At 44.3% G+C, this 252890-nt stretch overlaps 3 protein-coding genes and 1 pseudogene across 12 annotated transcripts; 1 reads left to right on the top strand and 3 right to left on the bottom strand.

Annotated features, from left to right (window-relative positions):
• Positions 1-20206: 20206 nt before the first annotated feature.
• On the top strand, positions 20207-120532 carry Il16 (interleukin 16). Of its 9 annotated transcripts, none has more exons than XM_063266338.1 (20): positions 20585-20599; positions 33720-33799; positions 49597-50009; positions 75635-75743; positions 80777-80910; positions 83050-83160; positions 84930-85044; positions 88273-88346; positions 89584-89800; positions 92630-92747; positions 96674-96806; positions 100311-100398; positions 102215-102702; positions 108575-108719; positions 110988-112074; positions 112794-112962; positions 115178-115279; positions 116895-117153; positions 117438-117560; positions 119281-120292. In XM_063266338.1, the coding sequence occupies exons 3-20, from the start codon at positions 49698-49700 to the stop codon at positions 119466-119468; spliced, it is 3972 nt and encodes a 1323-aa protein (XP_063122408.1). In that variant the 5' UTR covers positions 20585-20599; positions 33720-33799; positions 49597-49697; the 3' UTR covers positions 119469-120292. The 9 variants fall into 9 exon arrangements, with proteins under 9 accessions (XP_017444162.1, XP_063122408.1, XP_017444164.1 ...); XM_008759600.4 differs by lacking the exon at positions 20585-20599 and adding an exon at positions 30627-30734; XM_017588673.3 differs by lacking the exon at positions 33720-33799 and having other exon boundaries at positions 20207-20599.
• Snrpc-ps10 (small nuclear ribonucleoprotein polypeptide C, pseudogene 10) lies at positions 95206-95683 on the bottom strand (annotated as a pseudogene).
• Positions 120533-122213: 1681 nt separating the features above from the next.
• Stard5 (StAR-related lipid transfer domain containing 5) lies at positions 122214-132080 on the bottom strand. The gene is made up of 6 exons (NM_001192011.1): positions 131931-132080; positions 131281-131330; positions 130804-130936; positions 127202-127319; positions 126153-126246; positions 122214-122870 (listed from the first exon to the last, which is right to left on the bottom strand). Exons 1-6 carry the CDS (start codon positions 132027-132029, stop codon positions 122723-122725), a joined length of 642 nt encoding a protein of 213 aa, NP_001178940.1. The 5' UTR covers positions 132030-132080; the 3' UTR covers positions 122214-122722.
• Positions 132081-137641: 5561 nt separating this feature from the next.
• Positions 137642-185866, bottom strand: Tmc3 (transmembrane channel-like 3). 2 transcript variants are annotated; one of them, XM_008759610.4, is made up of 23 exons: positions 185686-185866; positions 184503-184649; positions 179139-179214; positions 174223-174304; positions 172060-172166; positions 171275-171373; positions 171031-171173; positions 169518-169665; positions 168709-168752; positions 166091-166238; positions 164687-164796; positions 162359-162437; positions 160986-161234; positions 160322-160450; positions 159517-159584; positions 158058-158186; positions 155599-155709; positions 148207-148332; positions 147372-147450; positions 145972-146013; positions 145520-145607; positions 144180-144435; positions 137642-142439 (listed from the first exon to the last, which is right to left on the bottom strand). In XM_008759610.4, the coding sequence occupies exons 1-23, from the start codon at positions 185772-185774 to the stop codon at positions 141596-141598; spliced, it is 3393 nt and encodes a 1130-aa protein (XP_008757832.1). In that variant the 5' UTR covers positions 185775-185866; the 3' UTR covers positions 137642-141595. The 2 variants fall into 2 exon arrangements, with proteins under 2 accessions (XP_008757832.1, NP_001163903.1); NM_001170432.1 differs by lacking the exon at positions 145520-145607 and having other exon boundaries at positions 141596-142439; positions 145971-146013; positions 185686-185774.
• Between the last annotated feature and the right edge of the window lie 67024 nt (positions 185867-252890).

The raw sequence follows: 252890 nt of genomic DNA, 5'->3' as shown, positions 1-252890 counted from the left end.
TATATCTATATATATGCACATATAGATATAAATATATGCAAAGATTATAGATCTACATATACATGCATACATATACATATACAAATATATGTACATATACATGCATATAATGTAATATACATACCCATCACAGATATAGATGTAGATACATAGAAAAAATATATATTATATGTATATGTACATATATATGTTTTATAATTTTTGAGTTTTATATATTTGAAAATGACCTTGATCTGGGAGTGGTGCAATGAAAAGAAAACTGGTTCCTCTGGCTCTTCAGCAGTTACCTGCAGCTAGCAATTTTTTGTACAGCCCTATTATAGCATTTTTTTGAGATGCCTCACAAAAAAGTTCCAATAGTTATTTTCTAAATGAAAAGGGAAACACGGTACAGGATAGAATTTTAGAATTTTGATCTGTTAAAAATGAGATTCAAAGGTCCCGTTCCTCCTGAGCATGTGCAGTGAAGCAGACCCATTCATCACGAACGCCGAAAGATCTTGTAAATTTCTGTTAGTGGCTCATTTAGGACTCCATGATGCCTCATGTGACTTGCTGAGTCTTAAACTGCGAATGGCTGCTTATATAATCCAAAACACTTGGCTGAGCAGCTGATTTAAAAAACGTTAATGGAAAAATTTGGAAATAATGCTGGCAATATTTAATTTTAATTAATCATACAACTCCTTGAATTATAATGAAAGGATGGACTTTCTTTTTTCTTTTAATTATTAACATATGCTAACTGGTTAACTGCCTGAATTAATGGGTTCATCATGAGATTTCCGTACAAGCATTTATCTCATTAAAGCATACTCATGCGCCCACTCCCCCTTGCTATGTGTCCCCCAAGGTCTTCTCAGACCCAAACAGTTTCTTAACATTGAGGTTCCCCCCATATATGAGGAAAAAACGTCTTTTGTGTTTCCCAGATTTCTATTAACATAATGATCTCCAGTTCCACATATCTTCCAATAAATGAAGTAATTCCATTCTACTTGTTTTTGAGACAGGATCTTCTGAAACATCTTAGGCTGACCTTGACCCATGCCTCAGTTTCCCAAGTGCTGGTATGACAGGTAGCGGACCGCACTCATTCTTCCCAACTAGCAATACTCTGGTAGGTATATAGACTGTACCCTCTTTCTTTTTCCTTCTTCAAATTTACTTTTATGTGTACAGTTGTTTTGCCTGCAGAAATGTCTGTGTATCACATGTGTGTCTGCTACCCTCAGAGTTCAGAGAGGGCGTCAGATGGTTGTGAGCTGCTGGGAATCAAATCTGAGTCCTCTGGAAGAGCAGCCAAGGCTCTACCCACTGGATCATCCCTCCAACATCTTTCCTCCCTCCCTCCCTCCCTTCCTCCCTCCCCTCCTTTTCTCCCTCCCTCTTCCTGTCAGGTAGTTTTGCTTTCTACCCAGTCTTTGATTCACTCTTGCTGTTTTGCTGAGGCTGGCCAGCAATTTGTTATTATATAGTCAATACTGCCTTTGAGCTTTTACTATTCCCCTGTGTTTGTCATCCATCTATTGAAGTGCACCCAGGTTGATCCCATAACCTGGCTACTATGGTGAGTGTGGCAACGGCCACCAGTGTGCAGGAGACTCTGTCATCTGCTTGCTCACTTTATTCCATTGTGTATATACTTAGAAGTAGTCTAGCCCTGGTCACATGGTAGTCATATTGTTTGATGGGGAAGTTCCATGTTGCTTTGCACAGTGGCTGCACTTACACTCTCACTAGCTGTATATTGAGTACAGACTTTCCTCTACTCCACATCTCCTCTAGCTTATTATTATTTTTTCAAAATAGCCATTTCAAGCCAGGGTGAGATGGGATTTTTAAAGTTTTGATTTTCATTTTTCATTTTTCTGATCACCAATGATATTGAGCATCGCTTTAAATATTTATTGGCCACTCATGTTTCTTCAAAAATAAGAGAGACTGTGCAGACTATATCTATGAAGTTGTGAGAGGGTAAATGTGTTTTTAAAGGTAAGCTTTCTGAAAGAGTGTTCTACAAGTACCTAGTGTTCAGCCTGAGTGGCCACTCTCAAACTGCCACGTTGTGCGTCTTATACGAAATATTTGCCAGTTAAGCTTTTTTTCTTTCTTTTCTGTTTCATGGTTTTGGGGTTGAATCCTGGCCTCTTGTCTACTGTGAGCAGAACTACATTCATAGCCTCCTGGTTAAGTATCCTATAACCAATCCTGTTTTAATAAGAAGACTATACAAGCTGTATTGCGTTTTCTGGTAACTCAGTTTCCCTTTCGCATTCCTCCAATTTAGGTGGATGGTGGATAGTGTTAGAGGTAGGTGTTTGTGTACTAGTTCTGGACAGCCAGAAGAGGTTCTTTGGAGACCTATCCTAATCAACATTGGGGAAGTATTCAACTCTGGTGGAGAAACCATTCAAGATGCCCTGTCTTTCCAGAAGCAGTCCTTGGGCTGTGCTTTAGGCTACCCAGCCTTACCCCTTTCCACAACAAGTAACTCAGATGCTTGCAACTTTTTCAGACTTTCTGGGCACTAGGGTGTGTATTCTGCTAGAGAAGATGATGAACCAGACTGACCAATACAGGGCTCTACTCCAGAATGCTGGCACTGTGCACACTATGCTGGAAACTCAGCACATGGAGTCACACATGAATGTCCCCTTCTTTCCGCCCAGAGGGACAGACATGGTGCCTCCTGTGGCTGTCCTTGCTGCTGGGCAACCGCCTCTTCACTCCCTCCTTTCATAGTCTCTGCAGTGTATTATTGTTGGCTGATGGGAATAAGGTTGAACATCTGCCAAACATCTGCTCATGTCTCCTGAATGTGCTTCCAAACAGACGGGCAGGAAGGAGCACCACCCTTGCACTGAGCTGCCAGGGTCCATAGCTTGCCTGGCTTGCTTGGGGGCTGTAAGGATTGGGAGGAAGGGGTTCATATCTGGTCTCTTTCGTAGCAGGATGAGAGAGAGAGAGAGAGAGGCAGGAGAGGCCCCTAGCTTCCACATCCTTTCGTGCTTCCTTGGCTTCCTCTGGAAGGGCAGTGTTATAGACTATAGCCAACAGAAGAGAATGAGTGCCAGTAGTGGCCTCAGAGAGGGGAAGCTAGGGGCCATGAAAACAGGAGAAAGGAACCCTGACCCCCTCCTCAGGAGGTGGTCTGAAGCAGGAAGAAAGAAGTTTTTCAGAAAAGTATCTTACTAAGAAGGAGCTGTTGAGGGTGGCTGCAACTCAGTCCTATTGTGAATTCCGAGAGGTAGGATGTACCAACCTGTGGAGAGTCTGCTGCTCCAAGTTCCCACTTGTAGAGCTGCTCTGGATGTCTTGGTTTTTATTCCTTGCTACATGGTTGGATGAAGAGAAAGTCCTCAGGGAGGGAAGCGGTCTCAGGAACTTCCAGGAGGAAGCCATAGTGGGTAACTGTAGGACGTAGGCAATTCTCCCCTCCCTAGTCCTTCCTCTCTTATTGTCTTCTATACCTATCAATGCCCCTTCATCTCATCTTCTTCAGCCCAGTGGGGAACAAGGAAGCAGAGAATTTCTAAGAGATTATCTCCTCAGTGAAGTGATGTCTCAGGAAGATGTCTCAGTGCTTGAGAGCACTAGCTGCTCTTCCAGAGGTCCCGAGTTCAATCCCAGCAACCACATGGTGGCTCACAACCATCTGTAATGTGACCTAATGCCCTCTTCTGGCATATAGGTGTGTACATGCAGATAGACCACTCATATAAATAAATAAATACATATTTTTAAAAAGCAACCATTGACTATTTATCCTCCTAAGCACTTTAGGCTCAGTCTAGCAATTAAAATATGTTTAGTCTGGTGTTGCAGCTATCAGAAAGCTGAAGCAGGAGGAGCACACGCTGAACTCTGCTTGGGATACATAAAATGCAGTCTCAATTTTTTCCCAGGTAGTAATCAAATTCTAAACTTGGTGCTGAGTTTGAGCTTTGGTCTCGGCCTTGGCTGTATCAATACCTGCATCTCATCTACTCAGTTTCTGATGCTTTAGAGTTGAAGCTTGATGGAAGAATAAGATATTAGGATGCCTAGTAAAGTCTCTGATGATAGCATTTTATAGAAGACCCCGCTTTGGTGTTCTCTGGTCTGGGCAAAGGGCCAAGCAGACTATTTATTTTGAGTGTTTGTGTGAGTTGCACAGGCGCACCTTCCCTATGGACATAACGCGGGGGTTTGCTGTCAAAAGTGACTAATGTCATGTTCAGCCTTTTGCTCACTCATCATCTTGTAGCCCGTTCTGCTGTGCTCTTCCCACCCAGGATCGCCTACCTTCCTGAGGCCACTGCCTTGGCTCAGATGAGCCCACAGGGTGGCTTTGCATATTTGATCTGTAGGAAATAGTCAAGGATTCTTTGAACCCCCAAATTACCAAGGCACCTAATGCATCACTTCCTTTACTCCCCCTCCCTCCCTCCCTCTTCCCTTTCTTCCTTTTTTTTTACCATCAAAATGGCAACTCAACAGTCCTTTCTTCCTTCCTCCCTCTCTCCCTCTTTCTCTCTCTAGTTTTTTTCCAGGTGGAAGTGAGCAAAAGCCCTGGGTTTCCTCACATCAGAAACAAGACTAGAAGAGAGGGCATGCCAATTACTACTTCTAAGTGCTTCTTTGGAGTACTTTTCATGCAGTTTGAGGTAGGGGTACATACCCTACTCTTTCCTTATAGAGGTGGCGTGGGGACATAGACAGTTACAACCAGTGTTCTCTAGAAACCTCAGCTCACCTCTAACTGCTGACTTTTGTAAACCCAATTAACAGCACCAAGAATTATTTTTGATCACTTCCTTCCAAATGTTCCTGAGGAGACCATTATGTACAGGTACTAATTTACATGATTCCAGAATGCCTTGCTTACTGTCACACTGCCTGGCACGTCCGAGGCACACATGGCTGCAGCAGCTCCTCTCCTCTTTTAGTTCTTGGTGAATCAGAGGATCTATTCATGAGGCTTTGCCCAAGGTCCTCACATTCCCTGGAGCAGCCCTGCAAGGTATTGTTAAATACTTTCCTACAGTTTTCTGTTTGACCTTGCCTCTCACTGGCCCTCCATGGTGTTGGGGCTGCCTTCAAGGATCAGCCACATTATCCTTGTAGCAAGGACCTCCTCTAGGAAGCTCTCAGCCAAACCTTCTTTGATAAGCGGGAACATTCCAGGGAATGGAGAGCAACACACTTTGACAAGCTGCTGGGGGCTGTTCCTAACCTTCCTGGAGCTTGGGTTTACTTTAACTGGGCTGCTGGCAGACTGCATAGGCAGGATCCTGCTGACACTGTGTCTGAGCGGTGGGTCCAGCTTAGACAGCAAGGCCAACATATTGCCAGAGTCCTTTCCTTCTTTTCCAAGTTCCCTATCCTGCCCATTACCTCATGGGACCAGAGTGAGGCCCAACTCTCTCTGCCTCTGAAACCAAAGGTTTCTTTTTTTTCTCTAGTTGAAATTGACTATCAAGATCAGTCTTTTTGACAAGCTAGGGAAGAGGGGTCTAAGAAAGTCAGCAGAGAAATGATTTTCTTCCAGTAATCTAGCCTACAGAGCTGTTTAGTTCTCCTGGAAGTGTGAGACTCAGGCTGTCTAGGAAAAGAATGGAAACAGAAAAACAAATACAAAGGAGAAAGGCACACTAGGCTATTCTAAAGTAAGTTACCATATCCAAATGTTGCAAAGAGCAAAAGGGAATGTAAGGTCGGGGCTGGGGAGGAGCCTTGGGTGTTGGGGGAACTGTTAAGTTCCAGAGTGGAGGTCACTCAAACAGGAGAAAGACACACACACACACACACACACACTCTCTCTCTCTCTCTCTCTCTCTCTCTCTCTCACACACACACACACACACACACACACACACACACACACACACGATCTAGAAGATCTATCCATTTGGAGAATCCATTTGGGGAGGGTCAAGTACATATGTGCAGAGGTTTCTGGGTCCTTAAACTATACTCAAAGCAACAGAGTTACCTGCTGACTCAGTGCTTGTAGCGTTCTGATAAAGAAGGGATAAACTGTTGCTGTGGAAAACCGAGGGAAATGAGGTCAGCCTTGCTAATTTTCAGTGCTTCTGTATGTTTGATAGGCCACAGCTAGCCACCACCACACTTATGCCAGAATTTATATGACTATGCAGTGCTTTGTGTTAAGCCACTGAATGCTGTGATTAATTTTTGATTGTTGGGCGAGCATGGCCTATATTCCCCAAACTCACATAGAGTTTTTAATTAACTTAAAAAAATACAAAAAAAGCGAAAATTTGTACTTGTGAGTGTGGTGTTCCTGGAGGCAAAGAGAGGGCGTTGTATCCCCTGCAGCTGGAGTCACTGATGTGAGCTACTCAGTGTAGGTTCTGGGAATTGAACTTGAGTCCTCTGCAAGAGCAACAAGTCTCTTCACTCTGGAACCACCTAGCCAGTCAGCCCCTCACATTGAAATTTTATTCCTAGTGTAGCAGTGTTGAGTGGCGATGTACCCTTTAAGTGGCATCTGGGTCAATAATGCCACTCTCACAGAACTGGTATTTTTAATAGGTATCTTTCATTAATATTTTCCTTAATATTTTACAATCTTAGTAATGTGTTCATATATACCATTCCCCATTACTCTCATAGCCCCTGCCCATGACCACTGAACCAGAGTTTAAGTAGCATTGCTTGTGTGAGCCTGAGTGATATGATATTTACCGAAGCATGGGCCCCCTCACCGGTGGCTACACCTTGGTATAATTATTGACAATTCCTTTCTTCGCAATGAGGAACTGCATTGAGAAGGTGGAAACACAAGGTGGAGACAGCTTAATTCTCTGAGTCACCAAGTCAATCCTCTTGGAAGGCTTAACTAATATAGGAAACATCACATCTATGCTATAATTAAAAAAAACCCAGCTTCTACTTATATAACATTATCTATATTAAGTAATACAGTCTCATACTTCTAGTACAAATGTTTTGCCACATATGTAAAATGATCAGAGAAGCTAATTTTAATGGTTTTATAATATTCTATTGGGTTGACTCATTGCTAGTGCTCCATGCTTTGGAAGGCTTTGTGGGAAAGATAAGCTCACTCACCTCTCCTGGGAAGAAAACAGAGTGTTTTATTTATTTTTGAAATGTATCTTGATATCTTGTTTCTCCCCTTTGATTCAGAAGATTTATCCTTAGGATGTAATAAAGAAAAAAAATTAACAGAAACACTTACTTTATAACTTTAAAATTGGACGTAATGTACATGATGGACAGGTCAGATAAATGACAATGGGTATCAGGCATCGCCTGTTTGGTGATGTGGCTCATTTAGCATCGGTGTCTGGGATCTGAGGGTGAGAACGTGGCTGGGAGAGCGATTCCTCATTTCCCTGATGACTGACTGCCTCTGATTTTTGATGAGACTGGCCAAGGTTTCTCTCCTCCTAATTTCCTTGGCAGTCTGTGACTCTGGCTGCAAAGAGTGTTCAGATGGCCTCCTGGACATCAAACAGCTAGAGCCCAACATTTGGTTACATAAAGAGCGAATGAATCATGAACACATGGATTATATTTCCGTTCAAATACACAGGGATTTTGAATGATGGGAAATGGACTCTGGGCTGTACAAATTAGGACTAGGTTGGGGACATGGATGAAGTCACTGAACAGATATATCAACTTATTATGTCCTCTACGCACCCCAAAACATTTCTCCTTAGAACCTTAGAAATGAAAGCCACTTAATTCAACAGGCTGTTGAAAGCTAGTTTTCCTGCCAAAGCAGTTGGGAGGCCAAAGGCGTTTGCCAAAGGTTCTTGAAGCTTATTTTTATTTTTTTTTGTCTCAAAGCCCATGAAGACTTAACATGCACAATGGACTCTCCCCTTTTCTTGGCTTCTGTATTGGAGCTTTACATTTTCTCCCTTTTTCTTTGTTTTGACGCAGAGTCTTGTGTAACCCAGGATTACTCCTAACTTGCTATATAACTGAGGCTGATTCTTCAGAAGTCTTTGTCCTCCTGCCACCCTCTCCAAGTTCAAGTTCTGGGATTACAGGTGACCAACACCACACTTTCTCCTCTGCCAGATACAATATTGTCTCTTTAAGTGCTGTCCCTTGAGTGTTGGGATTCCTAAGGCCCTGTATTACCCCTATGTCATTATATATGATATAAGATGTGTATATATACATATATATATATATATATATATATATATTGATTTTGGGGGGAGGGCAGGGTCTCTCTGTCATGTAGCTCTGGCTGTCCTGGAACTCATTATGTAGACCAAGCTGGCCTCAAAAATCCTTGAAGTTGCAAAGATCCACCTGCCTCTGGCTCCTTATCAAAGGCATATACTACCATGCCTAGCTTCTCTGATAGATGATGCTTAATTTCTAGTCTTATCTCTGGTCTCTTTCCTGACGTCCATTTCCTGCATCTGTATATACATTGGGCATCTTTACTTTCCATGGTCTACAGATTTTCAGAATTCCACTTGTCCAAATGGAAGTAACCATGGTCTTGTTCCAGATATTTTCCCTGTCTTGAGGATCATAGTGACCAGAACCATCAGTCAGCCACTCAGTCATGACACTATATTAGCTCAGAAACAATTGTGTTCTTGCTCTATGACAGACACTGTGTGGTGTAAGAAGACACAAGGATTTGGATCTCCGTCTTGCTCTCACTGTCTTTATAATCCAGAGAAGATGGACATATTTATGAATGGGAGAAACAGCATCAGGAATATGCAGAGTCTTACACAGCAAGGAAAGGGACAGGATCACACTGATAGTGGTAACAATGAAAGGGGGCTTCATGGCAGTGAACCTTGAGCTGACAGTCTGGTGAGACAAAGTAGAGAAGGAGACAGCTAATAGAAGCATGAAGAAGGGAGGACAGGATGCTGGGAATAATGAGTCGAGAGCCAACATGGCTTGAGCCATGGAACAGGGACCAGTTAAGGAAAAAGGCTAGCAATTGTACAGATGTGCTTACTAGATACTGATCGCTCACCATACCTTATTTGCTAGCCCTGCCTACTGCACCTTCTCTACAAATCTTTTTACGCTCATGCTAATTAATTTAGTTTTGAACCCACTGAGTTTAACCAGGGCTTGTCTGTGTGAGCATGGGTTTGGGCTATCTGTTGTAGCCTGGTAGGCTAAGCAATAGATACAGATGGATGACAATGGCTCCCCCTTTTTTTAGAATCTATCAATAGCTAATTGTTCATCAGTAAGGAGCCTATAACCTTCTACCCTTCTCATGATTGATTGTTGCCAGGGCCAACCCCAGTGTAAGTAATTGAAAGTGCTATAAGTTAATGACTGCAATGACTTTATGAGTTGAGAGGATGCTCTTTTGCTATCTTTCATCTATCTTCTGGTTCCTATATGCTTCCTGCCCCCTCCTGTTCATTGCTCCCTGAGCCTTAGAGAGGATGATGTGATATCTAATTTGGAGTTGAGTTCTCAAACCATCACTTATTCTTACTGTCTTGGGTAGCCATGAGTCTCTGAGTCCACTGCTATTCACTGAAAAGAGATGTCTCTAAGGCTGAGAACAGCTTTTGAATATAGGTATGAACATCAAGATTTAGGAGGCAGTTTGATGCTGTGCCAGTTTAGTCAAACAGTTCCACACTTGGGCCTATGGCCTCCTAAGACATTGGCTATTAGCAAGGATTACAGTACCAGACATGGCTTTCTTCCTATGGAGCAGGACTCAAATTCAGGCATAGGAGAGTGTGTTGCTTCGGTGACGGTCAGGACATTTTTGTACAGGTAGGCCGGACCTGGCGGGTCTTCTTTGGTTTGTGGGGTTCACAGCTGGGTAATAAATACCATTGATGCCTTTTCTATTTGAGCATCCCAGAGAGCACCTTCCAGCACGTTGAAAGCTATCAAGCAGGAATTTTCCTGCTCAGTTCTAGCTTGTTTTCTCTATGTCTTACAACCGAGGTGTGTGGCATCTTCAGGGTATAGAATTGTAGTCTCTAGTTCTAGTGGGCACCTGGAAGACTAAGAAACCCTGTGTTACCTTGAGGACTTTGGAGCCTTCCTGACCAACTCCTGTGGAGGTGTTCCACATCTAGGACTTGGAATTTTGCTGAGTAACCCACTGGGTCTAGGAGCAGCAATTTCTAGCCACAGAGGGTGACTCACTTCACTCTCACGGCTTTTTTTTTTTTTTAAACTTGGGTTATAAAGAGTAAATTTCTATGTGGCTTTTTCATTCACCCTTTGTTTTGGATAATTGTCTCCCAGCATACTTATCTCTCCAATCTTTCTACTTCTCACCTTGCTTAAACATTTCCACTCCCAGTTTCCCCCTCTTACCCATGTTCTGCCATCCCTTTTCTTATAAAACAGCCCTCACCCCTGAAGTCTCCTTTCTAGTTTCCCAGGACTCACCCACAGGTACTCCACATTAAACAAACACAACAAAAGAGACAAAGCTAGGATCCACACATGAGAGACAACATGAGGCATTCGTCCTTCTCAGCCACAGTTACTTCATTCAGTAGGAGTTTTCTACTTTCTTCTGCATGGCTGCATATTCTGCAGTTTTATTTTTCTTTATAGTCAAATCCAATTCACTTGTATATATGTGCTATGTTTTCATTATCCATTTATCAGCTAGTGGAAATCTAATCTGTTTTATTTCCTACAAAATGTGAGTAGAGCAATGAGGAACCTGGATATGCAGGTATTTTTGTAGTACAATCCACAGTCCTTTGGTGCATGTATGTTTAGAATTGTAGTATCTTCTGGATGGTTGTTCCCTTAATGAATATAAAGTGACCTTCCTTGACTCTTCTGACTAGTTTAGGTCGAAATCTCTTTTGTCTGATATTAGAATAGACATGCTTTTGTAGTTCTGTTTGCTTGGAATAGCTTTTTCCATCCTTAGATGCCCTAAGGTGGTATCTACCTTGTTGAAAAGGGATGCTTCTTACAGGCAGCAAAAATTTGCATCCTAGTTTATAATTCAGTCTGCTAACCTGTGTTCTTTTACTGAAGAACCAAAATCACTAATATTCAGAGTTATCAAAAGATGTATATTAATTTACATCAATTTGTTGGTTTTGTGGTATTTTCTTAGATATCTTTGAATTAATTTTCCTGGTGTGGTTTAATTTTTTTCTATGTACTCTTGCATGCATATCCCACTCTTCAGTCTGAAGTAATCATTCCAAGATCCTCTTTAGACCTAGATTATTGTCCTATATTTCTTTAGTCTGCTTTTATCATGGGATGTTTTGGCTTCTCTTTTAATTATAATATATAGTTTTGCTGGGTACAAAAGCCTGGTTTGGTAGTTGTGATCGTTCAGAACTTGGAATACATCTTTCCAAACCTTTGGGACACTAAAAGTTCTCACTGAAAAACCAGCTGTTATTCTGATGGCCCTGCCTTTATTGATTCTCCTCTCTTTCAACCTTTAGTACTTTTTATCTAGTTTATACTTTTAATGTTTTAACTATCATATGTTATGGGAACATTTTTTCCCCTTTCTGGTCTTGTCTATTTTGTATTCTGTGGGCCTCTTTTACCTGGATGGACATCTCTTTTTCTATGTTTAGAATTTTCTGTAATTTTATTGACAATATTAACTATGCCTTTGTCCAGGAATTCTCCATTTTTCTATTACCATAATGGATTTTTTTTAAGGTGTCATCAAGTTTTGGTTGAATGATCCAGTTTCTCTACTTTGTTTTCCATCCCTCTGTTTTTAACATGGTTCATTTTGTTGGTGAGGCTTTCCCCTGAGCTTTTTATTAGGATTATTAAGCTTTTAATTTCCTGTTTCATTTTAATTTGAGTTTTCTTTAGTGATTCTTTCTATTTATTGAATCCAACATTTATATTCTACATTGTCTTCATGATTTCTTTCATTTGTGTTTTCTTGGACTTGAATTTTATGCCTCTTCTCTTTAAGTTCACTCAAGTATTTAGTTGTGGCTTCCTTGGATGCTTTAAAGTCATTAAAAACATTCGTAATTGTTCATTTGAATTCTGACTCTTGAATTTTATCTAAATTGTTTCCTTAGGGAACATTATTGTGGGGTTGGTGATTAAGAATGGAGACATATTGTTTGGATTTATCATATTTGTATTTTTACAATGGGAACCCAAGTATGTGGGTTATGCATGCTGGTTGTCTTTTTCTATGAATTTTTAGGCTACCAAGCTGTAATCCCAATGTGGGGATGATAGACTGGGTAGCTTGAGGGAAGCCTCAATAGTGTGAAACCAAGGCTAAGAGGCAGGGGACATAGCAAGGGTAAGTAAGATTCTTACATGGGCCAAGGTCAGAGGGACTGATTAGAGTGACTTTGGTGTATTGGACCCAGGGCATTATGGGTCATGTATGTGGCCTTTCATAGTGGTAAGCTAAAATATATAAGCCCAATTTCTATGGGTATGATAGAGGCAAAACCTGAGGAATATGGGCAGAAGGTAGAGAAAGTAAGAGATTCTTAGGTTTAACCTGGATTTATAGTACAAGAACCTTAAGTAGAAAGTAGCAGATGAATAAAGAGAAGTCAATATCTAAAACATCTGACTAACTCAAGGCTTGAGTTGCATATTGAGACAATTAAGAGGAATTGGGACAGTTTGGAAAAATTGGCTTGGGGTGTTGGGACTATGGATGATGCTAAGGGAAAAAACCTAGAACGACTCGGAAACAGTATCCATTTATCAGATTGCAGTCTCTTGAACCCACTCTGTGTTTCACACATACTGTTTCCTGTACACTCACTTATCCTCAGTACCTTTATCTATCAGCTCATGCAATGACCATCACATAACTCATTCATGTGTAGTTTCTCTGATCTAATGAGTTTCTACATATTCCAGAGCTGAGCTTCTTATCCAAACTCCTGTATTGTCCCAGTGTGAGAGCTTTCAAAGACAGAACCCCATGCCACTTAGTTTCTATTTGGCAATACAAGTACATCTTTTGAATGAATGAAGGTAGCTAGTTTTTTTCTTGGTGATAGAATCAAAATCCAATATACCTGCTTACTAAGGTCAACACAAAAAGTACCAGAGATTCTGTAGAATGAGTTGCTACCAGTGTGGGCTCAGGGAGATGAGGGATCAGGGAAATGTGCAGAATATTCTGTGGCTGGGAAGTGGTTTGAGAATTTCTCTGCTGTTAAGTGGTGGGAAGGTTCATCTCTGTGGGTGAAAGACTAGTACTTACGAGGCACAGCACACAGACAATGGAGTGCAGGCACAAGTCTCTTAGGCACCAGCATGGAGTGGGTGGTGGAATCGTCGTGGGAATGGAAGAGTAAGGTGGAAGCAGACGACCACAGATGGGAGAGCTTTGTCCTGGGGCTTCAACGATGTTTTCCCCTTGAATCTCCATCGGGCAGGATGAGGGCCAGCTATAACAGAATCATTACAAACTGTGAGGATAAGAACAGACTGAGATTCAAGGGCAGAGGGAGAGGAAGGTAGGGGCAAGCCAGTGGAAAAAGAAAAGTTGTTAGAGAAAAATGCTGTTAGAAAATCAGGGCTGTGTGCTTTGTAGACAGGAGAATCATAGAGTCAGGAATCCAGGTGAGGGCCAAGCCTGCTCAGGAGCTGTGCACTCATTATCACAGAGACATAGGGACAGAAACCCAGTTGAGGATGAAGCCTAGTGTAAGGCTGATGCTGAGGATACTCTGGGTCCTCAAATCCACAATGGTGACTTCTCATGGCTCTGTAGACTGTATAAAAGAACGGAAATGTGTTGGGTGCAGTTCAGCAGCTGTCCTGGTGGGAGTAGCAATGCTTTAATGCCATCTTTTCCATGAGGTCCAGTCTGCGTTCTCAGGCCTGACCTTAAAGTCATGCAAGCCACCCACTCCCTATGCTCCTAGCAATCTGATTTTGCTCTTTGCATTTGTGATTTGGCTCTGGGGCCTCCCTCGTGAACTGATTATTAAATCTCTGTAGCCTTTATCTATGTTTTTGACCGGCCCAGAAAGACCTAGAGTCTCTTTCTGGCTGGCAATCTTCCATGTACATCCAGTTCTCCTGGAGAGGTGGGATTCAGACAATAGGTTTTTGTCCCCGGACTCTTCATTCTATGGCTGTCTCCATCTGAACATTCCAGCCATGTTTCTGCCTCCCTCAGCTTTCTTCAGTTGAGCCCACAGAGTCAAATCACAGACCAGGCTGATATTAGGTTGGAAGAACAAGATGACTCTAAACTCCAAATAGCGAATGGCTATTCTTTAGCCCTTCAAGGAGAAAATAAAGTCACGATGCTCCAGGAGAAGCCCTTCACTTTGGTTTTGGTTCTTCAGTTGTTTCTGGATTTCTCTGGATACTCGCTGGCTCCCCAGGTGTTTAGTGTATTTCAATCTTAGTTTGTATGGTGTTATCTCCCTGATATACGTGTACACACGCACGCACACACACACACACACACACACCTGTGTCTGTATGTATGTGTATAAATACACACAAATATACATATATATGTATATGTATTAGTGCAGGCCTGTGTTTATGGAGGGGTGTGTGTGTGTGTGTGTGTGTGTGTGTGTGTGTGTGTGTGTGTGTATACAGTCTATCACTGCCAGGTCCAGTCTAGAATATCCTGTCCATCATCATCTAATCATATGGAATTATGGTGAGCGACAGCTTCTGTCTTAAATTGAAAGGATCAGCAGACTTCATCTCTGAAGAAAGAAGGCAAGCTGTTGTGCAGGAAGGAGAGCCAGAGATCCTGCGGTGTGGGAGGCTCCAGTAATGGTCCAAACAATGGTCAGTCTCATCGCAGAGAAGTTGGAGAGAAAGAGCAAGGATGGCCTAGGAGCAGAGGGAGCTTGTGGGGAAGGAACAGGACCAGCGGGAGACAAGTAGCCTTACACTGATCAGCACCCTCTGTGATGTTCTAGTTTTACCAAGAGCTGACGTGAGCCAGACCCATGGGCGTGGAAAAGGCTGCTGAAGCTGGGTGGACATATGGGTGTCCAGCTGGGACACTGAAGCATCATGTCTAGTCTAGAACATGTGCCAAGAAGCCTTTGCCACATTGAATTGACTTCTTGATGACTGGGCACATTTCTCATGGTGCCCCATGCTTGCTCTTGGGAACCCATACACAATTCACAGAGTATTTTGGAATTTTGTGTGTTGGCCATGGATGAATAATGATGAATTTGAATTTATGTACATGCATGTATGTACACACAATGCAAGACATACATAATAAAAAACACTTGCAAGAAAAACAAGGAAGGCTTCTCGAATGGAATGAGGCATAAGTCTTTGAGTCTTCAGAAATAGTTTATAAGTTAAATATATAGGACACAGCACATGGAAGGTAAAGTAAGTCATTTGGAAGCATTTCTGCAGCTTGCTGGAAAGTACCTGCCTGGGACCTCTGTAGACAAGGCAGTCCCTGGTTCAAGTGTCTTTGGCTTATGTTGCTTGTGTTTATGGACAGGACAGTATAGCTAATTCCTCTTAGCCACTGGTGGGGACTGAGTTGGATATGGTATTAGCAGAGAGGTGGGCAGTGGTCTTTAGGACTTGAATTTTTTCTGTGATTCCTTGTCTTAAAGCAAGTCATTTCTCCTCTAGGCCTCAGCATTTCAATGCTTGTATTGCAAAGGCCACGACAGATTGAAAATCTTTGCAGATGCTCAACAGAGTTCTATGGCTTGCTAAGTTAGGGGTGAGGGCAGCAGTCTGGTTCCTGCTATTCATCCAACCAAAAAATTCACATTGTTGCATCTCAGTTCTTGCTCCCTATGTATGGGGAGCTTTGAGATAAGAGGTTGGTTGTCTTAAGAGAACCAACATGGCTTAGATCCTCCAGAAATAATGGTCACTGTGGACCAGTCTGGGTACCAGAGATTGTTGGGGACAGATGTGGGACTTTGTCAGTGGTGCAGATGTTCAGTTCTTGGTTGAGAAGGGGTTGGCACCTCTTGGCTTGTTTTGTATATATACCTAGTGTAAGCTCCGCTTCTGTCTTTTCTTAGTTCCGTGGCTCCAGGGTAATTCTCTAAGCCCTCCAAGCATCTATTTCTATAGTTTTGATGGGGGAAACTGTGAGGCAATAATGATACCTGGGCTGTGTCATTCCTTGTGCTTTGTGAAAGGGGACCACTGATTAACAGCTGAGTAGATTTTGAGGTTTTTAAGACTATCACTGATGACATAACAGAAATTGAAAGTTGTTTCCCTGTGATTTATACCCACAAAATCTCCCAGGTTAGAGAAATAATCTGCATTCTCTCTTCTTTGAATATTGTATGGGACCCAGTTTATATTTGCCATCAATGTTAAAAATGATAAATAACTTCAAGGAATATACTAAATCACTTCTCATTTCCCAGATTAAAAAAATGAATGGTGACGTCTACGATCATTTGAAAAGTAAGAGGTTGGTTGAACACGGCTAATAGTGATGGTTAATCTATGCTGTCAACCAGACAAGGTCTGGGGTCAGCTATGAGGCAATTCTCTAGGTCTGTCAGTGAGGATATTCCCAACACAGTTTAACTGAGGAGGAAAGGTCTTTCTTGACTGTAGACAGCACCATCTACAGGGTAGGGTCCTGCACTGAGTAAGAGGGAGAAAGTAAACTGAGCACAGACATTCATTTCTCTGCTTTCTGACTGCTGATGCAATATGAGCAAGCAATCATCTCACGCCCCATGCTCTACCCTCACAGTGTGAGCCCAAATACATCCTTCTTTCCTCGAGTTACTTCTCGACAGATATCTTGTTGTTGTAGCCATGAAAAATGTGGCTAATGCAAGCAGGAACATTGGTTTTCTTTTTAAAAGTGGATTTTAACATCCTTGAAAGCACATGGTTTAATGTTTATCAGCAGGTCAAAGCTACTTTCCTGGCTTTTCTGAGTCATCTGCAATTCTCCTGGAGTCTTTGTCATGCAATCTGTTCCCTATCACTACATGTGCAGGCAGCTCTGCCTAGAAGAATGCATGGGAAGTGCTGAGGGATGGAAAGTCAATGGTGGCATCTTCTGAGGACAGAGCAGGTCACCTGTTGCATAGACCTTTGTGGACAATGAACAGTGCCTTGGTGGTCTGTGTCGTGATGTGACAATGCTAGGGGGAAATACAGCAATCCAGGAAGTGGGCAATGGGGGTGAGGGGGAAGTGGGAGCTCCATCATTGAGCAACATATCCCTCCCAGTGTGTCTAATTAGTTTGGCATGGGTTAAACCAAAGGCTCCTTCCTGAATTCTGGGGTTAAGTCACTGGGCCCTGGAATGTACAGAGGAACATTCATGAAAATAAAAAGCAACTCTGCTTTACTTCTCCAAATTTAATTTCGTGTCATGTAGGTGGATGAACAATGCACCCTGTTTTGTAACCGCTTTACTCACTTAGCACAATCTCTTAGACCTCTCCCTGTGACTGTAAATGTCATCACATCTCCCGTGTTTATTTAGCCTGTTTCCAGGGACACTGCAGTTGGTGACCATGGAAACTCCAGGCAAGGTGGGGCGTTCCTGGTGCATTCCACAGGACCAGCACCTGGGAAGTCCAATACTTAATCAATGTAGAGTAGAACTGACAGCAGGAAGTGTCACTCTAGGTCCTCAACCTCACCCTGGTTGACTCACCAGGAGCTGTTCTGACCTCAGGTTCTGACAGCAGGGTCCTTTCAACCATGAGATTGCCCTGAGAGACAATGATGATCCTATACCAACGGTTCTCAATTAGTGGGTCTCAAACCCCTTGGCAAGCCTCTATCTCCAAAAATATTCACATTACAATTTGTAGCAGCAGCAAAATTACAGTTCCGAAGTAGCAACAAAAATAATTTTAGGGTTGAGGGTCACAACAACAGGAGGAACTGTATTAAAGGGTCATATTATTAGGAAGGTTGAGAACCACTGCTCTAGACCCATCTTCTTCAGTGGTGGGTACCTACAGCATGTGAGGTCACACAACAGAATGTGATGGGTGTGGAAAATGTGCCAAGAGTAAAAGGTTTCTGAACATGTAATATCAAAATCTAATTTCAATCAAACACCTACCAAATTTAAGATTTTTCTGGAAGTTCTGCTTGTGCTCGTGAAGTCTCACAACACAATCAGCCACATAGTGCCAATAATCACTGTCTGAAAAGCCTTGGCTCAGACTGCAGTGCTTTGTACAATACATCCAGAGTTTTCTGTTCCTTTTGTAACGTAATGGGTTCATTACAGATAACGAAGACAAAGTTTTCCTACCTTCAAGCCTCAGTGTGCATCAAATTTGTAAACCTGTGGATTGCGTTGTGTTAGAATGCTTGATTTAAAGATGTCTGGGAGACACACGGTTGTCAGGGTGAGGAGGATGAGCCTGTACAGCGTTCAGCCTTAAGTCTGACATCGACATCACACTCCGAAGGCTCAGGGAACAGTGTGAAAAGAGAGTGAAGGATTGTAAGAGTTGCTGAGTGGCCACAAGGAAACAGTGCTTTCTGGATATAACAGAGCCATTGCACCTACAGACTCACAGAAATTGTGACTATGCACAAAGCTTGCACAATATCAAGGCAAATGACAACACGGACAGGGGACAGTCTGTCCCTAGCTAGGAGCTATTGGTAATTGATACCTGCCAGAGAGGGAGGATTGGTTTTCTTTAAGGGAACGGATGGTTCCTGATTAATCAACCATGATCCAGTGTATGTTCAAACACCCAAGAGCACATGGGCAGAGCAAATCTGCCTCAATGGCTTGGAGAGAGGGAGAGAGGGGGGGGGGAGGAGGGAGAGAGAGAGAGAGAGAGAGAGAGAGAGAGAGAGAGAGAGAGAGAGAATCACAAAATTGGAGGAGAGAAGGGTATTGAATCTGGGAGGAGGAGTGGGAAGGAGAGGTGAATATGATCAAATTACATTGTGTGAAATTCTCAATGAATTAATTAAAAATTGCTGTTTGAATTGCCGATTTGAGTGACATAAAAGTTTATTACATTTGTTTTCTCTTGGGATTAGGACTGAATTTCCAGCCATTTCTGAAGTAGCCCCAAATCTACTCTGGGTACATATTTATGCTAAGCAGTGTTCTCAGCATTGATGACTGTAAAATTAAAAAAAAAAAACCAAACTAAACCATTCAAAAGAGTTGAAGATGCTTTCCATTCTCCAACATCAAACACGAATCCAGGATTTAACCCTTTATGTAATAGTGAAGTCACATCCTTCTCATTAGTACGCAGAATTGCTCTCTTCTTTAATACATAGTAAGATGGTAGATATGCCGAAGAATTGTCTTAGAATAAACGTCTGTGATCTTATGATAAATGTTTGATTTAAACATCTATTTTAAATACTTGTGTACCCAAGGACATGTATATATTTCTTGGATGAAAAAGGATCTCGAGGAGAAAAAGTTTTAAGAAGCCTTGATTTAAGGAATATTTGTGCATGTGAAGGTGCATCACTATGACCTGGAAGACACTTGAGTAGAGTGTTAGGGGTTCAAAGGGTTCATGCAGCCCAATAGGAGCCTGTTCCAGAGAAGCCCACGTTACTTGACAGGTACCTCCAGGACTGTACCGGGGCCTAAGGGTCAGTTTTGCCCTTCCCCACTTTTAGTTCTGCTCACTTACTTAATTACTCTGTGTGTGTGTGTGTGTGTGTGTGTGTGTGTGTGTGTGTGTGTGTGTGTGTTTGTCCTTTTTTCTTTTAAATGAAGAAACCCAAGCATTTATTTAAGCCAGCAGTCAAGTTGGTCACTTAAAATAACAGTACATCATGTCCAAGTCCCAAAATACTACCCAGTATAAGGAGGCAAGCAGGGGAAATTGGCCAGAGGAGGCTGACGACATTTAACAGTGCACTGGAAGCCGGTTTTTTTGATCCTTCCTTTTCTAGACATGGGGCAGGAGCCCAGTGCCTTCTGTTTGTCTTGATTAAAGTCAGCCTCCACCTTCCCCGGAGCCCCTCTGCCCTTCTGGGGACACAGGCTGCATTCAGCACCAGCCGCTCTGCCCAGGCTCTGTGCACATTTTATGAAAGGCGTTTCCCTCTTGGATTGAACAGGCGCTGTGTTTGTGTTCGAGGGAGAAAATGAATCACTGTAACATGGGGCTACGATTTGGGGTGTTGTGTTTGTCCCATGCAAGTACGTAAACACAGCAGAACTCACAGTGGAAACACCAGGGGCGGGCACAGAGACAGGAGTGATTCGGTGGCCCCAATAGTGGGGCACATTTTCCACGTGTCGGACTTCTCTGCGTTCTGCCCTCTCTCAGCATTCTCCGAGCCCACGAGAAAGGCTGAGGTTTCTGCATTTTAGTCTGTGGTCCGAGAAGAGGCAAAGGATCTCAGGGCTCCCTTCAGTCCAGTGAAATACTCAACTCGCTTCACAGGGAGGCTGGAGTTGGAAGCGACCGTTGTGAAACGTTAAAGATTTTCTGGCAGTAGGAAAGGATTTTTTTTCTTTTCCTCCCTCCCTGCCGAGGAAAAACAGTTCTAAAGAGAGAGTCACTTTGTAGTTGTAACTCCCATTCAAAGACTCCCAGCCCCAGAAGCTGCGGATCCCTGCGCTTCTTGTGCGTGGTCTGTCAGAGACTGTCACCAGCCATACTGCTCATGAGTTTACCCAGGACCATCTTCCCCAGGAGGGAGGCCGGTAAGTGCAGCCTCTTTATATCTGTCTCTGGGGACTTGAAGGGGACTGATCTTTTTGGACATCTTCCCGGAGGGATGGGAAAGCCGTTTTCCTTACTTGGTGCAGCCTGTGTGCGACTCTGTGCACACGTGTGCTGGGAGTCTGTTTGTCCTTGTAAGTGGTTGGCTGTCTCTCACTCTTCACGCACTTGGCAGAGAGATGAAGTGCACATCACAGGGTCTACCCCCTCCCCAAGAGGGTGAGCACACCTGGCCTCCTCTGTGACCGTTGCTGGCAAGAAAGAACAGGGCTATCCGTGTCCACGGCTGAAGCTGTCGGGGTCCCCACAGCAAAGGCAGAATATAAGACGGAAATGTGGAGTGGGATAGGACAGTGGAACAGTTGGGGATCTCTCAAGTCTGGACTCAGAGGGTCTTGGGTACCCTGGCCACAGGCCCTGCCTTCCTTGCAGGTTCAGTTCGTGAGATGATGTCATTTCTTATGACAGTGCCCTGCGTGTGCTTCAGAAACAGACGCAAACAGGGTCTGGGCAGACGAGGTTAATCCTTCTGCCCAACTGTGAAAGTTAGTGCTGGTGAAACTTGGGTTCAGCTCTAACTTTGGCAAACAGAATGTACACATGGTTTCCTTTAAAAAGGAGAGTGAGGCGAGTCAAAGGCACAGACTGACTTTTCCAGCTCCAGGAAGATATGGGTAAAACTTTGAACTCTTTTGATTAGCTCCTTTAAAAACAAAACAAAAAAACAACAAAACTCTGAATTCAGAGGGAAAGGAGGAGGGCAGGGTGTCTGTGGCTCCAAGAGGAGCTGGCCTCCTAATCTTGAAAAAAGTGTTCACCCTTGCGATGGTTCAGTTTTCTCCTTTTAGGACCAGGGATAATCCATTCCTGCCTCACAAGGTGGGAGAAACAAGAACAAAGCTCAAGTCTCTGAATGTCCTGAACAGCGTGGACATAACAGGGTGACCATGTGACACCTCAGGAGTAGCTCTCCTAGGTGGTCCAGCAATTATCACAGATATCCAGGCTCTTGGGTGAAAGCAGTAGTGGTATTCTCCATGTCAGGGAGCAGGCTGCCATTCAAACACCTCTTCTTGGAAAAAGACCTTGTGGATGTATCTTTTTCCTCTGGGGAATCTGCTCCAGCAAGCACTGGCATGGTACTCAGTGCTATGTAGGAACATCTTCTTAGCTTTTACTCACTTTCTGTCTCTGGCTGTATCTTCTTCACTGAGGTTTCCTTGGCAACAGACTCTGAGGCAGAGCGGTGAGAGTGGGAATTTCCCTGCGGAGTGCTATAGGTACAGCACCCATGAGGGCAACAGACACAGCACGGTGGATAGCAGGACAGTGGTGGAGTTTCAGCATTGGCTCTGGTTGGTCCAGCTGTCCCTGGAGAGCTTGGTGCCCTTGCAGTGATAAGGCACTGCCTGTGGGCTGCCTCCATCCTGGACCACCATCATGGGTAAGGCAGCTTCAGGACTCTGAGAAAAGCTAAGAAGAGTTCAGTTGTGGTTTGTCCTGAGCAACCTTTTTGTTGGCTGTGGGGAATGGATGTCTTAATCATGGGGTAAGGAGCTTCAAAGGGTGACAGCTACTCTTGCACATCTGACTGGATGAGTGCTCTTTTCAAGTTCACCTGTCCAGAAGATTGGGTGTTAGCAACATCCAACCTGTCTAGCTGGGTTCTTACAGAGCAGTGTGATCCTGGATAAGTTCTTCTCCATTACAGAGTCCCTGATGGCAAAATGGTTAGATAGCAACTGGACTAGAGATGACCTGAAGAACCATTCTGGTAGTACCATAGTACCAAGTGTAGATGCGAGTGACCATGCTGATTGCTTGTATCTGTCTGGGTCACAGGACTGCGGATGTCTTAATTTCTTCTGTTAGAAAATAGAATCTCTGGCCCTTGGGGAATCCCTGTGAAGGGAGCAGCTGGCAGCAGGGGGTCAGCCTGCAGGGCAAACACCGGCTCTGCTTAAGGCTGGAGGCAGGAGGGGCTGGCACTGGGGACTCCTGCTGTGCACTTTCTCTGCTCCGGGGAAGAACTCCAGCTTGCGAGACACTATGTATGTCTTTAATAGCTCAGAGCATTGCAATGTTTCCTGAGACAAGTGTGGGTGCAGTAGTGTTTGTTTGTTTTTCTTTTTTGTGCACACAGCTTGTAATGTTCATTTTATTGCATTTTAGCTTGCATTACTTAAAAATACTTATGCACTGGAAAATTGTATTAGCAAAACCAGAAATTCATAGATGTGTTGAATAGAATTAATTGGTATGTTAAATAATAAAGTATACATTTAGAATGCCACTATTGAAAGTAAGCAAGAGCGAGTCGAACACAAATTATCAGGAGAAAGTTTCCACTCCAGTTCTTATGAGAGAAACACATTGAACTGCAGGGTTTTTTTTAATATATGCAAATTTTAATTTTCATTAGCTTTAAAAGTTAGTATAAAATGTAACGGGTTTTATTATAAATTTTTGTGCATGTGCCTCTGTACTTTGTTCTAAGTCATGCCCAGTGAAATCACTTTCTTAAAGCACTTGGGATTCATTTGTAGCACATTGCTTGTCTAGAGCATTCTACGCCCCAGGCACTGTGCTGGGTGCTCAGCATCTAATGGTACATGTTAAATAAACAGCAGACTCCAAAAACATCAAGCTGGGGCATTCAAGGGGCTCTCGTTGGGGAAAACCAACCTAACCTCCTGGGTTAGAGTGAGCTTTCTGGGAGGAAGTCTTGTTTTGAGCTATTTTTGCTTGTTCACTTGTTCAGTTTTTGTTTTGTTTTATCTTCAGGGTGTGTGGGTGTTAAGATAGGGTAGGATCTGTTATGGCGGTGCATTTTCTTAAGACGTGTGGTGAGAGGATCAAGAGTTCGAGACTAGCTTATGCTGTATTTTCTGGATGGGTGTGGTTGTGTACATCTGTAATCTTAGTACTTAGGGGACTGAGGCAGGAGGATTGCTGTGAGTTTGAGGACAGGCTGGGTAAAAAGTGAGTACAAAGCCAGCTTAGTCTAGATAGGAGATCCTTTCTGAATGAGCAGAAATAGGAGATAGATAATACTATCACTGCACAGGTCAGGGACAGGGTGGAAATGCAGATTCTGGGCAAAGAGTTCTGGACGGTGTCAGACTAAGGAAAGAAAGTGGCTCCAGAGCTCCCCACTGCACCTGGCCACTGTACAGGAGGACAATTTTGCTAATGGGTTAAAGTTCTTCCTTGTCGTCTGCCAACTGTCTGTGTCCTGGTTCCAAGTACGGATATTGTTATGAGGTCTCCATGAACCTCTGGAGCACCCCGCTGTAAGGTCAATCCTCTCTTCCTCCTACTCCTCCCCTTCTCCTCCTCTTCTTCCTCCTGAGAGTGTTCAGCAGGGACAACTAGTGATGGCTTCCCCGGGCAGGGCTTACTTTCCCTTCCCCACTGTACCAGGGCAATGTACTTGTTTCTGTCTGACAATTGAGCTAAATGCAGGCGCTGGGCGTTTCAGCAGACGGCCATGAAGCAGGAGTAACATTTGAATCCTGGTCGGGACGTTCCATGCATTGAAAATCATGTGTTAAAATGCCACACTATTGCTGGAAAATAGCATTCAAACACACATATGTATACATATATATGCACACATACACACATGCACATACACATGCATACACATATACATATACACACAGGAACGCGGGTGCTTCCACTCAACATTGAGTCTGGATAACTACTTAGTTCTTATAAAGGTACTAAAACCTTTAACCTCGATGGACAAAAACATGCCCTGTGCCAGGGACTACTTTATAACTTCCTATGATTCTTTATTTTATGTTTTCCAAAACAGTCTCATGAAGAGTTGTAAGCATATGAGAGGCAGAAGTCACTCTACTTACTGTTTATTTAGTATTCTGTTGCTGTGAAAAGACATCGTGACCATGGCAACTCATAACAGAAAGCATTTGGCTGGGGCTGGCTTACAGTTTCAGAGGTTTAGTCCATTACCATGGCAGGAATCACCGAGGCTTAGTAGCTATCCGGATCCATAGGCAGAGAGAGAGAGAGAGAGAGACAGAGAGACAGAGAGAGAGACAGAGAGAGACAGAGAGAGACAGAGAGAGACAGAGAGAGACAGAGAGAGACAGAGAGACATAGCAACAGAGAGACGGAGAGAGACAGAGACAGATGTAGAGAGACATAGACATAGAGATAGAGAGACAGAGAGACAGAGAAACTAGGAGTGGCATGGGCTTTTGAACCCTCAAAGCCCACCACCAGAGACTCATTTCCTTCAACAAGTTCACACTTAATTTTTTAAAATAGTCCCACTCTCTGGTGACCAAATCAATGTGTGCCTGCAGCCATTCTCATTGAAGGCACCACATGCCTGTATCCATTAGCTACATTCGATTTGTGTCATCTTCCTCTTATCGTGTCTACCAATCTCTTAGCCCTGCATTCCTCTCAAGCTTCATCTTTTTGATGCATTTGCATATGTGTCAGGTATCACTAAGCCCAGAAGGCATAGAGCTTCCTCAGTGTCTGTCAGTTTACAGAGAGTGAAACACACACCACGTCTTAAGCCAGTGATTAGGGAGCTTTGAGAAGTGTGTGTACTGTTGGGAGACCTACTGCTGGGGAATGCTGGGCTGCAGACACAGCTCCATTGGTGGAGGACCTCTCCAGCATGCACAGGGCTCTAGGTTTGTTCCCCAGCACTCCTTATAGTAGCCATAGTGGCACAATCCTGTAATCCTAGCACTTGGGAGGTGGATGCAGAAAGATAAGTTCATTGCCATCCTTGGCTACATGGTGAATTTGGGAGTTTGACCGGTTTTTGTTGCTGTTCTGTTTGGGACGGAGTAACTGTGGGTGGCCCGGTATTCACTTTGTGTTCTTTTTTTTTTCCGGAGCTGGGGACCGAACCCAGGGCCTTGCGCTTCCTAGGCAAGTGCTCTACCACTGAGCTAAATCCCCAAACCCTTGGTTACATGGTGAATTTGAAGTTAGCTTGGCCTACATGAGATCCTATGCCATTCCTTATCACACAAGGAAGTCTTTGTATGTACTTTCAAATAGCTGGGTGCTCATATAAGATGCCACTAAATTTAAAGGCCTATTTACATAAAATGTAGCATCTGCTTAACTGTCTCTTAGCTCTGGAGGCACAACCCTTACCTGTAATCCATAGGCAGGGCTCACAGTGGGTACCAGTGGAAATCAGATTCTGCAGTTCAAGGCAGCTCCAAGAGGGAGGTAACTCTCAACTAAAGGGGAAACTATAGAGAGAATGGCCCAGGCTGTCACTTAGAGCGGGTGAAGGTTGTAGCTTTTGGTTGAATAATGGGATGAGAAGGACAGACTGGGTCAGGGAAGAAGGAGCAGGTGCATCATCGGATCTGATCAGGCATGATAAAAGAATTACATAGAGGCTCTAAGAATATCCCCATCTCTTCCAAGGCCTCCTGGGGGCCCCTGTAGTTCCTAAGTAGGAGGTGGGTTTTCATCTGCCTCCCTGAGGCAGCCCTGTGTTGCTTGAAGCAGCCCACCCTGGCTCTGGCCCCAGCCCTGGAGGCAAAGAGCTTCTTTTACTGGAAATTACACCCAGAGCCCTCTCAGAGGGCTGCAGGCAGTATTGGTGGACAAGCTTTCAACTGTCTGAGTGATGTCGCCACACAGAGGCAGAGGGTCCAGTTACAGGGCTCTGTGGCTGATGTGCCCTGCTGGTCCCTCCTCTTCTCTTTGGAGAACGAATGGGACCCTGGAGTAGCTTGGAGAGTAGAAGCAAAGCGGGCATCTGAGCTGCCGGTGGGTCAGCAGACACACTTCAGACCTTGTTACAACTTGTTTGCAAAAGAGGATCTGGCATTCAGAAGGGCGAGCGGCTTGTAGTAGGTCACAGGGACAGTGCATAGCACAGCCGAGGACAGAAGCCACTGGATCCCCAGGGCCACTGCTGTGTTATATGGTGGTTCTACCTCCATTTGCCAGGGTGTGAGTACATGAGCCCAGACTGATGCAAGTTTTGCCTCATATTTATCTATCTCGTGTCCATGTTAATGGATCTGACCTCAGCATCCTTCTCTCTGCTTCCTCTTCTCCTCCTTCCTCCCTGTCTTTTCTCCTCTTTTCCTTCCCCCTCTTGTCCCTTCATTTAACAGCTTCTTAGCTTGCTTTTTGTGCCAGGTCTGTACTGGGTTCCAAGGCTGCTGAGGGAGATACGAGCCACAGTGCCTGGCATAGGGAAGTCATAGCTACTGCATAAAGCAGATACACACATGAAAAAGACAGGCATGGAGTGCTTTGACGGGAGGGTAGCCCTAAATTCGTGTTATGTCAGGAAGGGCTTCCTGGAGGAGGAGACTGGGACAACTTGGAAAACAGGCAAGTTTTCTGGGAAACAGTAGCTGGTAAGTCTCTCTTTCGGGCGGTGGGTGTGGGGTTGGTCATGCTGACCCTGGAAGTGAAGGAAGTAAGACACATCTGTAGGAGACAAGCCTATGACCTTGGCAAAGATTGAACATTTTTACAAACAGAGTCAGTCAATAACAAATGAGGAAAAGAAAGGATTTCTTCATCTTTTAAATGTTGTTTTCTGATATGAGGCAGGAGGCGGCGTTCCTCAGATAGTTGTGTGGGCAGAGAGTGTGGGGCTAGTTACCGCCTGGCACGACTAGGCACAGCCCTCCTTAGATTCTAGCTTTTTCAGTCTGAAATGACTTCTCAGCACCCAAACCCCACCCTTTGGAACACCTCTGATACCCTTAAAAAAACAAAAAAGATGAGGGATTCAGCCAGCTCCCCTAGTTTGGAGCCAGCAGGGCCCAATACTGTCCTAGTTCCTGTCAGGGCTGTGCTGGGTGGGGCTCCATGCTTTCTCACCCTGTCTGTCCGCCAGTTAGAACCGGCTTTTCATTTCTTTTTCCAGGTGGAGGGGCTGGCCAGCGCTGGTGCTTAGTAAACCACCCTAGTCTTGTCCTTAAAATAGCAGGCTGGGACCACTCCCTTCAGCTTTATGTTAACCCTTTCCAAGCCTGTTCAACAGATGGGATGTGGTACAGGCGGAAATCTCCAGCAGCTCAGCTTGGAAAGTGCACTTCTTCAAGTCATGTTAAAAGGGCAGGGCCATCCAGATGACACTGCATTCACATCTGGCCTCAGCATCCTGCTGGGTCCTCTAAGGGCAAGGATGGGAGCTGTGGCATCTTCCAAAGCCTAACTAAGCTACAGGTACTAGGTTGACCATATTCAGCACGACACTGAGCCTCAGTTACTTTTGTGCTGTGGGAACTGTCACTACCCTTCAGGTTTGGCACCTCCAGGTAATTTCCTTTGTCCTGTAGCTCTAAAATAAGCCCAGGGCGAATGGTCTCATAACTAAACTCTGTACACTTAGGGGAATATTTCCCCCCCTTTCCCAGTCCGAGGCCTTGAAGGGCTGGGAGTGAAGTGCACATTTTGAAAGTGCAATCTAACCTGAGCCTAATCACATGAGTTAGATGTAAGGGCTCTTTGTAAACCGTAAAGTACAAACAAATGTGGAAAGCCATTATGAGGCACTGGTCGTTTATTTATTCGCTCAGTTATGTGTTGACTCATTCTGTAAATGTTTATGGAGCCCTTATGTGGGCCTGGCGTGTTTGGGGGACCCTGTGGTGAACAAAGCAGATGAGGTCCCTGTCTGGGGGATTGTATTCTAGATGGGGTAGATTGATGATTCGCAGGCACTCATATAGGCTAATAGGTCACCCTCCAATGGTGGAAGGTTCCCCAAAGGAAATAAACAAGGGTGACGTAGTAGAGAGCTTGTGTGTGTGTGGGGGGGGTGTAATTGAGATTGAGTGGACAGGACAGGCTGTATTTAGGATGGAGCCAGCCTCAGGAAGAGTTGGAAAGGGAACTTTCTTGGGTCAGGGAGTGGCTGTAGCAACATAGGCTTGACTTGGAGAACTAACTCAAAGGCTAAGGTGACTGTGAAATTCAGTGAGCAAGAGGTTCACAGGGTAAGGAATAATGGTGAGAAGTGCAAGGAACACAGGTTTTTCCCATCATCATGCATTCCTGGGGCTGTTAACATGTGCCCCGTGTCACACTCTCTCAATAACACCCTACACCTTCAAGTTTCTGATTTTGCTTCTTGGAGCAAGCACAGGAAGTTAAGCTCATAGAAGTTCTAACCATGGCAGAGCACTCCTAGATGCCTCTTCTCTGCTTTCTTTGGGCAGCCATGAGACCTGTGGACTGCTTGGCAGAGAGGGATAGTCAGTCCTCTCCTTCAGAAAGCCTGATGTCCAGTGTGGGGTGGTGATCATGCATCCAAATTGGGGTGGAAGGGGGTCAGTCATGGTTCTGACTTTACTTGGGAATGAGTTTGTCTGAAGAGAACATGGATTACCTGGAAATTGAGGGAGGTTAAAAAAACGACTCAGACCAGATAAAGGTAAGGGTTTGGCTCTGACACAAAGAGTTCCAGGATCCTCCTCTTAGGGTACAGATTCTTCAACTTTTCTGCCAGAGGGAAGTAGCCACAATGAACAACGCCCATTGGAGCCCCAGTTACACTGTTTTGATAACTTCAAGAGACCCTATAGATAAGCAGAGCAGTGGTGACCAATGCCCCCATCCCCAAGCACTTCAGAATTCCTTCACCTTCCCCCAGACTTCGTCCCAGAATGGGGGACTGTCTCCAGGCCTACTAACAAAGGCAACTTTATGTTCAGATTGCCCTCCCAAGATGTCTCTTGTGACCACCCTGGCTGCCCAGCAGTGGGTGGACTGCCATAGTAGTCTTGCATGGAATGTCATAGGCATCCTACAGTTAAACCCCACACACTTATTAATGCATAGGACCAAAAACATGCCAGAGAGGCCACATAAAAGTTAGCTTTGTGCCCACAGAGGCTGTGCTTGGAAGAGAGTTGCGGGACATTGTCTCGAGCAGATGGATTGGATGTCACCTTGAGATCTCAGGCTCTCTGAAAAGATGAGAGGGAGAAAGACATGTTGGCCACATGATAATGAGCACACATATTTCCTAAGACTGGGTTTCAATGTGCTTCATGGAAGTTAAGTAGCTGGTTGTAAATGGAGCATGCTCAGAATCTTATGGAATACCTATGACTCCTCCACAGCTAGCCATCCCTTCTGGAGGGTAGGGCTGGGGCCCGAGAATTCCTACAGTCAGTTCATCTGTTAGGGAATGTCTAGTACAGGATGGGAGAGGGGCTGGGTTGTGAGTCAGGCACGCCTTGTTTAGAGCCCCCATGTGGTAGTTTGTAAGCCATGACCTTGGAGAAGGTCCTTGTCCTTGCTGATCTAATGCATAGCTGTGACTCAAGGCAACCAAACACAGCAGAGTGAGGAAATGTGCAGTGAGCTTTTGAGTGGTGTTTTTCGTGACGTGGTTATGACAGTACTTACTTGCAGGTAGGATCACATGGTGATAATTTTATCTTGTTCACTTGCATTTTTCCTTTGTTTTGTTTTGTTCAATCCAGTGCTGGGGAATCTAACTCAAAGTCTTACACATGCTAGGCACGTGCATGACCATGGTACTGTGATGAATGTGTGAACCTCCTGCCTCAGCCTCTTGAGTAGTTGGGGACTCAGGTGCATGGTCATCAGGACTGCTGTGCAGCAACATTTATGGAAAATTCCTGACAGGTGCCAATCTCTGGTCTATAGCCCTCTTGTCTTTCTAATCATACGTTGGCTGCCTGTGAATGTCCAGGACACTCAGGTGACAAAAGAGTCTCACTGTGCTCTAGAAAGGGCCTGCCCAGATGGCAGACTTTATTCTGAGGCTCAGTTCTCAGCCTTGCCATCCCCTGTTTGGGCCAAGTCCTTCATGTGGAGATGTCAGATGGCTCTAGCTGGGAGTATTTACACAGATCCGTGCCAGGCCGGACTCACTTACCCAGAGTCACCTGTCCAGAGCAGGTGGCAGCATCCGATAGGGTGTGCCATCCCTCTGAGCTGGGATGTGACTCAGGGCTGGTCTCAGTATGACAGAGGAGTACTCCCCACTTAGTCCAATCAGAGCCTGGGGCCCTGGCAGCGCAGACTACTGTGTGCTCTGGTCTCTGCAATTGCAGAAAGCAGCAAAGGCAGTGACATCTCGAAGGGCTGTACCAGGAGGGTCAGGTGAGTGGATGGTCCTTCACTCTGTATAAAGCCAGCAACCATTTCCTGTAGAAGGAGGCTGACTCTTCTGGCCTGAATGGGGAGGGATTTGGTTGCTAAAATGTATGTTCTGTTTGGTCAGGGAAGGCTCAGCGGGGAGAGCTGTTTGTGTAGGAGTCCCAGTGCTACCATGCAGCATGATGGGGCTTTTCTAATAGTGCTGGGTAGTTGGACGGCCTTGCTGTGGGTCTAGTGTTTCTGACTCCTAACCTGGTCTTATCTTTATTGCTGTGGGTGTGAAAGCAGTTGGGAAGAGGAAGGGAGGTTAAAAGGCCTTGGGCACCTGAAGGATGCTTTCTTGTTGACCTGGCCAGATGGGGACAATGAATGGGTACATCTGATAGCTTTGATAGTGAGAAAAGAATCCCTGGAGCACTTGGCTCCCTGCTTCTGCTTTTGCCCAATTCCCTCGCTGGTTCCTTGCTAATGGTGCTAATCCCACCCTCTGTCTCATAGTGCGATTTCTCCCTGTTGCTGGGTCTCAGGTGACAAACACGAGGGTGAAGAGAAGCAGATGCTCTGAAGTCACGGGGCAGCATCTCTCCTTATGCTCTTATTTGGGAAAATTGTCTCTTTCTGGTTGAGCTACTCCAAAATGGTGGCTGCATCCCCAGAGCTAGCTGAAGCCATGTTGGGGCTTCCTGGAGCAGCCTGGGGTCACTGCCCTCTACAATTTCCCTCATTATTCCCTCAGCTTCTTGGAAGGAGGTCATCAGACCTCTGTTTTCTCTGTCCTCTTCTGTGCTTACACAGTGGCCAACTCTTCTGAGCCCAACAGAGCTCTTCCCTTGCTCAGGAGCTGCCAGAGTACCCTTGTACCTTGCTACAGCCCTCCCAGTTATCTATTATCCATAATGGTGCTTCCTGTCCCCCTTTCTTAGGCATTCTTCCAACCCCAGACATTGCTGATATTTTTTCACACACTGTCCTTGTGATCTTGCGGTGTGGCTCCACATGAATGGTGGGGTTCACTCAGGTAGAATGGGGGTGTATCCTGGACTTAACTGTAGCCTCTGACTCCAGGCTTTATGCTCATCACTGCCCCAAGACACCCCAACAAACACAAACTAGTCATATATCCATAGAGTAAAAACACAACAGAAGAACACTCAGGCTGGGAAGACAGCTGTCAATAAAGGCATTTCTCACAAAAACCTAGTGCCCAAGTTCAATACCTGGGACCCATGTAAAGGTGGAAGGAGAGAACCCAGTCCACAAAGTTTTCTTCTAGCTTCCCCATGTGAACACACACACACACACACACACACACACACACACACACACACACACACTTGAAAAAAGCTATCAAATCACAATTCTTTGGAGAATTTTAGTTCAACTAAGAAATCATTTTAGAATTAGTTTCTTTATACTCATATACAGAGAACTAAGGCAGAATTATTTTAGGAGAAAGCCACAAGTTGAGGACCTGTCTGTCCTCTTGCCAACTCTCCATCCCTGTCTTCTAGATCCCACCACAAGAGATCCAAGATCCTGAAGAGGTGGAGGAATACTTTGAGTTGAATTTGATAACAGCACAGAGAGGTCATATTCCTGAGAGGCGCCTTAAACCGTAATGGGCTATGCCATCACTGTCCTCTCTTCCACACCCCCAGGCTCCACAGCCACCGATAGATTTATCTAAACCAAATTCAGAAGGGTCATGCTACTTGTGACCCCTTATTCAGCTTCCAAGTCTCTGCTCATAGGTAGGTCCTTGGTGAGGTGCGTCAAAGAGTTCCTTCAGCCAAGGCACTTAACTCTTAAGTCTCTGCTGGAAAAGCTCCCACACTAGGAATAGTATCTGTCTGTGTCTGTGGTCCCCAGTAGGCTGTAAAGGACCATGCTTTATACCATATGGCCCAAGTGTCCGAATTACAGTGAGCAGTAGAAACTGATTATTGTGTGGATTCTTGAACACCAAGAGTAAGTTTAGGTCTTGGAAAGGTACCTCAGTGGGTAAAGGGCTTGCTATCCAAGCACAGGAACCTGCGTTCAGATCCTCAGTACTCACAGAAAAGTGGGATCTACTTTTTATGTCTATAAGTTTAGTACTGGACAGGCAGAAACAGGGAGATCCTGGGGCTTACTGGCCAGCCAACCTACGTAAAACAGCAAGATTCTGGTTTAGTGACAGATCATGTCTCAAAAAATAAGTGGCTAGCCACAGAAGAAAGCCAGCCAATGTTGACCTCTTACCTCCACAGGTGCATGCACAGGAGGGTACACTCATGTAGATAAGTCAAGTATGTGCACATTGCAACACACACACACACACACACACACGTTTTATCAAGAGAGGGAATTGTTTGTGTCTGCACAGCCTATTGAGTGAGACTGGCAATACATCTCCATATGCGAGATGGTTTTCATCTTAAAACACAGCTCTCTGTCAGCAGCCGCACACCCCCATACGTGGGGAACAAAAATCCAAGACAGTGAAAATAAACAAATGGCTCTGTGAGCCCCATGTTTCTGATTGGGAGGCAGCTTCGAATCAGCAACGGACTCCAAGTTCTTTTGGATCTCTGTAGAAATCGGGACTCATCCATGTCAGTCTTGTAATTAGACAAGGTTGCCTGGTGTCTGCCAGAAACATGAAGAGGTCCCTGCCCGAAAGAGCACGGAGCAGATGGGGTTGCTGAGCGCAGCTTGTGCGTGAGCATGCCGCCTGGGGAAAGGAAGGCAGAGAATCAGGAGCTGAGGTGCCTGCTACATTTGTCCCTGGAGGAGAGAATTAGATGCCACAGAAGCAGCTCCTAGACTCCTAGCTCCCTGCCCTGTGACCTGATGTCAGGATCCATGCAGAATAGGGATCTTCATGGGTCTTGCACCGTGGGGGCAGAAGTGCATCTGTAAGGGACAGGTACAACAGCTAGGATGTGGCTGCCCTGTTCTGCCAGCTGGAGGAGGTCACCACCAATATGCTCTTTGGCATATCCACAGGCGCACCCCGCTGCTGGGATGTCAGGGAACGGCACCCCCTCCCTGCTGCTCATGGCATCTCTTACCTGGCCAGGCTAACCGTGAGTAACTCTGAGCCCTTTCCTTAATCTTCCCTCAGCATAGGAAAAAGACCAACAGGGAATGTAGCTCCCAAAAAGTGACAGAAAAAAAGTCTGTTACAATCAGGATGCTTTTGTATCAGCTACTTCTTTGAGACCCAGGGGCACATGGAGAGACTCAGGAAATCCAGGGAAATGAGAACTCCAAATGATACCACAGGACCCGGCCGGAAGCATCAACAGAAGCTTCAGGCTTGAGGTTTGCTATGTGACTTTCAAGTAGATTGGAAATCAATACATTTAGTGAGAAATTCCCTTTTATATATAAAATGATAGGGCTCACAAGTGTATAAGATTCTTCACAAAATCAATCTTTTTGTTTGTCTATGTGTCTAGAGCGTGTGTGTGTGTGTGTGTGTGTGTGTGTGTGTGTGTGTGTGTGTGTGTTCCTGTGTTGGGGGCAGGCATGTGAGTGGGTGTCTGTGTGTGTGTGTGTGCTTGCACATGTGGAGCTCAGAAGTTGGTGTGGGGTATCTTCCTCAATTGCTCTCTGGGGCAGGCTCTTCTACCAATCATCCATTTGACCTTTGTAGTTAGCTGATTTGCTCTGGGAGTGGGGGGTGCCTTGGCTCAGCTTCCCAAATGCTGAAATTATAGGCAGGCTACCACAACCACTGTGCATTAGTGTGGTTGCTAGGGTTTGAAACTCTCTCTGATCCTTATCCTTAAAAGGAAAGTCCTTTACCCCTGCGGCATCTCTAAGCCACAGCCATATATTCTAGTTTTTATTTATAACACAATAGTGGTATTATGTGATGATGTCTTGCTTTAGTAACCTATGTTTATTTATGAGTTTATAAACATTTACTTATCTGTGTATCTTACGTGTGGTTAATAATGTGTACCTTGATTCAAAGTTCAAACTTTGAATCAAATCATAAAAGCTCAAAAAGCTGTATTCTAGGGCCCCAGTGGGTGTGGCCCTGTAGCCTGAAGTATGCCTGGCTTCTCTTTGGACACAGTGACCATCTCCCTGTTGTCCAAGGTAAGGACTCCTGCCATGCCTCCGTCAGCCATGAGCTCTCCTCTCTTTTTCGACCTTATACTCTCCTATCTGTATATCCTCAAGCCACAGCAAGGTTCAGATGTAGGTGGCTGGTGCAGTCTCACCTGTCTTCCTCTTTTTTCCTCGTCTGTCAAGGGTGGCTGTCGCTACTTCCAGCCAAACCCCACGAGTGCAGGAATGGTCATAGCAGTTGCTGAAGGAGGCAGGCGACTGTCAGATTTGCTGCAGTGTGTTTGGGCAACATTTTTTCAACTACTTTTCCAACGCTAAAAAAAGTGTGAAAAGAAGATAATAAAAGTATGTGTGCATGAGGTGGGAGGGGACATATGAGCTGCCAGCCTCCTGCTGCACATGTGATAGTTCAAAGACTACTTATAACACTCATATGTCATCTTACAAAGTCAGCTTCGACACATGCCAACAACTAGTGTCCAAGACACATCCCTGTGGCTACAAAACAACTAAGCTGGAATTTTCTAATAAAAAAAATCAAGAAACAAGGATGTAAAATTGAAAATTAGTTGACAATAACCATGCTATTCTAGTAAAGAACAGAGTTTAAACTGGGGGGTCAAAGCTTCAATTACTGACCTTCTGAGTCGGTAAGAGGGCTATGATTGTGGCTCGGCAATTGCTTACAACCTACACGTCGCTCTACATAATAAATATGTGCTCAATTTAAAAAAAACAAACAAATTAACTAACTAGTTATATAACAATAGTATAATGTGGACAAAGAAGGCCTCAGAGGAGACTTAGCTTTAAGTAATAGTGACGAAGATGGCTGGTATGATGTCACTAACCAACTAGCACGGAGCTGGGGCCAAACTTCTACCTCCCATTTGTTATCATAAACTTTATGAGAAGTATCCACTGTTATCATGTCCATTTGACAGGTAACAAAACCAAGTCACACAAGCCTTCAGTAGATTTGAAGGTCAGAGTTTGGCCCCTCAAGCTCCTCAGCAAAGCGCATTGCCACCGCCTGACACACAACAGTGCTTCAGAAGCTGGGACGCTTACTCCGTCTTCTTGTTCAGCTTAGAGCCAACAAGTTTTTTTAACTTTAATGTTCTAAGCATTGCCAAAATGTTTTAAATAATATTTTTCAGTTCTTTGAGACCTTCCTATGTAATATATTTTGTTCTCCCTCACTCCCCATATCCCCCAGTTCCTCCCAGATCCATCACACTTACTTTGAGTCTTTTAAAAAAACCTATCTATGCAATTTGTGTTTCCCAAGTCTCTTGAGTATGAGGCCATGCCCTGGAGTCTAGTTGACCTACCAGTGGTCATACTCTTAAAGTAAATTGGCTTCCCTCTCGCAGCAGCCATGAGTTATCAATAGCTTCTCAAGTGCGGGTGGGAGTATGAGTTCCTGCCCACATTTCCCCATCCATGCTGGGATTTTATGTGGTTTGAGCCCGTACAATTGCCAAGCCTTATCTGGAAATCACTCTTTTGTTAACATCTACTGTTTTTGGACTTCACAGTCTTTCTACACACTTTGCACAATGATCTCCGAGCTTTGTGGGAAGGGAGTGATATAGGTGGGAGGGAGGCCAGAGCACTCCAGTCTTTTATTCTCTGCACATCGAGCTGTTGGGAGTCTCTGTGGTAATCACTGTCTACTGCAGGAAGAAGCTTCTCTAGTGAGGATTGACAGATGCAATGGTCTATGGGCATATTGATAAGTCATTGAGAGTTGGTTTAACACTATGTCCATTCAGCAGAATTATAATATACTTTCTCCAGTTTGGCCTGTGACCTGTGTGAGTATTTCTGACTCAAATAACCACTATTACTTCAGAGGGGGGATGTCTTTCTGGGATTATTGTACCCAGTAGGGTTCACAGATGGGCAATATTTACTTTCTGCTTTGGTAGACTGCATAGCAACTTCTAGCACAATAAAAGCTAGCAGTGGGGAGAAAAGTACCAGGCCAGTACCACATGATTAACAATTAGATGTGGCATTATATTTTTGTCTCCTAAAACACAACTTTTATTTTTCTGGTTGCAATGATGAGTTGTGACTGATATGAAAAGGAACCAAGCACAGAAAACGATTTATGTAGAAATGAGAGGCCTCTTAGTTTCCTCAAAGTGATTACTAGTTTTCAGTTTATCCATAAAGGCATTTTTTTTTATAAATTAAGATTAAGTTTAGACAACTGTTTTATAATAGACCTTAGCTCTCAGAACCCCCCAACCTTCCACCATATCTGCACATGTAGATCAATTTCATTCTCATTGTTGGCTGCACAATGTGCCGTCACCTGTCTAACATCATCTCCCATTGGCACAGTTAGATTGTTCATAGTTATTTACATTTTCTCACTTTCCCTTTTCTTCTTTCTTTCATCATTGTTTCTTTCTTCGTTTCTTTCTTAGTTTCCTTCCTTATTTCTTTTGAGACAAGGTCCCTCTCACACAGAGGAGGATGGCCTCAAGCTCACAGAGATAAGTCTGCCTTTGCCTCCTGAGTGTTCTGATTAAAGGTATGTGCCACCATGCCTAACTCTTCCTCTTTTTCTTATTAACTCAGGTAGCCAAGCAAGGTGGGCCATCCTTAGCCGGACTCTTGCTTATCTTATTTTGAACGTGTGTGCATCTATAAAACTTAACAAACAAACAAGTTTAAGTCCTAGTCTGAATTATTTCCCTTTGACCTCCCAGGGGTTAGCATAGCCATTCCCATCTCATGAGTAACTAAGCCATACAAGACATGCACTGCTTAATACTGCAGGGGTGAGTGTCGGGCCCACCATTCAGATACGGTTAGCTCCAGAGCCGAGCCTCGGATGTTCCAGTCAGATACCCTCTTGCCGTAACTACAAATATGCTGTGGCTTCATGCAGATGTTCACTCAAGCGATTCTTTTTTTTTTTTTATTAACTTGAGTATTTCTTATATACATTTCAAGTGTTATTCCCTTTCCCGGTTTCCGGGCAAACATCCCCCTCCCCCCTCCCCTTCCTTATGGGTGTTCCCCTCCCAACCCTTCCCCCATTGCCGCCCTCCCCCCATAGTCTAGTTCACTGGGGGTTCAGTCTTAACAGGACCCAGGGCTTCCCCTTCCACTGGTGCTCTTACTAGGATATTCATTGCTACCTATGAGGTCAGAGTCCAGGGTCAGTCCATGTATAGTCTTTAGGTAGTGGCTTAGTCCCTGGAAGCTCTGGTTGCTTGACATTGTTGTACTTTTGGGGTCTCGAGCCCCTTCAAGCTCTTCCAGTTCTTTCTCTGATTCCTTCAACGGGGGACCTATTCTCAGTTCAGTGGTTTGCTGCTGGCATTCGCCTCTGTATTTGCTGTATTCTGGCTGTGTCTCTCAGGAGAAATCTACATCCGGCTCCTGTTGGTCTGCAATTCTTTGCTTCATCCATCTTGTCTAATTGGGTGGCTGTATATGTATGGGCCACATGTGGGGCAGGCTCTGAATGGGTGTTCCTTCAGTCTCTGTTGTAATCTTTGCCTCTCCCTTCCCTGCCAAGTGTATTCTTTTTCCTCATTTAAAGAAGGAGTGAAGCATTCACATTTTGATCATCCGTCTTGAGTTTCGTTTGTTCTAGGGATCTAGGGTAATTCAAGCATTTGGGCTAATAGCCACTTATCAATGAGTGCATACCATGTATGTCTTTCTGTGATTGGGTTAGCTCACTCAGAATGATATTTTCCAGTTCCAACCATTTGCCTACGAATTTCATAAACTCGTTGTTTTTGATAGCTGAGTAATATTCCATTGTGTAGATGTACCACATTTTCTGTATCCATTCTTCTGTTGAAGGGCATCTGGGTTCTTTCCATTTTCTGGCTATTATAAATAAGGCTGCGATGAACATAGTGGAGCACGTGTCTCTTTTATATGTTGAGGCATCTTTTGGGTATATGCCCAAGAGAGGTATAGCTGGATCCTCAGGCAGTTCAATGTCCAATTTTCTGAGGAACCTCCAGACTGATTTCTAGAATGGTTTTACCAGTCTGCAATCCCACCAACAATGGAGGAGTGTTCCTCTTTCTCCACATCCTCGCCAGCATCTGCTGTCACCTGAGTTTTTGATCTTAGCCATTCTCACTGGTGTGAGGTGAAATCTCAGAGTTGTTTTGATTTGCATTTCCCTTATGACTAAAGATGTTGAACATTTCTTTAGGTGTTTCTCAGCCATTCGGCATTCCTCAGCTGTGAATTCTTTGTTTAGCTCTGAACCCCATTTTTTAATAGGTTTATTTGTCTCCCTGCGGTCTAACTTCTTGAGTTCTTTGTATATTTTGGATATAAGGCCTCTATCTGTTGTAGGATTGGTAAAGATCTTTTCCCAATCTGTTGGTTGCCGATTTGTCCTAACCACAGTGTCCTTTGCCTTACAGAAGCTTTGCAGTTTTATGAGATCCCATTTGTCGATTCTTGATCTTAGAGCATAAGCCATTGGTGTTTTGTTCAGGAAATTTTTTCCAGAGCCCATGTGTTCCAGATGCTTCCCTAGTTTTTCTTCTATTAGTTTGAGTGTGTCTGGTTTGATGTGGAGGTCCTTGATCCACTTGGACTTAAGCTTTGTACAGGGTGATAAGCATGGATCGATCTGCATTCTTCTACATGTTGCCCTCCAGTTGAACCAGCACCATTTGCTGAAAATGCTATCTTTTTTCCATTGGATGGTTTTGGCTCCTTTGTCAAAAATCAAGTGACCATAGGTGTGTGGGTTCATTTCTGGGTCTTCAATTCTATTCCATTGGTCTATCTGTCTGTCTCTGTACCAATACCATGCAGTTTTTATCACTATTGCTCTGTAATACTGCTTGAGTTCAGGGATAGTGATTCCCCCTGAAGTCCTTTTATTGTTGAGGATAGCTTTAGCTATCCTGGGTTTTTTGTTATTCCAGATGAAATTGTTCTGTCTAACTCTTTGAAGAATTGGATTGGTATTTTAATGGGGATTGCATTGAATCTGTAGATTGCTTTTGGTAAAATGGCCATTTTTACTATATTAATCCTGCCAATCCATGAGCATGGGAGATCTTTCCATCTTCTGAGGTCTTCTTCAATTTCTTTCCTCAGTGTCTTGAAGTTCTTATTGTACAGATCTTTTACTTGCTTGGTTAAAGTCACACCGAGGTACTTTATATTATTTGGGTCTATTATGAAGGGTGTCGTTTCCCTAATTTCTTTCTCGGCTTGTTTCTCTTTTGTATAGAGGAAGGCAACTGATTTATTTGAGTTAATTTTATACCCAGCCACTTTGCTGAAGTTGTTTATCAGCTTTAGTAGTTCTCTGGTGGAACTTTTGGGATCACTTAAATATACTATCATGTCATCTGCAAATAGTGATATTTTGACTTCTTCTTTTCCGATCTGTATCCCCTTGATCTCCTTTTGTTGTCTGATTGCTCTGGCTAGAACTTCAAGAACTATATTGAATAAGTAGGGAGAGAGTGGGCAGCCTTGTCTAGTCCCTGATTTTAGTGGGATTGCTTCAAGTTTCTCTCCATTTAGTTTAATGTTAGCAACTGGTTTGCTGTATATGGCTTTTACTATGTTTAGGTATGGGCCTTGAATTCCTATTCTTTCCAGGACTTTTATCATGAAGGGGTGTTGAATTTTGTCAAATGCTTTCTCAGCATCTAATGAAATGATCATGTGGTTCTGTTCTTTCAGTTTGTTTATATAATGGATCACGTTGATGGTTTTCCGTATATTCAACCATCCCTGCATGCCTGGGATGAAGCCTACTTGATCATGGTGGATGATTGTTTTGATGTGCTCTTGAATTCGGTTTGCCAGAATTTTATTGAGTATTTTTGCGTCGATATTCATAAGGGAAATTGGTCTGAAGTTCTCTTTCTTTGTTGTGTCTTTGTGTGGTTTAGGTATAAGAGTAATTGTGGCTTCGTAGAAGGAATTCGGTAGGGCTCCATCTGTTTCAATTTTGTGGAATAGTTTGGATAATATTGGTATGAGGTCTTCTATGAAGGTTTGATAGAATTCTGCACTAAACCCGTCTGGACCTGGGCTCTTTTTGGTTGGGAAACCTTTAATGACTGCTTCTATTTCCTTAGGAGTTATGGGGTTGTTTAACTGGTTTATCTGTTCCTGATTTAACTTCGATACCTGGTATCTGTCTAGGAAATTGTCCATTTCCTGAAGATTTTCAAGTTTTGTTGAATATAGGTTTTTATAGTAAGATCTGATGATTTTTTGAATTTCCTCTGAATCTGTAGTTATGTCTCCCTTTTCATTTCTGATTTTGTTAATTTGGACGCACTCTCTGTGTCCTCTCGTTAGTCTGGCTACGGGTTTATCTATCTTGTTGATTTTCTCAAAGAACCAACTTTTGGTTCTGTTGATTCTTTCTATGGTCCTTTTTGTTTCTACTTGGTTGATTTCAGCTCTGAGTTTGATTATTTCCTACCTTCTACTTCTCCTGGGTGTATTTGCTTCTTTTTGTTCTAGAGCTTTTAGGTGTGCTGTTAAACCGCTGACATATGCTCTTTCCTGTTTCTTTCTGCAGGCACTCAGTGCTATGAGTTTTCCTCTTAGCACAGCTTTCATTGTGTCCCATAAGTTTGGGTATGTTGTACCTTCATTTTCATTAAATTCTAAAAAGTTTTTAATTTCTTTCTTTATTTCTTCCTTGACCAGGTTATCATTGAGTAGAGCATTTTTCAATTTCCACGTATATGTGGGCATTCTTCCCTTATTGTTATTGAAGACCAGTTTTAGGCCATGGTGGTCCGATAGCACACATGGGATTATTTCTATCTTTTTGTACCTGTTGAGGCCCGTTTTTTGTCCAATTATATGGTCAATTTTGGAGAAAGTACCATGAGGAGCTGAGAAGAAGGTATATCCTTTTGCTTTAGGATAGAATGTTCTATAAATATCCGTTAAGTCCATTTGGCTCATGACTTCTCTTAGTCTGTCGACATCACTGTTTAATTTCTGTTTCCATGATCTGTCCATTGATGAGAGTGGGGTGTTGAAATCTCCCACTATTATTGTGTGAGGTGCAATGTGTGTTTTGAGCTTTAGTAAGGTTTCTTTTACGTATGTAGGTGCCCTTGTATTTGGGGCATAGATATTTAGGATTGAGAGTTCATCTTGGTGGATTTTTCCTTTGATGAATATGAAGTGTCCTTCCTTATCTGTTTTGATGACTTTTAGTTGAAAATTGATTTTATTTGATATTAGAATGGCTACTCCAGCTTGCTTCTTCTGACCATTTGCTTGGAAAGTTGTTTTCCAGCCTTTCACTCTGAGGTAGTGTCTGTCTTTGTCTCTGAGGTGTGTTTCCTGTAGGCAGCAGAATGCAGGGTCCTCGTTGCGTATCCAGTTTGTTAATCTATGTCTTTTTATTGGGGAGTTGAGGCCATTGATATTGAGAGATGTTAAGGTATAGTGATTATTGCTTCCTGTTATATTCATATTTGGATGTGAGGTTATGTTTGTGTGCTTTCATTCTCTTTGTTTTGTTGCCAAGACGATTAGTTTCTTGCTTCTTCTAGGGTATAGCTTGCCTCCTTATGTTGGGCTTTACCATTTATTATCCTTTGTAGTGCTGGATTTGTAGAAAGATATTGTATAAATTTGGTTTTGTCATGAAATATCTTGGTTTCTCCATCAATGTTAATTGAGAGTTTTGCTGGATACAGTAACCTGGGCTGGCATTTGTGTTCTCATCTGTATGACATCAGTCCAGGATCTTCTGGCCTTCATAGTTTCTGGCGAGAAGTCTGGTGTGATTCTGATAGGTCTGCCTTTATATGTTACTTGACCTTTTTCCCTTACTGCTTTTAATATTCTTTCTTTATTTTGTGCGTTTGGTGTTTTGACAATTATGTGACGGGAGGTGTTTCTTTTCTGGTCCAATCTATTTGGAGTTCTGTAGGCTTCTTGTATGTCTATGGGTATCTCTTTTTTTAGGTTAGGGAAGTTTTCTTCTATGATTTTGTTGAAGATATTTACTGGTCCTTTGAGCTGGGAGTCTTCACTCTCTTCTATACCTATTATCCTTAGGTTTGATCTTCTCATTGAGTCCTGGATTTCCTGTATGTTTTGGACCAGTAGCTTTTTCCGCTTTACATTATCTTTGACAGTTGAGTCAATGATTTCTATGGAATCTTCTGCTCCTGAGATTCTCTCTTCCATCTCTTGTATTCTGTTGGTGAAGCTTGTATCTACAGCTCCTTGTCTCTTCTTTTGGTTTTCTATATCCAGGGTTGTTTCCATGTGTTCTTTCTTGATTGCTTCTATTTCCATTTTTAATTCCTTCAACTGTTTGATTGTGTTTTCCTGGAATTCTTTCAGGGATTTTTGTGTCTCCTCTCTATGGGCTTCTACTTGTTTATTTATGTTTTCCTGGAATTCTTTCAGGGATTTTTGTGTCTCCTCTCTATGGGCTTCTACTTGTTTATTTATGTTTTCCTGAAATTCTTTCAGGCATTTTTGCGATTCCTCTCTGTAGGCTTCTACTTGTTCTCTAAGGGAGTTCTTCACGTCTTTCTTGAAGTCCTCCAGCATCATGATCAAAAATGATTTTGAAACTAGATCTCGCTTTTCTGGTGTGTTTGGATATTCCATGTTTGTTTTGATGGGAGAATTGGGCTCCGATGGTGCCATGTTGTCTTGGTTTCTGTTGCTTGGGTTCCTGCGCTTGCCTCTCGCCATCAGATTATCTCTAGTGTTACTTTGTTCTGCTATTTCTGACAGTGGCTAGACTGTCCTATAAGCCTGTGTGTCAGGAGTGCTGTAGACCTGTTTTCCTCTCTTTCAGTCAGTTATGGGGACAGAGTGTTCTGCTTTCGGGCGTGTAGTTTTTCCTCTCTATAGGTCTTCAGCTGTTCCTGTGGGCCTGTGTCTTGTGTTCACCAGGCAGCTTTCTTGCAGCAGAAAATTTGGTCTTACCTGTGGTCCCGAGGCTCAAGTTCGCTCGTGGGGTGCTGCCCACGGGCTCTCTGCAGCGGCAGCAACCAGGAAGACCTGTGCCGCCCCTTCCGGGAGCTTCATTGCACCAGGGTTCCAGATGGTCTTTGGCTTTTTCCTCTGGCGTCCGAGATGTGTGTGCAGAGAGCAGTCTCTTCTGGTTTCCCAGGCTTGTCTGCCTCTCTGAAGGTTTAGCTCTCCCTCCCACGGCATTTGGGTGCAGAGAACTGTTTATCCGGTCTGTTTCCTTCAGGTTCCGGCGGTGTCCACTCAAGCGATTCTGAACTAACATTCTGCTTGGTGCTTGGCAGGGTGGAAGTCACAAGTATTGAGCCTGAGGTAGCCCCTCGGAGTAAGAGTAGATAAATATGTTTGCTGGAGTTTTACTAGATCTGTCTTAAGGTGAATTACATTGTATGAATATTGTTTATTCAAGAGGAATCCCTCCTCTGCCTGGTCTTGTGCCCTTGGACTTAAGTGCTGTTGAGTTATTCAAAGGTGCCCCGCCCGGCCTGTGCCTTAGTGATTTAGGACCACTTCCCCAGATGCCAAAAGTTCAGCACCTGTGTGAGATGTGACATATTCACCCTGGGCTCTTATATACTTTCCAGACTCCAGAACGTCCTTCTAGATAGGTCCTAAGCTCAGATGTTAGCTCATGTGGCTTTTTTTCAGTCTGATGTCACTGGAGTCCAGTCTATGGTTCCAAGTGGATGGTGTTCCTGTGTTAGTGCAGGTGTCAGTGAGAGGGGCCATTGAGATGCTTTTCAGCTTTTGGCCCACCATATGCAACCTCCCTGAGTTGTGCCAAGCCCCAGAGAGTAGAGTTGGTGTCCTCAGTGATGTAGTAGGGTAGAGGAAGAAAAATGACAAGTATAATATTCCAACATAGCTTGACTAATGGGGACACTAATGCCCAGAGATGCTATATGGCTTCCCAATCCTGTGTACAGTTTATATACACACAGAGGGTCAGACTCAGCTGTGGGTCCTTTAATTCTATTAATGATCTCTTTTGGGGCAGAGAAGGGACACTCACCTCTTCCCTTCATTTCTTATTTCTGAATCACTTTTCAGATCAAGACCAAAAAAATATACCCCCTGGGCTGGAATGGCCAGACTTCAAAACTGCCTTTGAAATAGGACACTGTGGGAGAATGCAGAAACTCCAAACACATTTATCAAAGGGTTCCCCTTTCGCCACATGGTGATTTACAGTCCTCTCCAGTTCTCCCGTCCGTGAATGATGTTTCACGCAGATCCAAGTGTGAGGCTGCGGCTCTGGTGATGGATTTGCCCAACATACTGGCCGCATGCAAATGAGGAAGGAAAGGAGGGGGAGGATAGAAAGAACAAAGGAAGGAAGCAGAGGACAGGGAAATGGGGGATGGGGAAGAAAGGAAAGAAGAGAGAGGAGGAAGTGAGGGAATGTAGAAGAGAGGGAAGGAAGGCTTACAGACCTTGCTGCCTGGCCTGAAGTGAGGAATTTTCTTCAAGGCCTCTAAAGGAAGCAAGGGTCACTGCTCTCTAGTCCTTGACACCTCAATGTACATAAAGTACAGCTCAGCTGTGGTCAGGTGTCCTGAGTACCTATGAGGACCCGGGTCCCCATTCCTCTTTTCCAGTTAATCTTCTGCATGACAGAAAAGGTGACTCTATATAGTACCTTTGTGCTTTGGGAAGCCTGGCAAAGAGAAACAGTCTTATTCAGGTGTTAGGAGGGACACTGGCCAGGACATGGGAGAATAGTTCTCTAGTCCTTTGTCCTTCCCTGGACTGAGAAGGCAGGGGTTCTCTGAGGCGTTCCTTACTGACGCCCTTCTGTATGTAGAAAACATTGGGGAAATCTTGGGCAGAGCCTGCCAGCATCAGAAGAAACCTAGTAGGACACTGGCTAGGAATCCTGGGGACCAAGTAAGAGAAAAGCTATTGGTTTGAACTTTCAGAGAGGACTGAGGAGGGGGTGTGTGGCACAGCTGGCTCCCAGCACCGTTGACATTTGGTTCCACACGAGAGCAATAACCAGTTCTAATGTCCAGAGCACAGTTACCAAAGCCAAGCTGAGCCACGTGACTGCCATGCTGTGTTTTCAATTATTCCCCTCCCATCTCTGTCTCTCTTGGTGTTAGGCCTAGAGGGAAGTCCCTTTCCACAGAAGCGAGGTTCTGGTCTCTCCACCTCAGCCTTGCATTCTTTTCCCAATCACAGTCTCTGGGATGGCCGGGCCCACTTGGAGCGGTCTGCTGCTCTCAGATGGAGGGTGAGTGCCTCTTTTCTATCTCTGTCATCTCTCAGGAGGACCCAGCCTTAGAAATGGCCACTCCTTGTAGAAGAGCTTGCATTTTAGAGCTGACAGGACTCACTGGTTACACTCATGGACTGAACAGTTTCCACCAAGAAATCTGAGCCTCCTCTGGTCTAAGTCCTGCATGCAGTCAGTGTCCCCAGCCAAGGAAGCCTACAGTTTTGCACCTCAACCTCAAAGGACCCCATAGTTTCTTTGCTCTAGAAGACGTCTAGTGAGTGATTAGTCATGGCTGGGGACCTTGTAGGTAAAGAGAGGACATGGGGGAGAAAGGTAATGGGGTGTGTAATCTGAGGTTCAGTGGAAATTGGTAGATCAAGACTTTCAGAACCAGCTGCTCTGAGTGGGAATGGAGGGAGGGAAAGGCAAGCTTTGGCTGGGGTTGAAGTAGCCTAGAAAACACATTATTTTCCAGAAGTCATTGTTTTTCAGGGTTTAGACTACTAGCAGTAGACCAAAGACTTTTATTTCAGGAAGATACACTTTTAAGCCTAAACCTGAATGTGTTGATCTGCATAACAGCATAAATAGTATAGCTTCAGGCATGGTTAAATCCAGCTGCTGTGTGACAGCATCTAGGCTTGACTCTGCTCACATTTCCCTGTCCTTCTGTTCCTTGTTCTCTTCTTCACTTCTCACCCCATCTGCCTGACCTCTGAACCTTCCCTGTCAGTTTTACTCTCCATACAGTGATGCTTAGCATCTCTTCTTTAGCTCTTCCTTGCCTGCTTTCAGAAAGTTTTAGAAAGATTCCAACATAAATCTTATTGGTTTTCAAATTTTCAAATGGCTAATGTACAAATTCTGGTTCTCTCTCTCTCTCTCTCCCTCTCTCTCTCTCTCTCTCTCTCTCTCTCTCTCTCTCTCTCTCCCTCTCTCTCTCTCTCTCTCTCTCCACACACACACACACACACACACACACACACACACACACAAACACATACTCAAAACACCCTCCACACCACACATCCCACACACAACACACATAGGCCATGCACGTCCCACTGGGGTTGATCTGAAAGGAAGGAGGTTCAACCTAAGTTATTATTTACAGTGATGTTGCTATTGAGCTGCCAGTTCTGGGAATTTGAAAGGACATGGAGTTGAGGACCTCCTGTGCTGGAGATGGCAGCCTGAGGGCAGCTGTGATGGTTTGAATTTGAAAGGGGATATCGAAAAGAGAAGCAAGTAACGAAAAAAAAAGGCACTGAGAATTCAAAGACCATGGACAGATGCAGATCAATCCTCTCCAGACAAAGGTAGTTTCAGCTTTGCGTTTGAGGCTGTGGACACACTGAATGTGGAACTGATACGGGAGTTTCCATGGCTTTAGGGGAAGGAAGCAAACCCCGGTCCCGGATCTGGCAGCAGTGGTGAGTTAAGGAGAGAAAGTGCAGAGCACAGAGCATTTATTCAAGAGTACCAGGCTGGGGTGACAGGAAGGGCAGCTGCAAGAATAGATTAAGGAGCCAGATTTGTTCGTTTTTCAAGATAGGGTCTCCTCTGTCCCAGGGTGGCCTTGAACTCACTACATAGCTGAGGTTGGCCTTGAAGTTCTGATCCTCCTGCCTCTACTTCCCAGATGCTGGAATTACAGGCACCACGGTACCTGGACTACCACATAGTTTTAGGCACAGAGGAAGGTTGATGTGTGGGCCATCAAGATCCCATGCAGCAGGAATTACTAAGTGAAGAGGAGCGTGGTAGCGGCTCGGCCTGTGGAGAGCCAGCTTGGAGGCTCAGGATCTAGCTACACCACATAGCTCCATGATGGTCACTGTCCTGTGCTTTGGTCATCTCTCTGTGACAAGAGGGCAGTATCAGAGCCTCATAACATGGGTTATAAGGACTAAGTGCTAAAGCCATCAGAACACTTCCTGGCACACTACAGTCGTGACATTTTGAAGTGACTGAGTGCATGCTGGAGGTAATTATAGAAACACAGCACATTTGTTGGCCAGTACTGGAGCCCAGCTGGTAGCCATGAAGGTTTCCTTGTACCAATCTGCTCAGGAATGAGTGTGGCCTTCAGGGCTGGGAAACATATCACCTAGTACAACTGTCATTACAGGGACAGTCCATTATGGCTGGAATTCTCTTATCATGTGAGCTAGGTGGGCAAAGAATAAAGGATTTTGGGATATTGACAAGGAGTCCCTCATGAAATGGAAAATAGAGTTAAGTTTTTAAAATAATATTTGCATTTTTGTTTAGTGTGTACATGTATGATTATGAACATATACACCATAGTAGATTGTGGAGCTTAAACGTCAGAGGTCAACTTGGAAGCATCAGCCTTCTGCTATGTGGGTTCCAGGGACCAGACCAAGGTCATTAGGCTTGGTGACAAGCACCTTCATTTGCTGTGACATCTCATTTTTTCAGCCCAAGATGCAACAGTGCTTTTTGTTTGTTTGTTTTGTTTTTTAACACTGTGTGTGTGTGTGTGTGTGTGTGTGTGTGTGTGTGTGTGTGTGTGTGTGTGTGTGTGTATGTGTGTGTGTGCCAGGTGCTTCAGGCAGTATCCTAAGAAGTCATTCTCTCTGGGGGACATGTGATGAAAGGGTCTATGTCACAACTGCTGGCAGCTTTGTACATTGCCTGCTTCCATCCTGCATCCACACAAGCAGCAGGGTGAGTTGCCAAGAGCATCCCACAGTTTGTTGTTCTGACAACAGGCTTTATTTTGTGGCTTGGACCCAAGTCAGAACTTGTCTGGCTACAGCATTAGGCTGCTTTGCCACCTATCTCATGGACACCGAATCCACGAGAGGTGCCTCTTGGCAAAACTGAGTTGGGCTGTATGCCTGATGGGGGAGTCAGACTAGGCTTATGAAGCTGGGTGAATAAACCGGAGGAGTGGCTGACAGAGTAGGTGCTCCTAGCTCCATGTGGTACACTGGCCAGGCTGAGGAAGGGCACGTGTGCTTGTCAAGAGCTAGCTATGTGCTGAGCCTTCTGCACTCAGCCCAGCAATGGCAAACTGGCAGATCTTCATCTGGAAGCAGAACGCATACATCAGTGGTCACTGGCCTGAGCCCTGGGCTCTTGAGTCCTTTGGAGATACTGCACGAGATACTAAGGAGAACAAGGGGACCAGGGCAGAGCCCTGGTGGGCTCCTTGACTTCCTCCCTGCTCTGATCTACAGATTAGAGTTTCATTTAAAGATTAACATGCACATTTAAAAGTCTTACAAAGCCACGGTCCTCAGGAGCAATTCGGTTCCTAAACCTTTCCCATGATTTTGAGTCTTAGCTCATTTGCTAGTACCTTGGATTTAAATTTATTTTTTCTCTCCTCCATTTCCCTGTCTCTAGGATGCAGGTTTGGATAAATAGTTTAGGTTTAGTCTGTGAGTCTGGGACATGGAAGGGGGTGTTAGTTTCTTGAGTTATCTAAGCTCCATTTGCCCTGAAGACAAGCTGGGTGAAGGGTCTGATCTGCCCTGCTTCCTGGGCACTGGGGTTCAATTCCTGGACTTGAGCTGTGAGCAAGTCACACTACTTCCCATTTCTTCCTTCCTCCAGGGACCCATGCAGCAGCAGCTAAGCCTAGTTCATCTACCACTCACCGGCCAAGGCCTGGAGAACAGGAGAGGAAGAAGCGTGGCCTCACTTCCTCTCTGAGGATGGAGCCCCACAGCCACTCTGGAAAGAGCCGGAAATCCACGAAATTTCGCTCCATTTCCCGTTCCCTGATCCTCTGTAACGCCAAGACCAGTGATGACAGCTCCAGCCCTGATGAGAAGTACCCCGACCCTTTTGAGACTTCACTGTGCCAGGACAAGGAGGGCTTCTTTCACTCCTCCATGCAGCTGGCAGACACATCTGAGGCTGGGCTCAGCAACATACCAGACCTGGCACTGGCCTCAGAGGCTGCTCAACTCCAAGCAGCTGGGAGCGATCGGGGCAAGCACTGCAGGAAGATGTTCTTCCTGAAGGTAGGTCAGGGTCTGTGTGTCTGGCAGGGCTTATAGTTGTTTTCTGGTGCTGTGAATTAGTCTTTGAATATGTTTAAGCCAAAGTCAGAAGAACAGAGTTCTTACTGTACAGAGAAGCAAGGAAAAAAAAATGAGGCAGGGTTGCCTAGGGCTCACAGCCATGGGCTTGCTAATGAATCAGGTACAGTCAACAGTCTTCTCTGAGATATTTGGTGAGAGATGGTGTCAGGCAGAGACATACTGAGCCTAGATCCCTGGTGAAAAATGCCAGTTGTGATAGCTCTCATCATCAACAAGCATCCTTTGGCATAGGGTAGGAAGGTCAATACATACCTATCCTGCATACTCAGAGAAGCAGGTACCCAGAGAAGCAGGTACCTGGACACAGGAGACAGTTACATGATCAAGTAACAGAGAGATCAAGAACGCATTCCAAGGCCTTGGTGAAATCTGGCACCTTTGTACAGACTGACCATTCTTGAATATTTATCTAATATGAGGTATCAGGCCACACTTACAAAGCAGGGAGAGGCAATTGTCCCAGTAACATCTAGACACAAGCAGCATCCTTAAGGTCCTGCCTAGAGCAGGCTGTACCATCATGCTTGCCGGAACTACTGCTGATGAGTCTTGAACTCACCTTGTAGGGTAGAAGACAAAACAAGCATCTTGATGGGCTTCAGATAAACTGTCTGGGCTTCCAGCTTTCCATGAGTAAGGAGAGATATGGTCAGCCAAGAGTTAGATATGTTTATTTGGAGACAGGGCTTCATAAACCCTAAGCTGGTCTCCCATGTAGCTGAGGAAGGACATAAACTCGTTCTCCGGTCACTGCCTCTCCAGCAATGCGATTGCAGGTTGTGCCATCACATCTTGTTTCTGCAATGCTGGATCAAACCTAGAGCTTCCTGAATCTTAGGCAAGCACTTTACTGACCAAGCTACATCTTTAGCACTGGAGTCAAGTTACTTGATGACAGTATGAACTTTTGCAGATGAGAGCTCAGATAAGTGGATTGCAAAATCATTTGGGAATCTCACTTACTCACAGTGCATAATTTATTTGCTCACTTCTATTTAACTGCAAGGCATTTTTGAGCACCGAATATGTGCCAGCTACTGTTTTGATTTAGATACCGCTCCCCTCAAAAAACTTCTTAGAGTAAAAGCTGTACTCTAAGAGGAGTGTAGGAGTGCAGAAGGGGCTGAGAGAGAAAGAGCGTGTCTTGAAGTGTGCTGATTCTCCTTCACTCAGACAGTATTTACTGAGTTGGAGCAGGCATTGTCTCATGAATTGACCTTGTGCAGCTTGCATTTGGCTGAAGAATACAGATGTCAACCTAAGGCTCTATGTACAACTTGGTAGAGAAGGGCCACAAAGAAACATTGAGTAGTGAAAAGGTCGTGCAGTGTGTATCATGAGGCACCATAGTGCTGTATGGGACCACAAAGCCTTCTCTACCAACCAGACTCTTGAGAAAGAATCTCAGTAACATATGATCATGCAGGAAGGGCATCACAGACAGAGGGGCAGCACATGCAACAAAGAAGAAAAGAATATGTTAGGAGCATTCAGGAGGCTGCTTCAAGAGGGTGGCTGCAAGTTCAGGGCAAGCCTGGGCTACATAGCAAGTTCAACTTCAGCCAGGGATACACATCATTTTGCCTTAAAAAAAGTATGTTGTGAACATCAAAAAGTCTAGAACATGGTAGTTAGAGAGAAAGGGAAGAGTAATAGGCAGAGTAAGGAAGTTATGGTAGCAGCCAGGGTTGGGCTGCGGCAATGTTTTGATGCTTTATTGTAGTGGCTGGAGGCAGGGAATTGGCATGATCAGGTTGTTTTAACAGGAACTCTCTGGAGCCTGACTAACAGTAAGGGGGGCCTTCTTGGGAGGCTGTGGGGATAACCCAGGCCAGGAATTATGTGGGTTAAACTGAGGGAGTGGGGCAGGGTCCCAGAAGATAGTCGGAGCAGGAACTCTCCTTGTCCAGACAAAGCCAAAAGGGCTTGTTGATAGGAGGATGCAGAGTATGAAGAAACGAGAGGAGTTACCTCTAGCTGCATACTTTAGCCAGAGCAGCAGCTCAGGGAAAGGATATGTGGTATGTCAGGGCAGACAGACAGACAGACAGACAGACAGACAGACAGACAGACAGACAGACACACACAGAGAGAGAGAGAGAGAGAGAGAGAGAGAGAGAGAGAGAGAGAGAGAGAGAAACAGAAAAAGCCAGAGACACAGAGATAGAAAGGGACACACACAGAGGGACAGAGACACAGAGAGGAAGGATGCCCCACCCCACCCCTACCATGCCCCCTCACTCCTTGGAGCCTCAAGTCTCTCCACGATTAGGTGTGTCTTCTCCCACTGAAGCCAGACCAGGCAGTCCTATGTGCTGGGGGCCTCGGATCAGCTCATGCACGCTGTCCAGTTGGTGGCTCAGTCTCTGGGAGCTCCCAGGAGTCTGGGTTAGTTGTGACTGCTGGTCTTCCTATGGGGTCTCTCCTTCAGCTTCTTCAGTCCTTTCCCATAGGAGTCCCAGACTTCAGTCCAATGGTTGGGTGTAAGAATCTGCTTCTGTCTCAGTCAGCTGCTGGTTGATGAGGATCTTCAAAGCACCTCACAGCCACCCCTTTCCCCTTCCAGTGGGGACACTGTAGTCCCTGCCCTGGGCTCCCTCCTTCCCCTTGACAGAAGTGTCCTTGGGTGTGACTCAGTTGGCCCAGATGGCCTTCTCAGCCTTCAGCAGTGCCATGGTTAAACTGATTTCCAAACGTCTGGAAGAGACCCTGTGTTGCCAGCCCCTGCTCTAGAAATGCGTAATGTGAAACTCATAAAAGAGGAAGTTGCTTAAAGATCCAAGTTGAAATTTAAGGGAGAAAAGGAAGGTGTCATTGGAAAGTTGTGCTGTGTGGCACACCCAGGACTGAGGTGATTCCTGCCTGCAGATGTGCACAGCCAGCTGGGATGGTAATGAGAGTGTCGACTAGCCTTTGCTATGTACTGAGGCCCCAGTGGCCTCTTGCTTCTGGGCCAGCTTTCCAACAGAACCTTGTCCCATTGGACCTAGAACATTTACAAGAGGAAGTGAGTGGATTTCCTGAATACTTCAAACTGGCCGTCTTTTTCCATAGAAATACTATTTTTTAAATTCATTTTCTTATCTGTCTGTCTGCCTACCTGCCTGCCCGCCTGTCTGTCTTTCTTTAATTCTTTCACAGTTATGTGGACAAAGATGACCTTGATTTTTTTATTTTCCTGCCTTTTACCTCAGTGACATACCACACCAAGTTTAAGCAAAGGTGAGGATTGAGTCCAGGCCCTCCTTCATTCTGGGCAAGCATTCTACCAACTAAGCTAAGTTCTAACCCCAAAGAGTATTTTTAAAAATGCCTTTTGAGCAGAACATCAAAGCCAAGGAAAGAGGGCACTCCCTCCTTTCCGTCTCCCTTCCTCCCTCTCTCTCCTTCCCTGTTCAATATTTGCTACAAAAACTGTTTTTTTTCACATGTTCTAAGCTATTATCTGGAGTAAAGAAACAAATCTGGGGGCTGAAGACATGTCTTAATGATTGAGAACACGTATTCTTCTTCCAGAGGACCCAGGTTTGATTCCCAGCACATACACGTAGGCTTGCAACCATCTGCAACCTCAGTTTGAGGGGATTCAAGCCTCTCTTCCAGCATTCATGGGCACCAGGCACGGCTGAGGTGCACAGACATTCATACAGGCGAGGGACTCACAAGATTGAAAGGAAATTGAATGAAATGAATTTGGGATCCCTGTGGAGATGACAATGTGTGCATCATGAACCCCATCCCTTCTTCCAAGTAGCTCATGCTGTTTGTTTTTCTATAAAGATTGCTTATTTTATTTTATATGAGTACACTGTAGCTGTTTCAGACACACCAGAAGAGGGCATCAGATCCCATTACAGATGCTTGTGAGCCAACATGCAGGTGCTGGGAATTGAACTCAGGACCTCTGGAAGAGCAGTCAGTGCTCTTAACCACTGAGCCATCTCTCCAGCCCCTCATACTGTGCTCTTAATGAAAAGTTCTATGAAGGTCTATTATATCCTAGACAGACTCTTCCAGGCTAATGACCTCTTAGCTTTGTGTTGTGTAACAAAATACCAAAGGCTAGATAAATTACAAAGAAAAGGTTGTTTGGGATGGCCATATTCATGTAACATCAGAATTCAGGAGGTAGAGGGTAAAGAGACGAGAGTTGTTGGGATGGCTTATCCCCCACAACCCCATCTTCAACTTGTGCCCACACACTTAAGGTATGAATTACACAAGTAGTACACACTTATTTACCTTTTATATCACACTCTTTATCTTACATTTGCCTATATTTAGTATCATTCCAGGGGTTCAACTATGTCTACCATCTTGTCCTTTGGTTTCTAGTTGTCTGAAATGTTTTACACCTGTTTTTTTCTTCTTATCTTTTAGACTAATATATTTGTTACATTTTTCTTTTGGATTAGCTTGCTAGTAATGGGTTATCTTTGATTATTTTTATCACTAAAATAAAAAATATACTAGTAAATACTATAATCTCATTTAAACTAGTACCTCACTAGAGCACCCAAGCACTACTCGGAATGCAGTTCCATCAACACTCATAGCCTCTTCTCTGCTGCTGCCAAAAATTGATTTTGCACACATTTATAATTTCCAAGCATACCATGATTGTTACTCTGTGAGTTGGTTCTCATTTGCATGGTTCTTTATGTTCTTCCCTCCACCATTCCTCATTTCTCCTTGTCTTTCTGTGTCTCACTGAGGTCATTTCTGCCTGAAACCGGCCTCCCTTTAACAGGGGCAGGACCTGAGCTTAGAGCACAGATGACATCCACAGGTCAAATATCTAAAAAGTTAAGTCAAGATAAAAAGATTTAAAATGCACCCTTCTGTCCTTCCACCTTGGTAAATAAGTCTCCATAAGAACTTGTAGGCCAGCTTCAGTTAAGTGCTTGGATTTCTCAGAGTTCCACCCTGGAAAGTAACGGTTGCTGGGAGGTCCATCTTGACTCTTGACCATCACCCTCTGTCTGGTCATCCCTTCTGTCCTTCATTTCAAGGGCCTTAGGTTTAAGTAAGTCATCACCTGAAATTCCCCATTGATGCCCCTCTCCTGCAAGCCCTGGCAACTCAGAGATGTTCAGACCCATGCTGTGATCTCTTCTGGATGACACACACCTCTGGGAGAGAGGGCTTTGGTACACAAGTGCTTCTGATAAAATACCATCATCTAAATTTGCTCCTCACTTCCTCTTTGGCTGAATCTTAACTGATAGCTACATAGTCCTGAAAACCCATTTGCTCACTTGATACTATCTGGAGTTGGTCTTTTTTTTAAAGGAACTGTGGGACACAGGCTTTGTTAAGACCGAGAACTTATTCAGAGTAACAACCTTTATAAGTATTTATGGAGAGAACTCTACGAATCGGCACAATGAGGCCACCCTTAAGACAGAAAGTCTATAGGCATCGCCCTTTCTTGAGCTAACATGTGGGCTTACATTAGACATTCTGTCGGCATTCTCTGGCTGCAATCTAGAGTTAGTGGTGCTCAGTCTGGGTGGAGGATAGCAGCCAGAAGGCCAGACACATGTGGGGGGTCCTGCTCCTCCAGCTGCCCTCCTGAAATGATGTGCAATGCTTTGATCCACAGTGTGGCACATCCTGCTTTTCTATACAAATTATTTAAAATAATGGTTAGGCAAAGTCACCACTCACATAGCGTGACTCAGGGGTTGTGCAGTCAGCTCAACTGTCTGCATCTCTGGCATGTGCTGTGGGGGCAGAGGGGGTGGAATCAATGCCTCCTTGGGCAGACCAGTTCCTTCACTCCTCTGCCTGCGAGCAGCCCAGTTTGTGGCTTGAGGCCTAGGCTTTCTTGGCAAGCAGGAAACCCTATACCCTGGCTGCTCGTCTCTTCCTGCCACAGAAGAGCCGCTTGTGGGTACTGAGAGCAGTCACTGTGAGGGAAGCTTGGGTTTCTAGGACTCCCATGGAGCTGGTGGGTCCCCAGAGTATATGGGAGGACACAAAGGGAGGCAAGGGTGGTCCATGTGCAGGAAGTGGGGAGGGACAGCCCACAGGTATGATTCATGCCCACTTGCTGATGCTTACCCAAAGTCCATGTGATTTCTAGTTGTTTCCAATGCTAGAAGACATTTGGAAATATTCCTTTAGAAGTTGGCTTCATTAGTTGGCATTTTGAATCTCAATGGTTTTGGCAAAGCCCCACTTGGCTAGTAAAGAGTTTGCCTGGGTAGAAGGAGAATAAAGGGAACTGGGAAAAGTCAGTGAAACAGCTACCTTTCCAACTCAGCCAACATCCTTTGTTGTAGGTTCCAGTCCATCGAGTCCTTCCCCAGCCTCTGCACACAGTCCACTCCTTCCTGCTGTGTGGCTACCTCTATCTGGAATACCCGTGAACCAAGTCTGGGTCACTCTGTAAGGCCCAGTGTGTTAGTCGGCTTTCAAGGACTATATCAAAATACCCGAGAAAATCAACTCAAAGCCAGCATGGTTTATTGGGGTTTGTGAATCCAGAGGTTTTAGCTCAGAGCTGGTTCCATTGTTCTTGGATTCATGGAGGAGCAGAATATCACGGAGGAGGAAGCCTGTGTGGTGAAGGACCACAAGACAGAACAGATAGCGTGAGCAAGAGTGAGAGCCAGAGTCAGAGGGTGGGGAGGCTTGCTCTTTGTAACAGTTCCCTACTCCCAAGCCCATTGTGCGGTAGTAAACCTGCAAGTGGGTTGGTCCCTTAAGGTCAGAGCACGTGCTGCCCCAGCGGACCAGGGACGAAGGGGCAGGTGTGCTTCAGGGAGCATCTGCCACGAAGCCATCACTATCCTCTCCCCTCATCCTACACTCTAGATCCCACTATACTAATTGAAACATTAACCAATAAAAAACACGTGTGCGTTTCCATCCAAGAATACGTTTGGGTGCCAGCTGTAGGCACCCAAAATTCATTTGTGTTTCTACTGTGAGCTCAGGAGAAGGTTCAAAGAGTCTTTAAGCCTTGTGGCATTCCATCCCTTACCTGAATGTATACTATATATTTGTTTAAGTTTAGAATTTAAAACTTTTTATGAAATCTTGGGCATAAACAAATAAATATACAGATGCATTCATACTCCTTTATTATCTTTAACCTTTCCTCACAGTTCAGTCACTAACCCACTCTCAGTCTGCCCTCCAAAAGTTCCCCATCCCATCCCTCCTCTCCTGTCTCCATGAGGATGTCCCCACACCCCAGCAATCCCCACTATGCCCCACTCCCTAGGGCCTCAAGTCTTTCAAGGGCTATGCGCATCCTCTCTCTCTCTCTCTCTCTCTCTCTCTCTCTCTCTCTCTCTCTCTCTCTCTCTCTGTGAGGCTAGACCAGGAAGACCTCTGCTGTATATGTGTTGGGGCACCAGCCAGTGTATGCTTCCTGGTTGGTAGCTTAGTGTCCAAGAGATCTTGGGGGTTCAGGTTTGTTGAGGCTGCTGGTCTTCCCATGGGACCGCCCTTCTCCTCAACCTCTTCCAGCCTTCCCCCAATTCAACCACACTTCAGACAATTGGTTAGGTTCACGTATCTACCTCCAACCCAGTCAGCTGCTTGTTGGGCATTCATACTCTTAAAAAGTCTTCTAATACAAATATCTGGTTTAAGAAACAAATTGATTCCTGTGAGCATCCCTACCCAATCTATCCACTCTTGGCCCTCTTATGGGCAACACTATCCTTTGTCTGAAAGTGTTATTTTCCTGCTTGTCTGCATACTTTGCTCAATCTGCTTACTTACTTGAATGGCATTTGATTAGCCTCGCTTATTGTTGATTGACGTTTGTTTGATATTTTCACCCTATTTTGACCTGTTTTCTTGCCCCATACTTCTGAGTTTCTTGTAGATAGCTATGTCCATTGTTTTTCAGTGCGGGAGGTTAAACCCAGGATTAAGGTATTCTACACAAGTACTTTGCATCAAATCTACACTACCAGGTCTCTTTTCAGGTTTTATTTGGGGACAGGGTTGCTCTAAGTTTCCCAGGCTGGACTTGAACTCACTTTTTATTTCACCCAGGTATTGAACTTGCAATCCTCCTGCTTTACCTTAATTTTAAAAATCAGTATCTATTTTGCTAATCTCTGAACTTAGACCATTTACATTTAAAGTAATAATTTATATATTAGAACTTAGGTAGATTTTAATTTTTTATATATATTTGCTGTTCCTCCACTTGTTTCCTTTTGCTTCTCTACTTTATTTGAATATCCTTTTAAACTTCCTTTTTTAAAGAATGCTTTGAGGGTTTATTTTATAGTTGTCACTGTGGCTGGTAGGTGTATGGTCATTTACACCACACATGACTTTTCAAATCGCCTCTTGATACTGACATTTTATCTTTTTTTTTGAGACCTTGCGCTTATACTCTGTCCTAATTAGGTTTTTATTGATGAGATAAACACCATGACCACAAGCACCTTAAGGAAGAAAGGGTTTAGTTCACCTTACAGCTTAGAGTCATGAAGGAAGTCAGGGCAGGAACTCAAGGCAGGAACCTGAAGGCAGGAACGGAAGCAGGGGCCATGGAGGAATCTGGTTACTAACTTACTCCTCCTGACTTGCTCAGTTAGCTTTTTCATGCACCCCAGGGCTGGGCCATTCCACAACAATCATTAATCAAGGAAATGCCTCCTAGAATTACATATAGTCCAGTTGATGGAGGCATTTTTAACTTGTGTCAAGTTGACAAAACTAGGTAGCATGGGTCCCTTGGTTCTTCTAACTTTTATATATCATCCTCCCAAGACTTTCTTTTATAGCTTGAGCACAATAAAAGATATGCTGTTTGCTTCAAGCAGAAATATTACTAAATTCACACTGGAGACAGAATCGATTCTGTTTTCACATGTCCCAACACTCTTACTTCCTTTCTGAAGGTTCTAGCCATTTCATCGTTTTCTTTCTATTTGGGGACTTGCTTTAGACCAGCAGTTTTCAATTTGTTACCACACCCCTGGGGGGGTGTTGAACAACCCTTTCACAGGGGTGGCCTAAGACCATCAAAAACATGAATATTTACATTATGATTCGTAATAGCAGAAAAATCAGAGTTGTGAAGAAGCGAAGAAGCAACAAAAATAATCTTATGGTTGGGGGTCAACACAGCATGAGGAATTGCCTTAAAGGACCACAGAAGGTTGAGAACCACTGCTTTAGACAATCTTTAATAATATACTGACTTACAATAAATTCTTTTTATTTCATCCATCCGAGAATATCTTTTGTCTCTCATTTCTGCCTAAAGGTTAAGTAGGAGGTTGCCTGTTTGCTTGAGACATTATATATAGGCTTCCAACTTTTGGTAATCCTCCTGCTTCAGTCTTCCTAGTGCTGAGATTACCTGGGAAGGGAGCTTTGGCACACACTACATTTCTGGCTGACACTTATTTTCTGTGCTTAGATCCTGGCATATCTTTCCTTCTGCCTTCTGTGTGCTCAGATGTGGCAGCATTTTCTTAGAGATGTGTCATTTACCTCTACTTATTTTGAAACACTTGCCTTTGGCCCTGATTTTAGAAGTTTGATTATGAGGTACCATAATGTTGATTCTTTGGGCTAGATTTGTCCAGTTTTAGCATCTCCTGTGGCTCTTTTTGTGGCATTGTCTAGTACAAAGAAGAAGCCTAGATCTTGCTACTCACCACTTTAACACCTTGACTATGTCTAATTTTTGTTTGTTTCAAGGGAATTCCAGTGGTGAAATAAGCATTTTGATGGTGGCTGCTTTACAGTCCTGGTCAGACAACCCCAGCACCTGGCTTATCTAGGGATTCACTCACATCTATTTCCACAAATAGCATATTCTTGATTCTTGATGCTATAAATGCTGCCCTTCAGTTCTGTGTAGCAGTCTGGGTAGGTATGTGAAGCACATAGTTCTGGTTGGCTCTTCTGAATGTCCATTGCCATGGCACTGTAGTTATGCTGTGTTTCTGTTCTGCTGGGTTTCATCCTTGTCACACTACCGGATTGCTCACTCGATCCATCAAGTCCTTCCTGTAGCCCAGTAACCATTTGTTGCACAAGAAGAGGACAGGAGAAGGTGTAGGATCTAGGTCTTTTCTGCCATCTTTTGGGGAGTAGGAAAATGAGTGCTCAGTAGCTAGGTGGTCTGATTGCTGCTGTGTCCCCTTGATAATGGTGGTCGTAGAGATGGCTCTCCAGTCCTCAGGGTAGCATGTTAGATATGTCTGTGAAACCTGTGCCAAGGGTCCACTCCAGTTATCCACAGGCCTTCCTTTTCCCTGGTGTTTTAACACACACAGCAAACTCATTTTCTTGATTGCTTTTTTTGTTTTGCCTGTTGGTAACTGTGGGTGGCCAGACTCACACGCCCCTGAAAGAACCATAAAACTTTAAATGTTCAGTAAATCTAGGAGAAATGCTAGAGGCGAGGACCAGATTTTTGACTGTAAAGCACAACAGGGGGGTTCCGTGTGGTGGTGGCCATGTTGATGACCTAAGAGGGACACTGGGCTGTCATCTTGTGGGTGTTACCGCTGGAGGGAATGGTGTGAAAGGGCACATGTGTCTCTGCGTTATTTTCTTGTAACTTTATGTGACTGTACAGTAAGAGACAGAATGTGAGTTCCAGGAACAAATTAAAAAATGCAAGTTAAAAAATGCACCTCATGCAAGTTAAAAAATGCATATCTCTCATGTATCTCTCATTTCCAGAGAGCCGCAATCTGGAAACAGCACTATTAAAAAGATAATATTTACGATTACATCAGAGAATGTTTAGGAAATAATATGAGAAATATAAGAAGTCCGTTATGAAAAAATTACAAGGTTCACTGAGTTGACATTAAAAGAGGCCTACCTGAACAACGGAGATGTTTGCATGCCATGCTTATGAAAACAAAAAGTATCAGTTCTTCCCAACATCCACTGGTGAATTTAACTAAAATGCCCTTTAAAGATTGAAACACTTTAAATTAGCATACAAAGGTTTAGGTATTGTGGCATTTTAAAAGAAAGTGTTTACTTAGTAGAGTCCTCTGTCCTCTCCCTCTCCCACCTCCCTGCCCCTCATTCCTCCCTTGTGAATCCCCCAAGTCTCCTTTCTGTTTTCATGCCACGCTGGTTGTTGGCCCTTGCCCAGCACCTCTCTTTACCATCTCCCGGCCTTTTCTCTAATGTTTTAGTCATTACATGTTTATACCCACTTAGATATGTACACATGTATACGACATGCTAGGATTCACGGACAAGAAGGAATGAGGAACATTGTCTTTTGCAACTTGGATCATCTTCCTTGATATATGCACAATGTATATTATACGGATTTATTTTACAAGGTTTATCTCTTGTATCTCTCTCAGCTTCTCAGATTCTTCTCTTCTAGCATTTTCTGTCTTTCCCTTCATTTGGGGAGAATTCAGTCATTATCTCCTTGGCTACGTTTCTATTTTACCTTCTGCCTTCCAAATTTCACAATCCTGAAGATAACAACCTGAGATCTTTTGCTAGTATTATATAGGATGCTTGAAAATATTTGAATTGTATTTTGATTTACCTATTGCTTTTAAGTAGATCCCCTTTTATACTCTTAAAGATGATATTATGGGCACTATATTTAGTAATTTTCTTGTTCCAGCTTCTAATTTATTTTTTTCCTCTGTTCTTTGAGCCAGTCCTCTGTGGCATGTTCAATTTTCTAAGTATACATTGCAATTCTAATATTTTGATTTGGTTATTCCTATCTCATTAAACCTTTTTATTTTTCGTTTTTAGTCATACTCAAATTTTTCTCACAACACTTGTTGATTTCTGCTTAAAGACTTTTGGCAGTTAACTTGAGAATTTCTGTTATTTTATTGTTGAGATGTGTGAGGGAGGGGCAGTGGCCGCACAAAAAAAAATGGGCTGGAGAGATCGCTCAGCCATTAAAGGCTAGGCTCCCAACCAAAAATATAAGATATATGTGAATGTTTTTTTCTTACTCATTTTGAAATCTTTTTTGGTTTGGGTATGATGGGTAATTTTAAATCAAACACTGTATTTGTATAAGTTACAACTGTAAGTTGTAGCTTCTAGAACTTATTGAAAGTTTCATTTTGGTTGTTTTTATTTGTTATTCTTCTTTGGTCTGTTAATCTATAGGTTAATTCATATATTTCACAATATTAAATAGTTCGTTGGATGGAGCTGACTACTATTTTATTTGGGCTCTAATATTCATGTGTGAGCTTGTATCCCACATTGTTATTCTGGTTGCAAGCTTGTGTGTGCCTCATGATGATACTGGAATTTCTGTGTGTGTTTTTTTTCCTCTTTCTTTCATTGGTTGGTATCAAGGTTTGCTTCCTTTCCAGTATTGAAAATGTTCTAGCCTTGTATGTTTTGTCTGTGACAAATACCTTGGAGAAAACAGTGTAAAGTGTAGATACTTATCCTATCTCGTGGTCCCAGGAGTTTCCATCCAGTGACAGTGGGTAGCATTTGGTATTGCATACTAGAGAGAGCACATGGCACGTGGCCAAGTTCACCACCTGGCATTTAGGAAGGGGGGAGAGAGAGAGAGAGAGAGAGAGAGAGAGAGAGAGAGAGAGAGAGAGAGAGAGAGGAGAGAGACAAAGAGACAGAGAGGAGAGGAGCTAGAGACAAGGTGCATCTTTCAAGGTCACACTGAGTGACCTTTTACTTCCAGCTAGTTTCCGCCTACTGTCTACTCTTCCCAGCAGCCCATTATAAACTCATCAATAGATTGATCCACTTGTGAGGTAGAGGCCTCAGGATCCAATCCTCTCTCAGGGACTCCATCCACCAGTTGGGGGCCAAACCTTCAATACATGTTGTTTTGTTTTATTTTGTTTCGTTTTTAGGGACTGCTTATATTCAAACCAAAACAAATCTCATGAAATATGTGATGTGGTCCCTAGTTACCAAAGTTTCAAATTACTTACTTCTGTGATGATCTGTAACAGTTTTTGCCATCTGGTGTTAGTGTTTTCCTCACGGGGAGGCTTACTTTTCGGCTTATTTCATTTTTACAAGGCCACAAAGATTTCCTAATTTTTCTGGAATTGATTTTGATAAAGAATGCATTATCATAATTTCCCAGTTTCATCTGATTGCTCAAATGTATCCTGTGTTTCTCTGCCATCTTTTGACTCTTGAGACAGCATCTATAGCTATGTTCTTTTATGTCATTTCTGTTCTCTGTCTCCCCCCCCCCCCCAGGGACCTCTTCCGGAGCAGCACTAACATTTTAAAAGCTTTGCACAGCACCAACTTTTAATTTGTTCAGTGTCTCCATTACATGCTCATCTTTATTTTAGAAGCTCCTTATTATTTGCTCTGCTCAGCGTTCTGTAATTATTATCTCAGTAACTGTTTTCATCTTTTCTTTTTAATATAAAAAGAACTTAAGAATACTTAAGAACTCTGTCTTACATATATTGCTGAACGCATAAACCAGAAGATTTTCGAAGTACATTTTCATGACCAGTTTGTACTAAATGCCTTACGTTTCCCATATGCTTTCCTTTGAGTCATGAGTTTCTTAGAAGGATGCTCCTTAATTTCCAGATGCACAAGTATTTTCCAGTTACCTCCAGAAATACATGTTTACCGCTTTCGAAATGATTACTGAATCACAGGAAATGGCAGAGAAAACACAGAGAAGTTCTAAGTCTTCACAAATTTTCTACAACAGCACATCTCACATAACTATAGTTACAGTCACACAACATGGAAATGGAAAATTAGGGGCTCAGGAGTGAAGAGTATGCATTACTCTATCAGAGGACATCAGGTAGCATACAAGCACCGGTAACTCTGTCTCCAGGGGGATCTAACGTCTCTGGCCTTCAAGGGCATGTGTACTTAACATGCACATTTCCACACACATCCACACACTTAGATATGACTTAAAATAATAATGGTGAACTTCTTAAAATGGCCGATTTGACATTGCTGTAATACACGTGCAGATCTATGTAGTTTTAACTCATTTATAATCAATACATCATCCAAGCAGAGAAGTGATGCACTACCAAGAAAATGTCTCCAGCGCTACACTACCCAGACACACTCTGACCCCCCCTACCAACATCAACTACCGTAGCAAGTATTATTTCTTGTCTCTCCACTTAATTTCTCCAATGCTTCTCAATTTATTTGTGCTGTTGCCACTGTGACATTATAGTTCTTTGTACTGCTCAAAATTGTTTGATGATCCTGCATGTGATTATTTCGGAGATGTTTTGTGTATGTTTTAAAAGACACCGTGTTCTGCAGTTACCCTAATAATTTTTGCCTCTGTTGACTTAGCAGCTTCTTAAGGGGTTTGATGATTTGAATGAGAATGTTCCTCATAGACTCTGGCATTTGAATACTTGGTCTTGGTCCCCTGTTGGTGGTGCTTTTGGGGAGGCTTTGGAGGAAAAACATCACCAGGCTTGGACTTAGAGGTTTCCAAGCCTGGAACCATTCTCAGATCATTCTCTCTGCCTCCTGTTTGTGGATGAAAACATCAGCCCCAGCATCCTGCTTCAGACTACTGCCAACTGCACACTTGCCCACCATGAGGAAGCCTTGTCCTTCTGCACCCATGAACCAAAATAAACTTTTCCTTCCATAAGCTACCCTGGCTGTGGGGTCATGTTCTAGTTTGTTTTAGTTATGCTAACCATCTGTGAGGCTGTGAAGTATAGACGAGCGCATTCAGAACCATTGTATTTATTTGTGATTTACATCTGCTATTATCAAGCAGATCAATTACTATTAATTCTTTTTAATAAAAAAATCAGCTTAGTCAGGGCTGGAGAGATGGTTCAGTGATTCATAACACTGTCTGCCTTTGCAGAGAACCCAAGTCCAGTTCCCAGCACCCATATGGAAGCTCACAGCAGGCTGTACCTTCAGTTCCTGAAGATCCAGTACCCTCTACTGGCCTTTGTAGGTAACAGACACACGCTTGGTGCATAGACATATAGGTAAAACACAAATACCCATAAAATAAAGATAAATAAGTCTGTTTTCTCTATAAAGTCCACCAAGTTTTATTTTCTTTAGCATTTATTTCTTCTTTTTTGTTGTGAAAGTTTTATTTTTATTTAATTTTTTGATTTCATATTTGAATAGTGTATTAACACAATCCCTCCTGCCACTTCTGTATCTCCCTACTCCCTCTTTTTTTTCAATTATTAATGTTACATATGTGTTTAACATATAAACACAAGCTGCCAGGTCTGTTTAGTGTTGCTTGTATGTACATGTTTGTAGGTACCCACATTTTAATCTAATTTTTGCTCTTTCTTTTTAACCCCCACCCCCACACACAAGCAAACACACACATGGTTTCTAATGGCTTGCTTCCTGTAGTTCATCTTACACAGTTCTTGCTGAGAAGTGAGTTAATTGCTTCCTGTTGGAAGACAGTTTGGCATTTCTTTCCGCCTGTTGCTCTTAAACAATTAATTCGTGTGTATGTGGTTTGCGTTTATGTGGTGTAATTGCAGATGCCTGTGCCTACAGAGGCTGGAGGAGGATGTCATATTTCTGCTTTATCATCCTCTGCTGTATATATATATATGACATCCATACTTCCAACTGACCAATTGGGGATCTTATAATGCATCATCCATAACTAGATTGAACATCTAAAAATAGTTGAATTTTATTATGTGGGGGCCTTTTCACCTGGCATTTTCATCAAATTTTTTCACTCAATCTTTGTGCAAAGACTTATGCTTAGCATTTGCTCCTGGCTTTTGTGTCCAGATTTAAAGAAATGGCAGTAAAGGGCAAAACACATGCACATGTGCACACACACATATATACATATGCACATATACACATATGTACACATGCAAGCACACATATACACATATGTACACACACACATATGTTCTATTTTATGGGTAGGATGTTTTGCCAGCATGTCTATCTGTTCACCACTGTGTAGTTGGTGCTGGCAGAGGTCTGAGGAGGAGAATATTGGATCCCCTGGAACTGGAGTTTCAGACAGTTGTGAGCTGCCATGTGGCTGCTGGAAATCTAACCTTCGCTCCCTGGAAAAGCAGCCAGCGCTCTTAATTGCTGAACCATCTTTCCAGTGCTCCAACCTCTTTATTCTTTTGAGACAGGGTCTCTCACTGAATCTGGAGCTAGACTGGTGGCTATCAAGCCCCCAGCAATCCTTCTGTCTCCATCCCTCGCCCAAATGCTGGGACTAGAGGTGTACACATGACTATGTGTGACATTTTACTTTCTTGCTAAGATGCACACTCAGGTCCTCATGCTTGCCCAGAAAGTATTCTTACTCACTGAGCCATCTCCCTTGCTCTTGCCTATTGCTTTAAAAAACTACATGGCTGAATTTTTGTTTGGGAGTTTTTACTTTCCCTCAGAAATGTTCATTATGCTTTAATTTCTGGTACTTTTACTTAGGTTGGCTGAGTTTAATGAGGTTATCATTTAATGTCTCTCAGACACTGCCATGTGAAGATTGGATAGATATGTAGATAAGATAGATGATAGATATATGATAGATGAGAGATAGGTGATAGATGATAGAAGACAGACAGACAGACAGATGACACAGGTCTTTTCGCTCTGGAAATTTGTTACATACGTATTTTGTTATATACATATGTTATATATATACATATGTACATGTAACATATATACATATGTTATATACATATACATATATACATATATACATATGTATATAACAAATTATGTTATATACAAATAACATAATTTGTTATATACATATGCTTGTCAGTGTCTCGAATGTTGTTTTAAGCTCTCATTAGCATCTTCCACATCTTCGTGTTACTATCTGGGTATTTTTTAAAGCTATGCCCCAGCTCTCTTCCCCTCCCTTCAGTGCTGTCTAAACACCCTGTTCAGTCTGTTTACTTCTGACTATTAATTTATTCAGTTCTTTTTTTGAGCCTGCTGAGAAATTTTTGGTTTCTCCTCTGAATTTCCAGTCACTTCCTTGATGTCTTTAAAACAGAAAGCCTGTTGATTTTGCAGTGTGCGCTGTGCCCACTGTGCAGTTTACAGCGTGTGCAGGTCTGGCTTTTATGTGTGTGGTTCTTGTGGCTTTCTCTGATCATGCCATGCTCTGAGGAGTTTTATTTCCATTGAACTCTTTTCCCTGACGGCTCCTATGCCCCATCACTTTCTCTGTGGGTGTTTTGTAGGCACAGCCAGTGCTGATGCTTTCACAGAAGATTCAAGTTTGCTTCTGTGGGGTAGTTGGGGCATCATTAGCCTGGAGCGGAATTAACCATGTTTTTGTCTGGAGGGTTGTGGGCCATCCATGTGGCATGAATTAGGGCTAAAGCTCCTGCAAGTGCTCACTGGTTGTTGTCAATTCTTGGGGGATTCCCCTCTTCCCCTTGGGGCTATGTCCAGACTATAATTTCCTTTCATTACCTCAGGGATGGCATGGATCCACTCTAGTTCATATTTAAAATAAGGAGATAATCTTTTGAATCATCCTCTTGATGAGGAGAGTTTTTCCTGTTAGGCTCTAGTCTTAGGAAGGAGCTGAGATTTCTCTTGCCCATTAGGTTACCAACAGCAAAGTCCAAATTCAGCCACTCATTGAATGAGCTCAGAGCCACCACAGACTCTGGGTGCTACTAATTTTACAAGAAGCTGTTCCTCAGCCTTTATCACAGCCATGAGCTGCCGGCTATGCCCGATGGTGATGCCTTTCCATCCCATTTAAAACAGTGACTTGGCTTTAGCTGAAGGAACACAGTCAGTGGTCACCACAGCAGGGAGCACATGATCCTCCCCTGTCCTTCAATGTCCTACCTCCCAGGGTTTTGTTTTACGTGTGGTGATGGACACCCTTCTACAAACATCTACATGCGTTTTATACAATTATTTCCTACCATAAAATTTGAGAATTTGGGAAGCAGTTAGTATTCCTTGGAGACTGGATACTAGGGTTTTGATGACCAACACAGATAGGATGGGATCTTGCTATTAAACACAGGCTAGTCTTAAACTCACAGGTGGTTTAAGAATGTCTGCCTCAGACTCCTGAGTTCTAGGACTATAGGCACATATCACTGTTCTGGATCACTTTGAATAGTTTTATTATTATACAGTACATATATCATATAATTAAATGAATAGTACTCTGTGGTTTCAGCATGTCTGTAGAATTTTATGACCATCACTGCTAACTTTAAAGCCACTTACCACTTCAAAAGCAACCCCATAGGCTTTAGAAATTCCCCAAAGCCCACACCTCTGTCACACCCAGCTTCAGAGACTATGATCATACTTACTCTGTTCCTATCAGCATAATTCTGACATCTCATAAATGGAGTCACATGTATGTGGTAGTTTCCACTGACTTTGATTGCTAGGACACTTTCCAGACATCTTATTGCAGACAGTATTAGCCCTTAATTACTTCCAATTGACACATAATTATATAATGTTAATATATATGAATATATCACAGCCACCCATAAATCATTTAATCAACACTGAACTTTTTCTATTTTTGGATACTACGAATATGTCTTCTTTAAACATTTGTGCAAAATTTTACATGGGTGTATGTTTTTAGTTCTTGAGTGTACTTAGGGGTGAAATTGAGTGATATTGTATTAAATTTTTTGACAATTATACTGTGTATAGTGGTGCATGCTTTTAGCCTTAGCACTTGAGGCAAAGGCAGGTTCAGGAGAGGGGCAGGGGCAGGGGCAGGGGCAGGGGCAGGGGCAGGAGCAGGAGCAGGAGCAGGAGCAGGAGCAGGAGCAGGAGCAGGAGCAGGAGCAGGAGCAGGGGCGTGAATTTCTATGCCAGCCTGGTCTACATAGTGAGTTCCAGGACATACAGAGCTACGCAAAGAGAACCTGTCTTGAAAAATGGCAGCAAAACATTCCTTTTTTTTTTTTTGAGAAATCTTCAGCTTGTTTTCCAAATCAGTTTCAGTGCCTTACATGTCTACCATTAGAGTGAGACTCAAAATTTTTGTTATATGTATGGTTATATATGTATGTGTTCACACATGTGGACATTCATGTGTGTGGGTGGGGACAGGCCCACCGGTTTCACAGTCATGTACAACCTAGAGGTCAGCTTAGGGTGCTCTTTATCAGGTGCCATCTACCTCACTTTTTAGGCATTAAAATATTTTAATGTACAAATGAAACAAGTAGCTAGTAGACGTGAAGAGGCTAGTGGAGCTCTCATTTATTAAAAAACTGGAATGAATTTGAAGACTTAGTCATATATTAGAACTATTTCCATTCCCAATACTGTGTCATCCCTATGATACTAATATAGATGGATGAAGGCTGAAAGCCCATACACTCTGCCTGATTTTTGCACGATAGAAATAGGTAACTTTTATCAGCAGTTTTTACTGACAGGCCCAGTGGTGGTGATACTGTGGCTCTTGGATTGAAGTTTTATACCTTCACTATCAATTGTGTCTTTATACACTTATTCATCACCTGACCCCTGTCTACACACACATACAGAAACTATGATGATAGAGTTGAAAGTAGAAAAAAAAACTTTAGATTTATATTCTCTTCCGCAACTCTTGTGACCATTCACCTTTATTCTGTGCTTCCCCATTACCCTATATCACCCTCTCTTGACCTCCTTCCTAGATAATATACTGTACCCACACTGACAGTGATTTATATGTGTGTATACATTACAGGCTAGGATCCAAGTATGAGAGAAAACACCTTGCTTTCTAAGGCAGGATCTTGAGTAGTCTAGGATGCCCGTGAAGCTGCTGCAAGGATGGCCACCTTCCCGGAAGTGGAATTATAACTGTGTACCATACTAGGCTGGGGACTGAATTTAGGTGTTAGTATTTTAAAGCAAGTACTTTTCCCACTGAGGCACCTCCCTAGTTCATTTCTTGTGTATCCTCTTTCTGCTGGCGGGAACAGTACCTTCTAACTGGTGTGAGGCAGTGTCTCATCTTGGCTTTGATTGACACAATGACTATTCTGTTTCCTTTCTGTTGCTATGACAAACTCCAGCACCAAAGACAACACAGAGCAAAAGGATTTGGCCTACATTTCCATTTGCCTGATTTTCTTCTTAGAGTTGTACTGTTCTGCCCCTTTCTTATAGACCTAGAACCATGTTGAATTACTTTGTGTGTATGGTATGAGAAAGGAGTCCAGTTACTTTATGTAGAACTGTGTCTTTCCAGTAATCATTCATTAGAATGATTCTTTTCAAGGCATCAAATACCATGGTGGTAGGCTGATCTGAGCCTGGACATTGTACTGTAACAGGACCAAGAATGGGCATTCAGAAGGGGTATGGGAAGATGGAATTAGAAGGACTTGGTGACAGTGGTCATGTTGGGGAGAAGGGGAGTGAACATTAAAGGGAAGTCTTGGTTGTGCCTGCCCCTTCCCTTTGAGACTAGCAGATAGGAAACATCTTCCTTATGACCAGGTGGCTGCCCCAGAACAAATCTGCAGGAGTCCATTATTTTGTTTGTAAGACACAATGCCCTAGAATTCCTCGCCACCATCCTGGGTTCATCCTCTCATTCCATGGCGACTAGATAGTTTTCCATTTGTAGAGTTAGCTTTTGGTCCCTAAAAGCAATATGGCCCGATCTTAATGTTGTAAAAAGTACTGTGAAGAGTTTTTTGGCCAAGGCCATTCAGTCCCATGAGGACTGGTTTGTACAGAGATGGAGGTCTAGGTAATCATGGGGTGTGTGGCCCACAGAATGGCTGCCATGGTCTCAGTCTCTGAGGAAAACAAGGGTAAGTGTGTTCCAATGACTTTGTTAGCCCCTTGACCTCAGTGACAAAGCCTCAACATGGAGAGAAGCCCCACCTTGGGAGCAAGAACAGAAGAATCCTGTTCTGTGTGCTGCAGAGGGAGGCCTCTGTGGAACTGCTCTCATGGATCCTACAGAGACTCCTTTCATGAGAAGCCGCCCCACCCAGGACATGCTTGTCCAAAAGTGGTCAGGATCTCCTGGGTGCCAAGGGAAGCAGTTTGATTTCCCATGAATCATATTCTGATATGTGATAATTTCAGAAAGAGAAGCAGCCCGGGAGGCTTTAAATATAATCATCTCTCAAAATCATCACTCAAAAGTACAAAGCTGAAAGTGATGGCAAGGGATGGTTAGCACATCTCTCAGCTTACAGAAAAGGAAACAGAGCCTGAGCAATGATACAGCGAGTTCAGAGTAATGATGACGTTAGCTTTGCTGGCCTCAGGACCCTATCTCCATTTCGTCACACATTTCTGGTGAGGAGGTCACCAAGTTTGACATCTTAAAATGAAAACAAACTTGTTTTGAGATTTATTTATTTTTATTATGTGTATGGATGTCCTGCCTGCATGTGTATCTGTGCACAGCATGCATGTATTACCCATGGAAACTAGAGGAAGGTATTGGGTTCCCTGGATCAGAAGTTACAAATGGTTGTCAGCTGCCACGTGGGTGTTGAGGAATGAACCCCAGTTCTCTGGAAGAGTAAATAGCCAGTGCTCTAAACTGCTTCACCATTTCCCCAGCTTCTTTCAAAAATTCTTGTGACTGGATATACATACTCATGTGCACATGCATGGGTACACACACACACACACACACACACACACACACACACACACACAGATTTGAAGACAAATAGGGTGTCATTCTTGAATACAGGTTGTGATATTAGCCTATGTGATATTAGCCTGGAAATTGCCTATTAGGAGAGACTGGGCAGCCAGTGAGCCCTAGGGATCTTTGTGTGTCTACATCGCCAGTGCTGAGGTTAGTTCACCATCATCCAGACATTTTCGTGGGTTCTAGATATTGAACTCAGGTTATCATCTCAACACAACAAACACTTTATCAACTGATCCACCTATGCAGATTCCTGCTTGGCAATGAAATGAACTCAGAGCACACAGGAGCACTGTTGTGTGCCTAGAAGCACGTGCATTGCCTTGTTCAGGAACTTTAGGGTTGTAAGTTTTTTCACAGTGATGTAACATTGCCACTTAAGTCTAATCTTCATCATCACTGTGCTCCAATCCCTGCCACAGTGGTATCTAAGGAGACCGTTCCCTCCACAGCAGGCTGAAGAGTTTTCACATAATTACCCGGAAGCTTACTGCCATGGACACGATTAAGTGCAACTTTTTGCAGCTTCCAGTCTGCTCAGTGTCTGACCACATTGCTGAGGGAAAAGACCAACTGTCTTGAGACATGCATTTGGGATGGCTTGGTTTGGGGAACATGGAATGGTAAGGCAGGAAGATTAAAAAAAAAAGGTCCCACTGCCCTGGAGAGCAGTCATGAGGCTCAGATGTGCTTCAGGAATTCATGGAGTCCCATGGAGGATCAAGATGGCGTCTTCTAGATCCAGCCTTTCTCAGTTAACATTGAAAATCTCAGAGAAAGATAACCTCATGGGAACAGAGAGCCACTCCCCCCTCTCATCCGGGTGAGGAGGGAATGGTTTGTTCTATTTCCTGTGATTTTCTAGCCATCTTCATTTGACAAAGGAAAGAAAGGAAAAAATAGATATCATTTCATCATTCAAACACATTTTTGTTAACTCATGAGAGCTGAGTCTTGTATTTCACATCTTGCCGATTGTGTATCCTCACAACTAGGAAGAGGGCCAAGTACATAGTAAGTTTTTAGCAAACATTAGTTGAATGAATGTTGCTATTTTGGTGCATCTATATGTAGTCCTTTTTATTGTATTTTTTACACTACATTGTGGTTAGACTGTTATAAAGTATTTTAAAACTTATAGATAATACAGGTATGGTCACACAAAAACTTTAAACATTATATTAAGATGAGTTTTGTATGCTGTGTCCTGTGTATGCCATTTCCTCATTTACTTTATTATTATTAGACATTTAGAAGTGGAAATATACAGTCTGATAACACATGATGTTTCAAGATTAAGGGTCAGTCATCCTTGGACAGGTAGACCAGTTAGCTGCTGTGCCTGGTGACCTTATAAAGGTCCCAAGGCTACATTAACATCCATTTTCTCATTAGTATGCATGAAATGGAGCTGGTACTGGAGAGTAGTCTTCACATTGGAGTTGGGACATGACCTTACCTGACTGTTGTAATCAAAAAGTATGTCTTGGATATTAGGTTGGATATTCCAATGTGCTCAAAAAAGGGTTCATATAATTTTCGAAATCAGAGCCTTAAGAATTCAACTAAATCAAACTTATTTCTGTATATAATCACAGCTTTCATAGCCTTTAAAGAATTTCCCAAATTAGCACAGTTAAAGATTGGTAATTTTATTCAGGTTAACACAGCGCCATCTGTTGCTAAATAGAAAAATGACCACTTAACAGTCTGCCCAGACTTAATCTCTGATTTTCACATTGATTTGCAAAGGAAATAAAAGGGGATTGATTTGTGGTTTCTTGTGTCAGAAAGGACAGAGCTTTATTTTTAAAGGCTGTTACTGGAATTCTGGGTCCAGATTGCTTACAAAGTCCACCAGGTTAACTCCACTACCTGGCAGAAAATTCTTTCAATATTCAAGGGAGAGAACAGCAGCCATGGATGGAGCTTAACTGTGCTGTGGAACCCGTGAGGAATTTCTGTATGCCATGATGGAGGTGGAATTGGATTCAGGAAGTCTCAGTAGCCTGCCACCAATGGCACAGCAGAGGAAAGCTTTGAAACAAATGGGGGGGGGGGGATGGGAGCAGTATCTTCACTTCTGGCCTGCTGCTGGGGACAAAGTACCGAGTGAGAGGCACCAAGTGAGTGGTAGCTAGTGTGAGGCAGGTTAGAGGGGGATTCTCTTCCCTGGCAACACACCAGATTTTGGAGATTTTGTACAACTCAGCACATGGAATTAACCAGCCCCTGCCATAGCTGCCTTCTCAGATAGGTAGTTAGGTCAGACACTATAGGGGTCTGCAGCACGGTGCAGCACTAAGTGCCCGCCCCCAAATACCTAAGCTGTCTGTAGCTACAGCTTTCAGGTCCAGTGACAAATATCCACAGGTCATTTACCTAGTCATTCAAATTCAACGGCCACAGTCATGCTAACGTTTAGAGAGTTTCCCATCTACAGGTTCCCTGAAACACATGCTCGCACAGTGCACGCATGTGCGCGCGCGTGCGTGCGCATACACACACACACACACACACACACACACACACACACACACAGTTGCAGTAGTAACTGATGAAACTATCGTTTTTTTGTAGCTAGTAAAGTTACAAAATAGAACAGACTCAGGAATAGAAGTAAGATACCCCCTCACCTCACTGTCAACTTCTGTGCCCCTCACCACCCATTTCTAATATCTCAGAGAAAGGAGAGGAAAGAGGTACAAGTTCTTCCAGAGTCTTTTCTCACATAAGGAAGAGTCATATATTCTCTTTCACCATGAAAGAGAAATGAGACCGACTATATTGTTTAACATACTCAGTATGATGAAGACTGTGTGTGTGTGTGTGTGTGTGTGTGTGTGTGTGTGTGTTTGAGAGTGTCCATGTGAGTATGTGGTGTATGTATATGATGTGTATGTGGTCTCTGTGTGTAGTGTGTGTATGTATGTAGTATGTGTATATGTTTGTATGTGTATACACCTGTATGTATGGGCAGAGATCAGAAGTCAACACTGGCTATCTTCCTCATTTACTCTACACCTTATGGAGACAGGATCTCAAGCTGCACCCAGAGCTCACTGATTCAGCAAGACCAGGTCAGTGAGCTGCAGGGGTCCACCCGCCTCTTCTTCCCCAGCATCTGTGTTACAGGCAGATCAGGCTGCACCCGTTTTTTTACGTAGTGCTGGGGATCCAAACTTAAGTCCTCATCCTTACTCAGCAAGCACTTTATAGATTGATCCATCTCCCCAGCCCTAAAAACTATTCATACAAAAACTTTTTGCTATAAAAAAACTGATGTCACTCAGCATGGTGAAGCAGAAATAAAAGAGAACTGTAAACAATTTGACTGGTACTGACTTTTAAGGTTCTAAATTAAGTGCTGACCACTAAAAATCAGCAATGCAATAAATTCACAATACTCAGAAGAATGCACGGACATTTCAGTATTTTAAAACTCTATAATATTTGTTCAACAATAATTTTTGAGTCTATGGTAGAATTCCAGGGCAGGTTAGCACCCTTGTTATCTCTAGCACAGGTCTCCAGGCTCTCTGTTCACACCACTCTCTAAGCCACATCAGCACACTGCCCTTCTCAGTAGAGATCTTTCGTATTTGCTTACTGTTAGCTTTCGTTTACTAAAATGTCAGTTCTCCACGGTCAGCTCCTTGCTCCTCTTGGTCACTGCTGAACTCTGCATGGCTAATGAAGAGCCTGACGCATGCACCCAACATTGGCTGCATTTGCTTAATATTAATGTAAATGAATGTGTATCTAGAAATGAATGGTTGTGAGTAGTCCTAAATCCAGTTCTCAAAGTGCCTGCTATTTTAGTAGAGATATGCGCAAATCAATAAATATTTCTCTGGTCCATGCCAACAGCCCATTACACTAAGCATTCTTGTCAGCTCTAACTTACTGCATAAAAAGATGGGAACTGTTTTCACAGGAATCTTCTACAACTTCCTCTAAAGAAAAGGCTGGAAAATCAGAAGCACAAAGTAGCAACTTCCTGTTTCCTAAAGCCTGCCACCAAAGGACACGCAGCAACTCCACCAGTAAGTATCTTCTCAAAATATCTTCGGGAATAGAGCTGTCTTAGTTCCTTTTCTGTTGCTGATAAAACACCATGACCAAGGCTACTTAAAGAAGGAGGGTTTTTGTTGTTGGTGGTGATGGTGGTTGGTTGATTGGTTGGTTGGCTTTTCTGACTTATGGTTCCAGAAGACTAGAAGTGATAATGGCTGGAAGAGACAATAGTCATGCTGGCAGAAGCAGGCTGCTGAAAGCTCACATCTCGAACCACAGGCAAAGAGCAGAGAGAGAACTAGAAATGGGAGATTTTAAACTTTCAAACCTGCTTCTAGTGACAAACTTCCACCCACAAGGCCACAGATCCTACACCTCTCCAAACATCACCACCAACTGGAGACCTATGGGCCTATGTGGGCCTGTGGAGGACATTCTCATTCAAACTACCCCAAGAGGTTATCTGCTCCTGAATATCAGGACTAGCAAGACTGCCAGTGCTGTGGGGGAGATTAGGAGGATGGCTCTTCCCTGGTCTTTCAAGGATAAACCAAGATGGGAACTGTTTATCTCTCAGAGAACATTCTTCGTGAGTGTGCTTCCCTGACAGCTTAGAGAGCTTAGCGTTGGCCTTAGCATTTCTCTGTGACCAGTTCTTCTGGCTGGGTGGCATGTGGAGAAAAAAAGAAAAACAGAAAGAAAGAGAGAGAGAGAGAGAGAGAGAGAGAGAGAGAGAGAGAGCTACTCTAGCTGCTGGCTGAGCAATCTTGTCTCTCTCCCTACAACCTCTCTTGCCTTATCTGTGATATGATAGGACCTGAGACTGGAAGACTGGAAGACTCTTAATTAATGTAAACAGAATCAGAAAAATGAAGAAATTAAGACCACAGTGAATCATAACTCTACCTGTGCTAATACTAAGCTCTGCTAGCATTTTCAGTTAATTTCATACTCTTCCCACATGACTTCAGAAAACTTATATTCACAAGTCATTGGAAATTCTGTTCTAAACTATTTTTAGTGGAAACACACAATTTTATTATATGAACATTACGATCTAGTTAACCAACTCTCTCTTCCTAGATATTTGCATTATATATTATATAGAGATTATATATGATATATAAACATATAGATGTTCTATCAGTCTCTCACTAGCATAATCAATATTGTTTACTTTATATATGAAATTTTATTTGCACCCATGCTGGTTCTAAAGGACAACTCTGTCAGCCTCTGTATCTGCAAATGGGAAGTACTTGAAAAAATTGCATTTGTACAGAAAATATGCAGATTCTTTCTCTTCTTGTTGTCTTCTAACAGTCCAGCATAGGAAGCACATGTCTATGCATCTATTATGTGATGACAGTGCAGTGACATGGAAAAGCACCACTTATTCTGGCACCTGTGGGGGGTCCTTGAATCAATTTTTCTCCCACTGAGTGACAACCATGCAGCTTAAAGGCCGAGTGTGGAGGTTTACAGCTAGCATCCCGTCATGTGGGGTGTAGAGGTAGTGGGGTGATCAGGAGTGTGTGGCCAGGCTGGGTTGCAGCAGATCCTGTCTCAAAATCAAATCAAGTCAAATCAAATCAATACAAAACAACATCAAAACAAGCAAATAACAACAAAAATCACAAAACAAAACACCATGAGCAAAACAAAAGAGAATATATTCCAGGGTGAGTGTACTTGGATTGGGATCTAGCTTCTTTGGAAAAGATTATCTGTATGACTTCAGGGAAGTTTCTTGACTTTGCAAGCCTCATTATTCTATGTCACTCTGAGTCATTCTTAAATGAATTACGACCCATTTGGAGGCTTGCGTAACTTGGTTTCTTGTTAGTGTAATTGCCTAGGAGTTGACGTTTGGTTTAAACAGTAGGTAGATCCAGCTTAAGAACTTTGTCCACATGTTAGTCTGACACTCCTTCAGCAGCAAACATGATCACCTGCTTCTTCACATTGAGTTACTGTTGCTATTACTTTTAAAAATATTTGTCCCACAGCCTTCTCTCTCTCTCCTGTTTCTGCTTCTCTGCTTTGCTTTGCATCTGGGGCCCGTTACACACTTTGTTGGGGCTCTGTCTAAAATGAAACAAAGAGACCCTGTTCAAAATTATTAAGAATTTCAAAGTGGCAACAGCCCAGCATTAAACCAAGCTGGGAGCCTTCTGGCCACAACCTCTGGTGACTGCACACACCACATGTTCACAAGTGCAGCCATGCTGGTGTCCTAGGAGCTGATCTCTCAGACAGTACCACCCACCTCCAACTGGGTTCAGTTACTGAGTGAGTGACTGGCTGTAGGATAGAGCTCTGTAGGAACCGCTTTCCTGGTACCTTGACTGTCAATCACTCAAGTGGCCTGTCTTCCCTGGATGGGGCTCAGTCAGCCCAACTGACTCCAGGCCTCTGGGGAGGTAATGGTCTCTAGGACCCCAGCACATTTGGCTTTGAGTGTAAGTGTGCCTTTGGTTACTTATACAAGCTGTGACTTGCACACTGGCTTACAAAATCGGCTGGAAAACAGACCTCTTTAGGCAAATGGAAAGATTTCTTTATTTATTTAGTACATGTTTTGATGACTCTTGCTAGTTTCCTATTGGGGTTATCCTTGTCTTATTAATTTACGAAACTCTCCGTTAAATTAATATTGAACATTGGATTCTTTTTTTTTTTTTGGTTCTTTTTTTTCTTTTTTTCTTTTTTTTTTTTTCGGAGCTGGGGACCGAACCCAGGGCCTTGCGCTTCCTAGGTAAGCGCTCTACCACTGAGCTAAATCCCCAGCCCCTGAACATTGGATTCTTAAACATGTTTTAGAGAATCAGCTGTGTCCTGTTCTAGACTCTGTTTATACAGGCTTGAATCCATGTTCAGGCAGAGCACCCAAAACATAGCAGCTGCCTGGGTCAGGAAGGGCAGGTCCCAGCTCAGCATGGGTTCGAGGGTTTGCACTAAACTTGCCCATGGCTCTGTCATCACTCTGCTGTTGCTCAGTTCAAGTTCATTTGTACTTATTGCTCTTCCTCTCTTCTTCATTCAGTGTAGGTCGTGGCCATGGGAAAGCCCAGGACACAGAGGTCTGGATTATATACTAGACTTATTTATTGCAATAAAGCCCCTGGGCCTCTGTTTGCTCATTAATAAGTAGGAAGTAGACCAGAACTCCGGAAAGTCTCTGATAATTGGCTGCATCAGCGGGAGAGTTACCCAGGCCTCATCAGTGGGCCAGGATGGGTGTGAGGTCTACATTCTTATTAAACACGTACATAAATGAAGTGCGTGTGCAGATTCGGACTAGATGACCTCTGTACGGTCTCTGCATTCTGCCTTCCCCATGCTTCTCCCTCCTGGCCCATCTGGGAGCAATTGGTCCCTACAAGTTGCAGAGGATCTGTGTTTCTGAAAAGACTTCTGGAAGCAACCATCTTGTCAGGGAGAAGTGTTTCTAAGTACTTTCAGAGCATGGAAGAACCAAATCTCCCTCTTTCCATGGTGCCTTTACCTCTGTTCTCAGTTGTCTTTAGGCATCTTAGGTCCTCAGGAAGCTTCCTCATTCAGACCCTGCCTGGCGAGTCACTTCCTTTCTTTAGTTTATAAACAAGTCTTTCCCAGTCCCCTCCCCTTCAGGAAGGAATTCTCAAACCTTGAACCTTGCTGCATATTGAATTTCCTGTGAGCCACCACTCATTATGCCCTTGGTATGGGGGTTGGGCTCTCCACTTATTCAAATCCAAGGTTGCTGGGAAAATGTCCCTCTCTGGGCCTCTGGAAGGCAGCTGCCAAGGCAGTGACCACACATGATTCCTGAACACGGCAGCTCACTGTGGAGAACACAGAAATTTTAGAAGACGTGCCTGGCTGAAGACTAAGTATATGAAAAAATAGAACATGAACATCTCATCAATGTCTTTATGTATTGTTTATATATGGATGCCACATGGCTTTAGACATAGTGAACAGAATAAAATGTATTAATACAAATAAACCAATTGCCTCTATTTCCTTTTAGTTCTTTTTATCTTTATCTTTATTTTATTTATTTATTATTTATTTTTTACCTATTTTATTTGTTTTGGCTCTTTAAGACAAGTCCACACTGTATAGGCCAGGCTGACCTGAACTTTCTTTTTCTTTTGTTTTATCTAGATTTTTATTTTCTTTCAGGCAAGATCTCAGATAGCCTAGGTACTTTTAAAACCTAGTATATGGTAGAGGATGATCTTGAAGTTCCCATCCTCCTGTGTGAGCGCTGGAATTGCAGGTGTGCACTACTGTGCCTGGTCTTCCTCTAACCTTTTCAATGTGGCTACTAGACAAACTTAAATGGCCTGTGGCAGCACACTTTGTCTCCACATGGGGCAGCTCTAGATGTCAGCAGGTTAAGCCTGTCAACCATAAAGGTTTGAAGTTGACTGCGATGGTTGAGAGGTGGGTAGTGACCAGTGGTGGGACACAGGAGAATGACAGGAAGCCCCGTATCCCACATGGGTCAGGAAACTGATACTTAGCATTTCCGTAGATCCCCAAAGATGTGTGTACCTATCACAGTGTAAGAGGCAGTGGTGGGTCCACAGAAGACTGAGGACTCCCTGGCCCAGCCTCTCCCTGCCTGGTTTCCCCTAGACGGCCACTTGTACTTTCCCTGCTTGACCTCCAGCTCAGTTCCTATCCCAGGAACCTCTGTGCTGTCTCCTCTCCTTTCAGTTGGGGTTGGAAACTCTTGGGCAGGCTGGACTAGAGCTATGATGTGGCATGCAGGAGACCATATCACCTCTGGATGAGTTGGGTAGGGGTGAAGAGGGAGCCCACTCTGATGAAGAATCCAGTGGCACCTGCAGCACCAGATTTGTGGACGAAGGGAGTTAAAATGAGGCGATATCTTCTGCAGCCTCATGACCAACTCTCCTGGCTGCTGAATGGTTTCTGCCTACACAGAGCCCTACCTGAGGCAGGGCTGGTGATTGGCAAGGCTGCTTTTGTTCTTTCTCAGGCTTGGTGGTTGAGTGCACACAAATGAATTCTTCCTGTTTGTCTCCCCACTCCCATCTCTGTTTAGGTGTTAATCCCTACAGTGCCAGAGAAATGGATTTTCCAATGACCAAGAAATCTGCAGCTCCCACCGACAGGCAGCCCTACTCTCTCTGTAGCAACAGGAAGTCCCTCTCTCAACAACTGGACTACCCAGTTTCGGTGAGATGGGGGGGGGTCCTGGAGATGTGGGAGGACAGGGGTCTGTGTTATTTCCACAGTGGCTGGGGGAGTCTTTTTAGTTTTTCTGCCCACAGACTGCACAGAGCTTGCTTAGTCAGCCCAAGCATCCCACTAGGCAAAAAGTCATCTAGCAAGGCCCACCTGCCAAGAGCCCCTTGAGCCCGGTACACGTAACCACTGTCGCTTGTGTGCTGTTAGGAGTCAAAAGATAGAGAAAGTCCCTGTTCTCCAGCTTTCAGCTAAAGCTTCTCTTTATTTCCTCTTCATAATAACTGACCTGGGAGGACTAGGGAACGATGGATTTGATAAGCTAAGGAGTTTATTATCAAAACACTGGTATGTAACAGAATTGGGCCTTGCAGTTGCATTGCTTTTAAAAACATTTACTGATTTAGTATGTGTGAATGTCTGTGTGTTTGTGTGGGGGTTGGGAGAGTGAATAGCCTGCACGTGGAGGTCAGAGCACAAATGATGAGACCTGGCTTTATTTTCTTCCATCGTGTGGGTCACAGAGAGACAGAGACAGAGAGATGGAGAGAGGAGAGAGAGAGGCAGAGAGACAGAGAGACAGAGAGACAGAGACAGAGTTTGACTAACTATGTGGACATCTCTTGACCAGTTACATTGGTTGGTTAACCATCACCCATGCTGAGTCACACTCTTGTCTGCATAGGAGCTTCCAATGGAGGGAAACAGGATTCCAGGAAGGCTGTTTCTGGGATTGGGGCAGGAGAAACTTTTGTGTGGCTTAGGGCTATAAAGACGGGGTTATCCTGGTGACTAGAGCAGCTTCAAGCCAGCAACAGGAAAAAAGAGAAAGGAGAGGGGAGGGGTGAGAAGAAGAGGGGAAGAGAGAGAAGGGGAGGGGAAGAGAGAGGAGGGGAGGAGAGAGGAGAGGAGAGAAGAGAGGAGGGGAGGGGAAGAGAGAAGGGGAGGGGAGGGGAGAGGAAGAGAGAAGGGGAGGGGAGAGAAAAAGAAGAGGGGAGGGAAAGAGAGAGGAGGAGAGGGGGGGAGAGAGGAGGGGAGAGGAGAGGGGAAGGTGAGCTTTTCTTTTCTGGGCAGGATTGTCTTGAAGCCCAAATGTATTCCATGTTCCCTGCAGGCTAGTTATGTGTGTGTCTTACCTTGCACATGAGATCTTAGTGAGCAGGTATCCAGCAGCCCCATTCCACACTCAAGACTGACATATTGGTTGAGTGGATAGAAAGCAGCAGATAGAAAATGAAGGATGTAGTCATTTCCTTGGGACCAAGCCCCGGCCTAAGCACCTAAATGGTTAATTATTTCTGGGAGCTACACACACAGGTACGTCTTTTTTAAAAAATGATCTTCTACAGTAGGAAACTTAGGCTCAGAGGGACAAAGTCACTTCTCCATAATCTGCTAAGAATTGGCAGGGCCAGGGGAACCATCTGGAAAATGGATGTGGCTTCCAAAGGTTCAGCATAGCACCAAGCCGTGCTGCTCCTCACTGGGGCTCTGGGACACAAGCCTGCTCTCTGTTGACATTCTCTGCTTCTTTTTTTTTTTTTTTAAACAAGAGGTTCTTTTTTTTTTTTTTTTTTTGGTTCTTTTTTTTTCCGGAGCTGGGGACCGAACCCAGGGCCTTGTGCTTCCTAGGTAAGCGCTCTACCACTGAGCTAAATCCCCAGCCCCCTCTCTGCTTCTTTTATGCAGCAGGTTAACCTCCGTCTGTGGCATTCATGTTCCCTTTTGAGTCTTTGGGTTCTAGACTTCTTGCCTACTGCACCATTATGCCTAGTGCAAGCAGGGCTTTTGGGAAACATGCTTTGAGCTGAACACAATTTTATTGTGATGTCTCAAATTCAGCTGAAAGTCTTGCTTGGCCTTCACGGCTTATGCTGGGGACAGTGTGGTGCGTGATATTATAACCCTTGGCTTGCTGCCTCCCCAAGCCTTTGTGAGCCTTTGCTGCTGGTGTGCAGCCAGGTCATTTGGAGGAAAGCTTCCTGCATAGGCCATCACTTCCAAGTGACACTCCATGAACCACCCTCTAGCTCTTACACTGCTGGCCCTTGGGAGACAGAGGGTGGGACTCTTCTCCTTGGCTGATGTCACCGGTGGCTCATCTCTGCCCTCTTGGCTTCTTCATTTCAGGGCACTGCAAGACCAACTCGGTCACTGAGCACAGCTCAGCTCGGGCAGCTGTCTGGGGGTCTGCAGGCGTCAGTCATTTCCAACATAGTGCTGATGAAGGGCCAGGCAAAGGTGAGCAAAGATCGCCACCAAAGGAAGCACCACAGCAATGCTCACTCTCTTCTGGGAACAGTTGCTCAAAGGACATACACTCTGCAAAAGAGGGGTCAAGCAAGCTCGCACATGCTTGCTGAAGTCAAGGCAACACTGACTCTCCCAGTTCCATAAGTGATAATTTTCTCTCTGAGGACACCACTGTGGTCCCCAACTGCTTCAGCACTCTCCAAACTTGTTCCCTATTCCTCTTGACACAACAATCCTACCACTTAATCTTGCCTGATACATAAGTTAAAATCCCTTACATCGATTTATGGGGCTGGATTTCACCTCCACACTCTGGTGTTGGTAGAAGAAAGTTGGACTCAAACACAATTTTTACGAACTCCATGTCTCCATATGGGTCATTCGGTGGCCATAGATGGTCTGGCTCTGTTGGCCCATCCTGAAGACTCAGAAAGGACTCTGCTCTGTCTAGATGATGATGCTTCATACTAATGTGACAAGGGAGAAGCAAGTGCAGTGTGGTTCTCTCTGGACAGCCCCCTTTCTGCGCTTTCTGATTAATAAGCCAGTCATTTAGTCATGGTGACCCAACAGGGCACACAGTGCAAAGTCCCAGGTATAAGGAAGTGAGTCTGCCTTGGGATGAGCACAAGGGATATCTGGGTGCTCTCTCACCACTGATGTTTTGGTTTTCATATGGACTCTGAGAACTGTGGACCAGAGATGAATGATCTATGAAGACTAGTACCATTACCAGAGGCAACTATCACTTTAAGGGTTTGTCTAGGAACCAAGCACCTGATCCCACCTAGATACTTTAGTGGTGAACCGAAAGACCCTCACTTATTCTACCCCATGTCTGAGGTCAGTCATGAAATAAATGAAGTCAACTGACTTCTGGTAGCTCTCAGTTTGTAAGGGAGTTCCCTGAGGCTGAACTCAGCTTATTGGGGAAATTGCAAAGGTCCTTTATCTTCAACATAATGAATGGGGCTGTAGATGTTTCCTTTGCCATCACCTAAAGCAATCCCGATTGTCCCTTTAATCCACTGGAAAGTCTGTAGGGGGAGTCAGACCATCTATCTCCTCACTCTTACCTTCTGTGGAGCAGCTCTGCCTTGGACTGCCTTGCCTTGTAGCTTTTCCTCACAGCTGAGGCTGTCTCCTCAGCCTCAGTTTCTCAGGATGTGAGAAGGTGCCTAGGATGTGTTTGTCAGCCCTGAGAATGACCTAGAAGTAAAGACAGCAAGCATAATACCTGTAGTAAGAGCAGGAGTTTGGTGTCCTTAGGCAGGGGACAGGTTGGGCACAGAATGGAGGGTAGTAAGGGGCCTTTGTTAACAGCAAGGATGCTTCCTGTGGCACAAGCTTGTTACTATTGATGCTGTTGATGTCTCTGATTCTGCTGGGTATGGGAGTTTATTTTCAAATACAGCCTGTGAATTAGCTGCTGTTATTTTACCACCAGAAACTGGGGTTCAGAGGGAGGGAGTGATTGGATGAAATAGTCAAGTGGAGAGAGTGAGGGTACTAGTCCCTACCCAGCTTCCATCTGTGTGGGAAATGCCAGCCTCGTGGGTGAGCCTGTGGCAAAGCCCAAGCTGGCTATGAACTACTCTCCCCACCTTGCCTGATTAAGCTCTGAAACCTCTGGGATTAAAGGGACTTTGTCTCCTCCCCATTCCTTTTTGTAGGGCCTAAGGGGCAGATCCTTAGTAAGTCTCAGCTCAAAAAACACCTGGAATATCCCTACATCTTGCCCTGTCTTCTTTCCCCAGGGCCTGGGCTTCAGCATTGTTGGGGGAAAGGACAGTATTTACGGCCCTATTGGGATTTACGTGAAGAGCATCTTTGCAGGGGGAGCAGCTGCAGCCGACGGGCGGCTTCAGGAAGGTAGGTTTCCATCCCTCCCTCCGAGTGTGGCTGAGAGGTCACAAGCACCATGCAGTGCCACCAGGGCATCAAAGAGCTTGAGAGCTTAAAATGGGTATTAGGCTATCTGAGTCCACTTCTGGGGTGGTGGGGTGGGGCTCCCCTCACGGACTCTGTCTTAGTTATAGCAGACTATCGTTCTCTTACAACAATACCTCCCCTCCCAGGCGCTATCGTCAGCCCGGGTCGGAAGCATTTGTTCTCCGATTCTATTCCTTCCTTCCTGTGCCCCTGTTCAGTTTCCGGGACTCAGTGATGCCCCATCTCCTTCACCTTCTCTGCCTCCTCCACCTGAAACCATGGGACACCAGGTCCCACACCTCTGTCATAGTCCCACCAAGCTCCAGGCTTCAGGAATACAGAATACAAGGACACAAACCACAGTCCTCACACCAGCGAGAACAAAGGGAAGTTTATTTTGAGCCACATATGAGTGGACATGATCCAGGGACATGCATCTAGATTGGCATGAAGTGGGTCCCTGTGACCTCTTTTTTGGGTAAGGTGGTGATCTCAATACATGAAAAAAGAACTGACCTGACAGTCTGAAAGACTGTACACGCATACAACGATGGTGAGTATCATAGGGCTATTAGGGCAACTAACGGTAGCCTAAGTTAATTTGGCTCTTGATCTGCAGCATTCCCACTCTTCACAGAGAGACAGTTCTGAATAGCCAGTCCGAAAACTTCAACAAAGAGGTATCTTTTCCAGGGAACTTTATCTACAGAAAAACCAGATAGGACCTCTCTTTTGAACTGCCAATGGCTTCCCCATGGGCAGCCCTCCCTTCTGCCTCCCTTGCTTCCTCTCAACTCCTTTCATATCTCATAGGACAGATACTCCCTCTAAGTAAGAGACCTGGGGAACACAGCTGCCAGACAACCCACTGTACCCCACCCTAAGTCTGAGTTTGAATAATGGGCAACCAACTTGGTCCAAAGAGATCCCTGGGAGCCAGGGAGCAAAATTCAAGGGTGGGAAGGGAAGGGAAGGGAAAAAAATGAATTGAATTAGAAAGAACAGTTACTTTCTTGTCAGGGCAGCATCCGTAAGTCAGGCTGGCAGTCTAACCACCTGTAAATCTGAGCAGTGGGCAGGGTGGGGGTGGAGGGGCTGTGGGAACACTACAGTTCCGGATGCAGGCATATATCACAACAATGGAAAGCTTCCACCTTTCTAAATGAGCAAAGACATTCTACGAGGGACTGGAGACATAGATGGCTTTGTGCTTCAGAGCACTGGCTGCTCTTCCAGAGACCCAGGCTTTTAGCACCCACACAGTGACCCACAACCACCCATAACTGCAGTTCCAGAGCATCCAATGCCCTCTTCTGGCCCTCCAGAGCACCAGGCACACATGTGGTGCACTGATATAGACGTAGGCAAAATGCTCATACACATCAACTGATGATTACCAGTCTATTAATAAAAGTATCCAGTACATTGAAAAACATCCTACCTTGGGTTTTGTGATATGTGCAAATTAGGATGAGATTCAAACTTTTGCCATGTTCTTCATATAAGGCCACGACTGCCTTGATGTTTCAGCCTTGATGTTTTGAGTCACCATTAGAGAAATGATGTAACTATCAAAGATTAGAAGACTCCTGACCTGGCTGTTTATAGAAAACGTTGCCAATCCAAGCACTATGCAGCACTGGGCACCAGGATTGTATCATGTGGGCAGTGGGTGTTTTTATCATTGGAGAGGCTTTGGATGAATCATGATGCAGTGTATAGAATGCAGCGGGCTGGCCAGAGACAGGAAGCAGAAGATAAGTTCAGAGGCTGGCACAGGAGGCCGGCTCCTGCTCTTCTGGCTGCCTGGATCAGTAACCCTCCCATTGACTAGAATCAATGAGAATGCACAGAGCCTGGGAAGAGGCAGTACAGGAATGCTTGGGAATGTGAATGTTTCTAGTCTTGGTCAACTGGAGAAAAGGGAAAAAAGGCCAAGGAGGAGAGAAGTGGAAAAAGATTAAGTGTGAACTTCAGGAGGGCGATGAGCCTAGGTGACCACTAGATGGCGCTGTCTGGCAGGCCACTGAAAAGTGGTTGGCCCCTGTGAGCTCTCTGTCAGAGAGGTGAACTGAACAGATTAAACAAGGAAGGTGTAGAGGAGGGAGAGGAGGGGGATAGGGATGGGGATGGGGAGGAGGTCTAGCGGAACAGCTAAGTCACGATCAAGAAGAAAATAGGAGCCAGGGATTGGGGAAGATGTGTGGGTTAGAATCCAGGGTGTTAGCCTTTGTTATTTTGTTACTTTTGTATGGAAACTGTCATTATTTGGGGGTTGAGGGACATTTGTTAATAGCAATAACAAAAACAGAGAATTTCAACAGTCACTTCCTGGCTCTAGCCTCCAATAAGTGACACACTCAAATCTACTCTGTGAAAGAATGTGCTGGCTGTGACAAGCTTACTAGACAGATCAAAGGTACTGACAATTAGTTTTTGTTCTCCTTCCCAAAAACAATTGTGTAAAACAGATGTGGCTCAGGAGTGCTAGTCAGCTGTGGCCAGATGAGGAGTCAACAGAGAAGCCCAGGAGAGGGTTATTGGCCCTTTGGAAAAGGTATTTTGATAACTTATAGCCAGCCCCTGTGGAGTTAAGAATTCATATTCTGAAGTTTTGAATTTGTATATCCTCTTCTCAGCTCCCATTTAATTATGATTTTGATTCTGTTTGTTTCATACCTCTGGCTAGTTATGGACTTGATATGTAGCCCAGGCTGGCCTCCAACTTCTTGTGATCCTGTGGCTTGTGATTACTAAGTTACGGAATTACAGTCATAAGCCCTCAAGGCTGGCACATTTTAAACAGTTTTACTGTGTGTATTCTCGGTCATGCAGTCTTCCAGTGACAAGGGTTGAGTTCTGTCATTGTTCCCTTTGGTTCCAGAAGCCCATCATTTTGAGCTTCTCTGCCACCTCCACACTGACACATAGAATAGTATCTGAGCTGAAAGAAACAGTTACAGCAAGCCGCTAGGAAACAGAGTTGCATCTTAGTGTAGCAAAGTCCGTCTTTGCTGACTGATGGCCCAGGCACTGCTCAAGTATGGTGAATCCAAAGGCCAAGAGCAAGGTTCGGAAGGCACACACAGGAACAGAATACAAGGCCCCAAGTATATTCCAAAACCCCGAATAAAGCTTGTTAGCTACTGTCTTTCTGTCTCTCAATAGGTGATGAAATTCTGGAACTCAATGGTGAATCAATAGCTGGCCTAACACACCAGGATGCTTTGCAGAAGTTTAAGGTAACTTCTCATTCTATATCCACACTCGGGGATGTAAATGTTATACATCAGGCTATAATTGCCATCGCAGAGGCTTACTGCCCAATAAGCTCACCCTTTCTAGTTATTTCAGAACTCTGGCTGGCTGGTTCAACTCAGCTGTCCTGACTCAAACTCCTCTCCAAGCTGACTGAGAAGCTGGCTTCTCTCTGCTTTTCACTGATTTGATCTGCTCGGCCTCAAACTCACTCTGGAAATGTATTCTAATTTTCTGGCTCCTTCTTATTCTTTGGCTGCAGCTGCTTCTACTGATCTGCACCCAACTAAAAAAATGAACTCAATTTTACTGCGCTGAACTCACTGACTCTCCACTAACCCTCCAAACTCATCTCCATTCAACTGAACTGACTCTCTTCCTGTTCTGCTCTTAAATAGCTTCTCTCCTCTGCTATTCTTGTGAAAGTTGAATATATCCTGTCTCTGACTCATTCTCTCAAATCTTTCTCTGACTCATCACTTTGTTTGCCCCTCAATTAGATATCCGTTTCAAACATGGCTGCTTCCTTCTACAAACTAATTTTATCTTAAAGGTGTATACTAAAGGTGTGTTTGTATTGCAATCAGAGGGATTAAAAATGTGTGGCATGTTTGTATCCTACCTGGATCACACACTCCTAGGTCTTTAGATGTCATCCCTTGCCATGTTGCTGGATTAAAATTCCTGTCAATTGGGCACTTCAGGCAATAAAACCAAAGCCAGAAACACCTTCTTCCTCTAAGTCCACAAAATAAAAAATTGATCCTTTACAGGGGTGCCTAGCCAATGGTGGCCCTGGGTACAACATTAAAGAAATTCCTCTACAAAAGATAGTATAATCTGAGCTGGTGTCAAAGGCATTCAAACCACTTAAGATTTATAAAGCTGCCTCAAAGCACTCCATGGTAGTAGATTTATGGATATGCTTTGAGTTTTTAAGACATCACTAAAGTCTACTTTTGAATCTCCATTCAGTTAGTACATTCAATAGTATACACATCCTATGCCATATAACACGTATACTCTGGTGTACATGCATGTACGTGTCATGTGTAACTTGTCACATGTTTGTATATTACCCATGCGCGTGCGCGCGCGCGCGCACACACACACACACACACACACACGCACACACTTCCTTGGGAAGCATCCATCATTGTCACTGGGCATGTTTTCTTCACCTGCCTGGGAGTTGCTCCAGATCCCGTCACTCTTTTCCAGCAAGCCAAGAAGGGACTGCTGACCCTGACAGTGAGGACGCGCCTGACAACACCCCCTTCACTATGCAGCCACCTGTCTCCCCCGCTGTGCCGCTCCCTGAGCTCCAGCACGTGCGGTGCCCAGGACAGCAGCCCCTTCTCCTTGGAAAGCCCAGCGTCTCCTGCCAGCACTGCCAAACCCAACTACAGAATCATGGTGGAGGTGTCACTGAAGAAAGGTAGGAGTTGAGTTTGGAGAATTAGTGGGGCGTCAGTGAGTTCAGTGCAGTAGAGTTGAGTTAAGTGTTGGTCATAGCTGCCTGGGCCTCCATCATATGGAAATGTCACAGAAGGAGGTTGACTAGCAGACGCTGTGTCTTTTTTCCAGTTGGGATTGACATTACGTTTGTCCCTCGCTCCCTCCCTCCCTTGTTCCCTTCCTTCCTCTCTCTCTCCCTCCCCCCCTTTCCTCCCCTTCCTCCCCTCTTACTAGTGTGTATCTGTGTACACGCATGTGCATATCCCACACAGAGAACAACTAATAGGAGTTAATTCTCTCCCTCTACAACGTGGATCTAGTGATTGAACTCAGTTCATCTTTGGCAGCTGAGCCATTTCTCACGGCTCCTCATCCTGTTTCTAGAAGATTATTTTCATGTTATCCAAACCCAGACAATGACTTTTGGTGAGATGGTTAGCAGGCACATAACAGAGAACTACACACACACACACACACACACACACACACACACACACACACACACACACACCACACACACACACCATAATAGATTAGGCCCTAGACACTGCAGCTAATATCCTGAGACCTTGAGCAGCTCACTGACCCTTGGGATCCACAGTAATTCACGATTCCCAGATGGACAGCTAGCTCTAGAAGGCTCTAGAGGCCTGCTCTGCCAAACTGAAGCTGAGCTGAGACAGGAAGGAACACTCTTAGGTGCAGAGCTGGCTTCCAACCACAGTGATAAGCAAGTATTCTGGGGACAGAGGGAAGGCCAGTATGACTGGTGCAGGGTAGGCAAGTGGAAGGGGTGGGGGGTGGGGATTGAAAGATGGAGAGGAAGGAAAGGGGGATTTTAAAGCAGAGTCTGGGAAACCAGAGAAGGGGATGAATGTGGAGCGATGTGTATGAGAATGGACCCATGGCCAGGCAATAGCTCCATTGTCTGATGAACCTCAGTACCTCTGCTGTACCACAAGCTTGCTGAGCCCTCATGCATCTCTGACACAAATACTCGGTGGCCACAGGTCTGCCTTCATACACTGCCAATAGGGCTCCCGTGGTGAACGATGTGTGGGTGAGGCATGGCCCCAGTGTGGTGCCTCCCCTGATGGACTACACTAGAAACAGTGCTGAGCTGCTTTAAGCAGCTACGTCACAGCCTCTGCCCCCACAGATTGTTTCAGCTTTGCTTGGGGGTGAGCTTCAAGGACCCACAGGTCAAAGAGCTCTTGTGCTGGTTAGGAGACCCGGATGCCAGGACTGACCTGGATCTCTGTTTTGCAGTGCGTGTCACAGCCCATAGTTTCTACCTTGATAACAATGACCCACCACAGGCATCCCTCTTGGCGCTTTTGGGAGAACAAACATCAAAAGGTGAAAACACTTTTTAGTATGTGCCAAAGGAAACCTGAAGGGGGGTCTTAATCCTTCCTACTCCAGGGACCTTCCCTTTTGTCCTTCTTAGCGGCCATGTTTTTGTTTCCAAGGCCTTTCCAATCTATCAACGCCCCGCCCCCTCTCTCTGGAGGTCCCCAGAGCCCTAACATCACCTGCAGTCCTGTTTGCCTGGGATCCATGTTCCCTGTGCAACCATCTTCTCTCACATTTTCCCAATCACCTTCATGGACACCATGGGTGCCTGTAGGGCAGGGCTTCCCAGGTCTTGTCCTTCCCAGACTTCCTTGTTTGAAAGCAGCCTATCGCCCACCAGTCCCTCAGTTCAAGACCGCCTTGGAGATAGTCTGTGAATCCGATCCTTTTATTCCATTCCTTTGGAATGTATTCCATGCACTCCTGTTTCTGCTGTGCTGCCCTCTCTATCCCCTAGACCTTTCCAATGACCGTTGTCCTCCCATCCTTTTTTTAAAAACATATATTTATTTTACGTATATGAGTATAGTGCTACTGTCCTCAGACACACCAGAAGAGGGCATCAGATCCCATTACAGATGGCTGTGAGCCACCATGTGGTTGCTGGGAATTGAACTCAGGACCTCGGGAAGAGCAGTCAGTGCTCTGAGCCATCTCTCCAGCCTGCTTCCATTCTTAAACATCCATGATTTTTTTCTCCTTATAGAGCCAGGCATATTACTAAAGATGGAAGCTAGATTATGCCACTTCCTAATTTCTGGCTGTCCATGGCATCTCTGCTCTGTCAGCTTTTTTGTACACCCATGCATACGAAGCCTATTGAGCCTGGCCCTTGATCCCTGCCCTGTGCCACCTCATCCCTCTCTGCATCCTCATTCCTGTTTGCCTAGGCCCCATGCTTTCTGGGCCCATCAGCTTTCTGCGTGCCTATTGGCCTTTCTGGACCTATACCAACATGGCGCACTCCTCCCAGCCTCCAGCCTGTACCTGGGCTGTTTCTGCTAGCCAATTCTCTGTCCCATCTCCTCATCCTGGGTCTTTATTGTCATCCACGGTTTACATGGTTTACACTAAGTGTAGTCCCTGAGGTATGAAGGGGTGTGCTGTCACCGTCTACCACGTTCCTATTCATTTCCCGAGTAGTACTCAGATCACTGTCTCTGACCCTTTTCCTCTAGCTCACCTTTATCCTCCTGCCTACAGTCTCCACTCTCTCATATCCTAGTGTTTCTCTCCTTGATCTTACTACAGCTCCTCCTCACTGTCTGCTTTGGCCATCACTTGGTCCCTAAGTGGCCCCTGTGCACAGTGACATTCCACACACAGGGGTGGAATGAATGTTGTAACCAGGACACTTGACCAGCCCAGGATGTCAGGGGTCAGAGGTGCCTAATAGGCCACCCCATCCCAGCAAAGCTCACATCTCCCACTCTTCCTCCATTTTGCATTCCAGAGGCAGGTGTTGGCCTGGGCATTGGCCTGTGCAGCATCCCCTACTTCCAGTGCATTTCGGGCGTCTTCATTCACACGCTGTCACCAGGATCCGTGGCGCATCTCGATGGACGGCTGAGGTGGGTCCTCATTTCTCTTTCTGAATAGACCCTTGGCTTGCAGCATGGAAGACATCCTTTAAAGGGATCTTGGGTTGACCTCAGGATAAATGGTGAATGATTCAGACTTGATTCAATTACACCTCAGCAGCTGTCCTGTTAATCACCTGGCGTGGTAATATAGTTTAGGCGTTTTCAATCCCACATTAGATTATTTTGTTCCCAAATAAACATACAAAACCTTCATATTTCTAATAAGCTTTAAAAAGCACTAGAGCTGGGCAGATATCAGCCTTCTAAGCTATTTATCTACTTCTCAGTTAATAATGCTAAGATATCACTTGGCCTGTCCCACCTAGACTGCTCTTAATTGACTGGCCCTCGTGGCCATGTTCTCACAGTCCACCTACCCCATGGCATCTTCTTCCTCTTTGTTTTTCTTCTTTCCCACCTGTGGTCTCTGCCCCAGATCCCAAGCCTGGGAACCCAAACCTGCCTACCTCACGTGTGCAGCTACAGGCTGTAGGTGTCTTTATTGACAAATTAGGGATAATTTGGTGGGCAAGGTGACATAGCATCAGTTGGTATATGTGGGGATATCCTCAACCCCAGGGATCTTCTCATCAGGGGCAAACAACCAGATCTTGGGGACCAATATTTAGCATTACAATACATAGCAACAGATCAAACATCAACAGCAGGTTGCACAGTGTTCATAGCCCTGTACCAGAGCTGCTAAGTCCAGTGTTACTGATTCCTAAGAAGTCTGTGTGCATGTAACAGTTAAAGAGACATGACTTCTGAGAATGTCAGGCTGCAAGGGCAAATGGAAAGGAGCATATTTTAACTCAGATTCAACAGACAGAATCCATGGTGTCACAGATGGGCATCTCTGAGGTTTATCCGTGAGCTCTACAGGCAAGCAGAAGTGTTGTAAGCAAACCAGATGTGTGCATGCATGTCCTTGCTGAGAGAAGCAAAATGACTTTAGATAGATACTGCAGTCATACCTCTCTACAAAGAGCTTCAGTAAGTGATCTGATTGGGTAGAAGTTATTTATCTTAGTTTAACCTGTTACAACACTTTTGCAGCCATTCTGATATCTGTCAGTGGTATAAATGCATCTGTTGCTAGGACACACTTTTCCTAAGCATTTTTCCCCCAGTGCGATGGTCAGAATAGAGATGCTGAGCTAGGAACAGGTCTGTGCTGCCATCTGCAGGAGAACCACTGCTACTGTGCCTGAGACACCACTGCAGAGATAGGGGGCCAGTTATAGGCCAGTGATGTAGCATCAGAGTCAGGGCACCTCGTTGCAGGGTTGGCAGACCCATCTTCAGAGTTGGGGTGATTGTTCTATGTCGTTTGCCCCTATCAGAGGCCCACCGTGGGGTAGGGACTGTTCGTGTTGCATGGCAGGAGTCTTCAATTGTTCAAACTTCCAAAAACTGTTTAAAAATTCATGTCCAGAGAATGTGGATCATTTTGGCAAGAAAAGGGAGTCAGCTCAGCAGAAACACAGAAAGAAGTGGGGGACACAGAGTCAGGAGACTCAAGTTCTCATTCTGACCCAGCTGATTACTTTGAAAACGACTACCCATTGCCTTCGTTTCCCCTAACATTTTATTTGGACACAGCCATGCACTGTTCTTGTTTGCTGCCCATGGCAGCAGCTGTCACGTACGATGACAGAGCTGAACATTTGTGACACAGATAGCTTGTCTTTCAAAACAAACATTTACTCTTGGTCCTTTATAGAAAAGTGTCTCTCCCCAATATAGGTTGCAACAGGAAAGTCATTTTACCATTGATGCCCTGGTTGGTTTCTCCATCTGTGATGGTAGAAGGGGTTGGGTAGAGGGTTACTATTGCTATGATGAAACACCATGACCAAAAGTACCTTGAGGAAGAGAGGATTTCTGTTACTTATTCTTCCACACCACTGTTCATCATTGAAAGAAGTCAGGACAGGAACTCAAGCCAGGCAGGAAACTGGAGGTGGAGCTGATGCAGAGGCCAAGGAGGAGGGCTGCTTACTGGCTTGCTCAACCTGACTTCTTATAGAACCCAGGACCATCAGCCCAGGACTGGCACCACCCACAATGAGCTGGGTTCTCCCCCATCAATCACTAATTAAGGAAATGCTCTCTAGCTTTGCCTATAACTTGATATTCTGTAGGCATTTTCTCAGTTGAGACTCCCTCCTTTTGGGAGACTTCAAGTTGTGCCAAGTTGCCTTAACACTAGTTGGGACAGGTGTTTTTGTTTTATTGTTTTTTTTTAAAGAGCTGACGATTTTATTTTCACATTTCACAATATGAGTGAAAACCGCACTTTTTTGTATCACTTCTCCCTCCAGAAGTGTTCCCTCTGTTAGGAATGGAAGTTCCTTGTCATGCATCTAGGAAACACTCAGACTCAGCACCAAGATCTCCTGGTGAAGCAACAAAAGTACAAAACGATGGAGCGCTTCTGCTCTTATCTGTCTGGGCGGGTCATGCCAGGCCCTGTGGGCACCATCAGAGGGTGGGCGGGAGGTCTCATCGTTGGAGACCCCGGGCATCATGGTTATGTGTCTCCCATGGGAAGTCTCATCCCAGGAAGCTGGTCCCACAGGCATCATCCCAGGAGGAGGAGGGCCCATCGTTGGCATCATGGGAGGGCCTCCCATGTGGGGTGCAGGAATCATGCCAGGCCAAGGAGGACCCGGGAGACTGGGGGGAGGTGGGATCATGGCCCCTGAAGGCAGAGGAGCAGAGGATGGGGCTGGAGGGATCTGTCCTTGTGAAATGAAGACGTCGTTTTGTCAATCAGGCTCTGGGCCTGCTCTTCCATTCACTTGGGGTAATAGTCTTTCACATTCCCTTTGTGTTTCCGACCACTGCAGTGTGTCTTCCTCACAGACAGAATTGTGGGTAAGATGCGTACCACAGTTGTCACAGTAAAACCTAGGCATGTTGCTCCACAGGCCATTGGCTACCCAGGCCCCTGCTGCCCAAGTTGGGACACTTTATATCCACAATAATATACAATTCTCTCCTTTCCATGTCTCTTCTCTTTCCGCTTCAGTGGTTGTGTCAACCAGCCTTCTGTTACTGTAGCAAATATCTTGAGGCAATCAACTTATAAGAAGACAGGTATATTTTGGCCCACAGTTTTGGAAAATCCATTTGTGTCTGACCTGTCCCACTGCATGTGGGTCTGTGATGAAAAAAACACATTAGGGCAGGGAGAGGAAGCAGAACAAAGTGTTCACCTCTTGTCTGGAATGCTGACAGACAGACGAGAGCAGAGTCACAGTGGTTCCTGTAAGGACACATCCCCAGTAACCAGAGGGCTTACTCTGGGCCCTAGCTCCTCAGTTTCATCAGCTCTCAATCGGGACAATCGAGGATTAAGCATTTGGTGCAAAGGCCTTAGGAGGGTGCCATTCTAACCCACAGCAGTTGCCAGTGTCCAGGGACACCCATTGGAACTAAAGGGCTGCTCTTCTTGCTTCTCTGTGCAAGGACCTCTGCTGCTTCCTTCCTCAGTGATTTCTTTACTTTTAGCACATGTTGTCCAGTCCTTCCTCCAGGACACTCTGCTTCTGAGGACTTTAAGGCCCAGGATGTGATGAATTATGTTATGACTGGTCAGCTAGAGAGGGTAAACCATGAGCTCCATCTTGATCGGATCAATGGAAGAAGGAGGGGGATAATAACAGGTGAATTGCTGTCTGTGTTGACTGCTCCGGGTGTGAAACACTGGCCATTGGGTGATCCACAGTGACAGAAGTGGATTGCTGCATTGACCTGCCCGCCCTGTTTTGAATTTGCTTAAGTGATAAAGAAAGTCTATTTATTGAGATGCTATGAACTGCCCAGCAAGGAGTGGGTTCCTGAGAGCTGACCCTCTTTCTGTCATGTCATTCGTATTGTTGAGGCTCCTGTGGGTGCTTTTGCAGGTGTGGTGATGAGATTGTGGAAATCAATGATTCTCCAGTGCACTGCATGACCCTCAATGAAGTCTACACAATCCTGAGCCACTGTGACCCTGGCCCAGTTCCCATCATCGTTAGCCGACATCCGGACCCACAGGTAATGTGCCACTGGACTTATCTCTTCGCAGGCTCACTCAAGTCAGAGCAAGAACTGGATGGAAACAGAGAAGCTGCTGGCTAGGGTTTGATCTATACTCCTCCAAACACTTTCAGACTTTCTGTGGGAACAAAGCTCTGTAGCGGAGACCCACCGACAAACAATTACTATGCACTTAGGAAAATCGTATAGCTGAGTTACAAGTTTCGGAACAGGAAGACAGAAATGCAGAGTGAGTCCCATGTAGCAAGTGTAAGAGATCTATTTGTGTGTGCAACTAGTGTGAACTCACAGTGAAAATGTCTGGAGCTCAGCACTGAGGATTCAGGGGTGAGCAAATTCATAGTGTGGGCCCAGAGTAAGCTCATAGTCTCAATAAAGAAGAAGAGGGATCAATAAAGCAGAGGTCACTGGAGGTTAGGTTTGTCTAGACAGAGGACACAGAAAATTATCCCAGTAAGTGGGAGCACGAAGTTCAAAGTCAGAGTCTGAAAGGGTGAGCCATAGGTGGTAAGTGGGTGGCAGATTTGTGGACCAGGCAAGAGTGAGGATTGATGTTGGCTGGAATTGTACTGTAAGTGTGTTCACACTGCTGATGAGTCTGTGTTCTTTTCTGGATCCAGTTGGAAGCCACAGGCCATTAACTCTAGACGCAACAGATTCATATTTTATTGTTTCAACCTTTGACCAAGGTCGAATGGGTGGAGTACAGAATCTTTGGAAGAAAGGAATAGATAGTGAGGCCCTGAACTACACGGAAGGCATGGGAGGAAACTAAAGAAGGAATGAGACACCATAGTTGTGAAGAATCAGCAGTGGCTCTTGGCTACTTAGTTGTGGAATAGAAGACAGATAATGACTAAAGGATTGGAAAAGGACAGAATGACCTCGGAGTCGTGGCATAACATGCTGGAGCTTAGACGTGTCTGGGATGTCAAGATAGAGACATGCCATAGGCAGTTACCCCGAGGGCTAATGCTTCTGTGAGTTTAAGGCTAGACCTAGACTTGAGACTTGACACCATGCTGACAGGTAGGTGAGACCACCGTGGGCAACCTGGTGACAGCCACTCCCACTGTTTACTCACTGTTTCCTCAGTGTGAATCGGTTGTGATTCCAGAGCTCTAAAGATGTTGTGTTGTTCCCCATTCCGATTCACAGATGACAAAAGCCAAGGCTTGAAAGGAAAAGGAAGCTACTCAGTAGCTGTCTTGAGCACAGCTTAGGAGTCAGCGAAGCAGGCAGTCAGGTGTATAGTTCAGTGGTGTAAAGGCTACCAACACAGTTGTGCAACCAGCGCCATGTTTTTGTCTTCAGAAACTGAACTCTACCCTTTAAAGGATTGGCCCTTAGTAATCACTTGCTCGTTTTTCTCTTTTGCCACCATACCTCCTATAAGTACAACCACGACTCATTTGTTCTTAAAGCATTTAGCTTTTACTCTCACGGTTTATCCGTGCCACAACCTGTGCCATCTGCCTTCCTTTCTAAGGCTGGCTAATACTCCCCTTGTATGCATGTGCTGCGTTGTTTTTAGGCACTCAGCTTTTGGTGGAGAGTTACTTACTTTCTACATTGGACTACTGTGATAATGGAAAAAAGAATATGATCTATACACATGGCTTTGAGATACGTTTTCATTTCTTGTTAGTTTGAGAATGAGTCTCACACTGCCCTGACACTCCACTACGTAGCTCAAGATGACCTCAAAGTTGAAGCTTTTGGTGTCTCATGCTCCTGAGTGCTGGGATTAGAGGCACGAGCCACCTGGTATTTGTTTGTTTGTTTGTTTGTCTTTTGTGTGTATGCCCAGATGTGGCTCCTGTGCTAATTCTTTTTTAATTACTGTCTACACTATATACCATAGGCACTGAACCTCCTCACATCCTCATCAACAGTACACAAGAATTCTCATTTCTCTGTGCCCTTGCAAAGACTTGTTATTTTATTTTTGTGGGGTGTGTGTGTGTGTGTGTGTGTGTGTGTGTGTGTGTGTGCATGTGTGTGTATGTGTGTGTACGAATGCAGTGCCTGGAGAGGCCAGAAGAGGACACTGAATGCCCTGGACCTTACCTGTTCAGTGCAAGTTTGGGAATCAAACCCTGGTCCTCTGAAAGAGCAGCAAGCTTTCTGAAGCTTTCAGAGGCCTTTCTCCAGCCCCAAGATTTATTCTTTTTTTTTTTTAAGATTTTATTTATTATATATAAGTACACTGTAGCTGCCCACCAGAAGAGGGCATCAGATCCCATTACAGATGGTTGTGAGCCACCATGTGGTTGCTGGGATTTGAACTCAGGACCTCTGGAAGAGCAGTCAGTGCTCTTAACCGCTGAGCCATCTCTCCAGCCCCCCAAGATTTATTCTTTTCTGTTTTTGTTTGTTTTGTTTGAGTAGCTGCCCTAATTTCTCTGTGATTGAGAGTTTTGTCCAGGGTTGGCACTGTTGAACACCTTTTCACATGTTTCTTGGCTACCTGTATATCTTCTCTGGAGAAATGTCCACCTAAGTTTTTTGCTTGTTCTTTTTTTAAACAAATTTTGTTTTTTGTTATTATTCTTTAATGTCTGGATCTTATCTTTTCACTAGATATATGATTTGTAAGTATTCTTCCTCATTTGAGAGTTGGTCTTTTCAGTCTGTTGAATGTCGTCAAATGAGTTTTTTTTTTTTAATTTTGGTGTTAACTACTTCTTTTATCATTTATTTTACTGTTTAAAATTATTTGTACGTATTATATGTCTGCGTGTGGGTATGTGCATGGGAATGCAGGGGCCCTCAGAGTCCAGGAGCCTTGAAGTCACTGTAAGCAGTTGTGAGCCACCCTGCATGGCTGCTGGGAACAGACGTCTCATCCTTTACAAGAGTAGTGTGTGCTCTTAACTTCTGACCCGTCTCTTCAGGCTGGGCTGTTTATTTACCACTTTTAGATTTTGTTTATCATATTACCAATAATTTACTTTGTAAAATATCCTCATTCTACACTGTGAAGATTTTATTGTTATAGTTTACAGAACAAAAAATTGAGATGTAGGAGATCAAGCTGTGTCTTAGTGTATGCGTCTATTCTATGAAGAAACTGGGCTGGGGGTGTAAGCCTGCTTGACTCTTAGACTCACACTTGACGTTTGCTTTTTACTTTATGTGTATGGGTGTTTGCCTGCGTCTGTCTGTGCACTGTGTTCATGCAGTACACAAGGACACCGAACGAGGGTGTGATATTCCTCAATACTACAGCTATAAACAATTTTTAGCCACCATGTGGGTGCTGGGAGTTTTGTAGTGGTGAAGAGAAGGTTGGAGAGTGATCAGTGATGACACCTTCATTGATTGACACCAGGAAGACCCTGGGGGCAGGGTGCTGCCCAGGGCAGTTCCGGAAGCTGGATTTGTCAGCTCTTGAAGAGTGGAAAGTAGAAGCCATGGATGGGCATGGCAGGTACGGTCTTTGGAATCGGCTGTACCTGACTTCACTTCTTGCTTGAGCTGGTCATGGATGTTTTCCAGGTGTCTGAACAACAACTCAAGGAAGCTGTGGCTCAGGCAGTGGAAGGCGTCAAGTTTGGGAAGGAAAGGCACCAGTGGAGCTTGGAAGGTAAGGGAAGTGGTGAAGGTTTACTTGAGAAACTTTGTCTCCTTAGGAAGCTTGGTATTTAGCCATTAACCCGTCTAGCTCAGCAGTATGCGAGCAGTCATGGTAAGCACGCCTGACACTAGACGACTGCCGAAAGACAGGAGCCCGCCGGTGAAATTTGGCTCACTCTTTTCTTCTCCTGTGTGGGCAAGTTTAAGTGTGGCAGGTTCTGTGCAGCCAGTTCTGTCCCGTTCATTGTCTGTCAGATGTAGCTGTAGGCCTTGCCTAGATAGCGCCCCTGTAGGCTTCAAATCTGCAATCCCTACTCTGTAACAATAGGCACTGGTAATTACTAATTAATCTTAGTTTAATATATTATTTCACTGCATCCTCACATCTAACTTTTACGTACATATTATCAGAATAAGCAAGGCCCTGGAAGGCTCCTTGCCAAAGTCATGTGACCAGTACCTGGAGAAACTGGTCAGGGACCTGGCTTGCTAGGTGGTTCCTATGCTTAGTCTTTAGGCATTAGCCAGGTCACTTTGCGACATCCATATGCTAGGACAATCTAATATTGGCAAGGACGCTCAAGTACGTGCAAAAATATTCGCAGGAAATGACACGACCCCTTTATTTCCACTAAGTCTTACTCAGGGCTCCACCCATCCCATACGTGCAGAAGTGCAAGGGAGTTGACAAGGAACCCCTCCCATCCCCAACACTGTCACTGCTGTGGATAGTGGCAGAGGAGAAGGTGATCAGATGCAGGGGAATGTTAGCTTTTATGCCTTCCTTCAGTGGTTTATGTCTCTCAAATAAATATGTGTCGTTCTGTGACCAAGATAGAGCAAAAAGCCTTTCCTTTAAAATGTGTTCGGATTGGAATCCCGCTGGCTTTGGTGTTTTCTTACGAGGGTCCTTTGGGCTCTCCTGGTTCCACTGAATGAATCCCCAAGTGACCAGGTCTCAGTGGCTCCCAGTGCCTTGAGTTGCAGCTTCAGGAAATGGGTACCTGTGACCATTTGTCACTAGAAGGAAACCCAGCATCTTAGAGATGTGTAGATGCCACTGTTCAGAAAACCATGGGGTGTGGGGTAAGAAAGGAAGGGAGGAGGGCAAGCTATGGTTGCCCTTTTGTTGGAAGAAGATGGAACCTCCTTAAGGGTTCAAAGCGACTCTAAATGTTTTCTTTCTTTGTTCTCGCACTTCAAAGAGAGCTTAGCAATGGTAGAATTGCAGCTTCTTTCACACAAGTAGAAGAGAGGTGTTAGGCTCATTCCAGGTAGAGCATAGCATGTGAGATGTCTTTTCAGTTTCCTGGGGACCAGCTCCTGTAGAAGGGAGTTTAATAGAGGAGTAGAGCTTGGTAGAACTGATATTAGCAGTGCTGGGGCTCTGTAGCTAGTGTGATCTATTCTAGTTAGCATGAGTAGGCAGGAATGGGTAGATCTCTATAAACTTCCCTCACCTCCCCCAGATCCTGGAACTGGAATCAATGCACGTTGGCGTGGTAGCTCTCTGTAGCTGCAAAAAAGCTAGACGTTGGTCACCAGTCTTTTCAAAACCAAGGTGCTGAGCTCTTGCATGAGTAGTAATGCTGTGTGGTATGAATGGTTTATCTCTGGGACTGTCACATGCAGGCTCAGAAAAGGTTGAATGATGTTCTCAATGAGTTAGAAAACTCATTGAGTCTGACTCCAAGGCTACCCCGGCTCCAAGTCTTCCGCTGAGCAGTGGGATGTACAGGGTGCTGCCTGCAGTCCTCCTGGCTGCAGCCAAGCTTGTCTGGTCTTTCGATGCTCAGCCAGGATGCTTCCTGGTGCTTTCCATGCAGGTGTCAAAAGGCTGGAGAGCAGTTGGCATGGGCGGCCCACCTTGGAGAAAGAACGTGAGAAGCACTCAGCGCCCCCGCATCGAAGGGCCCAGAAGATCATGGTCCGATCCAGCAGTGACAGCAGCTACATGTCTGGGTCACCAGGGGGAAGTCCCTGCAGTGCAGGTGCGGAGCTACAGCCTTCTGAGGGGGAAGGCAGCACACACAGCCCCAGCCTGCCCCCAGGGGAGGAGCAAGAGCCGTGTCCAGGGGTCCCATCCAGGCCACATCAGGAGAGCCCACCCCTTTCTGAGAGCTTGGAAAGAGACAGCCACCCACCACTGAAACTGAAGAACTCTTTTGAGATTTTGGTGAGAAAGCCGACATCCACCAAACCCAAGCCTCCACCCAGAAAATACTTTAAAAATGACAGCGAGCCTCAGAAGAAACTGGAGGAGAAAGAGAAGGTCACAGACCCTTCTGGGCACACCTTGCCCACCTGCAGCCAGGTAGGAGGGTGTGCGCAGTGGGACGTGTGTCCCCTGCGACGTGCACAGCTGCCCCTGAGCATTAGATGTGTCTGCAGGTTTCCTGTACTCTGACATAGAGAAGCGCTCTCTTTAAGGCCACCGTGCAGAGGCGTATGAAGCTCCGCAGAACCAAAATGGAAGTTTCGGTCCTGCCAGCTGTTGGCAGTAACACTCATGGGTCATGTGGCTCACAGCACGGTGGGTCTTCAGTAGGGTTACTCTGTGGTGGGGAGGCTGAGAGCAGGAATCTGAGATACTCTGCTTATCCGAGAAATCACCTGAATGACCAAAAGAGAGGGAGAATGAGTGCCAGTGGGAATATGAGGTGTTCATGAGAAACTGGCCCCATTTCTCCCTGTTAACTTGGCTTCCAGTAGGTGGGGGAGACTGGGGAAACCACTTTGGGCTTTTTGAGTGGCTCCCTCTACAGGCTGTTGTGAGACTTACATCTTCCTTTCAGTATATAGCAGGCTTCAGCACCATGCCTTCTCTTGGAAGTGGTTGTTTCCCCATCACCCTGTCAAGAACTTCTTCCTCTAGCCTTTATTCTTCAAGGGTGGTGGGTAGGTAAGAAGGCAGCTTCTGAAATCTAATCCCTTTTAACAAAGGACACTGTCTTAGTTAGGGTTTCTATGGCTGTGAAGAGACACCATGACCATGCAATGGCAACTCTTATTTTTTTTTTTATTAACTTGAGTATTTATTATTTACATTTCGAATGTTATTCCCTTTCCCGGTTTCCCCCAACCCCTCCCCCTCCCCTTCTATATATGTGTTCCCCTCCCCATCCTCTCCCCCATTACTGCCCCCCCAACAATCACATTCGCTGGGGGTTCAGTCTTAGCAGGACCAAGGGCTTCCCCTTCCACTGGTGCTCTTACTAGGCTATTCATTGCTACCTATGAGGTTAGAGTCCAAGGTCAGTCCATGTATAGTCTTTGGGTAGTGGCTTAGTCCCTGGAAGCTCTGGTTGGTTGGCATTGTTGTTCATATGGGGTCTCGAGCCCCTTCAAGTTCTTCTAGTCCTTTCTCTGATTCCTTCAACGGGGGTCCTGTTCTCGGTTCAGTGGTCTTCTGCTGGCATTCGCCTATGTATTTGCTGTATTCTGGCTGTCTCTCTCAGGAGAGATCTACATCCAGTTCCTGTCGGCCTGCACTTCTTTGCTTCATCCATCTTGTCTAATTGGGTGGCTGTATAGGTATGGGCCACATGTGGGGCAGGCTCTGAATGGGTGTTCCTTCTGCCTCTGTTTTAATCTTTGCCTCCCTATTCCCTGCCAAGGGTATTCTTGTTCCCCTTTTAAAGAAGGAGTGAAGCATTCACATTTTGGTCATCCTTCTTGAGTTTCATGTGTTCTGTGCATCTAGGGTAATTCAAGCATTTGGGCTAATAGGCACTTATCAATAAGTGCATACCAGGTGTGTTTTTCTGTGATTGGGTTACCTCACTCAGGATGATATTTTCCAGTTCCAACCATTTGTCTATGAATTTCATAAAGTCATTGTTTTTGATAGCTGAGTAATATTCCATTGTGTAGAAGTACCACATTTTCTGTATCCATTCCTCTGTTGAAGGGCATCTGGGTTCTTTCCAGCTTCTGGCTATTATAAATAAGGTTGCGATGAACATAGTGGAGCACGTGTCTTTTTTATATGTTGGGGCATCTTTTGGGTATATGCCCAAGAGAGGTATAGCTGGATCCTCAGGCAGTTCAATGTCCAATTTTCTGAGGAACCTCCAGACTGATTTCTAGAATGGTTGTACCAGTCTTCAATCCCACCAACAATGGAGGAGTGTTCCTCTTTCTCCACATCCTCTCGAGCATCTGCTGTCACCTGAGTTTTTGATCTTATCCATTCTCACTGGTGTGAGGTGAAATCTCAGGGTTGTTTTGATTTGCATTTCCCTTATGACTAAAGATGTTGAACATTTCTTTAGGTGTTTCTCAGAATGGTAACTCTTATAAAGGACAACATTTCATTGGAACTGGCTTACAGTTTCAGAGGCTTAGTCTATTACTGTCATTGTGGAAAACATGGCACCGTTTAGGCAGACATGGTTCTGAGGGAGCTTTGATCTGCAGACAGAAAAGTAGACTGCCACACGAGGCATAGCTTGAGCATAGAAGACTTGAAAGCCCACCTCCACAGTGACACACTTCCTCCATCAAAGCCACACTTCCTAATAGTGCCATTCCCTATGTGCCAAGCATTTAAACACAGGACTCTATGAGAGCGATTCCTACCACCACGGGCATTGTACTAAATATGTTCATGCATATTGTTTTAGTTTGTCCTCCCCAGGATCTGAGGGTGAGAATCCCAGTCACGCAGAAGAGGAACTTACTTAAGTTTGCATTGCTGAAGGGTACAGTGAGGGCCGCTATGGGTAAAGTAAGGCCTCTGGAAATCCCCTAGAAGAAGCCAAACTTCAGGTTGACAAGCTTCAGTGAGGTAGTTGGGGAAGGAAACTCTTGAGTTCCCTGGTGAAGACACAGTGAAGGAGAAGCCAAGTAATCAAACAGGAAGTGCAGACTTTCAGGCAGTTGAAGAGGCGGGGCTGGTTAGCAACCAGAGAGTGTAGGCTGTCCTGTTGGATGTGCTTCCCTAACTCCCCGTTCAGCAAATACTTCATTCGGGTCTGAGACTAACTGTAGAAGGAAAATCAGAAGGAGGATGGTGAAAGGGTAGACATTTTGCTTTCCTCCTGCAGGCCCAGGAAAGAACAGGTGCCTTGATGAATTTCTTTGGCTTCCTGATTGGGTGGAGCCACATGTAGGCAGGGAGCATTGCCAAGTAAGACAGCCAGGGGAGGAAGCAGGTGTTCTGTAGGGAAGGCCAGGCAAGGAGCCAAGGTGTTTAAGAGAGCACCCAGACACATATAAACACATGTACGAGCAAGCATGCGTTCACACTCTCTGACTCTCTGTGTCTGTCTGTCTTTCTGTCTGTCTCTCTCTTCCTCTCTCTCTTTCTGCTTTCTTGGTTCAGCATCCCACATCTTGAGCAATCTGTCCTGCCTTTAGCTTCCTTCCTTTTCCGCACCAGCAACATGGTCCACACTAACACAAAGGCCATTCTGTGGCTGCTCTTTTGTCCACTCTGTATCGTCCCACGTGGCCAGCAGACCTTTGTGTAGCTTATTCACACAACCAACAGAGCATTGTTGGGCTGGCAGAGAGATCACAAAGACAGGATTCTAGTCTGACAGAAAACAGGAAACAATTGACCTTCTGCATCGTTCTTAACACATCCTTGGCCACTCCCGCACCTTTCTCAACGGATCTTATTGCCTGTGGTTCTATGTTCAAAACCTCTTCTCTCCATTTTCTCCTTTTCCCCTTCTTTTCTCCTTCCTTCTTCTCCTGTTTCTGTTTGTAGTCTTTTCTCTCTAGGGTCCCAAGACCCTTCTCAAGCAGATATGAATGACACGTTTCCCATTTCATGTAACTGAAGGCAACTCCTGTACCCAAATGACTTTCAAGATACTTCCCATGGACCTGAAGAGAGGATTCAAAAGCACTGTTTGCTCTTCCAAAGGATTCAGGCTCCATTCCCAGCACCTATAGAAAGGCTAATAATCACCTGTAACTCTGCTTCCTGTGGACCTGATGCCTACTCTGGCCTCTGTCGGGCTCTGTGGGCACTCGCACTCTCTCAAAATAACACTCACATTTGAGAAATTGATGTTGTCTTCTCAGCTGTGTCTCCAGCCCTCATTCTCTTGCCTTACTTCCTTGCACTTTCCTCATTCACCAAGTGCCAAGCCAGGAAACAGTTGCCCCAGTAGAAATCAAATTAAGTTTGGGATTAATTTTAAAGACCTTTCCCAAAGAGAATGCAACATCAGAGGTGTTGATTAGAAGGTAAAAGATGAGGAGACAGCTAATTGATGAAGGAGCTCCAGAGAACCATAAGGTCCTGAGCGCAGTCCAAGAACCCACATCAAAAACAACTGCAGGACCCAGCATGGAGAGGCAGAGGCAGGCAGATCCCTAAGGCTTGCTGCCAGTCTGCTTTGCCTCTTTGGGGCACTTGGGACCAGGGAGTAACCATCTCAAAACACAGGTAGATAGTTCCTGAAAAACAATACCCATATATTCACAGGAACAAGCCCACATACATAGAAGTACATACATGAGGAAGAGAAAAGAGAAAAAGGAAGGAAGAGAAGAAAAGAATATCGATAAAATGAAATACTTCTCAACTCTAAAGAAAAATTAAATTAAAAACATTCAGATAAATTTTTTTTCAGGAAAACAGATGAACTTAGAATGTATACTATTAGCCCAGGCTATAGAGTCTCAAAAATAAAGCATATTTTAACATGAGAGTATGTTGGATCTAGCCAATCCATGCATTGACTATGTATACATGTAAGCACATGGACATGTGCTTTAAGTATCACACAGAGAAAGAACAAGAAAAGCTGAGGAGAAGGGGACGAGGAAAGACTGAATGCAGGGAATGAAAACAAGGTGGGAAGAGGATGGAAAGTTAAGTTTTTTAGTGAACGTGTATGTGATCATGGATTCTTTTGCTTTCATTGGTAGGTAAGTACGTTGAGAATATCTGACCCTGAAAATGCAAAATCTAATTGGAAGCTTCACGGCTTCCATTTCAAAGTCCAATTCCAATTGTATATAAGTTGTATAGACTTTGGGTCTAGTTAATTTTAGAGCATGATTTTATTTTATTTCTCTGTAAGCTTTTTTTAAAAATTAATTTCATTTTTAAAAAGAAAAGTAAGACAGACACACAGATATTGTCTTAGTTATATTTCTATTGTTGAAAAGAGACATCATGGCCAAGACAACTTTTAGAACAAAGAACATAAATTTATTGCGGATTTTTTCCTCTATGGAGAGGGCTGACAACTCAGAATTCTTCTTAAAACATCCCTGTGAGGAGCTAGACCAGGTACCAAGTATCCATCTACTCTTTAGGTAGAGTTACTGCAAAGCCTGGGGGAGCTTCAGGGGCCAGAGACACAGAGTCAGCAGAGGCCACGTTGAACCTCGGTAGCACAGGCTTGAGAGTCTCCATGCAGAGCTCAGTTGGTAGAGTGTTTTTTCTAGTAGAAAAGCCTGACTTTGACTTCCAACACCATATAAAACAGTATGGCATTGAATGGCTTGAATCTGTGTCCTTGGGACATTCTTGATTATACAGAGAGCTTGAAGCTAGCTTAGGATGCATAAGACCTTGCCCCAACAAAATCGAAATTGGCACTGGCAAGAAGGCTCAGTGGGTAATGGTGCTTGCTGCCAAGCTTGACGATCAGAGTTCAGTCCTCATGTGGTAGAAGGAAAGGAGTGATTCCTATACATTGTCCTCTGATACTCAGGTTTGTGCTGGGAGCACAATAAATAAACAAATGATTAATGTAATTTAAAGAACTTCAAACCAGTGAGGCAAGCATGGACCTGCTTTTCTTCTGAGTGGGCTTAGATCTTAACTCAGGCAACACTAGAAGACAGTTCCTTTGGCCCTGTGTACCTTCCTGGGTCAGATAGTTGGCCAACATGCTATTTTAAGCAAAGTTGTGTAAGCATATTTCTTATCCCCACCTCTTGTGCCATCACAGACAGCCCACTTTCCGTATCCATGGTGCATGGCCATGGTGGACACAACAGGTCCATGGAAGTCTAGGGACACCTGTAGCATCTAAGAGGAGGTCAGCTATACAGCAACATCCCAGGAGGGAAGAGACCCTTTCTCATGGCTGCTGTGAATTTCCCTCTAAAGGTGTCTCAATACTCACTTTCAAGTCCTAATCAAAGAGTGCCTTGCCTTCTCGCAGCTGTAGACTACCGTTTTGACACAGTCTGGCTTCCTGTTTACACCACAGGAAACCAGAGAGCTGCTGCCACTGCTGCTACAGGAAGACACTGCAGGGAGAACCCTCTGCACCGCTGCTTGCTGCCCAGGACCTGCAGCCAGCACGCAGACTTCATCCTCCACAGAAGGAGAGCCAAGGAGGAGTGCCAGCCCAGGTGAGCGGCCATAGGGATCTTCCAGAAGGAAGATCTTTCTGGAGGAAGTCCTATGCATCAAGCAGGAGCTACAGTTTGATCTAAGGTCGGTGTTTTACATGGACACAGTGGATACAGCCTGTGACTGGGGTTGATGGACAGTGAGGTGTCCTAAGTTCAGGACAACAGGACAGTGGAAGTGTTCTTTAGAGTGATAGATAAGCTTCCCAGTTGAAGCAGTGATTCAGGGGTGGTGGTGATGGTGGCAATGCAGGGCATTCCTGAGGGTCTACATGGACGGTTACCCAAAGATTTCAATAGCTCAGCTCTCCTGAGCAGCTGCATTATATGGATGTCAGCAAGCCAGCAGGCTTCGTCCATTATGCCCAAATCTGAGAGTGCAGCATGGGAAAAGCCGGAGCAGTGCCTGCTGATGGTCACTGTGGAGGAGGTCTGTAGAAATGGTGGGTCCAAGTGGTACTTTAGTAAATCCTGGTATCTTGGTTATGTAGCAGCTTACTAGAAAGAACAGAGGATTCCATTGTTAGCTGTGATTCTGGGCCATCGACTTTGCCTTTGTTGACCCATTCACTAGGGAGCAAATATTAAAGGCCACAGAGAATCCTAATATGTGATTCACTGAAGCAAGCACACAGTGAGTGGTAGGTGTGTGAGGCTGTGCTTGGTGCTAGGGATGAAAGACCAAGGGGTGCCACAGACCCCCTCCTGACCTGAGGAGCTCCCAGTGTCACAAAGGAGTAAATAGGGAGGGTGCAGTCCATACTCCCCAAGTATGTGAATACCTCTGGAGAGTTAAGGGAATGATCTAGACATCTCACCCAGAGACATGCCCCACCAAGGGAGACTCCACTTGACCACCCTCCCTTCTCTTAGTCACCGTATTGAGGCTACCTTGTTTGCAGAGGACTTGTCTGTAGAACCTTGGAATCTTAAATTCTTACCATATTAGCCCCTTATAGCTGAACATTTTGTAAGTGTAGAGAGAGGCTAAGAGGGTCAGACTGACTTGCGGAAGTCCTGTTGTCACGAGTACCCACCCAGACCTTCATGATGCTACATGGGTCCTCTTTGGTATCAGCAGAGTTCTGCTTCCCTTGACACTAGGCACTGTGACAGGACATAAGAGGAACCAGTGTTCCTCAAAACAAGGGTGCATTCTCATATGAAGACTGTCCCTGCAACAAACTCCAAGCAGCCTAGTTGTAAGTAGAGAAAGATGAGGCCTCATAGTGAACACAGAGAATGGCCCAGTGACTTCCCTCTTGACTGCTAGGGCTCATGCACCAACTTCCCTTGTTCCTCAAGAAGGGAACTGAGTGCAGAGTCCCCCCAGCCATGCAGGTAGATGTCGGCTTAATGTTATCTTGTTCTGAGAAAGCTTTGGCCATGCTGCCCCTTGGACATGGCAGCCTGAGAACATCATGGACATAAAGCCAGTGATGAAACTCCTTGTGGGGCTTACTACATCCCCATTGTCCAGGCCAGATAAATCAACTCAGAACTGAGAACTCAGAACTCAGTCCAACGTGAGTCAAAGTTCAAAATCAATGCCACAGCTTTTCTCTCCCTGGAATAGCTTCATCACTCCTTTTAATTGAGGAAAACTTATTTTTCAAGCAGGCTGGTCAATGACCTGTGTCTAGGTAGACAGAGTTTCACACTCACATGACTTTGTGACTTCAAAAACAGGCAAGTCCATAAGTATGAGATATATGCCTATGAAACAAGCGAGCCCCAGTAAACTGTATACACCCTACCCAGTGGGTATGCCCACTCTTCTTTATGAACAGCATAGGTAGTCTAAATCAAATCTGGTGACCAACTTGAGATTTGTGGAGTGAAAGTTTAAAAGGCAAAAGAATTGCTTTCACTTTACTTTTGTTTTGGTTTTTTGTTTTTGTTTTGTTTTTTGGTACATTATCTATGTGACTTCTTTAGACAATGGGGATGACATTAGAGTGGGCAGTCAGGCAACTCGGGCTCTAGCCTGACTCTGACAACCATGGCCCTTCATCCTTCTTGACTGCTAGAGTCCCCTCTTGTGAAATGGCAGAGCAGATGTTTGCCAAGAACACATCTAGTTCTAGGATGTTTAGGTGGTCCACGGTACTGTCCTCTGTTTCTCCAGTTTTGCCTGATGGCACCCAGGTTAGGTGACAGCCCTTGGAGCCAGCACCCGCCATGTTCACTGTTTTTGCTCCTTGAATTTAGCAAGAAAATTCCCAACAGGGTATAATTCTCAGGTTTGGCTTTGTTTATGCCTACCAGAGACTCCAGCATCCCCAGGAAAACACCCGCTGCTGAAGAGGCAGGCGCGGATGGACTATAGCTTTGACAGCACCACTGAAGACCCTTGGGTTAGAATTTCCGACTGCATCAAAAACCTATTTAGCCCTATCATGAGTGAGAACCATAGCCATATGCCACTACAGCCCAATGCCAGCCTTGGTGAAGAGGACGGGACACAGGGCCACCCAGAGGGGGGCCTGTCAAAAATGGACACTGCCAATGGTGCTCCCAGGATTTTCAAGTCAGCAGATGGCAGCACTGTGAAGAAGGGACCCCCAGTAGCCCCAAAGCCAGCCTGGTTTCGGCAGAGCTTGAAAGGTCTGAGGAATCGTGTTCCAGAAACCAGAAGAGCCCCGGAAGTAGCTTCAGCCATTCAGACAACACCAGTTTCTAGGGATGCCTCAGGGCCACAGTCTCAGGCCTCCTCCTCCTCCATCCGGCAGAGAATCAGCTCCTTTGAAAACTTTGGCTCCTCACAATTGCCAGATAGAGGAGTCCAGAGACTGAGCCTGCAGCCCACCTCTGGGGAGACTACCAGACTTCCAGGAAAGCAAGATGAAGGACGGTTTTCTGGTCTCCCGGCTCAAGGGACTAAAGTAACTGCTAAACACAGGCAGACAGAGGTAGAGCCTCCATCTACAACCTTCCCTAACTCCTCAGAGGTCGGGGACCCAGATATGTCTGAGTCTCCTCCCCCAGGTCAGCGACCCAACCCGAAAGCTTTGTCTCCAGACCCTCTCTTGAGACTGTTGACTACACAAACTGAGGATACTCAAGGACCAGGTTTCAAGATGCCAAGTCAGCGGGCACGGAGCTTCCCCCTGACCAGGACCCAGTCCTACGAGACAAAGCTGCTGGATGAAAAGTCCAGCAAGCTCTACTCCATTAGCAGTCAGCTATCCTCTGCTGTCATGAAATCCCTGCTGTGCCTTCCATCTTCAGCCTCTTGTGGCCAGATCACGTGCATCCCCAAGGAGAGGGTGTCTCCAAAGTCACCCTGCAACAACAGCGCAGCTGCAGAGGGTTTTGGTGAAGCTGTGGCCTCCGACACAGGGTTTTCTCTCAAGTGAGTGTCTGCCCTGCTTGAGCTCCACCGTCCCCCTTCTTCTATTTTTACATTACATAGCATCTAAACATTTCTCAGACACACTGGTTAAACAAATCATTTTGTCTCGTGTGTGTGTGTGTGTGTGTGTGTGTGTGTGTGTGTGTGTGTGTGTGTACATGTGCATTGGAGTTTTGTTAAGGAATAGTTTATGTAACAGCAGACTTTTGCTGGTAGGAGAAGTGGGGGATATGACCAGGCCCCTGGTAAGCTTCTCACAAAGATACAGAGGGCTAATGAAAGGTCTACTCTCAACTTAAGGAGCTCTGGGTGAGACCAGGAGATGCTCTCCAATGAGAATCTGTTTTGCTCTTCACATGGGCCCAAGATCTGGCAGGAAATAGGACATTTAGTCCTATTTTAGCTCAGCCTCTAACTCTTATGAGCAGAGTCCTGACTTGTACACCCTACACCCTTTTTAGCTAGAGCCAGGCGGTGGGTGAGACCAGCTTCACATATGTGAGGGTCAGTAGGGGATCTGAGATCTTCTGCTGCAGGGATGGGTCTGGGTCTTCCCTCTTGAGTGAGCTGTGATTGATTTATTGTTTGTGCTGCTGGAAGTGGATATGTCATATGCAACAACAGAGTCCCGAATAGCTTGCAGCTAACAGAGCCCCTTGCAGGGTGAAATTGATCAAAAAATCTTGTTTTTCATACTGTGTTATCTCTGCTTGTGAAAGCCTTTCAGAGCTGAGAGAATATTCAGAAGGTCTCACAGAACCCGGGGAAACCGAGGACAGGAACCACTGTTCTTCTCAGGCCGGTCAGTCAGTTATCTCCTTGCTGAGTGCAGAAGAACTGAAAAAACTCATTGAGGAAGTGAGAGTTCTAGACGAGGCGACACTGAAGGTATGTTTCCTGGGTGCACATCTGCAGTGACAAGCTGTCATCTTAGCTGAGCCAGAGGGGAAGTAGCTAAAGAAGTTCATGGGCCTTAAGGTTTGTTATGGTGCTGGCTGACATCAGGTCAGGTTTTGTCCTGTCAGTGATAGAGGAGCACCGTGTCACTTGACACAGCAAGTGTTAACACCTGATCTTACCTGGGATGGACCGTGTGTGTGTGTGTGTGTGTGTGTGTGTGTGTGTGTGTGTGAGAGAGAGAGAGAGAGAGAGAGAGAGAGAGAGAGAGAGAGAGAGAGAGAGACATGGGCAGACCTTCTGTCTTGGCTTCTTTTGCCATTTTATGGATGAGAAGAGAGGTCCATGGTCACAGAAGCAGGGTGCTCTTTCTCTAAGTTCAAGCCCAATGCTATGTCAACATCCCATGGGCTGCTGACCTGGTATTAGTGTCCAGAGAGAAACCGTATGGTGTAGCACTGTCAGTGGTAAACTGAAGTAAGTTCTCTCCTTGAAGCATTTATTTCCTATGCACACCTCAAGGTGTGCTCAGGAGGGCCTGTGTGCCTCAGCCACATCGTCCTGAAAGCTCCACTCCCCATGTAGCTGCTGAGCACAGCCAATGAACACAGCCAAGGAGCACAGCCAATGATGTGGAGAGAGTAGATGGCCCAGCCGGAGCTGATAGCTAGCCGTCAGGAGGTGGCCATGTGGATCTCACTTCCTGGAGGCTTCTTTGGCTCCATACCTGTACTCACACTGGGATAATAAAAAGTGGGAAGGAAGGACTCTTTTTATTGAAAGAGTCACTGCCCTTCCAAGGTCAAAAGTATGGTAGTTAAGTCTGAGAAACCCAGGATGACTCGGGGCTGTGGTTTCTCCTCCCAGGATCTCACTAGTCACTTGTAGCTTGCACTAGCCATCAGTCCCCAAGCCCGAGTCAATAAAAATAAAATGCTGGAAGGAAAACTTCAGGCTCAGAGCTGCCTATCTAAAGTGTCAGTAGAAGACTTTGTTTCTAGTATGGCAACCACCCACAGTACAAACAAAAAACAAAACACATACATACATAATACATACACACACACATACACACACAGAGATAATCCAAACAAACAAAACCTAAAACCAATCAACCAAACAACAACAACAACAACACACCCACCCACACACAGGCATACACACACAAATAACCCAAACAAAACCAAAAACCAACCAACCAACCAACACCCCCCCCACACACACACATACTACAGCTCCAAATAACCTGGTATGTGTGGGCCAGTGTGGGTTGATGAGACCTTTACACTCTGGTCCCTCCTCTGATCTGGGAATGCCACATTAAGAGATTGCAGAAGACCTGCAAGTTAGGGACTCTGGTAGCCCACAGACAACGAACTGCTTTGTCATGTTTTGATTTGCTAGTGCCAGATACAAACTAGTGGCCCAAGAGCTATGGGCCTGAAAATAAAATTTACTTGATCTTTTAAAGTGCTTGGATATCATAAGTCCTGATAATTGAGTGTTTTGTTTAAAAGGAATAAGCTAGTAGCGCTGGGACTGCCTTCCTCTGAGGTGTGTTTGGCCCACCCTCTTTGTGTCTCTCACTCATGCCTGTCCATCTTGTCCATGTATGTGACCTGAATGGCTCTGTGGGCACTGGAACTCCAGGATCCAGCTCGAGACTAGAATGGGAGCCTCTGCCTCTGGTTAGTGTAGGAAAGTTGTCCTGGCTCCTGACTGGGAGTGTCTGTTTGTGCCTGTGTGCCTGTTTTACATTTGGGCGTGCCATGTATGACAGAACAAGATGCCAAGGGGCCCTTTACTGCCGCTCTGCCTGTGGAAGAAGGAGCAGCCAGCTCCTGTGAAACAGCACTGGGAGGCTGACCCAAATCCTACCACCTGTCCTTGTCTTGAAAAGCATAGCAAAGCAGTCTCTTCTGGCCTGCAGGGCTCTCTAGCTGACTTTGCACTGTGCAGCCCAGTCTGTGGGAGGTGGGTGTGAATGGGTGAGTAGGAGCAGGAGAGAGCTGAGCTTGCTGTTTTACATACATTTGTTTACTCTCCTCAGCTTCCAGTAACTTCTGTGTGATGAAACCAAAGTCTGAGGAGGTGGTAGTATTGGCCCAGCTGGTGTTTAATAAAACAACCCAGTGTTGTGTTAAAGCATGTGCTCAACATGCTGCTGCAGTACTGTGTTTGTGAATGTATGTATTTTCATCCACAGCAATTAGACAGCATTCACGTCACCGTCTTACACAAGGAAGAAGGTGCTGGGCTTGGATTCAGCTTGGCAGGAGGGGCAGATCTAGAAAACAAGGTGATCACGGTGAGTGGTCCACGGATGGGCATGTCAGAACCAGAGTAGGTTGCTGGGGGACAGAAGACTTGCCTGGAAGGATGTTTTAGGGGGACAAGGGGTACACCAGGCCACTGGGGAGGGGTAAGGACAAAAGGTTTAAAGGACAGTTATTGTGACCATCCTTCTCAAGAGGCATACTATGGGCTCCTCTCTGATCTGTATTTAACCCTCAGTATTATATGCCTTTAACAAAGAAGGTTGCTGTGCACCCAGAACGGCCTCAATACACCAAAGTAAACAGGAAACACACATGGAGTATCAAAAATATTGTGTATATGTGCACACATGCACACATGTGTGTGCACACATGTTCTACACATAACATCTGAACGGGAAGTTTGCACAGCTTACAACCCTAATCTCTGTATTTTTGAAAATATGTAGAGCTTACATTAAAGTGGAGATCAGAATCAGGAGATAACTCAGTCAATAAAGCACTTGCCTTGCAAGCATGAGAACTTCAGTTTGATGCCTAGAATACATGTTCAAGCAAAGCTGAGCACAGGAGTGCATCTGTAATCCCAGCGCTAGGGAAGCAGAGACAGGCAGATTCCCAGGGTTCACACTCTGGCTATGATTTAAATTTCCAAAGGAAACCATGTGATATTGTACCAAAGTTGTCCCCGATTCATATGTATGTGCACACTCAAGTGTATGCACACATGTGTGTGTTTCCAAGAACAAGTATGTGCACATGCACATGGAAGCCATAGGACAACCTCAGCTGTCACAGTTTAGGCACCATTCCTTTGTTTAAGACATGGCCTCTCACTAGCCTAGAACTTGCCAAGTAGGCTAGGCTGGCTACGTGGGTGGCATGGATCTGGGAATCAAACTCAGGCCTTCAGGTGTGGGGCAAAGCACCTTAACTCACTGAGCTGTCTTTCGGGTTGTAAAATAGTTTTGTAAATACTGCAAACCATGCAGAAAAGAGAAAGGGACCATCTAAAGAGTAAGGATGTCTAGACAGCCTAGGATAGTGTATCTCAAGTACTTCCTGTAGAGAATGGGACATGAGCATCCATCCGGAAGGGATAAGCTCTCCTGAAAGGCACTTGGAGCGTCTCCATGTTTTACATTACTCAGGAACCAAGATGTAAGTTGACACTGTAGGATTGCTAGCATCTTTAAACAATGAATATTTTTGGAACTTTTCTTTAAAATTTGGGTGTCACCAAATTTCTTTGATCTTAGAAACCCATTCTCATAAATATCTCTCAATAAGCCCTAGATTCAGTTTTTCCAGGAAACCATTCTCAAAAATGTGCTCTGGAGTAGGTCAAGCAGAAGACGTTCCCTGGGAATGGATGCAGTTGTAGGGTCAGTCAGGGGTATTGTGTGAGAAGAGTGCTGAGTCCTCACTGGTCATACTATTGGTGATCTCTGCCCTGACTAGAGAAGGAAATGGAAGAATGCTGGCTCAGTCCAGTTGCTCTGCCCTGAGATATAGTCAGTCTGTGGTGTCTTTTTGGCCTTACTTCCTCTGGGGGTCAGTTGGATACCTGGCTCAGAGGCCTCTGCCAACACCAAAAAGGGTCTGATTTGCGTGGTTTGTGGCTCCTGACTCCTTTGGCTTGTTCAGGTTCACAGAGTGTTTCCAAATGGACTGGCTTCCCAGGAAGGCACGATTCAGAAAGGCAATGAGGTTCTTTCCATCAATGGCAAATCTCTCAAGGGCGCTACCCACAATGATGCCCTAGCTATCCTTCGCCAAGCTCGGGACCCAAGGCAAGCTGTGATTGTCACCAGGAAAGCAATTGTGGAGGCCGCTCATGACCTGAACTCCTCTACTGACTCTGCAGCATCAGCTTCAGTAGCCAGTGGCATTTCTGTAGAATCTGGTAAGTTTCCCCAGTGCAGTGGGGGCTGGTGTGTGGAGAGGCTCCTTTTGAGCCACACTCTGTCTTTGGCCATTTAGATGCATACTTGGTGGCACTGTGTGGTAATGAGTGGCCCCAACATCACACCTGCCTAGAGTGCTTGGTGTGCTGCAGAGATGTGTGAGTGAGTGTGTGTGTGTGTGTGTGTGTGTGTGTGTGTGTGTGTGTGTAGTTAAGCATCAGCCTGGGCAGCAGGGCCTGAGAGAAGAGTACATCACTGACCAAGACCATGTTTTCCTTTGCAGTGGAGGCCACTGTCTGCACAGTGACTCTGGAGAAGACCTCTGCAGGGCTGGGCTTCAGCCTGGAAGGAGGAAAGGGCTCCCTGCATGGTGACAAGCCTCTTACCATAAACAGGATTTTCAAAGGTAGGCTCCTTTGTCCTCCACCCCCCGTACATTCTCTCCAGTTGTGACGATGCAGCAAACACCCCCAAACCCAGAACTCCTGAGAACCTTTTTGACCATGGTGGGTTCCTATATTCTCTTGAGTCACGTACTGACTACTATGTGTTCAGTTCTGCTTTTGTGACCTAGTGCCTCTTTACAAGCCTACCTTAACTTCTCTTTTTGTTGGGTCCTCTCCCATGACCCAGCTCTGGGCTTGGCTCAGCTTGGCAGGACCAAGGTTAGGAAGAGGCATGTAAAGCTTGAGACAGAGTTGAGATGCACCAAAATATGCACTGAGAGAGATCAATACTATTCCCATGCAGTGTACTTAAAAATTATACAGCTGTGATAGCACTGAGGCAAAGACAAGATGATCAGGAGTTCAAGGTCACCCTTGGCTATACGATGAAGTCAGTCAACAGTCATCTTGAGTTATATGATTGAGTCTGTCTCAAATAAACCAAATGATCCATGATGCATAAGATTTCAATGTTTTGAGTAAAGCCAGAGACTGGCACTTTTCTGATAGCCTGGTTAGATTTACTCTAGCCCTGGATTCATTGATTCTTGTGTTTATTTTCCATTTGATGTCTTATCCATCATGGAATGGGCTGCCCGATAATCTAACCTGTGAGTCAGCTGGATATGGATTTCCCTGAGAAAATGATGAATGCCTTGTAGCTATGATGCAAATATATCTGTAACACCTTGCCACTTCTTAGTTGGAAGCCTTGGGCACACAGCTCAAATATAAGACCTGGGTCCTAATGATAAGTTTGCCAGGCACAGTGGCCTATTGTTTGCCCATCTGCAACACATGGGAATGAGCCTCTAGTCATAGGCAGGTGTGGTGCCATGGGATGTGGATGCCAGAGCCTGTAAGACAGAGTTCAAACTTAGATCCTCTGAGTAGCCACTTTCAGGCTACGAGTGAGGTTCTCTACCTTTGGTTTCCATGCTTGTGAAAACAGAATCTATTGTTGTGTACCCCCAAGTAATGCTGCCGTGGGTGCAGAACACCAGCACAATGCCCACTGCATCGCTCAGCATCCCTAACTATATTTTCATTATTATTCTGTATTTATTCACTATTGGTTAAGGCCAGGGGGTCAGAATGGTATATGTGTGTGTGTGTGGGGGGGGTTCCCCTTCAATGTAAACAGTAGAAGACAACCTTGTGATTTCTGTATGCATCTTTGAGTGAGTGGGCGCCATGCAGGGTTAGGCCTTTCCGAGTGGATACAGAGTTCTTCCCAGGCTGTTTGAAGCCAAAAGCCCTGTGAAGATTGCTTCACAAATGTCTCAGCAGCTCACACCCCTTCCCACTATTGCTGATGATGTTACCAGAAGCAGGTTGTCAATATGAATCAGGGAGACAATTGGGAGGTTCGGGAGGACACGACCCCAGGGGTTCTCTAGTAATGGTAGAAGTCTCTAACTAGGCTCTGGCTTAGCACTGCCTCACTTAAAAACAGCATGAGTTGTCTACTGTAGCTCTCTATGCCCTAGAGAGCTAAGCCTGGTGGCCGAGCTCTGTGCTACCCTGATGTGAAATGCCTCACTTAAGAATCCCTCACGAACTCCCAAAGATAGGTGTGCTATCCACTTGTAAGCTTTCCTGGCTCCCCAGAAAGTATCATTTACTGTTCCTGTTACCCACAAAGCGCAAGATCACTTATCATCTTCTCCTTCTTTATAGGAACAGAACAAGGTGATGCGGTCCAGCCAGGGGATGAGATCTTGCAGCTCGCTGGCACTGCTGTGCAAGGTCTTACACGGTTTGAAGCCTGGAATGTCATCAAGGCATTACCTGATGGACCTGTCACTGTAGTCATCAGAAGGAACGGCCTCGAGGGCAAGCAGACGACAGCTTCTGCAGACTTGTAGACAGGGTGCCAATGCTAAGACAAAGCGGGAGCACCAAGCTCCAGTAATTGCTGATTCTCAGGGTCTCTGCTGCCCACCTCACCCAGGCTGGGGAAAGCCCAGGTGCGCTTCTGGTAGTTGCTGCTCAGGTTTGGACCTTCGGGCACACTGCCCATCAAGAGTGTTGTTCCAAATATCAGGAGTCACACAGAAGTGGCTGATACAAACCTTTGACTGTACAGAGACAGCTTAGTGATAATATTCTGGTGCCGTAATAAAGTGGTTGTACTGCAGCTTTCCATGAACCAAATGGCCTGGTTTGAAAAATCACCTTGGGATTATGAAAGCCACCCCGTGGAAACATCTTTTCTTCTCTCATGAACCTCATGTCTCAGAGGGGAGCTCCTCAGAAGTCAAGGCTGGGCTGGGATCCTATGAAGGGTCACTTCTTGTGCCTCTCCCCAGAGGTGCTGGGTGATGACCGGGAAAGTCTCCTCACGACTGGTGCTTCTGCACCATGGTGATACTGTACCATGCTGCCCGGGCACACCACAGCCAGATGGGGGTGCATCTTTTGAATGTCCTGCTTTTGAAGACTCATAACATTGCTTCTGCTGTACGCCTGCCGAGAGCAGGCAAAAACCTGCCTAGGTTTAAGGAAAGGGGATATCTGTGAGATGCAGAACATCTTCAAACACTTACAAGACTGGCTTTGGTTGGGTTGAGATCCTAGGAGTGGAACCAGAAGACAGAGGAGTGCAACGCGAGTTAAGGTGTGGACAGGATACATCTACAGGACAAACCAGCATGGGTACCAGCATAAAATAAATTACTAATGTCCTCTCTGTCTCGTGTCAGGCACTCTGTCTGCTTGATACTAAATGATAGTCATCTGTGATCACAGCCACTTCACCAATGGCAGTCCTGCACCAGTGTACTGGAGGGTACTGAACCTCAGAACCATACACAGCTTGTCTGGCTAGGACGTGGTAGGGCAGAGATTTCGTCATTCCTTCTGTGACATGAGCAGGCCCAGGAGCTTTAAAACATGGCACATTAGGGAATAAAAACAAACAAACAAGCAACTGCCTTGCGTTGTTTGTAGCATGTGCATGGCCAGTATAACATTTTGCTTTGGTCATTTCTGAACAGCTGATAGGCAAGCTCAGGGCAACCCAGTGTCATTCTCAATTATCCAGAGCAAGTACAGTTTTACCATGTCTGAGCCAGGGGTTCAGATCCTCATCTCCAGTCATTCCATGAAGTACAGATGATATGGGAAGGTCTAGCAAGGATCACAGAGAAAACACCGAGCCCATTTATTTCAGGGCATCGCCCATGGAAGCTTGCTAGTATAACTTGCTGGCTTCTCTAGAATTGGAAGCCAGAAATATTTGCTGGAAGTGGACTCAGAAACCCCAGCTGGATCTGCTCTTCAGGTAAAGCCCTTCAGTGACTTTTGCACAGCTCAGCCTCACTGTGAAAAATGACAGCATGTTACTAGAGCTGGCATGCTTACTTCTCCAGTGCACTCTGAATTCTGTCCTATAGCAGACCAGTAGATGAGGAACTCAAGGTACTATTTATAGCAATCTATTAGATTTAATAGAAGGTACATTTGATCTAACAGTAAAAGGGAGACAGCTGTCAGTAAAATGCTTGCTAGGCAAGCATGGTGACCCAAACTTAATCCCCAGAGACAAGAAAAAAAAACAAAACAAAACAACTAACCAAACAACCAACAAAACAAACAAGCAAACAAAAAAGAAAAGAAAACCAGATGTGGTGGCGTTCAACATGTAATTCCAGACGTGGAGAAACAGAAAGATGTAGGTCCCTGGAACTTGCTGGACATCCAATCTAGCCTATTTGGTAAGTCTAAGGTCAATGAGAAAGCCTGTCTCAAAAAAACCAAACCAAACCAAACCAAACAAAACAAAACAAAAAACCCAAGGTGGATCACATCCAAAATAATGGTACAGCAAGTAAGTAAGCTTAATTTGAAGACAAAGCCAGAGAGAAACCACAGTAAGACATCAACATCCAAATCCCAGGGAACAGGAAGGCAGCAAGAAAGCCAGACAGATCTATACAGATTGTGGTAAATTCTGAACAAGCCCCATCAAAATGAAACTGTGTCCTAATGAGCCCTTTGACCAAATCCAAGCTGCCCCAGCCAGTGAGAAGAACAAAGAGAGGAAGAGTAGGGGAATTATTAAAATCTACTAAAAGGGAACAGCTGGCTGGACTGTGAGGGCACCATGTCTCTGAAGACAATGTCAGCCGATAGAGATCTCTCCTTTCTCTGTGTGATGAAAAGTAAGACTCTAGATTTATTTGGAAGGTTAAGAAGACACCCTTTGTTCCTAAAGGCTTTGTAGTCACTGTTACATACTATAGGCATATAGTATGCTATGTCTCATAGCACAGGAGACTTTCTTCCCTCCTTCCTAATGACAGCAAAGCCTGCTGGGGTGAGGAAACTCCAGCACCCTTGCCTCACCATGACTGAGGGCAAAGTGAGGTGTATGCCAGGGGGCTCTCCTCCCCAGAGTCCAGCATGCACACAGGAGCAGCTGGCCCCACTTAGAATCACTTACATGGGCCTCAAGGACACAAATTCCTTCCCAAAGATACAAATTGTTCTGAGGCAGATTTAAACTGGTTTCATGGGGATGTGAACCTTAACCCGTGAAGGGAAAAAACAGATAGGAAAAGATGATTCTGATGGAAGATACCACAAAAGTTAGATTGAAAGTGCTATCCTGTGGTTTAAAACATTTTTCAAGTTGACACCTTTGTAAAGGGGGAAAGTCTCGTGCTAAAAATGTGTATACAAAAGCATATCAGGAAAGGGACAGAGGAATCTGGGAACTCCAGATGCCAGAGGAAGCAGGACGTAGTGACCACGATGGATAATGATTCTTTAAGACCAGCACAGGGGCAAGGTGTCTGATAGCAGCCAGCACACAGGGCTCTGGGCCACAAGGAATCACAGAGTACTTGAGCCATCTCTCAGGCGGCCACAGCAGGACCTTCCCTGGCCTGTCAGGTATTTGTGAACACCACACCAAGCTGATGGACAGGTCCATCCACACCAAGCCCAAGAGGAAGGAGGGTGGAGTGGGGCGATGGGCTGCTCTTCCAAAAGGGTACCCTGAGATTTGCTGTTTACTATGGCATCTCAAAGGCCACAGCAGTTCTTCCGTATTCTTTGAGGCTTAACAGCTGGAGTTCCTGAAGGACCATCGGCATTCCATGCCAATAGGTGACTGTCAGTGATGGAACTTCCTCACGGCCTTCTGAAGGTTGGGGTAAAACTCAGCCATGCTGCGAGGGAAGAAGGAGTCCACCACACTCTGAGGAAGGTAGCCATTCAGGTCTGTCTGGAAGAATGTGACCAGGTGGGTTTTGTTGGGCTCCCTGAAGAAATAGCAGAGATGGGTTAGATCTGTATTATAGAAGCTTCTAGCACAGAGCCAAGACCACCAGAAGTGACCCAAACATGGTGGTCATTTCTACTCCTGCTCTACATTCAGTGCCCTGGACTCCTCTCAACCTTCTTGTTCTGGATAGCGTATCCTGTAGGGGACACACTATACAGTAGCTATGAACACATTGGTGAGCTGTTGCCCTGCCCTGGGTAGGATAGGTACAAATGTTCCTTATGGCTACTGATAGCCCATCCCCTCAACCCCTCCTGGGTTTTGTGCAGAAGGAGCACACATTCAACTGGCAGGACAGGTCCTGCTATGGTACCTGAAGGCTGGGGACTTCTGGGGCACTCTGGGCCCTTTCCAGAGGTCAGCAAGGTTAAGACTGTTTCTGTGCTCACTATCAAACACACGACCGAGTTTCCAGCCTATGTGGTTTGTCATAGATGTGAGCATCTGTTAGGTCTAACATGAAAGAAATTTACAAAACTGGAAAACAGTGACATTCTTCTCAGGTGTGTGTGTGTGTGTGTGTGTGTGTGTTAAGAAAAGCTGATTATTTTTCATACAATGTTACTTAACATGCGATTCATTTACTAGTATTTTGTAACCAGATTTTTTTTTAGATTGCTCTACACAAAAGAGGAAGTGAGTCATGACCAAATAGGAGCATAGAAGAGTTCTCATGGTCACACACTCTGCAGTGGTCAGGTCTGGGGAAACCATGTCAACAGCTTCGGTCTCATCAGAAACTCCACACAGCAGTGCACCTCAGAGGTTCTCTGACGTGGAACCTCTGGTACTGAAGACTACAGTCTTTCCCTCTGGCTGTATAGACAGCTACTGTGGTCTCAGAAGGACGGAGCAAACAGATGAGCAGTATAGGAGAGCACAGGCTACTTTGGACTAGCATTTCTTTATCCCTGTGCTGAGAGATGGGGTGGGGGAACGGAGAGAGGGAGGGAGAGACAGAGGGAGAGGGCACAAATCCTCAGCTGTCAGTGTCCATGTCCTCCCTCCCTCACCACCTCCCACTGGTTCTGGGGTACTTTCTCTGCCCCACCCCCACCCTGAGCTCAGGCTATCCCTCATAGTCATTCAACTGTGTTCTCTTTGGAAACTTGAACAGGTTAAGTAAGAAATCTGAATTAGTGATTATGCTTCTCTCTGGGGAGCCCTGGGCTTGATGGGAGAATATCACAGAAGAGACAGACCACATGGGGAAAGACACATGGGGAGTAGGTCAAAGTAGATAAAAGCAGGCTCAAAGGCACTATGACTGTCTTCACTGAGAAAGCCAGGAGTTTGTCCTGACACATTCATCAGAACACGTGGGGATCATGGAGAACGCTCCCTGCAAGGAGTAGGCATATCACAAACGCAGCTCTGATGCTGCCTTCTCCAAAGACTCTCCTGCCTTCTGAGATGCTTTCCCACTCTCACAGACAGTCTGAGCCCAGACACCTCCAAATCTGGTCTGGACACAGCCTTGCTCCCCAGTGTGGACCCTTGCTCTATTCACAGCTCCTTCTACTCCGGTTACAAAGCAGTTTACACTGAAGTCATGGCACAGCTGCTCAGACTTCACTAAAGTCCCCAGTTACTCAGATAAAAATGTCTACAGGGGTCTGGTCCCGCCTTCTCAATGACTACTTCCTGGCCTCTCCCCTGGCTGCACTGATCCAACACAGTGGTTTCTTCCTGTTCTGTCCCCCTTGTGCCCACACCTGCTTCCTTTCATCAAGAGGAACCTTGCACCTGCACGGGCAACTGTACCATGTGAGGCTCCAATCAGGGAAGATTTGGTCACCTCTGGGGTGGCTCACTCCCACTGTACCCCAGTTCCTTTCATCATATTTAGTTTTCTACCCAGCATTTATCATGTGGTAAGCAATTCCTAGTTTATATATAACATAATTACTTTCACTTGTGTCTTGTTTACCTTCTCCCACCCCATCAGAATTAAGCACTCAGAGAACAGATGTTTTTTATGTTTTTTGTTTTAAAGAAAAAAAAAAAAACATAGTCAACATGAAAGACAGATGGCTGAGTTTAAGCTGTGGCTTTATCACTTGCTGAGTCCATCTGTGGCCTTGGGGTAGTTATTTAACCTCTCTGGCCTACCCACTCCTTTTATAAAACCTGGACCATTGTTACATAATCTGAAGCTTGCCCATTGTGTGTTCCCCAAGCCAGCCCTAAGACTCAGCTTCAAGGAGAAAGAGCTCTGCTTTTACTCGTCTAGACACTCCTTGCAATACGTCTGGCAATGTGGAAGGGCAAGGCAGCATCTGACTGTTGGGGACAGAGCAAGGAAAAGTGGCCAAGGGTAGTTTTCTAGGCCCACACCAGAGGGTCTGGTCTCCTCTGTACTGGGACTAAAGCATGTGTGTGGTGCTTTACTACTACTGCCGAATTCAGAATTTTGTGACATTTAGGGGAAGCCTTCCCGGAGCCGTTTGGGGAGCCAGCTTAGCAGACATGGTGCTCTGTGGGGGTGCTCTGTCTGGGTTTTAGTAATATTCTAGGCTCTGAGGCCTGCTTCCTGGAACTGCATGGGAAGTCCACACCTTCCCTCTGGCTATCTGTAGGAGACGCCGGGACCCATGAGCAAGTGCAATCCCTCTCCCTGTTAACTCTGCTCATTATAAACCTGGGACCTTCAGGTAATTCATTACCCAGAGAGCTCCTGGGAAAACCCTGGCTGTGTCTGGGAGGGATCTCTGGCTTCTTTCCAGGGCTGATTCCCAAAGTAGTCTCAGAACTGTCCTCTGTGCCCTGAGATCTGTCCCATTCCTTGTAAAGGAAACTGGTCACTGTGTGAACACAGGGTGGGGAATTTGTTCCTGTAGCTACTTTAGTCTGGTGGGTATCGTCAGAGAGTCCAGATCTGGAGCTCAGGCAGTCTACTGCACTCCTGGCCTTTGACAAATCACATAACTCTCCTAACCCTGAATTTGCTTATTTGCCCAATGGGACCACCAGGACATTTGCCTGACCTGTGCTGTGAGGATGGACACCTGGTGGGTGCACATGCCTTTAACCCTAGCATCTAGAGGCAGAGGGAGGCAGATCTCTGAGTTCAACGACAACAAAAGTTAATCTGGTAACACCTCCTTACCACTTCGCTAGGTGCGCATCAGGTCATGCATGCCTATATGTGACATGCATTTTGTAACATCAATATTATTTTTGTAGATTACAGTCAAAGTGCCTGTTTTCTGAGTTCACAGTGGTGTCTAAGACAAAGTTCTCCACCTACTTTCCTTACCCTGGCAGTGGTTCACAGAAGCACCCACATGGATGGTTAAATCCTCTCACAAAACCGGGCTTTGGCGGACACAATGGATGCTCCACGTGGGTAGCTGGAAGACAGTCATGAAGTCAGTGAACTCACCTTCAGACAGCAGGGTCATCACCCCCAGCACTGAAGACTTTTCATCTGCACAGACTAAGTGACTGAAGCCCCGAATGCCAGCAAAGGGTTCTGCCACCTGTCAACTTCCCTCCTTACACTTACTCTCACTCCAGTTTACACATATGCATCCTCAACCCCCCAACCCTCCCCACACACACATGCTCATATACATACGCACACTGCACTCACTGCTGCACACAGCTTTCTCCAACCCTTTAAGAATTTCAGAAGAAATTCCAGAATATAAGGCTCAGGGTAGAAGAAAGATTCCTCTCTCAGATTTCAGCTCAAAGAAAGAAGGTTGTGTCTCCCCATCTTAGGCAGAGGCAGAGGCAGAGGCAGAGGCAGAGGCAGAGGCAGAGGCAGAGGCAGAGGCAGAGGCAGAGGCAGAGGCAGAGGCAGAGAGGCAGAGGCAGAGAGGCAGAGGCAGAGGCAGAGAGGCAGAGGCAGAGAGGCAGAGGCAGAGAGGCAGAGGCAGAGAGGCAGAGGCAGAGGCAGAGGCAGAGGCAGAGGCAGAGGCAGAGGCAGAGGCAGAGGCAGAGTCGTTGGGCTCTGCTTCCCAGAGGGCAGGAACGGTACAGAAAGCAACCATATGATTAAGATGCTTGACACACTGACATACAAAGACATTAGCTGCTATATGCATGTCCATAGCATAAACTGAGGTCAGCAGAAATAAAAACAGTGTTGACAAAATCTGAGATGCACATAATAAAGCCTAGGTATATGGTCTCCCCATTTAATACCCGATGGCACAAAATCCCAACTATACGAGGGAAGAGGATGGAATACATGAGCTTGTTGATGGTTTCCAATCACCCAGCTTTCCTTGAAGATCTAGGGGTGCCATAAGACAAGAGCCCAGCCTCTGGGACAGCCAGTAAACACCTACTGCCACTCACCATTGGAACTGATGGTGCCATCCTCATACTTTTTCACTAGCACCAAGTCCACAAAGTCCCTGGGCGAAATCAGCTTCATGGCAGCTGAGGGCGTGGAGGTTCTGCTCACACACAGCGTCTGCCAAAACAAAGGAGGCTTGGGTCTGCTGAAGACAAGTCCATCTCATTCCCTGCACCCGGGAAACTAAATGCGCGGGCAATATGGGGAGCTGCAAGCAGGACACAAGGAAGCCTGGAGGGGGCACTCGGGCACTTTCCAGTGGGTGCACTGAGGCCAAAAGAATTTCATCACTTTCCAAAGGACTTCATATCCATGTCTCTTTATAAAAGAACTCACCTGAGAATGGCATGGCTCTACAAAATGGGTCTCCTTCCCCACCCATTTAGTGTTATCCTAGCTTGTACTGCATAGGGTACAAGATCTCTTGGGGAGCTACAGATCTTCAGGATTTCTGACTGCAATGTTTGATCATAGTGCCCTACACTGGGCTCAGAATGTCAGTCTCCCTTTCTTAAGCACAGTCCGAGAAACAAGTCCATTTCTGAATTCCCGAATCTTGCAGCAGGCACAGAGGAAGTAATGGTTATTCTCTACAACCATAACATCTTCTGATTCCAGCTGGAGCCTGAGGGAAAAGCCTAATTTTAAGACTATTGAAGACAAAGGCACTGGTTACAGACTTAAGCTCACTCCAGGTTCACGTCTCATCCATGCATCCTTTACCCATCTACTATTAAGGGTTAGGATGCTTGAGGGCTGTCCAAACCACACTGATGAATGCCACTGGAAAGGGTCTTTGCCTCCTTACCGTCACTGTTTCAACTAATAAGCAAGACCCCGACTTGTTACTGGCTTCTCTGCTTTTCAGGATGTGTAAGTTCCCCAGTAGCTTGTACTTTCCCTCCTTCTGTGCCTAGAGTCTGCTGAAGATTGTGTCTCTCTGGCAACAAACCAAATCTCTTCATGGACACAGGAATTAATGAGAACCAAGAGTTCCCACATATCTCATGCAGAGATAAAAAAAATACATTTCTCTTTGTGCTTAATCATTCTTCATCCAAATTTCTAACACATTCATGTTACCTTAATAAATCACACTCATACCTTAATCTAGTACTTAAAAAAAAAAGACTTGTGATCAAAAGAAGTATATGATTAGAATTTTTTTTAATTTACAAGAATATCTCTAATAAAATTTGGTGATGTCAAAAAAAAAAATCACATGCATTATATGAGGGCTAAAATGGACTGGGAGGCCAGGCCTGGTGGTGTAAATTGTAATCCCAGCACTTACAAGGCAGAAGCAGGGGGATCAGCCTGGTCTATATATTGAATTCTAAACTTGCCAGGGCTACATGAAGAGACCCTATCTTAAATTAAAAAAACAAAACAAAAGAAAACAAAAAAACCCAAACAATTCAGTGGGGTGTATAAAGCAAAGTTCAAGAAAAATAATTACACACGCATTAAGAAAAACGCACTTCTTGTTGGTGGCTCGCTTTGCTTATTGAATTGGGAAGTAGCCCTGCCTAGCCTGGCGCTCATCAATAATCTGGCTGACCCCAGCACCCTGATCCCCATATCTCCATGGCTGCTGGGGTTACAGCAAAGGGGAACCAGCTCCTCCTGGCTCCTCTATCTGTGTGCACTTGGCAGCTTCTCTTCACCTTTGTCAGACTGTTTCTTCCCCTGGGTTTCAGGATAGGCTTGTGGCCAGGAATAGAACCTCCTGTAACTGCCTTGAAAGTGCTGACAGGTTAACCATTGCTATGGCTGCTCAGGTATCAGCCTATGGATTTCCTAGGTTTTCATTCTCTTCGTCCCACCAGCCACTGCACTGACATCAAGAGGTGCAAGTGTGCTAAAGGGATTTGGAGCCACTTTAGCTTCCAAAAGGTGATATGCGGGGTCTGGGGGCTGCTTAATGGGTAAAGTGCTTGCTATGCAAGTGTGAGGACCAGAACTTAGATTCCCTGAGCCCACACACAAGCTGGTTGGGAGTGTGATTCTGGCTGTAATTCCAAAAGGGAGCTAGAGGCAATCTCTGGAGTAAGCTGGTTAGGACTGCAAGCTCCAGATTCAGCAAGAGACTTTGCCTCAATATATAAAGATACAGAGTGACTGCAGGAGATACTTCTCGGGGCTCCATATACAAATGAGCATGCGTAGAGACACACATGTATAGTATATACACGTAATGCAAGTCCTTCTGTTATAGCATGTGTATAATATATAAAAGGCGTTAACTGGGGTTGTTCAACTTTAACCATGAATGTGTAATAATTTATATATTCTCTTTGTATTTTTTCTTTTCTAATGCTGGTGTCACTTAATCCAGAATAAGAAAATTATATCTATTCATTGTGGTTCATCAAATGCCCCCACTTAGACCAGCTGGTTTTTATAAAGGAAGCTACTTAACTATAAATGAGAGAAAAATGAAAGAAGAAAGAACCACTTGTTATAAATTAAAGGTAACTTCAAATTACATACAAAAGTGCTAGAGTCTGATTCCCAGCCCAGGCCACCTGTTAGTCTCCTAAGGGAAAGCAACAGTTAAATAGTATCCAGGCACATTAGTGCCCGAGTTCCACTCTCCTCTTCCTGGTACCAGAGGGATGAAAGAAAGAACATTATCCTCATTGTGTGTTTCAATTCCATTTTTGACTGTTAAGGGCATACAATTACCTTTTCTTCCAGGGATTTTGCCCCATCCTTCAGACAACTCTAACACAAACTCTCTGGACAACAGACTGAATTGAGGATTCTAGGTCAGGGCAAAGACACCTGGCTCCACAGCTTGTAAAATACTGCAAGGTTTCACAATGCTACCTGCTTATGTAAGCACCAGACAAGATAGCGCCAGACAGGTCCTAGAAGCTACAGTAAGATGCCATTCAAAGCATGCAAGTCCACCCCCCTAGAGTTGCTTGTGTTGTTTCCACTATGATTTTCTATTCTTCTGAGCTTTCTAGAGTCAAAAATGAAGCACAATTTTACAGTTATGGGTGATGCCAGGACAGGTTCATCAGGACAGGGGCTGGCTCCCATAACATTCCCTATCGCATGTGGCTATTTCAATTTACATTTATATTTGTTAAATTGAACAATTCATTTCTTCAAGCCAGCCACCTTTTCATGCTCTTTGGCCCCATGGAATTGAGGCTGCCATACTAGACAAGGCAGTTGCGGAGCAATGCCGTATACCCAGACTTTCCGCTGGCTGTGGCTGGTCTGCAGGACAAACACTTTTCTGAAGGAGGCTCACAGTGGTCCTACTGTGGGCAAAGGACCAAATTAGCTCTGTCAAGAGACAATGCTTCAAACTAGATATGTTAGTCTAAATCCAGGCCTGCCTCCCTATCTTGGGGTGGGGGGGGACCAGGTCTTGCCCTGTAATTCATCATCTACTGTCCGCTGGTTCTGGTGAGGGTTTTGGGGCCTCTCAGAGATATACTGTTTTCCACCAGGGCCAAAGCTGGATTGGTCTGCATGGCATTCCTCTTGCCTACAGATGTTATGGATCCTTCTTCAGGCGATGTGGTGTCAGGGTGTTGCAGCAAGACAAGACACTACAGATAATACAGCCAGAGACACTTACATCCGTGATGCTTTGGACAATTTCAAAGCTGTTCACATTGTCATCCCACTTCTCCCGAAGGCCCCCGGCAACTGGCTTTACACAATCCCACACCTCTTCCGGTGTCCCACACAGAATCCCTTCTCCCCGGTACCTGGAACAGAGAGGAATTTGACCCACAGCATCAATTAAACTTGTTTATTTTAGGATTTTTATCTCAGGTCTATTCATGTTTGTTCTAGTTCTAGGGTTGGCTGACAGAAAAGGGCCTAAAATATGCTAACCCGCCTCCCCTCCAGCCTGAATAAGCTACAGGTACAAAGCCCTCACAGAACACAGCTTGCTAGAAACGATTCAAAACGCAAGTTAATGCTTTTCTGGAAGATGACTAGTGATCACAGAAGGCCAGGGTGGATTGGAATCTTCCATGAAGCACCCGCAGAGACACCAGGAAGGGAGTCAAGATTCTGACAAACTCTGTTAAAAGTATGCACTTACAGATTCCCTGGAAACTCCTCAGATGGCCTCCAGGAAATTGAAACTCCATTCTGTCAAAAGGCATAGGGTTGTAGAATTTTAGAGCTAGAAGAAGTCTTGGAGAGGAGATCTCAAAACCTGATTCTCAAAGGTCACCCAATCTGTTCCTGGCACAGGTGGGATTCATCATGGATGTAGGTGCCCCTACAGCAGGTGATGAACAGAGAGATCCTGGCTGGCTGATTCCTGGCGCTATGGGACCCTCTCCAGTCACCTTAAATGCCACCAAGAACTTTGGTTTTCTTAAGTAATTTAGGGCTTTCTTTAAAAAAAAAAAAATCAGAAGCTCAAGGAAGGAAACTATTTCCCTGGCACTCCCTGGGGGAGGGATTGTGCAATAAAGAACGTAGGAAAGACTTGGTACTTGTAGTTTCAGGTCCAATCCTAACTCCGTAGCAGTCTGATGACCTTGAGTGGGTTTCGAAATGAAAGGGGCAGGGATCTCCAGGAGTCCCAGAGAACATACACCCGCAGTGGAATCGCTCCCTCAGTCCACCTCTGGAGTCCAGGGTGCGGGTAATCTCGGGGAGAGGAGAAGCCTGGGAGTTTGGAGGACTCCAAGCCCTGGGAGCAGTTTCCAGATCCCTTTTCCCGCCCAGTCCCCCACTCACGCCTTCCCGGCACTTCTTCCAGCCCGACGCGTCCCGCCGGTACCGGAGCACCTTCTCTGCCACCGCCTCACTCTCTTGCGTGGCCCAGGACAGATCCATTATGCCACGGTGCAGGGTCCCAGCTGTGCCGCACAGGTTCTGCTGGACGGAAAACTGGGCCTTGGGCGGAGCCTGGAGCCCCGCCCCTGGGCTCCGCCTCTCTTTCAGAATTGGTCTTCGCGCTCAGACAATTCCGTTCTTTCTTGAAATTGGCAGGTCTGGAGATTAGGGCCGGCCCTGCGCAGTAAACGTCATCTCTGGGCGGGTCTCAGGGAGCTCCTGCTCCGCAACAGCAGGCTCTGGGACAGGGCCAGGAACCAACTAGCTTAAGGAATTTGGCTGTTTTCTCCTTGGTGCTCAGGTGCTTTCGACCCCTAGTGAAACGGTGCAGTTTTCATAGCAAAGGACTTCCTAGGGGGAATTCTGCTGGGTGACACGGAGAATGTGGAGGAACCGGCCATAGAGGTAGGCAGGAGGGGTACCCACCGGTGACAGTTCAGGAGGTCTGCGCAGGCATGTCTGGTCTGATACCCGAAGCTGAAGCGATTCCCATTTCTTTTTTTGGCCTTGACTAGCTAATGCCTTTGCTGAGTAAAGAAAGAGACAATTTCGAATGGGTGGAAATGAGTGGAGGAAAAAGCTGAAATGAATGTCAGATTTAGTTCCAGACACCCAGGGAGCTCTTAGTAGATATACATATCCAGCAGAAGCGCCACGCATTGGCACCAGGTGGAGACCCCAGTTTTCCCTTGAGAGATTTAATCCGGATTCCGGAGATGGAAACAGGAAGATCACTCATTAAAGGTCTGCCTGGGAAATATAATGGACCCTCCTCTCAAAATAAAAAAAAAAGTAGAAAGAGGTCTATCGACATAGTACAATAGTAGCGTGCTTACCTAGCCTGCTAGGACCTGAGCTCCATCCCAGCATCTTTAAATAGACAAATGAATACTAAGCAGTCAAGAATGCTTGGCTACTTCTGGACTTGGGAGTGTGTGGAATGGCATCCCCTCTGTAAGAGCAGCCCAGGTTCTCTCCTCTTCAAGCCCGTCTACAACTGAATGGTTTGTAAAGTCTTCACTGTTTCCTTCAAAGGCTAGGAAGGACTCGTGATTTGAAAATCCCCCTTTGGAAGAAAAGAGGGGCTGTCTGACAGGGAAAGCAATCTGGGCACCTAGAGAGCCAGACCCAGTGTTGACTATGTGGGTTGGGCAAGTCTTTAAACATCTTTGAGATACAATTTGCTCAGCGGTGAGATGTAATAATAACATGTGTCTCCCTGTGCTACTATGAAGAACACAGGAAGAAGTGCATGTGCATTCTTCTGAGAGTCATAAAATAGATGGCACACTTTGTTGTACTTTAAAAGTTAAGTGAATAAAATCATAAATGAACAATAATCTGAGATAAACTTGAGATATGTTTTAACCAAAAGTATATTGTTTGGGTGTTTAAACGAGGTTTTGAATTGTTAAGAATTGTGGGAAAAAACTCAAGCCAAAAGAAAGCATCCTACATGGAAAGAAGCTTCGTGGCAAAATAAATGACAATGGCACAAAAAGATGCAGAACCCTGGTCGGAGGGAATTATAAATCAAATAAGGGGACCCACCTAGTGGACAAACAGCACAAGGTTTGTTAGTACCCTGCTTTACTCACAGTACTGAGAAGGGGTTTTTCCATACTGGATGAGAGCTTGCATGCAAAGCAGTGGTACACATTAACAGTTACATATTAACAGATACATATTAACTTCCTCTTCAACACAACGACCTTGCTTGCACAGGAGCATAGAAGATCGCCCTTGTAATGGAAACTAACTTATTTGCCAATGCATTATGTGGGATATTATGTCCCCATTAAACTCATGTAACACAGCGGAGAGAACTGAGGCTGGCGCCATAGAGGATTGCTCAAGAGAACAGAGGGCCTGACTGCATCTAACCGTAGGGCTTTGTAGGAGGCAGCTCTTCTCATCAGCAGCCATTTGCTGTTTGGAGGACACGGGTAGAGTTTAAAGCTTAATTGCATATAATGTAAGTTCTTATCTTTTTCCAAATGTGATCACTGTTTAAGATGGTCATCAGTTATGTCACATAAACAAGTCAAAAATGCCAGTTGAAGGGTAACAGTGTTGTGAATACAAAGGTCTGTGCTTGGAAGCCATGCATGGTGGGGCATGCTTGTAATTCTAGCACTCATGAGGCAGAGGAGGGACGATTACAAGTCTGTCGCTCACTGGGTGTACATAATGAGCTACAGGCTAGGCAGGGCTACAGAGGGTAACCTGAAAGAGAGAGGGAAAAAGAGAAACAGAACAGAGACAGACAGACAAGACAGACACACACACACACACACACACACAGAGAGAGAGAGAGAGAGAGAGAGAGAGAGAGAGAGAGAGAGAGAGAGAGAGAGCGCATTTGCTTTTTGGCTGGCAGGTATGGCTCAGTTAGACAATACTTGCATACTATGCTCAAGGCCTTGGATTGCATTTCCATCACTGAAAAAATTAAAACATGAAAGTAATTTTAAAAAAAGAGCCAGCACTCATCAGATCATTTAAGTCACACATCTTGTTGGCAAGTATTTAGCACTGATGGCCAATGAGTAGCCATTCCAGACCTTAAAATTTTCTCATTCTTTTATTTGAAAAGTGAAATAAGTAATAGTGGTAGCAGTTGGAATGAAGACCAAATGACTTAATAGTGAATAGTAATTCAAATGGCACTTGATGTGCAGTAAACATTGGCATACCATACCAATACCTATGCTCAATTAACTACATATATGTATTGAGTAAGAAAGAAGCATGTGTGCATCTCTCTCTCTCTCTCTCTCTCTCTCTCTCTCTCTCTCTCTCTCTCTCTGTGAGTGTGTGTGTGTGTGTGTGTGTGTGTGTGTGTGTATGAACATGTGTGTGAGTTTGTTAATTTTATATACAGCTGTGAAACCACATGAGGATGTTATTTTGGTCAATTGTATTGGCTGGTTTTGTATGTCAACATGACACAAGCTAGAGTCACCAGAGAGGAAGTAGCCTCCGTGAAATCCAGCTGTAAGGTATTTTCTCAATTGGTGCTCTGTGGGGGAGGGTCCAGCCCACTGTGGTGTTGTCATCCCTGGGGTGGTCTTGAGTTCTGTAAGAAAGCAGATTGAGCAAGCTATGGGGAGCGGGCCAATAAGCAGCACCCTTCTGTGGCCTTTGTATCATCTCCTGCATCCAAGTTCCAGCACTGCTTGAGTTCCTGTCCTGACTTCCTACAAAGATGCACTGTGGTCCGGAAGTGTAAACTCAATAAACCCATTCCTCCCGAACATGCTTTTTTGGTCATAATGTTTCATAACAACAATAGAAACCCTAACTAAGACATCAATCCTAGGCAGTGTGTACAACAGTGTTCCCATGAGACAGTGTTGCCCAGTGACAATGTAGGCCTCTTGCTCTTCCTAATACACCATGAGGTCCACACAGTGACAAAAATCACTTCATGACACATCTTGAAGGACATTTCCTCAGGAAGCACTGCGTGCTAGGGATTTTGATATGCTCCAGTACTCAGAGTGCTCCAGTCTAGTAAGCTGTGGTTTTAGAACAGTGCAGAGTCGGCCAGACACTTCCTTTTCATTTTAAATCATAGTATGCTGCTTCATTACTTCATTTTAAAGGTCTAATTAGAGTTCAATATAATGTATTTCTATTAAGTTCTGTGACTCTTGATTGAGACTCAGGATGGAGCCTATTAGAATTTTGCTTGAGCTTAAACAGTATGAAAACAAAACTGCACAAAAGTGAGTTTTGCCCCCTCTCCCCTTTTAAATGCTGGGTATGAACCCAGGCAAATGCTCTACCACCGAGCTGCACTCCTGTGCAGGGAAGCCAATTTTGTTATAGAAAATGACTCTTAGCAACTATCAGTATAGAAGAGGTGACTATGCTTACAAAGTGTAGTGGGAAGATTTTTATCCACAGAAAGTTTTACTTTTATTTATGTGTGTCTGTATGTGCACGTTTGTACGGATGCCTACAGAGATCAGAAGATGCTATGAGATACCCCAGAGTTGGAATTACATACAGCTGGTTGTAAACCAACCAACACAATTGGTGGGAACTGAACTTGGGTCCTCTGCAACAGTAGTAACTTCTAACAGTCCTAACTTCTAAGCCATTTCTCCAGGGCCCCAGAAAACAAAAACCAAGTTAATTATAATTAACTTTTTGTCCTTGCTTTCCCCAAAACAGGAGGTTCTGCATAGACAAAATATTTCGAGCAGTAAAATTTGTATCCAAGGCCTGTGACAAACTGGCTGCCCACAGCAGGTGAGATCGGAGGTAGCTCACAGCTGGTGCATCTATTTTGATGCTGGAGGCTGGACCAGTGGAGGGAAAGCAACTGCCTAGAGCAAAGAGGACCTGGGCAGCACCCACAAACCTCTTCTATGAGCTGGAACAGGAGCTCCTTTGAAAGCTGCTAGGGGCTATACTCAGAGCTGAAGGGGACGTGGGAGAATTTAACTCAAGTTCATTATTCAGTGTCTCCCACAAGGCCCTAGCCTCTTAGTCCACCATGTGCCCTCTCAGAGCACACAGGGCCCCTAGCTGACTTTGAGCTAGGTGCTCAAGGTAGGGGTGCCACAGCGCATTTACTGCACTAGCTCAGGACACTGTAGATCTAGTAAACAAGCACAGAGATGCCTTCTTATCATTCCCTTAGCAACAGCTGCTGTTGGCTGAAGCTTACTGCTTGCTGGCTGCTGCCCGACACCTGCACTTTACCTGGATCGAGTCATTTAGCATCTAGTCACCTAGTCACAGAACTGTGAGGTAGAGACCAGTCAGTGGCTACCTGGACTGGGAAAAGATAAAAGGACCTAATTACTTGCAAATAAACAAAAAAAAAAAGGCAAATACATTCACTATGTAGTGATTTTTAGGATAAGTGCATGGTGTGTGTGTGGGTGTGTGTGTGTGTGTGTGTGTGTGCATGCGCACACGCATGTGAGCATGTGTGTACGCACAAGCAGTGTTTAGGAGGCCACAAGAGGCCATGGGATAGAGCTAGAGTTACAGGCAATTGTGAGGCTCTCAGCAAGGCAATGGAACTCACCTCAGGTCTCTGCTAGAGCGTGCATGCTTTAACCACTGAGTTATCTCTCCATTCTCCTCAACTCCTAGTAATACAGTGAATCATGCTACCAATAATAGTTTGATGACAGGGTAATTAAGCAGACAATCTCTCTTGCCACAGATCATTCACTAAGCTATGCAGGCTTACATAAAGCAAGCTTGATAAGGCAGCTTGGCTACTTTCTGTGCCTACAGCATCCGTAGGGGCTGTTTTCCGAGAGTGGAGGGAGATGAGTGATCAGCAAACTATGCTACTGTTAGGAGCTTCATGGTCCCATTCACACGGGTGATGGCACCACAGCAAGAGAGTGGGTAAAGTCACTGAGAGGTAAATCACTTATCAGCTTGTGGGGACAGGGAAAAGAAAGAAAGAAAAAAGAGCAAAGGCACTAAAACCATTTGATTTGTTTTTTCATCAGATTGATAAAAATTGCATAATGTAGCAAGATTAAGTTCTTGGTGAGCCTCTGAGGAAAACATCCCCATCACCTGCCAAGGCAGGAGATGCCACACGTGGGCTTGCAGAGATGAAAAAAGAGGAAACCAGAAACACTGATATATTTGCCTGCAGCAAGCTCAAGTTTCTCTTTTCTAGGACTAATAACCTCAAAGAAAACATACAAAAGATATTTAGCACACATTTTCAGTAGGGAATACACAGAAATTATTTCAATACCCATAGTGAAGGAAAAGAAGAGATACCATATAGTTTATCCAATAATGAAACACTACCCAGCTGTCATAGGGAGCTTTATCTGTGCATAGTCCTGTGCTAGATCTCAAAATACAAATAAGTATGGTAATAGATATAGGATAGTAGCATTGGCTTAAGGCATAGGTACCACCTATGGATTCTTGTATGATAGATTCACAATACAGTGTTTATAAATAGGACAATCTATAGTGGGTTTGGCCTAAAGCTGCTTGTGTTCTAATGTTAATCTGTGTCCCCCAAAACTATTTGTACAAGAAAGTCCACAAGTAAGACACTGAGGGACTCTGCTCCCAGTTAATTCTGATTGGCAAATAAAGATGCCCCCAGCCAATAGCTGGGAAGAAGAGACATAGGTGGCGTTTAGGTTTCCCAGGCTTGAGACCATGAGGAAGGAGCAGGAGTCGGAGAGCTGCCATGCCTTAGAGAGTGTGGGAGAGGAGAAAGGAGGTTCCAGTAAACATAGCCATGTGGACTGGCCAATTGGAGCTAGTAGCAGCCCTATTGAAACAGTAAGTAATAAGGGAGCTATGGATAGAAACTGAACTCTAACAGCATGGCGGGTAGGCAGTTGCCCGGGTATTGTGCTGCTTAGGGCATATTAAACTATAAAGGCTCTGTGTGTGTGTGTGTGTGTGTGTGTGTGTGTGTGTGTGTGTGTGTGTGTCTGTCTGTCTCTCTCTCTCTCTCTCTCTCTCTCTCTGTGTGTGTGTGTGTGTGTGTGTGTGTGTGTGTGTGTGTGTGTCTTTCATCCAGGAACATAAATGGTCAAATGGTCTATGGCAGGAAGGAACCCCATGCTGAGACTATTTAATATTTCAGTAACAACAAGCTACTGGATCAATTTACACTGAACTCTTGACAGTGTGAGAGGGAGGACCTGTAGTGTGGGGGCTAGAGAATAGTCTGATTATCTCTCTCTTCTGAGTATCCTTATGTAGCCCAGGCTAGCCTGGATCGATGTAGCTCCAGCTGACCTTGAACTTGTGGTCCATTCCTCTTGTTTCAGTCTTCCAGATACAGCTTTATAGTGATTTATTATTAAACAAAAATGGCTCCATGGAAACAAAATACAAACATTTGTTGACCTTTGTAAGGGGAATATGGGTACTCACCACACTCAATTTTGTGCTAATCGGTGTCCTAAAGTTTTCTAAGTTGGAATCACCCAGTACAAGGTGCTATATACACATGCTCTGAACTCACACATCAACCCTGGCTATCTCACACTCTCTCTTTCCCTTGCAACACAGGTTGCTGATCCTGCAGGTGTCTGGAAATAGGTTTGGCTTTCCTAACCTATCTTCACGTGCCAGGGAACTCTAGGCCCCAGCCCTAATCCCAGAACCATGGTATGTCTCCTCACTGTGGCACTGCTGTGGGTACCTCTGCCACTAAAGGACATTCCAGTCACTGCAGAACCATCCAGACCATCACCTCTTAGAGCCAACTTGACATAGAATTCAAAAACTTGTACACTCATCCTCATGAGTTCAGTGAGGGAGATTATCCACAGATGTGTGACCTTTGCAAATACCAATATTTATACAAACCTTCGTGGTTAGCATTGGGAGTTACCTTGGCCTCTGATCCAGTGGCCTTACCCTATGTGATTTAGTCATTAGGACATTCATCTATTTACATCTAGCAAGGTACTAAGAATTTGTGGCAGGCCTCCAAGTTTCCTGCCTCTATGGGATGGATGGTTTGTGGAATGTTCTGAACACTAGGAAATGTCATCCTATGGTAGGGCTATGTTTTACAGAAAAGGTGAAATGGTCTTGATGCTATGATTAAGGTCCCCCATGAGTCAACTTCTAGGAATCAGGAAGAAGGGTTTTCAACTTGTAAAATGAGGGCCCATATTACCCCTGACAAAAGGGACTGGAAACCAAATGGGAACACATTTCACTGCCAGTGTAGATCCATCAGCCATGTTGGGTACCAAATGGGGACACATTTCACTGCCAGTGTAGATCCATCAGCCATGTTGGGTAACAAATGGGGACACATTTCACTGCCAGTGTAGATCCATCAGCCATGTTGGATAGCAGGCACATGCAGGAAGCCTCTACAACCTTAAAGCCTGGACATCTGACCAAGAACTTCATGAGGCTGCAAGAGGGCTTGGGGCCTCTGTGAGATGTCAGCCCTTGATGGTGCCTCAGCTGCTGCCTGGTGAGACCTGGAGAAGAGGACCCAGCCAGCCATGCCTGTACTCCTGACCCCTGGAGATGCTAGAACAACAAGTGTGCATCCTAAGAAGCCACTTGTGGTGTAAAAATCGCAACAGGCAGAACAGAATTGCTCCGACAAGAAAGCAAATGAAACATGGTGGTTGTGAAGCAGGGAGATTGGTGCACGTGGACAGGATAACAGATGATCTGACCAGAATCTCAACCGGGCACTAGGGTTACCACAAGTGCAGACCATACCTCTGCAAGGACATCTGTCTGACCTTGGTTGGGATGGTGCCACCCTTGCTGTTGATCTCACTAACAAAGAGAGTTGACAGAAAGAGTTTATGAAAGACTCATTTACCTGTGAAACCTTTTCCTTGCTCTGGATGCTGTATATGCTCAAGGCTTACCAGACCATGGCATTGTCAATGGTCAATGTGATGTTCCCTGTTGCCAAAGAAATTCAATGTGTGAGGGTCCCCATTGTTATTCTAATCATCAGCAGTGATAGAAAACACACATGTGACATCTGTTGTGTGTCAGTTACTGGGAATGTAGAACCATGGTGCCGTTTGTTCCAGACATTCAGAGTATTTAGTAGAGGAGACAGAAATATTAAAAGTCAGGGCTTTTAAAAAAGATATGGAAATAGGAGTCAGGGCACCAAGCTGGTTACTATGGGATGGAGCACACAGCTGGCAAACCCATCACAGGGCCTGTCAGGGAAGCCAAAGAACAACTCCTTGTGAGCAGACATAGTGGGAAGTGGGTAGGGGCAGCTCTGCTCTTTTCTGTGGACTTGTTACGTGGCGGCTGTGGGCCTGGCATCTCTGTGACTGTGAATTTTTCACCTCCTACCTGAACTGAAACAGATCTCTGTCTATTGGCACTGGGGGAAAACAAGATTGGCAACCACAGAATCAGAGCTGAGAGGTAAGAAGATGGGTGGTTTTAGGGATGTTTGAGCTTTGGTTCCGCTGAGTCTCAACCCCCTTCCTTCCCATGAACCAGGAAAACCCAGCTATAAATTTGTGGTCATTTCTAATCTGTGTTCTGATAGAGTAATACAGAGTTAAATAGGTTTGCAGTGTTCTACTCTGGCCACAACTAAACCTGTTGTCCTCATAAACTATGTACTCTGAACACTTCAAGGGCAGCCACCTAATTTTGGTGCTCACTATGGAGTCCTGATACTCATACATCAAAAGATCATAGTGCAAAGCACTCACTCATGTTAACTAAAGATAAGAAGAGTGCTGAGGTTGGGTTTTGCAGTCATGATGAGATGTCTGGCTTGCAGGTGAGCATGGCCATCTTGAATGGAATAAAAGGCCTGGTATTTTCTTGAAATGACAGCCTGATACAGTGATATATGCTAGACATAAAGAAACATTGGGAATGGCCATGCATACCCCATTGCTTTGAATAGGAAATTACAGCCCCTGGGTCTCAGAACCTCGGACAGCAGTTATGTATAAGCCCAAAGAAGCTCTACAGATCTTTAACAGCTCACATATAGGTCTTCTCTTCCAGGAAGAATGGGACGATGTGCCTTCAATACTTCCAAAGAGATCCAGTCTTTAGGAAGAGACATGGATAGAGGAAGCCTAGACATTTGAACAAATTAGGTCATTTAGATCTGTGGGCAGTACCTGCCTGTACTTGGCCTTCCTCCTGCCCAGCTGGCTGGCAGACCTGGGGAATCTTGCCTGGCTGGACATGACATGCCTGTATTGGTCATTGTTGCTGTTTTGCTGGTCACTGCTGGAGGCTGCTGACACAGAATCAGATTCTGTGAACGATGGTTCGAACTTAGCTTTGACTTTGGCCTTCAGGGGATGCTGTGGGTATTGGACATTTCTGGGTCGTGGCTTTTTGTGTACAAATATTGGCCTCTCAAGCTGGCCTTCAAAACTATTTTCCCCAGATCTGTAGTACACCCTTCGCTGGTACTTAGGGTCTCTGGTGTTATTTTCTGATCTGTCACCAGTGTAAAAACAAGAAGACCGAGGGAGGTCTGTCAGGGAGCTAGCAGGGATTGACCACTGGATCAAATCTCTTCTCAGTATCTCCTCCTCTTCTTCACTCAGCTGTGGAGAAGAAGGCTGGTGGGGAACCCAGGACATGTACTGCCCTACATTCCTGGGGTACAACTCAACAATGTCACCTAAAGCATCTATCTTGAAATGTCTTTCTGGCCAGAAAGCTGAGTGGGTCTTTTTGTGAGAGTCATGCTCATTGACGACATAGTATCTGGGAGCACGGAGACCGTGGCCATGTGTCATCAAGGCAGAGACTTCAGATCCACAGAAAGGAGGACGGATTGGCTGAAAGTTTTTTCTGGAAAGGGGCTCTGAGCGAGCATCTTTGAGGGGCTGTGTTTGTGTGACAGATGAGCAGGATCTGTTCTTGTGGAGGTTGCCTGTGCTGGAACACGGCCCGTGTGGATTCCTGTAAGACAGAAGTGGTTAAGTAGCTATGGATCTGTATCCCTCCACATCTCCAGGAATTCCAAAGTGTCTGTAGGTGATCCCAGGGATGCATGCATGGAAGCACTCAGGGAGCAGGACCACACGGAACATCTCAGAGCCCTGATAGGATAAGAGATGCCACTCTCCATAAGGGTGCACATCAAGGCATACCTCATTAACATATGCCACCACAGAGCACTGGTTCTGTTAGAAACCTTTTACGGGGCTAATGTTTGTGGAATGCATGTTAGGAACACTGCTCTAGTGGGCTAACCTGCTCTCCAACTTTTCAGAGTGTCCATTTGGGGGAACTATACCTGCTCAAAGGACCAGTGACTGTTCTTTGACCCTGCCCTCAGTGACATCCCAAGAAAGACTTACATCCCTCCATACTTGTCAAGGTACTCTGAGGATATGAAGACAACTTGCATAAAATAAATTCTCAAGTTCTACGATAATTTGTGGGAAGGAAAAAGGAAAAATTGTATCCATCTCTATGGTGTCCGCTGTACTACCATGGTGAACACAATCCTGTCTCCTCGTTCTTCTGGGTGCTGTTTGAATACTTAAGGAAGCTGGGTTCTCCTGCTTTCTTGAAGATGAAAATGAAGCATCTGGCCCATATAATAACACATTGAAGGTCTGGCCAGTAACTTACCAGTCTACATGAAGAGACTGTTTACCATTCAGAGACCCAAAGTGGAATGAGGCCAGTTAAAAAGATAAGAAAGCTCTGTGACACAGGGGAAAGGAAGAGCTCATCACCCCAGGGTATCATTGGAACCTGTCACTAGCCAAGAATCAGGAATCCCAGCACTCTCATCACTGGCTATGACAGTTGGGACATAGAGGTGCATATTCCTCTTACCCATAGATACTTTATGGGTAATAAGGAACAAGATTAAGGGCTGAATGTATGAGACCTTGTGTAGGGTTTTGTTCCTTCCCTAGTCAAGGCCTGAGAATCTCAAACAAGACTGCTCACTTTGTTCCCAGTGAGGGTATCCTGACTTTCTGTGTCCCCGAGATCTCTGTTTTCACCTTATACATTGCAATCCTGTCAGGTACTCTGCATTGGTCTCATTTAAGTTTCTTAATAAACCTTTGCACATAATAACTTCAACCCCACTGAAGTCTTATATAAGACTATTGAAAACAAATGACGATGACGACGATAACAACAAAAACAACCACAACAACATCATCATCATCATAAAAACAATGAGCCTTGACTGCTGGGCTCACCCCTGATCTCCAGTGCACCTTGGTTTTCCTTCCCAGTGTACCTCTCTTTCACTTAAGCCTCTTGATTAAAATGCCTAAATTAAAATGCCTTTACCAACCTCAGCTTTAAACTAGCTGGTCTTGATCTTCATCCCCGGATGGATCAAATGTAAGTTTGGCCTGAATCACGTTTTTAAAAGTCTTGGGGAACTCCCCAGGCTACTGAAGGTGACCATGGGGAACTGTACCTTCTGCTTCTGTAGTCTAAAATGCTGGCTTGGGACATCAACTGTGGAGCGACATCTTACTTTCCCAGGCTACAGAAATATGCATACTAGGCTGTGAGGAAGGTGTACTACAGATTGTATGGTAATGTAGGTTTCAAAACTCTTGATCTCCTTTCCCCCATTCTTGGCATTCTCCCCGCCTTCTGATTTTCTGGCAGTCCTGGAATTTAATGTCCTTGCCTCCTTTTTGTGCTGGAGTTCATCCTCACCTATTGGTGTCCTGCTCTGGTCTTGATCTGGATCCATCTGGAAGAGGAGAGCAGGGGCCTCTGGACCCTTGTCCAGGACTCTGGGGCAGGGACCTTGTAATTGTCTCCATCCTGAGGCTCTTGCTACTCAGAGAGTCAAAGTTGAGCATGTTGCCATTGTTATGGGATGTTGCCAGGTATGCAGAGGACAGCTGGCTGATAAGGTCACTGTCCTTTAGAAGCCTCTTGCTGCTTTCTTCATGAGTCTGGATTCGAGCTGCAGGCAGAGGAAAGAGCAGGTGACATATCCACCTTTGCTGTGCTTTGAACCTTAAAATCTCCACGTGGCCCATGCTATCACTTGGTCCCTTATCTGGTCCCCTTTGGAAAAGGTGGAATCTTTAAGACTACAGCCTGGGGCTAAGTCCTCCGGTCATAGGGGTCATGCGCTCTAAGGGGATTGGGATACCCCTTTCTGCTTCTGACTGTGAGGTGAACAGGTTTGCTTGGCACTCTCTCCCAGGGTGGTATGACGCCCCTCCTAAGCAATGGGGCCAATGGAACACAGATTGGAACCTGAAACTGTGAGGCAAAACAAACCTTTCTGTCGTTATGAGAGCGGGGTGTATTTATGATCGCAACAGAACACTGGCTGGAACAAAGCTATTTAGCTAAGGGACTTCAATAGCAACCGAGTTTATAAGATTATATAAACTCACCTATAAACATAGTGGACCCTTGGCAATACACAGTCCACTATTCCAAACACGGGATCCAGGCAACTTAATGAAGCAAGAAGTGGAGGAGCCCAGTGTTGTACCTGAGACTACAGGGTACAGTCTGATACCCCTCCCCCACCCCCAAGGCAAGGGAAGGCTGTTGGAGAAAGGGTGGGTGGCTCTGTCTAGATTATACAGTATTCTCCATTGACAGAGTACAGTCATCCCTTATACGAAATTGTCACCTGGTGACTCCTCCACCTGGAATGTGACCCTCAGGCTTGAGTCTCCTGGAGGAGAAGAACTCTTTTCTGGACAGTTCACCTTAAAATAGTTGCGGGAGCTAGCTCATGGGAACGCTTGAATCTCGTTCCCTTTCATGCTCAGGCAGGTAGCGAGGGCTGTGGCAGCTCAGTGGTACCAAGTGGGCACCAGTGCTCCGGCTCTCAGTGCATTCTATTAGTGGCCTCATGGGGCAGAGCTCCTGGTTCTTTTTTGAGCTGAACTTGTCATTGCACCCCCAAGTCCAGCCTTCTAGCCATGCCAGGTATCTGTTTCTCACACTCCCCTTCCTTCTGGGAGCACAGCTTGCTCTTCTCCTTGATGGGTCTGAGTTTGGAGAACTGGCAAAAGAAAGATGACCTTGGAGAGCCTTTGGCTTTGAATTTTCACTTGGATCTGCTTCAGTGGCTGAGCCTGCCTGCCTGGCATCACTAGGGATGGCTAGGGCAGTAGGACAGAGAAGACAGAACTTGGGAGCCTGGGCAGAGGCTGGGGAGATAGGCTCGCCTGGGGAGAGATGAATGTCTGAGAGGACGCACACAAAGTGGTTAGATAAGCAGGTGCTGGAACATTTTCCATCTTATCACACTGAGTTTTCTCTTCTGTTTCAAAGTCCCCTTCTGATTATAGAGGTCTGGGGGTTAGTTATAGGCCTGCACACGATTAAATCAAGGGTTTAGGGCAGTGGCTGGCCCTGGTTTTACTTCAGTGTACCCAGTGACTTGTGAAAATCCAGCACTGGTTATGGGGCCCCTTCTGTAAGGGCTCATCAACTTAGAGAGTAGACGTTTGTAATTTAAGACTTACTTACCCTCTACCATTTGGGCAACTTTTTTCTTATCTTCTGATCTCGCCTGGAATAGGAAGTACAGCCAGTTTGCTTAAGGTTTAAGAGGAAGCAGTTACCATTTTCTTTGGCAGAGAGAGAAAAAGACGTAGGTGCTATTATTCATACTCTGGGCACAACAGTACCATTGAGGACAGAATGCTCAGGTCATAGAGACGAGCTAGACCTATTATTTGAGTAAAAAAATGTACAATGGAAAAGTCAAGGATTTTTGCCTGATGAGTTTCCTGTAAGGACAATTAATTCAAGCATGTGTGAGACTGCTCCAAGGCAAACAGAGTATCCTGTAGCTGAACGAGTTGGCATCTGTAGAATTTAATATTCTGGATATTTTAGGGATGAGACCCAACTTTCAAAGGAGATTCCTTTTGCTTTACCTGTACTGAGCACGTTCAGCCTGGAGGTGATTTCATAGAATATTATTTTTGACAGTTTGTGTACACAAAGGAGTTTCATGGTGTGGAATTTTACATTCCGCCGCATGTTGACACTCAAGGACTTTTGGGTCCCGAAGCAGTTCAGGTCTTTAGATTAAGGAGGCTCAGCCTGAAATGTTTAGAGTCAGAAAGAAAATTCAAAGCAGCCACAAGGGTGATATCCACCGGCAAAAATGCCCTGCAAGTGGAAATGGATCCCTAACTCGACATTTCACAAAGCCAGGCTCTTACCCCTTTACATAAATTTGTATGTATGGGAACAGTTGTTTTTCTTTCCTTAGTGAAAAGGCTCCTTGGAGTTGTTTTTCAATGATGGAGAGAGACAGAAGGTGAGCAGGAGGCCTCCCTTAAGGAAGGGTGACTTTCAGGATAGATACGACCCAGATTAGTTTGGTATCTTAGATGCCTCCTTGGCCTCCTCCTGACCCTGAGGGAGCAGGATACAGAGAAGAAGTGGAAGGCCTGGAAGAATCTGCCTCAATCTGGCTACTTTAGGAGGCGTGTGTCTTACAGGTGGAAAGAAGTCTATGCCAGACAAAATCTAAAGGATAAAAAAGAGGAGAGAAGAGTGCTTGAGGTTCAAGCAATACTAGGAGCTCAGGGGTCAAAGTTGATCCAGGTTGAAGTGGCTCATCACCAGTCTATTAAAGTCTACAGAGGTGCCTGTCACACTGGGAGCCTGATGTTGCCTTGAAAAGAATGCTTAGGTGAGCAGGCTCGCTCCTAGCAAAAGCAAGCAACCACTGGGTATTTTTAGAAACGACTTGAGAGGACTTGGTGGGTAGTCACTTTGTACCATAGTACATGTGCAAATATCGCTGTAACCAGAGGGCTGGAGCTGCTTTGGACTCTCATGCTGGAGAGGGTGCAGGTATATGGCCAGGGCTGACATTGGCATAGATGAGAGCTGAGTTCAGTTGATACTTGCGTTTTGGATCTGCATCCTGAGTTGCTGGCTGCTGAGCTTGAGTGATCTCGCGATGCTCTGAAGGTAGTAGATGAGCATGCTGGCACGGAAGGACATGGGACATTAAGTGGGTTTCTTTAAACTGGTTCTTTCACTCTCCAGCCCTGCCCAGGTAGGTAGCGGTGGAAGTGAGGGTTCCCAGGTTAGAAGTGTGCTACTTACTAACCTCTGAATCTTCAACAAAAAATACCTCTGATTTCTTTCTCATAGCCTGTGGCCACTGGGAAAGCACAACTTCATTTTTTTTTTCCATTTGCTTCCCACAGCTGACTCCCGTTGCTTCAGATTCTGCACCCTGACACTAAATATAAGGCACCAAGACCAGCAGGTACCTTGCACCCAATCGAACTGTGGCTACTGGTTTCGCTTCTCTTTGTAAGACCTAATGCACATCAGCTGAATTATGACATTTAAAAATTATCTACATTTCTGCAGAATACTATACTGGTATTAATAGTGTCCCTCCCCAGTAGAGTAGCCACAGCAATTGACTGGGTGATGTGGTTGACTCAGTAGCTCTGCGGCCATCCCTCCCTGGCACAGTGGCTCATGGTACTCTGAAGGGTGGCTCAGATCATCAACCCTTGTGCATGCTTTCTGAATGGTCCAATTTTACTTAACTATTGCACATCAGTGTGATCAGGTGGCCACACACACAGCTTCCCTAGCAGACTGAGACCTGTGGCACCCCCTGGAGGCTGGGAGGAGTAGTGTCCCCTCAAGTCTGGGAGTTTTGACCGAACCCGGAGGCTAGGAGATGTGATGCCCCCTGCAGGCTGGGAGGTGTAGTACTCACAACAGAAGCAGCACAGCTGGGAGTATCACCACGGGGCTGCTGATGTGTCCAACAACGACGTGAAACCACGTGGGGAAGTCATTCTCTATCGTCTCTGACACGATGTCATAAATTTTCTCTTGTCCGCTATGGGAAAGAAAAAGATCACTCTAGATTGGACTGCTTTTGCCTAGGGAATGTTTCAAGATCTATCAAAAATGTTTGGGTGTCTGGAGGTGGATCTCAAAAACCAGCCACATGCAAATCTTCAAATGACAAAAATGCCTAAAATTCCTGAAGTTATGTGAAGTAGTGATCTAGTTATCTGGTAGGTCAGGAGGTGAGACCACTGACCGCACTGTGAGTACACTGGCTTTGTAACAAGTAAATGAAGACACCTCAAACAGTTCCTGGGTCAAAACTGGCTTAGGGGGCCTGCAGCAGCTCTCTGCTCCCAGACCCCGTGAGAGAGAGAGACCTCACCGCCTGGTCAGGTGGGCACTCCTGAGGCTGCAGAGCAGAAGAGACCACCAACACTGCCCACCCTTGCCCACATCCCTGGCCCAAGAGGAAACTGTATAAGGCCTCTGGGCTCCCGTGGGGGAGGGCCCAGGAGCAGCAGGACCCCTGCGCCTGAGACACCACCGGAACCTGAAGGAAACAGACCGGATAAACAGTTCTCTGCACCCAAATCCCGTGGGAGGGAGAGCTAAACCTTCAGAGAGGCAGACAAGCCTGGGAAACCAGAAGAGACTGCTCTCTGCACACACATCTCAGACGCCAGAGGAAAACACCAAAGGCCATCTGGAACCCTGGTGCACTGAAGCTCCCGGAAAGGGCGGCGCAGATCTTCCTGGTTGCTGCCGCCACAGAGAGCCCGAGGGCAGCACCCCGCGAGCGAACTTGAGCCTCGGGACCACAGGTAAGACCAACTTTTCTGCTGCAAGTGACCTGCCTGGTGAACTCAAGACACAGGCCCACAGGAACAGCTGAAGACCTGTAGAGAGGAAAAACTACACGCCCGAAAGCAGAACACTCTGTCCCCATAACTGACTGAAAGAGAGGAAAACAGGTCTACAGCACTCCTGACACACAGGCTTATAGGACAGTCTAGCCACTGACAGAAATAGCAGAACAAAGTAACACTAGAGATAATCTGATGGTGAGAGGCAAGCGCAGGAACCCAAGCAACAGAAACCAAGACTACATGGCATCATCGGAGCTCAATTCTCCCACCAAAACAAACATGGAATATCCAAACACACCAGAAAAGCAAGATCTAGTTTCAAAATAATATTTGATCATGATGCTGGAGGACTTCAAGAAAGACGTGAAGAACTCCCTTAGAGAAACACAGGAAAACATTAATAAACAAGTAGAAGCCTACAGAAAGGAATCACAAAAATCCCTGAAAGAATTCCAGGAAAACATAAATAAACAAGTAGAAGCCCATAGAGAGGAGACACAAAAATCCCTGAAAGAATTCCAGGAAAACACAATCAAACAGTTGAAGGAATTAAAAATGGAAATAGAAGCAATCAAGAAAGAACACATGGAAACAACCCTGGATATAGAAAACCAAAAGAAGAGACAAGGAGCTGTAGATACAAGCTTCACCAACAGAATACAAGAGATGGAAGAGAGAATCTCAGGAGCAGAAGATTCCATAGAAATCATTGACTCAACTGTCAAAGATAATGTAAAGCAGAAAAAGCTACTGGTCCAAAACATACAGGAAATCCAGGACTCAATGAGAAGATCAAACCTAAGGATAATAGGTATAGAAGAGAGTGAAGACTCCCAGCTCAAAGGACCAGTAAATATCTTCAACAAAATCATAGAAGAAAACTTCCCTAACCTAAAAAAAGAGATACCCATAGGCATACAAGAAGCCTACCGAACTCCAAATAGATTGGACCAGAAAAGAAACACCTCCCGTCACATAATAGTCAAAACACCAAACGCACAAAATAAAGAAAGAATATTAAAAGCAGTAAGGGAAAAAGGTCAAGTAACATATAAAGGCAGACCTATCAGAATCACACCAGACTTCTCGCCAGAAACTATGAAGGCCAGAAGATCCTGGACTGATGTCATACAGACCCTAAGAGAACACAAATGCCAGCCCTGGTTACTGTATCCTGCAAAACTCTCAATTAACATAGATGGAGAAACCAAGATATTCCATGACAAAACCAAATTTACACAATATCTTTCTACAAATCCAGCACTACAAAGGATAATAAATGTAAAGCCCAACATAAGGAGGCAAGCTATATCCTAGAAGAAGCAAGAAACTAATCGTCTTGGCAACAAAACAAAGAGAATGAAAGCACACAAACATAACCTCACATCCAAATATGAATATAACGGGAAGCAATAATCACTATTCCTTAATATCTCTCAACATCAATGGCCTCAACTCCCCAATACAAAGAAATAGATTAACAAACTGGATACGCAACGAGGACCCTGCATTCTGCTGCCTACAGGAAACACACCTCAGAGACAAAGACAGACACTACCTCAGAGTGAAAGGCTGGAAAACAACTTTCCAAGCAAATGGTCAGAAGAAGCAAGCTGGAGTAGCTATTCTAATATCAAATAAAATCAATTTCCAACTAAAAGTCATCAAAAAAGATAAGGAAGGACACTTCATATTCATCAAAGGAAAAATCCACCAAGATGAACTCTCAATCCTAAATATCTATGCCCCAAATACAAGGGCACCTACATACGTAAAAGAAACCTTACTAAAGCTCAAAACCACATTGCACCTCACATAATAATACTGGGAGATTTCAACACCCCACTCTCATCAATGGACGGATCATGGAAACAGAAATTAAACAGAGATGTAGACAGACTAAGAGAAGTCATGAGCCAAATGGACTTAACGGATATTTATAGAACATTCTATCCTAAAGCAAAAGGATGTACCTTCTTCTCAGCTCCTCATGGTACTTTCTCCAAAATTGACCATATAGTTGGTCAAAAAACGGGCCTCAACAGGTACAGAAAGATAGAAATAATCCCATGCGTGCTATCGGACCACCACGGCCTAAAACTGGTCTTCAATAACAATAAGGGAAGAATGCCCACATATACATGGAAATTGAACAATGCTCTACTCAATGATAACCTGGTCAAGGAAGAAATAAAGAAAGAAATTAAAAACTTTTTAGAATTTAATGAAAATGAAGGTACAACATACCCAAACTTATGGGACACAATGAAAGCTGTGCTAAGAGGAAAACTCATAGCACTGTGTGCCTGCAGAAAGAAACAGGAAAGAGCATATGTCAGCAGCTTGACAGCACACCTAAAAGCTCTAGAGCAAAAAGAAGCAAATACACCCAGGAGGAGTAGAAGGCAGGAAATAATCAAACTCAGAGCTGAAATCAACCAAGTAGAAACAAAAAGGACCATAGAAAGAATCAACAGAACCAAAAGTTGGTTCTTTGAGAAAATCAACAAGATAGATAAACCCGTAGCCAGACTAACGAGAGGACCCAGAGAGTGTGTCCAAATTAACAAAATCAGAAATGAAAAGGGAGACATAACTACAGATTCAGAGGAAATTCAAAAAATCATCAGATCTTACTATAAAAATCTATATTCAACAAAACTTGAAAATCTTCAGGAAATGGACAATTTCCTAGACAGATACCAGGTACCGAAGTTAAATCAGGAACAGATAAACCAGTTAAACAACCCCATAACTCCTAAGGAAATAGAAGCAGTCATTAAAGGTCTCCCAACCAAAAAGAGCCCAGGTCCAGACGGGTTTAGTGCAGAATTCTATCAAACCTTCATAGAAGACCTCATACCAATATTATCCAAACTATTCCACAAGACTGAAACAGATGGATCATTACCGAATACCTTCTACGAAGCCACAATTACTCTTATACCTAAACCACACAAAGACACAACAAAGAAAGAGAACTTCAGACCAATTTCCCTTATGAATATCGACGCAAAAATACTCAATAAAATTCTGGCAAACCGAATTCAAGAGCACATCAAAACAATCATCCACCATGATCAAGTAGGCTTCATCCCAGGCATGCAGGGATGGTTGAATATACGGAAAACCATCAATGTGATCCATTATATAAACAAACTGAAAGAACAAAACCACATGATCATTTCATTAGATGCTGAGAAAGCATTTGACAAAATTCAACACCCCTTCACGATAAAAGTCCTGGAAAGAATAGGAATTCAAGGCCCATACCTAAACATAGTAAAAGCCATATACAGCAAACCAGTTGCTAACATTAAACTAAATGGAGAGAAACTTGAAGCAATCCCACTAAAATCAGGGACTAGACAAGGCTGCCCACTCTCTCCCTACTTATTCAATATAGTTCTTGAAGTTCTAGCCAGAGCAATCAGAGAACAAAAGGAGATCAAGGGGATATAGATCGGAAAAGAAGAGGTCAAAATATCACTATTTGCAGATGATATGATAGTATATTTAAGTGATCCCAAAAGTTCCACCAGAGAACTACTAAAGCTGATAAACAACTTCAGCAAAGTGGCTGGGTATAAAATTAACTCAAATAAATCAGTTGCCTTCCTCTATACAAAAGAGAAACAAGCCGAGAAAGAAATTAGGGAAACGACACCCTTCATAATAGACCCAAATAATATAAAGTACCTCGGTGTGACTTTCACCAAGCAAGTAAAAGATCTGTACAATAAGAACTTGAAGACACTGAGGAAAGAAATTGAAGAAGACCTCAGAAGATGGAAAGATCTCCCACGCTCATGGATCGGCAGGATTAATATAGTAAAAATGGCCATTTTACCAAAAGCAATCTACAGATTCAATGCAATCCCCATTAAAACACCAATCCAATTCTTCAAAGAGTTAGACAGAACAATTTGCAAATTCATCTGGAATAACAAAAAACCCAGGATAGCTAAAGCTATCCTCAACAATAAAAGGACTTCAGGGGGAATCACTATCCCTGAACTCAAGCAGTATTACAGAGCAATAGTGATAAAAACTGCATGGTATTGGTACAGAGACAGACAGATAGACCAATGGAATAGAATTGAAGACCCAGAAATGAACCCACACACCTATGGTCACTTGATTTTTGACAAAGGAGCCAAAACCATCCAATGGAAAAAGATAGCATTTTCAGCAAATGGTGCTGGTTCAACTGGAGGTCAACATGTAGAAGAATGCAGATTGATCCATGCTTATCACTCTGTACAAAGCTTAAGTCCAAGTGGATCAAGGACCTCCACATCAAACCAGACACACTCAAACTAATAGAAGAAAAACTAGGGAAGCATCTGGAACACATGGGCACTGGAAAAAATTTCCTGAACAAAACACCAATGGCTTATGCTCTAAGATCAAGAATCGACAAATGGGATCTCATAAAACTGCAAAGCTTCTGTAAGGCAAAGGACACTGTGGTTAGGACAAAACGGCAACCAACAGATTGGGAAAAGATCTTTACCAATCCTACAACAGATAGAGGCCTTATATCCAAAATATACAAAGAACTCAAAAAGTTAGACCACAGGGAAACAAATAACCCTATTAAAAATGGGGTTCAGAGCTAAACAAAGAATTCGCAGCTGAGGAATGCCGAATGGCTGAGAAACACCAAAGAAATGTTCAACATCTTTAGTCATAAGGGAAATGCAAATCAAAACAACCCTGAGATTTCACCTCACACCAGTGAGAATGGCTAAGATCAAAAACTCAGGTGACAGCAGATGCTGGCGAGGATGTGGAGAAAGAGGAACACTCCTCCATTGTTGGTGGGATTGCAGACTGGTACAACCATTCTGGAAATCAGTCTGGAGGTTCCTCAGAAAATTGGACATTGAACTGCCTGAGGATCCAGCTATACCTCTCTTGGGCATATACCCAAAAGATGCCCCAACATATAAAAAAGACACGTGCTCCACTATGTTCATCGCAGCCTTATTTATAATAGCCAGAAGCTGGAAAGAACCCAGATGCCCTTCAACAGAGGAATGGATACAGAAAATGTGGTACATCTACACAATGGAATATTACTCAGCTATCAAAAACAACGGCTTTATGAAATTCATAGGCAAATGGTTGGAACTGGAAAATATCATCCTGAGTGAGCTAACCCAATCACAGAAAGACATACATGGTACGCACTCACTGATAAGTGGCTATTAGCCCAAATGCTTGAATTACCCTAGATGCCTAGAACAAATGAAACTCAAGACGGATGATCAAAATGTGAATGCTTCACTCCTTCTCTAAAAGGGGAACAAGAATACCCTTGGCAGGGAAGAGAGAGGTAAAGATTAAAACAGAGACTGAAGGAACACCCTTTCAGAGCCTGCCCCACATGTGGCCCATACATATACAGCCACCCAATTAGACAAGATGGATGAAGCAAAGAATTGCAGACCGACAGGAGCCGGATGTAGATCGCTCCTGAGAGACACAGCCAGAATACAGCAAATACAGAGGCGAATGCCAGCAGCAAACCACTGAACTGAGAATAGGACCCCCGTTGAAGGAATCAGAGAAAGAACTGGAAGAGCTTGAAGGGGCTCGAGACCCCATTTGTACAACAATGCCAAGCAACCAGAGCTTCCAGGGACTAAGCCACTACCTAAAGACTATACATGGACTGACCCTGGACTCTGACCTCATAGGTAGCAATGAATATCCTAGTAAGAGCACCAGTGGAAGGGGAAGCCCTGGGTCCTGCTAAGACTGAACCCCCAGTGAACTAGACTGTGGGGGGGAGGGCGGCAATGGGGGGAGGGTTGGGAGGGGAACACCCATAAGGAAGGGGAGAGGGGAGGGGGATGTTTGCCCGGAAACCGGGAAAGGGAATAGCACTCGAAATGTATATAAGAAATACTCAAGTTAATAAAAAAAATTTAAAGAGAAATAACAAAAAAAAAACTGGCTTAGGCAAAGATGGGGATGGCAGTTAAGATTCCTGTATGGCTATAGTGAGATACTCTAGACTGAAAGCTGGCAAGGACTGTTTTCAATAAAGCCTGGGTTCAGCCATACAGATTTCTATAGATTCATCCCCTCCCTTTCTCTTCCTTTTCTTTTCTACCTCTTTAGATGTCCCCACTTGCTCTCTTTCAAATCCATGATCTCCTTTTGCATCTGTTGACATCCCATGCATATTTGTACATATGTGCATATTGTATATGTACACATACATTTCTAAATACATAACTACAACTTACTCAGTCTGCATGTATTGTAAGTATATGTTTTGAGACAGAGCGTCATAGTAGCTCAGGCTGACCTTAGACTATTGACAGTCCTCCTGCCTAAGCCTCCCAAATACTAGGATGATAGGGGTGATGAGGCACACCACGCTGTCTATTAATTTATCTATTGCTCACTTACTTCATCTTTCTGTGTGTTACCTGAAGGGGCCGCAGTTCAGGGACGGCTTGTAGTGGACAATCGCAAAGACAGTTGGCAGCATGCAGAGGAACAGCATGAACAGGAGCATTGCCAGGTAGAAGTTGTTGGATCTGCAGAAAGAGCAGGTATCATGCGGCAGCACTCACTCCAGTCTGAATGAGTGCGTCCACATAACCACCCAGACGAAGCCATCACCTCTGTGGATGGAACTGCTCTTTAATCAGGGGCCCGGACAGATGGCTCAGTTGCTAAAGCGCTTGCTGCACAAACGTGAGGAGTAGAGATTGATTCCCCAGCATTCCTGCGAAAAGGCTGGAGTGGGTGGCGTACTTGAAATCCCAGCAATGGGGAGGGAGAGACAGGAGAGTCCCTGAGGCTTACTGTCTAGTCAGCCTGGCCAGACTGGCATAGCATAAGGTGGAGAGAAATTGAGAAAGATGCCTGGTGCCAACCTCTGGCCTTTACACACATGCACACATATATGCACATGCACTTGCATATATACACAGTCTAACACACACACACACACACACACACACACACACACACACACATCAGCACTGTGTGTGAGGGGCTTGCACAACTTACAAATCTAGAAATCAGCTTTCAGAGAGAAGCTTCCATTCCAAATTCACTTTACAAATACTGGCTGAGCACTTGTAAGCTGTAAACCAAGAAGGCAGTGATCCTATCCCTGTGTGCATGGCTTTTACCCAGTTATCTCTACTCATAGAAATCTCAGAACTACCCTAGAACCTAGCCTTCCTCTCCTCTGGGTCTCTGAGCTTGCTTCTTAGGTCCCAGGAGGTGGGGCTCTGTTGGTTGGGACCCTTAGCTGTCTGACTCGGATTACATTTGCTTTTGTTTTGTTTATTTCTCTGCTCCTTACTGCCCAGAGTGAATGTTCTATTGGGGTAAGCCCTGGCGCCTCATACCTGGGTCCCAGGCTGGTATCAGGGCCTTCAGCTGCCCAGGTTTCCCCAGTGGTGGCTTAGACCAATTTGGCATGTGAGGCCCTATGTGTAGTCTCTGGGTCTAGTGATGCTCAACTATCCTGTCTGTTGGTTTCTCCATCTTTCTCCTTCTCTGCTGAAAAGAAGTACTTAACCAGAAGTCCTGTGTGAAATGTGACAGGCAGGGGCTAATGTTTGTACCCTCCACAGGCACTCTGATATGTGGTTGCTTTTATGGGATATTTGAAAGGTGGTTTGGTCCACAAGAACTCTACTCTCATGAGTGGAATTTATATATATATTAGCTCATCCCATTTTCTCTTTTGGTCTTTGCGTTTCTAGCACACAGAAACGCCTATTCTTTCCTCTAGAGGACATGGCATTTGAGGAACATCTTAGAAGTAAAGTTTAGGCTGAATTTTTAGCTTCAGAAAAGTGGGCCAAAATATGTACTTTGTGAACTGCCTGGGTTCAGGTATTTTGTTACAGCAGCTCAAGTGGAATTACCAGAGAAAGTATGTGAAGTACCTCCCTGTCTCTATTCCCCTATACTATATATTCATGAACACCCATATTCATATTTGTATTATGAATACGTATAGATTAAATAATTACATGTAAATATATAAAACCATATATATCCAAATAATAAGCATATGTGGTCATCAGATAAAATATAAATAGATTACTATCCAGGTCATGTTAGAAATGTTTGAAAGACACTAATAGAGACAGGCAGACATACAGACAATTGCTGTGACAAAGCACTATCACTGGGGTCTAATCATGAGATTTAAAATGTGCTCCGAATCCATCCACATGACTAAGTGCAGGGGAGAGCAATAGAAAAATTTAATCTTTTAAGCAACTGTGAGGAATGATGCGTACCTGCCTGGAAACTCAGCATAACACTTTATGGTGTACACCTGACAAAAACTGCTTAGCAGAGTGTTCAGGGATGTTAGCCCTAACAATTAGCAGCCAGGAGCAGCCACGATGGAGATAAAAAAAATCGGAAGGTCAGTTGTGTGTATTTCCTCAATGACATAAAGCTGAGAGACACAATGTTGAGTGGAAAATAAGAAACATGAGCACATTCTGTGTGTCGCATTTTATATAGGTGACAGAACCAGGCAAGTCCAGCTGGGTCTGTAGAAATCAGGAGGAACTATCAGGAAGGACCAGGACGGGGTGTTCTGCCTTTATGTGGGTGCTGGGTGTACCATTGTGATGAGTCTGTGAAAGGTCAAATCTGATATCCCTAATGTGAATGTTTTCCAAGTGCTTATTAGACATCAGTAGAAACTTAAAAATTATGTACCAAGAGCTCTAAAGGGATGACAACTGATTCCAAGATAGAGGGGGGTATAGGCAGTGACTTCATGGGGGAACCAAGCAGAGAAACTGGAGGGTTTGATAGCTAGAGATAGATAGGCCCCTTGTTGGAAGAGGCATGCTCAGAGGATACATGATCTCAGCTCTAGGCAGAGACAGCTGCTACCAACCTGGAAGCTCGAAACACTTGCTGGTGGGGTACATTGCAGGTCAGCACTGCCCAGCTCCTCAGGTACATCAGCCCAATGAGCTTGAGAACATTGAATGCTGGCAGACACGGAGAGAAGAAGGCCCCCATCCTGAAATGGAAAAAGGGTAAGTCAGCCTCTGTGTGTCCACATTCAGGGCTGCACGCCACATACCCCATGATGGAGCAAGGGTGCGAGACATTACACATACACCCTGGACTTCAAGAACTGAAGAAACTTCTAAAGATACAAGACCCACTCTCCACTTTCCAGAGGGATAATGAGCCCCTGAAGGTGGGCGGTTGTGATGTGTTCGTTCGCTTCTCGCTTAGGCAAAGGAAAGACGACACTGGAGCGCCAGGTCCTGAAATAAACTCTAGACTTTGCTGGTCTTGGTCAAGAATAAGTTAATAAGTTACTGAATTTCAGACTGAATCAACAAAGGTCAAACATCCTCAACTTTTGTTGGCTGTTGCTCTCAGGGCCCTCATACATGTTAGCTCACTTAATTATCTGAAACTGTGAAAGAAAGGATAAAGTCAACAAGTTAGTAGATCGGGAAGGCGAACCCGGGGAAACTAATCAATTTGCTCAAACACATATTGCCCAAAGAGTGCCCCTGTGTCTAGATGTGGACACTTCTGAGAGCAGAATTAGTGAGCTGAGGGTACTCAGCTATCCCAGACGAGCTGCGGCACCTAACCACCGTACACATGTCAAATGCACAACCAAACCCACTTTAGTTCAAAATCAATTTGTATTGAATATGCAATTGAACCTATTCCTGTAGAATTCAGTATTTGGACCTACAGCACCATTTGTGGTCCCATAGGTAAACCCGGAGATCCCCACCCACTACTGAGGAAAGGATGGCAGGATGACCCCTGTCAGTGCCCTGGTGCCCCTAGAAACAGGATCTGCTTGACTGGAGGTGTCCCAGCCAAAGGATCTTGCCAGGATCTTAGTCACCCTCAGATGTTCCAGTTATCCAGAAGAACGGGTTTCCATCTGGGCCTAGTGTCTCCGTGAAAGGAATGATGGGAAATGGCCAAGACGGATCTGTCTCTGAGTGCTCCAATGTAACTGCAGAGTTCCTGACACCTTCTTGGCAAGAAACAGTCCTCTGCTTGCTCACCCCCTTCCTAGCTGAAGGACTTCACTGCTTCCTATGCAGGTGTTTTAGGAGCTGTGACCAAACGTGGTTTAAAAGGGAGCCACTCCCTCTGTCATTCTTTTCTGTAAAATGCTCAGGAAGTCACTTATAAAATCACCTCACCCAAGAATTAGTCCCTCCATTAGGGTTAGGGTTAGGTTTAGAGTTAGAGTTAGGGCTGGGGTCATCCTGATGATGTTCACGGTTGTGTGTATAGGTCCATTCGGGCCCAGTGAAACCTTAGCCCAGATGACATTAGAAAAGCTGAGAAGCTGCATTGACACCCACCAAATCATGCCTTGATTGTAGACAAGATGCAGCACATTCTCAGCAATCTTGAATTCTCCATATTCAGGCTGTTAGAGAAAGGCATTTGGTTTAAGAACAAAGTCATAAACTCCTTTGTGCACAGTTGTGTACTGTGGCCATTTATACTGCGACTTCTTTTCTCTTGTAGATACTCAGAGATCACTCACTGTCTTGCTGGCTATCCAGCAAATGCTGTAATGAAAGACTGGGGCAGGAGCTTAGTGGTACAAGCCTGCTTCTCTTTCCTTATGAATCCGGTTTGTGGTATCTCTGCCTCACTCCCTGGGCCACGCTCTGATGTAGCTATTTCCTTGGACTGAAGCATTCCCTTCTGAAAGAAGGGTCAGGACACTTAGGAAAGTCAAGACTTAGAAGCTCAGGAAATGTCCGAGGCTCTGAAGGACCTACCCTAGCCTATGCAAGCAGTTCACAAGGAAAGGAAAGATTCTTTAATGGAACTGCCTGAATGTTGTGCAGCAAACTTTGCTGACATCGCCCATGCTGGGGTTGGCATTTTAGTGAAGTAGCTGCCTGAGTCACCCATGTGTCTATAAGTAACCCTTCACTTATGCTCTTGTAAGTAACTCCAAGAATCTTGTAGGTTCACTAAGAGAACTACTTTTTGGGTCTGTTTTCATCTATTTGAGATGAATAAGAGTAGACTCCCCAGAAAAAAAGCTGTATGTTACAAGCCTGACTGATTTGAAGACAAGTCAACAGGAAGAGATGGATTTATTTCTAGAACCTTCCCCCAAGTTAAATACCAGGGAAGTATTTTACTTACAAACTTGCTTTCAAGGTCCCAACACCAATAGTCACTTAAGTAGCGAACAAAAAGTCCTCGGAAGAAGTCTATGAGGAGGATGCTGGCCACAGTGAAGAGCATGTCAATGACAGACAGCTTCAGCATCTCCTGCAAAACATTGGGTCCTGCTGCCACCACGCCATCCCACAATCCTCCCCACCTGTCTTCTTCACAGTTCTCTTCCTGGTTCTTCTTGTCTCTGTCCCTTCCATGGAGCCAGAGCCAGGAGCCCTCTGATGTTTTCCCTTCATATCTTTATAGAGCACAGTGGCAGAGGGAGGGGTTTATATCATATCACAGGGACTTGAACAGTATCTGTTCATTTGAGTTTGTGTTGCAAGATCCAGGACAGATACACTACCACATAAAACTTGGGAAGACCTTAAGGTCTAAGGTTCTAAAACATAAGATCTTAACCAGATGTGCCTTTGAGGTTGATGATGACCTTTTACAAGGTTGCTTAGTCACTGCTCTACAATAACTTTGCTCTGATCACTATGATTAATTTTGAGTCCTGGGGTATAGAAAAATAAAATCTCACTGGATTCCATATTCTTTTTCTATGAAAAAGGGACAATGATGTCCTAGAGAGTTCCCAAGGTGGGGTGTTTTTTGAAACTTCTCAAAGGGCAGAGAGAAGCACCTGGCCGACGTATGTCTCCCAGCACTGGCCTTGTGGGCCCTGCATGTAGGACACTGTCTTGTTGGCTACTGTGTGTGGTGTGATAGAAGTCAGAAAGCTTGTCTCTTCCAAGTCCCACATGCTGGTGTTTCTCCTGAGCTCCACCCCTGACACAGGTGTGGGCCACTGCCCTTCTTCAGGCACTGTCCTGGTGGCATAGAAGGTGGGAGCATCTGCCCAGTGGCTTGTGCTGTTTTTAGTAGCAGCTTCCTGTTGAGAAGAGAAGGAGAAAACAAAGGAAGAAAGGGAGGGAAAAAGGGGGGAGGGAGAAGGAGAGGGAAGAAGGAAGGAAGGAAGGAAGGAAGGCAGGAAGGAAGGAAGGAAGGAAGGCAGGCAGGCAGGCAGGCAGGCAGGCAGGCAGGCAGGAAGGAAGGAAGGAAGGAAGGAAGGAAGGAAGGAAGGAAGGAAGGAAGGAAATTTATGTTTCTAAGAATCCAGCTTGGACAAATGAAGGGGGAAACCACATTGCTTTGGAGGGATCATTCTCTCCACCTGTCTTCTTTTCCCTCTACCTCTACCCCGTTTCTTTCTCCATCTCTAGTTATAATTTTTCTCACTCTTTGCTCCTCTCTTCTCTTCCTCCTTTCCCCTTACCATCTGACTAAAGGTGACCACACTCACAAGACACCACCTAAAACACACCGTGCTCACTGTCCCCTAACAAGTATCAGAAATGGTTCTATGGTTCTAGGTGACATTTTCATCTCTTTTCAACCTCAAGGGAATTTTAAGTCAAGTTCACAAGGAGATTGGACTTCAGAGAGTGGTAAACAGACTGCACGTAAGTCGCAGGTCAGGGCTAAGGTCTATGCGACTTCAAAACTATGACTCTCTATGACCTCTTTGGCATATATATATATATATATATATGTATATATATATATATGTACCTTTTTATTTATTTATGGTATTCTTTGAATAAACTACCTTCATGTAGTTCCTCCTCCTGCCTTCTGTCCCCTCCCACTCAAAGGCTGAGCAGGTTGAAATGAACATTAAAAGCTGTTTTTTGAGTATGGGGCTGGGACTGGAGCACAGTCTGAACCATTCTGGATGAGCCTATGGCCAGTTCATCTTGCTGAGGGATCATCAAATATGTGCTCATTTGAAGCACTGTTGCAGTTTTTCTTGATGGAGGAATGAAAATAAGATAGCATGACCCAGAGAGATGTGGTGGCAATAGCCCAGGCTCTCATAACAGCACTGTTGGAGCTTAAATTTCTCTCCATACCCTGAAAGGACCACAGTGGTATGGTTTGGGACATGTGAGACACAAATACAAGCACTAAAGAGGGCAAAGATGATGAAGACACTGACCTCATTTGGACACTCACCTCAATGTTCATGCTGTTCACTTTGTCCAGAAGAGCAATGATCAAGCTGTAGAGATTTCCTAGATACAGTACCAGGACCCTGAAAACCACAAGCTGAATTGAGAAACAAGAACACCAGACATAGAACCAGCAGTCTAGAGCTACCAGGGAGTTCTAGGTCATCATGGACATGCTAATAAGACAGTAGGTGCTGCACTGTTCTTCCAGAGGTCCTGAGTTCAATTCCCAGAAACCACATGGTGGCTCACAACCATCTGTAACGGAATCTGATGCCCTCTACTGGTGTGTCTGAAGACAGCTACAGTGTATTTATATATGTAAAAAAAATGGCCACACCGAAGAAGAAGAAGAAGAAGAAGAAGAAGAAGAAGAAGAAGAAGAAGAAGAAGAAGAAGAAGGAGAAGGAGAAGGAGAAGGAGAAGGAGAAGGAGAAGGAGAAGGAGAAGGAGAAGGAGAAGGAGAAGGAGAAGGAGAAGGAGAAGGAGAAGGAGAAGGAGAAGGAGAAGGAGAAGGAGAAGGAGAAGGAGAAGGAGAAGGAGAAGGAAAGAGGAAGAGGAAGAGGAAGAATGAGGAGGAGGAAGAGGAGGGGGCAAGGAAAACAGCTTCTGCAGATCCTTCACTGGGTCAGTGATATGTGGATGTGGCCAAAATTCCAGTGACCTTATACTAAGGAGAATACTTGCACATGGAAATGATGCCTCATGCATCCACACTGGCCTCTTTCATCTCTATGAGGTGCTGCAGGTGACTCCAAGTATAGGCAGCTTCTCAGGTAGACACCCTTGCCAACTGCTTTTCCTCAGAAGCTGTGAAAGGGCTCCTTTATGCGTCTCCCTAGGATGATCTCAGCATCTGCCTCAGCCTATATGGGTCACAGCCCCTTCAATGGTATTTGGTCAATGCTGATGGAGGAAGGGCCTCATTAGCTCTTGGCAGAGCCCGGGCTTTTGCTCAGGCTCTCACTGCATCTTGGATGAAAGGTATCATGGTCTGGTGGTGAGTTAATGGAACTGAAATAATATGTCTTGCTCTTATTACCAGAATTATGCCTCATTTGTCTGGGGTTGCATCTCTCTGTGGCTCTGTTTCTGTAGTTTTGAGTATGAAAAACGAGACCAATCTGTGTAATAGGATTGCCGTTACACCAAATGCAATAACAGAATCGATTCTCCCTAGTGCCTGTGGGTAAGGAAGGATCTAAGGAAGGTACGTCTCATCCAGGCGGGATTGGTGCAGAGTGGAACAGAATTCAGCAGGGTGAGGAGGCCCCCAAGCCTTGCCCCAGGTCTATCCCATGCTGTGGGGTTTGGGTCAACTCTTCTCTCTAGTGATGGTTTTCTGTCTTTACAGCTATAGGATTTCAGGAGTCAGGCAACTGGAGTCATCAGGCCAAACAACACCCTTACCTATTTTAGTAAATAAAGGGATGGCAGACAGCCCTCTGTTTGACCTATCAGCTGTGGTTATTTTAATGCTCTTCCCTTAGAGCTCAGAGTCAGGACAGACATGTTTGCGTAGATGCGTAGGCAGCAGAGTCTAAAAAATTAACTGTCCTGTCTCTTTCAGAAGATATTTACTGGCTCCGGAATGGAAGCAATCCTTCTCACAGTGGTCTGAAGTTTAGAGAGTGTCATGAGGTGTCACGGGAGATGGTTTAGAAAAGCCAGTGCGGATAGGGTAGGGAGCGACTGATCAGGCCTCTGATAACTCCTATACCATGATCCCTGCTTACTAACACATGAGTTGAAGTGGTGTAGACAGAACCTCAGGGAAGAGAGGCAGCTTTTCAGAAAGATATCCACAAAGCCCTTGCTAGACATGAATGTGGCTCTAACTCTCAAGGAGGCAGTCTTGGGATGTTCCCTTGGACACAGTCTTCTCAGGCCACATCTGTTTATGACATCTACTGTGGCAGCTATTGGCTGTCAAACAGTGAGGGTCTACTTCACCACTCAGAGTCAGACCACAGAGGAGTTCAATAATGAGGAAAACAAGATATGTATTCCATCATCTTGCTGCTCATTTGTGCTTGCTTTTCCTGTCTGCTTCTCCCTCTTCCTCTCTGCCCCTCATCCTCTTCTTTCTCTGCTTCCTCTTCTGCATTACTTATAATTCCAGCTGTTACCAGCACTAATCTGTTACCCCCTGCTCTGACTCTGTCCCTTTCATTCCTACTGCCCCCAGCTCTCCTTGAGCAACGTGACTAGGGGAAGCTCTACGCCAAGCGTGGAGATGCAGCAGCATGCCTTAGCTCTGCAGTGGTTCAGTTCCATTGTGGCCAGCTGATGGGCGAGCCGCCCTGGGGCTCTTCCCACCAGGATGCTCTACCTTGCTAACTGGAAGCGCAGTGTCGTCCGTGGATGGTACATCTCCAAGGCAGCGATGAGGTCAAAGGCAGATGGTGCTAGCATGGTGACAAGGGAGACCACCACGCCTACCTATGGAGAGAGTATATGGTCCTCAAGTTCCTCCTCTCTGCTCTCTCGGCCACAATTAGTTTTGTATTTGGCCACCTGGCAATGTGAATGGTAGTTAACAGGGACACTGAGCCCCTATTTAGAAACTTCCCAAATTTCTGAGAGTTATCCCCTTTTTTGGGCTACCATCACTCCATCATGGCTTTGGTCCTTTCTGGAACTCTCTGTTAGGGTCATGGGGATTCTTATATGTGCCGTCTGGGCTTTGGTAGCATTTCTGTTCTGATTACCAATCACTACATCATTGTATTCATACCTCCATGACCTTGGTTGGAAGATGGAAATAATTGCTATTATTATGATCAGAAAGGGGAAGGCAGAGAGGTAATTGAATATCCCTCTGTACACAGGGGATTAATTATCTGGAGAACCATGCCTGGTTCTTGTTTGTCTGGGCTTAAAGGAAAAGAAAGGCGAGTTTAAGCTGGTACATAAAATGTCTGAGCTAAATTAAGAAATAATTTCTGAACAGATGTTTAAAAATCCGCCATTTTATAAATGTGCAAAAAGGTACAAATTTACTTAACCCACAAAACTTGTATAAAATACAAGGAGATGTGGGAAAGACTTCCTGGAATAACCATAGTTTCCGGGAAATGATTGGGCACAGTGAACACACACAGGAGAGATGTATGCCCATCTAGCTGCTTTTAAAATGAATGTCATTTTTTTTTTATCAGAGTAATACAAAAAGTGTTTTCGAAGTTACTTTTGTCTTTCAAATCTGGGCAGGTAAATTGGGCCAAACATTCAGGACAACAGTTGCAGTTATTAGAAATTATGGAATTCTCCCGAATCTCCTACTTGGTAATTTTCTATTTATGGGTGGGTCGTCGAAAACACAGACAGTTTATGTGGCTGGTTCTGGAAACCACCTAGGTGCTGGCTGGTAGCAGCTAGTGGAACTGGAAGCATGCGCAGTGGGCCAGTGTTGTCACCGATGCAGCAGCTGTGTGGGTGGAGCTCATGCCTAAGGAGGCGGATGCTAAGGAACAGGCAGCTTATGGCAAAACTGAACCAGAAAGACCAGTATGAGCACCCGGAGGAATTCTTAAACCAACATCTTCCTGGTTATTAAACCAGGACTCAATAGTACTGGAGCTGAAGACCCGGGTCCCTACTCTAGAACTAGTAGGCTGTACTCATTTCTAGAGATATTTCAGTCTCGTTCACTAAAGTAGCGAGAGGAGGCAATACTGTCATCCCCATTAAAGTGCACCTGCTTTAGAAAGCCTAGCTGCTAGTCGTTGGCTACCTCATTCTTTTCCCAAAGTGTCAGCTCCTTCTTCGACTGCTCCAGCTTCTGGGACCGGTCCACCACAAAGTAGATGAGATAGATGCTCCCAGCCAGCGAGAGGAGCACCAGGATGTTGGCAATGATTCTCAGGCAGACGGTCACCGCCCTGCAGAGAAAGCAGTACCCAGTACTCGGACGCAGATGGTGGGACTCGGGGAAAGGGGCCTTACCCCTGCTGGGGCCTCTTTACTTCCCCTGCCTCCAATTTCTCACTTTCTGAGAGATCGACAGAGTTGTAAATTTGGCCAGACAACAGCTTAGAACTAAGAAGCCGTCAAACATTGGTTTTAGGATGAAGTATGTTGGTTTCAGTTTGAGGTTTGTTGCTTAAAATTGAAGTCCCACAGAACCGGAGAAATGATTCAGCTGTGAAGTGCTGACCATGCAGGCACGAGGACCTGAGTTCAGATCCTAAGAGGCCACATTTAAAACATGCCAGGCAAAATGGAGTGTACATGTAGCCCCAGCACTTGGTTTTGGGGAGGCAGAGATAGGCAGATCCCTGAAACTTATTGGCCAGTGAGTCTAGTCAAATTGGTGAGCTTCGGATTCAGCGAGAGGCCCTGTCCCAAACCATAGAAGCAGAAAGGCATTGAGAAAAAGGCTCAATATAGACTTCGGGCATCCATGCACACATTTATATTCATATCTTACACTAAACAGTATATGCATTACTCTACACACACACACACACACAGACACACAGACACACACACACACACACACACACACACACACACACACACACACACACACACATTGAAGTCCTATGATGCACACCACACGATGCTTCACCTAAACTTTCTAACAAAAGAAGAATGGTAAGTGAAGAAAGACTGGCCTCATTTTTTTTTCATATGACAGTTGGTGAACCCACACATCATTCCTTACCATTAGCCCCAGGGGAGTCCATGGGTACTCTCTTCTGCATACAGTCATTCTGTGGTTAACAGTGCATGAGTGTGGACCAGGACTCTGTTGAGTATGTCCCAGGGCAGTGGTGGGGGCGGGCGGGTGGGTAGTTAGTCTAGGTACAGCCTGGCTTTCACAACTCTGCCTGGAGAAAGATGATTTGAAGGGGCACACAGAATTGAACCACTCCTCACTAAGTCCTACTACAGGGGAGCTTACAAAGGTCAAGGTACTTCCTTTTGTGCACATTTTTGCCCTTCATCGGCATAAAAAGGAACTGGTCCCCAATGAGATGGTGAATGACATCTTCCAGGTAAAAAAGGAAAACATAGCATGCTAGATAACATGGTTATTCCCCGATCTGGAAGGGAAATGCCATAGACCCTGAGCTGTGGAGCATTGGGGTAGAAGACATTAATGTCATCCTCCTGCCTCTGGAGCACACAGTTATCATTTCCACAATCATACTACCCACAAGGCACTAGCTAGGAGATACAGAGCAGGGGATACAAAGCTTGGCTCTGCATGGCCAAGCCCCTGGCATCCTTCTGGTGATCACAGCTGTAAAAGCATGCTGGGCCTTGGATGAAAATGATACTTTCCTCCTCCTCTGCTTCTCCCCTGGTCCAGAGTACCTGATACATCTGTCTTCCTCTGAGCAACAGAATGAGGACCAGGGTTTGTGGAAGGAGAATGAGGAAACTCATTCCTCCTTGGCTCACCAAGGAGACCTCTTGGATCTAGAATAAATTTTAAGGTGGCTATCATTTTCAAGTTCCGGGGATTATTTAAATCATTTGATTAGATATGGTGAAGACATAGACTCTCCATTCCACTGCCAGGGATGTTAATCTGAACTGAGGTTGTTGCTTTTGGAGACTGTAGATGACTATGGTGGGCTTGTTCTCTGCCTCTAAGAGGCCTGATGGGACCTATCCTGGCATTTCACTGGAGAGGAAATGTAGGTCAAAAAGGTTGTGGGCTAGCTTTCTGGGTCACTGGGGTTTCTGTAAGGGAGGGCTATAACCCACCCTTCCCAGCTGCCTGTGTAATCTCTTCCTGGCTTTGCCCCTGCTCCCATCATTCCCAGTAGCCAATAGTCACACGTTTAACTGAACAGAAGGACTATAAAAATCAACGAGGACATGAGGGAGGTGCGGATGTCTGTCCTCATGAGGGCAGGGCCATGGCCCCTTCAGAGCAGCACTCTCCTCTTCCACTGGGTCTCTGTTTTAAAATCTCATGACAAACCTGGCCCCCAGGAGGTCGTCTCTGAAGACTATTGGTGTGAATGGGATGTTCCTTGTATCTTAGGAACTCAGAGATTTGTTTCTAAACAAACCAGTCCTAATTATACTCAAGTGTTTCCTTCACTTCACAAACTAGAAACTATTGCTAAAATCAGCCATTTTATTATATAAGTCAAAGAATAGGAAGCTGGTCCCTTTCAGAACTCCTGTCCAATTTCAGCAGGTTCTGTAAGAGGAAGCACTCCTAAAGACTGCTGTGGAAAAAGAATGAGATTCCCCCAGGTCCTATTACTAAGAAGATTGACAAGAGGAAAGAGTAGGTGTGTAACAATTGTGGAAATAAGATGTGGACAACTTGGTAACTTTTTTGTACCAAATGAGGCAAAATTAGTGAATGAACAAAGCGATACTTACATGTTTTTGTTTTTTTTCTTTTCTTGCTCTTCCAGTATGGCCTCCTTGAAGGAAAAATACATGCAGCATTAGGAGCTTAGCCTTATAACCAATTATAAGCACTAAGGATAATGTATCCTACTGGGCATGATGGCCCATGCTGTGATCTCAAGGCCTAGGAGGATCAAGACTCTAGGGTCATGCTTAGCCACACAGTAAGTGTGTGCTTGTCTGGATCTAAAAACAAAAACAAACCACCACCACCACTAACAACAACAAAAATCCACACTCTATTGTCTTAACTCTTATCTTCAATATCTGTGACTTTCTTCTATAAGTTATAAGTTAATAGATTAAATATCAATTATCTAATAATCAATTATGCAAAATAATTGGAGATTGGGAAGAAAGAATGGAGAAAGGGGACTGTGATCTTTTGAATAATGGAAATATTTCCCTCTCAAAATAAGGTTCCCTTTAATTGCCTATGACCCTCAGCTGACCCAAATCTCTCATTTTGATCACATTTATTTCTAAGCTAAAACACTCATATGCATAATGTAGAAGTATTTATTCATGTATAGGTTTTAACAATCCATTGTATAGATTATTAAAATACACAAATCAAGATTTTAAGACAATGGAAATAAAGAGACGCTTTGAGCTTTTGTTCCCACATCCTATATGGGCTCTTGCCTTTCATTTTCAATCATGGTCACCTCTTTGGGTCTTTTGCCCTGGGCCTGGGAGGGAAGAGAGCAGTGCTGAGTCTGCCAGCAGGGGGCGCTACTGTCCCGCTGCCGGGACTCCATAGCACCGTCTTCACTTACCCTAATGCTGTTCAGGATGGCAGCTGTTTTGCTTTCTGCAGCCTCTGGGTTCCCAATGAGGTAATCCCAGGCACAAAACACCCGCCAGCAGAAGGTGTAGTTTTCATTGGAAGCACTGGCCAGGCTGGTGCGGGAGTTCTTAGCCATTCTGCAAGAGAGGCTCCAGTGAGGTCACAGGAGTATGTCTCAGGGATGGGATCACCCTTTCTGAAGTGCTAAAATCTGAGATGGAGCCTTTGTGCGACCTGGGCAAAGCTATCCTCTGATAAAACTCCTGAGTTCCTGCTTGGCATGCAGAACACTGGCTAGACGTTGACTATACTTGGACCTTCGGCTTATCCTTTACCTATGTGGAAATGACAATGGTAATTATCACATGAGTCCACCATGTGATACCACACCACCAGCCCTGTGGTGGCCAGCAGCCATTGAGGTTTGCTTGCCCCAGGAGGTCTCATGTCTGCAGCTGTGAGGGTAAAGTCTTCACCCACTCTCTGAGATGAAGCTGTGTTCCTGAAGCTTCTGCTTATGGTAACTCCTCTGTGTGATCATGCCAAGCCACTGAGTCCCTCTTGCACAGGACACTCTCTTATATACTTGAAGGCAGGAGATTTCCTTCTCTGTCCTTTAGGCCATCTCTCCAGTACTAAGCCTTGGCTTTCTTCCCCAGTTACAGTTCTTGTTCTTTCGTCTGCTCCGAGTGACTTTTAAAGAATAACACCTAGTGAAGGATTGGAATTGTTCTGGAAGGGTCTTCAGGCCACCATGAGCTAAGCTGGAGAGCCTTCAGTCATCAGAAGAGCCCTTCCAAGTCACTCTGCATCTCTTCACAGTTTGCCTATCTACTTGCTATGCTGTTTCTAAACGCACTTTGCAATTGGACAATAGGGGGCGTGGCAATGGCGAAAGAGCTAAGTAGACCAAAGGCAAGAGATAAGGTAACAAGGCCAGGCTCTCCCTATGCTCCTTTGTCAACTCTGTATTCCCTCTGACCCCCTAGCTTTACACAGAAGCATAGAATGTTAGCCTGGAAGGAAGCCTGGTGCCTTTCTGAGGCAATGTATGCACAGAGGAAAAGTGTTGCCACAGGACTCTGGGTGAAGTTGGTGGGGCTCACAGTGGTACATTGCAGGACTCGTAACTCTAGTCAGTTTTCTTTCCTTTGTACTGTGACTTCCTCTCAACCATGATCAGGAGGCATCAGTGGCATGCTTTACCATCTGGTCACAGGTACACATACAAGCTGTGTGCGTTCTCCTACCTCTAGTCACGATGTGGTCGATCATATCTTATTAGTGCAGCTATGGCATCGTCTAAACCAGATCCCTCCCAGAGCCTTGCACACAGTAGTCAGTGTACAGTAAGTGCTGGCTAAACTTAGTATAACTCTGAGTCTTGGTCTCTTTGTCTATAAATGACTATAGTGACTCGTAACTTTAACAGGGCTATTGACAGGAGGTGAGGGACGTGTTCTAACCCAGCTCCTGACATGGTCTTGGAGAAATGATCATACTTCTTTAAGAGAATGATGAAGCTGTAGGCAAACACTGCCATCCCCACCAGGAAATATGCCAAGGGCAGGCGGTAGCCGGCTCTCCCGATCCGCCTCTCTCTTCCGTAGTATCCATAGAACAGGACAGAGTATTGAAGGTAGCCCTGCAAAGAGAGTACTCGAGTTGTTTCTGATTCCTAGATTCCAGAACTGTAGCCCTTTCAGCTCTCCCTCAAGGTCTGGGTGTAGTCAACAGTAGCCTTACCCCGAGGGACCAGACAGTGTCCAGATCCTGTGCAGACATGACCTGCTCCTGGGGGATGGTCTTGCTGGCTGTGCTTCCAAAGGGCTGGCCTGCGATTAGCTGGCGAGAGAGAGAGGAAGTGTTGACACGTTCCTCTGGGATAGGGGGACCAGATTAAAGGAATGGTGGATCCCCATGTGTCTGTCGAGGTGCCCTGATGGTATCTCTAGGGATTGTGGTAGACTTTAGCTCGATTCTCTTTAACGAGAAAGTAAAATGTGCCTGAGTTTTCCTTTGTCTGATATGTGCTTGTCTGCCCTGTTACTGTATAAACCGTTTGAAAAAAAATGCAAGTGGCTTCTGTGACTAAATCTTGGAGGTCCCTGGACCTCATATACCCTGAGGAAATGAATGGCTCTATTTGTTAATTAGGACAGAGTTTACCTGGAATACTGGGAAGACAAACTAGTACATGGGCCAAATCCACTCTGTTACCTCTTCTATGGCCCGAGAGATACAGATATGAATGCTTTTTACATCATTAAGCCACTGGGAAAAATAATCAAAAGAAAAAAATTCATGCATATGAAATTCAGATCTTAGCTACATACACTGGTCTCTGCCATGCTCAAACCTTCTTTTGCGACACATAGCTGCTTGGAGTAGTGGTGACTAAATCTGATACAGTCCCTGTGTTCTTTTACACGGCTTGTCATGTTCTTCCTAGTGTAACAGTGAGGGCAGCAGGTTTTAGCACCTGCCTCTCCCTCTTGCACCTCTGGCCCCATTCCTGGGACAACTCTTACCTCAGGAAGGACAACAAAGGCACCCGTCATCACCGTGAGCACTATGTTAATACCGAATAACCACCTCAGGAAGATGAAGTAGGAGGCCACACCAGATCCGAAGTGACCTGTGGAAAGACAACAGCGTGGCTCTGCTCAACCTTCACGACACAGAGAGCTTATACCCAGCAGTCTTGTCATTCACCTACACCAGGACCACCCACAAGAAGAGTGATGTCATATGGTGCCCTCCAACCCCTCCCCCCACCATTGGCTGCTTTGCTGGGTCAGCATCCTATCCTGACCTCTGTCTCTGTACAGAGAAGGACCACCTCTGGTTGACCAGCACACTGACAATCTCCCCAGTGCTGTACCCATTCAAATATGCTGAATCAAACTTACTAACTCATGTGTTGGGAGACTTTCATATTCCGTTCTCCTATTTTCCATTAGATTGCATATTCCGAGGTTTCTCTAAGGTTTTTTGTCTTAATTTCAACATTGAAACTATTGTCGTGTTAACTGGAGAAGCCAGATAAAGGGCATGTAGAAACTGTCATGCTCTGTATTCACACACTTCCTCTTAACTTAAAGGTAAGAGAGCATCTCACTCCATTGAAATAACAGAAATGATTCTTCTAACTTCCCATCTAGCTTTTGATTTTTTTTATGTGTATGAAATCTATTTTCTGAGGCTGGAGCTATGGCTCAGCGGGTAAGAACAATAGCTGTCCTCACAGAGGACTTGGACATGATTCTCAGCATCCCCATGGTGGCTCACAACCATCTGTAACTCCACTTTCAGACACTCTCTGCTGGCCTCTGTGGGCAGAACACACATGTGGTGCACAGACACATACATGAAGGGGCCACATCCATACACTTGAAAATAAATCTTTAAAGAGTATTTTCCAATCGTTAAATTTTTCTAGATAGTTTCCCCCTTCGCTTTTATGATTAAACAGGTCTCCATGCTGAGATTTGATTTGTTAATGTATATTTTCTTTAATAATTTCCGTGATTTGGGGCTGTACATTCATGTATTTAACAGAACATTAAAATGACAGGACTAGGGCTGGAGAGATGGCTCAGCAGTTAAGAGCACCCACTGCTCTTCCAGAGGTCATGGGTTCAATTCCCAGCAACCACATGGTGGCTCACAACCATCTGTAATGGGATCTGGTGCCCTCTTCTGGCCTGCAGTCACATATGCAGGCAGAATGCTGTACATAAAATAAATAAAGTAAATCTTAAAAAAAAATCTTTAAAAAAAAAATGAGAGGACTAGATTTACTCTTTGAAACAGCTGACTCTACAGTGTGATTTATTTCTATCGACTCCAGGAACAACTTGATGCAGAAGTAACAACATTCCCGTTTCTGAAGTGTTTGCCTGTTCCTTTGAATGGTCAGTTCCTGCACTGCGATGTGCTACGCTGCTGTTTGGCTGTTTAGCATTTAATCGTGTATTTTATTTTAACCCTTTTGGCCATGCAATTTCTTGAGAACATTTTCTTACTTCTATCTCCCAATTTATCTTTTGGATGTTTTTCTTCTTGCATTTACTGATATTTGATTATGAACCCTAAGAAATGCATTGAGCATGTTTGTGGAACTGCATCAAACGTGGCAACTGACTTTTGGGAAAGTCTACAACTTGAAATAAGTGTGCCCTTGTCTCTTCACAAGGGCATCACCTTCTTGGCTCCAACTTCATGCTTTTCTTCACTTTGGGACTTTAAAAAGTTTATTCACTCTTCTGTGTATGGGGGAGGAGAAGAGATTTGGGATATGATTAATTACTTTTTAATATATATTTTCTAAATTCTTACAGTCTTTTCTATAAAAGCACATATGTTCGTGTTTATATCTTGAAGTTACCATCTTACTTACCCTTACAGTTTTTCACTGACCATTCAGAGTTTGCTGTCTGACTGAATGAATGTACTAGGAATGGTCATGGAGCCCTGGAGGAATGTGGAAAGGCAACACGGGGACTCTTCCACCTTGGGAGGTGGGGAGGGAGCAGGTTTCCCATCTCCGAGTCCCACATGAGCAGAGCCTCAAGCTGTACAAGTGTCCTGGGCTGACTCTACTCCATGATGGCTGAGGCTCACTAGGCATCTCAGGCTGTGCAGTGGCCACAGTTGCACAACACCCCTGCATTGCTCCAGTGGATACTCACTCTCGATTTTCTTTATCCTCATTTCCCAGGGGATGAAGATGACCACAAAGTTACAGGCCAGACGGGCAAATTTCCGCCAGAGCTAGACAGGAGAGACCATGATTAGAAAACTTCTCATTTATAACCCTGGTAATCCATAGGGCTCTGGGGTGGGTCCTGGGTGGAGGAGGGGCTCCTGGACACATCCACAGACCCTATAGTTATAGTTTCTCAGGCTGCTAAGCATGTTTAGAACAAAGCAGCCCCTTATTCTCCCTGTGTCCGGTGGTATACATCTGGTTTGCGCTCTGAGCTATGGGGTCTGCACTGCTTTTTGGAGACAGAATTTCATGTATTCTGAGCTGGCTTCAAATTGGCTGTATACCTGAGGATAACCTTGAACTTCTGATCCTGCTGTCTCTAGCTTCCAAGTGGACCCCAGCACAGCCAGTTTAATGCGATACTAATTGGGATCAGGGCTTTGCACTCCCAGGCAACCATTCTCCCAACTAAGCTACATCCCAACCCTGTGATCTATAATCTTTCGGGTCACAGTCTGCCTTATTCATGGGTTGAGGACTAGGAAGGTGGAAATTCCATTAGGAATGATAGCTCATGATACTCATTTGACCCAGCCACAGACCCCTAGTAGCTCTCTGTGTGGAGCCTGGGAATCAGTCTGACTCACCAGTTCCCCCAGATGATTCTACCTGTGCCCCAGTTCAGAAACCAAAAATCTAGACTTCCCTTTGAAAATAAGTCCTATTCCAGGTGCATCTGCGTCTTACACGGTGTCTCCCAGCCTCTGTCCTGGCTGAAGCTGCCAGGAATAAGCTTGTCTGGACATACACCTGCCAAAAGTATGAAATCATGACTCTTTCTCTCAAAGGAGAGCAAAACAGAATGTGGCCCATGCCGGCTCTGCTGTCCAGCAAAATTGAAAGGTTGTGCATTCTAACACACAAACAGCCCGGGTTTGTGTTGGAAGCAAATGATATCATTGCACAAGGAAGAGCCACAAATGTAATTACTGCATTCCCAACTGTAAGACAAGCACCCGGTCCTGACACAGACTCACAAGATAATGTCATTCTGGATGGATCTGCCAAGGCCAGACGGCTGCCTGCACATGGAAGTCTGAGTTTTATCAGAAGTTCGAATTGTCTTTAGCTCATGATTTGAGAACCAACTCAAAGACAAGCCACCATTCCTGTGAGCAATCATACAGACAGCATGTGAGCAGCCAGGAAGAAATGTCTGTCTCTGAGTTCGCCTTGTTAGGATCACTGGTCTCTCTTGTAATTTTCTAATGTCTGCCTGGCATCATCTGCCCAGAAAATGCGAGCTTCCTGATCCTCAGAGGCAGGTAGGCTCAAACATTCTTCAGCAAGGCCTGGGCTTAGTAAACAATGACTCTCCTTAATGCTTTAAAGCCCTACAGTTAAAGAAGCACAGGAGAAGTCCAGAAATCTGTCCAAGCCCTAGTTTTCGTTGTACATCTGTCTTGCCATGAGCCCCCATAGAAAGTTCTTTTCTTTTTGTGGGCAGCCATTGGCTTATCTGTGGAAGAAGCAGTGAGTGACATCCAGTCTTGCCTCATTTAACTGTCTAAGGATTTCGGTGCACAAACAGGGCTAGCTCTGTAGGGAGATGCACTCCCTACCAGTGTAAAGCTTGAAGAACCAGACTCCCTATACTTAAGTGGTCTTTGGTAATAACAGCTTTGTCTAGGAGGGCTTCGGAGAGCTAGAGAAAGGGGCAGAGAGTTGCGGGATGCTGTCATGCAGACACAGCATGCCTACGGCACTATCCACTCTCAGCAACCTTGCTTACCTATAAAACTGGGTCTGTCAACATGCCTCAAGGAGGAAGGAAGGACTTGGCCAGCTCCTGGCCCTCCTCTAAAGACTGCTGATGGAGTGGACATCAAGAGGCTGCTCCTCTCCCTTGGCATCTTTAGGCAGTTAATGATAGCTGGGGTGAGTGGCATCCAATCTTTTTTTCCATTTTTAATGGTCTGAGGATGTCAGTCCACAGAAGAGGCTAGCTCAGGGTAGCTCTATAGGTGAGAGATGCAATTTCCCTACCAGTGTGAGGTTTGAAAAGTCAGAATTCCTACACTTACATTGCCACTGTCCTTGTAGAAGGGCTTTCCTGAGCCATAGACAATGTCTTCCATGACATTGCTACTGGAAAATTGTCTGTGCTCCTGTAAATGACTCCAAACCCATGTTCGCCATGTAAGTAAACTTAATGAAACTTATTGATTTGTGAACAGACAGCAAGCAGACACAAGATTAGAGGGATTATCCGGGACATGAAGGGATTGGTGGGAACCAAAGGGGAACAAGAGAGTAGTGGTGGGTAAATATGATCCAATACATATACATGCTTCATATACATGTGTGAAAAATGTCACAAAGAAAGCCATGTATACATAACTAGTGTATGATAATAATAGAAACAAATGTGATTGGAAAAGACGTTGTGTTGATTGGCAGGCATGGGAAAAGTGTGCCATGCTTCTCCGATGATTTCCCCCAACCCCCACAGCAGAAGAGTGGAGAATCTAGACTGAGTCAAGGTCTAAAAAGCCAACAAAACACAACTGGAAAGAACACACCAAGATTGGATGGAGCAGGTCACAACTGTGGGCTTGGGTGACTGTGTTTTGGTAACTCTCTCTTGGTTAGAATATTCTAGTAATTATTAAGTTTGGGTTTTTGGTAAATTGTTTGCTTAGTAAAATTTGTCACTTATGTTGGTTAGAGAAGCTCTTGTCTACCTGGGATAACTATTCTAGTACCACATACGGTATTTCCTGAGAAGTACGCTCACTTCCGACAAGCCTGGAGTCCCTCGACTGTGTTTTCTTGCAGTGGAGGCAGTAAGCAGGATAAGTTTCAGCTGGGGGAGTTTGTTTCCTTGCACAGGAAGGGTAACCACAGCAATCCTGTGCTCTGGTCAGGTTGGGTGGGACGCACTTTCATGAACGTAGGCTGGGATGCGGAGGCTTCCAAGGATGCACCTGAGCTGAGACTGAATCAATATGAAGCCATATTTAACGAACAAGCCAGAGCAGTAGCTACCGTCTCTATGCCCCAAACTGAACTTAACTGGAAGAAAATGCCCTTTGCCGAGGCTTGGGCAATGCGAACTGGGCTGGAGACACATGCCCTGTGCAGTGGTTTCAGTGGGAAATGGCCCCTGCAGGCTCAGGTATTTAACACTTGGTCCCCAGTCAGGGCTGGGCAGTTATGCAGCCTTGACTGAAGAGCTATGGTCACAGGAAACATGGGTTTCAAGTGTTCATGGTCTCACCACACTTCTGGTTTGCCTTGTGCTTGTGACTAAACCCGTGATACCCCAGCCACCATCCCTCCCTTGCCATTATAGATACACAATTTGGGACTGAAACCCAAAACAAACCCTTCCATAGGTAGCTTTTGTGTCTGGCGTTTTATCACAGCAACGGAAAAGTAACTAATACCCATAGTGAGGACTAGATAATTTCCAAGTAGGGCAGGGATTTTGGATTACCTATTTTTGTTACAAAACTCTTCTTTTGATAATGCAGAATGCCTTTCATATAAGGGATGTTCTTTTAAAAAAATGCTTGTTGGTCAGAGTTTTGCTTTGTAGCCCAGATTGGCCTGAAACTTGGAATCTTTCTCTGTCAATCTATTTTATTTCTATTTACTCCACCATCTCCCTTTCAGTGCAGCTGGTGTAAGGAGGCAGAAATTATTTTGGTCATGAAACAGAAGAGATTCTCTGAAGAGTAAGAAGAAAGAACACCAAGGCCTAACCTTGCAGAATTTTTAAAAATCATTTTCAGACATCCAAAGTTAATAAATTTTGATTCAGAAAATTTAATAAAAGTCTATTTATATCTCTTCTGTCAAATTAATAAACTTAAAACATAACATTCAAACTTTGTGTAGATGTAATAAGGTCAGGTTAGTGTTGCTTCATTATTTATATGATGATATAAATGTTAAGACTTTTGGAAAATAAGTTGTAATATTTACCAAGAACCAAAAAAATAAACCCAAGCCAAAACACCACCAACAACACCCCACAAAGCAAAAGATAAAAACCCACCAACCAAACCAAAAAGTCCAAACTCATAATGCTTCCTAGGTGGATCATAGCTTCTGCATTTAACCTAAAAATGAATTTAAGAATCTGCACATGGCAAACATGTTTTTGTCGAGTTAATTACAAGGGAAAGCTAGGAGCAACTTCACTATCTACCAGAAGCCAAATAACAAACGGACAGACACTTTGAGATGGAAAAGTGAACAGTTTTGTAAAATGATAAACAGATGCTATAGACCAGTATAAGAATATTTAAGGTTTTAAGTGGGAGAAGAAGCAAGAGAAAGGTATTGTCAGTATGATGAAGTAAAAAGTATGCATTTATATAATGGCATTAAATGGGATTTAAGATTAAAATGTCTTTTTTAGAAAGACATTAAGTTGGGGATGAGTAGGCATAGACATGATTTTTTTCTGTGTGTTTTGAAGATAAGAAATCTAGTCAATAATGGGAAATTTCATAATATGCTTGATTTTAGTTTTAGCTATCTGCTTAGAAAAGAGGATAATCCCACCCCACCCCCGACTTGAATTATGACATGAGAGCTGGGATTTGCCTGAATCACTCTAGGTATTAGTGTTCCAGACACAAGGATGAAGCAAGTGAAGCATTATGGGGCTGAGTCAGGAAGGCTGCTGGATATTATCACAAAAAAATTTTTCCTTTTCCCAATAAACTAGACTTATTTGTATCACACAACTGATGACTGGTGGCCCCCTGGACTGAAAGCCAGGTTTGGTGGTGTTTGAACTTGTGGACTTATCGCTATTCTACAGTGGTTAACGGTGGGTACTCCTAAGTATGTGTGAGGACCGGGGCATGGTGTGCTCTTTACCTCTGCTCCCGCTGCTTGGTAGCCTCGAGTCCTGGTCAGCCTGCCTTCAAACTTCAATACGATCTCCTTTGCTCGTCTGAGAGAAGAGAAACATAAGAGTGACCCCAAATTTACCACAGCCAGGAAAGGACCACCAAGCGATACAGGAATAGAATTAAAATATTTCATTTCCTGCCCTTTGAAAACAAGAAAATAAATGCTTTTAAAACTATTGTTTAAGAGGCTGGTGACATGGCTCAGCAGTTAAGAGTGCTTACTGCTCTTTTGAGGACCTGTTCCACACCTATAATTCCAGTTCCAGGGGATTGGATGCCCTCTTTTGACCTCCACGGATACTTGTATACATACAAACACATGCATCTGAAAACTGTGTTATTATTTATGTGCATGAACTAATTGGAAAAACGAATTCACACCAGTTGCTTACAGTTCACTTTGTCACAGTGCTTCCTAGGCTGGTGGCTGGCTGGGCATTACAGGCTTTGGGGATTCTGATTGCAGCCACCATAGAGGTCCTCCGCTTCACAGCTTATCTCTTCCAGGCCTTTCCTTTCATTACAATTCTCGAGATTTTATTTTTATTTTATGTGAACGAGTGTTTGCCAGCATGGGTATTGGTACCCTACATGAGCACAGTGCTGGTTAAAGGCAGGGAGTTAGATCTCTGGGACTGGAGTTACAGGCCACTGCAAACTGCCATGTATGTGCTGGGAACTGACCCAGGTTCTCCGGAAGGTCACGGTTTATTTCCAGCCCTGTCTAGTCAATTGTGTAGTAGTAACACCGTATCTACCTTCAAGGACCCTGCTTCAAGGAAGGGTGCTGTCAAATTTATTAGTGTAACAAAGTTGTGTGTATACAAGCGCAAGTTAATTAGTGTAACAAAGTTGTGTGTGTACAAGCCATGAACACAATCTAGTCTTGGCAAATGACCAGCACACTCAAATGACCTGAGATCCCCACTTCAATACTTGGTCTTTTTCCAAATTTTCTTTTTCCTTTCTTTTCTCTTCTCTTCTCTTCTCTTTTTTCCTTTTCCTTTTCTTCTCACTTCCTCCCTCCCTCCTCACCCCCCTTTCTGTTTCTTAGACAGAGTTTCTCTGTGTAGCTCTGGCTGTGCTGGAACTCACTCTGTAGAGCAGGTTAGCTTTAAACTCAGAGATCACCTGTCTCTGCCTCCTGAGTGCTGGGATGAAGGCCTGTGCCACCACCACTCAGGTCTTTGAAATAGACAGAAATTGAAATTGGGTAAATGAGTTGGTTAATAAAATGCTTTGCTTGCAAGCATGAAAACCTGAGTACAATCTTCAAAGGCTACATAAAAAGACAGGTACGACAGGGACCACTTAGAACTTCAGTACTGAAAACAGGCCAGCCAATCTAGCCTGCTGGGTGAGGCAAGTAACAGACCAGCCTTGTCTCATTAAAAAGGATTGAGAGAGTCTTGAGGCATGATACCCGAGGCTGTCCTCTAGCTTCTGATAAGTACACAGATACGTACCTGCTGGTTCTCTCTCTCTCTCTCTCTCTCTCTCTCTCTCTCTCTCTCTCTCTTTCTCTCTCTCTCTTTCTCTCTCTCTCCAAACACACACACACACACACACACACACACACACACACACACACACACACACATACACTATGCACACAATGGACTGAATCTGTTGGGAAAGTTATGGTTAAAACAGTAACCCAATGAATAACAAGATTGAATGAAAGAGTGGACACTATGGGCTGGGCTGATTTCAGAGGCTTTTACAGATGCTCACCCACAAAACAACCTAATGATAGACAAGCCCAAGGCAGAGACACTCAACCACACCTGATGATCAGCCTCTCCGTTGGGTTACACCCACTGTTAAAGAGCTCAGTTCTTCTCAGCTCATTGGTTTGACAAGTCCATTTAACAGGCTATTCCCGTATGTGCCTTCCGCAAACCCTCCTGATAAGACCCAGTGAATGTCAATCCTTTAAGAGTCACGGGGGATAAGTTAATGCTTGTTTCTGCAAAAAAGGTGACCTCCCCAAATCATTCCTTTACCAAATTCTGAGATTTAGATCTGTCCTGTTGACTGCAATTACACTTTTTGTTGAAACTGTCTTGTCTGTTCCAGTCTGGCCTTCAACTTACTATACAACCAAAGATGGCCTTGCACTAACCCATTCTCCTGTCTACTCAATAATACTTTCATTATTGTAGCCCACTACACACCCTGGCTCTACTCTGATCAACATAAGAAGTACAGAAACAACGAGGGGCACCCTCTATACATAGATATAGCACCCATTTGTAAAAATTCAAACACTGCAAAAAACAAAATAGCAAGTAATTTCATAGTCTCATTTGTGACTTTGTTCCCTGCGTGTGTTTTCTGCATTTTTATTTTGGGTCAAGGACAGTGGAATACAGACATGAAGAGAACTGCTGTCCTGGAAGGGCTTCCTACTCAATAAATACAACCCAGTGACCAAGATGCAGCGATGGAGAAACGTGGGCTCCACGGTAGAAGGGGGAGGTGTGGAGAGGTAAAGGGGAGGTGCGCATAGCACAGGCCCCTTAGCAGGAAACCGGTGTGTGCTGTGCCCTCACAGAAGGGAGCTCACTGCTGTTGGTATCCCTCCTGCTTTCTAAGCAGTCAGGTTCACTGCCTTCTGCCCCCTCCACAGACACCAGGATCAGTCTCAGCAGGTCCAAATAATGAAGGAGCCTTTCAAGGTAAAGGGCAAGAGATGTAGGTCCCAAGGGGAGGACAAAGGAACCATTCGGTCAGCCTGAGGTATGGCCTGTGTCTGACGTTTGGGAGCTTTGGTGAGTCAGAAGGTGTGACTGAATTCACCAGACACCTAGACTTGTGTTTTATTCCTGAGTTATCTGAAAGAATGGCAAGCAGGTGTTCTGTTCTTGTCTCAGTATTAGAAAGATTTATCTTGGGGCTAGGGAGGTGGCTCGAAGGAAAGAACAGCCTACTGTATTAGCATGGGAAACTGAGGTTGGATAACCAGCCCAGGTAAAAGCTAGCACATATTTGTAAGCCTCACACCATGTGGGCAGATGAAGAGACAGGGTATTGAGAACGGACCAACCTGCTAGTCTAGCTGGAATAGTGAGTTCCAGGTTCAGTAAGAGACTCCGTCTCAAAGAGTAAGGTAGAGAGGAGCAGAAGATGAAGAAGCTTGCTGCTGATCCCATCCCCTCTACTAGTGCACACACAGGGCAGCTCTCTCTCTCTCTCTCTCTCTCTCTCTCTCTCTCTCTCTCTCTCTCTCTCTAACACACACTTTCAAACACACACACACACACACACACACACAAACACAAACGCACACGCACACACATACGCACACATACCACTGTTTAACTTCCAAATTACCCAGATTTAAAAAAGGACATTTCTGATAGTTAACCTTGTTTTTAGTTAGCTTTAAATTATTTGCTCCAAAAATTACATAAAATCTCTATGTTTCAGCACAAGAGACCCTGGTCTTTAAGGTCAGAGTGTCTAGGTTAAAGCTGAGCTTGTCACAGCTTTATGTATTCACAGGCTATATTTGCTCAGACTGCTCTATTACTGTCTCCATCAGTCTCCTCATCTGGAAAGTGGGCAGACTACTGCACACCCCCAAAGAATAGAAACGATGAGATCCAGAAACAAACCAGGACAGCGGGCAGAGGAGAATCCATTGCAGTCATCTGAGATCAAAGTGTGGATGTCTTTAGCCTGAGGGTCATGTTGGTTAGACTGGGACTCAAATCTCAGAAAGGGACTATTTGATTGGAAGATGTATAAGTTTGATAGATGGGAGTGTGAAAGGAATACACACTGGCATCTAGAAAAACCACCCTGAAGAGCAAGGTGTGACAGCAGCTCTTGGCACACAGTAGGTGTTTGAGCATCAGGCATGGGGGCTGCTTTCCCAGGAACGTGTATTCCTGGTTCACAGTAGCTCAGTTACATGGGTTATGAAGACCGTGCCACCCTTATGGGGTCTGTGGCAATCACCCCCATTCTTAGGTGTGAATATCACATATTGAACACAAGGCTAGCCCCAGCAGTGCTTAACATATCTGTTGTTCAATAAGCTTAAACTCCTGAAGTTCAAGCTTGAGCGGACAAAAGGATCAAGCTGAATTGAATATTTAAAGTGCTGGGGACCAGGAATATAGTTCAGTCGAATATGGACTATTGTATGTGAAGCCTTGGATTCTATTCCCAGTGTCACAGAGATGGGAGGTGAGAAAGGGCTGGGGAGACTGGGTTCATTTCCCATTGCATTTGGTTCTGGATCCGAGGGACGGCACAGGCAGTGCTTTTGAAGGCACGCTTAGTTTAACTGTTGACATTTTTGGCAACATTGTTGCAGGACGTATGAGTCTTTGTTTGCTGTCACTTCAGCTTTAACCAGAGGACCCTGTATCTAGAGAGGTTAGGAACTTGCCAGATATCAAACAGCTAGAGATCTGAGGAGGTAGTATTTGAATTCAGGGAGAGAATATGCCTTCAAAGTGTAAGCACTTAACTATGACTGAGAGAGATTCTCTAATTGACTCAAAACATCCTAATAACCTAGCTTCCCGAAGAGATTTCCTACCCAAGGGAGATAAAAGCAAAGAAGTGAAGTAGATGTCTCTTTGATTCTGGCTCTCAACTTGTCTCCTGTGAGTTTGGAGACAATGTAAAAACCTGGCATTTGGAAAAGAGATTGGCACTGTCTACCAACAAAACACAAAACAACACACAATACTGCGTGTGTGCACACACCCACACCCACACCCACACCCACACACCACACATACATGTACATGCACTCTCTCACACATATTACATTCACATATACACTCTAATACACCCCAAACTCTCTCACACACATGACACCACACATACATACATGCACACACACCACACAATACTCTCATACATATACCACACTCACACACACGCGTGCACACACCCCACACTCATAAACACACTCACACACACCCCACTCACATATACACTCTCATATACCCCATACTTATATACCCCATACATACACACACATCACACTACACACATATACATGCACACACATACTCTCAAACACACACCATACTCAGACACACATATGTGCAACACACCCTATTTACACATACACACTCTCACACAAACAACACACACAGACAACATTCACACACATGCATGCACACACACAAACACACACAAAGGCGCAAAAGCACACATGCACACTCACAGGCAGTGTAACAGCTATGACTACATGGTCCCCTCAAGCATCTTTGGGACTTCTCTAGTCAGATGCAAGACGGTCACAGTTCTTGGATGGCATATTCACTCTTATCAGTGACTGCTATGGAGACCCCCTCCTTACCTCAGTGCCCGAAGCTTCTGCCCCATGGTCCAGGGTCTGCAGCGGATATTTGCCATGAGATCTTTCTGAAACTGTATATTCTGGAAGATTTGTTCTGGATCACTGCTGTCTCCTGCTTCGTCAGCATTAAAGCTGTCGTCGAAGTTACTGAATGGAAAAGGGTCATCATGGAGGAAATCTGATTATAGAATTATTTCCAGCAAGAGCATCTTTCTTGCGTAACTTCTGCATCTCACTGGCCCAGGGTCATCTGTATAGTGTGTGTGTGTGTGTGTGTGTGTGTGTGTGTCCATAGACTGACAGAATTTGGCGGTGTCAGCAAATCCCTAGGAACTCATTTGTGGCCAGTGAAAAAGAATGACTTCTCAAGGCAAGAGGCAGGAAAGGAGAGAGGAGAAGTGAGGCGCAGTAGTTTTGAGAAGGGACACAATGTCATCTGCATGCTCACCAAGGTGACGAGGGAAGCTTAGAGACTCAATTCCTCCTCCTTCCACCCTAAAGGTAAAAGAATGTACACTACCCTGTGTCACCCGGAGATGCCTCTCTGTTCGCTTGTGTTCATTTTAAACACAGAACAAGAATGGTTGTTACAAACAAAAGAAAAAAGTGAGTTAAATGACTGCATGAGGCAAACTCCTTCAGGGCATAGCTACTGTGTAGAAGAACAATTTTTCAACATTTAGCAGGGCCTTTCCTCCCTAGTAATACTTAACATGTAACTCAATAATTTTTTTAGGAGGAGATGAATAATCTATGGCTTTTGCAAGAGAACACATTTCCTCTAATTTTGATCAGAATGTCTTTTATTTCCTCAAAGGACAATTTCTCTAGAGTCAGAGGAGGTTCCAGTATTTAACAGAAAATATTCCGGATAAAAACCTAAGACGTTCCGTTCCCATCCTCGCCCACTTCTCCTCTATTGGAAGCGTTTTCTAGCAGACACCTGATTTATTAGAGGCGGCAGATGTCTTTTCTGCTCTCTTCCGACACTAGCTATTGAGGAAACAGGGAGAAGCAGATGAAGCCCATGTGTGGAATTGGCGGGCCACAATATAAGTGTAGGGTACAGGCTTTGGAGCCGGGTGCTGGCAGCTGTCTCCCTCAATGAGCATGGTCACCATCCCAGCTCCGCATGCCCCAGAGAAGTAAGTTTCTGCACTGGAGAACCCAGCAGGGCACTCACCCAAGCAGCAGGGAGTCCTGGTAGAGGTAGCACTGGCTGGCATTTCTCCGGATGCTTCTGTAGCGCTGGGATGCCTTTGAGGTTTTCATGAGGCCTGGTCTGCAGTCAGTGGTCCCCAGGGATAGCCGGGGAATTGGGAAGCCTTGAGTTTGCAGGCAGGGGTCTGTTCGAAATGAGCTGTTTGAGAGGCCTGCAGAGTGGACTTGCTCTCCTCCCTCAGAAGCAGGAACAAATGCCTGCCTGCAGCTGGTGCTGGGGGCAGAAAAGAAGCCAGGAGGCCAGCCAGGGTCATACATATGTAACAGTGAGGTGGGTGTGCCCACATTGATTGGCTAAGATCTGGACAGTTGGAGGCGTGGCCCAGTGGCCTAAGGATGTCTTGGTTCTTCCTAAAGTCCATCCTCAATCTCTTGTGCCCAGACAGAGCTCAAAGACTTGCAAACGCCTCTACCTCTTACTACAGCTGACTGTTGCTAAACACTTTCGGAGCATAGAAGGCAGGGTGTGGTGGGTCTCCCCAGAAGAGGCTTAGAGACCGCAAGTATACTGCCTATCCAGGCGCAGACAATAGCACTCTATTTTTTCCCTCCCTCTACATCTTTCTCTTTTTGTTCGTTGAAAGATGTTAAGCTTACAGAAATGCTGACACCATAGAACCACGAACACCTGGCTACTTTCAGTAATTAACCATTTACATTTTGCCACCGTTGTCTCAGTTCTACCAATCTTTTCCTTGCTACCTACTATTTACAAGTAACTCTAGAAATAATGACCCTTCAGCCTTTACGACTGGCATGTTCTAGTAACAAAAACTCAATTACTTTAGTTCTAGTCTTACGTGTATTAAGTACGGATGTATCAATATGCATAATGACCCATAAAGCTGAGTTTAAGAAAAATTAAGATTGATATTTATTTTATTTTAATCTCAGGGTTGGAGAGATGTTCCAGAAGTTAAAGAAAACACTACTACTCTTGCAGAGGACCTCAGTTCAGCTCACTAAGCACCTATAACTCCAGCTCCTGATGACCTCTTCTGTCCTCTGTGGATGCCTGCATATACATGGTTCTCTCTCTCTCTCTCTCTCTCTCTCTCTCTCTCTCTCTCTCTCTCTCTCTCTCAGAAATCCTTAGAAAACAAGACTCTGGAGATACATCTATGTTGGAGATCAAAAAATATATAGCCTCTGAAAATGGGGCATCTTGTCCATGCAAAGGCCAGCAACTCCTCCTGTCCTAGCCACAGGGAAAATGGGGCCTGTTCCCGTGTCTTATGCATGTTCTCCTTGTTAGCGGTTCACTGGCTTTTCAGCCAAACATCTCATCCCCAGCCGAGGGCTTTGCTGCGCTTGTGAATTACAGACCTGTCTGCTGGTGAACACTCAGAACGCTGGCTGCTCTCTGTGAGTTAATGTGTAGCTGAGCAGGAAGGTGCAGTGCTAGAAATCATGGCCCGGCTCTGTTGAACGCTCTGTCTTGCCTGCAGTAAGAACTCCACATCTCAGGGAGCAGAGGTCAGGGCAGTGCTGGAGACAACAGAGCAGAGGGAAGTCACAGACAACCACAAAGTGTGGGGATAGGAAAGGGTCTCATTCCTTTGTTCATTTACTTTTCTTTTAACTTATTATACCCCATAACTCCTTTGCTCTAACTATTGGCCACAAGTAAAATCCGGTGAAAGGCAAAAGAGAACTCTGACCAAATGAATAATTCTCTTCTGACATTTGTTTTGACTTTATATGTTCTTATGGGTACTGAAGTAATGAATTTTAAAATAATTGTTAACTTTAAATCATTCTTAATCGGCACATGATTGTACATGTTTAATGTATTATGTGTTATATTGATATACAATAAAGTGTACATACAGTCAAATCAGACTAATGACCCATTGTCTGGAGGGTGCTGGGAGAGTTAAAAAATCCCCATTTCTGTTTATTTTGAAGTGTATAATAAATTTAAACAAAAATACTTCACAGAATGACATTTGAAGGGTGGTCCTCATGGTTTCTACAGTCTGAAGTCCCCAGTCTTTTGCTAGGGACACATGGATGAGGCTCTTGAAGTTGGTCTTTACTGTCCTGTGTGTGAACCCCTTTCCTTCAGCTTCTGCTGCTCTGGACTCCAGAGATGGGGGCAGAAAGTGCAAATACAGATGCACCTTTCTGCAAATGCAGATGCATCTTTTTAAATGCTTGAATGGCTGACATTGCATGCCTTCCGCCCACTATGAGAGAGTGACTAGACCCCCAGTTACTGGATGATTCTACGTCAGCTCAGCCTTTGCAGTCAAACACTCTTCTTAAAAGGGATCCAGGCAATGTCAGAATGACCTATAACTATAATTTTACGCACTGTAAATGCTTACAGGGTTCACCTGATGGGAGAGGAAAAGTGAAGGGAGAAGAAGAAAGAAGACAGAAGCTAACTGTAGTTAGAGCTTGTGGATACTGGCACTTCCAAAAGCAAATCCCAGAAGATTTGAGTAGAAATCACTTGGTGGCTTAGCTTACAGGAACAAAAACGTTTATTTCCTACATTGCCGATTGCTAAGTGAATTCTATTCTTAGACATTAATATCCCGAGAGCATCTTGACATGTAGACATTACTCTGTTGCCTCCCTTGCTAAGCACCCTATTCTCAGATACCAAGATTTTAGTCCTTTCTTTTTTTTTAAGCAAGACAATCTTTCCTCCTGTTTGGATTTAGATGAGTGTCTGGCACACTGTTTTGACAAATCTGAAAGCATTGGTTTGAAGTTGAAAAATGTTTAGGGTTTGCAATCCAGAGAAGATGATTAAAACAGAACTTTCAGATCTGAGCTTGCAGCTGAATTAGTTGAGACAAGAGAACAGTTTCTGGGTGTGTTCGGCTACAAGCCACCTGGAAACTCATTCATGCTGGGATTCCCTGAGGACTGGGAAACTCTGCTCCTTTGGAGCTGTGACAGGAGCATGGGTGGTCGGCGGAGGGGCTGGCCTTTACCATAGTGGCTCCTCAAAGCAAGAGAATGCAGATGGTCACATAGCACAGCGTTTTCAAAGGAATTACTTGTAGCTGAATGCCTCCTCCCCACCACACCCCGAGTAATTCCAGAACCCAAAAGGGTGAGGTAGGAGAATCACTGTGAATTTGAGGCCAACATGGGATACAGTGGGACCCCATCTCTCCCTAGTCCCTTGAAAAAGAGAGAAACACTTCACTGTGATGAATCAGGGAACACACACATTTGGCAGGTATGTATGAATGCGCAAAAAATTACGACAAACTCAATGAATACACACAATTTGTCATTTTAAGGTAAAAATAATTAATATAATGAAACTTTTAAGAGGATGAAGGGACACTGATCTGAAGTTGAGAGGCAGTTGATATATGTGTGAGCTTTAGAACTTTGCATGAATGCTGTCAAACTTTGCCACTGGAAGAATATTCTCCTGTCTGATCAAGTGTTTAAAGAGTCTTCAGAAAAGGAAACTGGAGCCTCTTTAAAAGTGAAGTAAAAACACACACACACACACACACACACACACACACACACACACACACAACCAAAATAACAAAATCCAGTAGTTTGAATTCCTTGTCAAATAACTCGTTGGAAGGTGGCTAATATCTTCCCACAGTGATTTCCGGGTGATCAGGTTCTATCCCTACTGCTCAGGGCCTGGGTCAGCACAGTGGACACTGTTGTTTAAGGGAGGGAAGTCTGACAGCATCTCCTAGGTTTCTTGCATAGCAGCTCTGTGGCCATCAGCAGAAGAAGGGAAGCTAAAGCATCTCCAGTTCCCAAGGGAACCGAACAGAGCAGATGCCACATAAAACAGTTCCGCTGAGTTGACCTGTTACTATAGCTCGGTCATTTCCAGTTTTTTGATTGTATCTTGCGGTGAAATTCAAAAGTCTTTACATGCAAATTCTCATTGTCTAGAAATTGTATCAAGATTGACTAACACTTCCTTGCACTTATTTATTTTTGTTTTAAGACACTTAAAACCTTCAACACATGTTGACTGGACTGAAGACTTTTGAGTTGATGCCATGGATACAGACACTGTGTCCAGGTCACATTCACTAGCATATTTTGCATGGAACGTTTTGCCTTATAAAGTCCTGTTAACATCTATTTCCTGGGGTTGGAGAGATGGTTCAGTGGCTGAGAGTACTTGCTACTCTTTCTTTTTTTTTTTTTTTTTTTGGTTCTTTTTTTTTTCGGAGCTGGGGACCGAACCCAGGACCTTGCGCTTCCTAGGCCTTGCTACTCTTCTGAAGCACCCAGGTTTAGTTTTCTGAGCTCACATGGTGTCGCGCGCCTAATGTCCCGCCAGTAAGAACGACGCACGGCAACAGGATTCTTCTGCGAACAAGCCTTTACTGTGTTACAGCTCTTCTTAGTGTTACAGCTCTTCTTAGTGTTACAGCTCTTCTCAGTGTTACAGCTCTTCTGAACAGGGACCCCGAGCAGCAAAATCGCTCGGCTTATATAGACAACAGTATGCTAATTATCTCTCAGGGATTGGTGGGGCTTGGATCACCCCACTACTTGTCCTCCAGGGATTGGCGGAGAATGAATCACCTCATTAGCATATTAACGGTCAACTAACACCTGGTGAATAAACCGCACATGTGCAGTGCCGCTGTTCACCACTAGAGGGAGCCCTAGCAAGGGGACATGCCTGCACATGCGCAGTAAGTCGTTTATATCCAGACAAGGCTGGATGTCGGCGCCATCTTTGTTTCGCCGCGCCGCTCTCTACAACATGGAAGCTCTCAACTATCTGTTACCCCAATTCTAGGGAATTCAATGCCTTCCTCTGACCTCCCCTGCTACCAGGCATGTACATGGCACACAGACAAATGTACAGGCAAACACTCATACACATAAAATTAAAGAAAGAACTTTCCCCAAAAGCAGGACCTATAGTTACTTACCCTCTTGGGAGCTTTGCCATTTCTGCCTTGGTCTTTGGTCTCCATCTTTGAGTTAAAGCATACTTCTGTAGGTTCACATGCTGAGCTTTGGCCCATTGCTATGTGTTGTAATGCTAAATAATATACCCAAAGGTCTAGACCTATGAGTGACTTCTCATGATTACAAGCATTTTTTTCAAACCTTATCCCTTGATTTAAAACTATTAGTTAACACTGAACTGAGAACAGGACCCCCGTTGAAGGAATCAGAGAAAGAACTGGAAGAGCTTGAAGGGGCTCGAGACCCCAAAAGTACAACAATGCCAAGCAACCAGAGCTTCCAGGGACTAAGCCACTACCTAAAGACTATACATGGACTGACCCTGGACTCTGACCTCATAGGTAGCAATGAATATCCTAGTAAGAGCACCAGTGGAAGGGGAAGCCCTTGGTCCTGCCAAGACTGAACCCCCAGTGAATGTGATTGTTGGGGGGAGGGTGGTAATGAGGGGAGGGGAACACCCAAAAGGAAGGGAAGGGGGAGGGGGAGGGGGATGTTGGACCGGAAACCGGGAAAGGTAATAACAATCAAAATGTAAATAAGAAATACCCAAGTTAATAAAGATGGAAAAAAAAAAAACAAAAACCAAAAAACTATTGGTTAAATAAATTTGGCTTCAGGCAATTACTGGAGGGATTAGAGGTAGGTGGGTTTGGAGGAGGAGAGACTAGGGAAAGGAGGAGGAAGCTGCCATGAGGGCGAGATGGATGAAGAGCACATGGCCAGAAGAAACAGCAAGTAGCAGGGGTACATTGCTAGGGAGGTAGCTAGGTCAGCAGTTAGAAGACTAGATTAGGGGTTACTCCTCAGTAATTGTCAAAGCCAAATTAAAAAACCATAGTCTGTATCTCATTTATTTGTACGCTAGTCATGGATGTTTTAAATTGGATGAATTGCATTCACATCTCACAGTGTCTCCAGCTTTGTATCTGCTGAGTCTGGACTGGGAAAGCCCCAAGTTCAGGGATGCTTAGAAGTAGCATTAATGCCTCCGACTGATCCTTATTGCAATGATGCCATGGTATTGGTCCTCACAGACCCACTTGGGCTTCTACCACTTGAACTTGTATATTGCTTGTTTGGAAATTTTGCAACCGGAGGAAGAAATGGCTCAGCAACAGCAAGTAAAAGTAATTTCTCTTTTACCCCACTTTTACTTTCCAACTTTACTTTCCTTCCTGAAGTTTCCACAGGGTGCCTATGGAATGAGTTCTGAGTAGCTAAGCTTAGAAAAGAGATGCCACACACAGGACCTCACATCTCTCAGAAAAGCTTGGGACTGTGTTCATTTAGCTGAGGCAGAAATGTGTCCCTAAGATTCCTTTCTCTCACACAACTTAGATCTGTGTGAGATTTGGAGGGTTTCAAGAAGGAGTGTGTAGTTTGTTTGCTCTGAGTATAGACCAGGGACACCAGGAACAGTGGCAGATACAGTTTCTTACCAACTGGTCTGCCCCTCACATAGGAAACATCCTAGACTCTCCTTAACTCCAGTCTCCACTGAGTTTCCTCAGCAGTTCTGGGTCTTGGGTCAGGTATGGGTACAACTCACTGACTCCTTTGGGGGCATTACATATTTGATGGTAGAGGTTATTTGGTGTTGGACCCTGGGACCAGGGACTGAGGTGTATATGAAAGCAGACCTGACCTCCAGGTTCTTCCAATGTTCCTCAGTCCCTTCCTGGCCTAACTTCCCAGCCCAGGGGCTGGGCTACCCTTTCCCCATAGGCTCTTTCCTATATAATCCAGACATTTTGCTCTCTATCTGTCTCTGTCTCTGTCTCTCTCTGTCTCTCTGTCTCTCTCTCTGTCTCTCTCTCTGTCTCTCTCTGTCTCTCTCTGTCTGTCTGTCTCTCTCTCTTTCCCTCCATCTCTCTCTTCCTTCCCTCCTTTTCTCTCTCTTCCATTCCATCATTTCTATCCCCACCCCGCCCCACCCAGGGCAACTTCCCTGGCCTTGGTCCTTGGGGACAGTGAACTCGCCCTCCTGAAAGCAGCTTCCCAATAAACCTGTCTTTAATATATTCTAATCTGGCTTGAATTGGCTCATTACATCGGTGGCAGAGGAATAGCCTATCGGAGGTGATGAGAGAGCTATTAGTTTGTAGTTTATCCTTTGGGATCTCCTCTTTCCTCTCCATCATAAGCTTGAGGAACACAATAATTATTTCAGTTAGTAAAAAGGAATGGAAGAGGCATATTTATAGATGTGGGTAAGTGAAGGATATGGAGATGTAAAGATCCAGGATTATTACTATTCTGGGTAAAGCTCAATGAAACTTCCAGTACCTAATAATAAGGAGGAATCAGGAGAGGTGGTGGTGGTGGTGCTGCTGCTGCTCATATGTGTGAGTCACCCAGCACAGCAGACAGAGAAGGTGACAGGAAGACAGAAAGAGGAAGTTTGGGAGATGTTGGTCTTCAAGACTGAAGGAATGTAGCAGCCAGAAGCCACAGAGCACCTAGAAGAAGCAAGAGATGTTTTCCTAGATCTTTCAAAAGGAGGGTCCAGTTAATACTACCAGTTGACACAGTGATGGTCTCAGGCCTTAGCATTCATACTTCTATCTCCAAAACTGGAAGAATATACTTCTGTCTGCCGTTTCTTTGTTATGGGTTATCAATAGCAACTGTAATGGTTTGAATGAGAACAGCCCCCATAGACTCATGTGTTTGAATACTTGGTTCCCACTTGGTGGAACTGTTTGGGAAGGATTAAAAGGTGTGGCCTTGTTAGAGGAGGTGTGTGACTGGGGATGTCACAAAAGACTTCTGCCATTCCCAGTGTCTCTCTCTTTATCTCTTGCTTGTGGATCAGAATGTAAGTAAGCTCTCGGCTACTGCTCCAGTGCATTGCCTGCTTGCCTGCCTGCCACCATGTTCCCCACTATGGTGGTCATACACTCACTCTCTGAAACTGTAAGCCCTAATAAACTCTTCTGTAAGATGCCTTGCTCATAGTGTCTCAATATAGTACTTGAAAAGTAGGTGAGACAACATTTCCCTATGCTTCTGAGGTTGGTCTAGAATTTGTTGTGTATTAAAAGTTGGCCTCAAAGTTGATATCAATCTGTCAGGCTCTTAAGTGCTGAGATGCTGGGTATGACTCCTATACCTCACTGATTCCTGTTTTTGTTTTGGTTTTTGTTTTTGTTTTAAAAACGCCAGCTCAGAGTAATTTGTTATAATAACAGTAGACACTAATACAGTCATTTTATCTTTAAAATGAAGTCAGTACTAGTCTCTACTTTAAGGTGATTTTCATAAGGATAAAAATGAACAAATACTCTGAAAGAAGCCCAGAAGAGTATTAGTCTGAAAAGCATTCATATATGTAATGTATTTGTGATAAATTCATTTTAAATATTGGGCTAACATTTATGATAGATTTGTTCATTTTTGACTAGGAGTTGGTATATTTAATACATAACACAAAAAGACACTCATTTTTAAGTGGATATGTAAACTGTCCATTGAAATTAAATATAAATGATTAACAAATTTGGGTGAAATCTCACCCCCTTGGACTGCTGTCCAGCTCATGTTCAGTTGCATTTTGGTAGAGCTCTGGTTGACTGGCTTTGGGATTGCACCACCGGCGGTGGGCTGGGACCTGAGACAATTCTGTGACTTTGACAGCTGACATTAACTAGGAGAAATGTTGAGATTTAGGCAGGTAGATTTGCCTGAAGTACACTTCAGATAAATTAGTCTGCTCTTTGGTGAAAGCAGTCTTATAATAAATGTTTCCAATTTTGATACCCTGTCATAAATATAAAATGGATACCCAACATGCGCACAAGGGTACAATGATTATTTATTACTCAAACACAGACAAATAGTGATAACCTTAATGTCCCTTTAACAAATGCTTTTGGATATAGGGTTCATTTCAACTCTCAAACTCCTGCCTCTCGCTTAAGGTTCACTCTTTTTTTGTCGCTAAAAAAATTATTTTATTTTTCAGTACTAGAGATTAATCCTGGATGCTAGAAAAATAACTTCATCTTTGGCACTTCTGTGTTTTTTTATTTCGAGATGGCCTTAAGCTGGCTTTGTGTTCACTCTACTGTCCAGGTAGGGTTGAAACTTATGCTTCCCCTGCCTCAGTTTTCTTATTATCTGGGATTTCAGGCCTGGGTTAATTATATCTTATCTCCATTTGTTCTTCTTCTGAAATGGCAGTGTCATTTAAACTCCATCACAAAAGCACAGCCAGAAAGCTCTGCACTGTCATTATAGCCATAGTAAATCATGACTATTAACATTATAACATCGGCAGGGGAGCTTGAGATAAGCTGTTCAGGAATTGACCCAACTCTGTGAGGATATTGTGGGAAGACAAATACTACAAATATGTTTATTATAAACATATATACCAGGCTCCTGAAATGCTTTTCCTTTCCTGAGAAACAAATAATACTTGAGTGTAGCTACATTTAAAACAATTTGGCTTTCTTGTTCTCTCTTCTGACCATGTTGCCCTCTTCACTCTACCCAGCACAGTTCACTCAGGGTCGCAGGGTCTCTTTCAGGACCTTAGTAGCTAGAACAGCAAACACAAACCTGTAATTGATTACAAACTATGTTTTGTTTTGTTTTAATTTTTATTAACAGCAGTTGTCCCTTCTAGGTGATAAACACACACACACACACACACACACACACACACACACACACACTCCTTGATAGTTTGCTTTTTATAGCACAACACCTTTACATGACAGTAAAAACAAAAACCAGCACCAGCACCAGCACCAGCACCAGCAGCAGCAGCAGCAGCACCACCACCACCAGCAGCACCATCACCACCACCACCATCACCACCACCACCACCACCACCACCACCACCACCACCATCACCATCACCACCACCACCACCACCACCACCACCACCACCATCACCAGCACCTCACCATCACCACCACCATCACCACCACCACCACCACCACCACCACCACCATCACCACCACCACCATCACCACCATCACCACCACCACCACCACCATCACCACCACCACCACCACCACCATCACCACCACCACCACCAGTACCAGCACCACCAGCACCAGCACCACCACCACCACCACCACCATCACCACCACCACCACCACCATCACCACCACCACCACCACCATCACGACCAGCAACAACAACAACAAAAATCCCAGAACTTATCAATTTCCATATTCCATCTTTATTCTAAAAATGGTGTTTAGGTGAACTAAAAACAATAACAATTGAGTCTGTGACTTATTCTGCTTCTCTTTAAAAATTTAATTTTTCAGTCAAAAACAATCTGCTTGTTGTGAGATCATGAACACAGACTTTGGTTAAATAGTCTAAACCTTAACCCTGTGTTTGCCACAGCCCAGGAGTGGTTGTCTCTGAGACTTTTCCTAATGTGAAGTGCAGTGATCACCTGGCAGGTTGTCATATTGAAACCCGACAACTTTGTAGCAGTTAGCAATATTGTGTGCTATAGGCCCAGCACTGTCCTGGGCACGGTGGGAGTTCTCAAAGCGGCACAATGATTTTCTAGACTAGCAGCGCTATTGATTATTTAAGCCTCACTATGAGATTCTGGATAGGATGCTTTGGATTTATTAATTTTATATGAATTGTTGTTATGGTGATGATTATCATAATTCTTAAAATTATTTCAGCATCCCACAGAAGTTTGGTGTTGCTGTAAAATTATAAAATATGCTTGCTTTTAACCTGCACTAGATCCGGCACCCTAGTGCCCCATGACATCTGTTTGATATTTTCATCTCAGTCAGAAAAGCATCTCACCCACTTTGCTCCATCCCATATTACACTGACCATGGCTGCTCTCTGAGCCTGGCAACAGGTAGAGACCGGTCTAGTTCCCGAGGCAGGTTGCCACCATGCCATACATAAGCATCCCGATTTCATGGCAGCCACCACACACTCTCTTGAACTTAAATCGCTACATGAAAGAACACACAACACAATAACCTCTGATCCAATCCATAGTATATAATTGCCCACCTAGACATACAAAGCCCTGTACACACCCATCCCTTAAGAACATTCATAACAACTCAAATGTGCAGAGAGGAATCTTAACATCTGCCTCCATCTTCTCTTGGCTGCTACCCGCTCTTGCTCCAGTCTCCTCCTCCTCCTCTAAAACTTTTCTCCCACCCATCCTTCCTTCTTATCCAATGATGGGCCCCATTCTATCTTGTACCTGCCTTCACCTGCATAATGACATCATCCTAAAGTTTGGCTAGAGAGCTGGGAATTAAGAACAGTTTTGATAACTGTCAGGAGCCATATTGGGACAAGCTAATAACTAGCAGGTTACCTTCCTGACATGGCCTGCTTCAGATTTTTATATAATCTGAGACAGGTTCACTCTTATTGAGCAGGGCCATAGAAGAATTCATTTTAGGAAAGATTCCTGCTATTAATATGCTTTTCCTGTTATTATTAAACACATATAACAATCACTAAGTAATAGCCCACCCCTTTGGAGCAGATCTCTGCAGAGCTACGAAGATGTACTGTCTTGTGGTGATGCTATATAGACACGATGATCCTATAAGAATTCGTAAAATTCTATCAGTGATTATTAAGTTCTTTTATAGTGGGGTTGCTATTAGGTCCTTTTCTGCTAGTCAAAACTGCAACAAGAACTCTGCCAGTCTCCCAAGTGTCACCAGTTAATTGCTCTTAGATGGTAACCAGACTTTCTCCTACTCAGAGCACATTCCAAGAGGTTGTAAAACAATTAACTAAAGGTCATAAAAAGGGAATTAAGAATTTATTATAGGTGTTAGGACAGAAGATAAAATATTGACTGGGTTTGTCTGTGCAAAACTTTACTAATAACTTAGTTATGGTTTTTAACTTGCAATGAACCTGTGGAGCTGTGATAGGTGATGGATGTTTAGCCAGGTTAATTACTCTTAATGGATATGCATGTAAACGTTCTTTGTTGTAGACTTCTATTTAAATTTATGATTTGATTTTTTTGTGTGTGAACTTGTGATGAACTTTTAAACATATGTATTCTGAAAGATATATAAGTACTGTGGATAAAGTGATGAGAAGGAGAGGAGAGGAGTGATTCTTTTCCCTTCCCCACTTAGGATCTTTCCGCTTTCCCCCTTAGATAAAACTTTCATAGGAAACTTTTTACAACTTAGTAGTAAACGCTGTAATTACTTTTAAACATGTCCCTTTTTCTTCCTGCAACTTCAGACTAGCAGGCTGAAAGTTAGAGCCTCCTAGTTCCTGCTGAGGTAGGATAAAGGCCAGGTTACTTAATCCCCCCTCCCCTTTGTCCCCCTCCCCCTTGCTGTTAGGCTACTGGTGTCATCTTCTAAGCCAGCAGCCCTTTAACTCTTAGAAAGAGCAAGAAAGTTTTTAGGACATTTTAGAAGTTATCATCAGCTTTTCAGTGCAGTTAGAGAGATAGAACGTCCCGAGACCATCAGACTTTAAAACCATCGCCAGAGGCCTACTCTGTGCCCTCCCCTACTACCTTCTCTGGCTCCCGGGAGATAACCAAACCAATTCCACGTAGGAATTTGTAAACCTGTTTCTGGTACACAGAGATTTACTCTTGGGTGAAGACACCACACATGCTCTCTTAACACAGACAGACTAAATGCCAAAAAAATACCTTCCTTCTCCCAAGAAACCAGCCCAAAGACAATCCAACTATGTAAGAAGATAACTGTGGTTGCTTCATCTGCCCATGGACTAAGGAAGCAGTTTATCAAAGCTGGGGACACACGGACTCCTTCCTAGAGCTGGTGGTGGACTGCCTGCTTGTCAGTGAGGTTGTGCTGGGTACCTGAGCATGTGGTCCTAGCCCCACTGCAAGAAAGAGGAAGTTTACTAAGTGATGGTGTAACAGGAAAGCAGGTACTCTGTGTCTCTCTCTTTGGCTCTCAGACGAATGAAACAATAGTCAGAGCTGGTGAGGTGGCTCAGTGGTTAAGAGCATTGGTTGCTCTTCCAGAGGTCCTGCGATCAATTTCCAGCAACCATGTGGTGGCTAACAACTATCTGAAATGGGACCTGATGCCCTCTTGTGGTGTGTCTGAAGATAGCTATAGTGTACTTATACATAAAATAAGTAAATTTTAAGGAAGGAAGGAAGAAAGGAAGAAAGAAAAGGAAAGGAAAGAAAAGAAAAGAAAAAGAAAAAGAAAAGGAAAAAGAAAAAGAAAAGAAAGAAGCAAACCGGGATATTTCCAGAAGTCTCAAACTGGGAGAAGGAAATTATGGAAGCCTGGTGTCAGGTAAAGGAAAAGTTTGTCTCTGGAAAGAGATTCCACCTTTAGGACTGTTCTGACCTTTAGGAGGGATGGAGGGGACCACACTTTGACCAAGACTGCTTGTCTATACATTCCTTCTCCTTCTATTTAAACCTTTAAACTTAAACCTCCTGCCAGCACTTTGAAGAGGAACTTTGGCAGTGGGTTCATAGGGCCTCTCTATTCTCTTCCCACTGTGGCCACATTGGCTACAACTCCCCTTTCTGCTTTTCACTGTTATGTGTTTCTTTAACCAACCTATTGAGGAAAGCTGAGCAAGCCTGGCTTGTCAGAGCTGCCAGGATGCAGGCTCTGACCTCAACAACTCCGGCAACCGTATCATTGATGAAGTCAAGATGGGATCTCATTGCAGTCCTGCTTTACTAATTTGGAAACTGTGGTAACGCGTACTTGGCATACTTAACAGGATAAAAATGAAGAGTGGAATGCTGTCATTTGGAAAATTTGCACTATGCTGTGCTGTTAGATGTAGGCTCTGCATTTATTTAATCATCAGATCTCTCTTCCATGTGCTTACTTATCACCCCGAGGTGCCATCTGCTTCTCTTCCAGTGCTAAGAGTGATGGAGTAGCCTCTAGGTGTTTGCAGAGCACCTGGCAGGTAGAAGGTGGAGAGGAAGGTTCACAAACACTAGTTTCCTCTCCCAGGAAAGCGTCAGAGATGAACTTTGAAGACATGCTGGTATGTGCTGATCATATCAACCCTGTAAGAATGAAGAAAGGGCTGAGCCACTGTAACTAAGAACTTGAACTTGTGTCATGGATGGGCCTGGAAGCCACAGTTTCTAACGGTCAGACCATACCACAGTTCGCCAGGATGCTGCACACATCCCCTGTGCATTGACCTCATGAGGCGGGCATTCCAGCGGGACCGAGGGGGAAGGAAGTCTGTCCTGTTTTGTTGTTCTCATGATGTGATACAAAACCCTGTAAACCAATCTCCCCAGGGGCTTTTGAAAGCCTTCTAAGCACATTATCACTTTTCTGTGTAAAGGAAACTTAGTGAAGAAACAATTATGGGATAGGCATCAAATGATCCCCAAATGGCCGTGTCACAGAGATGGCAGCCAGCAGAGAAGTACAGGGAAAGCGCCGAGGATTCCCGATGCTGCGTTTGAGCTCCTCTGCATGCTTGGTTCCAGAATTTCCACCGCTCTTCTTCTGTCTGTGACCTCTCTGCCCTGCGTCTTACAAGCCTACACCCTCCTAAGGCTACAGTACAAGTCGTTACCTTGGCGTATTCTAGGAGGAGATGGCACGGCCTGAACAAGGAGACCGTGAAGATCTTTCTGTATAACACAGAGTGAATTAGAATATTCGCTCATCAATCCTCCCACAAGCTGATGTAGAACGACGTCTTCCGGGCACGACACAGCTTGTGCACTTTTGAACTCAGCAACTGTGATTTCTCCAAGGAGATCTGCACATGGCTACGCTTTCAGTTTCAAAGGAAGGGAGAGGCTTACAAGATCTATAAAGAGCTAACCAGGGGGATGGTGAGAATGGAGAGAGGCGTCAGTGGTTGAGAGCACTTGTTGCTCTTCCAGGGGACCCAGGGATAGTTCCCAGCACCTACACAGTGGCTCACAAGCATCTGTAACTCCAGTTCCAAGAGATCTGATCCCTCTTCTGGCTTTTTCCAACACCTACCAATGAAGCACATATTAACAGGGAGAGACTTGAGACCTCCAGCCCCAGGACTTACTTAGTAGCTAACTATTGGTGGGGAAGAGTAATTTTTTCTTCAGTTGTATGGTTGCCTTTGCTTCTGTAACCCCTCATGCACACTCTTATACTCATTAAATTCACAGATTCACCAAAGTGTACCTGGAAGGAATCATTTCTTTGTTTCTCCAATTGGTCCCCTATCTGGGTGAGTCAATGTTCATTTAGAAAAGGTTCATACTTGCACAAGCATGTAGTAGCTTATATCTGCTCAGTATATTTTCTTAGGAAACGAGAAGAAAGTAAGCAACACCCCCTCCCTTCCTCTGGAAGCAGCTTGGCGAAGACTGAGCAGAATGAGGTAATGGCTTTGCTGGGCAGACGCTTGGAACTGAGAAAGAGAAGAGGAAGGGAGGGGAGGAGGCCTGCCTACCTTCAGTCTCTGGGGTAAGTTCATGTTCTGAAAGTACAGTGGCAGGCGAGTGAGGACATAGGCTGGCCAATCAGGACAGAAATCGTCTATGGCTCTCTGTCCTCAGAACAGTTTCCTTTCTGCTGTTCACCTGTTTGGGTTCAATGTTCCCCCTAAAGTCTTCCACAACCACTACAGCGGCTCCCCCATCACCTTCTCTGAACTGAAAATCTTAGTGGATCTGAATTGGGGTCACTTCTGCATTTTTCTCCCCTCTCTTGAATTTCCCACTTCTCTGCCTTCATCTTTTTTCTGCCTTTCTGGCTTACATGCCCAGCCCACAGCAGTTCCTTTTCCAGTCTTTCCTGCTGGCCAATTTCTAGAGTCACAGGAAAGTCCCGCAGTCACAGAGGTTCTAGAACGAGGCATTTCCAGTTGCTCTTGACATAGGGCTAGAATAAGAGGGAGTTAGATGGAGAAGTAGGCTATTCCTGGGCCAGTCCTTGGAGGTCAGAGCTGGTCTCCACTCCTTTCCCTTTTTTCTACTTCCTGTGCCTCTTCCTCTCCTTGCTCCCACCATTGTGATGCTCAGCCTTGCTTCAGGCCCTAAGTAACAGAGGCAGCCAAGGGCTCACTGAAATGTGAGCTAACAGAAACCTCCTCTTAGTTGCTGTGCTCAGCATTTTGCCACAGTGAAGGAAAGCCTAGCCCACACAAATGATAGTATGCAGTCAGTCAATACGCCAGTGATCATCTGAGTGTTAGTTGCTGTGTAGGGATGGGGAAAAGGATAACATGGGAAAATTTTAGAACAGGGAGACTGCTCTGTATACTGACATGATAGACGTAGTAATCATGTCAGTAATATGCTTTTGCTTAAGCCCACTAAACTTTTCCACCATGTAATAAACCTCTCTATAAATGAAAAAATTAAAAAGCATTTGAAAGGTTCCCATCCTCTGATAGAAAGCAGAACGTGTGTGTGCATGCGACCCCCTGTGAAGAGATATGGGGAGGATGCTGGCCTGGGTGACTTTGGAATTGGGTAACACTAAAGACAAATCTCTAACAATCACAACAACAGCAACAGCAAAGTCAACCAGCCCTCTCATTGGTGAAGTTCTTTCCCATGGGGCACCGGCTTGCATTTCTGAGACTACGTGACTCACTCATGTACATGAAACCATACACGTGGACTGAATGGAACACCAGAGTGAATGGAAGGCAGGTGGTGGGAGCCAGGTTTCTCACCACTGGAGGTAAAAGTTACAGACAAGCATCCAGAGACAGGAATGACCCATAGCAATGGATCAGAGCTGAATTCATCAGTGTGGTTTCATGTTATAGTTACATATAGGCAGATACACATACACACATTCATAATAAACACTAAGTTTGTGTGTTTGTGCTTACATTATCAGACACACATTCTGAATGTGTCAGTTAGGAGGACCTAGACGCTGTGAGCATATCTAATACCCAGCACCTAGGACCCGGGACCCAGGATCCAGATCTTGGTTTCTAATGCCATTTTCAAATGCAAAAACATAAACCTTTAAAATGGTAGAAGAAAACATAAACCTCTACGATATTAGGTTATGTAACATTCTTTTAAGTACAACATCAAAGACATCTTTTGTCAAATTGAAGAATTACTAAATTGATCTCTCAAAAGAAATCTATTCTTTGAGAGTCATCATTAAGAAAATGGTAACAGAATCTATTGTTTACGAGAAAATATGAACATAACACATATCTACGACACTCCTTCTTAGACTATGTAGTAAATTCTTAAGGTTCAATGTTAAGGAAATAAGCAACCCACTTACACACAGACCAGAGTTACAAATCCATTCTGCATCAAAGAAAGGCCACCGATAGCAAGTAAGTACAAGAACAGGTGTCTATCCACATTAGTCATTGTTAAAGTCATTAAAACACCAATGAGTTGACACATGCCCATTAAGAAGAAAAAAGAGAGCAAGGGCTGTTGAGGATAGGGGGAACTGGATCTCCATCCAGTGTTGGTAGAAATTTGAAATGGAGAAGGAGTTTATTGTGTAATTAAACTTATGCTGCCATCTCACAGTGAGGGGAGAGGGAGGGATCATTTTCCTTTTGCTTAATCTCACTTTCTCCATGCCTATTTCTAGGTCCTGGAGAAAGATGTCTGAAGGAAAATGAACGTTCATTCATACAGTGCATCCACACATGTGTCATCACACTGTCCCTTATCACGGTTATAACTTCTCACTCATGTGGAGAGGACATTGTAGGTTACGTAGAGGCACGTTTCCTCCCATGCTCTCTCTTCTCTCATTGTCTTGGTGGAAACGCTGTCTTTCAATAGTCCACCATCTTTTAGGAGCCCATTCTGAAATGTGTCCTGGACCATGTGGTGAGCTGAAGGGAAGCTTAAGCACATTCTGAAAAACATCGCTCTCTATGGACAATTCAGAGTGCAGTGTCTCGGAGTTCTATGGCCAGAATCGGCTCTTATGAATTTATAATTCTTAGTGGACAAATCCTCCTAACTGACAGTCAGCCAGTCCCAGACCTTGTCCAACTCAGAAGCAGAGCATGGGTTGAGGGGAGATCTGGAGATAATGTGTGCTCTGAACGATCTAACTTTGAAGACGTTACCTTCCAGGCCAGAGAGAAAGACCCCGTTCTCCTCACCTTCCTTACACCTTGGCTCTACTACCAAGCCTTTGTCCATCCAGTCTGTGATGGCTATGCTTTAGTGTCCACTTGGCTGAATTTGGAATCACCTAGAGCATAGACATATGCTTACTTCCAGAGAATTAACTGAGCAGAGGGAGGCCTGCTCTGTGCGTGTGCGCATCTGCATGTGCGCATGCGTGTGTGTGTGTGTGTGTGTGTGTGTGTGTGTGTGTGTGTGTGTGTGTGTTTTACCATCTTGGTTTAGGGATCTCAAATAAATGAAGGATTACCAGTGCTCTTCTTTCTCTTCTGGTCTGCCCAGAGCTGAGTATGCCCAGTCACATGTTTCTGTTGCTATGAACTCTGTAATTTGTTCCCCAGCCATAACTGACTGCACCCTCAATCTATGAGCTAAAGTATAACTTTCCCTTAAATTGCTTCACATCATGCACTTGGTCACAGCAGGGAAGAAGGTAGCACACAGGAAGACATACGCAGTTTCTGGAACTGAGTTAATCTGCCAGAGAAAGTTTCACTACTTTCATTTGGCTTGACCCTCTCAGCCTTGGTCTACCCTTCTGGGTGGACTGGTTCTGCCTCTAGCTTTACAATAGACAGTCCTGCTGTAACTAGGCAACCTGGATGCCTGACCTCACAAGCGTGCTGCCTCCCAGACACCTGTGGATCCTCCCCATCACCAGAGCATAATCTAGACAACAGAACACACAAAATGTCTGAACTGTGCCCATGTGGCAACACCAACAACTGGGATTTCTTTGGCTCAATGAGCCTGGGTCTGCTGAGACTAATATTTCCCCAATACTGAAATTCTAGGAGCAATGGTTTAGGGAATGACTTGGGATGCCAGAAAGACTTCAGAAAAATTTCTAGTCCAACTAGAACATGTTCAAGGACTGTTTACAGATAGAACTTATAAACAAATGTGCTTTGCTTCCTTGGAAGATAACCATGCTGTCCGTAGTTCCTGTTCTTGTTTCCCTAATGTAAAGTTCATAGCTGTATTTGCTTTTCTGTGGTGTGGAGAGCCATGAGAGTCAAGTCATAAACCCTCCAACTGTAGGGAACAGACTCAATTATCCCACGGAGACAGTCACATTTACTGCTTTGGTGCCTCTTAGGTCAAAATGCTGGTGGTTAGACAAACGCCAGTTTCCCTCAGGAACTACCAAAGAAGCCAGTTCCTTTACCACTGGCCGGAGGGACAAATGGCTCTCCATGGGGCCTATCAGCATACCACCAATCGTGCTGACCAACAGGCTTCCTCTGTATTATAAGTACCTACTACACATTTCAGAGTCCATGTCACATCCTGGATCTTTTCACCCCACCCTCTCACCCTAAACTTCTCCAGCTGAGAAACTTCCCTTCTCCCTGCTTCCCATCCTTCTTATAACCCTACTAGGAGCTATGCTGCCTTTTTCTTTTAACTTCCTCTTTTAGCACTCTCTCGTGCCTTGCCTTGATCCCCACTCTTGGTTCCCTCTTTGTCTTGTCTCCCACTCTCTTTCTCTCCTTCCCCCTCTCGCTCTCCTCTCTTGGCCAAGTGCAGTCTGCTGAGCATGCTTAGCCTACTACTTCTCTCTCTGCCCTGGACTCTCCCAGATGCCTCTGGCTGTGTTGTCTCTCCTATCTACAATAAGGACTCCCTACTTACCCACTCCTTGGAGCAGTCCTGTCACCAGTTTACACAGCATCCTATCATAGAACTACACATTCCTGTCAGTCAGCTTTTCTGTAAACTTCACAGTGTCCTCTGTGTCAAGACAACCTTTGCAGCGCTGCCATACTGTGTACTTTCCTCGGTGCGTGTCAAAAAAGGAGAAGGAGGGGGTTGGGGATTTAGCTCAGTGGTAGAGCGCTTGCCTAGGAAGCGCAAGGCCATGGGTTTGGTCCCCAGCTCCGGAAAAAAAAAGAACTAAAAAGAAAAAAAAAGGAGAAGGAGGGTGTCTTAGTTGGGCTTTCTATCGCTGGGATAAAGTACCATGACAACTGTAAAAGAAAGCGTCTAATTGTGCTTACAGTTTCAGAGGGTCAAAAGTCCATGATGATGGAAGGCAGCAGGAGCAGCTAAACTCCTGTCTTGCTCCATGAGCACGAGGCAGAGTGCTAACTCAGAATGGTCCTTTGAAACCTTAAATTCCACCTCCCAGTCATATAATCCTCCCACAGGGCCACACTTTCTAATCTTTCCCAAACAAGCCACCAACTAGAGACCAAGTGTCCAAGCCTGAGCCTGTGAGGTCATATTTGTTCTGACCACCTCAGACAACCTTTTGCGAAGGTTTGTAGAGACCGAATGCTTGAAGCCACCTGAAGATCGGTAGCTAGACGCTCTGAAATTTGGGGGATTGGTTTCCCTTGTTTGCACCGACATTTGGGAATCCAGATCTGGCTGGCATGGCAATACCTGGAGCTGTCCTCACACAGCTCTGGAAGCCATTCCTGCCAGCTGTCCTTCTGTAGAATTAATTACAAACCCCACACACAGGATCAGAGAAAAAAAACTGCTTCTTGTGTTTGACTCTTGGCAAAATCTGGTGCATTGGTGCACACATGTATTTTTGTGTGTTTAAAATGGAGTTGTGATTTTCTCAGCATAGAAGCAAGTCCTTTGCCTTTCACTAAAGCTTGAATAGGTTAATTTTGGAATTCTCCTGTGACAGAGAAAGTAATGTGCTCCAAATAGTCTGGATGCTGGTATTTGGTTAGAACCTGTTATGGTTTAAAAATATATATGAGCCGAGTGGACAGCTACCCCCCTTCCGGCCCAAGCGGTGGGACCCGTAGTGAAAAATATTTCAATTTCACTTTCTCCATGGTGGCAACTAAGATGGTGAAACAGGTGATGGAGATTCAGGGCTGACCTCAGCCTGGATCCCTGAGAGACCATATTGTGCAAAGCTCTGCTGACGTTTGCACAGGCCACGAGTGAGGAAGAAGCCTGTTCTGTAAGCCTCTCATCCTCTGGAGTCATCTGCTCCCACTCTGTAACTGACCTGACATACCTTCCGCTCTCTCGGCTCTGCTTCCTTTGCTGGCTGCATAATTCGCTCAAGCCATCTGTCTGCTTACGGAGCCATGTTCCCTCTTCCGGGTTTATGAAATTTTATGAGTCCTGCATGGTCTATTTCAGGTTATCGTTTGCCCAAGGACCACCTCAGTTGCTAGATCTTATTCGTCAATGTTGATTGTACTCTTCTCTAGTGAGAGGAAGAAGAAGAAGAAGAAGAAGAAGAAGAAGAAGAAGAAGAAGAAGAAGAAGAAGAAGAAGAAGAAGAAGAAGAAAAAGAAGAAGAAAAAGAAGAAGAAAAAGAAGAAGAAAAAGAAGAAGAAGAAGAGTGTGTTCCATTTATACCAATTATCTCATTCTCTTGTCTGTATATTTTCCTTAACTCAGAGCCCCTTGCCCATGTCGGCTTCATTTGGAAACCTGAGAGCTCAGCAGTCCGTGGGAGGTTGTCTGGACCAAGTCTTCTCTTGGTCTCATGAAGGTAACACACTATGAAAAAATTTTTAGAAGGAAATAGAAAGCAGAAAACAACAGCAATAGTGATGTATTTTTACACGAAGAGAGGCTTTTCAGAGTAAAGGAGCAGAAAGCACTTATGGATGGAAAAGATATCAGGATTGATGCTTTCCCAAAGTCGCAGTGAGAATTAATCGACGCGTGTTAGATCAGACCCCCTTTGAAAACCCATCTTGTGGCTCCCAGATTCTCCAATCTGGTGCTCAGATCAGGGGCTCCACTGGAGATGAACTAAGGTTGCTTGGTAGGCACAGAAATTCTTGGAGTGGGGATGTTCCCAGTGTTAACCAGGACAGAGTCTCCATCTTGTGGCTGCATTCAGATCTGCACTCACTCTTAGGACAGCATCAAGCAGGCAGAAAATCCATGAAAGGTCAGGGACATCTGTGAGAAACGAACACATTTCTGTAGTTTTAAGTACAGGGATATGGGTCCAGCCACAGCAACTGGACAGGGATTCCCACTTTCCCCACTCACCGTGTACTTGTTTTTCCACTCAAGAGATGTGCTCCTCTCGTCTTTTCAGTTTCTAAAGCTGAATGACATCCCTGTATACGAGGTGTTCCACTTCCTCTGGCTTGTGCTCTCTTTCCCTGCCTAGAAAATCTCTCTATCACGGAACCCTCCATCTAATCACATTTAGAAAACCATATTTGCCCTAGAAGAAAACTTCGTCAGCTGTTAGGGTAAGACTCTGACATTTTGCGGACCACTGTTCAGCCTACTGTGGGGAGGAAGAGCGAAGCGGCTGCAGAGGTGTAGCGGTGATCACGGTGGCCCCTTACAGTTCGTTCTCTGCGGTCACTGGATTGCAGCCATGACTTATCACTGACTGTCTTTAGAAACCCCAGAGTGGCTTCCGAATGGTAAGCCCAGGGTTACTTTCACCTTCCCGTGTTGAGTACTCTACCTGGGAATGGATGCTCGATCCAGTTCTGAGCAATCCAGGATACCCCTAGAGCCACCATCACCACTGTGAAAATAGGATTTATCTTTGTGTCGGCTATCTCGAGGGACAGCAAAGGTCAACAAACTTTCTTTACAAAGAACTGTAGCCTTGTGTCAGTTTGTAAGCCTCTATTTGATTTATTTATTTATTTATTTATTTATTTATTTTTTATTAACTTGATTATTTCTTATATACATTTCGAGTGTTATTCCCTTTCCCGGTTTCCGGGCAAACAACCCCCTCCCACCTCCCCTTCTTTGTGGGTGTTCCTCTCCCCACCCTCCCCCCATTGCCACCCTCCCCCCAACAGTCTAGTTCACTGGGGGTTCAGTCTTAGCAGGACCCAAGGCTTCCCCTTCCACTGGTGCTCTTACTAGGATATTCATTGCTACCTATGAGGTCAGAGTCCAGGGTCAGTCCATGTATAGTCTTTAGGTAGTGGCTTAGTCCCTGGAAGCTCTGGTTGCTTGGCATTGTTGTACAAATGGGGTCTCGAGCCCCTTCAAGCTCTTCCAGTTCTTTCCCTGATTCCTTCAACGGGGGTCCTATTCTCAGTTCAGTGGTTTGCTGCTGGCATTCGCCTCTGTATTTGCTGTATTCTGGCTGTGTCTCTCAGGAGCGATCTACATCCGGCTCCTGTCGGTCTGCACTTCTTTGCTTCATCCATCTTGTCTAATTGGGTGGCTGTATATGTATGGGCCACATGTGGGGCAGGCTCTGAAAGGGTGTTCCTTCAGTCTCTGTTTTAATCTTTGCCTCTCTCTTCCCTGCCAAGGGTATTCTTGTTCCCCATTTAGAGAAGGAGTGAAGCATTCACATTTTGATCATCCGTCTTGAGTTTCATTTGTTCTAGGCATCTAGGGTAATTCAAGCATTTGGGCTAATAGCCACTTATCAGTGAGTGCATACCATGTATGTCTTTCTGTGATTGGGTTAGCTCACTCAGGATGATATTTTCCAGTTCCAACCATTTGCCTACAAATTTCATAAAGCCGTTGTTTTTGATAGCTGAGTAATATTCCATTGTGTAGATGTACCACATTTTCTGTATCCATTCCTCTGTTGAAGGGCATCTAGGTTCTTTCCAGCTTCTGGCTATTATAAATAAGGCTGCGATGAACATAGTGGAGCACGTGTCTTTTTTATATGTTGGGGCATCTTTTGGGTATATGCCCAAGAGAGGTATAGCTGGATCCTCAGGCAGTTCAATGTCCAATTTTCTGAGGAACCTCCAGACTGATTTCCAGAATGGTTGTACCAGTTTGCAATCCCACGAACAATGGAGGAGTGTTCCTCTTTCTCCGCATCCTTGCCAGCATCTGCTGTCACCTGAGTTTTTGATCTTAGCCATTCTCACTGGTGTGAGGTGAAATCTCAGGGTTGTTTTGATTTGCATTTCCCTTATGACTAAAGATGTTGAACATTTCTTTAGGTGTTTCTCAGCCATTCGGCATTCCTTAGCTGTGAATTCTTTGTTTAGCTCTGAACCCCATTTTTTAATAGGGTTATTTGTCTCCCTGCAGTCTAACTTCTTGAGTTCTTTGTATATTTTGGATATAAGGCCTCTATCTGTTGTAGGATTGGTAAAGATCTTTTCCCAATCTGTTGGTTGCCGATTTGTCCTAACCACAGTGTCCTTTGCCTTACAGAAGCTTTGCAGTTTTATGAGATCCCATTTGTCGATTCTTGATCTTAGAGCATAAGCCATTGGTGTTTTGTTCAGGAAATTTTTTCCAGTGCCCATGTGTTCCAGATGCTTCCCTAGTTTTTCTTCTATTAGTTTGAGTGTATCAGGTTTGATGTGGAGGTCCTTGATCCACTTGGACTTAAGCTTTGTACAGGGTGATAAGCATGGATCAATCTGCATTCTTCTACATGTTGACCTCCAGTTGAACCAGCACCATTTGCTGAAAATGCTATCTTTTTCCATTGGATGGTTTTGGCTCCTTTGTCAAAAATCAAGTGACCATAGGTGTGTGGGTTCATTTCTGGGTCTTCAATTCTATTCCATTGGTCTATCTGTCTGTCTCTGTACCAATACCATGCAGTTTTTATCACTATTGCTCTGTAATACTGCTTGAGTTCAGGGATAGTGATTCCCCCTGAAGTCCTTTTATTGTTGAGGATAGCTTTAGCTATCCTGGGTTTTTTGTTATTCCAGATGAATTTGCAAATTGTTCTGTCTAACTCTTTGAAGAATTGGATTGGTATTTTGATGGGGATTGCATTGAATCTGTAGATCGCTTTTGGTAAAATGGCCATTTTTACTATATTAATCCTGCCAATCCATGAGCATGGGAGATCTTTCCATCTTCTGAGGTCTTCTTCAATTTCCTTCTTCAGTGTCTTGAAGTTCTTATTGTACAGATCTTTTACTTGCTTGGTTAAAGTCACACCGAGGTACTTTATATTATTTGGGTCTATTATGAAGGGTGTCGTTTCCCTAATTTCTTTCTCGGCTTGTTTCTCTTTTGTGTAGAGGAAGGCTAATGATTTATTTGAGTTAATTTTATACCCAGCCACTTTGCTGAAGTTGTTTATCAGCTTTAGTAGTTCTCTGGTGGAACTTTTGGGATCACTTAAATATACTATCATATCATCTGCAAATAGTGATATTTTGACTTCTACTTTTCCGATCTGTATCCCCTTGACCTCCTTTTGTTGTCTGATTGCTCTGGCTAGAACTTCAAGAACTATATTGAATAAGTAGGGAGAGAGTGGGCAGCCTTGTCTAGTCCCTGATTTTAGTGGGATTGCTTCAAGTTTCTCTCCATTTAGTTTAATGTTAGCAACTGGTTTGCTGTATATGGCTTTTACTATGTTTAGGTATGGGCCTTGAATTCCTATTCTTTCCAGGACTTTTATCATGAAGGGGTGTTGAATTTTGTCAAATGCTTTCTCAGCATCTAATGAAATGATCATGTGGTTTTGTTCTTTCAGTTTGTTTATATAATGGATCACGTTGATGGTTTTCCGTATATTCAACCATCCCTGCGGGACTGGGATGAAGCCTACTTGATCATGGTGGATAATTGTTTTGATGTGCTCTTGGATTCGGTTTGCCAGAATTTTATTGAGTATTTTTGCGCGATATTCATAAGGGAAATTGGTCTGAAGTTCTCTTTCTTTGTTGGGTCTTTGTGTGGTTTAGGTATGAGGGTAATTGTGGCTTCATAGAAGGAATTCGGTAGTGCGCCATCTGTTTCAATTTTGTGGAATAGTTTGGATAATATTGGTATGAGGTCTTCTATGAAAGTCTGATAGAATTCTGCACTAAACCCGTCTGGACCTGGGCTCTCTTTGGTTGGGAGACCTTTAATGACTGCTTCTATTTCCTTAGGAGTTATGGGGTTGTTTAACTGGTTTATCTGTTCCTGATTTAACTTCGATACCTGGTATCTGTCTAGGAAATTGTCCATTTCCTGAAGATTTTCAAGTTTTGTTGAATATAGGTTTTTATAGTAAGATCTGATGATTTTTTGAATTTCCTCTGAATCTGTAGTTATGTCTCCCTTTTCATTTCTGATTTTGTTAATTTGGACGCACTCTCTGTGTCCTCTCGTTAGTCTGGCTAAGGGTTTATCTATCTTGTTGATTTTCTCAAAGAACCAACTTTTGGTTCTGTTGATTCTTTCTATGGTCCTTTTTGTTTCTACTTGGTTGATTTCTGCTCTGAGTTTGATTATTTCCTGCCTTCTACTCCTCCTGGGTGTATTTGCTTCTTTTTGTTCTAGAGCTTTTAGGTGTGCTGTCAAGCTGCTGACATATGCTCTTTCCTGTTTCTTTCTGCAGGCACACAGCGCTATGAGTTTTCCTCTTAGCACAGCTTTCATTGTGTCCCATAAGTTTGGGTATGTTGTACCTTCATTTTCATTAAATTCTAAAAAGTTTTTAATTTCTTTCTTTATTTCTTCCTTGACTAGGTTATCATTGAGTAGAGCATTGTTCAATTTCCACGTATATGTGGGCATTCTTCCCTTATTGTTATTGAAGACCAGTTTTAGGCCGTGGTGGTCTGATAGCATGCCTGGGATTATTTCTATCTTTCTGTACCTGTTGAGGCCCGTTTTTTGACCAACTATATGGTCAATTTTGGAGAAAGTACCATGAGGAGCTGAGACGAAGGTATATCCTTTTGCTTTAGGATAGAATGTTCTATAAATATCCGGTAAGTCCATTTGGCTCATGACTTCTCTTAGTCTGTCTACGTCTCTGTTTAATTTCTGTTTCCATGATCTGTCCATTGATGAGAGTGGGGTGTTGAAATCTTCCACTATTTTTGTGTGAGGTGCAATGTGTGTTTTGAGCTTTAGTAAGGTTTCTTTTACGTATGTAGGTGCCCTTGTATTTGGGGCATAGATATTTAGGATTGAGAGTTCATCTTGGTGGATTTTTCCTTTGATGAATATGAAGTGTCCTTCCTTATCTTTTTTGATGACTTTTAGTTGAAAATTGATTTTAGTTGATATTAGAATGGCTACTCCAGCTTGCTTCTTCTGACCATTTGCTTGGAAAGTTGTTTTCCAGCCTTTCACTCTGAGGTAATGTCTGTCTTTGTCTCTGAGGTGTGTTTCCTGTAGGCAGCAGAATGCAGGGTCCTCGTTGCGTATCCAGTTTGTTAATCTATGTCTTTTTATTGGGGAGTTGAGGCCATTGATGTTGAGAGATATTAAGGAATAGTGATTATTGCTTCCTGTTATATTCATATTTGGATGTGAGGTTATGTTTGTGTGCTTTCATTCTCTTTGTTTTGTTGCCAAGACGATTAGTTTCTTGCTTCTTCTAGGGTATAGCTTGCCTCCTTATGTTGGGCTTTACCCTTTATTATCCTTTGTAGTGCTGGATTTGTAGAAAAATATTGTGTAAATTTGGTTTTGTCATGGAATATCTTGGTTTCTCCATCTATGTTAATTGAGAGTTTTGCAGGATACAGTAACCTGGGCTGGCATTTGTGTTCTCTTAGGGTCTGTATGACATCTGTCCAGGATCTTCTGGCCTTCATAGTTTCTGGCGAGAAGTCTGGTGTGATTCTGATAGGTCTGCCTTTATATGTTACTTGACCTTTTTCCCTTACTGCTTTTAATATTCTTTCTTTATTTTGTGCGTTTGGTGTTTTGACTATTATGTGACAGGAGGTGTTTCTTTTCTGGTCCAATCTATTTGGAGTTCTGTAGGCTTCTTGTATGCCTATGGGTATCTCTTTTTTTAGGTTAGGGAAGTTTTCTTCTATGATTTTGTTGAAGATATTTACTGGTCCTTTGAGCTGGGAGTCTTCACTCTCTTCTATACCTATTATCCTTAGGTTTGATCTTCTCATTGAGTCCTGGATTTCCTGTAGGTTTTGGACCAGTAGCTTTTTCTGCTTTACATTATCTTTGACAGTTGAGTCAATGATTTCTATGGAATCTTCTGCTCCTGAGATTCTCTCTTCCATCTCTTGTATTCTGTTGGTGAAGCTTGTATCTACAGCTCTTTGTCTCTTCTTTTGGTTTTCTATATCCAGGGTTGTTTCCATGTGTTCTTTCTTGATTGCTTCTATTTCCATTTTTAATTCCTTCAACTGTTTGATTGTGTTTTCCTGGAATTCTTTCAGGGATTTTTGTGTCTCCTCTCTATGGGTTTCTACTTGTTTATTTATGTTTTCCTGGAATTCTTTCAGGCATTTTTGCGATTCCTCTCTGTAGGCTTCTACTTGTTCTCTAAGGGAGTTCTTCACGTCTTTCTTGAAGTCCTCCAGCATCATGATCAAATATTATTTTGAAACTAGATCTTGCTTTTCTGGTGTGTTTGGATATTCCATGTTTATTTTGGTGGGAGAATTGGGCTCCGATGATGCCATGTAGTCTTGGTTTCTGTTGCTTGGGTTCCTGCGCTTGCCTCTCACCATCAGATTATCTCTAGTGTTACTTTGTTCTGCTATTTCTGACAGTGGCTAGACTGTCCTATAAGCCTGTGTTTCAGGAGTGCTGTAGACCTGTTTTCCTGTTTTCTTTCAGCCAGTTATGGGGACAGAGTGTTCTGCTTTCGGGCGTCTAGTTTTTCCTCTCTACAGGTCTTCAGCTGTTCCTGTGGGCATGTGTCTTGAGTTCACCGGGCAGGTCACTTGCAGCAGAAAAGTTGGTCTTACCTGTGGTCCTGAGGCTCAAGTTTGCTCGAGGGGTGCTGCCCACGAGCTCTCTGCGGCGGCAGCAACCAGGAAGATATGCGCCGCCCTTTCCGGAAGCTTCCGTGCACTAGGGTTTCAGATGGCGTTTGGTGTTTTCCTCTGGCATCCAAGATGTGTGTGCAGAGTGCAGTCTCTTCTGGTTTCCCAGGCGTGTCTGCCTCTCTGAAGGTTTAGCTCTCCCTCCCACGGGATTTGGGTGCAGAGAACTGTTTATCCTGTCTGTTTCATTCAGGTTCCGGCGGTGTCTCAGGCGCAGGGGTCCTGCCGCTCCTGGGCCCTCCCCTACGGGAACCCAGAGGCCTTATACAGTTTCCTCTTGGGCCAGGGATGTGGGCAGGGGTGGGCAGTGTTGGTGGTCTCCTCCGCTCTGCAGCCTCAGGAGTGCCCACCTGACCAGGCGGTGAGGTCTCTCTCCCACGGGGTTTGGGAGCAGAGAGCTGCTGCAGGCCGGGATCCGTGGGTCTATTTGATTTTTTAAATTATTTTTTGTAATTACAAATGTGCTGGGCTCGGGGCAGAGAATGGCCTTGTCAGTGAAGTCTTTGCCACAAGGGCATGATTTGAACTGGCTTCCCAGAACCTATGTTTAAAAAGTCAGACATGGCTGTGGCATGCTCCTGGATTGGGACAAGCAGACCCTGGGGCTGGCAGGCCAGTAAATCAACCTAGTGTCCTTGGTGAGAGGGTAGTTCAGTGAGAATCTCTGTCTTAAAGACAAGGTAGAGAGTGGGTAAAGCATCAGAGATTAATCTCTGACCACCAAGGTACACATGTACTCACATACACACACACACACACACACACACACACACATACACACATACACACACACATACACACACACACACGTGAATACCCATGTGGATAGGTGTATAGACACCCCCCACACAAACACGGACACAAATTATATGCTTGTATTATTTGGGAGTTTTTGTCTTTTAATTAAAGTAAAAAAATAATTAAAAAGACAGAACTAACAAAAGTAGTGAAATTTCAGGGTAATGAGATCATTGTTCAGAATATCTTGTGTTTTCTTTTCTTTTTTTTTTATTATTTGGGAAGCATATTGGCTCCAAGGAGAAATTCTCCATGGGGCTATCTAAGGACAATCCCTGTGCCCCTTGATCCTTTCCGTCCACTGTAGACGTTGTCTTGGTGAGCACTCATCTTGACTGTCAGCCTTTACACGAGCAGATGGCAAATCCTTCCCAAGGCTGAATTAACCAGTCCTGTTTCTTTTTTTGAAGGGTCCCTCCTGTTAGAGAGTTCCTGTAATTATTTGTGACATATTCTCTGTGGGTCATTTCCTGGCACTAATAATAGATGTGAAGCTGCTTCTTTTCAGTACAGATGAGAATGAGCAACACCCTCTCTGAGCTCTTATTCAGGAGTGGCCATGGCTTCTTCCTGGGCTGGAGGCCAGGCCCTCCTGCAGGGAATGAGTCCCCACAAGAGCAGCCAGCTCACCATGTGCTGGGGGTGGTTTCCTGCCCTTTGAACTTGGTGCTGGGTCATCCAAAGACTCCTCTGTCTTCTGCTGGTGTTCTGAGAAACAAGTTGCTTCTCCCTTTCTCGCTTTCTGCATCTTCTCTGTCTTTTCTCGCTTTTCTGTCCTACTTGCTTTGGCTTGGTGGAGAGAGAGAAGAGAGCAGAGGGAAGATAAGGCTTTCTGAATGCCAGAGTAAGAATTAGAGGACTCCTGCTAGAACAGACCCTCTGAAAACCTATCCTGTGACTCCTCCGGGGTTCTCCTCTCAGGGGTGTGTCAACTTTTTTCTTCCCAGGCCTGGGCAAAGGGATGCTCCCAGCCAGCTGGACAGGGATTCTTCAGTGTCTTATCAGCAAAGGAAGCGCCTGTTAGAAACCCTCTGACCTACTTTCATAATGCACCAGAAAAGGTAATTCCAGTTTCAGGAAAGTCAGGACTGAAATCCCTCATTTAAGGAGGTCTTTTAAAAGGACTTGGGGTTGGGGCTGGAGAAGTAGCTCAGTAGTTAAGAGCAAGCTGTTGCTTCTGGGTTGTTTTTCCAGCACCTACATGTTGGTTCATAAGCATTCACAAACTCCAGGTCCAGGGGATCTAACACACTCTTCTGACCTCTGTGGACAGCAGGCATACATGCAGTGCACACACATACCCGAGGCTGAACTTTAAGAAGTAAAATAAATAAAAACTCAGGTTATGTTTCTCTCAAGGTGAGGGCAGTGAGCATTTGCATTAGAATCAGTTTTGGTTTTAGGATTCAGCTCTTTGGGCCATGCCTCCAGTAGCTACACTGTCAGGGATAACATTTGCACGCATGCCTGGTAGAAGATGCCTAATTGCAGCCTGAGAGTCTGCTGTACTCACTGACTGCCCTGTCCAGGCCTCAAATTGCCTCAGTGTGTGGGTGGTGAATGACCTTTCCTCCCAGGAGACTATGCAGATTGGACCTACACTGTGGCTCAGTCTCATCCCACACACAATAGTGTGTGTTCAATGCCATGATGTTTTAAAGCCAGGAAAGCCCCCTAGAAATAGGATTCTCTTTTAAAAAATATTTTCTCTCATATATTACATCCTGACCACAGTTTCTCTCCTTCCTCTCTGCCCCCTCCCTCTCTTCTTCCCCAGATCCACGCCTCCTTTGTTTCCCTTCAGAGGAGCACAGATATATCAACCAGACAGGCATATCAAGCTGCGTAAGACTAGGCACCTCCCCTTATATTAAGGATGGATAAGGCAAGCCAGTGGGAGGGAAAGGGGCCCCAATAGCAGGCAGGAGTTAGAGACAGGCCTCACTTCCATTGTTAGGAGTCCCACAAAAGACCAAGTTACACAATTGTAATATATATGTAGAGAGCCTAGGTCAGACCCATGCAGGTGTCCTGATTATTGGTTTAGTTTCCGAGAGCCCCTGTGAGTCCACGTTAGTTGATTCCGTGGAGTTTCTTGTGGTGTCCTTGAGATCCTTGGCTCCTACAATCCTTCTTCCCCATCTTCCACGGGAGTCTCTGAGCTTTGCTCTCACTCTCTGCATCTGCTCCCATCGGTTTCTGGGCAAAGCCTCTGATCGTGACTATGCTAGGCTCCTGTCTATGAGTATAGCAGAATACGATTAGGAATCATTTCTCTGGCTTCACTTCTTTTCTTTTTTCTTTTTGTTAGTCCTCTGGGCTACTCAGCCTCTGCTTCCTGGCCCTCCAGGCAGTATCAGGTGTGTGTGTGTGGGGTTCCTTTTAGAAATGGGATTCTTGAAATGTGAAATAAAAAGTCCTCATGCTCTGTCAGATGTATGGTTTGAATAGGGTTAGAAATAAATAGGGAAATAATCATCCCACACATGTTTTATAAACTTTAATTTTACAATGGCATTGCAGTCTAAGTAATTGCCCACCACATGTATGCACTGCCCACAGATGCCAGAAGAAGGTGGCACATCCATCGTTACAGACAATTGCTAGCCACCAGGAATAGAACTTGGGCTCTTGGAAGAATGGTCAGTGCTCTTAACCACTGAGCCAACTCTCCAGCCCATGATTTGTGTTCTTAATCACTGTGCTGAAAGTAATGTATGGTGACAACAATTATGGAGGTGCAATGCTTGACTGTAAAGAAGTCCATGATACTGAAGACATCCTTGGAGAGAAGAAATTGTCCTTAATTTTGACTGTGGAGGTAGTTTCATGCATATAAACATTTGACATTTTCCAAATTATACACTTAAAGTGAGTACATGTTGTCATAATCAGATAATATTTTAATAGATCTTAAAATAATAACATTTTGGGTTGAGGATTTAGCTCAGTGGTAGAGTGCTTGCCTACCAAGCACAAGGCCCTGTGTCCTCAGCTCCGAAAAAAAAGAAAAAAAATAATAACATTTTAGAGCGAACATGGGCTGGACCTAACCACCCACCCCAACTTATGAAGCAGAAGTGCAGCTTGTTCTTCATGTGGCATCTTCAACAACGGGAGCAGGGGCTGTCCCTAAAGTGGTTGCCTGTCTGCAGAATATTTTCTCCTAATAGGCTTCCTCGTCTGGCCTTAGTGGGATGCACCTACCCCTGTAGAGACTTGATGTGCTAGGGTGGGAGGATGTAGGAGGGCTCCACCCTCTCTGAGGAGAAGGGGAAGGAAGATGGGGAAGGGACCGTGTGAGGGAGGGGAACCAGGAGGGAGGCAGTGATCCGAATGTAAAGTGAATAATATATACTTTAAAATAAAACATTTTAATTTTCTATAGTAATTTAAAACAAGTTTTACAAAGTTATTTTAAAACAGTGATTAAAATCGAATGAAAACACTAATTTTGAAAACTGTAATGGATATAATAAAACACCCCTGAGCATGGAGAAGGGAACGCTGCACACGCTGGGAGTCATGGTTAGTAGGAGCAGAAGAAAGAACACGTAAAACGAGCAGAGGAGAACTCAACCTTGATTCACTTGCTGGTCTCGTGTGTTCTATTGTAACATCTTCCAGTGATAAGAAATATTTAAATTGCCCATGAACTTATTAGCATATATTATATTATCACTTTAGTGGGGCAAATAATATTTTTTGAATGAACATAATATTTTTCAGCATAAAATTGAATGATTTTATTGTAAAACCATGAGGCAGTAGTAACTTAAGTGTGATGGGCATGGGAATCAGTACACTCACTATTGTAAGTTAAAGAACAGAGAAAGGATACCAGAAATCTCTGTGGGCAACGTGAGTTGGAAACATCACTGTGAACTCATATTTTGCTTTATTATATAAAAATATTTATAGCTATGCACACACACCAGTTACTATACAAATAGGTATTTGGCCATTTTTAGGCTTTAAAACCATGACTTCAGATAACTATAAACCAAAAAAAAAAAAAAAAAGAAAAGAAAAACCTCATGTTTATACTGAATATATACAGACTTTTCCCTCATTATTATGGTCAAACAATAGAGAATAAGATTTGCATAACATTTACATTGTAATTTAGAAATGATTGACAGAATAAAGGTGGCTGTGCATAGAGCACACACAGTATGCTATTCTATGGAAAGGATTTGAGGACAATAGTCTTTTGTATCCTCAGGGTTCTGCAATCAACCAGTCCTCCATGGGGATTGGTGGACAATTCTTTGCACTGTCAACTAGAAGAAACTAGAAATAAGGACAAGGAGTACTCAGATTCTGCCTTTAGCAGAGTGGTGTTGGTCCACACCTTTAATTCAGCACTTGGGAAACAGAGGCAGGTGAATCTTTTGATTTTGAGGCCAGCCTGGTCTACAGAGCAAGTTCCAGAACAACCAGGGCTACACAGAGAAATCCTGTCTCAAAAAATCCCAGAAAACCCTATATACATACATACATATATAGATACATACATACATACATATATATATACATATATATATATACACACATATATATGTGACTAAGACATTAGGTACATAATAATATATTTTTATTTATTATATTATACATTATTATAAATTGTGATATATTAATATATTATGCATATAATGTCTTAGTTTGGGTTTTATTGCTGGGAAGAGACAAGGCAACTCTTACAAAGGATAACATTTAACTGGGGCTGGCATACAGTTTCAGAGATCCATTGTCATCATGGTAGGAAGCATGGCAGCATCCAGGTAGACATGGTGCTGTAGAAGGAGTTGAAATTTCTATATCTTGATCCAAAGTCAGGCAGAAGAAGACTCACTTTCAAAGACAGACAGGAGGAAGCTGTCTTCCACACTAGGCAGAGCCTGAGGATAGGAGAAGACCCCAAAGCCCACCCCCTACAATGACACACTTTTTCCAACATGTCCACACCTACTAATACAGTGCCACTTCCCATGGACCAAACATATTTAAACCATCACATATAACATCACATATAACATACAGTTATATTTGCATGCATATATATACATATACATGTATATATATATATATATATATAATGTATCCTACATACACACACGTACATGCACACACATATATACTTTTTATGTGTGTGTATATTTGTATGTCACATGTGGATGGGTGTTCAGGAGGCCATGTGAGAATGTCAAATACCCTGGAGTTGGCATTATAGGCAGTGGTTAGAAACCTACAATCAAACAAGATACGTTCAAACTAATAGAAGGAAAAGTGGGGAAGCATCTCAAACACATGGGCATTGGAGAAAATTTCCTGAACAAAACACCAAAGGCTTATGCTCTAAGATCAAGAATCAACAAATAGGATCTCATAAAACTGCAAAGCTTCTGTAAGGCAAAAGACACTGTCGTTAGGACAAAACAGCAACCAACAGATTGGGAAAAGATCTTTACCAATGCTACAACTGATAGAGGGCTTATATCCAAAAAATACAAAGAACTCATGAAGTTAGACTGCAGGGAGACAAATAACCTTATTAAAAAATGGGGTTCAGAGCTAAACAAAGAATTCACAGCTGAGGAATATCGAATGTCTGAGAAGCACCTAAAGAAATGTTCAATATCTTTAATCATAAGGGAAATGCAAATCAAAACAACCCTGAGATTTCACCTCACACCAGTGAGAATGGCTAAGATCAAAAACTCAGGGGACAGCAGATGCTGGCAAGGATGTGGAGAAAGAGGAACAATCCTCCATTGATGCTGGAATTGCAGACTGGTACAAGCATTCTGGAAATCAGTCTGGAAGTTCCTCAGAAAATTGGACATTGCACTATCTGAGGACCCAGCTATACCTCTCTTGGGCATAAACCCAAAAAAATGCTCCAACATACCGCAAAGACACATGCTCCATTAATGTTCAAAGCACCTTTATTTATAATAGCCAGAAGCTGGAAAGAACCCAGATGCTCTTCAACAGAGGAATGGATACAGAAAATGTGGTACATCTACACAATGGAATATTACTCAGCTATCAAAAACAACGAGTTTATGAAATTCGTAGGCAAATGGTTGGAACTGGAAAATATCATCCTGAGTGAGGTAACCCAATCACAGAAAGACATACATGGTATGCACTCATTGATAAGTGGGTATTAGCCCAAATGCTTGAAGTACCCTAGATCCCTAGAACAAATGAAACTCAAGACGGATGATCAAAATGTGAATGCTTCACTCCTTCTTTAAATGAGGAAAAAGAATACCCTCGGCAGGGAATAGAGAGGCAAAGTTTAGAATAGAGGCAGAAGGAACACCCATTCAGAGCCTGCCCCACATTTGGCCCATACATATACAGTCACCAAACTAGATAAGATGGATGAAGCAAAGAAGTGCAGGCCGACAGGAACTGAATGTAGATCTCTCCTGAGAGATACAAGCCAGAATATGGCAAATACATATGGCAGCAACAAACCACTGAACTGAGAATAGGACCCCGATTGAAGGAATCAGAGAAAGGACTGAAAGAGCTGAAGGGGCTTGAGACCCCATATGAACAACAATGCCAAGCAACCAGAGCTTCCAGGACTAAGCCACTACCCAAAGACTATACATGGACTGACCCTGGACTCTGACCTCATAGGTAGCAATGAATAGCCTAGTAAGAGCACCAGTGGAAGGGGAAGCCCTTGGTCCTGCCAAGGCTGGACCCCTAGTGAATGGGGTTGTTGGCAGGAGGGCGGTAATGGGGGGAGGATGGGGAGGGGAACACCCACATAGAAGGGGAGGGGTTAGGGCGATGTTGGCCTGGAAACTGGGAAAGGGAATAACATTTGAAATGTAAATAAGAAATACCTAATTTAGTAAAGATGGGGAAAAAAAAAGAAAAAAAAAAGGAACCTACACAGGTGCTGAAATACAACAAGACTCTTTCTGCTGAGCCATCTCTCTCTGGATCCAGACCCCGGTTTTTATTATATTATTCTCAAAAAAAAAGAAAAGACTGAGGGTCCCTGAAGAAATGAATGAACCTAGAAACTACAGGAGAATACAAGATAACACTGGAAACTAATATTAAGAATTGACAAGTAGGATTGCATACAATTCAAAAGCTCTGCATAGCAAAGGAAACAGCAGGGCAAAGAGGGTATCAAATGAGAGGACACCTTTATAAGCAATTCATCTTTCATTTGATAAGGGTTAATACCCAAAATATACAAAGAACTCAAGAGATTAAACACCCCAAAATCATCTAATCAAAAGGTGGACAGATGAATTGAACAGAGTGTTCTCAAAAATGAAAAGCACATGTGGCCAACAAATATTTTTTAAAAGATCTTCAACTTCTTTAGCCATCTGGGAAACGCAAATTAAAATCATACCAAAATGCTATCACCTAGTCAGAATGGCTGTCCTCAAGAAAACAAATGACAACAAATGCTAGTGCGGAAGAGGGGGGAAAAGAACGTACTCAGTGCTGATGGGTATGTAAACTGAGATCAATGTAACGGTTCTCAAAACAAACAAACAAACGAACAAACACCCCTAACAACAGGACTTCCATGTGACCCAACTGTGCAACTCGTGGACATAAACCCAGATAACTCTAAGTCAACACCTCCCAGAGATGCTTACATGTCCCTTTCACTGCTGCATTATTTGCAATAGCTAGGATATAGAGCCAACCTAAATGTCAATCCACAGGTACATAGAGAATAAAAGGTGGCATAGACAGGATGGAATTTTGTTCATGTGTCAAAAAGATGAAATCATTTTAGGAAGATGGATATAACTGGTGATAATCATGTTAATCAAAACAAGCCAGATTCCTACAAAATAACACATGTTTTCTATCGCATGCGTAATTTACATGCAAATAAACAACAGGAAATTAGAAGGATGGTTATTAGGGAAGAATAATGGACAGGCATGAGAGGAGATGGGGTCAAGAGGAGCAAAAGTGATCAAAATACAGTAGATACATGCATTAAAATGTCATAAAGAAACCTTTGCTTCATATAATTAACATGCTCAATAAAACTGTCTAAAAACAAAACATGATCCTAGAACACCTTGTTGTACCAGAAATAAATAAGGAAGGACTGAAAAGTTCATATTGACACAGCATGGAAGGACATGGGAAGCAAGAGAAAACCAAAGGGCACAAAATACAACAGTAGCATTGAGTAACCCTAAGGGCGAACTCAATGTTCATGGGTCCGTGTTATTATAAATGAATGATGTAAGCAAAGAAGTGGAAGGAAGAGCCCAAGGCCCAGCATGAAGGAGCGCCAAATCACAGGTGCAACTACTCTGGTACTCAGTGTTGTGTGTCATTTCAGGAGGTGTTTCTGGGTAAAGTTAACTTTTAAATATGTAGACTTCGAGTGACTTAAAATGTCCTCTAAGGTGTGGGTGGGATCCATTCACTTAGATGAAACCAGAGCAGAAGACAAAGCTTGGCCTTGCTAAGCAAGAGAAGATTATCCAGTGGACTTCATCCATGGGGTCTGGGTCCTGGTCTACCATCCCACCCAGCCTACAGAATCACAGACACTGTATGCTGGATCTCTTTCTGTAAATATATGTACGTGGTCCATTTGGTTCTGCTCCTTGGGAAAGCCTGACTAATACAGACACTTTTCAGTCAGGGAAAGTCAGGAAACTTCTCTGTTTAAGTGGAGCTGGGCATAATGGCTTCACTGCCAAGTGTACAAGAGAGACAGTAGAGGAAAATGAAAACTTGCTGTGGAGAAAAGCTTAGAACCTCGATCTCTGGGCAGAGGTTAGTAAAGTAACACCAGCTGCCATCAATCCCATCGCTATGATTTGATAAAATGACACAAGACTGTCACTTACCTCTCCCAACCCCGCAGCCGTGAGAAAAGTGTTACACAAGTTTGAGTTGATGAATATTCCACAAAGTGCTTGACTGAACCGGATTAAGTGTTGAAGTCAATTAAAATGAGGAAGGTCTATGAGTCTCACACAGCCATTAAGGTCTTAAAGAGACAGGAAAGCGAGAGTCTCACACAGGTCTCTAAGGAAACAGAACAAGTCACTGCAGAATGAGATTGTGAGTAAGAAATAGGACACTGGATAAAAATTAAGAAAATCCCAGTAAAGTACTGACTTTGGCTAAAAATAGGTTAACCTTGGTTCATTGGTTTAGCAAAGGCTCTATTGTTATAAAGCACTGCTAAGGATACCCAGTGTGTACAAGAACTCTCCAAACATTTTACCTGCCCAACTTTCCAGAAAACCTTACTAAGAATTTCATTGGGAAAAGAAAAGAGCTTGGGAGATGGCTCAGTAATAAAATGCTTGTCATGCAAGCATGAGGGCCTGAGTTTGGACCCCCAACACCAATGTAAAAAGCTGAGCTCTTCTGTGTTCTGAGTGTGGGAGGAGGTAGAGACAGATAGATCCTTGGAGTGTGATGGCCAGGCAGCCTAGGTGAGTCAGTGAGCTTCAGGTGGTGAGAGATGCTGTCATAATAACTAACAGGAGACCACCCGAAGAATGGATAAGGAAAACGTGGTGCATTTACACAATAGAGTATTATCAGCAGTTTAAAAATATTACAAAATCTTCAGGCAAATGAATAGAACCAGGAAAAAATCACACTGAGTGAAGCCCAGAAAGATAAACATGAAACATGTTTGTTTGCAAGTGTATATTACCCACTAAACAAAGGATAATCATGTTACAATCCACAGATCCAGAAAGGCTAAGCAATAAGGAGAGCTCTGGGGGAAAGATGCCTAGATTTTCCTGAGATGGGGAAATAGAATAGATGTTGTTTTGCATGGACTGGGGCAGGTGGGCATGGGAACGGGAGAGATCAAGTTGGGGAGGGAGGGAAGGAAGAAGTATGGGGAGAGAAGACTGGGACCAGGGGACATTTGAGGGGAGTTGTGGAAACCTAGTGTGATGGAAACTTCCTGGAACCTCTGAGGGTAACCCTAGTGAGGCCTTACGGTAGTGGGGAATATGGAGCCTGAACCAGCCATCTTCTGCAACCAGGCAAGGCATCCAGTGGTGAGACCGGGACACCAACCTAGCCACAAAACATTCTACCCGAAACCTGACCTGTTTGCAAGATGTGCTGGGGCAAGAGTGGCTCAGAGCTTTGAGAGTGGCCAACCAGTGACTGGTCTAATTTGAGGCTCAAACCACAAGCAGTAGCCAACCATGAATGGCCAGGAACTGGAAGCTGGGTGGCCCAGAGTTCTAAGATCAGTTCCTAGCCCTATTGGTGTCAGAGAGTTTCCACAAGCATCTGATGGGAACCACAGCCAAACATTAGGCAGAGCTTGGGGAGCCCTATGAAGGGGGAGGAAGGATTGTAGGAGTCAGAGGGGTTGAGAACACCAGGAAAACATGGCCCACATAATTAACTAAGCAGGGTTCATAGGGGCTCAACAGAGACTGAAGTGGCAATTATAGAACCCTAATGGGTCTGTAGGTCCTCTGCAAATATGTTGTAATTGTTTATCTTGGGGTTTTGTTGGACTCTGAACAGTGGGAGTGGGGCTATCTCTGATTCTTTCGCCTGTTCTTGGGACTCTTTCCCTGCTACTGGATTGCCTCTTCCAGACTTGATATGAGGGTTTGTGTGTACTCTTGTTGCATCTTGTTAAGCTGTGTTCAATTGATATTTCTGGGAGGCCGGGCACTTTCTGAAGGGAAATGGAAGAGCGGTGGATCTGGGGTAGAGGAGAGGTGGGTGGGGGCTGGGAGGAATGCTGTGCTTGGGATGTACTGTATGAGATAAGAATAAATAAAAAGAAAAAAATAAGGAGAGACACTTTCACAGGAGACTTTCTGGTATTCTGTCTGTTGCAATCTTTTTGCCTTTTCTTCCTCAATGTCCTATGACCCACAGATACAGAAGCTATGATGTAGATGTATCTGTTGAAGCTGGGATCCCCTCCCATCTTTGATCTCTGCATAATGTTTTGTTGTAGTTTTCTGTCATGATCTCCATTTGCTTCTGAAGGGTAGAGCCACATTGCCTCTGTGTATAAAGATATGACTTACAATATAGCAAGAAATTATGATGGTCTAGCAAAATGGTTGTAGTAGATTCTTTTCTAAGATCCATGACCTCATTAAGTATGAGAAGGTGGCTAATTTTCCAATACCAGACATGATTTCCTTCCTGTCTAGTGGATCTTAAGTCCAATTAGACAGCTACTGATTACCATCAACTTGTGAGTGCCACTTGAGGTATGGATATCTCGCCAAGATGTCACGGTTCATAGATGTAGCACATAGGTAAGGGCTGCTTGATTGCCTCCCTGCCCGGGTAGCCAGCATGGTGTTTTCTGGTACCATTGACACTGGACTGCAGGAAGGAGGCTCTTTTTTGGTCAGATCCAGCTTGAGTCATCTGAATCATGGTATCCTAAGATGTGGTATCTTCAGAAGTCAGGGAACCACCCTAGAAATGGCTGCATAAATAAGACAGAACAATGATAATATCAATAGACAAGCTAATGTGGAAGGGGGAAATTTTCTCAGAGACCCACCCCTCGACAAAGAACTATAGACAACTAAAGACCACTGGGGGAAAGAGAAGTAGCCTCCGCAGGAATGAACCTTCTTATTTGTTGTCAAAGGCTGAGTGGGAATGTCTGAAATCACATACACACAGACAACAAAAAATGGACTCATCAGGTTATATTTATATATTTATGCATACATGCATACATGTGTATAATACATATATGTATGTATGTACATATGTATGAAACAAGAACAAAAGAAAAGGGGGCTATCAACTTGAGGGGAGCATGAGAGCAGGTGGAGGGAGGGTCCCTAGGAGAGGCTGAAGGGAGCAAAGAGAGGGGAGAGTGAGGTAGTTTTATTTCAATTTAAGAAATGCAATTTTTAAAAAAAGAAATAAAAATAAATGAGAGATCAGCTGAGGAAGATGCCTAATATTGAACTCTGGCTTCTACATGAGCATGTAGAGATGTACATGTGTACCTACACACATATGTATATTACACATGAACACAGATATATATGTATATACCACAGACACGAAAAGCTAAGAAAGTGGAGAAGCCTGAAGTAAATGAGGCACTTTTAAAGTTATATCCCTTATACACTATTTAGAAGTCACACAGAAGCAAGGGTAAATATTGTGTCTGGGAGAGTAAGTAGTCACTGTGTTTGTAGAGAAAATGCACAAGTGGACACCATGTGAAGATGTTGGTTGCATGTATTAGAAAGCAAATACCTCCACTTAAAAATTACCCAGACTGTAGAAAAAAAGAACTACTCATTTTTTCATTTTTCTTGCCTGGGCAAAGTCTAATGGGCTCACCCAAGGACTATTGATTTTCTAGACATAGACTTTTGCTTGGTTTACTATTTATCATTGATCAAGGCCAAGAATCAGAAATTACACACACACACACACACACACACACACACACACACACACACACACACACACTATATATATATATATACATATATACTACATATATATTACATATATATAAATATATATATATTTACATATATATTACACACACACTGGGTATACCTGTTTGGCATCATCTTGACTAGACTAAGAGACTAAGTTATGTATATATATACATATCTGTTGCCTAGGCTATTCCTGAATTAACATTTTCTTTTGTCTCAGCCTCCTGACAGGATTACAGGTATGTGCCACCAGCTTGTAAACTGTTGTAAACTAGAAATTCAGATGTGTCAAGAATATAACCAATTCTACTCACCTGCAATGTGTGCTTGGATGCCAATCCATTCACTGTTTTGCTTCCTAAAAAGCTGCATTGGCCCAAAAATAGCATACCTGCCCTTCGTTTAGTATTTACAAATTCGTAGAAAGAAAATTTAAGTCTAATCAAATCATGCCCACAGAGAATACATATTTTTAGCAAATTTCACCTAGAAATTGGCAGCAAGGGTACAATTTTGCTTCTTCCTGTGGAGCCATGCTGGCTGCCAAGGGAAAAGGTTTCAGCAACAAATGAAGAGTCTCAAAAAAGATTTTAAGACAGCAGTGACACTAACGTGACAACATGTTCTTAAGACTCTTTCCATCCTCTAACAGTTTTAGGGTTAAGCTCCTCAGTTGAAAACAGGAAGTGTCCAGTGTCGCCACATTCCAAATGGAGTTCCACCCAGGAGCTGTTTTGAGATGGATGCCTTTTCCAGGAATACACGAAGCTTCCAGTTCGCCTTAATGTATTTAAAAGTGAAAGGCAGAAAGGGAAGGGCACAGTGATGGCTGAGCTCAACTCCATGTCAACTGGGAGGTAGGCTTCTTCTGAGTATGCCTGTTGGGCGTCATCTTGACTAGACTAAGTGCGGGAAGATGTACCAAGTGTGGGTGGCCAACGGAAATCTGGACAAACCAAAGAAGAGAGTTAGCATTCATCTTTCTCTTCCTCCTGACTGTGGATGGGACCAGATGCTTCACGTTCCCTGTCATCATGGACTCAACTTTAAACCTTGAGTCAGAATAAACCCTTCCTCACTTAAGTCTCCATTGTCAAAGCATTTTATCACAGCAACAAGAAAAGCAGCCACCATAGGACCTTCGGAGGTGAGGGCATTCTTCTGTTTCCACCTCCATCTCACTCTCTTTATCAGAGTTGGAACCCAAGGTCATGCACATGCTAGGCAAGTGCTCTACCACTGAGACCCAGGCCAGCAGTGCACAGATCTTAGTCTACACTGCTTCCCACACAACATGAGAAGCACTCTACACACCACTGGCAGAGGTGTCATCGCTCAATATCCTTGGAGAGGGAAAGCAAAAAATAATTCAGGCCTTGCTGCACATCTGCAGGAACATAAGCCAGATTCTGTCTTATCTGTCCTGTGCGTACACTGACGCAAGGCAGAGAAGAGAAAGAGATGTCACAGAAGATGGAGGGTTGCAGTGGAGTAGGCTCCCTGCAAATTGGGGCTGGGCGGTTTACTTGCTTCTTAACAAAGGATACCACAGGAGGGAGCTGGGTGATTTTTTTTGTTTTGTTTTTAAAATTAAGAATCCAGTAGGCAAGATGGAAACATCTGGAGGCTAGCCAGAGGACACAGAGACAAGGCCATCTCACCGTGGTCAGGAGCTGGGGAGGGCCTTTGTAAGGGCTTAAGCTGGACTGGCTGTTGGTGTCTGTTCTCCAACTCTGTAATAAATACCCGAGAGGAAACATTTCAAGAAGAAAGTCTTACATTGGCTCATAGTTTTATGGCTTTTTGCTTGTGCTTGTGGACATTTAGCCTTTGTGTTTGGGCCCATGAGTCAAGTGAGGGAAGAAACCACCACCTGGAGCCCTGGTGAAGAACAGCTCACCTCAGACCAGCCAGGAAGTGGAGGGTGAGGCATGGAGGGCGTTGAGACCAAAAAGCACATCTTCTCAGGTCGCTACCCCAGTGACCTATTTCCTATAGCTAGACCCCCACATCCCAGTGATGTCATCATATTAGGAAGTTAGCAAAGGATGAGTTCACTGACCGCCATGGTCCATCCATTTCTCAATTCACCTACCTGAGTACCAACCCTTCAACAGACCAGCCTTTCAGGAGACACTCTGTCTCCAAACCACAACAGTTTCCTAAGGAAAGGAAATGTGCCCTGGAAAGCCTCCTGAAGAATCATGCACACAGGGCACAAAGTAGCCAGTAGCCTACACAAAGAACACTCACCACAGAGGCTACAACAATACCAGTTAAATAATACATTAGCTTTCTTTTCTAACCAGTTCTCTTCCCAAAGGTAGACGCAGGACAGAGATCGTAGACTACACTCATGTCTCTGGTCTGATGTCTGCCCATCTTTGGGAAGCAGATGGGTGAGTGATTGAAATTTAAAACAAACCAGACTAGAGTGGGCTTTAAAATATCACTTTAATTCTCAAAAGTAACTGAAAAGCTATGGGTTTTGTCCAAAGTGTCTGTTAAGTGCTGGGAAGGCAAGATGCAGGCAATCAAGTTTGAGAGTAAAAGACCAGAGAAAACAGAAAACCATTTCATGGGGTGTCTCATACAGTTCAGATGGCTCCACAGAATCAGTTATAGCCACCTATTTCTGAAGATGGCCACCATCTTAACTAGTATGATTTATTTACCTGAGGATCAACCTTTTAGTGTCCAATACAGGATAACTGATGTACCAAGAGCCAGCTACCCAGCAAGCAACATGGCCATTGAGAATTTACTTTTCCTCAAATAAATCTTCACTTTCCTTATGGAAGAGAACATCATACTGAATGCATTCTAAAACTTAGTCTCTGGATCATGCATAGCTGTGAAGAAATTATTTCTAGACTCACAGCCCTCTAATAATATTATATAATATCCAAGTGCTAAGTACTTCTTATATGCCTTCTATATATGGACTCAATAATTGTTGAAATTAAAAGCCTATGGTGGTTTTTCACATGGGGAAGCCCCTTACATACTATACTATGATGCAGAGACACCATGTTACTAAGGCCCCAAGAACAGCAAGGATTAATGTAAGATGTGCTTTTCCTTCATTACTTCAGAAGTTCATTTGTGTTAGTATTCATTTAGAAAAGTGAAAAATGCCTGTTCTAGCATACTCTGAAGCCATGCCTTCCCTCCTTACTCTTCAGCTGTCATCTTAAAAAAAACAATTTCTTTATTTTTATTTTCTGTAAATTGGCTGCATGTAAGTCTGTGTGAGGTTGTTGGATCTCCTGGAATTGGAGTTACAGACAGCCATGAGTTGCCACATGGGTGCCAGAAATTGAACCCAGGTCTTCTGGAAGAGCAGCCAGTGCTCTCAACTGCTGAGCCATCTCTTCAGCTCCCCAGTGCTTATCTTACTGGAGACTGTGGGTCTCTCTTCTGCATCTCCATTTCTGGAGGTTTTACATTCTCCTATACACACCCACTGTTTTACCCAATCTGGTAAACTTTTACTCCTATTTATGGCTCCATTCTTTACCATAGACAGCCATTTTAACTGTGGTTGTATACCGTTCCCTCCTAAATTAGAAGGCAAGGGAACGATGCCTATTTTGATTGTGAACTAGCCCTACAGGCTCATTGGGAGCTCATGTGTTGAATGCTGGTTGATGGGCTTTTGGAGAGAGGTTGCATCCTGAGGTCTCTGAGCTAATGAGTGATTCTCTTGATGGATTTGTAGTATGATGGCCTTAGGCAGGGTAGTAGAAAGTGAGTGGGCCCTAGTTGAAGGAAGTAAATCATTAGTGAATTATGACTCACCCTGGCCCTTCCTGCACCCCTCCCTCTCCTTATCTCCTATAAGGTAAGTAGCACATGTTCCTGCACACATGATGTTCTGCTCACCACGGAGTCAACAGATTCATGGACTGTGCAGTGAAACCCTGAAACCATAAGTTATCTTCCTTATTCCTCTGAATTGTTTCTCTCCCGCATTTGACTACAGGGACAAAGTCTCACTCACACAGCAATGCTCCTCAAGAGGATCTGATGTTGTTCAGAAATCGTTTCTGTCAAAGGCCACTTGGGCTGATCTGAATTGCTCTGGCATAATTGTCTGGGGCAGAGAGGAATGTGGAAGGGGAGCACTCAAGCCTGACCTCACGTTCAGATGACAGTCAGTGGGTAGCTAGTATGTTCAAGTAAACCCCTAAGCCTTCTGGGGCACACCCACTCCGTGGGTCTCATTCTCTTCACTGCAGTGGAGCCTACTTGCATAGCCAGCCCACAGAACCTCTAACTCACAGGCTGTTGGAGAAAACTTGGGAGGATCCAGCCCTACCTCATACATCTCCGTGTGTCGAGTGTCGATCTTCAGGCTCTTTTACACACGTTATGTCATCTGCAAGTCATTGTGACACTACAGGATACAGACTCTGAAGCTCATTTCACAAAGTAAAAGTTGGATAAGATACCCGGGTTTAGACAGCTTCTTTAAGATCGGGTGTTTATAAGCGATGGAAGCAGGCACTGGAGCCAAACAAACCAAAGTTGTCCCAGAAAACATATTCTTAGATGAAGAGACTTTAATTATTTTCCATTGTCCTTCTCACCCTTGAAGTTGAGCTAGTTTAATGTAAGCATGAGTGTGCTCTATTAAATGAAGCTGTTGCCAACTATGTCTTCTCAATACAGATAACAGGATAGCGTATGTCCATCCATTGTTCCTTATCTCTCACACAGGTAACCAACAATGCTACTTGGCATTATATTAGAATGTCTATTTGGTCAAATAGCTAATGCATTGCCTTAGTCTTGTGCTTCACTTCACTTTTACGGACATGGCTAAGACTTTTAATTTATAGATTACATGTAGGGTCTTCTGGCACATACCCAGTCATTTATGTGGAACTAAAGCATGGATGCAAATTAACATTAAACCTCCAGATGGCACCAGAGAACAGAGATAAAGAACAGTGGCATTTTTTTTTCCAATGAGCCTTTGTCTTGTTCCTAAGAGGCAGGCTGACTGAGGGAAATGGCCCCTTGTCACTCAGCCATGAAGGAAGAGGACTGTCTGATGACCCACTTTGCAAATGTCCAGTTGCTGTCAGGACACTTGATTGTGGAATTCCGTGATGCAAACACACAGGCCTTGCCTTTGTGCATGGCCATCCAAGAGTCAAGAGGGTGGGCCTTTCGACTGTCTCCAGAACAAAGTGCCAAGAGATAGATGTGTTACTGCAGAACCCATCGGTGCAGCTTTTGTTGCAGTACAATCCAATACACACAGATAGATGCAGGAAAACAGGAATCCGAAGGGGCGGCAGGGTCCTTGGCATTCTCATTTACAATAGCAATTCCTGTCAGGGACTTTCGTTAAGCCCGAAAGAAACAAAGAAACAAACAACTCGTGCTGAATAAATGATAGCAGCTATCAAACCCAGTGCAAAGAGTTGGAGAAATGAGTCCCCAAATACCTGGTGGAATGCATCCAATCGTAATAGAACAAGAGATGTACTATCCTCGAAGTAAATGGATGAGAAAACAGTGAGCGGTCCAGCTGGCAGGGTGGGTAAGATTGTAACCGACAGCCAATACTCACCTTACCTCCTTCAGCCAGTTACTGGTTTATCTTTTAGACACAGATCGAAGCACTCAAGCATTGTTAGCATTGCTCAGCACAACCCGGGGCCAATCCCAACACCCCCATCCACAATGGCTCAACACGGCTGATCCTTAAATCATGGCTTAGCTCTGTAACACAGGTTCACCTGCTGGGCTAGAGTCCAGGGGACCAGTAGGAACCCCAAATGCTATTTTCCTCAATGATCTCATGTCTCCTCTCAGTGTGTCTTTGATTGAACTGCCACCCACTGGGTGAGGCCTCCCTCACCCGCCTATCTAACGGGATTTTTCCTCTTGAATATTGTCACATTTTCCACTGATTTCCATTTAGCACTTATCAAAATAAAATCACTTCGTTTTACACTCCTTTGTCTGCCTCCCCTGCACTACTGTTGAAGCAAGCAGGACCCTCTTTGGTCTGCCTTCTCCTGCTTCTCTACTTTTGAGTACAGCATGCCGCACATCGTAAACGGCTTTGTAAAATGGAACAAATGACTGAATTGGTGACTGATAGGCTGGCCCATCCCTCTACTTCCTTCTGGTTATGAAATTTGATTCGAAACATCACATTTAGGATGAAAGCTATTACAGGAGACTATTAAGTCAACATAAATAACTAAAATGCGCCCGAAGAAAAAAACAAGAAGATTGTAGATAGCGGAAAAGATAATCATCTCCACCGTGTTTAAAAACAGACGATGAAAACATGAGCTTAGAAGCCTGGGAGTCCTGCAGCAAAGGCTCCCTCTCGAGCGTGCCTGATTTCTGTGAGAACTGACAACCAGGATGAACCAGGAGCAGCTGGGTGTGCCTGCTGTTTTATGTGGAGGTGGGCAACTACATAGAGAGCTCACCAGTCCAGAAGGACTCTCTATGTACTGGAGAGTGTATTACAAGTGATTTCTAATGAACACCCATGTGCATTGGAAAAGGCCATCTGTTCCCACCTCTGAAAGTCTCCCTGAAACCCTCATACTGGCTCGAGTTCTTTGTAGTCCAACAGATCATGCTTGCTACCGACTGGCAAATAGCAAGGTTTCTCTTCCCCCTTTCTCTTCCTTTGGAAGGTGAGCATTTGGAAAGCCAAGGCTCCCATGCACTGCTGCCTTTTCAGTGGGGCCTGCTGTATATAAAAAGCAATCTGCTAAATAGTTGCTCAATAAATGAACAGATTACTCAAGTACTCAGACTTAAGAACTCTCACCCATGCTTACGTTCATCCTTTCCCCGTTTCATCATGTATGCCTTCATCTCGTCCACACTGGGCTTTGCCCCATTTCACAGACGAAAGATTGAGCTTTGCAAAAGCATATCTGCAGGAGCCTGACACCTTCTTCTGGCTTCCCTGGCACCGGCACACATGTGGCAGGCACTCCGACAGACACACATACACATACATACATTCAAAAACCAAAGTGAATCTTAAAAATACAGTCCTATTATTAAGTAAGAATTAAGCAATAATATTTGTCCTAGTTACCTTTCTCACTGCTATGACAAGATACCTAATGGAAAGCAACATAAGAAAGGAGGAATTTGTCTTGCCTTATAGTTTGAGGCTATAGTTCATGGCAGCAGAAGTATGAGGCACTCCATGTGCAGTCAGGAGACAGAGCAGCGAATGAACTCACTTACATGTTTGTATTCATCTTGGGACCCTGGAGTAGCGGATGGTGCCTTCCACCTTCTGCATGGGTCTTCCCTTGCCAGTTAAAACTCTCTAAAATCATTCTCGTAGACACAGCAAGAGTCATGTCTCCTAGGGGATTCCAAATCTAGGCAGGCTGCTGACGAAGGTTAACCCTCACAGAATCAACAAACAGCTCTCCATTTTGAAAGAAGGTTTCATCATATGGTGTGTGCCATGGAGGGAAAAGGAAGTCTTTGGCCAAGCAATGCCTAGGAGCAAATCCCTATTTACTTAAGTTCAAAACGGTGCATATTAAACATGGAGCCCCCCCTTTTTTGGGTTTGTGCCAGGCCAGTTATGAAAAATGCAGAGAATACATTTTGATCAAAGACAATCTGGAAACAACTCTCCCTCGCCTTCCACAAACTGTCTTTAAACCATGTAGTCATGTTGCCTTTTCCATCTTTTAATGGACAGTGGGCAGTTTCCCAGCTCTCCATTCACTTTTAACCTCAGAGCAGCCTCATTTCAGGCCACACAAAGCCTGTCACAGTGACCCTGTGAATGCCTTTAAGAGAAATGTCCACATCCATCAAAGATGTTAAACGAGGCATATTTTGGCAAAATGTTATGGAGCTTGATACTTGTTCTGAGATATTCTAAAACAAAACAAAACTAAAACAAAAGGAAGGCGACCCACAGTACACAACCAGGAAGCACAGGTAATTGTTGGAGTAGAGGTGTTGGTATTTTGGGGATGAATTTTATTCTTCTTTCTTACTTTTGTACAGATTGAGCTGTGTACTATACACTGCTTTCTGAAAGTCCCATGTAATGTAAACATAAAGGGGACTTCCTTGTTTTTTGCACATCCCTCCAGCTCACACCCCCACCCTGGGCTTGCTGAAGGGCAGAGGGGCTGTGGCCGATGTCTTCAGGGTTAGCATGCATAGCTCTTCATTTCTGCCCCACATTCCCTGTTCTCTCCTTTATTGATCCCCATGTCTCTTGTTGTTTTGTTGTGGGGGGTATTTGGGGGAAGAGGAAAAGCAAAAAGTCCTATTTTAACTGGCTTTAACTTGTTCTCTTTGGATGCCACATTATCTCTGGTATGGTGGGTTTGCATGAAAGTCCTTTTTAGGCTCCATAAAAGACTTTTGTGGACATCTGATCACTGCCCACCCACTTCACTTGTAGTCTGGCTAGTGTAGTAGTGTACTTCCTGCCTGCTGCTGTCTGCGGATGTACTGGTTATTTTAAACAGTCAATTTGATACATCCTAGATGGGAAGAGAGTCTTAGCGAGGGATTATGTAGATCAGGATGGCCTGTGGGCATATCTTTGGATTTTGTGGAGTGTTAATTGATGTAGGAGGACACCATGGCAGAGGGCATTTGAACCTCATATAGTTTTGTTTTGATTAACAACATGGAAATAATTATAATTTGTTTGGTCATGATTATGGTTTTCTATGTTCTTTCTAAAAAGATCCAAGTAAAATAGACTTAGATAAGGAGAGGACTGAGAGATGGAATGCTGGATGAAAAGTAGTAGAACAGAAATGAGAGAATCCTTTTAATCAGAATGAAGAGTTTTTTCAGTCGAATCCAATGGCACCACGGTCCTCTGTGGGTGGTGCCATTGCCTAGGCTGAGCCCTGGATCATGTAAGAGTAACAAAAGCTAGCTAGCATCAACCAAGCAAGCAAATGTGGTTTTTAATCTCCTCCTTCTCAACTGTGGATATTATGTGAGTAGATGTTTGAGTTCCTGCCTTGTATTCCCTGAAGTGATCCACCTCTCAGAATTGTAAGACAAATAAATGGTTCCCACCATTGTGTTTCCTGTTGCCAACAAGTTTGTAACAACTGGAACAGGAGTGTGGAGGCTTGCCCCCCTTCTATGTTCCAGTCACATTAGGTGATGGAAATACTCCTTAGGGCCTCTGGGGAGTGATTCTGTTCCAAGATAGAGGGGGTGGTCTTCATGAATGACACTGGTCCTCTTGTAAAAGGGACCCCAGAGACCTGCCTCATCTCTCTGCCATGCATGAATGCAATAGAGCAATGGCATGTGTCTGGAATGAGGCTTCCTTGAGCACTGTGACAGTCCTTTGACCCGGTGCCCTGGTCTGCAGGACTGTGAGGGACGAACGAACGTTTACTCTTCATAAGTCACATGGTTTCTGTTAGTTTTGCAAAGGAAGCTTGAATGAACTCTTCTTGTTTATTAGCTTGGATTCAGCTAGATGGGTTCTGTCGCTTCACTCATTTACAACGTTTATTTATAACTGTTTGCTTTCTTGTTTGTTTTCGAATTTGCAATTTAATTACAATGTTTCACCCTTCCCTTTCCTCCCTCCTAACTCTCTTGTATACCCACCTCTCCACTCTCCTTCATGCCGCCCCTCTCCATTAATTGCTATTGCCTGTGTACTTGTATAAGCTTATATATTCCTAAGTATAACCTGTTTAGTCCACACAGTGCTATTTGTATGAATGTTTTCAGGACTGATGGTTTGATACTGGACAGTCAGTAAGCATCAACACCAGCAAACATCTACACTTGACAGGGAAAAGCCTGTGAAGCCCCCACCTACACAAAGAACAACTGGCAATTGAGTAAATCTTGGAGCAGGAGTGGTGACCCTCCCCGGGGGAAGAGCACATCAATTAATTGCTTGCTTTTTAATTAAACAAAATAACGTGAGGGGGTCACGAGAACAAAGTGTGAAATGAATAACTAAAAGAACACAGAGGCGGTAGAAAGAATAAAGAAGGAGAGATATGGAAAGAGCACAAACTAATTAAGGTAAATAAAAATCAAACAAACAATAACCTAAGAAAGAGAGATTGAAACACATCTATAAAAGGCACAGACAGTGCAGGGAGATGAAAAGAGAGATCCTGTTGGGGTATATCCTAGTAAAGCAGGCAACGAACCATATCAAACTTCAAAATAGAAGGTGAGAAGCTATACAACCACCAACCAAGGAACTCCAGAATGTCTGTAAGAGGGCTTTGATGTAAAATATCAAAGAGTGTAGAAAATTGCTAAATAACAATAAGCCTTGAATGATTCTAAACATAATCAGAGTTGTATCAAGATTTATGAAACAAAAATAGGCTAGTTGCAAGAAAAAAATAATGGAACTATCATATTTTAGAAAATTTCACTAGCCATAGCAACAATTAGAGGCAAAATAAACCTATCCACCACCGCCATCACCACCACCACCACCACCACCACCACCACCACCACCACCACCACTACCACCCCCTTTACTGCACAGCTCTTATTACAGACTGGAAAAATCGGTAACACTATTAGTCAATATTTAATGGTCCTGTTTAGAACATTAAACTAATGTTCTAATGTTAGTTTAGTTCCAACTAAACTAATGTTAGTCTAATAACTAAGGAATCTGTTTTGGTTTTTTCTGAAACACATGGGATGGTTACAAAGTTCAGAAAATCTCAAGCTATAATGAAATTTTAACACATTAAAAATAATTAAAAATAATTCTTTTCATATAGACATCCAGAATCTCATCATAAAAAGTGCAACATGTGCTTAGACATTTAAAAAACTCCTGAATCAAATATACATAAACAGAAGCATTTAAAACTAGTACTGAATGGCAATAAACACATTACACATGTAGTGGTATTCCCCAATACCCCCCTCCACACAGGATTGTAAAGAAAATAATAAACAGATTGGGACTCATTTGGGCGTTTCTTACAGACATGTTCTTAAGATCTTGGTATCGTCTATTAAATGTATTTTATTGTAAATTAATGTGCACCAGTCTAGTTTTCATCATAGCACCAATCTCTAATTTTAAATCACAGTCTCAATTTTGTTTCCTCCAGACACAGATGTTGATGTCCTATTGTGATTTGAATGTGCATTGTCCACTATAGTCTCAAGGGTTTTAACACTTAGTCCCCAGATGCTGATCCTGTTTGAGAAACTTGTGGAATCTTTATCAGATGGAGCTTCACTGAAGGAAGTAGGTCACTCAGGGTGGTTCTCTTTGCCTGGTCTCACTGCTATTTACTCCCTGCTCCGTCCCTGCTGGTGCACTGTTACCATCTGGCCTCCTGCCTGCCTTCTCTGCCTCAAGCCATGTCCTTCCTGCGTTGATGGAATGATCTCTGTCAACTATAATCCAGAGTAAACCTTTTCTTCCTTAAATCGTTTTAGTCAGGTATTTTTGTCACAACAATGAGAAAAACCATCCAAGGCAAGTCCTGATTCCCAATACCCAAGAATGTGACTGTGTATGGAGACGGGCCCATAATGGAAATGTTACAAAGATAAGACGAGCTTGTTATTAAATACCTCAACCTAATGACTCTCTGTTAAAAAAAACAGGAGATGCAGGCAACAGGACGGGTGAGGAGTGATCATGTTGGGAGGGGCAGCCATTACAAATGCCTTGCAGCTGGTTTTTTTTTTTTTTTTTTTTTCTGAATTGAGGCACATGAGACTCTGAAAGCAAGCAGAACTTGCAAGACCTGGAGGTCAGGTCAAGACCTGAACTTCAGAAACTCAGTAGTTTAGAGAAGTCACAGGGCTTCGTGTCATAAATACAGTAAACAATGGCTAGGGGTGTGCGGGAGACGAGACACTTCAGTGGATTTACGTCCAGTTGTGCAGTCCACCTCAGGGATATGGTTCTGTGACCTGTCACTCAAGCTTGGATGGCTTCGCAGTACGTAGCTGCTTTTGAGTGGTCTATGCTCCTGTAGTGACTGCAATAAACTCACTGTCACCCAGGTAACAGGTGGGCTCTTTCTGTGATCGGTTATTGATCTAAGGTGAATAGACATTTGCTCATGTCTCTCCAGGAAAAGTCACAAAACCGTCTAGTGTATTAATTACTTTCATACACTGTGGCTATTGTTATGTGACAGAGGGTCTCAGTCGATCTTGTTGGAGAGGAGACAATGGGGTAGCTGAGATCATGTTGGCAGAGTATGTGATAGGGGCTTTTCATATAACACTGGGCAGGGAGGCATGGCAGGAAGTTGGCAGGGATAGCATACCCACAAGAACCTACCCTCTGGGATTCCTCCTTCCTATCTTCCCAAGGTTCTGGGAACCACCTGAAATCATCCCATGAGGGGACATGTGCTCAAAACAGGAGGCTGTGACGGACATTTCAGATTTAAACCATAACACTAAGAAACAAAGCTTCCAAAGAAACTAGTCCTACTGGCACAATAACTTTAGACTTCAGACTGAAAGCCTGCCAAGAATAAATCTCTGTTGGGTAATACACTCGATCTTTGGCATTTTATTATGGCACCCAGAACAAGCCAAACCACTTTGTGTTCAAGCAGATTCATTGTTATTAGGCAGTTGATGGCATCCTGTGTCCTCCCCAAATCTGTGTGTTAAAGTCTTGTGACCATCTTACTTAGAGGACCTTTAACAGAGGTCGTTAAGGTTAGATGATGCTCTAAGAGGGATGCCTTAATATAACAGGGATATGAGGCTACTCCTTCTAGCCTCTCTTTTCTTTCTCCTTTCTTTTCTGTCTTCTCTTCCCCCTTCCTTCTCCCTGCCCTGTTCTCTCTCTCTCTCTCTCTCTCTCTCTCTCTCTCTCTCTCTCTCTCTCTCTCTCTCTCTTCCTGCCCTTCCTCCTTTCCCTCCAAGAGCTCTGTCTCTCTCTCCCCACACTCCTGCAGGGAAGAGATCAAGTGAGGACATGGTGTTAAAAGTGCATATAAGCCAGGAGGGGGGAATCTAATGGGAACCCTACTCTGCGGGCTGCTGGTACTTATTGTGAACTCATGCATCCCAAACTGAGAAAGCATTTTGTGCTGCTTCAGCCCCTCGTCTGCCTTACACCAGCACTGTCAGAGCAACAGGTTTCCCAAGTACATATTCATTCTCGGTTTCCAGGTGGTTTCCATATGTATCTCCCAGAAAATTAAACATTTCAAAGTCCACATTCTAATGAAGAAGGAGAGGCCATCCACAAGGGCTTGGTACAGGCCCTGCTTACTTTGAATTGCTTTGTGTTCAACTTTCTTTGGATGCGATTTCAAAAACAGTCACCCTATACCCTCTGCTGAGGCAGAGTCTGGGAAAAGCAAGGAGAGGGCTAAGTTCTGCTAATTCTTCTGCCCAGCATTTGGATTTAAACTGTAACTGGAGACGCTGAAATCACCAAGGTCCTTGACCTCCCCTTACTCTCCCACCCCTAGCATGATCTCAGGGGGACAGCCCCTTGCTCTTCCTTTCATGTTTCAGAATGTGGCCAAGACCCACAAAATATAAATGTTGACTCCTGATGCCGGAGGCTCTGAGTTCAGACAGTTCACCCTGGTCACAGAGAAAGGAGACAGAGTAGTATTTCTTGCGTCTGCGCCAAGATCTCTCCCTGCCACTGACTTTGCATAGAGCATCTAACACACTGAACACACAATTGCCTCAGAACACAGGAGGTTAGGAGAACCCAAGCTTCTGTCTCTTTGACGATATTGTGATTAACGAAACTGAAAAAAACGGAAGCCCTCCTCAACTGCTTGCTTATTCTCAAAAGGCAAGGTTTTATTAGAAAGGAGAGGGCAATTCCACCCTTTTGAAAGAAAGCAAAAATAGAAAAATTTGGATCCACACTTTCAAAAAGGCTCAAAGCTGGTAAAATAATTCTTGAACACTAAGTAACATATATGACCTATTTTGGCAGATAAAATAGAAGTGACAAGTCAACACATTTACAATCATAAAATAGCAATGCTTCCTTTTGTCCATCTAGGCTATCCTAAAACACTATGTAGCCCAAGCTGGCCTCAAACTCATGGCAACTCATCGGATCCCCATGAGAAGATTGCAGAAGGGAGAAGAAAGAGACTTGGGCAGCTGGAGGTAGAGCCTGGGAGATGGATGTCTCTGAGAGGTGTGTGTGCCCTGCCTTAGCCTCTACAATGCTGGAGTATAGGCACGACTCATCACACACAGCATAAATAAGGCATCGAAATTAGTTATAGCATTTTCCCCCATCAGAGCTAGGGTTGAACCTAAGGTCTCACGATTGTTAGATAACTTCTCTAAACCACTGAGTCGCATCCCCACACAACTTCCACAAATGACAGTTGCCCATTTTTTCTAGGGAGATCCTGGAGGCATGGGAGGGTGAATGCATTTATCAACAAATCCATAGAACCTTTGTAAAATTTCACTGTCCGGAAGTCTATAGACAGATGTAATAGCAACAATCTGTCTCCATGATCTATATTTTAAACCAGTTTTTAAATCCAAGCAATGGAGAGCTATGATATGTTGACTTTAATAATAATTTTACAACAGTAGCATAAAAGCGTCTTATATCACAACACCATGCCATATTGCCGTACCTGTCACCGAATACATCTTCACACGGGCATTTTGATGAAAAATCATTTTTCTGATGAAATTTAAACGAAAGAATTAAAAAGCAGATGCCAGTCTCCATGAGAGCCACTCAATTATAAGATTTGGTGATAGTTTCTTTTGTTTTGTGACACTGATCTGAATACATTATCACAGCGTCTATGTGTTGGTCCACTAACTCAGTTATCTGTCAGCCTTAAAAACTTCAGAAGGCCATCATGAGTGGGGGCTAAAGTAAAACATCTTGGCAGCCAAGAGACAACCCCAAATCAAGTTGTCTTCAGAAAATGTATTATTGTGTCCACATGAGAGTAAGGAATGCAGAGTGAGGGAAGTGTCTATCACCACAGACTCATGGCTCTTTAATTTCTCCCTCTGCTTACCCTAACATTAGCTTCACCATGAGGCTGACTTCCCTCATGGTTTCAAATGGCTTGAGTGGCCCAGGGAACATCATTTTGTTTAGATAATGTTCAGAATCATGAAAGGGTCTTTTCTTTGTGGGGAAACCATTGACAGATGCAATCCTGCCGTTGTTACTTCCTTAACGAGCACTTTGTCACTGCTGAGCTGGTGAGGAATGTTATTGGGACTTCGATTGCTTGGACTTTCTGGCCACGGCGGCGGTGGCCTGCTTCCTAGTCTCCTGAAGGAAGGATGGAAACTTGAACACAATGTAGTTCTGGGGGGAGGCTCACTGGTCTGCTGTGGTCGTGGTAAGTTCGGAGAACATACAGGATGATGCAACAAATCCCCTCTTGACCCTTGGGGAAGGGCACAGAAAATTGTAAACAAGACACAAAATAAAATCTTCACAGAGTTGATCATTTGTAGCTAATGAATGTTGCATGGGATCAGAGACTGAATAGCCTGTAGGCAGACACTCTTGGGAAAGATTTATATAAGATGGCAACAAGAGGAAGAGTGAGCATTTAAATAATTGTGGAGCAGACAGAACCATGCCTGTCCTGCCCTTTCCCTGGGCTCTGAATGTGCAGGCTTCTCCAAGTACATGCTGTAAGAATGGATGCTGGCCTTTCCTTCTTGCAATGCATCGGAGCAATGCTTCTGTGTTAAACCATTCTTCGTGTCTTCAGCTCTGGGTTCTTGGACTCACACCTTCTCAATGTTTGTAATGGAGGGTCTCCAGGATTTCTCTATCCATTTCTTAGACTAACCTTCAGAGGGCCAGTAATCTATCTCCTGAGATTGCACCATCTCACTACTCGTCCTCAATCCTTCCAGCTTTCAGCTCAGACCCAAGAACTATGCCAGAATCTAGGCTAAAGTTCTACCATCCTGACCTGTGATGGTAAAGTCAACACAGACTATCTGCTATCCACTCCCACATCGATGGTGAAAGCATCATCTTAGTTATGTTGAGGGTTATCATGAGAATCAGTGCCTTAGTTAGGGTTTTACTGCTGTGAACAGATACCATGACCAAGGCAACTCTTATTAGAACATTTAATTGGAGCTGGCTCACAGGTCCAGAGGTTCAGTTCATTATCATCAAGGTAGGAACATGGCAACACACAGGCAGGCATGGTGCAGGAGGAGCTGTGAGTTCTACATCTTTATCTGAAGGCTGCTAGCAGAATACTGGTTTCCAGGCACTAGAATGAGGGTCTTATAGCCCACACCCACAGTGATACAGCTACTCCAACAGGGCCACATCTCCTAATAGTGTCACTCCCTGGGCCAAGCATATACAAACTGTCACAACTAGTGAGCTAAAGTCATGGGGACTATTTTGAAAAGCATCTCGGAAATAAATATTAGTAAAAATTTGCTGCTGTGAAAATTATTGGTTTTTAAAAATGTATTTTATTTTATGTTTGCATAAGTGCTTCTCTGTGTGTGTATTTGTGCCCACATGTGTCCCTGGGACCTGGGGTTACAAGCAGTTATGAACCACTATATGAATGCTGGGAACCAAATCTAGGTCTTTGAAAGATCAGCAAGCAAGTGCTCTTAGCTTCTGAGCCGCCTCTCTAATCTCAAATATTCCTGTTTTTATTCTCCTACTTGTCTAAAGGGCTTGGGTTTGATTTGTGAAAGTGATTATGAACATAGTAATTATGAATACAGGCAGCTTACATAGTAGATGTGATAATCTACACGTTAAATGATCAGAAAGTGAAAGATTGGAGAGAAAGGAAGTAAATAGGACACGTCATAATAATTCAGGCATGTCAAAGGGAGAAAAGGACTAACCTGGGCATAGTGGTGAGGGCTGTAACCCCAGCACTGTGGAGTCAGAACACTCAGACAGAAAGATCCCAAGTTCAGGTCTAACTCAGCTCCCTAGATTTGACAGCTCACCGACAGGACTGGGAAAATGGGTAAAGAGGTTCAAATGAACAACTGGAAGGGCTAAAGCTTCTGTTATACTGCTAGACTTGGGGAGAAGGTGTGAGCATTCATACTAACAGTGGGTATTTGGAACTTCACTGTTCATATTGCACGACTATTCTGCTTAAACATTACACTGATTTTTCATAAGAAGCTACATCTAGTCACTTTTTATTAAATCTTTTACTTAATCTATGGTTAAGGTAAATTCCAAATGGTCCCTGGGTCCTTGGCTTGCCATGGGTGTCTGATTCCTAGGAAGGACGGTGGCTTCAGAAGCTGCAAAGGCTGCAGTTGTATCCCGAGATATCTTCCTTGGTGTGAAACCACAAGTGCACTGAGTTTGCAAATAGGCTTAGAAATCCAGTTAAAGAGTGGAAGACACTCTACCCGAAGACTTCCCTCTATGAAAATCAAACTGAAAACATGTGTAATTTATGAGAACGCTGATTGAATTAGCCTTCACCAACCACCTTTCTTTTTTTTTTTTTTTTTTTTTTTTTTTTGGTTCTTTTTTTCAGAGCTGGGGATCGAACCCAGGGCCTTGCGCTTCCTAGGTAAGCGCTCTACCACTGAGCTAAATCCCCAGCCCCTCCAACCACCTTTCATAGTATTGTCTTTCCTTCAAAGCCAGAGAAACCAAGAGATGTAACAATTATATAAGAACAGTTTCTCATTCAAGACTTCAATAAAATCAAATGAAATAAAACTTGAAAATCGATGCCACGACACTTGGCGTCATTCGCTATGACAACAATAGGATGTTACATTCTCAGTCCCAAAGCAGATCACGTTCCCAATGGGTTGAACCCAACAGGTCCAGCAGCAGACTTGCTACTGTTGGTGCTGTGACCCTTGAGGAGTGGTCACAGTGCATTTGGTTTCATTCATGTCCCAGCTGTGTATACATCTCTGCCCATCTTCTCCAGGGGCAAATGGAGTAACCTCTGATGAAAGATTCAGAGTCTTGTCTGTGTGATTTTCCTTGCACTTTGATTTAATGAGACAAAAGTTAGGCAGAGGGGAGAAAAGATCCAAGATCTTCCCCCTCATGACAACACTGTTGTTCCAATGAGTCCCAGTGACTGGCAGGCTTCTTCTTGCTGTTGCAATAGGGGGATTGGTAGATAGGAGAGCCTCAGGGGCCATTGGCCAGAACTCAGTGAGTTGGCTCTGCCTGTCTCACGCTCACCCAAATCACAAGAGGCCATGATGAGGGCGTGAGCATTTTACCAGCAGAGGAAAGTCCTTTAGTGGTTAAACATGTGTCTCCCTAATGAAAAAAAAAAGCAGAAACAGTGTATGGTGGAGAAGAAAGGCTTTCTTATAAATATGTGGGAGAGCAGAGACAGAGGCAGGGACATCTGGGAGAGTCCAGAGTAGACATGACTGGGTTAAGCTGGGCCATGTGAGGAGTGGGGGGTGGGGGGGAGGAACCAGGTGAAGCAGCCAGGAGGCTCAAAGGCACATGGAGAAAGAGTAACCAAAATGGTTGGATTATAGAGAAAAGAGTAGCCCTGCCCCCTGGGCTGGAGAATTCAATAGGGTGCCAGGTATGCCAGCCACTGTAGCAGATAGGGACTGAGGGATGGTGGGGAGACTCAGTGGCCAGGTTTGCTTTGATATATATGTTAAATAGGCATCTTAGCATTTGTCTCTGGTTTGAGACCTAACAGCTCCACCTTTAAGTAATCACCTCATAGTTTTTTTTCACTCAGAATCAGAGAAGAGACAAGGCCAACTAGGCTGTTTGACGGACTGACTGCTCAGGTTTCCCCCAATAGCTACGTGGAAGTCATAACCCAGTATGTTGGTGTTGATGGCCGGGCCCTCACAATGGTGACAGCACACATGGGAACACAGAAGCTTGATCTCAGACACCTTAGCCTTTAGGTTTGTGGAAAATGTTGTTTAGGCCACCCAGCCCATGGTGATTTGTTATCTTGCTACCCATAGTAGCAAGAGCTAAGACAGTTCATAAGATTAGTCTCCTGAGAAGGAAGATCCCAACATAGTCACCTCTAGGAACTCCCAGGACAGAGCCGCTAACACACCATACCTAGAGAAGCAGGGTCAGGACGCACTATCCTTCCCAGAGTTCTCTGAATAGCAAGCCTGATCTGAAAGCAAACTTCATCTACAGAGGGTGGCAGGCCAGAAAGTTCCTTTGGACATCTTAGGGTTTGCACAAATTATGTGATTTTGGTAACAATAAAAATAAAACATTTTGAAAAAAATTCTCTCTTGCTTGGATTTTGTGAGAAAAATCATCATAACCTCTGGCACTTTTCTAACGTCTGTTGTTTGCATGCATTTGTGTGTTTGTGTGAGGAGAATTTTCCTGGCATGCTTTGAACTCAGCTTTATTTACACTATGATCAGCAGACAGTGATTATCAGATTCATTCCTCGAGGAATGGATCTTTTTCTTTTGCCTTACTACTCAGCTAATTTAAAATAACATATTTTTTCCAAACTGTGATTAATGACAGCCTAAATGATTATGCCGCAATACCTTTAAGTGGCTCTCTGCAATTGGGCCTTTATGCTGTCACTCCATTCTCACTGTGTAGCCGTAGTTATCTAAGTATATAGTCCCCTGTTTAGCCGCTTCCTTAGGATATTTTACAACTGGTAGATTTGGTAGAAAAATGTATATAATGAAGGCAAGTAAATATAAAATTTTAATTTTCCATTAAAATGTTTGGATTTGTATACATTTTTCTTAGTTAAGAGATAACTATTACCAAAAACAACTTGGAGAGGAAAGGGTTTATTTTGTCTTATGGTTTACAGTCAGTCCATTATGGACAGAAGTCAGGGAAGGAATTCAAGGCAGGGACGTAGAGCAGAAACTGAAGCAGATGTCAGGAAGAGACACTGTGGACTGGTCTGCTCCTCGTGGCTCACTCAATCTGTGTTCTTACAACATGTAGGAGATCACTTTCCCAGGGATAACAGTACCTGTAGTGAGCTGGGCTCTCTGAATTAATAGTCTGCCTCGCAGGTTTCCCACAAGCCAAACTTATAGACACATTTTCTTAGTTATACTTTCCTCCTCTCAGATGGCTCTGGCTTCGGTCGAGTTAACAAAAAACTAACCAATACAACATCCCATTGTTAAAATAAGAGGACCCCCCTTTCAGCATCCTTGACAAATATTATGCATGCCATTGAAAAATGATCATTGATCTGCTAAACCTATTTCCTTATGGAAATGTTCACTTTCTTGACTTCTCAAAAAGTTAAACACATTTTGCACTGGTCTGGGGTTTTAGTTGTCTCTTTTATCCTTCCTATGCCTTATTTTTTTTGATTCTTGTGTTATTTCCCCCACTAAACTAAGAAAACATAGTCCCAGCAAAATGCTCTCTTAGGGTATAACGAATATAAGAGTACTATGATGTCTTCTTCTCTTACCAAGTATCTTGGTCTTTTTAATTGGAGTGAAATGTGTGTTTTAAATGTAGCTTCTGACAACTTGTTTTGAAACCTTTGTTTTTGATAAGGTGAAAACATGACTGATCGTGTCTGTGAAGAGGTGAGAGTAAGCCTCCTGATTATGAAGTTTAGCTTACAGACTGTAGAGGAAAGCTAATTTTACCTTGTTACATTTGTCGCCTTGGAATAACTTGACTAAATATATGCATCCATATGATATAAATGAATGTGTTTGAATCTTCTTTCCTTTGTTTTAGATATGCGTGTGTGTGTGTGTGCGTGCGTGCATGCGTGCAAGTGTGTGTGCATGTGTGTGTGTGTATGTGTGTATGTGTGTATGTGTGTATGTGTGTATGTGTGCGTGTGTGCCTATGTGTGTACAGCGTAAGTGTTGCATGTGAATGTAAGGAGGGCAAGGAAAGATCTTGAGTGCCTTCTTCTCTTGCCTTCATCCTTATTACCTTGAGAAAGGGTCTCTCCCTGAACTAGAGGGTTACTATTCCCTTTAGGCTGACTGGCCTGCAAGCTCTCAGGATCAGCTTGTCTCTATCCTCCAATGCTGGGGTTTCAGGCATGCATATCCATGAACCACTTATTTCTACATGGGTGCTGGGGATTTGAACTCAGGTCTTCATGTTTGTACAGCAATAACTTTTATCCCCTGAACCATCACCTAGAGGTGTTTGGATTTTTAATAAACTTGGGTAATAGGTTTAAGTTAGCATAAAAGACATGATCTTAACAAAGGTGCCTTTCCCTCTCAGAAAAGCCTTTAGTGATTGCACAGTGTGGTAGCCACTGTCACAGCAGCTCCTTTCTGACAGGGCTGCTCCGTTTGAGTAGATCCCATGGAGTGCTCTGGACACTTTTTATTTCTCAAGAAGGAGCTGTTGGGTAGGTGAGATGGAAGCACATGCAGAGTTTATAAGCAGTCATTCTAAAGAATGCACAGGAGAAGGTAAAGACACCCTTGACATGGTGACCAGTTCTGCTGAGGCACCGGCTGCTGGAGCCCCGCTTAGCAGAGCATCGTCTTAATCTCGCTTCCGTTGCCTTGCTCTTGATTCCCTGACTGGCATTTGCAGTGTTCCCTGCAACTGCAGTGAGACAAACTCACATGCTTCAGTCTATGCTATTGTAGCTCTCTAGTCTCCCACCAGGGACTGGGGACTCAGATGCGTACAAACATAAAGCGAAGAAAAGGCCATCTCATGCCACCCTCCTCAAATAATGTTGCAGTCTCCCAGTGAGAGGCTAGGAACTGTGGTGTATTTATCCCCAGCTGTCTTAACCCTGTGTCATCACAGAACTTGGCTTTATTTTAAGAAGAATGCCCGTGTGCACCTGTGGTGATCATCTGAACGAAACCTAAAGAGAGATTCAGTGGTATGTGCTCAATCCAAGTCCATTTGGAGATGGACAATTTCTTATATCTTGCAGATATCAATGGCTTTAAGCAAAAGAGAATTGACCCCTGAGCTTTCAGATTATAAAGCAGAGCTCAGTTAGCCACTGTGATTTATATGCTTGGTTGTCAACTCTACCACATCAGGAACGAAAAACTTAAGAGCGGAGAACATCTGAGAGGGTTTTTTCTTTCTTTCTTAATTTGAAGTGGAAGATGCACTTCTGTCTGGATCTTTAACCCATATCTTTTAAGCTTGGAAAAGACGCACCGTCAAATCTGGGCTACACCTTCTGCTGGAAGCCTATATAAGGACTTGGAAGAAGGAAGGTTTACCCTGTCTGCTTGCTCTCACCTTGCTAGCACATCCATCCTTTCACTGGTGTTAAAGCCTACTTCTTTGAGATTCTGTTATGTACTGAGGGCCAGCTGGGACATCCAGCCTTGTGGACTGAGCAACTACTGGATTCCTGGACTTTCTTTTCATGACCAGCCATTGTTGGAGTAGCTGGACTGCAGACTCTAAGTCATTCTAATAAATCTTTCTCTCTGTGTGTCTCTCTCTGTCTGTCTCCGTATGTTTCCGTCTTTCTCTGTCTCTATCTCTCTGTCTCCCTATGTCTCTCTCAGTCTCTGTCTCTGTCTTTCTCTCAATATATATATATACATACACACACACATATATATATTATATATATATATTCATTTATAAGTTCTGCTACTCTAGAGAAACCCGACTAATGTAGCCACTTATTTTGTCTTTGCCATTGTTGGTTGATTGGTTTTAAACAATACAACCTACCTTAGTCCTCTGGGACAATAACAGAAGACACAACCAGTGTTTTCTCAGGGTGGCTGAGAGAGAGAGAGAGAGAGAGAGAGAGAGAGAGAGAGAGAGAGAGAGAGAGAGAGAGAGAGGTTATAGAAGCAACCTTGCACCTGGGAGTACAACCAAGGGATGACCCAGTGAGCTTTGGCTCTTGCACAGGAATATTGCTAGCTTTATGGTCTTTCTCCTATGGAGACTCGCTGTATGGCAAAAACCATCAGAGTCTGACTTTGTTGCCACTTGACTGGAGCTCCTAGATCATGAAATTACATGTTAATTTGTGAATTTATGTCTAGTAAAAAGATAACACCAACAGCTACTCTTTCATACTGCCCTGCCACGGTAGAATTCTACATAGTTTCAGAGTATTCCTAAGTATTTTTAAACTTACCTGTTCCAGCAATATTTGTTTCTTGATATATTTCTTTAACCGGTTTCAGTGTCCTATTGGTCCTGTGTTAATTGATGTCTTGAATAAAATACTTGACAGATGTTCCATCTCTATTTTTTATAACTTTTGGATCTTGACATCGTGGGTGGCTTGCATACTTTCTGAGAATGGATTGTAGAATAGAGGATATTTGACAGTAACAGGTCACTGGGTGCTCTGGTGCTCAACACCAAAGTCCCTTCTATCAAGGGCTCTCAGCAGGGTCCTACTCATCCAATACAGATAACCAAGAGAAAGGACCCAAACAAACTCTTGTCAAACCTGGCCTTGCTGAGAGGTGGTGGCGAAGCTGCCTGAGAAAAAGGTGGGACACACATTCCAGAGACTAATGTCAGCTTACCAATACCCAAGGACAGACTCAGAAGTCATCAGGGGTTTGGACAAAAACAGAACATTTGGTTGAACTAAGTCCCATGGGCCTTATTAAAAATACTACATTTGGAACTCTATGGCATCAATCTTAAATTCTTGGCTCAGCATCCCCACACTTGCAAATCCATTTGAAGTTAATAAAAATTATAGAAGGAAATTTTTGCCCCAGAATGTTAGTGGTAATGTCCATGAGGGTGATGAACAATTGAGAGCCATCAAAATGTCACTAATGTGGGACTGACAGGGGAAAAATGTAGTTCATCTAACCCATGGGTTTTACATTAGCAAATGTTTGGCTAGCAAGTTCATGTTTATTGTGATGTACAGCACACAATCCAAAATGCACATTGAATACTTGTGCAACTTTTTGAATTAGTGTAAAATGAATAGTGGGGTTATCATCGTCATTATACTGAAACAGGAAGCATCTTCAGAACCCCACACCCGAACCCGCCTTCTCACCAGCATTTCAATCTAAAACATGGTTCTTAACCCCCTAACAGGACAGTTAAATGGATTGTAAGTGTTGCTTAAAACATAGTTCCTCTCGTGAGTTTTCTACCTGGATATGTGTCCCTGAACACACGTTTGCCTTTGAGCCTCATGTAGGTGGATCAATGTGTGTAGTTTGTTTCTTTAAGAGGATTTTTAAAAATATATTTTAAAAGAGAATCTAGACACACTGTGGAAAGCTCTCTCCTTTAAGGCATACGATGGATGAGGTTTTTTTTTTTTTTTTTTTTAATACCTTCACTTACCTTTCAGTGGCCTTTGTTTCTGTTGTTTTCTTCACCCTGCCATTTCCCTAGGGTTCTAGAAACTACTGGTCCTTCACCCTTCCCAAAGTGTTTTCTTTCCCAGAATGACACTCAGGAGTCACAGCATCTTGTCTTTTTATATCGGGCTTTTTTATACCTACTTACCTTTTCTTCTTGTGTTTCTATAGCTCGATAGCTGTGTCTTTTCATCACTGAACAATATTCTATCGCATGAATGTGCCGTGATGTTTTAGACATTCATGGATTTGTGCTTGACCTTGAGAGTTATGAATAAAGTTGCTTACATGTAAGTACATGGGTTCTTTGTAGGAGCATAACTCCCTCGTGCCTACAGAGATTTTAGAGAATTGCTGGTTAGGTAGAAGGTTTGGTGCTATAAGGAATTATCAGTCTTCTAAAATTGGCCTTATCACCTAACAATTCCACCAGTCATCAATTAAAGTGCCAGAGCGCTCTCCCATCACAGGGATCCTCTATCTTCAGTGTTTTGAACTTGGGTCACTATGATGAATATAAAGCGGTACCTCATTATGGTTTTAATTGTACTCTTCTAAGAGCATATAAGGTTAAGCAGCTCTCATTTTTAAATTATTTTAAACATTATTTCACTCATGAGTACTGTATTTACATCATTTCCACCCATGTGAAACACTCCCCTCAATGTGAAACCCGAAATACTCAATCTGCTAGAGGAAAACACAAGCAGTACATGATGTAGGCATAGGAATGGGACTCCATTTGCTCAGCAATTAAGGCAACAATTAACAAATCAGACCTTTTAAAACTAAAAGGTTTCTGTGCAGCAGAGGAAACAGTCAAGTGAAACACCCCAGAAAGAGTCTTTGCCAGCTATTCATCTGACAGAGGATTGATATCCAGAATGTACAAAGGATGAAAAAGAACTTCAAGTAATCAAGAAAATAAATAAATCTATTGAAAGTGGGCTACAGATCTGGACAG

Source organism: Rattus norvegicus, chromosome 1 (genome assembly GCF_036323735.1).
Source record: "Rattus norvegicus strain BN/NHsdMcwi chromosome 1, GRCr8, whole genome shotgun sequence".
NCBI lineage: Eukaryota > Metazoa > Chordata > Mammalia > Rodentia > Muridae > Rattus > Rattus norvegicus.
Note: the sequence above shows the minus strand (reverse complement) of the source record. Positions and strands in the feature narration are given on the sequence as shown.

Bases quoted from the DNA above. Each gene is read 5' to 3' on its own strand.
- Il16 (XM_006229488.5), top strand. From the start codon at position 33,595: ATGGGTCTTGCACCGTGGGGGCAGAAGTGCATCTGTAAGGGACAGGTA. The intron at 33,800-49,596 runs GTGAGTAACTCT...TCCTTCCTCCAG, and splicing joins CTTACCTGGCCAGGCTAACC to GGACCCATGCAGCAGCAGCT. The intron at 89,801-92,629 runs GTAGGAGTTGAG...TTTGCATTCCAG, and splicing joins GGAGGTGTCACTGAAGAAAG to AGGCAGGTGTTGGCCTGGGC.
- Stard5 (NM_001192011.1), bottom strand. From the start codon at position 132,029: ATGGATCTGTCCTGGGCCACGCAAGAGAGTGAGGCGGTGGCAGAGAAG. The intron at 131,331-131,930 runs GTGAGTGGGGGA...GCCTTTTGACAG, and splicing joins GGAAGAAGTGCCGGGAAGGC to AATGGAGTTTCAATTTCCTG. The intron at 126,247-127,201 runs GTGAGTGGCAGT...ACTGTCTTCCAG, and splicing joins TGGCACCATCAGTTCCAATG to CTACCCACGTGGAGCATCCA.
- Tmc3 (XM_008759610.4), bottom strand. From the start codon at position 185,774: ATGAAAACCTCAAAGGCATCCCAGCGCTACAGAAGCATCCGGAGAAAT. The intron at 172,167-174,222 runs GTGAGTATCCAC...GTCTTTCCACAG, and splicing joins GAGGATAAAGAAAATCGAGA to GTCACTTCGGATCTGGTGTG. The intron at 142,440-144,179 runs GTGAGGATGAAC...TCTGTCTTACAG, and splicing joins CCAGAGCAGGACACCAATAG to GAATCCACACGGGCCGTGTT.